The following is a 252872-nucleotide window of genomic DNA, read 5'->3' as shown; positions in this document are numbered from 1 at the left end:
ACAAGTTTACAGAAAGTGACCAGATAACTTCCAGATGTGTGGACACTGTCAGCCAAGCCACCCCTCTGTCAACAATTAGAGTGTATAAAGGAAATCAAATCTCGCTGGTCCGTCCTATATTTGTTCGGTAATGCTTCCATACTAATGTTTTGCAGTGTGGCATGCCACCCTGTACGCCCATGACACAAAACATTTCTGTTCTGTCTGTAGAGTTCATTATTCTACCTCACCAAAATGTTTTTATTCTGGAGTACCATTGATTCAGACATTTGGTTTATTTGTGTGGGGCCTAGACCGCCATCTGACTTTTTAGTAAACAATTACATCAACACTGGGATCAGATTAGTCAATTATAATCATGGAACAGTAAAGTAGGAAGCTTGATAAGTGTTTTGCTTGCACTGAGTTGCCAGTTAATTATGTACTCCTACCTTGTGCCTACACTCATTGGGTGTTTTGTCAGAAACATAAACCATGTAGGTGCACTTTGGAGGTTTAGAGTTAATGACTGTAGCCCATCTGTTGTTGCACAGTATCAACCAAATACTGGCCCATTCATCAATGGAAGGGGCCGCCACCCTGAGTTCCGATCTTTGCTTTAATCCGACACACACTCTGGCGTTGCTGGGACTTGGCTTCTGAAGTTAGGCTACATATTTACTAGTGCAAAATAAGTTCCCCTCTGGGAGTCCCAGACGCCATCTTAAAGGCCGTTCCATTACTTCGTTAGCTCAAGTGACGTATATTAGATGAGCCCTTTTAGAAGTGTGGGATCAAGTGAACATAAGTGTCGATGTGGTTCCCTATTCAAACCTTAAAAGGTTTTGTTCTCAAAGCTGTCTATAAGCCACAGCAGTAAACTACTTTAAAATGCTCAATATTTAAAAATGATTACATTCGATTTGCTGGGCTTTAGGTGGCAAACTACTCCATCAGTTACACATGACTGCTGATACAACTTCATCACTTTGCTAGTTTGCTTATTAATTAGTTAGTAAGTGAAACACAGCTAACAGAAACAAAGCTTATAAGCCAGACATTCACATGTTTTTGTACAATATGTTCAAACCTTTGCATTGCAAAAGTTTGTATGGCTAGCTGAGTAGCACACTGAGCGTACCTCAAGCTATGGTGAGAACATTCTAATTAATTAATCCACTTCTCACTGTCCCCTCCTCCCCTTCTGCTGCGAGTGGACACCAGCAAAACCAGTATATGTTTTGTTCTGGACGCTGGTATTCTGTTTAACCAGCATGACTGTGTTGGGTGCCTAGCTAATCCTGAAACAGACCAGCTTAGACCAGAATGGAATTCATGTTTGTCTTTGCTATGATTTGTTAGCAGGAATGTCAGCAGAAACTGTTCTGAAACAGGTCCGAGATATAATTTGGGTGGAGGACCATTCTCGGCACAGCAGTGATGGCAATGTGGTAGTAATATGTTAGTGCATGTTGCGCTGGTACGAGTTTTTCAGACGTAACTGCCCATTTTATTAGGCACCTACCTTGGTATTGTACCATGACACTGCCATGGTCCACCACCCAAATAATATCTGTTCAGTGGTGGTCCCTTTCGATTAATGGACAGGTAGAGGGCACTGATAAGTTGTACAGCAACAGATGGGCTACAGTTAGCAATTATGAACCTAGTGCACCTACATGGTAGATGTTTTTAATAAAATGGCCAATAAGATTACTCTGTGTCTTAAATTAGAATCGGTGCTCCCCAAGACTCCTCTCAGTCCTGTGAACTTTACTATATGCTCCAAGTACAACTATACTGTGTTTCTCAAATACATCAAAAAGAAAGAGAGCAAAAGTGAGCACATTCCAGCGATATTCAACAAGACCATTTCCCATTTCCTTAGGTTGAATCTCCAGATTTCAACGAGGGCCTTCAGATCCCTATAACTCACTCAGCGTCTGGAAAGAGAAAGTTAGGTGACACTCACTTTTGTAGAAAATGTGATCTGTCAGGGTCTGACGAGTCCAACATCAGATGGATGCAGGGATATTTGCTATCACTCATTCAGTTTCTTAAGTGTCCTCGGGGCATGCTGAACTCTATGGCTTCCATAAGCCTCACAAACAGAATAAGAGACTTGGATGCTAAAGTAATATCATGGGCTTTGTTCTTGATTCTGCCTGACTCTTGGAAAAAACTTTAACAGTAGCCCTTTTTCCTGTTCAAACCCAAAGCATGTCTCAATGTGGCCTACTTTTCCCTCTTAAAGTCAGCGTGCCAGAATTTGCTTCCTTCCACCACAACTCATAAACCAGAAAGGGGTTTGCATTCAGCATAGTGTTTCTTCAACTGCTGGAAAAGGAGAAGGAAAATACCATCTATTCAACATCTATTCATCTGGCTAAGCCCTTTGTTTCTTTACCATTCTTTCTGTCTGTAGCACTCTAACCCCGCCTTCTTTTTTCTGTACTGGTCTGTACTGGGCCACTCTCTCTCTCTCTCTCTCTCTTTCTTTCTTTCTTTCTTTCTGTATTAGGGATGTTATACACTAATTTTCTTACCAATCTGATACCAATGTGATTTTGTAATATCTACAGTAAAAAGTGGACATTAAAATTACATTTGAAGGCATTAGTATTACTCATGTGGCAGTCTGTGCCTGTGTGAGTGAGAAGCAGAGGGAAAGGGCAGAAGGAAAAGTACTTCCTGTCCTACATATTTATTTGCTGTGATCATTATTTTTTTATTTTCACCATCAGTTTAGTAGTTCTGATATATGTTCAGTTTGTTGCTTAAAGAAAATATCTTTTATAGATATTATGTGAGGATTAATTCTCAAAAAGAAACATCAAACAAAGTATCTATTTCAGTATCGATCAGCACATCCTACTTCATATCTCTCTCTTTCTCTCTCTCTCTCTCTCTCTCTCTCTCTCTCTCTCTCTCTCTCCCTCTCTCCATCTCTTTTCTATGTATGTCTCCATGTCTCTCTCTCTTTGACTCTGTCAGCCTTTGACTCTCTCAGGCTTTCTCTCTACAACTCTCTGTCTCTTAATTTCTTTCTCTCTCCATCTCTCTGTCTGTCTGTCTCTCTCCATCTCTTGATCCCTCTCTTGCTTTTCCATATTTCTCTCCCCACCTTTCTATCTCCATCTCTCTCTCTCTTTACCTCTTCCTGTCTCTCATCCCCCTATCTCTCTCTTCATCTCTGTCTCTCAATCTCTTTCTCTCTCTCCCCATCTCTTTTCCATAACTTTCTCTCTTCATCTCTCTTTTTTCTCTCTCCATCTCTCTGTCTCTCTCTTTTCCATAGCTCTCTCTTCATCTCTCTGTCTCTCTATCTCTCTCTCTCGTTCTCTCTCCATGTATGTCTCTCTCTCTCTCTCTCTCTCTCTCTCTCTCTCTCTCTCTCTCATTCTCTCTCTCTCTCTCTCTCTCATTCTCTTTGATTTGTGTTGTGGTACATTCTGATTGGTTAAGAAGTTTTCAATCTATCCAGCACTTTAACTGTATCATTCTGCTGTTCACCGGTTCAGTTGGAGAACATCTATAATATAATCTCAGTGTTCGTTCAGAAGAGTGAGGCAGCAGAACTTCATCAAATTCAGAACCAGTTGTTTCTCCTAAACAAGCTTTTGGGTCAGCAGACAAACAAACTGGAATTAGCCAGAAATGAACAGAATACAATTTAGCAAATGAGACAGCATGTGAAATGCTTTACAGACTGACTGAAGCAATTCAGGGTAATCTGGCAAATATTAAAAAAACTGAGCTGAACTTGATATTGTTTTATGGCTGTTTCTGTAACGCAAAAAGTAAGTACCTCTGTACTTTTTTGGTGGAAGTAATTGCCAATATTAAAGCACATGTACAACGGTATTCAGGACTTGTTTGCTTTTATTTTTCTTTAATTTGCAGAGCTGTTGCATGAAAGCCATAAAACACTCAAGATCATTTGTTATCACGAATAACAACAGTTGAGATGATCTATAGTGGAACATGTCTCATCTCCAAGAAGTCTCCAAGATGAAATCCCAGTTATGCGCAGCATCTCGTGGTGTATTGTCTTAATAAATAAATTAAAGATTTTCATGGAAAATAAATAATTTTAGGTAAGTCTTGAGGTTTGACCTCTCTCTTTTGCTCTCTCTTTCTGGCAGACCAGACAAAACATCTGTCCAGGATATGAGAGCTGCTCCCTCCTCTTATGATGGAAAGATAAAAAAGTGACCACTCAGATGGCCCTTGATAACTTGATCACAAACATATTCGCACTTGATGCATGTGTTCTCTTATAACACAAGTTAAAGCTTGTCAGTTAAATGACTAAAGTTATTACTCTAAGAGATATTAATGATGCCGTAGATGACTACAAATGTGATACTGATAATAAGTATAAGCTTATATGGTTTTATTTCCTTCACAGAGCTATTCGTTATGCTGCCGCCTTTTCCCTTCCCTCTGTTATTAATGCACATTGTGTTGGTTTTGGAGGCTCTTTTGCTTTCTAATATCACATTAGTGGCAGGCCATAATCCATATTGGTGTACTTTACCATCCTAGTTATTATATACTAGTATTTACTTATAATCATTCATGCTGATGAATTTAAATACCCTTTTAAGCTCACAATAAAGGAAGGAGCTGAAAGGAGACCAGAATGCATGAATCTCCTGTCTGCTTCTGCAGGGGCTGGAAATGTTCTTTCATTCTAGAAATAGAAAGCCCATTGGAAAAATCTCTGTTACGAATATTTTGATTTTGAACCATTTCCTCTGTCTCCTCCTAAATTTTTTCTGGAAAATGAATTGACCTGACCCCATACTAAAACGCCAAAAGCAAGCCACCAAGCAGCCTCGACCTCATTGTAATGAAACCGCATCAGTAATGACAGATTTGTTTCATCCTTTCCTTTACTGGAAGTGTAATTTTAAAAACACTCGCACTTCAACACATGGTGCTGCTGTAGGAACAAGCCTTAGCTGTAGAAACTGAGCGACACCTCAGAGAAGGGAATGTATGTGTGTCTTACATGTTTCATTTCTTCATTTTACTTAAGACAAAAAGGCATGTTCACCCAATCACATACTGTTACACTGCCTGTAGTGGATGCTTTTAAGTTAAATGCAAAAACATGTTTTCTTTCCTGGACTGGCTGAGGTAGTGGAAAGAGATCGCTATTACAGAAAGTTTTCTCTTTTATAAGTTTCTAAAAAAGGCTGTGGCTGAAGTTACCCAGTAGAACCACAGATTGTCCGACAAACATTATGCAGATACCAAAGAAGTTACATATATATATATATATATATATATATGTACAAAACATGCCAGCAACAGGCCAGCAGCATGATTGGGTATAAAAAGAACATCTCAGAAAGGCTGAGTCTTTCAGAAGTAAAGATGGGGAGAGGTTCCCCACTTTGTGACAGACTGTGTGGGCAAATAGAGCAACAATTCAAGAATAATGTTTCTCAACATAGAATAGCAAAGAACTTGGGGATTTTATCCTCTTCATTACATAATATCATTAAAAGACTCAGAGAATCTCTGTATGCGAGGGACAAGGCCAGAAACCAATACTGGCTGGTTGTGATCTTTGGGTCCTCAGGCAGCACTGCATTAAAAACAGACACGATTCTGTAGTGGAAATCACTGCATGGGCTCAGAAACACTTCCGAAAACTGAAGACAGTTTATCGCTGCATTCACAATTGTAAGTTAAAACCCTTCTCTGGGCCTGAGCTCATTTAAGATGGATGAGAGGAAGTGGAAAAGTGTCCTGTGGTTCAACAAATCAAATTTTGAAATTCTTTCTGGAAATCATGAATGCTGCGTCCTCCAGGCTAGAGAGGAGAGGGACCATCCGGCTTGTTATCAGTGCACAGTTCAACCAGCATCCGTGATGGTATGGGGGCACATTAGTGCACATGGCCTCAGTGACTTGCACATCTGTGATGGCACTATTAATGCTAAATGATACATACAAGTTTTGGGATCATGTGCTGCCATCCAGCCAGTGTCTTTTTCAGGGAAGGCCTTGCTTTCTTCAGCAAGACAAGGCTAAATGACATTCTGCATGTATTACAACAGCCAAACCACATTCTGCATGTGTTACTACAATGGCTCCGTAGTAAAAGCATCTGGGTGCTAAACTGGCCTGCCTGCAGTCCAGACCTGTCACCCGTTTAAAACATTTGGTGCAACGAGAAATATAACAAATGAGACCCTGAACTGTAGAGCAGCTGAAATCCTATATCAATCAAGAAAGAGAAAACATCTCACTTTCAAAACCACAGCAGTTTCCTCAGTTCCCAAACACTTACAGAGTGTTGTTAAAAGAAGAGGTGATGCAACACAGTGGTAAACATGCTCCTGTCCCAACTTTTTTGAAGCGATTTGCTGGCATTAAATTTAAAATGGGCATTTTGGAAATAGGGTTGTATATAAAATAAAGTACTGTGGAAAAGTCAGAGACCAACTTTCATTTATTCAATTCCCGAACAAAACAGTGATTAAGAACAAGTTCTTAATTTTTAGAGAGATATTTCTGATGAGATCAGACTAGAGAATAAGTAAAAAATGAGACCTTCCAGAACAGGTGTTTTTGGGAAAAAATATTGGAAAAAATATTTTTTAAAATGAAGAATTTGACCAGTAAGACCTCTAGACCACCAAAGCTTCTTTGAAAATCTGAAAATAAGTCTCCTGAAAAGAATTGAAGCTATACTAAAAGCGAACAGTTTACAAACTAAATATTGAAAATTTTGATATTTACTTGTTAAGGCTTCTGTGTAATTTTCTGTTAAATATATATTTCCTGTTTTTCCTGATGTTGAAAAATTAATAACTTAAACTTAATGGCCATTTCAAAAAAAATATACCAACATGAAGACCAGAGAGTTGTATATGGGAGAAAAGTAAGCCATTTGGAGCTAAGAAAAGAGAAAATTGATTAACGGCCGTTGCACAAGCATTGGGTATAACCAGTACAACAATTTGGAAAGTCCTGAAAAAGAAAGACTTCACTGGTGTACTAGCTACCAGACATTAAACAGGTCAGCCAAGGAAAACAACAGCAGTTGATGACATGAGTATTGTGACAACTATGAAGAAAAACCCCAAAATAGTCAGTAACATCACCAACAACCTCCACAGGGCAGGAGTGAAGGTATCACGCCAACATTCAAAGAAGACTTCAGGAGCAGAAATATAGAGGCTGTACCACAAGATGCAAATCACTCATCAGCAGCAAGAATCTGAAGGCTAGATTGGAATTCGCAAAGAAATACAGAGATGAGCCAGAAAGGTTCTGGAGTTTTACGGACTGAAGAGACCAAGATTAACCTCTACCAACATGATGAAAAGGCCAAAGTGTGGAGAAAGAAAAGAGCAGCTCATGATCCAAAACATACAAGCTCATGGGTCAAGCACAGTGGAGGTAGTGTCATGGCTTGGACTTACATTGCTGCTTTTGGAATGGGCTCACTAATCTTTATTGATGTAACTATATAACCTTAATTTATACTCATTTAAGGTGGTTTACATTTGCCGCTCTCTCTCTCTCTCTCTCTCTCTCTCTCTCTCTCTCTCTCTCTCTCTCTGAACCTGGCTAATGTAAAGAGTAGTAAGCTTCTTATAAAGAATTAATTAACATGACACAATATAGTCTGATCTAGCTGTTAATTTCTGAGTTATGTGATACTGTGCCATCAATACAACACATGCTAGTTAAGAGTGAGCTTTCTCATGCTTGTTGTATTACGAATGAACTAGCATTAGGTTTGATCAGGATATAGCCAACTACAGAGCATCATAGTCTAAACCAAAGATGGTTTATCCTCTCTGACTAAACTGAGGTGTGAGAAGTCTATGTAACATCTAAATTAGGGGGGCTGCATTTTACAAGCGTAATCTGATCATTTCACTTATAAAAACACACATTTATATCACATGCTCTCACATTTATATCATAGCTGTGTCATTAGCTAGTGTGTGTTACATAATTACACATCATAACAAGAAATCAAAGTCACTCTCAGTCACACAGCATCTCATGCAGAAATAAATATAGTATGCAATAAGTCTATTGCTAACCACAGCAGTTCTGAGCTCGTTTGAGAACCTGCTGTCACTGTTGACTGAGTAGCTTTGGGATGCAAGCTTTTCTCCATGGTACAATAATATCTGTCTGCGGAGCCACAGTTTCACGGCAGCAGGTTCGCTCCAGCAGGTTCAAGCCCGTGGAATTCAGCACATGCACGTAAACTTTTGTTTTTTTCTTAGCGAGTTTTTGCCTAATCAACATTTCAGTAATTTTATGTGGGTTTCCAATAAATTAGTGATAAATTTGTGTTGGGCTAACGTTATATTTTTAGCTTTAGGTTAAAACAAACTGTGGTCTGAACGCATATAGAGATTCACAGGGTAAATATTACACGAAGTTCAGCTTTTGTGCCCTGGGTAAACTAATGGGTTATGTAGACATATAGCTCAATTAATTTACCCTTAATATGGGGGCTTTATGTGTAAAGTTACATTACATGCAGGAATAAATCTTTACCTTAGGCAGGCTTAAGCTGAGCATAATATTAAGCTTTAGGATAAAACACTTTAGTTTTTAAATGCATGCCTGCTGAAAAACCCACAGAAACTTTTAAGTCTTTCTTTTGGTTTCCGATGGTTTCCTAATGTGTTTTGGCTTATGGTTTAACCAGTTACCACTGGTTGATTTGTATATTGGCAACAGTATCTGTTCCTGTATGGTAATATGCCTGGTGACACATACAACCAGCACAAAAAGTAGCAGTTCACTTTAGAGATGAGAGAAATGAGGAGACTGACCAGTGGTTGAAATATAAATGGGAACACTTGTAATGCTCAACTTTCCTATAAGGACTTTGTTTACATGGCACAATCGCACTGTCCTACTGTGCATGCGATCCACTAGTGAAACTGCAGGTGTAAATCTGTGGCTCTGCAGTCAGACCCTTCTCCCATGGTAGGCTACTGCATTATCAGAACATCGCTGTTTCCACATTGAATCTCACAAATGGAATCGCGGAAAAACTAAAATTGGGGAGAAGGACCCTGCTAGAAACCCCTCCACCTTCCAATCTAGCTCCCTATAAATTCCCATCTCTACCTTCTGTTTCCTGTGTCCTCACTGCCACCCCATCTCCTCCCTGTTCCTCGGTCATAGCAGTCCTACCACAGTTACAAAAGGGGGTCTGGCCTTCTAGCTACAGCCGGAAGCTGCCCAGAACTCCAGCCCTCTCAGAGTTCTATGCTGAAGGCACGGTCCGAGCTCACAAACTGAAGATACTAAAAAACGTCCAAAACTACCAAAGGCCTGTACCTCAGTGTCCTTATAGCAAGTTACAGCTATGTCTCTACTTTAACATTGTAACCTTTCACATGCATACAGAATAAGTATCATTTGAAATTAATAATGCACTCTAAATGTAGGTATTCTGACATGCACTACAGTTAGGTTTTTGCATTTACATTCTGTAAAGCTAGTCAACATTCTGTAAAACTATGTGGGTGGAGCAGGGATAGGTCAAGCTTGGGCCATTTTCATACATTTGGAACAGAGAGCGTTTAAGGCTACAGTAACATGCACAGATCTGAGTGGCTGCACTGGTATGATGTTGTCTCTCCTTGGGACTCTTCACGTGACAGTGAGTTTGCAAGCTTCCACAGCTGAGGTTCAACAACCACAGAGGCCCTTTGTCTCATGCTTTTGGACCAAACCCTCATGTTTTTTTTTTTTTATCCTGGCTATTAAAGCTGCACAGATCTTGAGAAATAATCCCATTGGATTTAATCAGAAAGATGAGAGTTTTGGCTGTCCATTTGAATCCAGCAGTACGAGTCAGGAGGGTTGCCCAGGACTAATCCACAGAGTGAAGACAGCGAGAGAAGAGACAGAAAACACGACAGAAAAAAATCATTTGGAATATCCACTGTGAAGATCCTGAAACAGGATATAGCAGTTCCCAGAATGCCGCATGCTCAGTGCTGTCATCATGCCAAAGAAAGAACACTTCCTTTTCCATTATAGGAATGGATGCATCCATCATAAGGATTAGTATAGAAAGCTCACAGTTTTATAGATGGTATATATTAAACGCGACTTCATATTTCAAATGATGTAATGGGTAAATGCAGTCTCCTTACAGAAGACTTATAGTGAGAAGTAGATCTTTTATATGAAACTACAGATGACACATCTCTCTGAAGTGCAGTTACAGAATTTGTATTTTGTACTTGTATTTGTATAAGTGGGACACGCCCAATGACGTTGGTGGGTATGACAAAAAATTCTGACATTTGTAGTTTATTTAAGCAGGACACTCACTGAAATTGCTATAAGCAGATCTTTGAATATTGAGTTTGAATATTGAGTTGAATCAAAAGCCAATGGCAGACTTATGGATAGCATACTTTCATGGCGTGTATGGATGAGTAATAAGTAAGTGTGATATTTATAACATCCAGTAGTGAGTTATTAGTTTGTATACTGTGATCAGCACTAGCCGTTAGCTTTCTGTCTACATATTTGTAGCATGCATTGTAGTGCTGTGATATGCTAAGCGAATGGTGTTACTGTGAGGTGTATGTGATCTGTGGCACCTGTTAGTGAATATTTTGTTATTTGCTGTTTAATTTACTGCCACAGACTCTCACACATGCCTGTGCTGCTGCCTTTGTAATGACAAATTAAGACTGAAGATCCTAATTCTTGTGCTGTGACCAGCGATCCAGAGAGAACCAAACCTATAGAAGCATCTCTTTTTCCAATTTAGTTGTATCCTATTCCACCCACTAGTTAGGACTCCCCCAATCACACGATAATAAACATATGAGGACATCTGATACACTAAGTGATATATGAAGTGGGGTCAATTTTACATTGTTTAATGTCTCACATATGCAATTTGTGAATGTGTTTGTGTGTAAGGAGTAAGATGGGGTGCTCAGCAGGGGGGTTAATGTATAAGGGGGTACAGGATAATAACAATTTGGGAACCAGTGATAATGGTACCTTTCAACTGAATGGTTCAAACTGAAAGGTTCCTTTGTAGAATCAAAAGTGGTCCTTCTTTGGTGAATCAAAACAGCCCTAAAACATAGGTGCCCAGCCTTGGTCCTGGAGATCTACCTCCCTGCAGAGTTCAGCTCTAACCTTCACCTAACACACCTAATTCAGGTAATGAAGATGTTCAAGGAAATGTTAGACCCAGGTGTGGTGGATCTGAACTCTCCAAGGTGGTAGATCTCTAGGACCACCCCTGTCCTAGAAGAACCACTTTTGATTCTCTAAAGAACCTTTCAAGTGGGTGTTTCAAACTAAAAGCCTCCTTCTGGAGGACTAAAAGAGGTTAATCTATGGCATCACACCAAAGAACACATTTTTTTCTGAGAAATTCACTTAAACTGAGCACAATTACTCCTTCCATAATGCCGAGGCTTTGTTCTAGAGAGAATGTTGTGCTCAGGGAATGATCCACTAAAAGACTTTGTTTGACCAAACACAATCCTTGAGTCTGCAGACATTGGATCAAAGTTTCCTTCTTGTTTTAATCTAGGACCACCCCAGCCCGTCCCTAATTCTCCTCATAATAAGAAAACCACAAAAGAACCCTTCAAATCAACACAAAGACTACTTTGTCCAGAATTGCCATGCAGACAGGTGATGGCCAGAGCTGAGGAAGAGGAAGCTTTTATTTCTCATTTGTATCAAGTCAGAGAAACTCTCCATCATCAAAACAAACACACGCTCAATTTTACTCAAACGTAGAGAAAAACCACGCAGAGGTCAGCATTGCTGTATAAAGTAGAGAGGAGTCAAGAGAGGATAAACAAACATAGTCAGGTCTCTGTTGCTGCTAATATCAAAATGATTGAATTCTCACCAATGTGGTGTGAAGCTTATGAAAGAGCTCTTCACCAGACTAAAGATCATAACAAAGATATAGATAAATTTAATAAACCAAAAGAAAATACAAAGCTGAGGAGGCCAGTTGATATACATGTGAGTTTAAGTCTATTTCATCATGCCTCATCATCACCCAAAGAACAGAATATAACCTGATATTTCTAAACATAGCTGTGGTAAAATCAATGTGTAGCGACAATAATAGCCAACATGAGATCACGGATAAATAAAATACAAATTAATATAAAATATGAAATAATAATACAATGAAACAATCAGATGTCCAGAATTAGTTTATGTTCCTCTTGGTTTATCAAGTTTTTATTTATAATTTAATTTTTTTTTATAAAGTCTGTTTAGTCTGAATAAATAATTCTATAATGTGCTGTTCTCAGGCTGTTGGTGCTGATGTTAGCAAGAGGTTAGTTTTCAACTGTTATAATTCTAAAAGTTTTTGTGTATATAGAACATAGGATTTGCTGTTTTATTTATGCCACATCCATTTTCCCACAAACATGAACCTGATGGACTGCATGTGACTCTAGCATGCCAGATTAAAAACTGTTTTAAGGCAATGAAAGAAGGGATTAAGAATAAAATAAAGAGTAAAACTAAAGCAGGGGGAAATGCAGGATACATCTGTTAAAAGTGGGAGGTGGGCTGTGAGAACCTGAAGGTGAAATTTGAACCTGGCTTAAACCCAACACATATTTGGGAAATGACTTCCGAACCCACCCTGAACAGTTGGATCCCATTAAAGAAATATTTCAAGCAAATACACACAATTCAAGGTACAAACTGAAGCAAGAACAACAAGAGGTAAGGAAACACAAGGGCTACTTATACACATCAAACAGAACGAGACACAGCTGAGGAAGATGATTACACACAGGTGAAAACACATAACAAGACAGGAGTAGGGAGGAGACAGGGTGAAAGAGGGTGGAGCCAAGACAGGGAAACCATCACAGCCACTCCTGCACTGTATTTCTTTTTTTTTTGTTTACACATCTGTTAAACTTACTTATGCAAATACAGTAGCAGGTGCTATTTACTGTGTAATGCCTTAGTCACTTACACACCAAAAAGATGGTTCTTCAAGAGTTCTTTGGTAAAGAAAATAATTCTGTACAGAACCATTAATACTTAAAGAACTCTTTGCATGATTATTTTCATCATGAAAGCGTTTTTCAGATTGATGGAGAATGTGCTACAGATGGTTCTTGAAGCATCAAAAAGGGTTCTTCCATGTTACAAGCTTGATATTGTAACCATAGTAAAACCCACGTCAACTTTGATGTTTCTGGATATGTTTCTCTGTTTTCATGATAATACAGTGCAGAAACACAATCAAACATCTCCTGAATCTGTAGAGCCGCACTTTCCATTCCATCTTGTTTCAAGATCTTACCTGACTCACATCCGGAGTTATGAGGCTATGAAGAGGTGCTGAGAAACACATCGTCTGCCTATCACCATGCAAAACTGACCAACTGACACTGAGGAAGTCACTAAGGACTGACCCATCACATCAGAATCCCTTTATTCTTCATTCAGTCAATGTCAGTGTGTGAAATGGCATGCAAAAGTTTACAGCCGCTGAAGTTGCTGCAGCAGTTTTGGAAAGTAGCAACAAAGATAACAGGGAATTTTGATATGAAACATATGGGTTTCATGTTATATGCAAGAGCCTTTAAAGGAGATTTCATGAAAATCAAGAAAATGGCCTTAGAACCCAGAGGGTTAATAAAACCTTATTTTTCTATTTTTTCCATTTGTTCTCTTTGCATAATGTTATTTTTGAGAGCAAAATCTCATGTTAAAATTTGAAGTTTGGATACATTTTACATGTAATAGTTATTCTCACCATGATGTTTTGTGTTCAGGTTTGCCAGTTCAGTCTATAGCCTCAGCTGCTATCATTTAGTGAATGCCAGCCCCATGCAGTTTCTAAACAGAATGGTAAAGATGCTTGTATCCATTATTGTACAAAGAAATGGATAAATCAATATGAAGCATGTTCAATCCAGAAATACACTTTATTAAAGCGATTTCACACATGGAAAGGTAGTGTGGAGAAGATACAAACACACAGAGAGTAGATAAGGGCACGTCCAAAAATGCAAATAAGCTGGTGCCATCAGCCAATGGTAAGCCCTGAGTGCCGCAATATAAAAGAAAGAAAGTAGTTACCAGAACTCAACCAAGTCAAGTAAATGTGACGCTGCATAATACTCAGAAGATTTTGGTAATCCAGACTTTAAATTATGATGTGCACAATTGTATTGACTGAAACAGTATTATTTGGGGCAACTGAACTTAATCGAGAGTAAACAGAATGCAAAAAAGTGGAGTACTGTCAGCTCAGTTGAAAGTATTTAGAATGATTGAGCTGTTTGAGTTAACCTTACTTACTAAAGAGGTGTGGGTCACTGAAAAATAGATAGTAGCTATACCTCAAACATGAAGTTATTTAAGCTTGAGTCTGTTGATTAACTTCATTTTTTCAAGGCGATATGTCTGCCTGATTTGCAAATTAGCAATATCCATACTGTAGATCTATATAAATAAACAAAACATACATTGCTTACACAGCAGATAGACCAAAACTAACATACATGAAAGGATAGCAGTAATTCAAACCACTGTCTACCAAAAGGCTAATAATCACAGAGCAGTACTACCATACTGCTGTTTATTATGCGGTGCAAGGAAATGGATATTAGCTGGAATCACTGATTCCAAAGTAGCAAAGTTAAAAAGCAGCAAAAAAGCAATACAAGCTTAGAAATATGTAAGATACAGAAGAGGAGCATCTTGTAATCAGAAACACTGAATCAGTAATTCACAAACTCAATGAAAAGCTCATGGTAAGGTTTCATTTTAAATACAACATTAACTTGTTTCACTTTGAAGTTTGCATCATTGTTGTTTCAAGGAAAATTATTTTCATGCATCACATCTGTTATTTTGGTGATCTCATGTCTAAACTCAAATGCTCTGGCACTCTAATCACATTCATAACCCAACATTCAGAAAATGCAAACCTATTTCACTAATATGTCAGATTTCATCACACAAAGACTTTGTAGGCCATTAACACATCTGGACAGAACAAAATGACAATAAAGTTCTCCTGTTAGTCACTATGCTCTTCTTTCCATTTCAGTTGAGCACATTAAGCTTCTCTTTCTTTAAGGCTGTTGTTCTGGGACTGGTTCAACACGTTGTCACGAAGAGCTGGTCGCACTCAGTGAACCAAGAATTCCATCAGTTCTCAGCCTATCTCAAAAGACAGCAGTGCTGTTTCTTCATAAGGTGACCAATCAGAACAGACAACAGCTAATCAGCTATGAGCAACAATGATGGAGGAACCAAGCGCCAAGCAATGAGGTAACATGTTCCACCCTGACAGAAAGGTGAGAAAAACGTCGTCATTACAAATAATGGCTATCAGAAGAAGTCACTGAGGTCAGACACTTCTGTTTTGACAGATCAGGCTGGGATTAATTTTCGAGGGTGAGCTGCACAGGTGAAAACTAATTGTTGCTAATAATCTGTCTGCTTTAGCTGTTTCTCCTTCAAGGTGAATGGGTAGCCTGGCCAAGCTTTCCTGCGGATGTACAAAAGACTCTTTTCCCATAAGTGGAAAAAAGAACCTCAGCCTGAAGAAAAACACTGGAGCTTACAGGTCAGCACAGTAAAGTATGCATGTTGTTGGAGGCAGCAGAACCTTGTATACTGAAATGTGTGTCAGAGAACTCCAGTTTGGGGAGTATTTGTGTGAAATGCATTAGCTTGTCTATATATTGTCAGGTAATACAAGTGTAACTTTTTGCTAGAAGCAGTTGAGACAGCTGAGGAAAAATTCCAGCAATAACTCAAGTAAATTTTCATAAGGATGTCAGTGTGAATAAACAGGGCTGAAGTCACTGGTGTTTTTCAGTTCCTCATTATTTCTTTGTTTCACCCCAACTATCTACCCTATTTGTCTATTCGTACAGCTACCAATCAATCATCCCCCCTCCATTCCTTTCCAGCAAATTTGACAGTAGTTGTAAAACTGCCTGTCAGGCCAGATTAAAAATGCAGTTTTCCACAGACTTCTGGAGCTTATTCAAACTGCCCTCAAGAGTGTTTAAGCGGTGGGAAACAGGACTCATATCCCAAACACATTTACCTGTTCCTTAACCTCTCTCTGTCTCTTTCTGTCTCTCTCTCTCTCTCTCTCTCTCTGAAGAATTCCTGTTTAAGTGCAAAGGATGAGAGCATTTTATTAGTGACAAGCCAGGAAAAGAGTCACTGATGCACAGGGTGCTGAAAGAGAAACAGAGCATGAAATTGAAACCATGCAGTTATAGGTGCTGAGTCAAAAACGCTTTATCATAATCCTGCCTCTGTCTCGGCTTTTCACTCAAAACTCATAGAGAGAAATTGGGGTGGTAGCCTTGGCTGTTAAGTTTGAGAACATTTCCAGAAAAAAGTGAGGTTGACTGAGATTCCAAATAAGACTCGACTGATATGAAAATGTGATCGATCGAGCTAAAAATTCTGATAACCAATCAAATCGGCCTACATAATTTAACTTGGTGACTCCACTAGTTTTAGTTAAACAGCTGACTGATTGACAGTTAACTAATCAACTAATATCCAATATGATCATCAGTTTTTAATTGTCTAATTTTTTAAAAGAGAAGTTTATTTTTAAGTCTAGTTTATTTCTAGTTTAAAACATTCCACAATTAACTAAAATTATCAACAGAATGTGAAGAAATCACAATTTTAAAGTTATGTCAAAGACATCTATGTATCTAAGAGATATCTACTGGTTACCATGCTAACCGGCTAGCCCTGGCCTGTTTTGACTCGTAATGCCTCTTTGTACCTCAAAAGGCCATAGTAAATCACTGTAGTGTTGAATCTGTTGTCAGTCCAACATGAGAGGATTAAAAAGTAGCACACTTTTTGGCAAGAAACCATGTTTGGCAACAAAGAAAAGAGGTGACATGAATAGAAGCAACACAAGAGTTGCTTTCCACTACTAGAGGCAGCTCTCAGCAAGTAAAGGGATGACGTTTGATGCTGAACTCACAATGTTTCTTCTAGACCGGTAAGCAAATGAAGAAGAGTGAAGAGAGAGGAGGAGGGACTGCATGCAGTATGAATTCGACAGTCTGCATCATCTTACATATTGCTCCTTTAAACTTAAATAAACAGGAGAAACCTTGTCTGAAATTATATAAGTAATACAATTTAGATTGAGGTTTTAGGACTTCTTAGCGGTTTTAGCTTCTACTAAACTTTTACCACCTTTTTTAGTACCGGTTTTAACGTGCTCTCATCCACTTGGCCTCAACACTTCCCCTCTTAAGAGTCACTTCATGACTTTATTGGCTCAAGTGAAGTTTGTTAGACGAGCCCCCAGAGGGCGAGAGATGAAGTGAACATAAGTGTCAACTTCAGCAGAAACCTTGCCCAGAAATTGTTGCGAACTGATGCATTTTCCTTTTCAAAGCCCCCCAAAAGAAGACAAACAAAGTTGTTTTAAGACAAAGTTGCTTATAGCAGCAAAATACTTTAAAATGCTAAATTTTTCAAACCATAGCATTCTATTTGCTGGGTTTTAGGTTGCAAACTACTCTATTTGTTATAGCTGCGTAATTTGTCTTACAATCACATTTACACAAGCAATACACTACTAATTGCCAGAGCTATTGTGCTTCACACATTTTGTATCAGACTTCTCAGATTTTACATCACAAAGTTTGCATGGTTTGCTGATTAAGACACTGAAGCTAACATAGCTGAGAGCTAGAGTATTCCATTTGAATATTCCTCTCCTCATTGTTCCCTCCTCCTCTACAGGTATGAATTTGTCACTGGTGCAGAACACCTCCGGTCACCAGGGTGGTACTCTTAAGGGACTCCACACACCCCGTCTCGTCTCCAGGCTTTTTATTTTATTGTTCTGTTTTAAAACATTCGGTTATGAAAAGGTACAATGACATACTTTTCACCTGGGAAGATGTATTTAAGGTACACAAGTGCACCTTAAAACCATTGTTGTACCGTTGAGGGCACATTTACAATGTTTGTGCCTTGATGAACGAAAAATGTACCTGCACAGAACCTTTATTTCTAACAGTGAACTGCTCCACTCGTTTAAAGTGGGTGTGATGAACTTTCAAGATGGTCATCACAATTTAAAGCAATCCACTAAATATCACTGCTTCATAGGCAGGATTATCAAGAAATGGATAAATCTGCCGAACCTCAGTACATCTATTGGGCCCAAAACTGGTCTCTGCTGTTGGGACAGTTGTAGATCTATGAGCTTTGTAGCTCCAGCTCTGCATCAGGGAATCAGATGGCAGGTTGAATCCTATCTTTGAAAAATATTGTTAGCCCATTTTCCCCACTGATAAACACAGACGAGCAGTTACTCATAAAAAAGCCAATAACAATGACTGCTAATGTCCACACAGCTGCCTTTTTGGGGTCAAGGTTCAGCCTGAAGGCCTTAGTCTGATTTATGGTCAGGTTTGAGCTTCTTGCATGTTAAAACTTTATGTGTTTGTCTATTTGTGTGTGAGGGTGTGTGTGCACGTGCACACGTGTGTGTTAGGGATTCTTCCCACTGCCAGGGGATTTTCCATCGGCAGATTTTTAGACAGAAACAGATGCTCCAGCGGCCCCAAAGCCAGGAGACTGGGGTAGTGCATCAAAAATAACTCCTCAAAGCATTCCGAAATCTCTCCTTTTCTTCAGTTTTTTCCTGGTTACACTTTGTTTGTTTGCCTTGTTCTCTCTCTTTCATGAACGTCTAACTCCACTCTTAAAAATAAGTAGGTTCTTTAGAGCGATGCCATAGAAGAACCTGATGATCGGTCCAATCATCTTGAAATCTTCACACAATGCAAAGGACAGCTGCTGAGCTCAAATGATGCAGAAAAGTGAAAATCGCAAACAATTGAGATACATGTTTTTCATTGGACAGTGACAAAATACAAGAGATGATGGATACTTTGAGTACAGCACTTTTTTGTAAAGCACAGTTCATTTGGATTCTTCATTTATTACTGTTTTAAAAAGGAATGGGCCTGTAAAACTGATTGAAACATCACTTTTGTCCCGTTTGTGTAGTCTTATAAGCCAGCCATTCTGTCCTCAATGGTTAAAGGCCCCTCAATAGATATACTTTAGTGTCTTCTCTTTATGTCTGACAGTTACTGGCTAAACAGACAGCAAACAATGTCATTCTGTGACAGTGTACTTACTCTACGTGTGGTTTAGAGTAGATTTTACACCCTGACATACAATCAAACTTAAATTCAGCTGGTTCAACCGGCTCCTACCAGCTGAAGAGTTTAATGACTGTAAAAGCTACCTTACAGAAAGTTATCACAAAAAATAAATGTCTCTTGTCTGAGACTTTGTACTACTGTAGAGTTGTGATGATATTTGGCCTTTGTAAGGAAACGTAGACACCATTTTAGACATTTGAGTGAGTAAGTTTCTCTACAATTAACCTACAGTTAACCACCCTGAATGACTTTGTTCACATCTGAAACTCTCAATTACTCAATTTTGAAAAATTATTGGAATTCCCTTTTTAAGAAGGTACTGAAACATTACATTATGTGGAGGTTCTTTAAACTTTAAAAAGGTTCACTGCTCTCGCACATTCAGTTCTGCCATCAAAACGTCCGTCTGTGCACTCAACATAGAAACAGAACTGGCTCTTCTGCATGTTAAGAAAACAAAGTTGATAGTAGTTAAACTGACTCATTTTTATGATGTACTTAGAGTATTTACGTTAAAAAAACATAATTATCCCCAGTGTTAAATCAATCAAAATCAATAAAGTCAAATAAAAGAGAATGAATTTCATTTTTCCAAGTTCTGAAGGGCATCTTGAGAGGCACAAATAAATGAAGTCTGTTGCTTGGATATATTCCACATTACTGAACTATACAGTTACAGGAACTTGATTATTTTCAAGTATTCAAAGATTTTATTGAGTCCTGGCTCCATCTATTTGAATATTGCGCATGTCTTTCCCTTTATTTTCTTAGCATGTCTGTGTTGTCTCTCCTCCTAGGCAATCTTCTTCTGGTTATGCTGACATTATATACATTTGCTAATTGTCTAAGTTTGTTATGGCTGGCGTGGTTCAAAATGGACTGCACACTACATTGACCACTTTTAAACAAACTGTAGTAAGATAAAGATCAGCATAAATTAATTAAACTCTAGTAAATCTCTAGTAAAAAAACATTCAATGGAATGAACTGGAAATGTGTGTCCAGAATAAGCCAATGTAAGCATATTATGTTGGATCAGCTTTTAAGAAAGCCATTGAATTGTGTGGAAATACTTTCCATAGTTCAGTTATGTTCAGGTAAAGAATGATTTTTAAGTGTTTTTTTCTATGGCATATATATTTTTAAGAGTGTCTCCTTATCTTTGTCTGCAGATGAATATTTGAATAAACCGTTCTGTATGGTTTGCCAAATCTTCTGTTTTTGCTGGGCTTGATTGTGTGAAATATCAGCACACAGCTTCACTTGTAGTGTGAAGGGAGGCCAGCCACACTGGAGAAAAATACCTCACAAATCCACACCTGCTAAATGACTCAATACAACTGTTGGGCCCCTTGATGTTTGCAGGCATGATTTCAGTGCGCTGTTTCTGAAGGTTTATGTCGTCCCTCATTAAGATTTATAGGTAACATCACACCTACTGGGCTCAGAAAACAGTTGCGTGTTTCGGGCCTCATTGGGGTGATTCAGGCCATTACAGACATTCTTTTACCGGCCTGAAGTAAACATTCTGATTTAAGCAAGTGATGTAACGGCTTTTCTATTTTATCCTTATACTCTTCAGCTCACCCTAAAACTATGTGCTGCCTTCATGGAATGAATGATGAATGTGAATTCATCACATTAACCTTATCTAATAAACATTTTATATGGAAGTAAGTTATTTTAAGTTTTAACATTTCCAAAGCTGACTGACTTTGAACTATGGCTTTTTAATTATGGCATATGACACTTTTTTTCTTCACTGGCGCTACTAGCCACAGACGCACAGCAATTAAGTCCTTCAGCGTCATTTTCCAACAACTGTATCCGGAGGTTAATGTCTGTCCAGACTACCCCCATAAAAAGTGAGGCTGTTATGCAGAGACAGACTGAGGCTGCTCTGAGATCAGTTAATCAAAGTACTTTACAACCAAACCAGCACTACATTACTGAGCAAAAGTCGGAGATCACCCTTCATTTACTTAATTTCCTGGCAGATAACATTGTTATTTTCAGTATTGTGTGACCATCTTTTGCCTTTATTATGGCTTCCATTATTTTTGACAGACTTGCTTTCAGTTTTTCAAAGAAATCTGCAGGGATATTTTCCGACACCTCCAAAGTTCAGTCCTAGAAGTTGGTTTCAGTTTCTGTCTCATAATCCAAATGATCTCAAACACATTCTGTGATGTTGAGGTCTGGATACTGGAGTGGCCAGTCCATTGTTCTAAGAACACCAGCAGCTTCTTTGTTTGATTAGCAGTTTTTCTTATTTATTTCCTTTTTTCAGTAAGGGCTTCTTGACAGCAACACATCCTTTTCGACCCACAACGTTGAGTTGTCTTCTCACAGTGGAAGGATGGACAGAAACACCTGTTGACTTTACACATTACTGTAGTTTTGGTTCTCCTTCTTGAAAATAAGAACAAAGGCAGAAGGTCAATATTGTTAACCCTGTAAACTGCAGACTTATTGTTCAGTTATTAATCAGAAGATATATAATTCAGTGCAAACTGTTTAGTATCCACTATGAAAGCTATTTGTAAGTTATGAGTAGTGTTATGTAGTTATGAGTGAGGAATTTAAGCTGTAGGCCACATACAGGTTCCTGAATGTTTAATGGGTTAATAGGGGTAATAACACGTTTGCAGAACCAAAGGAAGATTGACCACACCATTCCATACTCTTAACAATAAAGGTTTCAAATCATTTTTGAGGTGGACATACACTTTAAGAGAAAACCTTTACTTTGTGTTGAACCTTTATATTATAAATAGTATTTTTAATTTTTAAAAATGTTCTTCATACTCGTCCATCTAATTTACAGAATTGGCTCTTTAAGGAACCATCTACTGCGAAGTTCTTCAGAGAAAGCAAACACGGCTATCCTATAGCATTACTCAAAAAAAACATGTTTGGCACCTTTATTTTTAGGAGTGTAGACCAGGGGTGCACAACTCTGGTCCTGGAGGGCCTGTGTCCAGCCCAGTTTAGTGATTTACCTGCTCAAACACACAGGTTTAGTGGGAATGTTTGAGTAGGGACACTACCAAACTGTGCTGAACTCTGCAGGACTGGAGTTGTGCACCCCTAGTGTAGACTGAAGGAAGCTATAACATTGTTGACACATGAACACTGTCCACAATTGCTCTAGCAATTGTTACAGCTTTCGTAATTACCAAGTAATTACACTTGATTATTAACACAGTGTAACTTAATAACAAACAGATCCTCGAGTGCTGAACTATTTAAGTAACTGTCAGAATTGGCAATGTGTTCTGGTGGCTTGGGGGGGGTGGAGGTGTTACCTTTACTGCTTTAAGCAAACAGCAGCAGTTCCTGCTTATTTCTGCTCCTTTTGTTGATCCTTGTGTGCACAGTGTCCTTCAGTTACTCGTGATTTAGTATTCTGTTTCTGAGTGTTATGAGTGAAGTGAGCCTGCTGGCCAACTGAGATCTGCTTCATCACACACCTTTCTGCAGCTTCACTTCAGGATTTTTTTATTATGTGGTTAATAGTCATTACATTGTATATTACTTTAGAAACCGTGCTGCAGAGGAACTAAACAAATGTGAGACACTTTCATATTTTTCCATGTAGCCTATGACGTTCCCAACACTTAATGAGTTTTCAAGATGTACTATTTCTGAAAGGAATTTGTTCGAATTTAACGGCATCAAACCACAGCCAAGAGAAGAAAGAAAAAGTGCTTTGCTCCCCTTGTCTGTTTCCATATTGTATGGTTCTGATGGATGTGTGTAATCTTTAAGGGTTCTTTTGTAATGATAATTGTTATGTGTAAGACAACTCAAAAAGCCATTTAATTGCATCAGTGGACATTTGCATGGCTAAATGATTCCTCTCTGGATAACATGTATATGGTTCTTTGAAGAACCTTTTGAAAAATAGTTCTATATAGCACCAAAAAAGGTTCCACAGAGCAGTTTCTAGCTATTAGCAGCTTAGTCCATTGCTTAGGGCCCCACCAGGGGGCCCCACCTGTATTTTTTTATATCATTTGGCAACAACACCAGAGAATTTCCAGACATAGTGAGGCCATAGTTTCCATGATTATTTTTCATACTTGCAAAAAAATAATATGATTGGAGAGGTTGAGGACCCCCAAGTAGGGTCTTGTTTAGGGCTCTCAAATGTTCAGAAACAGCTGTTGTGAAGTCATAGAATCTTTTTTACAGCTGCAACATATATTTGATAATATTTGATACATTTAATAATTAAAATATTCCGAACCAGAAAAGCCATTTGAATAAAATATTGTGGCGTCCAGCATACGCTCCTCTTTTTAGAATGAGATTTATGTTTGGGCTATGCAAAGCTGCACCGCGTGCACCTCCCCCTTCCATTAAAAGGACATTTGTCGCCGTTGTTGTTAGTTTAAGATGTGTTGATGTGTTGACTGTTGTATGGTTGTTGGTGACCTTCTCCACTATTCTTGCTGTTATTTCGTAGTGCTGGGTTGGACATTTCTTGCTACTGGGTGAACTGTTTGTTCAATAAAAAAACATTTGCCCATATTTGCAATGTTCTTCACATCTTCTTTTATGCTGAAGCCATAATACTTTTACCACATTTATGAAAACACACACCTCCCTGTTTTTTAAGCTAAATGCTAGCTCATCCACAGTATTACACATTCACCAGTTCTGTGCACCAGACTAATTAAAGATAGACACAGCTTGCAAGACTCTTTTCCTAACCATCTGATTTGAGGTGATAGTCAGTCTTTATCACTCTGGGCAGTCACTTTCCTACAGCTCTGGTTTGCTAGCTAATGTTCTCAGTTGACTTTATTTACTGGAATATATGAGAGCTAGCTAGCTGTCCGAGTAGAAAACATATTCAGCCAATGGTCATTCTGCTACAAAAAGCATTTTTAGTGGCTTAAAAACTAAGATTAGCATAGTTATGAAATAATGCTATTAAAATGATTGTATATGAGATATGTTTTTTCAGTACTTTGTAAAATTTCAATTTTAATAAAATGCATGAACAAAAAAGCAAAATAAAAACTTTCTTACAAAGTAAACCACCACCACCACCGACACCAACAACAACAACAGCAATAATAAAAATAATATTTTTTATTCAGTCATAAAATATTAAACGTTTATTTATTTTTTTTATATTATATTAGATTGAATATTGAAAATGATCTTTTTTGGTACTAGGTGTAACCCTTTGTGGCTGAGACTGTGCTGAAAGTCAAATAATAAAAACTCAGTCTACATATAACTATTCTAGTTTTTGAAACTTTTCTGTTTGCAGGTGTTTCTGAGTGTGACTCAGTGAGCTACTGTTATCATTCACCTCCATCTCCTTCAACAGCTCTGCCCTTCTGTTGGCTCACCGGTCAGCTTAAGCAGTCTTTCAAATTTCTCAGGGAAACGAATAAGAGATCCAGTATTTCTCACATTGTTTATCTGTCACTCACTCTCCTCATTTGCGCCTTCTTCCTCCATCTTTCTCCCTGTGGCTTTCTGTCGTGGTCCGTCTGTTTCGGCGCACATGACGGTAATTCTGGCACTGAAGCGAATCCCGATGGAAAACATTAAAATATAATTCATGGCATCTGATGACGGTGCAAGCATGCAGATAAGACTAATGTCTCTTCTACACAACCGTCTGTCTGCCCAGATGTTTTCTCTCTCTCGTCTATTTCAGCATCTGTTTTTCCCTCCTGTCCATTGAATGGGATTACCAGTGTCATTTAACATGTGTATCTAGAGAGCAGAATGGTTTCTTCATTAGATGATGCAAGAGTGAGAGAGACACACTGTTGTGCTATCATATTTTTTGTTGGTTCTCCCTGAATGACTTACCATACTGGTTGTTTTTAACAAACAAACATTTCACCACTCTTAAAAAACTTCACATTCCTCCACTCTTAAAGATGAAAGTCCTTGGTTCTTGGGGTGGATATACAGTTCAAGGGGGACAAAAAACTTCATAGTATGGAACCTTTATAGAGGTTCTTTAATGTTCTTTAAAGAATGCCTAAGAACACCCTTCCTTGTGATAAAATTGCAGTGATGCATGGCCTAAAGTGGCTTATTGCTTTGGTAAAATGTCAGCCAACATAAAATATGTCAAAATACACACATTTCCAGAATAAAGTTTAAGTTACAATCAACATAAACAAGTATTCCGCCAAGAAATGTAGTTTCTTTAGTGTAAGGTATTGCCAAGCAATCATGGACTGCTGAATGAGGAGAACATTTGGTCGCCCATCACTATATATTGTGCCATTTTAACTTTTTGTCATATATATAAATGAACATATGATAACACAGCACTGTTTAATGCAAAAACGTTTGCTTTATAAGTACTTTCTGGTCACCAAATCACCACCGTGAGTCTTATTTAGCACCAATCCAGTGGCACCCCTCTTCTCGTACTGAGGCTGAATCTCAAATGACTCCCTGCCCCCTACATAGTGCACTACATAGGTATTAAACACTGGATTCTGCATCCCAACAGTGCAAAATATAGCTAAGAAATAGTCATTTGGGACTCAGCCACATCCATACTTGATAAATGATGCACTATTTGGCTGTAGAGGCTAGAATTTAAAAACTTTCATAGCTAGCACACTATTTGGGGAGTATGGAGCCATTTGGGATTCAGCCTGGGTTTGACACTACTTCTGACTGAATCACAAACAATTAAAGTGTGTAATGCATTCAAGTGACCTTCTTTATACTTTTATACTGCCATTTTACAGTTAATAAGTTCTTTAATTCAAGCCTATGATATTAATGATGGAGTTGTTTAGCCTGTTAGCTAGCTAACCATCCTAGTTCTAGTTAGGAAAATAAGTTGTCAGCCCTTAAGTTTAAACAAAGAACAGGTTCTTACCTCATCGGTAGACTCAGAGGTCCATGCGAGAAGCATGAGAGTGAAAGATTATTCCATGAACAGCACAAGGGTTTTTTTTTATGCCGTGGCGGAACACTACACAATTCAGTTGCTGTGAGGTGGTCATAGATGTGGGTATATTGTGGATTTTACAACGGCTTCAAACGTGGTTCAGCCAATCAGATTATAGGACCAGGACTATCCATTTTATTATTCATTTTTTTAATATTTAGAGTGGTTCTTTACACTTACACATCACATGTACAAAAATTGCTCTTTAAAGAATCATCCACTGAAAGGTTCTAAAGGAAACCAAAAGTGGTTCTTCTATGCATCATTTCAAACAGCACTTTGTTGCACTTATTTTAAGAGTGCAGTGCCTATGTAGTGTTCTTATATCCAGAATGTGAAATTAAGGATGCATCGATACCGATACTGATATTGGGTTTAGGTCCAATGCAATGCTCATTTACTCGGACTCTGATATTAATATTCTGATAGCCGCTGTGATGTAAACCAAAACCGCTAAAGAACATCACTCGTCTGTTATGGCAGTTGAGAAAGCATGCTGGACAGGCTTGGCTGTCATAATAGCCCCCCTCGGTATAATGCTCAGAATGCAACTTGTGCTTGCGTTGCATATTGAAATGCCTTGTGATTTTTGAACGCAAGTACACGTGAACCTCTTCTGCGTGATTGCTTTGTCTTGTCTAAAAGCTCATCTAACATTCAGACCCACTACTTTTATGGTATTACTTCACTTAACTTCAGATAGGAATGTAGCGCAGATTCTTGGCCTGTTTAACACAGATTTCATGCAGAATTCACTGTCAACCAATTCATTATTGTCAGCATTGCTTTTTCATGAGTAAGATGATTTGTAGGTCTCCTGATCTACATAAGTCAGTGATGTGGATTTATGGTACATAACTCAGTTCTTTTGGATGAGATTATTGCAGCTGACTAGCAAAGAAGCCTCATGGAAAGCAAAAGTTGAGTTATTTTACACAAGCAAGGTAAGATTTACCATTCTTTTTATGTATAGCTGATATAAGAGATTCTGCCTGTGGGGCAGAATTACATGTTTTGCACATTAGCAGTTCATATAATTCACTTCAGTGAAAACTTCACTAAAGTATATTATAAGCATCGGCCTTGTTCTGTTCTTTATTGATTGGTTAAGTCTTGTCATGAAAGAGAGCAAGAAAAAACAAAGAGATAAGGCAGTGCTTGACTGGGTTTGGATGACATGCAAATTTGGACATATAAAATTTCTCAGAACTAAATTGGTTGTTTAAGATTACTTTCTTGTTTCAAGCTTTATTTCATAAAAGAAGCCAAATGATCTGCATTATTTCTTGAGACAAGCAAAATGATCTTAAAATATTCTTGTAGGATTCTCATAATGACATAGATGAGATATATTGAATGGATTTAAGATGATTTCACTTGCCGAAATAACTTTCTTGCAGTGTAAACTTTGTGAGTTATCCTTGTTTTCAGTCTGGTACACTGCTGGTGATATCCCTTCTTAATAAAAGTGATGCATAGCCACAACTCACTAAGGCATTGTAATAGCCATGACTTAGGAAATGAGATAGTTAAGTTGTGGCCTTAACGACTTATATATTTTGTTTCCATGCCTTACTACATGATGGTCACAACTTAACTATAATAACTTAACTATCTTACTCCTACACTTATTAAATCGTGGCCACACATTAGGACCCTGTACACATGCCTTAGTAAGTTGTGGCCATGCATTATGCAGTGTCACCAGAGGGGCACTGTAAGTTAACGACAATAAATACAAAAATAAAGAAGAACAAGAGACTTCTAAAAATCTGGTTGAGATTGAGTAAGTATAAATACTCTGAGCTGTGAAACAGGTGTGTGTGATAAAAAGGGATGACCTAGGGCAGAGGCGGTGAGTACGGAAGTAGATGTGGCTGAGGGCATGACTTATACACTCTATTGTGTGGCCCAGGGCGTTTACAGGCTGCAGGTGCCGGCCATTGGACAAGCAAGCCCATATGAGTTATACTTAAATCGCTACCACACAAGCAACTGCATCAGAAGGTCTGATCTGATCTCACCTTATCTCTCATCTCATTTCATCTCATCTCATCTCATCTCATCTCATCTCACTTCCTTCACTTCACTTCACTTCACTTCACCTGATCTCATCTCATCTCACCTCACCTGATCTCATCTCATCTCATCTCACCTCTCCTGATCTTATCTCATATATCATCTCATATCATCTCATATCACTTGATCACATCTCATCTCATCTCATCTCATATCATCTCATCTCATCTCATCTCATCTCATCTCATCTATCTCGTGTTGTATCTTATATAATCTCATGCAATTTTATCTCATCTCATATTGTGTTATAGGCACCATGATGTTATGTTAATTTCACCTGATCTGATCTCAGGTCTGATCTCTAGCATTCTGTGAGGTTTAATAATAATGAAAAATCTATGATAAGAAATAAGGTTTATCACATGAGATGAGATTAAATCACACATCAAAATTACCATCTTGGTGCCTGTACTACTAGTACTTGTATTAGCAATACATAAAGATTTATATATTGTTGCCATATTATATTTGCCTCTTCGTGTTCTGTTGTCTGTAAAGTCAGTGCCCTCATACAAAATATTGAGATTTTAGATCCATATCATTCCATATCAGTCCAGTCCAAGGTGCAAAATACAATTAATTAACTTCTTGGGTTTCAAAGTTAAATTCTGGGGGGTCCCGGAAAAATTTTGAATAACTTATTATGAACTTATGCTGTCTGTTTGGTTAAAGTAGATGATCGGTGAGCTTCTCTCTTCAGTATTCTGAACTAGAGATGCAGCACTGGTCTGCCTCAGGGTGGTGCTGTAGTAAATTGGTCCACTTAGTTGGTACTCAAGCCTAGCAACTGTAACTATGCCCGGGAGACCTCTGAAGAATTTTACAATATGCCGCAGCATATTTGTAATCTGAAAACTTGCCCAGTTTCCCAAGAGACAGATGAAAAGAATATACTGTTACTCATTTCTCAAAGTGAAGATAAAAGAGGACATATAATATCTCAGTTAACGTGTGGAAAACAGCATTACCAAACTAGAAAAGAGCATTTCCAAAAGAAGAATTGTTAAACTAAACATTTTTCCTGCCATTGAAGTATCAGTGCACTTAAGGTGAGTAAGTTAGCAGCCATCCAGCGCTAGAATAGCCAGACAACATGGGACCCCTTGAATACCAGGGGGTATTTCACACACTGGTCCAGTCCAATGCCCATCTATTGTCCAAGAAAAAATATTCTATTGCCCCTAACATTTTTGGTTCTACAAAGAGCCCGTTTGCTAAGAGTGTACATAATGCTCTACAAAACACTATTTACAGCTGTTGTATCTCCACAGCTTTATTATTCCATGTTCACATGATAGCAATTCAATAGCATTGATACCAACACAGAGATCACAAATGTTCTGAAAGTGAAAAATGAACACTTTATGATGTTTTTGTAAAGCAGGCAAATTAATTTTGCAAGAAAAAAATGTAGCAGATACCCTGGAGTGTGAACTGATATCATCTTCATTCAAACTAAAGAGAACAATAAACCTCCTTTTCTCAATCCAAATCCAAACGAATCCTCCTATTAACATCTCACTGGTTCTTAAGAGTGACTCATTCTCTAACACCTGTACAATGAGTTCACATCTGAAACCGAACATTAATGTTGCTGAGGAGTGTGTGCCAGTGGTAAGGCAGTGAAGTGGAGTGCAGGAGTGGTAGCTGCAGGGCTGGCGTGAATTCCTCTGCTGTAACGCTGATATTCCACCTGCAACGCATTTAAGCCACAGCCAGCCCCTCTGTCTGCCCCTCCTGTGTTTTATTCCTCTGACTGTGAGCACGGCAAAAAGAGGGCAGCCCGTGGATTTTTCCATCTCCGCTTACAGAGAATAGCATCTGCTTTATGCAGCTGCCTGTCATTTGCTTATTCTGACAGCATAAGCAACAAGATCAGAGAAAAAACTGACTGATAAAACCCAGTGAGACATTTTAGACCTTATATCATCTACATCAGTTTAATGCATTTGCGGTTCTTTGATGGGTTCCAAAATTTACTGATAGCCCTTATTTCCAATCATTATTTTTCTCATGATCTTTTAAACCTCACAGAACCTCACAGAACTTTTAAAAATGGCTTTTAAACCCTTGAGTGGTGTTCACATTTGTGGAACCCATTTTTAATGTTTACCAAAAGTTTTTTTTTGTTTTTTTCTTGCAATTTATTGTTATTTCAACGCCAGATTCTGTAAAGAACATATAAAATAACACATTTTCAATGACCCAATCACTCAATCAAAGTAATATATTTGCTTATATTGCATTGATAATGTTCAAGGTAAAAATGAACACATACTGTATTATGTGTTAACCAGATGTAAGAGCTGCTCTCTGAAGCAGAATTATACTGTTCAAGGTCAAACTGAAGAAAGGAAGTAGCTCAGTAGAGGGCAATGATGAAAAATTCAACTTATTTAACTTGTCTCCTCTGATCTATCAGGAGTAAAAGAACATGAAAACATACACACACAAATTAGGATGTCTGTTAAAGGGCAGGAAACGGAGGATCATCAAATCTTGTTAAACTTGAAAACTGAACTTGAACTCAGATGGCATGACTTCACTGGGTTAGAGTGGTTGTGTAAATGCCCTTTTCATACACATTACTGAGATTTATCTAAGACTCTGATGACTGCACATTTCCTTGTAGCACTCATAAGCCATTCTAGTTTAAGTCCAATAAAAGTCATAAAGCAGTGAGAAATGTGATTCACTCAGCTTCATGCCTCTTTTTAAAACTAATTTAAAGTCAACCTACAATCAAAACTGAACCAGGGCTGCGCTGCAGTGGGAGCTCAGGGGGTTCAAAGCGGCTTTCGGGAGGCACCACGCTCCTGGTGTGAAAAGGTACTGTTGGTGCTGTCTACATGCTAACAAAGTTGTTGTTAGCTGAAGATTGTTTATGTGTTGGCTGTGTTTTATGGGTTTGGGCTGCGGGTTAGTTAGTGTGGGTTTAGTGTCTACCATGAAGTGAAGTTGTATAGCTATGGGTGACCTTCCCCACTATTCTCGCTGTTACTCAGTAGTGCTAGGTGGGCATTTCTTGCTGCCTGTTTTGCCAGTTTAATTAAAGAACATTTGCCTGTATGTGCAATGTTTTCCCTGTCTTCTTCTATGCCGATGCCACAATATTAAGCAGAATTCACCATATAAGATCATTTAAAAGACAAAATTCTTGTTTTCCTGTGATTTTGGTCAACATTTTATGACTTTTGCCTGTTTATCTTCTGATTTTTGATTGCATTGCTGTGCACCAACAGCTGGGGGAAATAATATTAACCAATAATATCATGCTTCACCTCCCCCTCTCACCACCTCCACCTATTATTACAGAGCAGGGGTGCGCGACTCCAGGCCTGGAGTTTGGTAGTTTCCCTACTCAAACACGCCAAACTAAACTTGTTAATTAAACCTGGCAGTTAACAGGTGAGTGTAATCAGGTGTGAGCAAATAAATCACCAAATTCTGCTGCACACCTGCCCTCCAGGACCAGAGTTTTGCACCCCTGATCTAGAGAAATAATTCAGCTAGTTTAAAGGTGCCATGGCAAATGTGCTGTGATTTCAGATTCACACTTACTTCAAACTATTCAGGTCACTGATGGAAAAGTATGTAAACCTCTAGGATACTGACCTCTTGGAAAAAAGTTGATTGGGGTCAGGTGTTCCAAACAGTTCAGGCGTGAGTTTGACTTGCCCTGTCGTAAAAGTCCACAAAATTGGGATTACATGCTCGTCACAACAGAATTCTGTTCATGTTGTTTGATCAGTAGAGATGTCTGAAGACCTCTGTTGTTAAATCTCATAAAGCTGGAAAACTTTGTTAGCTTTCTGAAGACTTTCATCATGGCTTCTATCAGTCCACATCATTTACAAAGGGAAGAGAATTATTAACATTGCTAAAATTCATAAACCTCCTAGGAAGATTGTTGCAAAGGAAAGGCCATAGAATTCTCTAACAAATGAGCAAGAACCCAGTGGAGGCTAACGATGTGCAAGTGTACAACATCTGAACTGTTTATGTGGTTATAGATATTTACTTATTTATTTATTTATTTTTTTATTTATTTATTATTTGTACAGCTGCCTTAACTATGATTGTTTAAAGTTTAAAGAATCTCCAAACAATGCACCACTCAGCATTTTGCTGCTACTGCATTAAATTAAGCCCAGAGTGAACCCACAAAAAGCCATAGCAGGTGACGTGGCTTGAAATGTGCACCAATAAAGGCAGTCAATCTATAGTCTTTATGATAAGACAAATGCTAGCTGTCTTATTATTACTTCAGCTTACATTACCAGCCTAATATCGTTACTCATTTAATTTCGTAACTCATGCTTAAAAGAGTTAGTTACCAGTGTTTTCCAGATCAGAATAGGAGACTTTAAAAGACATCTAATATAACAGCAGAATAGACTGTTTTTTTACTCATGCTGTCTTGCTGGATTTGTCTTGAATTGAGGTAAGCCCAGCCCACAAAGCTTTGTGTATGGGCATCGGGGGTGACTTGTTACACCACTGATCACTTTCATATGTGACTCAACCTGCTACACAAGCATCTCTGGCAATTCATAATGTTTGTGTTTATGAGTTTATAATAAGAAAAATGTTAAACAAAAAAGGTCTTCATAGGAGGTCAATACCTGAGAAACAAACCAACAAATACAACAACAAATAAACAGTAATAATACAACAAAAATCTAATTTGTGATCCAACTTGAAGTCACCTTAAGAAAAGAAAACAATGCATGCACATACTAATGCATCTTGGTTGTGAAGCATGGTGGAGAGAGTGTTATAGTGTGGGGCTGCTTTGCTGCCTCAGGGCCTGAACAGCTTACAATCGCTGAATTCCAGGTTGCGTCAGGAAATTTTTACAGCAAAATCTTACAAAGTCTGAAGCAAAAAGCTTCTAACTACTGCTCAGGATTGATCAGCAGCTACAGAAAGCATTTGGCTGAGATTACTGCCAATAATGGAGTTTCCATTAGTTACTAACAGGGGTTAGCAGGAGTTCACTCCAATATGCTGTGTGTTTCTTGAGGCTGACTTTAATTATTATAATGACTTGGATGAAAATCTGGTCATATTTTTGGAGCAATTTTTTGAGAAATGAAGATAACTCCAAAGCATTCACAAACTTGTTCTCATAACCATATATGCTTCCACTGGAAATGATCACCAGCATTTGAAATACAGTTAGACAAAGTTAGGCCTTGCTTTATTGGCGAAAATCTAGTTCTGTGTTGGGCGAAGACTTTTTCAGCGACCTAATTTTATACCCTCCTGTGAAAACACATAGCTGAGGAGATTCAGTCTTGGCTTATATGACACTGAAGCAACATACAGCTCAATGCTACTGGTGGCAGACTACATTCCACATTATATTCAGACAACACTGGAATCTTTTCAATGTTATATTTTCAGGGAGTGGAAAAATAAAAAGAATCCTATGATAATGCACTGATGTTAGAAATGGCCTACAGAAATGCAGAAGGAGATAAGTGGAGATCGTGATTGGCTGTATAGCTTATGTCTGTGTAAACTATTTTGTCCATGGAAAGGGTGGTAAGGACTGAGGGCCCTTTTTTAATTTGATTACTACTAGTATTATTTTTCTTACACTATGTGTCCAATGTGTCCAAAGGTTTGTAGACACCTGCACCTCCAGTGTTTCCTCCAAAATCAACATTATTAATAGTCAGTTTGTCCTCCTTTGCTGCAGTAACATCTGTAGAGGCTTTTACTCAACAGGGTGACTCCCTATTAATACTCTTGATTTCAGAAGAAATGAATGAGCAGGTGTCTATGAACTTTTGGACCCATAGTGCATCATGGATGATGAAGGTTAAAAAAGACAAAAAAGAAGACCAGGCAAGGGGCAAAAACAAAGTATAATCATATAACAAATTATAATCATTAAAATTACGAGAACATGTGAACTGAGGTTTAACCATTTAGCCATGAGATGCCTAAAAAGGCTTTGAATGAAATTAGTTGATGTAGTTTACCAAATTCCTTCTATATCAAATGCACATGTAAGCACACATACACTGCAAAACATCACTGACTAGGCCAATTAGGTGGCTAACTTTATTGATTGTTACTGCACCAAAAATGTGCCTGATTAGCTTTACATTTTGTATACAATGCCATTACTTAGATACTTTAGTGTTCTGAAAAAAGGTGACGTGTTAAATACTAGATTCAAATATGTACATTATTTTTACGTACATAAAATGTTACACTTAAATTATTTTACCTTTAAGTAAACTTAATTTTGCCAATAATTGTGTTAATATATTGTAGAGTCATGTAGAAGAAGAGTCAGGAGAGGCCATAATTTCTGCTTGAAAATGCCCTTTTATTTTGAACATGGCGGAAAAGCAACTTGCCTAACACCTGATACAGCTGAGAGGGTCACCTACAGCCATAAAACTTCACTTTACAATAGACACTTAAGTAGGCTAATAAACCCACTGCCTGACACATAAACACATCTCATCTAGCAAACAACAACAATAACAGTCTCTTCTTACACGCACATCCCACGAGCCTCTTCTTATGGCCCTTTTGGATGTACGATTGCAAGTTCCAATGGCAGCGCGGTCAGTGGCAGCAACGCCACAGTCTTTTGTTGGAAAGAACATATTTTTTCAGTGCAGGTCTTTCTTAATTCATATGTTTTATCTGTTTTCAAATGCATTTTAAATGAAAAATCAGGCAGCTTGATTCCGAACCAGAGAAATGAATGATGGGCAATGTTTCTTTAGTGTTTGCTCTTGTTCCCTCCAGCATTGTGGTTATTTCCCAGATTACTTTCCTCCAGAAGAGAATGAACTTGCCAAAACACTGGCTCTCCTCAGCCACATGGAAAACCTGTCATAACTCACCAGAGGAGATGTAATCACGCAACATAAAAGTTAGCGTTCAAGACTTCGGGAGCCTGCACAGAGCCAACTATTTTTGAACAAATCCCGAGTCTGTGTTTACTAAGCGACAGGAAAGTGCATAATTAAATTCTCATAAATGAGAAATGTACATTTAGATGTAGTCACTTTACAATGTGCAAGAACTGTTAATGTGTCTGTGCACTGATAGTGATATTATGTGTCGTGTTACATAACCAGCCAACAGTTTCCTCGCTAACAGGGCTGCCAGACACATAAATAAGAAAGCACTGCTCTACGCCCATCTGACAGACGGCTATTTATTATTATGTGCTTAGGTGGGACACACAGACTACATCTGCAAGACTTTCCGGTGAGACATGAGACTGCAGCCTGCCTGAATGAGTGGATTTTCCACTAAAAGATCACGTTGCTCAATTGTATACAATCACCTTATCACCATGAAATAAAATTCAAGGCTTTTTTATTTGGGAGGTTGGGGGCATGCTTTCCTCAACCCCTTTAACTTTATATTATTAAGGCTTCATATTCACTAGTTAGTATTTTTAAAATCTGTTTATCTAGTTAAAAAGCAGTATGCATGTATTTGGAAAGGAAAATAAGAAAGCTGAAATAAATAAATACTAGTGCAATATGTAGTCATTTTATATGTCATTGTTTTCATTTCATTATTTTTAACCCTCTCCTCCACTATTAATTGTCCAATATCTGGTTTAACTAATCAATCTGGAGAAATCTGGAGCCAAACTGTCCTTCAATCTAGCTCACAAGATATCTGCGACTTGTTGGAAAACAAAAATTCTTGTTACTGTGTACCTCATTAAAGCAACACTATTCAAAATTTGGGGATTTGGGGACCTCTCTGGTGGAAATGTGTAATTACATGCAGGCTTTTCAGAGTAAAATGAAAAATATGACAAAGGAGATTCTGAACTGTTGAGCAGCTAAAATCCTATATCAAGCAAGAATGGGAAAACGTTACACTTTCAAAACTACAACAATTTGTCTCCTCAGTTCTTTCAACACTCAACAGAGTGTTATTAAAAGAAGAGGTGATGCAGCACTATGGTAAACATGCACCTGTCCCAAATTTTTTGGAATGTGTTGCTGGCATCAAATTCAAAATTGGCATATATTTTTCAAAAAACAATAGAATTTCTCACTTTCAACATTTAGTATGTTGTATTTGTACTATTGTACTATTTAAATATGAGGTTTAAATGATTTGCACATCATTATATTCTGTTTTCATTCACATTTTACAAAGCATTCCAACTGTTTTGGAAATGGGGTTGTCCTTAACTCTGTTTCAGTGTCACATTTTTCAGTTTACTCTCACTCTCTGTCTCTGCTATGATGGGTAGTGCTGTACAGGCTGATATGAAGTGACCTCAGCACTAACCCGAAACACACAACACAAAGACCAGCGGGGCACTACTGCTACTTTATAGGCCCATAAAACAGATGTGGTTAACTTCTACTCTGGCTTTATCTTCACGCTGTGCCTTGTTTTTCAGCGAGCCATTGTCTTGTCCAAAGCGAGAATTTAATTAACAAGATATGGAAAACAGAGAGAACTGCAGTGAAACTGAGTTTATGTAGAGCTCTGGGATTTATAAAGTTGAGCACAAAAGATTATGAAAGGATTGTACCAATATGAAGACTTGTCCTTTTTTATGGACATTACAACTCACATAAGTTCAGCTGTTCTCCTCATCTCCCATTTCCTTCTGCCTTCTCTCTATTGTGTTGCTTTGATCAGTTGATCTAAGGCTTAGTCGTAACTCCCCTTAATGACCACTATAAATCACGCAGGAAGGAATGACAGTCCCTCTCTAATGAGGCCTAGCCCAGCCTGCTCCGTTTGACAGTGGAGTAGTCACCCTTAACAAATTAACAACAGTAGAAAAATAGAAAGATTAAATAAACTACTAGAAATACAAGTAAGTCTAAATCTAATGTTAATGTAATGTAACCTGATGTTCAGTATTGTGCAAAGGTCAGGGACTGTCCTTCATATATTTAATTTCCAGTTAAAACAGCTATTAAATACAAGTTAAAAACATTTTTAACAAGATATTTCTGAGGAGATTATACATAAGATAATTCACTTGCATTAGAATTGAGAAAATTGATGGTACAGACATTCTATTATGCATTCATAGCTTGTAAGCTTGAATTATCTTCATAAGAAAAGCTTTGCCCGTAGAATGGACACCCTGGAGCCACACATGAGCCTAAAGTCAGCATGCCCTAATGCCAAGCATCAACTAGAGGGGTAATTTACTTAATTAACTCTAGTTTCTAGAGTGATGAAGCTCCATCAAGTGCCTTTGGGATGAGTTGGAGTCGGGATTGTGATCCAGAATTAATTTATCCAACATCAGTAACTGACCTCACTAATGCTCTTGTGACTGAATGCAATCAAATCCTCATAACAATGTTCCAACATCTAGTGTAAAGCCTTTCCATGAGAAGGCTTTCCACTGCTCCATGGCCTAATCCAGGGGAGCTTTATACCCTTCTAGTTGACGCTTGGCATTGGACTTTGAGACCTTAGACTCATGTGTGGCTGCTCCAGAGCGTGGACAATGCCTTTCTCTTCACTCTTTGATCTACTAAATGCCTGCACTAGCGATGTTTTCTTCTGTCCACTCACTGAGCTTCTGCAAGAGAAGCAACAATGAGGGAGTAAATATTATGTCTTCTCTTTCCTCTGAGCTCTACTCCCTTTGCTGACCCTGGCTAGTAGCTAGCTATCTTTAGCTGACCTCTCTTCTCCTGTAGACACTATACTTCTGGCTTTCTCTTCATTTCTAGTCAAGTCTGTCTGCATGCCATGCCATTATCATCCTGGGTCTCTGAAATTCCTGGAACCATGAGCCTTCCTCTGGATGTTTGTCTCTGGAGAACTGCCTCGATGTCAACAGTTTTATGTCAAGTTTATTCTTTGTATCTTTCACAAGGTCTGCATTTCCCATAAGGATGCTCATTGTACCTACACCTGTTGTTTCTCTTGTCTGTTATGTTAAGACTTGGCCTGGATCTTGGTGTACATCAGAGTTTTGTGTTGTCAGCTATTTGTGAGAGGAGTTCTGCTTCTACCAATGTCTTACAAGGTCTATAAGACCAAAACTTTTCTCATTTCATTGTAGTAAGTCATCTTACCTTTAACATTACAAAATATATCATTTTCGTTCAGTATTTATTAAGATTTTTGTCTTTATTCCATTCCTTTCTTTTCAGCAGGCTTTCTTTTAGTTTTTCACAGAAACCCATTGGGATATTTTTCCACACTTCCTAAGTTGCGTCTTAGAAGTTCCATTTTCTACAGCTTATGATCCAGGTAATCCCACACACATTCAGTGATGTTGAAATCTGATATCTGGGGTGGACAGTCCATTATTTTCTCTATATGTTTTGATAATTTTTTCAATTCGGAATGGCAGAACAACTGTCCAACCTTTCTCCAACAACCCATGTCCCCTGGTTCACACATTCATGTTTTGAGTACATCTCGCCTGTCCCACTTAGCTCCTTTTTATTTGCAAGGGGAGAGTGGTTTGGCTATCGGCAATCAACTGTCTTCCTGCCATCACTGCCTGCCACCTCTGGTAAAAATGTCTAGATCCACAATTGCCTGTGGGTGGAAACGCTTTGTTGATGAGAGAGTTCAGAGGAGAATGGCTAGACTTATTCCAGTTGACAGAAAGACTACAATAACTTAAATAATCACTTTTTACAACAGTGGTGACACATAGCAATGCAAAGTCTTAAGGAGGATGGACTACAACAACAGAAGACCACATTGGATTCCTCTCCTGTCAGCCAAGAACAGAAAGCTGAGGACGAAGTGGGCACAGGCTAACCAAAACTGGACAGATGAAGATAAAATGTGGTGAAGGTAAAAATGTGGCCTCGTCTGATGAATCTCAATTTCTGAGGTGACATGCAGATCATAGATTAAGAATTTAATGAAAACAGCATGAATCCATGGACCCAACCTGCCTTGTGTCAAAGGTTCAAGCTCCTGGTGGTGGTATAATGGTGTTGGGAATGTTCTCATGGCACACATTGAGCACTGAGCCCTGTAATACCTACTGTTCAAAAGCCACACCCTGTCTGAATATTGTTGCTGACCAAGTGCATCCCTTTATTGCCACATTTTACCTTCTAATGGCTACATTCAACAAAAAATACATCTTGTCACAAAGCACAAGTCATCTCAGACTGGTTCCATGACTATGACAATAAGTTCATTGCTTTTCAGTGGCCACCTGAATCCAATAAGAGCTCCTTTGGGATGTGGTGGAATAGGAAATTCTCAGCATGAATGTGCAGCTGATGGATCTGCAGGAATTACATGATGCAATCATGTCAACATTGACCAGAATCACTGGGGATGTTTCCAGCTCCTTGTTAAATCCATACCACAAAGAATTCAGGCTGTTCTGAGAGTAAAGGAGGTAAGTGTGTGTTTCCTCCTTTGATTTTAAATGGTGACCTCTGGAATGTTATCTTTTGGCCAGTCTTCTGTTTTGTACCTGATTGGATTTGGTTGCAGTTTCGCATTTTTCTTCATACTCGACCCAAACCATCTGTTGTATTATGGTGGATTTGTTTAATAAACTCTGAGTTTACATCCAACCTTCTGAACCTTGGCATTCTGGATAGTCTCTGCTTAAACCCTCATCCTCTCTATAGCCTGTCTAAAGTGCTGCCAGCACTCCTGTTGCCATTGGTTGGTTTGGCAGTGGTTACCTATTGGAACATTAATGTTCTTAACAGCAAAAAGCTGCAAATCATACTCTTTCAGAATCTTTAGGCTCTGACTGTCTGTGAGATGATCAAAACACTGTGTGTTGTATTCCTCTCAGTTGGTATTCCCTGCCAGAATAAACCTGACATCATTTCACTAAATCGCCCTTTCCACCTCCTGCTCCTGCTTGGCTCCAAAACATAACAGGCTTTCAGCAAGGGAATCAATTGTTCCAGCATGGTGTATTTTTACATAAACACTGAAAAATAGTGGTTTAAATTGATATTATTCAAATGTGTTTTCATGTGTCAACCAGTTGCATGTGAATAAAATGTGCTACTCCAAACAATTCTTGCCAAAAGAAGCAAAGTGAAAGACAGAAATTCTCTTGATGCAACATGTTTTATTATGTGCACCCGTTTGACACATTAATCATGAGCGTTTTTTTTTTTAATACAGCTTGTGCTTGGTTTTCACATTTGATTTCATGCACTGATAACAAATTTCAAAAAAGTCTTGCTGTTCTTTCTCACAATTTTAGATAAAATATATAGGCATATGAAAAAGTTTGGGCACCCCTGGTCAAATTACATATTTTGCTGAACCTCATTTCCAAAAAGTTAGGACCATCTGTGAAATACTAACAAAAAAAGAAAGCAGTTGTTAGTAAATTCTGTTTGATCTGCATTGAATTGAAAATGGTTCAAAATACAATATTATGTTTTACCTTATGAACTCAATTTTTGTAAATACATGCTTATTCCAAATGTGATGCCTGTGACACATTCCAAATTTGTTGGGACAGGACCATGTTTGCCACTATGTTACATCACCTTTCCTTTTAGTAGTCATTTGGGGACTGAAGACACCAATTGATCCTGTTTTTGTGTTGTTATATTTTAAGCATAATAAGACACATTTTCAATGGGTGTCAATTATGGACTGCAGACAAGCTAGTCTCTAATTATGCAGCCATGCTGTTATAACATGTGCAGGTGTTGTCATGTTGAAATAAGTGTCCCTGAAAAAGACGACATCTAAAATGCAGCATATGTTGCTCCAAAATGTGTTCAGCATTAATAGCAGTTTCACAGATGTGCAGGTTACAAACTAATCTCTATACCATGACAGACACTGGCTTTTGAATTTCATGCTGGTAATAATCCGGATGGTCTTCTAACTCTTTGTCCCGGAGAACACAACATTTGAAAGGTTCACTTATCAGACCACAATATGTTTCCACTGCTTATTATTCATTTCAGATGAGCTCAAGCCCAGAGAAGTCAGCAGCGTTTCTAGACACTGTTCACATATGACTTCCGCTGTGCATAGTACAGTCGTCACTTGTATTGTGGATGCAGCAAAGGATGGTGTTTTTATTGATGACAAGTATTCCTGAGCCCATGTGGTGATATCCATCACAGAAACATCATGAATTTTAATGCAGTGCCATCTGAGGCGTCAAAGGTCATAGACATTCAGTTGTGGTTTTCAGCTTTTTTCTTCACGCACAGAGATTTCTCTGGATTCTCTAAATCTTTTAATAAATTATGCACTGTAGAGGACAAAGTACCCAAAAGTCTTGCTATTTTTGTTGAGGTACATTATTTTCAAACAGTTTATTCGCTGATGAATTTTTGGTTAAAGTGGAGAGCCTCAACCCATCCATGCTCATAAAGGGCCTTTCCTGGATACTTATTTTATTTTCAATCAAAGCTGATTGCACCTTCTTTTTAAGATGGTTTTTGAACATTTCACAATGTTTCTAATCATAAATCGCCCCTGTCAAACTTGTTTGGAACTTGTCGCAGGCATCAGTTTCAGAATGAGCATATTTTTATAAAAACAAAGTTGTTAAAAGGTAAAACATGTCTTGTTTACTGCTTTTGTTCAAGTACAGGTCAAAGTAGATTCATAAATCACTCCTTTATGTTTTTATTTGCATTTTCCATCCCAAACTTTTTGGAAGTGGGTTTTTAAAAGTATAAGTACACATCCTCTACAGGGAACACACTTCACACTTACCGTTTCTTTGCTGAGTTGAACATATTAGGATTAAATGAAACATAAATTGTGGCCTGTGGCACATTTTGTATTTCATTTGTATCTTTAATGTGTTTTATGTTTTAATATGTTAACCGCTACAAAATTGTGTACTACAATTTGCAAGAAAATAGCAGGAAATAATTTCAGCAAGGATGTTTTGCATACAACTGTGTATACTGTATGTCCAAATTTTAGTAACTTGCTCATCCAGTGTTTCTTCTGAAAAGAGGGCTATTAATGGAGAGTCTCTCCCTCCTTTGCTGTAGTAACAGCCTCTACTCTTCTGGGACTCTAGATGTTTAAGCCATAGGATAGCATTAGAGAGGTCAGGTACTGATAATAGATGGTTTGTTTTGGATCACAAATGCCACTCAAACTCATCCCAAAGGTATTGGATGGAGCTCCATCACTCCAGTGAATGCAGTTCCACTGCTCCCCCCACCTGTAGCTGATGCTTTGCACTGGGCATGGTGACCTTAGGCTCATGTGCAGCCAATCCAGAGCGTCTAATTTTATTGTCAATGCTTTTCTACAGAGACTATACAAGCTGTCCATAACTGAATGTAGCTGAATCCATTGATCAGAGGGGGACATATTGTATACTAGTCCCTCTTACTCATATGTGAAAGGTTTGCCATACTAACTTAGCATTATGAGTATGATTATCAGAAATCATGACAGTTTGACAGATCTGGTTCAGACTAATGTGAGTCATGGTATAAAAGTGCTTTCTCTGTTTACCTCTGGAGTTCTGGAGCTGTAACTCAGCCGAAGTCTGTTGTCGGCTATGTTTTGATTTAGCACCCTTGTATGCTCTCTTGTGTGTACTAACTCTTTGCACAGCACACTGTGCGCACAGCATAACATAGCTTGGCCATAACTTCAGCCTGTTAATGCTTTTCATTGATTTGGCATTGCCTTGTACTAAAAACAGCATAATACCTCCTATGGCAATGCTCACATTCATGCTGAGCTTATTAGCACTCAGCCACACTTTATCTTTAAGAAGTAGGTCAGAAATCCTAAACAGTTCCACAGGGGGAGTGATATCATTACAGAGTATGATTCTTATTGCTAACTGGCACTAAACAATCTCTCCATACATAATGTTAAATAGATTAATATCACTTAATCTTAAAATAACATAACATAAAAATCGCAGTACTTAATTTCACTTTTTTTATGTAATACCATTTGAAACTTGTCAGTGATTCTGGATAAAGACTGTTGATATTAGAACATATATATTAGAACAAGACAAAACAAATACCTCCCTCCATTCAAGCTCCACCCCCCAAATTCATGGACACGCATTGACAAGGCAAATGACACTGGACTAATAGCAGACTAGGTTGTGGGTTAGCAAACAGTCACTACAATTGCTGCTGTGAAGTTAACCAGTTGGGATTAGCTTTTACAAACATTAGCAAACAGGACAAAAAGAATATTGACCTATTGGTTCTGTGAAACAGCAAAAATAAGTTAATGCTACTCAGCTGTCAAGCAGAAACAGAGAATCCTCATTGCTTTTCATGCCTTTCTACTTTCACTGAAGTTTAAGTCAGCTTATTTTTGTCCAGTGTATTGCTCAAATCTGCTGCTCCTTTTAAGGTGGAAAAGGGAAGCCAACTTCAGCCTCGTCAACTCTCAGAGGTCTCCCCAGTGTTGAAATGCTTCACCGATTTTAACACGGCTCTTTGCCCTTGCCTGATCTAAGAACTTCTTTTCTAATCTTTGTTCTTCAGATCTTCTCCTCTTTGGCTGTTCAGCATGTAGCTTGTGACAGATATATGTCTACATGTCTTCGCCCCCACAACCCCCATCCTGTGCATAAGCACGAATGCACACTGTTGCTGATTGGCTGGAACAGTCTTGTATCATTCGGTCCAAACCACTTTGTTTCCTATTTACAGAGCCTGTCTGTGTAGGTCTGTGTACAAACATCAGATATTTTCCAGTGCACACACAAAACTGACAGCTAGTGGACTGTGAGGAGATATTCGTGATTGAGGGAGGGACAAGAAGTCCAAGAACTTGGGCATTCTGGACAGCTTCTGCTTGGAGTAAGAAGGCTGGACCCCCCTTTTGGATGGTGGTAGGATTGACAGATAGAACTGAGGTAAAAGGAGGAGATGGTGGTGGTGGGGACTGCAAAAACTTCATCACAGGAAACTGAAGGTAGAGATAATTTCTAGGGCTTTAGATTGGCAGGAGGAGGGCTTTTAAGCATGGTCCTCCACTATAACTCCACTATAACTCCAAAAAAAATAAATAAATAAAAAGCACATTTGAACTTAAACTGAAGTCAAAATGTAAATAGAGGACTACAACCTTTTGTTCAAGTACAGAAGTTCATAAAAAGCCATTCCATAAATGTTAGTCATAATGAAATATTACATTGTAAAATTAGTGGTTTAGTGGTTTAAAAAGTTAGTTACCAGGCTGCCTTACACTGAGTTAATTGAACTTCTAACAGTAAGTTAACAGTGCAAGAGTCTATTTCTTGTGCTCCTGTCAACTTACAATCAGAAGAATTAATATTAGAGTTAAGAATTAATATATTTAGGGACCATCACTATTTGATATGATCAACGCAGCTATTGACAAGGATACATTTAATGCACGTGTTAACACAGGTATAATCACATTACTTCCCAAACTTAATAAAGATTTGACTCAATATGGCAATTATAGACCTCTTTCCCTTCTGATTGTGTATGCTAAAGTATATGCCAAAGTGCTGGCAACATGATTAGAGTCACATTTGATGAAATTGAAACACCGTGACCAAGTTGGTTTAATTAAAACCCATCTCCGTCCAGTTTCCGGTATCTGGGGGTACTCGCCAGGGCTGCCCCTTTCACCAGCACTTTTCGCTGTACCTTAAACCACTGGCTCAGAATATTACTCAGAATTCGTTGGTGTCTCCTATCACTTTCTCTAGCACAGATGATGTATGCCGATGATACCCTTCTCTACATTGGTAATGCAGGTTTTTCATTTGCTCTCTACTACTCTAGAGTTATCACTCTAAGTTATCACTGATGCATTTTAAATCAGTTGCATCTCAAACTCCCCTGTCCTCTCAAATACCAATAGTTAAGAGCTTTAGGTATCTTGGTGTTGATATTTTTGCTTCTACGTCTTCCATTGCAACATGAACCTTTCAAGGTATTTATAGCCATATTGAGAATGATCTGGTGCGGTGGTCTAACCTTCCAAATTCACTAGAAGCTCATATATCGATTGTTAAAATGGATGTACTCCCTCGTGCTAATTCTTAATCTTCCATGATCCCTCTTGCTCCTTCCAGGGGCTACAGGGAAAACCTTCACTCATTAATCTCCAAATTAATGTGGAAAAGAAACGAAACCTCGCCTAAAACTCACAACTCTCCAGCGAGACAAGACACAGGGAGGACTGGCCTTGCCAAATTTAAAGATTCGTGCTGTGTCTTCTCCCTACATGGTTCAACCCTAATTCATCTGTCTCTTGGAGACCAACTGAAGAGAATCTTTCACTACCTCACAGACTGCAGGATCTACTATATTTCAACTTACCATTGAAAAAAGTCAAATCATATATAGGCTACTTGCAACCTACCATACCGTGATATTTTGTTTTGTTTTGATAAATGGTGTTGTCCAGTGATTACTGCTAAGCACTCCTGGTGGATCATAGTGTCACTCATAATTTCACAAGCAGTCAGTTGTTCCTGTAAGTTTAAGCTCTGTATTAAACTGTGGATTGATGACTGGCTTTTCCCATAAAGTCCGTAGATTTCAGCACAAGACAATGTTCTTTGGCGTGGACTGATGACTTTACACAGATGCACGCAGTAAGAGATCACGAGAGAGGCAGGAATTACTCATTCTAATAGCACACATGTTTAGGTTTTATAAGATGCCCAAGTTTTTAAATAAAACATTTCTGTTGCTAAACTGTTTCAAGTCTTTTTTTTCCCCACAACAAACATGTAATCTGTTGTAAGTAGCCTCAGATTTCAGTTGTTTGACATGCAATAAAAGTTTGTGTAGCTTGCATTGAATGTTTGAGTGCAGTGAGATGTTTTGTGAGAAATCTACTGAAGCACAGTTTGTCTCCAGGCACTCATGGAGGCCAGGGGAACCAAATATCTATGTCATTCTCTAGATATCTATTCAGGCTCTAAGAGATGCACAAATCAAGTATCAATATGTTAACAAGTGTCTTTGACATTTTATAAAGTTTTTCATTCTTTTTTTTTAAGGTTGGACGGGAGAAGCTGGTCCCAGATCAGTATAGAAGACTAGTCTTCTCTGGCTTGTTCTCAGGCAAATAAAGGATATTTATAACTTTTTCTGGTGTTAGAAGTAACAATTCTGTACACTATTGCTTTATACATTAACAGCTACTTAGCTTTAAAGGGGAATTCCACCAAAAATAAAGATTATTTGGAGAAAACGTTTTGCAATTTGTATGCATGTTTTCTTTCATTAGTGGCTATGATTTCTCTCATTTTCTTTTAATCGTGCACACTTTTTCTTTAATTTGTGACAGCTCTTAACCCTGCAGCTTGAGGTGTGAGCAAAAAAGGAATGAGTGGCTGCATTGTGGGTTCATCTCTGTTAAATATAAAATTAGTAGAAAGTTGTTTTTCTTCATTACACAATGAAACTGCAGCTGCCCTGATGAATCAGCTGTTTGCTGATTCTGATGCCCTGCTGTGCAAGGAAGCTACGCTACAATGTCCTCATAACACACCCAAATCAAAATCAAACCTGATATCCATTATGGCATTAATCTAAGAACATCAAAACCTGTCAGACAGTTTCAGAGAGGTGTTAGCCTGCTTGTGCACAGGACAAGTAAAATGGCCAATATTTACTACATTTATTTTGTTTGGGTACGGTTAAAAGAAAATATGCGCAATATTTAAAAGAAAGCACATACATGATTAAAATAAAAAGAGAGAGTGAATTGTTAATCGTGTGAAGGAATTAAGAAAATATACCCACAAATGAAAGAAAAATGTGCATGATTAACAGAAAATGATAGAAGGAACATATTCTTTTCAGATTTAACACTAGTTCACCATTATCAACATTACATATAAAACTCAGAAGGCGTGTGTAAGTTCACTGGCCGTTTTGGATAGTAAATAAAATGACTATACATGAGTAGTGGACATTACGATGCCTGGTTCCTATCACCATCAAATGAAACATACATCAGAGTCGATGCATTCTCAAAACCAATTTACATCAATGCATTCTGAATGACTTTGTTTGTACCTCAATTACTGAACTATGCAGACTTTTTGTGGAATTCTCTTTTAAGTTATGCAATGTTATTGAGCTGCATACAGGCTTAATGTGTATAACACACTCATTTTGTACAATAACAATAAAAGAAACAAAGAAATAAGATTTTATCCAGAACCTGCCTGAATATTACTTGATCAAAGGACATACAGAGTAGATCTGCTACATACATAATCGTAACAGGTGAGGCACTCTGTCTTTCTCTCTCTCTCCCTTGCTCACTCACTCGCTCTGCTTTTCTCTCTCACTTCTGACCTGAAACTTTCGTTCTATGATTTAATCCTCTCAGAATGAATGGTAACATTTTCCAGCCCAAGTGGCGCATGACCTACTTTTAAAAGACGCACAAGTAGCATGTGGAAAACAGTTAAGATCCTTCTTCAGTTCACGATTGCTGGCTGCACTTTTAATATGCTCACAATTACGCATAATTATGTCCCATAACTTAATATATGGAAATTGGGTCATTTTGGTTCACCTCTGAGCAACCAGTGACATTATGGTTACAGGGCAGAAATTACCAGATTACTTAATGCAAACTCGTCTTGGTAAATATAAAGAAAATTAGTATAGCTTGGTGAAGTAAATAAGCAAAGAGTAGCCTTGCTTTTTTTTGCACTTTCCTCTCAGCTGGGTATTGCTGGCTTGTCACTGGTCAAATAGCCACTTGGCTGCCCAGTACTCTGGAACAGAAAATAACCTTCATGTTTGCCTTCATTACTTCAGAGAATAGATCCATGTCCCCAGTTTCCAAGAATGTTTTTCGCTCCACTTCAGACCAGGATGCCTGGGCTGTGAGACTATTAGTCTTTGGCTAGATCACTTTCTTCCTCCATACCCCTTATGAGTTGTATACTCTCCACAGAAAAGCATTACCAATAGAACAGGGTGATGTGGAGAAGCCACACGAGTCAAAGGTCACCATGTTGAATGCCAAGCATTGGCTAGAGTGTTCTAAAATCCCCCAGCACTGCTCTGTGGAACAGTGGAACTGAGTTCTCTGGAGTGATGGAGCTCCATCCAGTAAGTTTGTGATGAGCTGGACTAGCGTTTGTAATCCAGTACTAATCATCCAACATCAGTATCTGACCTCACTAACGCTCTTGTGGCTGAATGCAATTAAATCTTCACAGCAATGTTCCAACATCTTGTGTAAAGCCTTCTCAGAAGAGCAGAGGTTGTTACTACTGAAAAGGGGTGACAAACTTTCTGTTAATACCCTTGATTTCAGAAGAAACGTTGGATGAGCACGTCTACAAACTTTTGGACATATTGTGTACCACACTGACAGAGGGTATTAGATTAGGTACCAACAAGGGAGATCCATAGAAATGTGTCCTCACTATTGAATGCCATTGGAATAATGACAATTATGGTAAATTACATGTGTTGAAAGGCCTGCAGGAGAGCCCATCTGAACTGACTACCCTTATGTGGGAATAATTAGAGCTTAATTCGGATGTTAGACCAACAGGGACCGATCCAAAAGCTGAACAAACTGTTTACTTCTTAGGAGAAAATAAACAGTCTCTCATCACTGCATCTGAGCTAAACAATAACAGAACCTAACACCCTTGTTAGGGTACTTTTCTCATCCAAACTGCATCAGAGAAGGTGAAATTAGTGAACCTTTCTGCACGTATGCAGTAAGTTCCCTTTCTTATTTATTTATCAACTTCATACATTTCATTATGTTAAATCTCACATATATTACATCTTATATGGAGCATTATTAATTTGGCTCATTTTAATTCTTCAGACTTATTATTGCATGCAAAAGTTTGGGGACCCTTGGTCAAGTTACATGTTTTGTTGATTTTCTAAGTGAAAATATGTTAGCGCTTCCTCTATAGGGAACACCCTTCTGCACCTTTTAATACACGATTCCTGTTTATTTGCTGAATTTAACATATTGCAAAAATCACACACGAAAAAATCAAATACAAAATGTGGCCTCTGCAAAGGCTATGGAACATTGTATATATTTTTTTATATATTATATATTAAACTCAGCAAATTGTTTCTTGTTGGAAAAAGCCTTTATAAATGTTAATCAGAAGAACAGCATGTTTTACTGTGCAATAGAGCTCATTAACCACCATAACCCCCAGTCTATTCCTTATAATACTTGATATCATGAATTTGGTTCCAGACAACCTGTTTCAACAAAGCATGAGAAAAATTGGAAAACGTCTGTATCATGTGTATTTTGGAGTTGAAATAAGGGCAGAATGTGCTCAGCTTTGCTATTGTCCATCCTTTAACAATAACAATTACCACCACCACAACTCTAGAAAACAATGGCTATCTAAACGAGAAATGACCTGGCTAGCTAACCCTGTGTTTTCCCCCTTTGAAAGGGCTGTTGGGAAAGTTCTTTCAAAGTGCCAAGTAAAACATTAATGTGTTTTAATTCTGTTATAAAGAATATCTGGTCTGGTAGATAAGATGTGTATTTTTCACTGGACAGTATGTTTCTTAGTACGCTAATAGTGGCCAAGCCAGGGTGTTCTCTTATTTTAGTTCTCATCACCTGACTGCAGCTTTTGTTAGCTTTTGTAACACCCTATTTTCCTGCATAGACTCAGAGACTACACTGCTGTTCAAGAAAACGTCCTGCAGTGGTTTTCTTCCTATCACTACAATAGGAGGATTTTTTTCCCCCATTAAAGAAGCCCACTGCGAGGTGCCTCAAGGATTAGTTCTTGCACCGATTTTGTTTTTAACCTCTTAAGTGGCCAGGAACTGACGGTAGATTCAGAACTACATTACACCCTCTTTTTACTTTTACTTAAACTTTTTACTAAGTCAGTTTGCATTATTTACCATGTTATTGCTGAATAAAATGCCTTAGAATGTAATAAGCTTGAGATTTTAAGAGGTTAGTATACTCTGTCTTGGAAAGCACAACAAAAAATGTAATCAAACTATTTCAAGGACAGAAAGTTTCATTTGAAAAATCTGTTAATATTTAATAACCTTATTTTTTTGTCCTATGTAACCCACAAGCCTGGGTTACACAGATGTTTTTGGATCAAAATGACATCACGATTTCATTCAATGTCATGTTTTGTGACAGAGGTATAAGGCATGTATACGGTATTTATATGCTTAGGCTACAGGTCCAATAGCTTTCCAAACCTATGCATTTATATTATGAGGCCTACATTCAGTCTATATAAAAGCAAGTGAATTCTGAACTAAACATTCTATTCTAAGTGGTTTAGGAACATTGTGTTGGGGTTGGAACACAATAATAGTAATGGTCCTGCTCCGAGCCAACTGATCGCCTTTTTATTCAGTTTCTGAGCCCTGCTGTACAGCTGTATATTAAAACAACATCAGACAAGCCATGGACAGTCTTAAAAGCTTCCTGGAAGAATCAGAGAATGGATGAAGGAGTACCAATCAGCAAGTATTCCTTCTATGCCCATTATTACAAACTTATTATTATGGGTGTAATGTTCGATGCATCTCTGACCTTTGTAAAAATGATGGTAATACAATATTAACTATATTTTCCTTAAAAATATATCCACTGTGTGGTTGACATTCAGTAATTGCATTGCTGAAACATCAACCTGGACCTTTGTTACTTCTTGTCTAGACTATGGAAACACTCTTCATGGTGGTCTGCCAACTAAATCCTTGAATAAACTCTATATTCTGCAAAATAGGGCTGCAAGAGTCCTTACCAAAACTAATAGCCCAGTTTTTTATCTACACTGACTTCTAGTCAGACAGTGAATTTTTGAATTATTATGGCGATTTTTAAGGCCTTGCATGGCATTGACACTTTTTGAGAGACCTTTTATATTTGAATATCCCTTCTTGTTCACTAAGGCCTCTTAAAATAACCTTTATGTACCAAAAGTCAATCTGTGCACTATAGAAAATTTAAGTTTTTTTCCTCTTGTTAGTCTCCAATGGAATTCTCTCCTGAACTTGATTAGAAGCATTTCGATCATCTTTAGCATTATATGACTTCCATGCTAGTAACACACTAATGTTAGAATGTCCATGTGGCATAAAGCATTAGTTGTTTCCATGTTTTCCATAGCACCTTTATTCAGTTTTCAACCTTTCCTGAGCAAATGGAAATAACTTTTCATCTTCAATACTTCCAAGCCAACTGTTGTTGAATGTAAGATGATACAAAAATGAGTACAAAACTAGCAAAGTCATTAAAAACTACAAAGAAACATCAATCATGGAAAATTTGTTACATCATTAACATATAGGTCACTGTATTTGTGAGGCTTCAGCAATCCCCAGTCATTGCTTAGTCGGGCTTGTGTTCTGTATTACATGTCCTATTAAAGGCTACTTATTGAGTCATACTATGATAAATTATTCCAGACAGAAATAACATCAGAAGCCATTCTCAATCATTGGGAATTATTGAGGATACTAGGTCCCTGAACCGTTATTAATAATTTGAGCACACATGCTTGTATTTCCTCATATACAGACTGCCTTGAAAAAAAAAGTGCTTGATATCTGAATAATTATATAGAAACGTGTTATTTTAAGTATTATATTCTCTCTGTCAGAAACAGTATGTTGTTTTGGCTTCAGTTGCCATGGTGAGCAAAAGTTCATTTATGGAATTGGCATACAGAGAGGGAAGGAAGATGGAATGTAGATGCCAGTGGTGTCTGGCTTTCAGAAAGTCCTCCGTTACCATTTCCCCGGGATTGGGACACCACACTCGTACCAGCCCACGAAAGGATGAGGCGTGCGCTTGCCTATGGGCCCGAAATTTACAGGCTCCTGCCTATATGAGCGATAGTAACCTGAAATCACAGAAAAAAAGCAGTTAAAATGCTGCTGGGGTACTCTGATGGGCAAAGAAGATTCAAAAGATTCCCTAGATTCTTAGATTCTCTAGATTCCTATTAGTCCAAATAGGTTTCAATAGGTTCAGTGCTTGGGCCCCTAAAAAATTACAATGTGTGCTAACGTACCATGTGCAATATTCCTGCTTTCTTGATAATTTGGTAGAAAAGTCAACAATTAGACATTTTTCTGAATACTGCTTATGCCACTTGTAGCAAAAAATTCTGCGCATAAATTAAATATACCACACCAATTTTTGTATTTCAGAAATTTACAGGCTCCTGTTTATATGAGCAATAGTAACCTGAAATCCACAAAAACAAAGTTAGTAGTTAAAATGTGGAGATTACAGTCATATGCAGTCATATACAGTCAGGATTTTCTAAGTGAAAAAAAATTTACATATCCTCTACAGAGAAAACAGTTCTGCACATTTTAAATCACAGTTACAGTTTATTTGCTGAATTCAACATACTGGGGAGAAAATACATCATAAAATATGGCCAGTGCAAATGTTAAAGCACATTTTCCATTTTTCCAGCATGTTAAGCAGCAAGTAAATAGAAATAGTCCACTAAAATTTGCAGAAAATGTAACAAAATGTAATTTGTCCAAGGATGCCCAAACTTTTGCATATGACTATGTTAATGTAATGTATTTTATTCATGTGTAGATGATGACAGATCATGTTTTTCAGAGCAGTAGTGAGATGAAGTGCATTTTCACAGTGTGAGACTGTAGTACCTTTAGCTGTGGGCAGGTAGAGGGAGAGGCTGTGAGGTCCTGTCCTTCCTTCTAGATAGGAATCTACAAACTGACAGTGGTCCTCTCCATTGCCAAATGTATCACCGATACTGTAGAAACTTTCTGAAATTGTGAGAATAATTAGCATAAATACCTTTTAAAACTGAAATCACATCTACTACATTTACACTGTAGGGAGAGCCAGAAATGCGGGGCATTCTGACAAAACCACATTTTAGACATGAGAGAAAATGCAGAAATGAGTCTGCTCAATATTATGACAACATAAAAGATAAAGGCAGGGACTTCAGGCACTAGTGAATTATGTTTGTTTCAGCAGAGAAGAGAAAGTGTCCAACATGGAAAAGAGAGGAAATGGAACGATACCTTTTAGGCCATCTCCCATAAAGATCTTGTAGCGCAGTGAATTGCAGAGGACCACGCCCACAAACTTTCTGTACCAGGTGCGTTTTACAAATTGACTTCCTTTACAGGAGCTGTGGGCTGGGTTGTATCTAAAGGTATAAGGAATCCAAATAGGCTCGCCACCTGGAGGAGATATGGGCACATGTGTGTTCTAAAACAGACTTTGACACTTTCATTCATATTTCTTAATTAGCACACTCTACATGACTAAATTGAAATTATGTTTAGAAAATAGCCCCCTAATAAATACTCTTTAAAAATAAACATTCATAGATGGGTCCATTTTGGGGCTTCCACTTCTTTGAAAAGAAATTACTGGTATGGAAGAATGATTCCACAATTGTGGTGCCACTTGCATATCACTGCTATTTTTACCCCCCTATAATGTTACCCCCCTCCTTTGGGGAGACTCCACTTGGACTCTCCCACACCACACTTGTACACCTGCAAGTGATCTAGAACTCATTATCCCTTTGTTTGGTTTAGTTGTTTGCGAAGTATCTGTGTTTCTACCCTGAGTTCTGAGCCATTTTTCCTTTGTTTGTATTTGTGTTTTGACTCTCACCCTGTTATTCTGGTTTTTGACTACGGATATGCCTGTTATGTTGCCTGTCTGTGTTTTGACTCCGGCCTGTTGTGATTAGGAGTGTTGAACTCCGACAAATAAAGCCATTTCGCAACTGCGGCTGACCTAGAGGCCTCCGATGTTACAACTAGGCTAAATAAATACTTGATAAATCTTATTATACCCATCTTCTTTAAACCAGTGTTTCTATTTATCTTGTTTATGTATTAAAAATAATAGAAACGTAACATTATAGTGATGTCACTATAAACAGGAACCTACATTTGATTAGTCAAGTTCATATAATGATTAATAAGTGTTGATTTGTTTTGGTTTGTTTTCGTCCGTTCCTGTGGATACCACCACTGGATTCTTTAACCAGTTGTCAGTCACAGACAAGCCAATATGAGATAAAAACAGATGGATTGTGATTGAAAACTCTTGTGAATGTTGATTCTCATAAAAAGACCATAGGCTTTAGCAAGAAACACTTACGTAAAGTAGCCTTGGGTAAGGTTTACTACATCAGCTCTGTGAAATTAGCAGCGTTTCAGTAGTTAAATAAGCTTATAGCAATTTAACGACTACTCTTGTAACAGACAGGCTATGGCTTCAAAACAAAGCCAAAACTTTAGAAACTGAAAAAAAATTTGTATACAAAAAGGCTGTTACAGATGTCAGAATTTCAGATCTGTTTCAATCTGCTTACTCTCTTCACTACAAAGAAGTTGCTTATGTAAGATCATAACTCATATCAGACCCATATCAGGGAAACATAAACTGATTTGGAAATGGATCCATAACCTAAATAATTACTTTTCAACAACTAAAAACATAGACCCTCTTTCTCTCTTTCTCTGCCCCCCCCAACACAATATATATATTGTAATATATATATTATATATATAACACAATATATATTTTATTTTTTTTCCATCAATGTATTTCATATATATATATATATATCAATAATGACATGCTTCTCTGTTATCAATTAAAAGGAGCTAGCAACTGTTATAAACAAGCTAACTTTGTCCACATGTGATCTTGACCAGGTTCCTGCTTCTCTTCTTAATATGGTTTTTGATCTTGTTAAAAATGACGTTTTAACTATTGTAAACTGTTTTCTGTCAACAGGTGTTTCTCCAGACACTTTTAAAACTGCCTTGGTGAAGCCTCTACTAAAAACAAGTAGCCGGGATCCTTCGTAAAGTCTTAGCAAAAGTTGTGTTCAAGCAATGAAATGTGTATCTAATTTCAAAAAGTTATATATCAGGTTTTCATTCTAACCATAGTACAGAGACAGTATTGGTTTGTGTTGTGAATGACCTCAGGCTCAGTGTTGATGCACAAAATTCTTCTGTTCTGGTCTTTTTGGATCTTAGTGCGGCTTTTTGTTCTGTTGATCACAAGATTCTAATCCACCATTCTGAACACTGGGTAGGCCTCTGGTTGTAATCTTAGCTTTGAGCTCTGTTTTATCTGCTTTATATGTAAACACAGTCACTAAAGTAGCGTTTTAGCATTTGAGAGATATTGCTGAAGTTCAGCCTTTTCTATCTCAGAATGAAGCAGAGAAACTTGTTCCTGCATTTGTCACAAGCAGAGTTGATTATTGTAATGATCCTCTTATTGGACTTACTAAGAACACAAACCATCCTCTACAACTCACACAAAATGCGGCAGCACAGATCCTAACAAAAACAAAAAAGGGAGGTCATATCACTCCCAATTTGAAAGAACTGCACTGGCTACCTGTATCGTTCAGGATAGATTTTTGCTCCTTAAAGTTTTGCTCCTAGTTTTTAGGGCTCTAAATGACCTTAATGCACCTGCTTACATCACAGAGTGTCTGTTCATGTTCAGGCATGTGACCTCAGATCTGCAGATACTGACCTTCTGGAAATACCCTCTGTAAAATACAGAAAATTTGGAGAGGCCTCTTTTAATTATCATGCTTTTAAACTGTGGAACTCTAAGGAGTTAATTTTTAAAATTATAATTCTCAATATTTTTATCATGGATTTTAACTTTATACAATTCCACCTTTTATTAGACAGACAAGCTCAGTGCACACTTTTAAGAAACATTTAAAAACATTGTTAATGTTATGCTAAAGAAATTCTGTTTCTTTGAACACTGTTACCCATTACTAGTGAGAGGCTTTTATAACAGTATCAGGGTTTAACATGTATTTATTGTTCTATTTTATAGCTCCAATTTACTAAATTACATCAGAGCTCTGATATAAACACTCTTCGTGTTTCACTCCAGAAATCCACACTTGACCCAACACAACAAACTACAGACTCTTTTCACTTTTTCCATTTTATTGTCCAGAACCAGGGAACAGGCTGTTCTGGCACGGCTGTCTTCCCCTCTCAAGAAAAACCATGATCTGGACATCAACCAGTCAATACACAAGTCAGGACACTAAATAAAAAATGACCCCTGTCACTCAAATACTCTCTCCACAAAGCCAGAGAGAACTCTGTGTCCTCAGTCCTTGTCCTCGGTGACCTGTCTGCTGCCTTTGACACTGAATCACCAGATGCTTATTTCAACACTTACAGACGTGGGCATCAGCCGCTCTGTTCTCCCTATTTCTCATCTACAAAGCATTCCGAATGCTGCTCGCCGGCCAATACCCTCCTCAAGTTCTCCTTGACTGAGATTACCTCTTATGGTGGTAAGAATCACACACAGAGATCTAGTTCTGGCATTCAAGGTTTTGAAGGGCTCAGCTCCACACTATCTCTGTGATGGGTCTTGGTTCGGAACCACATACCTGCACACTAAAGTAGGTCTTCCACATCTGGGCTCTTGGCAAGTCCTTTCCTAAGACTTACGCATGCTTGTCAGGTAATGACTTGCTGCTTCAGTGTTCTTGCCCCTCAGTCAGAAGTGAACTCTTCACTGCCTGAGCTATTTGCTCATTTGCATTTAATTGACCAAATCAAGCTATGGCAGAACTTTTGTCCTTTAGGTCATAAATTCATGCATATTATACCAGTATTTTCTGTACTAGTCTTTTATTGTCTCCAAAAAAGCTATTTTGCTTATTCCCTGTTACCCTATTCACAATCATTCACACCAAAACTGGTGCTGAAAAACTGGTTCTGTGGGCTCCTTTAAAAGTTAAAAGGCCTTCATTATTACAATAAAGCACACCTTACATCCAAGTGTATATCATTTTCTGACATATAATCATTAATTACTCAAAAAGCAGTATCTTATTCAGGAGAAAACTATGCAATGCATTGCACTGATTTTCAAAACATTGCATGTTGCCATGTTGGCTCAGCAAAATGTGATCAAAAAAACAGGCCTCTAAAAATGTTAATATTACTACCTGAGATGAGTATACATATCTTTGGATGGTTAAGTGCATGTTTTTGTAAATTCAAAGTTAAAATTAAATAAAACATTACTTTTACAGAGTTATAAGGGCTAAATGGCACCATAGTGAAATCAAATAACCAACCATGAAATCATTTAGAACCTTTAGGTTATGTGGATTCTTTAAAAGGCCCATATCTTATATTTCCTTGTATTTTATTATGAGGTCAACATATAATATTTGTGTGATTTTATAAATCATAAATAGCCAGGATTCATTTTTAAATGGACTATTTTCCAACCTCTCTTTAAAAAGGCTGTTTTTAATACTGTGCCTTTAGTGAGAATGGGTGGGGCTAAACTGCTGTAGGCTGAACAGAACGATATATGTAAATGCATTGTTTTTGGTGACATCACAAAAAAATGAAAGCTTTCATTTTGTGGATTGTGTAGACTGAGGAGTGAACATTTATTGCACTTCAAAACTTTAACAATGTTTACATACTACACCAAACTATTAAAAAGTCCTATGATATGGACCCTTTCAACTAAAAAAAAAATTAAATGGCTCTTTAAAGAACTGTCCATTCAAAAGCTCTTTAGGGGACCAGAATTGTTCTTCTGTGACTCTGTTTCAGCACCTTTATATTACAGTGTAGACAATTACTGAGTGCACTTTGTGTATAATAGATGTGTCTTACCTGGGGGTCTCTCTATAAGAAGGGGGTCATCTGTAAAGAGGACAGAATTTTGGTTTAGAGAACGGAACTGTTTCCATTGTCCAAAATGAAATAAATAATAATAATAATAAATAGAGATTCTGACCTGATTCTGTAACATATGTTAACGTCTCACTGATCGGCCCTAGACCAAAAACGTTCTTCGCTTGAACTCTGAAGTAGTACCTGGGGAAACAAAAGAAAAATTACTTATCAAAAGTCATAAACCTGAATGTCTGTGAGGTTTTGAAGAGTATTCCAATCTTAATAAGTAATCCAGATGGCTGAGTGGCTACATATTTTACTAGAAAACTATTGTAAAGCTAAAAAACGTAACGTCCAACAAAACGCCCACTGGTAAGACGGAAAGAGAAGTAGAGCAGTTTTCACAGAAAGAAAGCCAAAAAGAGAACTGGAAACATAATAAGTAAAGACAGGAGTGCAAAAGAGAGAAAAAAAAAAACAATGACCTAACGGAGGAGTCTTTTCTTATATTACAAATGTCACTGAGACATAAGCTTTCAGCTCCATGGCAATCCCTGCTTCATTTGATCAATTAGAGAAGGATAAGAAAAAAAAAATTGGAAAAGAGAAGTCTGAGTAGGTTTTATACACACAAAAAAGAATCACAAAGCAAATTAGAAAAGAAAAACCTGACAAAGATTAAAGTCTTTGCCGTCAGTAAGGAGAGTGAACGAGAGAAATCAGCTCTTTTCACTGCAGTATGTGTGTGTGTGTGTATGAAGAGCAGCGATCAGTACCTTCGCGCTTCGCTTGTTTTTATTTGAGCCTCATTTAATGACATTAAATCAGCATGGCTGGATCAAATTAGAGGAGCCACGTGGAAACTCTGACCAAAATAAAGAGAGAATTCCAAACCCAGTCCCAGTCAGACTGCCACAGCCAGAGTGGGGAAGTGGGTGTGTTTCCTTTTTCCGTATCCCCTAGACAACTAATCTAAGAGGATTTGAGTGAAAGTTTCATAATAAAGTCTCCATATGGCATTTGTATGGCGGTGTCTGTCCCTGCTAAAGTCTACATTTCAGTTCTGAAGTTGATCAAGGATCAAGCTGGTGGTTTCTCTGTTGACAATAACACTGTTCAAAGGACAAGCTGAGAAACAGAAACACTCAATTTAAAGAATGCATTGAATTGACTTGATCCAAATGTGTGCAACATTTCCACGTGAATAAAATGCATTATAACAAGCAGGAGGGGCTTCTCCATTCCTAGGTTAGCTTTACATGGTGTAACTAGCTGCATGTTGCATACAATTTACATGCAACTTGACAGTTACACAAGGTAATTCAAAAACAAAGTTGCATGCAATACTTATATCAGATTATATCAGTAGTTGGCAAGTTTAGTAAACAGCAGTTTTCATTTGTATGTACCCTCCGGACACTTTATGAGGTATACACTACTGACTCTCATTCATCAATATATTGCTTACTGTTGAATCTGATCTTAAAATGAGCATGTGCAAATTTCACAAATAATTTTGTTATTCATCAGTTTAACGTTTTAATCTTTGGCGTATCTGTACCACCAAACTTATGTCAGGTAAGAGTGCGTAAATCAGAGCGTAATATTTTAACAACCTAAACTATTATCATTATCATCTATAATATCAATACCATTAATGAAAAAAGAAAATAACAATAATACTAATAATTAAATTTAAAAAAGTGGAAGTGCTTATTTTACAAGCACAATGATGTAAACAAATGCCTTTCTTTTATAGTGTTAAAGTCTGTAAAATCTGTGCTCTTTTTACACAACTTTGATGGATAAGGGCCACTGTCCAGTTTATCAGTTCCCCTTACCATATAGGTGCATTTTGTAATTCTACAATTACAGATTCTTGTTAATTTGTTTTTGGATATTTTCTAAGCCTTTCTTTACCTTGGTCAATGGTCAGAACTCCCACAGAACCACAGATATTATTTTCTTAGATGGTGGATCATTCTCAGCAGTGCAGTTATACTGACATGGTAAGTCCTATTGATTGTTATATGTGTATCATGTCTGTAACTTCTTCCTAAAATGTGACCTCTAAAAATTGAGCCAATTTGGATTTTGGGTCATTTTTTGAGCTGGATTACTTGCTGCTACTTTGCCTTATCTCAATGTAACCACTCTAGTTAGAGAGAGCAAGTCCGGCTGATGGTTGTGATATGAGTATCATGACTGTAACCTAACCAGTTCCTGAGCTTAAGTACTATGAAGTCTAAAAATGGCCACGCAAAATGCATAGAAGTAAGAGCTTCGGTTTTAAAAGCTGGCTAGCTAGCTATTTGAGCTAAAAAACAAATAGACTTTTTTTGTCTGTTTTCATGGTAATTATTATATTCTTTATGAGAACATGAAAGCAAGTAATGTTGCACCAAAGCCAGCCTTATTCCAAACTTATGAATTCTCACCTTAGGTCATCACTAATGACTTAACCTTGGTGTATTTAGTCTACGAGACTACATTAGTTAACTGTCAGGTTAAAAGTAAAGTACACTGTGTTTTTGTGCACAAGGAGCTCATAAGCATGTGCATGTGAAGGACTGCTGCACATATGCATTCAGTGAATGAGGCCTGTCCGGTCAGATCTGGTAGCCGCCACATCACTCCACATCTGTGGGAAATGTCCGGACAGCCCATAAACATATTTCAGATGAAGTATAACTGTGACTACAAAGAGCTGGTGCGGGTAACCTTGGGAACCAGAGTTTTGACAGGAGCGTAGCGGGGTCGCTTAGAAGCAGTAAACTGTGTTTTGTGTGTGCGATTGCGGGAAACGTAGGAGAGACACAAGCCATAACAAAGCTCACAGAGTGTGAGTGGAGCTGGATCTGACTGAGCCAAGCCTGCTCTAACTCTGTTTCTGAGACCTAGTCATTGAGACATATGATAAACATTAGCCACTTTCTGCAACATAAAATGCCCATTTTCTTCAGCTCATGTGAGAATGAATCACATGTGTAATCATGCTCCTTTTGACTTGAGCGCAATAGTGGATAGATGGAGACAGGCGAGAGAGAGACAGAGGGAGTGGGTGTTGAAAGATGAACGTAGTTTTATATATTACGTAATAACACTTTAGATATTAAGTCATGCTACTTAGCCTCGGAAGGACTGTTATATGAATTATAGCCATTGTTTTGAGAACACATGATGTTTGACATCAGCGCGTAAGCCTGAGTCTTACCAACATACAGTACATCTGCTATCAACATGTGCTCTGTGAACTGTCTGCATATAAGATGCAAACCACCTTACAGTAAGTTCTCCTGCCAGCTTGTAGATACTCGTCTGGCAGTATGTTCAATTCTTGTACTGCATGATGTGAGTCCAATGGTCATGTATACAGGAACACTCCCTGCATGGAGTTTCTCAGCTCTGCAGGCCTTTAGACTTAATGTCATCATGATTTAAAGTGTTTTCAAGAGCTCTCCAAACCCACTAAATGTTGAGCGTTCCCCTGCTTCACCTTGACTGTGCCTTATCACTGTGCTTAAGCAGTTATAACACATGAGCTTATTCAAACACACCATCATAAGCACAAATCAAGAGTTTATTATCATGTCAGTTTCATCTCATTGAAAGATTCTGATTATTATCTTTAAAGAAAAGGTATGTTGGTGCTACACAACATCTGGCTGGAGAAAGACATGATGTTTAGATTGAAGATTGATGGCGAAGACAAGTATTTGAATTTTCAGACTGTGTCATAAGATTGCTGATACGAGTGAGATCTCTGAGGTCTCAGAGACCATGAAGTTAGCCCCCATATGGTGTCACACTAAGCCGGCTGCGTTATTAACATTTAGTTAGTGGCGTAGGCAGAAATAATATTTTTACGTAGGCCTGTGAAAAAGTAGGTAGGGCAACTTGGTAGATACAATTTCCAAACATGCTATGACCTGTCATAACATCAAGCTACTCACTGTTGTCAGAACAAAACCTCATATCTCTAAAATGGTAACTTTACAGGAGAAGGAAAAAACATACTTTACTTTTAATGTAAGTCAATGGAACCAGACATTTTTCAGACTAATTTTGGACTGTTTCTTTTGGTCCAGTAATCATGAACTTCACCAACAACAAAATGCCTGTTGAAAAACATGCAAAACTATGCCAAAAACTGAAAAATGACTAAAAAAGGAGATAGAAGGTTTTGTTCTGAAAACAGTGTACTGATTATTCCTGCCTGAGGTGAAGTTACAACTCTACCTATTCCAATGTTTCCACCCCTAGTCAGACAATGGTGATCAGGGGAACTAATGAAGCTCACCTGGAGTTTGGCTTGAGGTTCTCCACAGGTAGGTGGGTGCCAGATGAGAGGAGAGATGACCATCTGTTGTTGAGGACATCATCATAGGAAGCAGTGTGCACCATGTACCCTGCAGAAAAGGCCATCACAGGTAATTATAGTCAAATTGAATAAAGTATGAACATATTATCATCATTAAATTCTTGTAAAGCATGGTACCATATCTGAAGATGACTGATATGCTATATGTCTTAAATCCAGACAGATCTTCTAATTAGTGAATTCAACTGTTTGCACCCATTGCTGACACATGAGTTCTATTTGCCCACACACACAGTTTGTATAATATTCATAGAAAAGCACTGATAATAAAATGAGACACTGTGGAGCAGCTGCGCATGAAACTAAGGTGGCATACCCTCTGCAAAGCGCTTGGCTGGTGGAGTATGAAGCAGGGCTAAAAAACTAGCAGTGAGATAACATAAGTAAAACCAGTAAAACTAGAAACAGCAGTTGCCAGAAACACAAAAACTAAATCAAAATTGTAATATTCACTGACAACAAAATTGTACTACGAAACTAAAGCAAACTAGAAATAGAAATAAAAATACTAGTAACAAAAATATCCCTTCTCATACTTTTTGTTTCATTATGTTTTCAGGGTGTGAAAGATGGTCTAGAAGTGGATATCTTCTTAAACAGGTAGGAGATAGATTGTCTACAGTTGTGTTAATTTAGCAATGCAAAATTCATGAGAAGGAAACAAAAAAAGTCAGCAGATGTCTATAAACTTTTGGACACATAGTGTATGTAATACTACAGCTATGCGTCCAAAACTTTATAGACATAGTGAATGTAATCTTATAGCTATGCGTCATTTTCCTCAGCAGAACAACAAAATTTAGTTGCGTATTACGATATGGAAAGCTTAAGTCATGGCATTTACAAGCAAAAATTATACAAGCATTTCATTCAAGACCTCATGAATCCTTAAGATATAGCTATTCATCCTTCTGATTGTTTGCATGTGCATGGTACTGAAATAGAAAAACTTGAGAAGTGTGGAAAAGACTATATATGGAATGAAAGAAGAAGAGGAGAAAGAAATGATGTGATGTGTAGATAAGAGTGGAAAGCAAGGGGAAAACAACTACTATCTGTTTTAGACATCATGCAGTTTCACAGCTCCCTTTGCATCCGTCTTTTCTGTTCATTAGCCAAGGAAAACACAGACCCTGAAAGATTAATTATGACTAAGGTTATCCAGTAACCCCAGAGACTTCACTTTAGGTCTCATTGTGAATTATTGTCTCTTAGTCTTACACTCTGTCACTCTATTAGAAATGTTTGACATTCAGCTTTGGCTAAAGAGTGAACTTGGACTCATGGTGAACCACAAGAGAAAGCCCTGTCCATCAGCTAATAGACATTCAACAGAATATAGCGGACTTTGAGGAAACGTTCCAAATGAGACTAACAGCACCCATATCTGTGGTGAGATGCTTAGGAAAAACATAGCAAGAGTATTTATGGACAAGGCTTAGACTTTTCAGCATGCATACTTATGGTTAACTAATATGTCAATTTGTTTAACAGGGCATGTTAGACTTACCTGACACCATGTCATCCTTCAATGGGCGGGCCCAGTCCAAAATAACAAACGAGTGACAGCCCTCCATGGCGACCACCGTGATGTTATGTGGTTTGTGTTTGGGTGGCTGCTGTTGACTGGCTGCCAAGCTGTCTTTCTCTATAAGATCGGCCAGGACATCCACCTGCAGGTACTCCAGAGCCTCTGTCAGGGAGCATGGAGCACCAGGGTCCTTCCGGATGTAGTTCACATAAGGAGCTGAGATAAGGAGCAGAACAGGTACTTATTGTCAACCTGAAATCAATACTAATATTTTTAACCTGTAGGTTCGTGTCCTTGGTCATGTTAAAGGGGCATTCTGCAAATACATCATGCAATCCTTGAGGTGTCAACCAATTCTGAATGATAGCTGCTGATCCACTGGATAATAAATACAACTAAGCTAGAAATAGTCTAACTCTTACGTCAGTTGTCAAACAAAATCATAAATAAAACAACAATTCTATTCTTAGTTAGCACAAAATGGATGCCACATACAAATTTTTTGCCCTTTCAGCCAGCCTCTTACACTTGGTGCTGTTAAAGTGCAATTCAGAGGGGTTAGTTTTACATGGGGAGGTGGAGTAATGTAATTTTTTCACAGGACGTCTGTAATATTTATGGTCAAATTGCATGGGACATGAATTACAGCGATGGGAGAGGCTACTTGATTTATGCATTTTCAATCACACTAAAAAAGTTCCATACACAATGCATTTGGCTGCAAGTAGCAGAATTAGCTTGGGAATTTCCAGCGTTCAACATCACCACATAAAATCAAACATTTCTCTGTCACTGTGTACTTTTTAATGTTCTGACTCATACACATGAGGTACACAAATACATACTGGGTCAATTTAGGCCTCAGAGAATACAAATAAACACTTTGCCATTCTTAAGAAATACCCCTTTTCCACGGGATATGATGTAATATTTACCAGCATGGCAATTTGCACACGGTTAAAGCAGAATTCCAAATTTCTGCATAATTTAATGATTGGGATGTAAACATAGTCATTCAGTGTGGATTGATGTGAAAATTACTCTGGAGAAACTTACTGATTCAGATTTCTTAACAGTGGTGATGATAGGAACCAGGGGTCTACCTGTTTACTTGGGCCCAATCCCATTTCACCCCTATGCCCCTACCACTTAGCCCTTACCTCTCCATTTTGCGCGTTCACACCTAGGGGTAGGGTGTCCTGATTTTTGTTGAGATGGAGAAATAGGGTGAAGGGTAAGGGCTATGTAGTCCAAACAGAGAGTTATGAGAAAAAAAAAACAGCATGATGCTTTGCAAGCGATCAAACAAACCCACAAATGTGAGCATTTTCTCTGTTGAAAAAAAAAATACTAGTGTATTACCTTAGTTTAGTGTTGTTTCAATGTATTATGGTCTTTTTCTTCACAACAAGAACAAAAAATCGCTATTAGTATACTGATGTCTCAGTAGCTAGCTAGCTAAATTTCCCATTCCACCTTAAATGGAGCAGCAGTTACATTCTGGCCCCTCAGGCTGCACCATTTAAGGTGGAACGGGAAAATTCAGATAGCTGTCGAATAACTGATTTCAGCTTCATGTCATCGAAGAATTAGGGGTGTGCGATAATAAACAATTGTCACCCCCCCCCAAAAATAATAGTTAATCTAGAAAAGTATGTTTTCTTTTGGGACTCTTTTGCCTTAGAACTCCCCGCATATACTTCTATGCCATGAATGGCTTTTAAAAAATATGTTTTAGGCCAAAACCTCCTCAAAACTATCATAAAACAACGTCTCAGGCATCACAACGTTATCACTACCGTTTCATAAAATAGCTTTCTGTGACGTAGCTTTTAGAGACATTAAAATGTTCTGATGTCTGGTTACTATCAACACTGTGAACAATTCAGTCAGTATGTTTTTCTATAATGGAGCATGTCACATCAAACCACTATGAAAGACTTTGTGAACTATTTAATTATTTAGAAATTTTGAAAAAACTAGTGGAATGCCACTTTAATAACCTGAGGTTATTTATACAGCTCTACAGAAACACAGGCAATAATTACATTACCCCACCTCTCCATGTAATCCCATTTAAATACTCCTTCAGATGCCTGATATAGTTTAGTTGGAAGATGTTCTTTGCTTTTTGTGGGGTTTGTGTGAAAATATTGTTTGTTTGTGTGGTGGATGTGTAACAGTTTGCAGTCCTATCCATTGGCAGTCCTACGCTGTCCAGCGGAGTCTGGCTGTTGGCTCACTGTAACTCTGTTATTGTGGTATTCTGACAGCTGGGAACACTACCAGAAGTTCCTATTTGATTGGGCCACAAGATGCACACCTGGAGCCAATCAAATGCTCCATGAGATGTTGTCGTTGATCTGACCTCCCAACCAACAACACACACACTCAAGGCTGCACTGAGTTTCGGGCTAAGAATTAAAGGCTTCTGTTCATTGATAAGCAAAGATAAGAGTAAGCTATGTTTTTAATCATCCTCCAACGTTCACACGCGCTCAGAGTTTACAGATCACATTGCCGCAGTTATCACATCCAAATGCCAGTGGCAGAAAACAGACACAACAGAATAAAAAATAGCGGATGTTTTGGAGATCTAGGGAGTGAAGGAGAACCCAGACTATTAAACTCCTTAAAGCTCAGGGGATCTCTTAGGCCACAGGCAGAAGGAAGCATCACTACGCTGATATCAGCACTTTTACTTTATGTTGCTTTATTTCTATTTTTTTTAATACTTCTTTCTTTTTTATTTGAACCCCTTCACAGTAATGCCTTTCAGATGTGCAGCGCAGCTCTGAGTCTCTAGAGTGTCAGGATTTATTGGCCCATCGTCTGTACATGAATGTGCTGTAGCACTTTGTTGCTGGTACTACTGGAGGTGATTCTTAGGCCTTTAAAACATGTTATTGTGACACTGTGGCTCCTGGATCAACTGAGGTATTTCAGTCTTCTCGTTTAGTGAGATGTTTTTACTGGCTGTGGACTAAGACATGTTCATGAGCACAGTTGTGACTGCTGCTTGAACTGCTGGTGTACATTAACACAACCTCTCTATCAATTTCATTATGCAGATAGTCATGTGGAAAAAAAAGATAAAAAAATTGATGGAATTGTATTTCATATCAGATGTGTATGTTATTTCCACACATGTAGACTGTATTGCATTAGTACTATTGAAAAAGTAAAAGAAAGACAAAAGCCAAAACTGTGCTGTGCAAAAATCAGAGACCACCCTTTCGATTACCACCCTTTCATTTAAGTTCCAGACAAACAACCCTTAAGTACATATTATTTGTTTTCAGCATCAGAAAAAAAGCAAAAAATGTATATTTAACAGAAAATTACACAAAAGCCTCTAACACAAGTATAATATGCATTACAGCTTGAATTCTTTTCAGGAGATTTGCTTTCAGTTTTTCAAGGAAATCTGCAGGGATACATTTTTTTTAGCATACTACCTGTAAATGTCACAAAGTTCAGTCTTAGAAGTTGGTTGCATTTTCTGCTTCTCATAATCCAAGTAATCCAAAACACATTCAGTGATGTTAAGGTCTGGACTTTGGGGTGGCCACTCCATTGTTCTGAGAAGAACACCAGCAGCTGCTTTATTTGAAAAGCAAGTCTTGGTCTTTCAGCTGTGTGCTCGGAGCTGTTATCTTGCTGAAGGAACAATTTCTTCCCTGAAGTTCCCAGTTTTCTTCACAGTTTTTTAGAGGGTATTGTGTAATTTATTCAAATTAGGTATTAGCATTTATGATTCCTTTAATCAAAAACAAATCACCAACTTCAGATCCTCAATTGCACTGATGTTTGGTTCAAAGAGTCTTTCATTCCTTTGACAATTTTCTCTGTACCTCTTAGAAATTGTTTTAACTCTAGTTTTGGAAACTCCTATTTTTCACTTATTTTCCTTTGACTTTTCAGTTTCTTATACATGATGATCTTACATATAATCTCCTCAGAAATATTTCCTTAGTCCATTTTAAAAGCATATGAGAAATAAGGTTGAAGGCAGCTAAGATGTATTCGGTTAGTAGCTTGTGTGAATGTTAGTATCTCTTTGAAGGGAACAATGTCAGTGACTTCTTTGAGAACAGCTTTCATCTTTTCATACAGTTCATCTTATATTGTAAAAACTAGCATAAAAAAGTCAAAATCACTCACTCATAAGCATGTAATGGCTTCTTGTTTACAGGACAGTCTGTATCACAGCAAAACCTTTAGTGTAATGGTAACATTTTAACACACAAATAAACTTTTTCCATAAACCGAATGAATGAAAGGAATCAATAAAAAATATTGTAAAGAATAATGGGACGTTCATTGATACATTATGTATATCAGTAGTTTTCAAAGGTAGCCCCCCCCCCTTGCTCCCATGTCTCCACCTCCTAGTCATTAATATCACTTAATAAACGAGGATCTTGTCTTACCAGAACCTTGTCCATTTTGATAGCTTTTACTAACTTTCATTACATTTAAGTGGGTGCTGGTTGGCTGCGAATTGTGATTGGTTGGGACGTATAAAAATAATGAGAGCATAAACTTAAAATTTAAAATGTAAATATGAAACCTAAAATGTATCAACTGATATCTGTTATCAGAATTTTTAGGCACTTAAAATTAGTAGTGAACACAAAATTTCTGTCCTAAATTTGAAGTAAATTTAAGTAAATCTAAAGCATCACTTTCTTCAGTGTAACTTAAGAGGTTGCACATGCTGACTTTACAAGTCAGCTGCTGCTTGTAGTATAACCTCCAGTATCTCTGATGTTGCTCCCTTGGTGTATTTAACAGTGTTATGTAACTGCCTTTTACATTAGCTGCCATTAGTCCAAGCTTAACAGTGCTCTGGCTCATACAGAGTTCATTTGGATGTTTAACTCTTTTAACTGAATGTTACTAAAGCTGTTCTGTTCTGGTGCTACTGGCTCCTCCGGTATCTGTGGTGTTGACATCTGTGCTTGTTCTGCTCTCCCAGCAGGTCTCACTCCTGAATACATCATCCTTGCAAGTCTGAGGACCATCGAGGGGCTACTTCATGAAACAATAAGGAGTTGGCTGGTTATGTTACTTTCATTCTTAGGGTGTTTTTGTATTTTTTTTCCCAACCAAAGCAGTTTCTGCCAAGAAAAGCACATTAGCGTGGAGCTGCGAGATGGTGTGAGCTCTCAGAATACTGGCAAATGATCAGAAAATGGGGTCTCCAGGTCAGCAAGACCATTGTTTTTGACAAGGTTTACTCATATATACAATTTTAGTTAATGTCTTAACCCTCAGAAGTCACCAGCAATAACAAAATTGTGATGTAATTCAATAATAATTAATTCTCAATTGTAGCTTATTAAAACAAGTGGATAAATTCTGCCAAAAGTGCAGTCTGTCTGTAAGCAGAAGAGTAGATATTTTATTATGACTGGAATTTGATGAAAAGTAATCTTTGTACACAAAATCTTTTCTGTGGAATGAAATCTATTTTGAAGGTATTTGCCATGTTTTTGGCATTTCCTGATACTGAAAACAAACGGAAAAAAGTTAAAAGCGCAGACTCAAACCTGTCGATACAAATCGAATGTACATATAACCAGGTTTGAAAAAGAGTTTTGAGAGTGTGAAGAACCCTTAAAAACGCTTAGAGAGCCCTTCACATAATACAAAATTTCTTTACTAAATAAAAGTGTTCTTTCCGAAATTATTATGTTACTTGGAGGTTCTTTTAACATTAAAAGTTTCTTCACATTTACACTCACTCATTTAAAAAAATGATTCTCTTAAGAATCATCCACTGAAAGGTTCTTCAGTGAACCAAAAGTGGTTCTTCTGTGTGATGCCACTTATTTTTAAGAGTGTAGAGCACAATGAAGGTAATAACAATTGATTCACTAGCAATCGTAACTCTTGCCCTTTGTAGAATTTATTAACTGGCTATTTCAGTCTCTTTCTTGCAGTTAAACTGTCATCAACTCATTTAAAAACTGCAACTACAGCTTATGCAATCGCATTCAAACTTTGGAATGGAGGCATTGGGCAGTGGGTCTGAATGTCCATTCTGCCTCTGGTCACATGCCTTAAGCTGGCCTTAGATCAGAAGCATGAGCAGGTCGATGGTAGATGAGCAGAGCAGACGCAGTGCTGTTATGGTAACAACATACTGTATCTCTACAGGCTGGAGAGGAAGTGAGGGGTAGGATAATGTTTACAGTCGCCTCAGGCTACCTCTCCGGCCAAGACCCAGCCTCACACAACCATCTGTGAGATGCACTCAACATCTGCACCAGGTTCTGTATACAAAGCACTGGATAAGAAACAATGAGCAATAGAGAGCAGAATAATTCACTTGGAGATAAATGCTACAAAGGCAGAACCACATTTCACATTTTGTTGCGTGTAATTTGTTTATTTGGCACTGCCATTGGGTTTTTTTAGTAAAATGATCTGTGCTACATACTTGGAAACTATTTCAGTATCCACCAGTTCTCCTCCAAGCTTAATTCTAGCCCTAGCATATCCAGCTTCCAGAAGACCTTGATTAGCTGCATTGGATGTGTTAGATTTGGATTAGAATTCAATTCTGCAGGAATGTAGATTACAGTTCATAACCACTGATCCATCTAAAATGTGAAAAAGTTGACTCTGAGTAAACAAACACTATCTGTGACAAGTTAATAACCTGCTCTTTTAAAGTCTGTTCTTCATTTTCAGACGTCCCCTCTAGGAAAGCCTTGGAGGCCCCATCTGTCCACCTTATCTTTGAACTGAAGCATCTGATTCATTATTATGATGGGACACAGAAACATACTCAACTTGCAATGAGGATATTTAGACTATTCCAAGAGGTAATTAGGTTGTGCTTTTCAGTGCAATGTATTCATTATGTGCCTTTATAAGAAGCCAAAATAAAATGTAGGGTCAGGTAAGAAGCCACTCCAACACAGCGGGACTGGGCTGAACACAAAGTTTTGGCTATCGTTCACGGTGTTGAGTGGAACCCACTTTCATACACATTTTCTGTTTTACCTGGAACAGAGTACTCAAAGCTCTGCCATTATTTAAAAGTCTCTCTCTCCCTCTCTTTGGGCAGGAAGCCACATCCCACAGACTTTCTGATTATTTATAATGTTAAGTTTAAATGCTTTCACTCAGGCATTCAGAGATATTTCCTACAGAAGCTGCCCACATGAAACAACCTGAGCCCTTAGAGCCTGTAAAGTCAATGGCCTCCTCAAATGGCCTCCTGCAACAGACGAAGACGAAACATTATCTGGGATTCTAAGCTAGGACAAAGGCCTAATTGCTCACAGGGAGCCATACCAATGAAAGGCAGGGCTAAGTCAATTTAAACTGAAGCTGAACTGAAAAGCTTTAGGGAGAATTTCTTTTTTGATTCATCTACACGTAGACACATACTTACACATTACCTGTGAAGCGTTTTTTGCCCAAGACGTCAAACTCCGAGGATGGGGTGTTGTTGAGTGGGCGTGGATTCTCAGAGATGGGGGGGTGAGTGGTGGTAGGCAGCTGAGTGGTGGTAGGCAGTTGAGTGGTGGTAGGCTGCTCAGTAGTGGTTGGCTGCTCAGTGGTGGTTGAGAGCATCGTCGTATCCCTCCAAAACTCGCCTGTAATATAAAGGTGCATTCTAAACGACAGCACAGGATCTGACGATGGTATCTTTTACCCTGTAGCCTAGCTTATATAGACCATTCTCACATGTCAGCATTTATTAAAGCGTAAATAGTAGCGTTAAATGAATTATAGTCGCTGTAAACTATGCCTGGAATAATACTGCGTTTTTAAATGCACCAATAATTCAACCAGACGGGCAGACTTGTGATGGCTCATCTTGAAGATAAATATTAATTTACTGGCATACCATCCAGGAAATTACAGATGTTTGCTTGACAACCTTGAGAAATAGACAACGACGGCATCATATCTTGGTGAATAGTTCACTTTAATGTAGGAACACAGTGCTGTGTCTCTGTCCTAGTTGTGGCATTCAAGGCAGTCGCCAGTGTTGCTAATGTTCACATATGCTGAGAAAGAAGAATTAATCCTGGTAGATTGTTTCTTCCCCATAAATGAAACGCAATATGAACTAGTTTCTTTAGTCTATCCTATAATATGTGAGCAAAACCGTTCAGCCCCTGCATTAATTTTTTGGTTCAGTTTTACCCGCCCTCTTTTTGATTGGCTACCACCTGGAAAAAATGCATTCTGCAGCAGATCGAGCAGAGCCTGCAGAATCTTCTTCCTGCCATAGGATATAATGTAATAAAGATACATTGTTAACTTAAACAGTGCATGGCTACTACAGATTTTGAAGATATGTAAATAAAAATAAATAGAAAATACAAACTCTTCACAAGCATACATGAATTTTTTCTACACTCAAATTCTTAAAAAGTCATATATCATGTATCATGTATCTCCAAAATAGTAGCTTTACAGCAGAAGGCAAAAACACTCTTTACTTTTAATGTAAGTCAATGGAAATCGATTTTATTCTAAGCAATTTTGCTGCATTTTTATTGGTCCATTCATCATGAAATTTTCACACAATGTAAAGAATAGCTGCCGTGCTCAAATAGAAAAGTGAAAATCACAAAAAATGGAGATACATGTTTTTCTTTGGACAGCGACGATATATAGACATCTGTATATTGTTGTTTTTAGCAGTTGCAGTCCTATAATCAGGGAGTGCTGCAGCCCCCTCAGTACCCCCACTTCCTTTGTCCCTGCTCCTACTGGCCACGCTGAGACCAAGGGAAGATTTTTGAGGAAGGCTGAAAACTGGTGAACCATTCATTGTTGCTGGTGAAACTTTGATAATGCTACTATTTACAGTTGGATGTGACTGTGAGAAAGGTCTCTTGCACATACATTAGTAATTACAAATCCTTTTCAATGTACTGTTTTGGGAAAATAATAGCTGTGTTATTCTTTTGCAATTGTGTAAATCATCCTTTGAAGCAGAGTGGGCTACATAACACTGGTAAGCACACTTTTTTGTCACATGATAATTAATCTGTTAGGAGTCTCATTTTCCTGACATGTTTTTTATCATTTTTCAACTATTTTCACTTATTTTTTTTACTTTCATGATCCTTATTCAGGCGAATACTCTTATATCTAATCTCCTCAGAAATATCTCTTTTAGCCATTTCAAATGTATGAGAAAGAAATTTGAAGGCACCTAAGGTGTGTTTGGGTAGCTGTATTAGTGTCTCTTTGAAGGGGAACATTAGGTCAGTAAATTCTTTGGAAACAGATTTTGCTGGGAGCATGCAGCTGTAACTGGTTGGATTTAAGATAGGAAAGATAGAAGACGTAAGTGACAGTAGTGTGCATAAAAGTAAAGACTGGACAAGTCAAATGCCGATAGATATGATTATATTTAGTTGTTAAGGTCTCTGTATAATTATGAAATATATGTTTCCTATTTTTCTGATACTGAAAAATGAATAACGTAATTACTGTTTTGACCTGAAATTGAATAAACAAATGGGCGGTATCTGATTTGTGCACAGTATTGCATCTGAAGAATGAATTTTTACAGGATAAGTGAAGCCAAGAAAGGATTTTGTAGGTTCTCAAATTAGAGAAAGTTGAAAACAAGTGGTTATCATAAAAAATTCCTAGGAAATTATGATAAAACTACTGTGAAATAGTAAGTGGCCTATTGATGTACAGAGCTATGAAGTGTAATGTCATTAAAAATACACTTTCAACTCACTTTTATTTGGATTTCTTCCTGACAATATTGATGTTGTCAGTGAGGAGCATAATGAGCGATTTCATCAAGACATTTCCAAAATGGAAAAGCAGTAATGGAGAAATGGAGCTCTAATATCCTTGCTGACTGTTGTTGGATGCTCAAACGAGACATTCTAGAAGCAAAATACAGCATAAAATCAACTACTGTGATTTTTTTTGGTAAAATAATTATGCTTTTTATTTGACTTCAGCGGAAAAAAAAAATACTATTAGAATCATCTTTCAGTTCATGTGACAAAAAAAGTTGTTACTAAGTGTAATCAACCCAGTTAGACTGTACAACTGTTCCATCAACTTGTCCCAGGATCCTATCACCCCAAGGCAGCAGTTGTTTGGAAATAAAACATGCAAAGCAACCACAGGAAATTGTTCTAATATATGCAGGCTAGGTCTTGAATGCAGCCATACTGTGGCTATTGTGTTCAAAAGACCAAAATTACATAACAAATTACACAACAAGGCCAATTCTCTAGATGCAGCAAGTCATTCCCAAAATTTATCCAAATCGTCTCATACTCAGCAGCAGGCAGCTAGGACATTCTCCTTCAGTTAGTCATGCAGTACATGGAGTGACTTTGCTTTGGAAAAGAAAACAAAAGAAAACTCGACCCAAACCACAGCAGTAAACAAGAAAACAATACAAGAAACAAGAGAATGGCCTGAAGTCGATGTACAGACAGCACATAAGAGAATAGAAACAAAACACAAACAATGAACAAACACTCCATAAAGCTCAGCAGCCAGTCAAAGCCAGACTCAGCCAATACCTTCCTCTATAGCAAAAGCATCTTCGGGTGCCATGGTGATTGTAACCATGGAGTCTAGTCCCATTCCTGAGCCAGCTTCTGTAGGTGAAGCAGGAGATACTGGAGCATGTTCTCAAATGCATAGCATACTTATCACCATACTGAACCAAGCATAACTCACAATGTGCACAGCATAATTGCTTCATCTCATAGAAACTCAGAGGAGCAACCAGCTTTACTTCAAAGATTCTTGAAGGAGAATACTGAGCATAAAAGAGGTTGTGTGAGATGTTGCACTGTTACAAGAAATCAGCAGCTCTGCTAAATGTGTGCTGAGTTTTGCTGTAAATTTAGGTTAAGCACAAAATTATTGATAGGTTCTCTATTCATCACACCCCACAGCCCAGCACTCGGCCGTGGAGCAGTGAAACTGTATTCTCTGGAGTGTTGGAGCACCACCAAACACCTAATCAGCCAACATCAGTATATGACCTCACTAATGCTCCAGTGGCTGAATGCAATCAAATCCTCACAGCAATGTGCCACTTTCTAGTGTGAGCCTTTCTAGAAGTGTAAAGGCAGTTACTGCAGAAAATGGGGACAAACTGTCTATTAATATGGTTGATTTCAGAAGACATAATAGACAAGCGTTCTGTATACTGTACACTTCTGAACATATACTGTATAATCCCCTTAGGAACATATACTTATGACAAAATATCAATAACTTATCAATAATAAAAAACAGATTTTACTTCAGTGTTTGGCTGCCCTAGGATCACCACTTGGTTTACTCACCACACCAAAGGTTTTTTTCTGGCACATCTACTATAAATATCATGTCTATGGGGAGTTGGGTTGATTAGAGACTTTCTTGAATACAGCTACTACTCAGGAACGACAGGGAGAAGTTTAGTTTCCGAATGCAATTTCATATTTGGATTAGCCTTCCTAAATTACAGAGGTTCCGAAATTGTGGAACCTAACTAGATTCCAATAATAAATCATGTTACACAACAGTAAATTATGTGGTATTAATGGAAAGCCAGGACCAATTTAATATAATCTTAACCCTTGAGATTATAGTACCACTAAATTTGCATTACATTCCCAGGACATCTGTGGTTAAACGGCAAAACATGTTTTCAAGACATCATTTTTTACCCTTGTTCAAATGCAAGTGAAAGTTCATCTGAAATCTCTGACTGTTTTATCATTGAAAGACTTTATTTTGTAGACTTTTTTGAATTTGTACTTTATTTGTCATATTAGAAAAAGCATCTGCATGTGTGGGATAAATGTCCTTTTGTACTCACCATCTGGGTAGCAGTCCAGTATCCCATCCTTATCCATAATAGGGAAGCCATTCTTATCCAGCCTTGAAAATGTTCCAGGGGGACAGGTAGGATAGGCGTCTGTGGTTGTGGGCTCCAGAGTTGTCATTTCAGTTGTGGTAGGTTCAGGAGTGGTTGTGGGGGTGGTGGTGGTGGTGGTTGTAGTTGTAGTTGTGGCTGTTGTGGTTGTAGTTGTAGTACTGGGTTTTGGACGATCCAGGCCCACCACTGGTTTCCCTCCCACAGTGAGGTACTTCTCTTTGGGGTTAACCACAGGCCGACTGTCTCTCCCATGACCAAACAGAGCCACACCCTCCTGGTTTACTAATGGAGAGCCCTGCTCATCTATTGGATAATGGCATTAAAAGGGAGTTCATTCACTTTGATTCACTTTAAAACAATGAACACATTTTCAATACCAAGTTGTGGAAACAGGAATATGAATAAGGAATCACACCAAAAATAGTTTTTCCGTCTTCTCCGAGGACTACTTTCCTGGGTCGGCCTCTAGAATCCTGCAAAACCTTCCCATCTTCATTCATTAAGACCCCTTTATCCAGATCTACAACCTAAGGGAGGGTACATTCACTGTAAATACATGAGAAAGATTAAACAATACACATGGCAGGAACATACACAACATCATAGAGATATTTCTTAACAGCATGTTTTGATCTTGGTAAGGATGCTGTTTGACAGAGCAAGCTTCTTAATTTATCACTCAGCTAAGTAAACACACCCATCTGGTTCCATCAGGGCCTGTGATATGTTTGACTCCATTTGCTTTTGCATTTTCATCTGGTGTAGAAGATTTTTTGCCATTTGTGGCTGTAAGATTTGGTCGTCCATTTTTTCCTATATATGCAGAGGAAAGAAAATATGAGATACTGGATCTTCATAGTTTGATTCATAATGTTACGAAAGGCTCTCCAAACTTGCTGTAGTTTGTGGAAAACGTTACGTTTACCTTGCCCATAACTAGGTTTGTAACCGCTGACTGGGGTTTTCCCTCTTGAAATGGTGTCCGATCTGCTTGGGTAACGCAGTCTTGATCCCACCACTGGATTACGGGCTGAAGCTGACAAGGTCTTGGAATCAGCTGCTGTGTTGCCACTTGAGCTTTCAACAGTGGGAGATTGCCTCAGGGGTGAGCGCGGGACTGATCCCAGAGTTGACCTACCATTAGCATTACTGCTAATACCTGTGCCTCGGTGTGAAGTAAGGGCTGGCTGTTGCATGGTCTGGGAGGCAGAAGAGGATGAAGAAGTTGAAATGGATGAAGAAGAGGTGTCTTGTTTAGCAGGGGAGCCCAACCGTGTATGTTGTACGGGTTGCAACCTACCAGGGAACTGTGACCCGTTTAGACGACTTGCTACGACAGGAGAACGAAACCTTCCATTTGAACCCAAAACAGGTCTGCGGGGAACAGACTGAGAACCATCCTTAGAGGTTTGTAAAGGTTCTGATACAGAAGTTTTAGGAGGTGCAGTTGGGACAACATCTTTATTGTCAACTTCCCTGCTGCCCTCATAAAGGTAATCATCTTCATGATCATTGCTAGTCTTTGAATTGTCACTATGTATGTGATCATTAGAGGGTGAGGCTGTGGGTGCTGCAGTGGTAGGATCCACTTCTTGTTTTGAGGGGTAGGTTGTGGGGGAAGGTGTGGTTTTATCACTGCTGTCCTGCGCTCCTGAAACAGATGAACGAGATGAAGTTCCTCTTATGATTGGCCTCCCTGCACCTACAGAAGAGGCAGTTCTGCTCCATGGGATCCTACCATCTTGTCTTCGACTACCCGCTATTATTCTGGAATTTCTATTTGCCGCAGAAGAACCTCGTCCTATGAGAGAGGGGTTTGCTCTAGAAGGAAGGTGAGGTGTGTTTGCATGACTGCCATCACTTTTGTCCTTTTCCTGTGGACTCTCCTCTTTGGGTGAGAAGGAATTTGTAGTGGCAGGTTGATAAGATGAAGGTTGTGATTCATTACTTTTAGACTCTACTTCTTTTTGTTTAGGTTGATAACTTTCTTTGGCATCTTTTGTATCCTGAATGCTTGTAGAGTGGCTATCACTTTTGTCAGACGTTCTGGATCCTGTTGCAGCTGTGGATTGTGATGAAGTAGCAGATGAAGAACCAGGCTTCGGTCTGTTACCCCTAGTTGAGATTCCGACCCTTCTGCTAGAAGGATGAACAGACCCAGATACTGTACCACTGCCATGACTTGCTGTCCCAGATGCTGATGATGGTAATGAGGCTGATGATGATGAAGAGGAAACATCAGAGGTAGAAGCTGATGATGAAGACCCTCTGTCTGTTTCAGGTCTGGTTTCCTGAGGAGATGGGGTGGATGATTTTGCATCTGTAATGCCGATCTTGTACAAATCCTTTCCTTTTGGATAAGAACTGGCTGTGTAGTCTTTCCTCGTGGCTGCAGACTCTTGGTTAACTCCACTCTGAGTACTTGACAGTGACCCAGAACCGCGGGAACTCGGTCGTCTTAAGCGAGAATGGGTATAGCGAAGGCCCTCTGATGTTTTAGGTAGAGAGTCAGGCGAGGAAGATTTTGGAGATGAAGTCTGTGTGTTGGGTAACGAACTTTTGAGAACTGAGCTTGTTTCCTTGGCTTCAGGTGGAACTTTTTTGGGTCCTTCCTGTTCAGTCTTTGAAGGGACATTGTTAGTAATTTCTGGTTGTGTGTCCTCAACAGCTTCATTTGCATTATCTTCTTTGGGAGTGTCTGTTGGTGTTTCTTCCTCATCCAGTTCTTTATTGCTACTTCTGGATTGGGATAGCCTTGAGGTCATCCTTGAGCCAGAACCTGAATTTCTGACAGAACCCCTTACAGCAGAGAAAATGCTATGATAAGACCGTGTCTGAGAGAGTGGTCGAGCTTTCTTGGTTGTAGGTGGAGTAGTAGTGGTGTGGGCATCAATTTCTTCCATTTCTTCTACATCATGCTCCAAGTCATCATGTGGTGTCCTGGTAGTGCTCTTGGAAGGGGTAGAAGGTCTTGAAGCAGTACTGCTGGCTGGCAATAAAGATAGTACAACAGCTTTAACTTGCATGAACTATTTCTGTTGGATTTAACACAATAATAACACTCGGCATAACAGCAAATCTATGCAGTTAAGTTTAAATGAAATACAATCAAAGTGACATTACATCTGTACATTGCAATTGTACATGCTTTCATACTTTTATTGTTTGGTTCTGTAACCTACAAGATGACCTCTCATGAACAGTGACAGTCAGGGGATCCAAATGTAAAAGAATTGTATTACAGCAATAAAGACAAGACAGTGGACAGATGTAAAACTATCTTTCAAACAAAAACATTATTTAAGAATCTTCATTAAACAGAATCTCCTTTTTGCAGTCTTTATAGTTCCCTTGGTTAAATATTTGGTCCTAGACATAATTTGAACATTTTTTCGAGTCCTCATCAAATATCAGTTGCAGAACTACGCAGTAGTCATCTTGTCTCTTCATTCTGTTGATCAGCAAAAGAATTTGAGGTATTACTCTCAGGACTTACTGCCAGGCATTGCAACACTGAAGGCCTTAGACTGAGGTCCTTGTCCTTTCCTGTTGACTGCCCGAATTTTAAAGATATAGCGATCGCCTGGAATCAGTCCATCAATGGTTGCAGAGGTGGTAGTGCCACGGTATGTGACTGACTTTGCTCCAAAGGGTTTCATGGCTGGAGCATAGGAGAGAATATATTCTGGAAGAAAACAGCAGATCAGTATGTCTGGTCAATTTAATTCGGACAGAACCTTTTGCAGTAAAATTTCCACATTCAGGCCTAGACCACAAAATGCAGTGCCAAGGACAACAAAACAGACTGGAAAGTAGAATATGAGGTACTTTGACTCATACAAGGTGTCTAGTGTGTAGAAGCAGAAAATGTAATTTATTTGTATCTATAAGTTGGTGGATGTTCCATTTTTTAGACATTCGTTCACTCCAAAAGTGCAGTTTCCTGGATCGATTTCTTCAAAAGACAGTTACCTATAGTCTTTACAGATTTTACCAGGTACTGACACAACATCACACCATTGTTAAAGATGAAAAATGATTTACAGAAGAACACAGGGGTCTCACCTCTTATTTTACCATTGGGTTCCTCAGGTGGATCCCATGTTGCTGTGACAGCAGTGCCTTTTCCTCTAAGTGGTTTCACCTCGAAGTTCTCAGGAGGTCCAGAGGGAACTGAAAAGTTACAGACATTGTAGGGACAAATGTCAAGACTGACAACATACATTTCCAAACAGAGGTATATGCAACTGCACTAGAGAGCTTGTGCTCTAGACGTTTAATGTTTCTCCTACCAGAAGATTTGCAGATGGAAACCAAACGCAGCTATAGGTTTTCCAGGAAAATAAGTAATGAAGTCATCCTTAGCTTTCCAAATAGGCAAGCAAGCAGTAAACGGTGACACCTCAATGAACCGTTACATAGAGGCAGTTATGACATACTGCATGAATTACAAAACTCTGAGGCAAGACTTACTTAAGCATGCGTGTGAGGGTGCGTGTGTATGTATGTGTGCATGTGTTACACTTGGCTTGAAAGTAAGTGCCTTTCAATGATTTCCTTTGTTATTTAGCAGTTATAAATGTACTGGTTTTAAAAGGGTAAATTGAGTGATTCTATCACAGCATTTCAATGCATTTTAAAGACTAACATCTGAAAGCATCTTATATGAAGGGTAGAGTAGCCTCAACCTAACTCAAGCAAAAGAATCAGTCATTTAGTGAAATAATGACTTGAATAAAAGTACAAAAGTATTACCTCATAAAAGCTACGTACATACAGAGCAACTTATAGAACTCCTTTGGGACTTAGTATGTCTAGCATTTATCAGCATAAGAACTAAAGTTTGTTAGGCTGTATTCTCCTCTTTTTTGGGATCCTTTTAATTCTGAAACAAAATGCTAAAGCCCAAAAGCGAGAGATGTGACCAATCACAAATCAGTACAGATAGTTACCAATGAAACATAAGGAAATTAATGCAAAAAACATGTGGATGGTTAAAGTGCAACTGAATAAAAAGTAGGTTTCTTTTCTCAAAAATACATTTATAAATAGAAGTAGAAGTATTATAATGCCTTTATATTTAGCTTATTAAGCCTTAACAAGCCAGTAACTAGTGATTAATTGGCTACTATAACTACTCTATGAAGCAGTACTAAGCATTTTAAGCATTTTCTAGAGCGCCTGTAATGCTCTTATTAAGTCTGATCAAGCCAACACTGGCTGAGTATAAGTACATTATTAAGCAACAGTTAATTACAATGAGCTAATTATTTTCCAAAACACTTTTATTTGTGTATTACACATCATAATCATTTACATTAAATTTTGACTGTCTGTTATTATGTCCTTATTAAGCTTTAATAAGCCAATAGCTGGTAATTAACTTTTTGAGCTGATAACTGCTAATTAACTGGCTGCCCATTACTATATTGTTAAGACATTAATAGGATGAATTAAATATTTTCCAGTTATAAAGATCTGAACTTCCCCTTTAGGTCGGTTCACATGGACTATACAAGATAGATATCATAATACTAAATGTATAAATTATATTAGACTTAATTCAACTGTGCATTCTGAAGTTTGTAAGAAAAGGATGGCTAATTACCAATGATGTTTAATTACAATCTACTGGTACTTGATAAGGCTTAATCAGAGCATTACAAATACCCTGGAAAATGTTTATTTGCCCTGATTACTGCTTAATACCAGTATCACAATTTGAAAATAATCTAAATTACTATAAAAAAAAAATCTTCAAAATTTTACTTGTATATGTAATGAGTACATTAAACTAGCTTCCACACAGCTATTAATCACTTATCAATGTATTTTCCATTATCCTTGCTTGAAATTCCCCAGAAATAACAAACTAATAGCACATACCTTAACTTTATAAATGTAACGCAAAGTGCTTTGGCCCAATCATCATGATCCCTGATTGAAAGATACCTGATTCAGGAGTCCTCTGGAATACAGATGCGCTCCACTTTCCTTGCTGGTCTCTCTGGGAGATTCGAATAGAGAACTCATACATTCCATCTGCAGTGAGCGATTCAATGACGATTCGCCTCTGGGTGGTCTCCTTATACTCCCACCGAGCAGATTCTCCTTTCTCTCTGTACCTCACTGTGTAATGCCTACATAATTATGACATTTAGTGCCAAAACAGTACCTCTAATAATCTTCATCTTTCTCATTACATAATCATATAAACATATAAATCATAAAATTTGACAGACACTCTTACCCAAACTGATCAATACAAAGTACAAAGAATCTATGAGGAATAATAATCTAAAAGACATGAGATGATTTGATCTACTTTAATAAATATGTGTGGACCTTGAGGGCGAGTAGGTGCAGCTTTGCTAAACAATAAACATAATCTACCTTTAAAATTTCTTAAAGAAAAAATTTGCTAAGTATTTCTTACCTGGTGCCTTCAGGGATGCTCTTCTGTTTCTCCACAAGAGGATCAACCCATGTGATGAGGACAGACTGGGGGGACAGAACTCTCACTGTGACGTCCTTTGCCTCTTCCACTTCCTCCGGCTCTGATAAACAGGATTCATGACAGAGACCTTTTACATGGTTTCCAAAAAGCATCATAATGCTGAGATCATCTCATGGTAAAACTGGACTGTAAGTACAATAATCTAATAGAGAAGATGATTTAACTCATAATATGCCACTTTTGTGAAGGTGAAAAGAGATGAAATGAATAGTGTTTCATGGTATGAAGATACTCCAAACCTGGAGGAGGGTTTTTGGTCATGGCGGCCTTGTTGGTTGGTGTACTCCTCCGTAGGCTTTTCTGTGCCTGCAGTGATACCACATAGACGGACTCAGATGCTACGAACAGAGGGGGATACCAGATATGGCCACGTATCATTACATATACCGTGCTGTTCACATACTGAACACACAACTCTCAACACAGTGCAAACAGTACTAATGAACTATTTCAGCATACAAATTATTAGATGCTCCTCAGATAGCTGCAATTTTTTACCTTCTAGAAGTAAAATTGTTATCAGAGTGAGTATTTTTAACCTTTAAACCTTGCAAGTTGCAGTTAGCACTGGTGACAACAAAAGTATCATGTAATTTGATATTAATTATTTCTCGCTCATTGAAACTAACAGAAATGTTCTCTCCGGAAAGTGGATTCTACACTTTTTATCGGTTCCACGTTTGTGTTTCTAAGAGGAAATATTATATTAATTTGATAAAAAAGTTGTGGAAAGTTCCCTTCAAGAGCATCTACTGTAACAACATCCCCAAGCTGTATGAATGTGAGAGGCTACAAACAAGGAAGAGCTTGAAGCACTGACTGTATATATGATGAATACGACATATAATTAATTGGTTGGAACATGCAGCCACAGCAAACTGTATTCACTCTATGGAAATCACATGATTTTCATCTTTAAGTTTATGTAACCCTGTGTTACACACAACAAAAATAATGTTACTGTATTACTGAAAGTAATAAATACATCTAGATGAATCTAGTTTTTTCCAGCTACACTCACTGACCATTTTATTATGAACGCGTGCCTTGTTTCTACACTCATTGTCTATTTTATCAGCTCTACAACTACAGACTGTAGTCCATCTGTTTCTCTGCATATTTTGTTACCCCCCTTTCACCCTGTTCTTTAATGGTCAGGACCCCCACAGGACCACCACAAAGCAAGTATTATTTGAGTGGTGGATCATTTTCAGCACTGCAGTGACACTGACGTGGTGGTGGTGTGTGAATGTATATCACTGTCGTCAAAACAAAACCTTGTATCTCCAAAATGTTAATTTTACAGGAGAAGAAAAAAACATACTTTACTTTTAATGTAAGTCATTAGATTTAGATCATTTTCTTTGATCCAATTATCATAAAATTTACACCCAATGTAAGGGCAACACAAACTTTTAAATTATGTCAAAAACTGAAAAATGGCAAGAATGGAGATACAAGGTTTTGTTCCAACAGTAGCGATATTGTGCTGGTATGAGTGGATCAGACACAGCGGTCTGGCTGGAGTGTTTAAACACCTCAGTGTCACTGCTGGACTAAGAATAGTCCACCAGCCAAAAAAATGTAGCCAACAGCATCCTATGGCCAGCATCCTGTGACCACTGATGAAGGACCAGAGGATGATCAACACAAACTGTGCAACAGCAGATGAGCTATCATCTCTAAATTTACATCTACAGGGTGGACCAATAAGGTAGGAGTGTGTAATAGAGTGGACAGTGAGTGGACACAATGTTTAAAAACTCCAGCACCACTGCCATGTCTGATCCAATTACATATGGTATACATACTATATACTACATGGTAAGCGGAGCTGATAAAATGGAATGAGTATATAAACAAGCGTACCTAATAAAGTGCTCAGTGAGTGCATATCTATAATAAAATGCACTGGTTTCTAATTACAGTAAAAAAAATGAGTAAGACTAAATAAGACAGAAGCCATTGATCATATTGAACTACAAAAGATAATGCAATTGATCACAAACAATTATTTTAATAGGTCTAGTCGTACATGAATAGTACAGCAAAATTACTTCTTAGTTAAGTCACATTTCTAAGGGTTAAACCAGGCCTATTATTCAGTTATTCACAGGTTTCACTAGTGGGTCTAAACATTTATTACAAACTTTTACAACTTTAGAATAACTTATCCAGTTCACATTATAGTCCAGTTACTGAAGGGGATAATCTTAAAGCCTATTACTCAGTAACTATTATGAGTTATTGAAAATAAAATATAAAATGTAGTTTTCTAAGTGTAAAGGAAATGACGCTAGGACCCACCAGTGGGTCCTTAGAGTTTAAGTGTTGTAGTGATACACACTGCATCACACAAATGCTCAAAGAATATCAGGATTTCACTGCAAATTTAGGTCATCTTTAACATTCTTACAAGAAACTGTCTCATGTTCTCACCGAGTTTGGGCTTGTTAGCATTGCGCTGGTCAGCTTGGGGCTGACTGAGGTCCACTCTGTGTTTGTGTTGGGGACGGATGGGGAGATATCCTCCTCTTTGTGGACCCTCATGGCCTGAGGAGGACTGAGGTGGCCTCTGCTGCAGTGCTGACCTCTGAACTGAGGAGTGAGGGTTCGTCTGGGAAGAGATCTCTGACAACCTTCTCCCTAATGAGAGAGATGCAGCTGTTACAATCAGTTAAAGAGATAAAGGGACGGATTGGCGGAAAAATCAGAGATCAGTCATATCTCACTCAACTGGCTCCAACTAACATCATGGGAAAACCTAAAAACAGTACAGGAAAGCTACAGCATTTATAATTGCGCTGACATCATGTTGTTCATTATTACATTTTAAGACCTTAATGAGACTTTCTGTAACTGTTCTGGAATTGGTTTTTCAACATTTTTTTACCATGCCTGTATATGGCTCGAAAAATGTTGATTAGTCATTCATGGAAAGCCCAGATCACCTCATCCTGATCTTAGACCTCTGGCATGACTTTCTCAGGACGGAGATGGATTGAGAGAGAAAGCAGACATGTAGCATGTGTTAGAGATTTAGTACCCCGGTGGAGATTTGTTTATCCGAGTTTAAAGCCATTGAGGACCACACAGTCTTCTAGTCATCTGCTCTCTTGCTTCTTCCTCGCTGTTTTTCAACTGCGATCCCCCCATCTGACTCGACTTGGCCAGCAGATCAGACAGTCAGACAGTCTTCCTCTCTCTCTCTCAGAACTGTCTCACACTCATTTCCATCCTCATTCCTCTCTCCCTCCATCTCTTCCTCTTCTGCTCTTTGCCGTGCAAGCTAATATCGCTGAGGGTGTAATGAAAAACATTCCCCTGCACGTTCCTGTTCCCATTCCCTCCCTCCTTTCTCCCTCTGTAATCATTCTCAGATGATAGACTGCAGTTTGACTTCCTAGTTGGACATAATGTCACTTCATTTTTGAGGCCTGATTGCAGCAGATCAACTACAACAGCATTCAACAATGAACCTAATCAGAGTTTCCTACAGTAACAGCAAACTAATCATTTGAACCGCCATAGAAATTTAGCCCTACATTGAAAATTGCATTATTTGTATTTGTTGTTTTCTAATGTACATGAATGATTTGAGGATTAGCTGATGACTCAGAGGGGAAAAAATGAAACAGGGCTATGGCTCTTCAGCACGGCCTGCAAACAGCAATTCTGTAGAAGGTTCATCTATCTTATTAACAAATTCATATATTGCTATTACAGCGTAGCTATTTAAATATCTAGGGATGCACGATGATATCTGCATCATATTGTTAGATATTTGTTAAAAAACCATCGCCATCCCGCAGATGTTTAGATTTGAAATTTGATATTTCAAACTGATATTTAATGATGTATTTATTGTCTTATTAAACAGCAGAATGTTTAAGTGAAACAGGGCTAATATGCATACATAAATAAATGTTATGTTTCTCTGTGATGATAATGCAAGTAAGATTTCGATTTTAATTATTTGTTCTTTCCAATTTTTTAAAATATTTAAATTTTTGATAATACGGACATTTTACTCACTCAAATTACTACTGTTACAAAAAAAAACCACATACTTTTTTATGGCTACAATTTTCATTTAGACCTTTAAAGTCTTTGTTACAAATCTCAAAAACTGAACGTTTTTTCTCTTTTTTCTCTTGCCATTCAGACAAGTTGGAGTTACGAGTCTGATGCAGTATGTAAGAATCAGATTTAGAAAGTAAACACTGTTAAAGTTGCATAATGCACCATTCACACTCCAACCCATATATGGACATTAAGCTGCAAAAACAGTCTGTTTTAAATGTATTGTTTCTGTGATGTCAAAAAAACAATACATTTACATATATCCACCTATTCAGCCTATAGCAGCTTAGCACTGCCCATTCATGTAATCATAGAGAAAACTCAAAAGCACACCAATTCTTGGGATTCAATAATTAAACAGTCAATCAAATTGCCATCAGTTTAAAATGAAACAGGCCACAACTATGCTAATTTATCTTTGTGCAAGTACCACTACTGCTCAGAAGTAGACAGTAACCACACCACCACATACACAGACTCATAAAAAAAGGTGTCCTGACTCTTAATTTCATCTGTTTAAATATCTACTTTTTGTTTTTACATAGCTATTTTTTAAATGTATATACTTTTTTCACTCAATACAGTTGTATGCAGCAGTTTAAACACCTCCAGCTAAAGTACAATTTGTTGACTTTCTAAGTAAAAATAGGTTAACACATCCTCTACAGAGAAAACTAAATATAGTATTTTTCTGCACATTTTGGGGCATAATTTCTATTTGTTTGCTACGTTTAAGATATCATCACTACCCTAAGAATAACAGGTATCCGCAATGGTAACTTTACAGAAGAAGGAAAAAAAAGTTTTTAAAAGTTCTTAACTTTTAACGTAAATTAATGTAAACAGAGTTTATTCCATGTAGTTTTGAGAGCATTTGTTTGTCCATTCATTATGAAATTTTCACGTAATGTAAAAGGCGTCTGCTGAGTTTCAATTATGCAGAAATTTGCAAAACTGGACACCAACCATATTAGAAAAAAAAAAAAAAATTATCTATATCATTTGCACAGGTCATGTTTTATGTTCTGTTTTTTCCAAATATGAAACTAAACAGTAACTGTGTTTTAACATGTGCAGAAGTGTGTTCTCTATAGAGGATTTTTTACTTTAAAAAATCAATGAAACAGGACCAGGAGCACCCAAACTTTTGCAGACATATTTTTGGGACTATATTTTCACTTTTAACTGAGTATGATTTTGATCTAGTACCTGTACCTTCACTAATGTATAACTTCTTTAGACTTTTTCCACCTCAGGAACCAAGCTGCACTACGAGGTGCCAAGAAGAACAATGCCACAGAAGAACCACCTTTGGCTCCCTGAAGAACTTTACAGTGGACGGTTCTGTAGAGAACTGTTTTTGTAAATGAGACATGCAAGTGTGAAGAATCTGTTTGAAGATTTAACCTCCATAAAGCAAATGTTTCTTTTCTCCTTGAACCGGGCATCCGAGCCAAGATCCACTGAGGAACCTTTATTTTTAAGAGTGTAAGCATTAGGGTTGAAGTCCGAAATGGTTTCCAAGGGATATTGCATTGAAAGCACTGAGAAAAAGTATATTGTATGCTTGAGTTGAAAGTACATTTATGTATCATTTTCGGTTGCTACTGGGGTGAGTGGGTTCTTGGAAGAGAAGATGGAGAGTGAGAGAAGGAAGGAAAAAGAGAGTGAAAGAAAGTGAGCGAGTGAGCGAGCAGAAATCATCCATCCATCCTGGCCAGAGAGCTTTGGCGTAACTCTGGCTGCTTTTTTCCACCCTCTCGCACATTCTAAGAGGCAGTGCTTTAATGTGCTCACTCTGGCACGACTGCTCATGGTGCAGCAACGACACCAAAGAAATGAACACAGAAGAAGTGAATGAGATCGGCTCTGGTCCTGAAACACACTTAAATGACAGTAACAGCTACTCCTTTTCCCTTATGCACACAAACAGACATGTACAGTACCCCTACTTCCCCTTCAAAGAGTCTAGCCAACACAGCTGAATCAGATATCACATATCACTGACTTTAGAGCAACAGACAGTGTATCTTTCTCCTTCTCTCTCTTCCTCTTCTTCTCTCCATCTGTTTCATTCTTTTCCTCCCTCTCCCCTTCTCTCTTTCTCTGGGTTTTTTTGTGGTATGTATCTCCCTGCACTCCGTCTTCCCTCCTGGCAGGTTCTGGAAGGAACGGCCGGCTCCAGCAGCCAGCGCAGCTGATTTAACCCAGCTATGTGTGCACTCAGCTGGATTTCTATGTGGCCTGGCTTTTAACATGTGTTCGCACCTGGACTTGCTGCGAGAGCCCATTATCTATTCCTATGTGTCAAATTTGAATGCTATTGCACAAACACTTACGCATCATGTAATTTGAAGTATACATTAAATATGTTCCAAAGAAGTTGTATGTTTGATGTTGGTGTTGCTAAAGGATTGGCTCTTTTATACTTCATGTTTAAATGACCCATATCATGGAAAAACAAATTTCTCTCACTTGTGTTGAAATAAAAGTCTCTGATGTACAAGGTAAACCAGTGGTGAACCATGACTAGGCCTTCAGTTGGAACTATAAATGTCAATACCTTGTCAAAAATCAGGAAAAAAATCTATGACAATGCTAATTTCTACTAGCTTTGTAATAGTATGTTAGCGCCAAGTTAACGTTGGTACATATTAACATATTTATGGTCGTTCCACAGTGAACACTGTTTGTAAAAGACACTACATATGTATATTTAAAGTGTATAACAGACATTAACATATATTTTAACTTGCATGTCGCAGTTTTACTGACTGAAACCTGGTTAGACACCATTCGTGTTCGGATTCAGTGCTAAATCTAGAACTAGGTTTACAGTGCAGGTAAAAGGGGCCCAAATCAGACACACATTTGTCTTTAGTGTGACAGTGTGAACAGCAAAAAGCACATAGAATCTGATTGTTTTAATTCGGCTTTAGGCCACTTTCACTGTACGGGCACTGTACAGAAATAAGAGCAGAGCTTTCTACTGACAGAAAGCAAACTAACAGCTATTCAAAAGCTTGTTTACTTCAGGGACACTTATAAAAAAGAGAGAGAAGCAAAGGCATTAACGGAGCTCTACACAGATCAAGTCTCTTTATACAGTATATGTTTCATTCCCATTTTGGCACCGAATTTGCATCCCTTTGCTAGCATTCTTCTTCACCGCAGATAAACGAAATAAACTGAGCTTCCTTTTTCTGCTTGATCAGCTTCCACCATTAAAGCAAGCACAGAAATCCACGGTTTTACTCTTTTCCGTAAATTTTGTCCAGCATGGCATTTTAACATCTGCCATTTGTCTTAAAAGTTTAAAGCTGCATTTAACACATGGTAATGTAGATGTTGTGTGAGTCTTTAAATCTCAAGGAAATAGAGGACAGCTGTGTTTGGATGAGTGTGCAGTCTGGATTGTTGTTCTTTTGTGCATTCTGGTCAGTTTAGGAGCATGATCTGCTCAAAATGATGTCAGATATAGGTCACATTAAAAAGATAATATGAAAAATTAAACTAAAAAAGCAGTCTAAACATAGCCTAGATCTTCCAGAAGTCCTAGAGTGAAGTTTTTTCTCACAAAATTGGTCCCACCGATTGGAAATTAACACGTGACTGGATGATTCCACTGTCACTTCCTAATCATACTGGTAGTCAACCCCTTAAAATCCCAGGTTTATTACATACTAAAGCTTAATATATTTAGTAACTACATGAGCTTCAATGCAAACTGGCTGAGCTATCCTTAGGTTATAGAATTTGTAATAAAACTTTGGGACTGTCTATGGGTCCTGGCCATTTAAGGAGTTTGATGCATAGTGCCTTTAGTCCAGCTTCTGAAGGCTTACCCAATGACAAAGCTTAGCTGTATCTATCTTGATACAACAGGGAAAATCCTAAATGGACACTTTTCCATTTCAAGATTTGAACCCTTTTGTTTTCAACTAAAACTTACCAATGAAATAAGAGTATTAGGTACACACAGTCAAGTGTTATCATTGGTTTGCTGTTCACTTCCCAGTCCATACAGTCTATATTTTATAACCCATTTTGATTTATTTGTTTCTGTGTTGTCATTAGAATTAGAATTTTGAACCATTAACGAACTGTGTTTGCACACAGAGGAATTAGACCTCCGCATTTAACAACAACTGCCCCTGTCATGAAAACACATGCCTACAACATTTCAACTCCTTTCTCATTTTAAGCCTATTCATATAATAATGAAAACCCAGAGACAAAGCAATACTAAAATATTTCTGCACATCCATATCAATGATTTTGTGTGCCTATGCTCTCAATTGGTGTAATTTGTGGTCTCTGAACAAGAGTGTCTTTGATTCAATATTACACAAAAGCTCTTCTGAAAGACAGCAAATAGCAAAAACAATACAGTGGGTGTGTAAAACTAGCAGTATTAAAAATATTGTGCTAAAAGTAAAAACACTAGAGTTGTTTTGCAAAACAGCAATAAGTGAAAAAATACCCTTTAACCACTAGAAACAGCAATAACCCTTTAGTCACCCCTAGTGGATATTTAGGGCGTGCACAGCTTACACATGAAACTATCTGATGCATAAATGTTTCTGGACAAGCAATCAGATAAGAGTAATTCAATGCTGACTGTGATTGTGAAACACTTCTTTACAGCCATGGTCAATATAATAAACCCACTGCAGAGACCCAGAATCTTTAACTTTTACCTCTTACTAGTGCAAAGGCTCAGCCAGAAAGAGATCAAAGCAATATTGTGCCAGCAACATGGCACTACCAAGGCAAAGCAACAAATCCTGAGTCAGTATTGTGAGAATGTTTATGTAGTGCCAGCTTTGTGCCTGGTAAAGACTCCAATAAGGCCCAATGAAACTTATCTTCAAAACACCCACTTTCTGAAAAAAAAACATGGCACACTGTAGATAATGTCACAACCACATCCACAAGAGTATACTTATATTTCAGTAATGGAGTAATGAAACGTGAGCATGTGCGTATGTGTCAAAGTGAACAATTAGTTACTTTCTATCATCCCTACGTAATTATAAAGGTATCTGGAGACTGATAAAAGCAGTTACTCTATCTGGGGAACACCAGTTGGGCTGCTATGGCTATCCATTTTGTTTCTCATTTGCCTCATTTACTCCTGGGAGTGGAGGAAAGTACTCCTCATTTGGTTTATACAAACAGATTCCTTCCCTTTTCCCCTTGGAGAAGTAACATGCACGTAGTTTGGCTTCAGGCAAGCTTGGTGGATTAATAAAAAGAGAAAGAAAACCTGTGATTTAACAAATTTACAACTGTCAGACTGCCACTGTCTTCCCAGAAAATCAGGTGATTGGAGCTACCACGTCCAAACACAACTCCCAGCCTCTGGAGGGAAATCATTTCTGAAAAATCTTGCTGCACCCTAAGTGGTGTGGTAGGTAAAAACTGCTTGTAGGTGTAGTGGTTTAACATTGCTGCTTGGATAAAGGTTGGATAATTTCTGTTCCACAGGTATGAGCAATATGATGATGTGATATAATGATATTTAATATCATTATTGAGATAAATTGTTTTAAAATCGTTTTTTGAGCATCTAGAACATTGAAGAACTGCCTGTTTCTCTCATTAAAAGATTTGGACCAATTATAGAGAGCTGGAAAACAACAACCAGTGTATCGTAACTGCACAAACAGAATAGTAACAAGTAGCTGATTGGAGGTTAGCCAATTATGTTATTATTTTATTATCTATATAGCTTGAAATCTCCTTCTGTTTCTGCTTGAACTGTTTATTACCTGAAAGTTGATATCTGTCTCAGAAAAACTAAATACTGTAATCAGGGCTTTTTATCAAAATTCAATAATACAGTGTTACAGAGTATCAAAAATATACATATATCATTCAATTAACGAATTTCAATAAGTAGTCAGTCTTATCAGCACCAGTCAGCCAAGCATGCTTGTTTAAAATTCTAGGCTGTTTAAATTAAATCATGTATGCATGTTATTAATGTCAACCCTCTGCAGTCAGTTGCAGTCTATACCAGCTTCCAGCACCTCAGACTGTTTTCTGCTTTAAGCCACACCCACTTTCAGTTTGTAATTTAAATGAATGTATTGACAGGTCCAGACTACGGAGTGATTTGGTGGGGCAATGCCCCACAAATCAATCATCATGCCCCACTAAATCCACTAATGTTTACATCTATAGTGGCAAGTGGCAAAAAAGAATCAATGTGAAACAGCTGCTGCACTGTTTGCTGTACAAACCCAGTACAAAGGTCTACATCACTGATTAACATCAAGGGTTTGCATGCATCAACCCTTGTTCTGGCACCGGGCCTAGGTATTAAAAAAGGATAACAACTATGAACTATACTCAGACCTAATCATATTACATACTGTGAAAATACCTTTAAGTATTATTATGCTACATTTTTGCCACATTTCCCACCCTTACTGTTGGTCTGGCCCCTATTTCCAATATTACTAAGTGATGCTACAGATTGATGGTGTTTGCCTGAGCTGACAACAAGATTTTTGTGTGAGTAAGTCAAGATGCTAAGGCGTGCTAACCTTCACCTTCACATATGCTGCTACAGATGTGCAGAAGGGAAGGGAATTGGTTATTGGCTAAACTAGGAAAGTAAACATAGTTGTATATTTTCTTATGACCTGCTAACAAAGCTGGAAAATTATTTTTTATAGTTTTGAGTGAAATGACATTAGTAATTGACAACTGTATGGAATAAGTGAAGGGACCTACCTGTCGAGGAGCCATTGGAGGAAGATTCAACAGCAAAGCCATCCAATTTTACCCACTCCCCTCCTGTAGGAAAGGACATGATCACTTTTTGATGCACCATTCTTTCTTTGGAGCAACGTACAGGACAAAGGCTATATGTTTGTACATTACATCCCAAAACCAAAGCTAGCAAACCTTTGCCTAGATGAATTTATGTACTATAACTTATTTATCCCGGATCTTGTTTGTCACAGAGAGCAGATAAATTATTCTGGAGATTTGTGTGGCATGTGTTGGACGAGTGTCAGGCTGCCACAACACAAACTCTTGGTTTGTGGCGTGGGCTTTGGGTTGGATATGAAAGCAGGGCTTGGAGTGTGATTCCAGGGGTTGCCAACAGCGGATGAGAATGGAGCAATTAGAAAAGCAGATGGGACTTATTAAACTCTGTGTTGAGCTCAAGCGTGTGTCATGTTGTTAGCCGTTCAGTATGGTTTTATATGCTGAGATGAGGAATAGTCAGTGAGGCCATAAAATTATAAATATATTCCTTGTAAAACTTCAAAAATAGCTTTCAGTTCTGCTAGGACCCATCTGTTGAAGGGGTTGAGGTACAGTGTGATTCAGAAATATTATGTGTGTTGCTAAGACACTTGGATGTGTAAGGCTATTGTTGGTTAGCTGTACATTGAGCATGAGCTCATAAGAAAAGAAATGTAGTGGCTGGATTCATACAGCCAATTAAACATGCAAAATCTTTATGGTGGCTAAAGAAATAAACAGAACCCAATATAGCAGTAACAATAACAATTAGGGCTGGCCAGAACAGCATCTCACACGCTTTGAATACTCTGTGATGTTGCTGAACGAGTACTTGAGTGCCTCCAAAAACAATAATATATACATTTCATAATTATGTATAATTTTCAATATGACTATTCTTTTTTAATCTAAATGTTCCAGTTTTCTATTCATAACAAATGGACACACATTTATACAATGCTTTTTACGACAAAGGTCCCAAAGATGCTGAATGAGAGTTGTGCTCTTGGTTTTATAATAAAGAGTTTTGGTTAAAATAGTGATATCGCCTCTAACTTTAGTTAGGAAAATTGTCAGAATTCCACACAAGTGTCCTGGAATTCTAGTGTGATTAAAGGATTAAAAAGACAAAGCTTTCAGATACTAAGGGAAAGATTTACTAAGAGAGGTGCTAATTATCGTCAGTCTAACAACACTTTGTACTGTGGGGGTGGCCAATTTAACGGCTTATCTACTAAGAACCAAGACTGTCAGTAGGATCGAAATTTTAGTGAGGCCTGTTTTGCCGAAAAGTGAACATTACATGCTGCATAAACACTCCATAACTCCAGAATATGAGAATTACACCCACTGCCAATTTCACTTTAGTTTTTTTTTACCAATGCATTGCAAAAACAAATTATATATAGGGTGCGCATTTTGTGTAATCTGTTAACTGCCCTCGTTGGTGCAACTTTGCAATAATTCTGAGAAAATAAGACATAATTTGAACACGAAACATCAGAAATTTGAGAAAATAAGAAATTATTTTGACTTTCTGTTTTGAAACGCAGGTCTGTGCCAAAAGAAACTGTAAAATTCCTGTTTAATTTCACTGAGAACCTCTTGGTCATTTTGGAATTGTTTGACAGTTTTGGTAAATTGAAGTGAGTGTTTCATTACAATGATCTTCTCTTGTGTTTTGTGCTATGAAGAGGAAACACCTATGAATGCATATGCAACGAGGCAAAGGTGGGCACCAAAAAGCCTTTAGTAACTATTTTGTAACATGTGACAGCCAAAATGGTGTTTGCGGTGGCACAAAACATTAGTAAATCTGCAATCTGAAATTCATAACAACATAATAATCAAATACTCAATGATTCAAATTATTCAGGCCAGCCTTAATAACAATGCGAAAAAAATGAAATCAGAAAAATTTCACACTCAGAAGTGCATGTACACGTGCACAGACAAAAGCACACACCCACACACAACATAATGAATGAATACTCAATATTCAATTTATTTGGGCCAGCCTTAATAACAATGCGAAAAGAATAAAATCAGAAAAATGTCATACTCACAAGTGATGTACACACGTGCACACAGACACACAGACACACACATACACACAATAGCTAGAGCATACCTCCTGGAGTTTCTGCCCTGTAGACAGGTTTACTCAGTCCCTCCTCATTCTCAGCACTTATCTTGAGAAAGTGCAGGACTCCAGGCTCTAACACACACACACACTGTGCATATTAGACAACTACTGCATGCTCCTCCGTTCACTCACACAGGCCTGAAGTAATCAGGCAATCAGTGTCTGTAATTCGTTTTCATTGAGTGTCCACTGGTTTACTGCATTAGCAGCCAGTGAGTGATCTGAGTCTGTCCCTCTTACCTACGTCCTCTAGTACCTCGGAGCGGCGGTCCTTGTCCACCGTGATGAAGCGCAGAGACTTCATAGACTTGCCATAACCGATGCTGTAGCGGTCCACTGGTCGACCGTCCAACTCGTTAGGTGGCTCCCACGTCACCTTTAAGCCCTTATCCACCGACGTTAGCTTCACGTTGCGCGGACGCAACGGTTTAAAGGCTGAGAGAGAGCAGAACACAACAACACTGCCGAACTGAGCAACGCTCCACCCACTAATGTGTTCTTAGAGACTGTTGCTAAACTGGACAAGCTTACAAAATGTGGACAAAAAACCCATTCAGGATAAGAAATTGTAGAGAATATACCTACATTTTTGTATGTACGAGTATGAGTTTGGAAGTTTGTGGTGTTAGGAGAGTTCAGGTGTAGTTCTTCTGTCTTTTCATTGAGCTAGCATGTTAGCATAGCGTCAAATGTCGTTGTTCACGACCTGCCTACTTTCGATAAGATACACAGTCCTGCTTAGTAGCACAAAATTAGGTAATGCCTCTAAATTAATATATTAGAGGTCTGTGGTGAATAAATACAGTTAAGTTTTACAGTTTTACAAAAACTGAGATGTGCGATACAATTTCTTGTTAGGTTGAATGGGATTTTTTCAGCCTTCTGTCCTGGCAAGTTACTGGCTAGCAGCCTTGCTACTCAAGAACACAGTTATTGGCAGAGCATGGATAAATTAAACGAGCGTTACCACACAACAGCAAAGAACTCACTTCCTGGTAGATAATATTGGTTGCACTGCATCGGTACAACAAGAGTTATTGAACCAAAGTATTGAAAAAACAAAACACTTTTAGTAATATTCTGATTAAACTTCACTGTACCTCTGTAAACATTCAGTGTTAAAGAACATACATGTGCCTAATGTTGTTGCCGGTATTAGCAAACTGGTATGCTATCAAAGCTGTTACAGTCTGTTATAGAGACTTTGGCAATGAAAACTGGAGCTTTGTGTGTTTTTGTGTTTTATCACTCCTTTATTCCTTAATTGTTGGAGATTTTCTCCAAGTGATCCGATTTATTCAGATGTCAGACTTGTGCCTGCGAGCAGTACAAACTGACAAGTATTATTTTGGTTACTACCACATTCTGCTCTGATCAGAGTAGTTTATTATGGTGGCTGACAAGACCCTATGCAAAGTACAATACAAAACCATTTGCAAACTCAGAAATGCGTCGCAAATTCAGAAAACACTTTCATCAGCATGACTACACCTGAACTACATTTCACAAATGCACTGCAAAGACAGAAAACACATGAAACTTCAGGTACAACACAATGAAATTAAGCCACAACACAACAGAAGACTCAAAGCGGAGGGAATATCTGTGATGAAAAGTCACTGGCAGACGTTTAAGACCACAGAAACTCTGAGGGTCCGGAAACACTTTCGCTGTGTTGTGACTGGTTTTGTAGTGTTTCTGAAGTTGCATGTGTTTTCTGTGTTTGTAGCGCGTTTGTCAAATGTAGTGTTGGTGTTGTCATTTTGATAAAAGTCTTCAGAGCATCTACAGATTTGCAGCACATTTTATTATTTTGCAGAGCATTTGTAAAATGCATTGTTTATGTTGTCATATTTATGAAAGTGTCTTCTGCATTTGCAGCTTGGTTTTTATTTGCAGTTCATTGGGTCTTCTCAGCCACCTTAGGTTATGGTTGGTAAGCAACCATAAATGACAGATTGAGGATCTACTTAATGTAAACTGGCAGCAGCCCATCATTATGTTTTCTGGTTTTTAAGCTTTTATGTCGTATAGACACATACATGAACCAGTCGTGCATAACTTACCAGTGTTTAATGAAGAAAGCTTCATTTAATTACAAGTTGCCTTTGTTTTTCCATTTACTACTGCTATGGTAATGCTCATTTCTGCTAGTGTTGGGATGGGATTTGCTATATTATGGGATTTTCAGTGTCATGGGATTTGCAATGTCCAGTTAGCACCAAGCTAGAGGTGGTGTACATTTTTCCACACAGGGTTTATTACCACTTAGGACAGCTCTGCCTGATTGTTACTTACAAACTGGAAAATGTAAAATACTCAAAGCTAATTAATTTTATACTGGATTATATTTTGCATTAAAGCCACAAGCACAAATTCACCTTTGTGGCCAATGTTTTGATTCAGTCTGTTCTATTCATATTTACTGCTACTCAAAAAGAGGTGACCTGACTCGAGTTATCCACATGAAAGTACCTCCAGCCTGTATGTTTACAAACATTCTGATTTAGTTTTTGGCTCATTCACTCCGATCAGTGTAGACAATGGTCTGCACAGTGTCGGACATCTTTACTAAAATAAGAGCCAGTATGAAGAAATTAAGACTAATTCTTGTTCATAATGAGAGGAATGTGAAATTCTATTGTTGAGTTTACTCAAGTGGTTTTTATAACAACGTACTTTGGCTCACTTTTATTTGACCTTTATTTGCGCAACATGTCACAATTATTACCAGTTACATAACTAAATTAATTACTGTCTCACAAAGCTCAATTAAGGAAGTGCATCCAAACAATGCAATCAATCAATGTGATCATGAACACGATCCTTTTAAATTACTTGAGAAATCTATCAACACAGTGCATTATGTGGAAGTAACAAACTTAATAACTCATGATTACTTATTTATTTCTACCTAATGCACAAAAGGACACACGTGAGGTGTTCAGGAGCTTTTCGGGGATGTCCATTGTTGTACCACTCAGAGCTTAGCAGAAGCAGGTGATGGAAAGATTAGCTTGTTTGTCCTGTGACATAATGAAGACCAGCTTGGCTTCAACCAACACGAGTGAGTATGCAGTAAGCATCCCAATTTATGTTTATGTTGTGTTCTGCTGTGGTTTTGGCATTGGAAAATGCTTTAAAAATGCTTTTATTTTGAAGGTCTTTGAATTTTATTGTTAAGGCAAAATAAAAGCTTCCTTAAGTTCAGCAGAGCCCCTCCGTCATCATCCTCTGAGACACTGCAGGGTGGGTGGCTTCTCCTTCAGGAAGTGTCTGACGCACTCTCAGATGAATATTTGCCCTGTGTCTGCATTTTGTTATAGAACTTTAGTTTTACGACCATTAAATCATTCGACTAACTAAACATTGCATTTTACAGTGTAGTTTATCATGCTTTAATTTAAGAATGATATGTTGCCAAGGAATAGACAGATGAGTGCCAAACTCTGAACTAGAGTTACATGGGTGATATGGCAAAATGTAATATCATGATACTTTAGGAGGTTTTTTACGATACACAATGTCTCACTATATTTATTTTTTTCTGACATTTATAAATTAGAACAGAAAACTGTCCACATTTTAAAAATACCATCAAAAACTATGAATATATTTGGATTCAACATTTCACACACTGTGCTGCACTAAATCTAATTAAACATGACTAAATATACTCTCTTTTTAATCAAATATGCAGTCGGAAAGTGATTTTTAAGTACTGATAATAGCCACGATATGTTCAGAAAAGCATATTGTGACATATTGTGATGTCATTTCTCACAATAACAGTATTGTCATATTGCCCAGTTCTACTCTGAAAGAAGTAATGTAGATTCATAAATCCAGGAAGCTTCAGTCTGTGATGACTTTTTCATGTCAATGAAGCTCGTGTGTCTGAAGTGCTACACGTGTTTTTCCACTTTTGAGTTTAAGCTGAAAATGACTCTTGTCACTGTATCTGCTTACTATACACCAACATGAGCATGGCAACCAGCCCTGTAGGAGAAGTCTCTCACATACAAATACAGATTCATGCCAGTAGCATAGCCAGAATTTCATTTTAGGGGTGGGAGGTGGTTACAGGTTAAGGGGGCTAGCTAGCAAGATGTCCCAGAGATATTGCGGTAATTTGGATATAATCAATCAGCTAAGCTATTAGAAAATTACTCCCCCATTACCATAATCAGAGAAAAACATTTGAGTAGTAAACATAACACATGATTGCTTCCCTTACATTTAAAGGGAAATTCCACAGATGTTTCAAATTTCCTGGATAATTCCATTGGTAAGGTGTGAACAAAGTCATTCAGAATGGTTTGATGTGAAAAAGTCCTTTCTAGAGAAAATAGCAGAGTCAGAACTGTTCACAGTGGTGATGATAGGAACCAGACATCTAAGACTTTTAATGACTCCACAAGCCACCAGAAAGCTATTACATGAAAATGTTCCACATACACTGCCTGATGCCATGTTTTGCAATTATTTTCAGATAAGATTTTGGCCCAAAATCAGATTTTTATATTTTTTTCAGATTTTTTACTCAGATTTTTTTACTATTTTACCATCCCCAGTATTACATTAAACCTCAGAAGATACATGTAGTTTCACTGGTCGTTAAATAAGATATATTTTCATAAACATTAGAATTTCTGGTTCTTATCACCACCATTGTAAAGAAATCAGAGTCAGTAAGTTTCTCCACAATGAACCATTTCACGTCAAAACACTCTGAACAACTTATTTCACCTCAATGACTATATACTGCAGAATTAAAAATAAAATCAGGGAAATTTCCTTTAATTGGCTTCTATAACAACTGATGGCATGCAAAGAATGACGCTGAAGCTTGCCATCTTATTTGCCAGCTTCTCATTCAGATTTTCTGTTGCACCTTAAAAAGTGCAGCAGTAACATTCTTGTTTTCTTAACAATGGTCAACTACTAGTCACTAGCTGAGTAAATATAGGTCAAGGACTATAGAATCTAGCACAGTTCTTCTCACTATCAGGAGCAACAGTGGAGCAACCTAATGCTGCGTTTATATGTTAGTTCAGAAATACCGCCTTTATGTGAAAAGAAATATTTCTGTGCCTTTTTGCGCAACCGATATTGGAATACAGATGCGTAAATGTTGCCATGGTGATAGTATCTGCTAAAAATTGTGCTTTTTCAATCTCTTAAGCTGGAAAGAATGCATGGGGATGCAAGAACTTGGCATCTTTGCACACTGGCATTGGACAAATCTGGGTTCCAAGAAGGCATAGGCCTACCAGTGTCCCCAAGGCCCATGTACAACCACAGACAGAATTTTTTTTAATTATTGCTCCATTGTGTACAATATCATTTAACAGAATGCAATCAATGTTTTTATTAATATAAAACCAATTAGATTGCAGATAAATAGTTAAAATTGTTTTAATGCTAGACGTATACAATTTCACAGTTTTCAGGCAATTTAGTAGAACACTGTAATAAAAAGTCTGAAAATTTTAGCTCCTTACAAAATGGAAATGTAGTTGTATGAACTGAGCTGTAGATGGTTCAAAAGTGACTGAGAATGATGTAGACCATCAAGAATAAAATTACAATAAAATGAATATGCAAAATGCCTTGTATGTCAAAACTGGTGATCAAATCTTATGGCAGATAGGCTGAAAAAAAAACAAAAAACAAAACAAACAAACACAAAAAAACAATATAAACCTTTTGCTGTTCCCAATGTACTTAGAATATACATACATACATCTAAACCGCTTATCCTACTGGGTCGCGGTGGGGTGCTGGAGCCTATCCCAGCTGTCATTGGGCGGAAGGCAGGATACACCCTGGACAGGTCGCCAGTCCATCGCAGGGCAGACAAACAGACATACACAGTCACACACACACACTCACACCTAGGGGCAATTTTAGCATGTCCAATTGGCCTGACTGCATGTTTTTGGACTGTGGGAGGAAACCGGAGTACCCGGAGGAAACCCACGCAGACACGGGGAGAACAGGCAAACTCCACTTAGAATATATATTTTTAAAAAAAATACTCCAAGTGTGCAGTTCATAATATTTAATTCTACATATTTGTTATTATTGTAGAAATAATAATTGCAGAAAATAAACAAGTAATATAACATGTCATTCTAAACCTTTCTGGCAATACAGAGCATAAAAATAAACAGCCACTGTACCTTATGTGAACTAACCCAGCAAGCACCAAAAGCAAAACACATGCTCATTTTTAATCACTGCTGCATAATACAACTCCCCTAGATGTCTTAAACACTGTCTGGGAGCTTGTCATACGTGTCAGAGCTGTTTCTAATAACATACATACACACACATGATCTCCAAAGCTCCAAACAGTCTATGATCTGGTCTGTTTTAAAATTTATAACATTTGGGTGGGTCAGTATTTTAATTAGATCAAGCTCATATAAAACTAAACAACAGTTAGTGCTTTTCCCTAAAATAAACAGTTTATGGAGGCTAGCTGAGCCTCTAGCATCATAATTCCATCCCTCTGGAACACATCCAGGAAGAGCTTTAGAAGTGCCATTAACTGCATTTCCATTATTTATGTTACAGTTTTAGACTATTATAGTATAGAACAAACACAACTTACATCTGGTACGTCATTTAGGTCTGTTTCGCGTAATGTCGTGTGTCATTTCTACCTTTCCTACTTAAGGACCGTTCCATATACTCAAATTTAGCTCAAATGAAGTTTGTTCTATGAAGCCTCAAGGGCAAAATGATTGACATTTTCCCAAACCCCCAGTGAGTTGCTGTGATTTGCAGTTCTAAACAGCAAAACTAGCAAATACACTATATGTCCAAAAGTATCCAGACACCCTTTATAATTAGTGAATTCAGCTACTTTGAGGTGCACTTATTAGTGATATTTTCTGAGCCCTGCTGGTGACATCACGTATAAATAAAGATATTGCATGGCTACGACTTAGTAAGGCGAGGTAATAAGATACTAGTGTATGGCCACGACTTAGTAAGGTGTGGGAATGAGATAAATAGGCCTTGACCACAGCTTAATAAGGCATTATCTCGTTCCCATGCCTTACAAAGTCATGGCCACAACTTGTCTCGTTTCCATGCCTTACTAAATTGTGGACATGCATAAGGATCTTGTACCCACATGTTAATATGTTATGGCCACTCATTATTTTTATATGGCATGTCACAAGCTGGGTCGCATAGACATTGCCTATATACAGCTTGTATAATCTCCATTAAAAAGCATTACTAATAAAATAAAAGACTCTGGAATAGCTGCACATGAGCCTAAGGTCACCATTACCCCAATGCCCCCCAGCAGAACAGTAGAACAGTGAAACTGCCCTCTTTTGTGGAGCTATGGAGCACCCGGCAGTACTGTTAAGATGAGTTCTAGTGCAAAGTCTTTCCAGAACAGTAGATAATATTACTGCAACACGGGCAATAAACTCTATTATAAAACAGACAGGACCTGCATTCTGACAAATGGTGCTACTTTGTTGAAATATCATACCGTATAATTACATATATCATACCGCATAATTACAAGTAGCTGTCTACATAAAACTGTATGTAGGATATTTTGATGGCCTAAATCACTTTCAGGGGGTAATAAGGGATAAAGAGTAATATTAAACTGAGTCAGTGGTGGAGGCTGTTTGAAAGGCAGGGGGGAAAAAATGAAAAGGGCTCCTACTGCATGACATGGGGCCCCACCAGTGTGCAAAAAGCTATGATGCATCATGTATTTTGAAATAGTCATCATCCTTGATTAATATCAACATTATGTTATTTGTTGATCCAGATTAAATCACCACACCTATATGATAAAAACACACAGGAAACTATAAGCAAAAGACAGAGGGAACCATTAACTTTTATTTCACACACACTCTGCATATGAACATTCTAGAGGGGGTGTGTCTAAAATGGAAAACTCAAATAGATGGAATAGATGTAAGTTTTTAATAACGGGGATTTTTAAAAGTATTTAAAGTGTTTTAACCCCTTAACAAGCCATGGGCCTGCCAATGGGCCCAAACTCTTTTACACACTTCTATAACCTAAGAGTTAGTTTGCATTAAAGTCCCTGTAGTTACTGAATAATAAGCCTTTGTATGAAATAAACCTGGAATGTTAAGGGGTTAAACTTTTTTGCATCATTGTTGGCAACAATTTACTTTGTTTTTACTATCAAATACAGTTAACCTGACATAATCTAACCTAGCTTAAAGGGTACACTGAAATAATAATTATAATAATAATAAAAACAGGGACAGTGCAGATAAGATTACATCTAAATTTTAGCCAGATATTAGCCTTACTTATCGGCCTCTTGAAAAAATGCAGAAAAGACTTGTTATTGGCCATACAATGTTTTGAATGTAAGCAGGGTTTGAGAGGTAAATTCAAAATCTTATCAAAGTATTTGGCAGCACCCCTAGACTGTCGTCATGGCACCCACTTTTGAAAGCCTGCCCTAGAGGGCATGTTATGTGAGAGACTCACATAAAAATCATATTTTATTCATGATTTTTTTTCTCTCCATTGCAAGGGCACTTCATTGTGTTTTCTCACTTGGAAGGGAATTTAAGAAGTCACATCATGAGTTTTTCCATCAGAAAGGCACCTGTAGGGAATGTCAAGTTTATCCCATAGTGAGGGCACCTATATGGCACCACATCACGTTTTATCCACTGGAGGGGCATCCATTAGGAAACTTCCCCACATTCTCACCTTTTACAGCACTGCATCACATTTTATCATGTTTTCTCACTTGTAAGAGTACTCTCTTACCCTGTGCATGAAAACACAAGTTACTACACTTTAGTAATGATGTGCGTGTGGACAGTCGATGGACCCCTTGATGAGTAGCACAAATTGTTAGAACACTGGTCCTAAAATCTAATTGGACAAACCATGTTCTTATCCTTAGGAGTGCCTCACAACAATTGAATTCTGTATGACTATTATGCTGAGAATAAAATAATCTTTGGCTGTATTGCTGCTTGCCTGGACCACAGAGTGTAATGAGGTAAGAACATGGTTTTATTTAAACTGAGGGGCTGACAACAGCTAACAGGCTAAAAGATAGCTAGCAGGCTAAGCAACTTATCCATTCATATCGCAGGCTTTGAATTAATGTACAGACCTATCCAAAAAAAAGTTTCCAATGTATAACAGGGGTGTCCAATCTTATCCACAAAGGGCAGTTGTGGCTGCAGGTTTTCATTCCAAACAAGCAGGAGCACATTTGATCTGTTATATGACAAAAATTAACGCTTATAACATTTATGAAATGACTGCAATGGCCAGTGATTGGCAACTCAACATTCTGACTGACAATGATTCCTTAGCAGCAATAACATACTCTAAAGGAACTACATTTCTTAGCCGAATAATTGTTTATCTTGATTATTATTAATTAACGGTCTAATGAGGTATTAATAAAGCAATAAGCTACTTGAGGCTGTGTGTTACAGTGATTTTATTACAGGTAAGGGGGGGTTTAGGCACTCTGCTTCACATCACTGTAGCACACAACCTCTTGTGCCATATTGCTCTATTAATACTCATGATTTTAAATGAAACATTGGAAACAGTGTCATTTTTTATCTTTTTATTTATGTCTTTAAGGTTTATCTTTACACATTGTCTCTGTTATAAACCTCAGAAATTGTAAAATAAGAGAGGAAAAAGCATTTTAAATGTCAATGTATATTAATGATGTTTTATACAGGGTAATGTTGAATCAGTTTTTGGATTAATTCATCAGGAAATATTTACTCAATGAAAAGGTCAGCTGACTTCTTCAAATGGTGTAAAATAGGGGTAGGCAATATGATTATACTTTATCATTATAGAGATAAATTACATCCCAACACGCTTCTCTAAGTATATAGTGGATATCTTCAGTACTTAAAGAAAACTGACCACCTGCATGTTTCAGTGCTAAGACAACATAATTAGGATTTATTTCCTGCTTAATTGGATGTCGTGCAGTGCAGCAATATGAGAAAGTTGTAATAAAAACCTCTGTACTCATAATATTATTTAAAGGTTTGTCACCAAACCTCAAAAAACAAATATCATAAATTGTGAAAATGTTTCAATATAGTTTTGCCATATCAACTATCCCTAGTAAAAATAAGTAAAAATAGAAAAAATGTTGGAGGTTTTGATATGACAGTGACAATATATGATGAACATTGTCACCATCTCAACAAAACCTTGGATCACCTAAATGACAACTTCACAGGAGAAGAAAAAATGTTCTTAACTTTGAATGCAAGTTAATGGAACAATATTGTTTTCTTTCTGATTTGTATTGGTTTTTTCATCATGAAGTTTCAACACATTATTAAGGACCACTGGCATAAAAAAAGTAAAAATTACAAAAATGATGAGATAGGTTTGTTTTGACAGCACGATATGTTCCATAGATCATTAGACCTGGATAAGCTATGCATTACTCAAATGGACCATGCTGCTGGGCAAGTCTGTTCCAGTTTCAACTCCACACCCTCATACCTTCTGCTTCTGCATTGCCACCTGGGTGACATCACTGATCTATATTTCTGGGAATGGAGTACAAGTCAAAGAGGCCATGTTGAGTCATAAGACTCCAATAAGACTGAAACCTCATAATGAATTAGCATACATGACAAGATGTCCATAAAAGTCCATAAAAATCATTTTATAGTGGAATAAAGGGGTTTTCTGTGGTTTGAGTTGCTGAGAGAGTGTGGAACATATTCAATCTATCAAATCATAGTGGCAGGTCATAGTCAGTAGACTTTTTTAGAGTTATGAATGTGAGCCAATGTTTGTGTGTGTGTTTGTGCTCGTGTCTGCTATCGCAGTGTCAGTCATATCCATGCTTTTTCATGAGGACTTATGCAAAGAGCTGCAGGGTGAGCACCTGCTGTCTCAACACTAAAGTGTCAATGAAGCATGTGAACCATTTACCCTCAACTATTTTACCCCCCCCCTTACACACACACGGAGAATTTAGTGCCATTATTTATCACTCTAATACAGCGACCCAGTCTCATATTGGACAGTCTCATATTGGACAGTCTCATATTGCTGCCTCGCTCTGCATCACTGATGCTAAGTTCCGCTCTTCCATAGCACCCCGGCTGTTTTTTTTGCCTGTGGTCATCCACAACCTAGCTGATGAATGTTCCTCATATCATAACCTTAATTGTTTCCTAACTGTTATCTATGCAAGTTCCTCCATTCTAATGTTGCACACAAAAGCTACTTGAGTACAAAAGGCTCCCTCTTGTGGAGAACGCTCTGCCTGCTAAACATAAATGAGTGCGAGTTACAAGCCAGTTTCATGAGGTGTCTTGCAAATACCACTAAAATGCCAAATTTATTTATATGCACATTGTTTTTTGGCTTGATTTAAAATGACAGGCAACACAAGAGAATGACTTTAACACGTCAAAACAATTGGACAGCGCATATGATCAGCTTTAAGCACATCACCCTAGAGATAAACAGAAAAATGCCAACTAAAAACTATTACAACAAGTACATTTAAAAACACAATCAGCTCAGCAATTAACAAAAATCTCCAAAACATTTTATATAGCAGTGGACTTTCAGTTGGCCAAAAAAAGTTTTCTCCAGTGTCCTGAGTCAGTATTCCTGTGCTTGACTAAGGGCAGACACATATCAAACAGTTATTTCTTCTTTTTTCTCATAGTAAGCCCTAGGTATGCTCCAGTGCTGTACTGGACCAAACATACTTGACAATAACCAGATTCTGCAACACACAGTATTTTCTCATTATCTAGCCCTTCCTCAGCTCAAGTGAGTTACAGCAGAAAGAACAAAAATGTGAGAAGCATGGTGTCCCCATGGTAATAAACAGCATCCACTCATTTAGTGAGTACAGATGAGTTTTGTCTTATCTTTTAACTATATATACTGCCTCTCAGTTTGGAGACACATTGCTTTAGTTTGAATTACTCTAAGAAATACCATTAAGTAATACCTGCAAAGCTTTTGTTAACACAGAACAGATATTTTACTCACAAATGAGGTGTTTACTAATCTTGTAACTCTATATTTTTTTAACCATTTGAAAATGCCAGCTGCCCTTTACAAATGATACAAAGTTACTTGCAATAAAATCTCATTACATTGTCACACACAAAGTTAAAAAAGTTTTTTCCTCATTATAAAAAAATTTCAGAGATTTCAGAGATGGAAGCGCATCAAAGTGCCTCTTTGGTATGAAAAGCAGGTTCTGCCTGAATAATGATTAGACAGTTGTCCTTTTCAAAGTGTTTTTAAAAGTGCATATTAAAACTCGTTTCCACTAAAGACGGTTTAAATAACTGAGAGCTAGAGTCATCTCAACAAATGGATAAAATATGTGGGGTTTGGCATTATTTCCTTTCATTGGTTGTTCCTTCAGTTTTGCAGCTTTTTCAAAGAAAAACAGCAAATTACAGATCGACACAACATGCTCATTTGTATGTACACATTTTGAAACCCAGTGTATATTTACTGTGTTTATAACTTCACACTGACGTGAGAGCAGTCATTATAAAATCACATCACATTTACTTGATACACTGTGTGGTCAAGTGAGAGTGCAGAATTTTAGTGTTTTGATTAGATCCAATATTCCTGACTCATTTCCTTAGTGACCGATTGAGGATGTAAAGGGGGTGTGAATCTCCTCCTCATTTTAAATCATACTCTACATTAGTGGTGCCCTGTCCTGGTCCTTGAGAAGTACCACTCTGCAGAGTTCAGCTCCAGCTCTAATCTAATGCACCTGGTCCAGGTAATGAAGGCCTTCAGGGGCATCTGAGTATTAAAGTCAGGTGCGTTGGATCTGAACTCTGCAGGGTGGTCGATCTCCAGGACCAGGAATTGGGCATCCCTGCACTACGTCGTCTGACACTCAACTTCTCTCAAACATTTTCACAGTTATTGAACACCAAGAGATCAGATTCTAGTAGCTGTGTTTTCTCTTCTTTTATCTTTCTCATATCCTCACCCACTCTGAAGTCAATCTCTCTTTACCTCTCTTTCTCCCACTATCAGTCTCTCTCTTTTGTCTTCACTCTCTCCCTCTTTCAGGGTCACTATCTCTCTCTCTCTCTCTCTCTGTCAGTCTCTCTGTCAGTCTCTGACTGTCTCTTTCCCCTTTCTCTCCCAGTCTATCTCGGTCTCTGTCTCTCTCTCTGATTCCCTCTTTATCGGCCTCTCTTTCTCTCCCTCTCTTTCTGTAAGTCTCTCTTACTCTCTCTCTGTCAGTCTTTTTCTTCCCCCTCTTCTCTTTTTCTCCTCTCTACCCTCTCTCACTTCCTCACTCTCTGTCAGTGTCTCTCTCTATCTCTATCTGTCTGTCTCCCGCTCTCTCTGTCAGTCTCTCTCTCTTTCTCTGGCTCTATCTGTCTGTCTCTCACTCTCTCTCTGTCTCTGTTTTCTCTCAATCACTCACTCACTCATTCACTCACTCACTCACCCATTCACTCACTCAGTCTCTGTGTTTCTTTCCCCTTTTCTCTCTCCTGTCTTCTCTTTCTTGCTCTCTCTCTATCTCTTTCTCTCTCTGCCAGTCTCTCGCTTTTACTCTTTCTGTCTGTCAGTCTCTCTCTTCTTTCTCTCTCTCTCTTTCTCTATCCTTGCTTCACCCTCTGTCTCTTCTCTCTCTCTCCTCTCTTTTCTCTCACTTCTCTCTCTCTGCTCTCACTTATTGCTTCCCTCTCACTCTTTCTCTCCTCTCTCTCTCTTTCTCTCTTTGTCTCTGAATTCTGGCAGAGGTCGTACCTGAGACATACTGAACGGTTTCTTCCCGCCAGAATTCCCACCAGCTGACGTGTGTTAAGGTACGAGGTTGTGGAAAAAAAAGCCCTTGAGCCTCATTTTTTCCAATACATCTTTTATCTGTCAGGCAGATGTCTGGATGATTTGGGTGGTGTAATTGGGCACTGCTGAGAGTTGGAATGAAAGCTGCATGCTGGTGAAAAGCTTTTCAGTCACACTGCAGTGTGTCATGGGATTTGAACTCATCCTTGAGCTTAAAATGTGTTGAAAGCACCTCACAGTTCAGAACCCTATATAATGCAAAAAACATGTTCCATCATTTCTGCGTTTAAGGAAAAAGTACATTAGGACAGTAAAAATAATTACTAGATATAGACTAAATGTTTCTGTTTGTTGTTCAAGAAACTTCAGTTCTGCTCTATATTCTTAATGCAGCATGTTGCCAAATGTCTTCGCATAGCTTTTGAGTTCAGCACACTGAACCCAGTTAAGCCTGATTATTTTGAACATAAACAAATGTCTTTAATAATTGAAATGTTGGCCTGTGAGTTTTTCCTGTCAGTTTTGTGCCCAATGATCACTGGGATAGGCTCCAGCACCCCCTGCGACCCAGAAGGATAAGCGGCTTAGATCATGTGTGTGTGCGTGTGTAATTTGATTGCCTTAAATGTTTGTGTTAGACTACCTATTTAAGATTACAATAAATAATTAATATGTCATGTTACAGGTGGTGAAGGATCTGTTTGAAAACAGTTACAATAGATGAGATGCATTATGAATAAGAGGGAGACAAATAGACATCAGGACTGTCTGTGTATTGTTGATGGAAGCTAACTGGTAACTGGGAAATCAGATCTTTCATTAGTTATGGGTGTACAGCAGTGTTAGTATCAATGTGAGGTTTCTACTTTACTGTGGGCCCCTCTGCACGCCCCCCCCCCAACTATTTACGCCACTGGGAAGGACTACCATCGTGTTTGCCAGCAAGGCCTATGTTTTTAATTCTGTCTGAAGGCCTGCTGTTATTGGCTGAACCTGGAGTTCACTTAGTAACAGTAGTCCTGTTCAAAATGCTAATTTAATAACAAAACCTCACGCTAATTTAATAACAACGCCTGCTGAGTGAGGCACATGTTGTGTAATGCTTATGTGAACATCCAGGCTCTAAGTTTCTAATCCAGGTTATCCATGGGAATTTGAGGGAATCACACAGATATTTGACCTCGAATGGCTATTCAAATCCCACACAATATATTAAAGAATCTCTTTTGATTATACTAATCCAACTATAGTTCCACGGGACAGAGGGAAGCGGAGCAATGAACGCGGCATTTCAGAGGATACAGAAGAAGCTCAGAGGAGAGGACTGTAACACACAGCTGCTGACGGCAGTCCCAGGCTGCACTGGGTGACCTCATATACAGAGCTATTTCCAAAACAGAGCGGACGAATGAGAAAAAGAGAGGAAAAGGCAAGAGAGCGAGAGCTCTATTGTAACGTGGCAGCTAACTCTGCTCGGCGGGATATGGCCACTTCCAAAATTCCTCTGTGAGGAGAGAGAGAGAGGCAGAGAGAGAGAGAAAGAAAGGGAGCAACAAGGGAGAAAGAGAGATACAGGGGAAAGAGTGTGAGAGTGAGGAGAGAGAAAGAGAGAGAGAGAAGAAAATGAGACAGTGAGAGAGAGAGAGAGAGAGACAGAGCGAGTCTGAACAAAATTGATTTCACGACCTAAGGGTGAAACGATGTCCAAAACATCTGCTTGTGAGCTCCCAGACGGCCCGTTAAAAGCCGGAGACTCCAGTTTCTTCAGCATTGCTGTAATATGTTGAGACACGTGCTGATTGCAGCACTAAATGCTAACAACCTGCCATGCTCACTATGGCCACTATTTATGTGGCCATTTCACCTGAAGACCTCCTCTCCACTACTGCAGCGCGGACAGGCAGTGCGGTCGTGATGCACTTGCGTAGCTCTGGGCTCTTTAGCGGAAGATTTTCTCCCCTAGCCGCGTATTCAGTGAAGTCACTTTTATTTTTCTGCTTTTTTGGCGCAGTTTTTTGGAGCATTTTCTATCAGTGTTCTAGAGCAAACTGCTTTTTGACGATGATTCCTCTCAAGGATTGAAGGTAAAAACTCTATGGGCCATTTTCCCAGACCCAGATTAAACCTAGGCCTAGACTTCTCAAAGGTGTTTCACCACTGACACTGCAATTAAGTCAAAGACTGGGCTTAATCCATGTCTGAAAAACCAACCCTGAATTTTTGAGATGATTTTTGACTCAATATTAAAAAAATAACATATGTTATGTTCCTTGAGTATAATGAGCCTGGTTCGTGGAGCCAGATTAAGTCCAATGTTTGACTAAATGGTGAAACACCATTAACATTGCAGTTTTAGGCTAAATCCATGTCCACAAAATTGCCCAATGTTGCTGATACAGAAAGCAAATGTGGCCTCTTTCTGTAGGCTGCCAAATGGCCACTCTGGCCATGGCGAAATGGAAATCAACTCAGATAGTTTTTAATGAATATAATTAAATGCAATGTTTCTCCCAGCAACTCTGTTATCAGATTAACTAGGACGTTGTTGGTGCTGGCTCTCTGTGAAATGTTTTGATTTTGTGTTGAGCTGCTAGTGAGCAATGAGAGACGACAGGGGAGGGGTGAGACTGCCCTGCTGTGAAAACAATCCACACCTCTTCACAAAGACAGCTGTATAAAACAGACAGCACAAGTGCAGCTTTCTTGATATCAAAAGATCCTGTGCAACTGCTACAATAAAAAGCATCCATGCACAATGAAAACACTTTATAAATGTTGACTTGCTCACCTACAAAGACAAAATCCAGTTCACTTCCAGTTTTGTATAGTCATAAACATTTCCATTGAGATGTTTTCCATTGACATTATTGAAGAAAAAGGTACATTTTTCAACTGAGGGACCTCCTCCAAAACAGACACATATAGAATCATATGGCTGCTGTGAAAACTTGTGTTATTTTTAAAGTCAATAAAATGCTCTTTGTAATAAAGTTGATGACCTGACAGCCCTTAGACCTGATCAGTGCACATTTACGTGACCACATGAATTGCCTCATGTCAGTAGTGCTGTGTACAAGACATCCAGTCTTTGCTGCATAATTGAAAGTGTATGGACGCAACATGTGCATCACCACTGTGAGCCTGACCAAAGCACTGTTTAGCGGTGCTGAACTGCACCGCCAAATCCCAGCTTTGTCCAGTATAGTACTGTGCAAAAGTCAGTGACCACCCTTTCACTGATTTAATTTCTAGTCAAAACCGTCAATAATTATAAATCATTATTTTTCAGCATCAAAACTGAAAATTACACAGGAGCCCCAACAACCAAATCTAATATCACACCTTTCAGTATTTAGTGTATCCACCCTTTTCCTTTATTACAGCTTCCATTCTTTTCAGGAGACTTGCACTCAACTTTTCAACGAAATCTGAAGAGATTTTTTCTACCTCCAAAGTGCAGGCTTAGAAGATCCAAGTAATGCCAAACAGACTTAACGATGTTGAGGTCTGGACTCTGGAGTGGACAGTCCATTGTTCCACCACCAGTATCTTTGTTTGATTTGCAAATTCTCTACTTTTTGCTTTTGTTTTGAAAAAATTGCAACTTGTACTTAATGGCCATTCTGCAATTGAACACCACAAGAGAAATCAATTAAGGGTGGTCTCTGAGTTTTGCACAGTCCTGTATATGGCACTAAAAAGATCTCTGTGAAATTCACTAGCTGGTCCAGTGCAGAAGTTTCAGCCAGACACAACTCTCCTCTTCTCCTTCTCAGCCCTCTTGGGTCATGAGTTTGGGCCACTGAGGATGCGTTACCTCAGGCACATTAGATCACACCTCTGGCACGTCCACCACCATGTGCGCGTCTGATTTTAACCATACGATATATGATCTAATATTTGTCATCTTAAATGGGTTGCAGAGTGAAGCAGTTCAGACTGCACCTATGACCTAAGGCCATATTCCATAATGAGTGAGAAGCAATAATACTTTCTGCTGGATTGCACACCACAGTTACAGATGAGTCAAATGTTTTAATTGGCTGCACACAAATAAACCATGTTACATCAACACAATGGATTTCTTTCAGTCTCTTACTTTGTAAATAATGTGCAACCAACTGGCAAAATATAAATAGTGTAAATTAAAGGCATTTTGCATGCTACGGTGCTTTTTCTGTAAAAATAAAAACAGATAAAAATTGATTACAGGTTTGTTTTTCTTTGAGTGCCTCTGACATTCACTAGCCATTGACAATCAATCATGTGGTTTGATCTAGCACTCTGTGGCAGCTCTTCTTTCAGCCCTTAAGAGTAGAATTGCTGCACAAACCTCAGTAGCAATCCGCACAGCTCACAAATCATTTGCAAATAGGATGCTCAGCACAGACACAGTTTCCAGAGCCCTAACCAGCAATAAATACCGATGCAGCATTTCTAAATCCTTACTGTTGCCTAATGTCATGCCATTGGGCACACAGTGAGATGTTTCCTCCAATCTGATGTATTTGCAAAACAACCATCCAAACCCTTATTATTGCCATTACTACTCCAGTTATCCTTTGCTGAAGTGCGTTAAAAGTGAGTGCGCGCGCGGGAGTGTGGCTCCTACCTGTGAGCGATGGGCTGAGGGCGCAGAGCGCAAGCAGGAGCGCGAGGAGAGCGCGTGCTGCGGCGGGACTCATGGCTAATGGAGCAGAAGCGGCGCGCGGCCGCTACACACGCGGAGGGGGGAGAGAGGAGAGAGGGGGGAGCGCGCGCTCCCAGAGCTAGGGCTCCCTCTAACGGGGCTCAGGCGGTGCTGGAGCGCGCACGCATGCACTTCAGTCTCTTGCTGGTCGGCTGATGAATTAGTCTTGGACGAGTCCTCACTTGAGCATAATTAAAAGCAGGATGTACTGTGAAAAGCTCATAGAGTCACAAAGCATCCTGCCTTCATTCACTCTTCATAGGCTGATATGAGCGCGCGCAGGCCTGGTGAGTTCCTCTTGCTGTATCCGAGCTGCTGCTGGTGGAGCCTGTTTGCCCACAGTCTGCACTCTATAAACTCCAAAACAGCGCAGTCAGTCTCCACACACGGGCCTTCCACTGGCTTTTTATGACGATGATCATGTGGAAGAGTTTAAAGCTGAAGCTGTGTGAACACCCACTGCACCACACTGCACTCCATAGGCACGAAAGAGGATGTACAGAACTGTGCAAAAGTCTGACCGCCCCTTATTTATTTCATTTCCTGCCAAAATGGTCATTAAGTACAAGTTATTCAGGGACAGGAGCAAATCAAGCTCCACTCATGCTTCAGTTCTGAAAAAAATCTGCAGCTGTTTCTGTCCATCCTTTCATTCTAAGAACACTATGAGTCTGAAAGTATGTGTAGCTGTCAGGAAAAGGAGCTGAGAAAATAAAAAATAGACAAACAAGTGAGCTGCTGGTGTTCGTGAACAATGCTGAAACTGAGAGCGTTTACATGCACTTAATAATCCCATCATAATCAGATTTCTGCAGTTATCTGGTTATTTAAATTGTCATGCAAACAGCATACTCCAATTTCCAAGGTCTAGAAATTTGACTAAAAATCTGATAAAGACAGCTGGATTTTAGCTCGGTAATCAGATTTTGCAGCGTATGTAAACTCTTACTCTGATTTCTTTCAGATTTCTCAGTCTGCACATGTGTGAACACAGATGGTGGTACCAGAAATAAGCAAGCAGTGTTTCTGCGAGATGGCAGCAAAACACTTTTAGAGTGACACTGAAACCAACTACATGCTGGTTGAAATGAAGGATTTAAGTATTCTTCATCTTCTAGATGGTGCATGTTCATATTTTTTGGTAAAGTGGTGCAATGTTTTTAAAAAAAGCCATTTCATGAAGTTTATATTTTACATTAAATTTACATCATATCTTTATCTGTGAGTTTATTGGCTCATTGCAAAGCCGAAATCCGATTAATGCCTGACTCATATACACCAAAGTTTTCCCATTATCCGATGTAAACATGTTGATCGGACTACTGACAAAATCTGATTTTCTGCAGTTATCAGATTATTCAGTGCATGCCAACGCACTCAGTGATGTGTTGGATATTTATTTAAAAAATTGTATCAGATTATTATGTAGATCATGCAAGATTAGACTTTGTGTAAACTACTTAATTCTTTGTGCATAAAAAAGTAAAGTCAACTTCATTTTGCAAGTAGAGTCAACTTATGTTAAATGTTGGATTATCTTAAAAATGTTGTTCCACGTAACTGGGTTAAGCAGGATATGCTGGTTAAGCAGACTTACATTTGTTCATATGTTTAGTAATATCAATGAGAGAACATTGATTAAAACCAAAAACAGTAATTTTCATTTTGTGAGTGAATGGACTGGCTACTGGTCAGGTCCTGATATTAAATTGTTAGTTCTGGATCACAAATGTCACTCCAACTCATCCCAAACATATTGGGTGGTGGTCCGTTACTCCGTGGTCCAAGAATGCAGTTCCACTGCTCACAGCCCAATGCTGTGGGGGCTTTAGACCTCCTTTGATGCCTGGCATTGGGCATGACAAGCTTGCACCCATGTGCCAGTGCTCCAGAGCTATTAGCAATGCTTTTCTATGCAGATTGTAAAAGCTATATGTGTGCAATTAAATGCCTGTGTCAGCAATGGATACACTTAAAAGTGGCTGAATTGACTAATTAAAAGATGTCAGATGTCTAAGTGTCTGGATACTTTTGGACATATAGTGTAAATACAATACAAGATGATTTACACACAGGAAGGAAACAAGTCACACAGCAGTGGTGCATTTCCCGAACGCCTTCTTATCTTACTTGCACTGTAAAAATGATTTGGTGTTAAATCGTTTTCCATCACTTTAACTCAGATGCAATCTCTCCTTCCTCAGACAACCCTGCAACTCCCATCAGCTGACTGTGATCTCCAGACATGTAGGTCATCTAAAGGCCTACTGTGCTTAGTCATGTCTGTCTCAGTGAAGATTATACCCCTGCAATCAAAACTTAGCTTTTCAAAAATGGTTTTAATACAGATGAGCTTTCACTTTAAAAAATAATGGTTTTCTTTGCAGCAGTGCCATTTAAGAAACACCTTTGGTACCCTTCCCCTTTAATTATGTTACAGAGGAGGGCGAATGTTGTGTTAGGTGTCTTGCCTAGGGACTCTTATTGATATAGTGTAGCGAGTTTGCCAAGGCAGGGAATCAAATCCCAGTCTGGCACATGAAGGGCAGCCACTACACTATACTAAATGCTATGTCTCAAAGACATTACAAAGGATGGTTCTGTGAAAAACCATCTTGGTAAATGAGAACAGTGCAGAGAACCTTTTTAAAGTTCACACAATCTCTACATAATATTAAAGATTTTTGTAGAAAACTGTAAAAAGTCAGGATCAAGCCAAGAACCGTTTAACTGTGTAAATGAATCAAATGTTACATCAACACAATCACTGTCTTTCAGTTGACTTCTTTTAGCAAGACTTGTGTTGATGTAACACTTTTTATTGCAGCCATTAAAATAGCAAATTTTAATCATGTCAACATGTCAATTCAAAGCTACACTTGTTTTGAATGTATGTGTTGTAAAATATACCCATATATGTGTTTGGCAAATAGCTGTTTATGTGTTTGATTGAAAAATAACAGCAAGAAAATTCTCCTTCAGTAAGAAGGCAAAGCCTTCTCCAAACTTTTATCACTGCAAAAACATGTGCACCAAGTAATTAATGCCTGGGTGCTGTGATGTTTGAATTGGTTTACCTTATATAAGCATAAGCAACTCTATTTTGACCACTCAAAAGTTATTTGTCTGATCAATAACTGCCCTGGATTCTATTTAAACGAACCACTTTAAAAATGCACATGGATGCTCTGGGTAGCTGCCCAATGATTGCGTTTGATGCCTGCTTTGTTGAAGTGAACAGGATTTGATAGGAAACCATGCTCAGTTTAAACCATCTGCTTTTTGATGATCAAATGGTGCCAGATTATGACGGCATGCGTTGTTTCGGCACTTTGTGTGCTTGCTGTAAGCTGATAGATAGCCTACAGTCCTGCCATTTACTATCATGCATAATCAGTGTTTATATGTGATGGCAAGCATGTTGTGTTCCAGAGAAAATAAACTGAGCGACTTAATGGTTTTTGGTAAGAAATCCTAAATGTTTAACTGGCTGAAGTAATAAATTCACTTCTTGGTCAGGATTGATCACCTCCATGCATGCAACATGTCAGTTCGATACATAGAGCTATAGCTGCCCTCGTCTGGCATAATATAGCAGCTCTGCTCACTCTTGGGCCAGGCTACATGTATAATTAATGTCCAGAATGTAGGCCACAATCATCTCACTCCCTCTCCCACTGAAAGCAAACTTTTTATCACTAAATAAGGAAAGTACATCTTTGATTCTACCTATCATATAGCAGCTGGTGGATGTATTTGTTTTTTAACACTGTAGCCCCATTGTACAACATAACAGCACAAAATCTCCTGACCCTTCCCTAATGCTTACACACACCACACAACTCCTGCTGTTTCTCTCCTCTATTTCAGAGCTTTGCAATTATCACCCTCTGCTGGTCGTGCTGGTCATCTGCGTTCAAAGAACACATCCCTCATGTGGCGGTCGTCCAGTGAGGTCTTGATGCCCAATGGCAAGGGTCTGGTAGCGGCGCACTCCCTCTGACCACATCCTCTTCATTGTGGTAAGGTCACTATGATCATATCATCCATATTTTATTCATTAATAACAGTCTACAATTGCCATACAGTAATGTTGTTCTTGTGCCATTTTTCAACTGAAATCATCCATCCATCCATACGAAGAGGCCCAGTTCAAGGCAGAATTTTAGCATTCAGCACTTGGAGCTGCCTCTACAAACACATAAATAGAGGCGTTCCCTAAACCAATACTCAAGTAAATGTTATTTTACAAAAGTGTTGTTAATGGCTGACAAAGAAGCAAAAATAGCCTAGCCAAAAATATAATTAACAGAACTTCAGTGAAATTTCTTAGTACATACTGCATCTACCAGCCCAGTGAAAATAGGGCTAGTATTTTCTAGAGATCCATTTGGTTTGAAATACAAAGAATAATAAAGATAAAGTGACAGATATGAACAATAGTAAAGTGGTCCAAATGCAGAACTAACAGAACAGAAAGAAAATAAAGAATTAAAAGGAAAATATGAAGGAGTAAAACACATATACTTACAAACACATATGAGTAGAAACTGTATCATTTGGGAAACAAAATCTTCAAAATTTGACATAGTCATACGCAAAAGTATGAACACCCCGACCAAATTACCAGTTTTGTTCATTTTCTAGGTGAAAATAATACATTCTCTACACAGAACAAGCTTAAATATCACATTTCACTTCATATTTCAGTGCACCCTTTTATTTATTTGCTGGGTTTAACATACTGGAAAAATACAAATTGCACAATATGTTAAATTCAGCTAATAAACAGTAACTGTGGAGAGTTTGTTCTCTGTAGAGCATGTGTTAGCATGCTCACTTAAAACATATAATTTCACCAAATGTTGTGCGTGAAACGGTAAGTATGTGTAAATGAGTACAACACAAACCACAAGACAGTGTAACAGCAAACAGCAGGTCTAACTTCCAATCGCTCTAAAAATGAAACCCAGCAGATTTCCATGATCTTTAGCCACCAGTGCGTTTTATGGGTGCTGAAAATAAACTACATGCAAGCCTAAGCAGAGCTGCCCTAATGTGTCCAGAGATATCAAAGCACAGAGGCATAGTTAACCCAAAGAACTGTGTCAGCAGATAAGCCTGCATTACAAATAACCATCCAGCAGCCATGCTCTCTAACTGCTTTAGGGGACCTCAGAGTAAGGGCCAATTAGATCTGTGTGTGCGTGTGTGAGAGAGGGACAGAGAGTGACAGCAAGCGAGAGAGAGAGAGAGAGAGAGACAGAGAGAGAAAGAGAAAATGGAAGTAAGTGGAAACTGAAGAAGTAATTCATGTCCTTAGAGGCTTCAATGCAGTTTTAAACGTACTCACCAAGGTGCACTTTTAACCCCTTAAATGGCCAGGGCCCACAGGCAGACCCAAAGTTTTATTACACATCTCTATAGCATAAAAAAAGCACAGTTTGCATTGAAGTCCCTGAATAATAAGCCTTAGTATGTAAAAAGCCTGGGATTTTAAGAGGTGAAAAGTTAAAGCACTAGAAAGGAGTCTTTGGAGTAATGCTAGAAAAGCACCACTTTTGGTTCCCTGAAGAACCTTTCAGTGTGGTGTCTGATTTTTTAACAGTTCAGCACAATTTAATCTGGTAAACAAGTCATTCTGAGTGGTCTGGTGTTAAATTGTGCATTGTAGAGAAACCTACCAACTCAGATTTCTTTACAGTGGTGGTGATAGGAACCAGGGGTTCACGATGTCTACGAAGCAAATGTAGCATTTTGTTTATTATCCTAACTGACCAGTGAATCTACATGTCACTTCTGAGTTTTTATATTCTGTCGGGTAGAGTAGACGTCTGATTCCTATCACCACCGCTCTGAACAATTCTGACTTGAGTTTCTCTAGAACTGTTTATTTTACATCAAACCACTCTGAACGACCTTATTTACATTTTAATCATGTATTTATACCAGAAATTTGAAAAAGAGTAGTTGAATTACCCTTTAAAGAACCTCCCACATAATGTAATAGTCCTATACAAAATAACGTTTTTTCTCCCTAAAATGTCTTATATCTCAACTAAGACTCATTTTATTTTTAAGAATGTACTTCTCTTAGATGACCTGTTGGACTGCATGCTGTCCCTCCTGCGTCATTAAGCAGTGACAGCATCAATGTTTCTTGCCGTTATTTATTTATTTCTTCACACAACACTCTTAAATGTTTAATAGAAGTCCTAAAGGCAAGTGCCTAACAACCCACAGCAGGTCACAGTGTTCACTATACTAACACAACACTGCAGGCTATAGTGTTCACTATACTAACACAACACTGCAGGCTATAGGCAGTTACAAAGAAAAAGCGCTACACGTAAATACATACTGTATGTATCATATTTAATAAGTGTATGAAATCTATTTTTAACAGATGCAGTTTTATAATACTCAGCAGTTACAATACAGATTCCTAGCAATATGTAGTTAATACCTGCGTTAGAAAGTCAATGATAATATCTGGTATTATAATATTCTAAAACAATGAGTCAACAGGAGGAACTGAGAACGGAAGACTGGAGTACAACAGACAGTATAAAAGAAGAATCCTGTTGTGCAGGCTGAGAGCACACTAACACACACATCTCTCTCAGAGAATATAAAGTATATAAGCATCACAGTCCTGGATGTTGCTGCTGTAACCCTGCAATTTCCTTTGGGATTAATAAAGTTTTTATCTATCTGTCTATCAACGTAGCTAAGGAGTGCTAAGGCTACTGACTGCATCGACAACTCTATCTGATTCTTACATAGCTTCCTGGGAGAACTTCTCACTCTCTTTCACCGGAATGATGAAGTAACTGACAGGTTGCAGTGTGCCAGTCTTGTCTTTGTAGTTCCCCCTGTGTTTCTGTGCCAGCTGAAAGACAAAAAATAGTAAGAACTACTACACGCATTCACTACAAAAGCCTTCTTGTCTGTCATACACTGTTAGAAATAAAGGTGCTGTGCAGGTACATTTTTCATTCATCAAGGTACAAACAATGTATATTTACCCTCAAAGGTACAACAGTGGTTTAAAGGTCCAGTGGTGCACCTAAAATAAGTTTTTCCCAGATGAAAAAGTACATATTTATATCTTTTCATAACCTAATGTTCTGAAACAGAACAATACAATAAGAAGGCTGGAAACGTGACAGGGTGTGTGGAGTCAGTACAAATTAGAAAATATAATTTCAGTGGATTATGGTACAATTATGCTCCCCGACTAAAGGTACTGAGATGTACCTCTGAGGGTACCACCCCAGTGATAAGAGGGGTAATGCTCCTGTGACAGTTTCATTCCTTTTTCTGAGAGTGCAGTGCATCTCTCATTGTTTCTCTTTCACTCTTATGCCCTTTCTAATTTGATATTTCTTATATTATTCTACATTTCCTAACCCGCACTTCTAGAAATAAAGGTGCCAAATGTGCTTTGATGGGATGATGCAATGGAAGAACCGTCTTTGATTCCCTAAACCACCTCTGACTCTCCAGTTAACCTCTCTGTTAACTGTTGCCCCATTTTTGCCTGAAACGGCATACCCGAAGTAAAGGGGGCACTGTTTCCACATACTTTGAGCTATAGTCATGATCATAGTCTCATTTAAAAGGGAACGCTCTCAACCATCGGAATAACTGTATGAATCACTGACACAGAGTGATAGAGGCTAGAATAGAGGAGTTTATTTTTGCCTGACTCATAGATCTCTAAACTGATCTCTGACTCTTGTTGGTTATCACGATCACATGTTTTGAAAGTAAGGACCCTCAGATTTGCTAGCGTTTGCTATTTGGTGCTTATCTTGCAAATGAAATGATGATTACTGCTGTGAATAATGGATTATAAAATGCTTTGTTGGAATTGAATCCTGGGATTTCAAATGGTATATAGCGTCACTGTATTGCTAGACAATGCAAGAAAATGATGTAAAAAAAATGGAAGTGAACACTCTGACAGAAGTCTGCTTATCAAGAAAAGCTTAAAAGTGGTTGTACTGTGTTATTAGTATATGGCAATTACTCTGCAAAAACAGCCTGTTCTAAATTCATTGTTTTTTTTAAGTCACGTAATCCAATACACTTACACATGTTTATTCAGCCTACCGCAGTTTAGCCCTACCCATTTACACCAAAGTTATAAGGACTGTTGCAGCCCATACTCCTTTTTGAATGAGGCACAATACAGGGCAGCCAGTCAGAACTCAGAGTTCATTCACATATATCTGTTTAAAGGAGAAGCATGTTTAATTCTAAGAGAGGTTGGAAAATTGTCATCTGAAAATGAATTATGGCTGTTGTAGCTACATAAAACCACAAACATCATCAGTGGGCCTCAGTAACAAAAAATAAAATTCAAGATAAATGTAGAACAGGGGTCCTTTAAAACACTCAAATCAAACCACTCATGGCATCGCTCCAAACACTTTACTGGCACCTTTATTTTTAGGAGTGTGGGTCATCTGCAGGATGCCTCTTTCTTCAGCTATATATTCTGCACATTGGATATGCAAGGTATTAGCATATGGAGTTAATTTTGTGCCAAAACTTTAAATAAAATAATAAAATCCACAAGCAAAATATGAAGTATCAGCACCCAGTGTGGTAAAAGTACCCCAACATTAACAGCCTGATGAAGATCATAGAGTACTATACATTACCACTCCTCACCTCATCAAAGTGTTTGATCTCTCGCTGGCGCTCGAAATCTACGTTGTATCGTGCCCAGTAGGGGCTGTAAGGGGCCCGATCTGGTCGCTGGGTAGTGAACAAACCTCCAGCACTGGAGATGGAAGGGAACATGCCACCCATGCTGTACTGACTTGCACTGCGGGTCATGGCTGCACCCCGCGAGTCCAGAAAATACTTGATGGTTGCATTTCCAAAGGTGACCCCATACTGGAACTTGGCGGTTGGCACATGCCCACAGTACCTAAACAATTCAGCATTAGTCATATATTCAAAACTGTAATAACACCTGCAGTCTAATGTAAAATCAGTCAGGTGACCAAAGGCTGAGTCTAAAAGCATTTCATGGTTTCCTAATGAGACCTAAAGGTATTCTAGAGGAAACTAGTGGTCTCTATTGGAATATTATACCATTATACCAATTCCCATTAGAAAGCAAAACCATTAGGATTTAATCCTAATAGTGTCTAATGGTCCTTTTTCAGCAGGATAGTCAGTGGTCCCGGTGGCCAAGTGCACTTCTCGCCTGCAACTGCGGTACTGTAAAATTAACTAATAAGCTCATAATCTTTACCCAGGCATCAGGGACGCTGGAATGTAGGTGGCGTTGTTGTGTGTGATGAGAGAGCCATTTCCTCTGAGGGTCGTGCCTGACATGCTGGACTCACTCCTGACCACAGCGCAGGGCTCGCGGAGCGCCTCCCCTACAGCTACAACACAGAGTTGCCTGGCAACCACTCACTCCTCGCGTGACTCAGTCCGTGCTGCATTGTTACGCACGTGTTAACTTGACAGTATTGGCGCCAATTTGGATTCATGTTGCCTTTTATGACGTTTTATATATAAAAAACAGCTAATCTTATGTGAATATGTGAATTCGATCTCGTGAATTTGTCGTCACGGTAAATGACAATGGTTGAGTTCCAATCAGAAGTGGTCGCCTATCTCCTGCTGCCAGAGCCGGTTTAAGGGGAGCCTGGCCACTTCCTGTTTATCCAGTTATATCAGAAACATGAGTGCAAAACGTCAGAGAGCACCCGCGAGCGAGTCCTCAAAGGATGGAGGTGAATTAAGCCAAAAAAAGAAAAGTTAAAATAGTTTCTAACCACTTGACCTGGACCTTGAATTTTGGAAAGTAGAGAGATGTATTAAATAAAAAAACAAAGAAAATATACCTGTATATTTCTTTTTTTCTACACCAAAACGGGTTTCGGCGCTAGCGTTACTGCTACTGAGAGGGATTGTTTGGCATTACTGCTGCTGAGTGCTGATTGGTGAGCTGATTAGCTGATTGGCTGAGTGAAGCAGTCTGGTTTGCACTCAGTGATGTCATTAATGTAAATGAGGCACCTTTATGAACTCATATAACTGGAGTTCAAAAGCACCCAAAAAATATAAGAGCAGTGTTGACATTTTTATGCTGTTCAGTCTTCAGGAAATAAGCGCGTTCCTCAATATAAAAATGTTTTACAAACTATGACTTTCTCAAATGCTATTCATTTTGGACTCACTCAGGAGCGCCATCTAGTGTCTGACAAACTCGGAGGACATTACTGAGTGGCAATTCTTAACTCTACACGTTTTCTGCTATTACCTACAGCTCCGCCCACCACAGTACACACCCAGAAAGGTAGGGCTTAAAAACATAAAAGCTCTTCCAGGGCAATTTTTAAAACCCATCTATAGCCACTGTTCTATTGTCTACTGTCTATTGTCTACTGTACACAGTCTAACACTTAAATAAATACTTATAAAAATTATTGTTTAGCCTAGCATGAACCTAGCCAGTTGAATCCTGTTTTGGGTTTCTGTGGCAATAATGGTAACGTTGTCTTTAGAGCTAACTGATTTTAGTAATCTACAAATGTAAAATGGTTCTAGCCATATGGCACCAAATAAAGGTTCTTCTACTGTTGCAAGCTTGACGTCATAACAATAGAAAAACCCTTTTTTGGTGCTATGTAGAGCTATTTACAACACATCCTCAATCAGTCTGAAGTATAATTTCACCATGCACAGAACCATTTAAGCATGAAATGGTTATATATAGAACTTTATATAGAACCATTTTACTAAAGAACCCTTGAAGAACCACCGTTTTAGGAGTGTAAAAAACAGCATAGCTGGTCACCAGCAATACCAGCATGTGTTGTATTTTGTACTCTGGTGTGCTGGTCAGCAGCAGTGGAAGTGAATATCCTGGTCAACCAGTGCTGCAGCTAGCAGGTCAAGAAATAAAAGCTTCTATATCAAAACACTGCGCTGTAGCAGTATCACTGTGAAGCATCTTGAGAGTGAAGAGCTCATTGGTTGATCTCATCAATGGTTTTGAAGCAGGTCTACAGATTGCTACGGTGAGCGCCAGCGATACATAAGTGGGTTTAAGCCGTTGGACTCCGCTGAGTTTGGAACACTGTTGTGCTTCTGACATCTTCTCGTTTAAACACCGCCCCCTGGTGGCAGCCCGCATCATCGCCCCACAGCACGGCGTGAGCAGCGCAGCGCGCATCAGTACTAAAGGAGTCGAGGGCTCTGAGCAGAGGCGCCGTGCTCAGCGTAAAGCCAGCAAAATGAAAGCACTTTAATTATTTATGGCTCTTTTTAGGCGAGAGCAGAGCGGATGTTATCTATGGGAGCATTTTGTCTCATATCACAAAGAAAAATTAGAGAAATGAGTAGTTTTAGGAGCAGCCAGCTCGGTGTAGTTTAAGAACACGTTCAGTGCAGGACTTCTCTGGCGTGTTGTTTGCCGTGTTTTCTCTGTTTCGTTTTAAACTGTCATGGCTTTAGTGGTGTATCTGAAAACGGTCACGGAGCTTCGTGGAAAAGGGGACCGGATCGCCAAAGTGTCGTTTCGAGGTACTGCTACACTCACATCAGCTGATTATTGTGTGTTGAAGTTCAGTGGAGCTTCTCTTGCTCTGTGTACCGATTTTATCAGCAATAGGCTGATGTTTTGTTTGCATGTGTGTGAAATGGTTGAGCTGGTTTGCTCTGCTGAAGTTGGGGACCCCTTGATTCCCCACTGAGTCACGAGCTCTGCTCATCATCTTAGGGGTTGCTGGGCTCCAGATTATCGCTATGTTGTTGCAGATCATTGCTCTTTTTTGTCTTGGACACACGTCTAGATGCAGAGCTTCAATCCAGTGTCAAAAACAAGATAAAATCGTTAAACAAAACTAAAGACAAGTGTGTGTTACCCAGTGTCACTGTGTGGAAGAGCGACGATGCTCCTTTATCAGAACAACACGGTCATGTGAACAACATGAGAAACACATTACATTTCAGAACCTGATAAAGCCGACAGAGCGAGGAGTGAAGCTGACTGAGAAACTTTAGTTTCAGAGACTGCTGCAAAAGACTGCATCTCTCTCTCTCTCTCTCTCTCTCTCTCTCCCCTTGTTTCTCTCTTCTTTTCATCTTTTCAGTCTTCTGTCTCTCTTCATTCTCTCTGTCTCACTCTCTTCCTTCTGTCTGTCTCCATTCTCTCTTTGTGTTCTTTACAGCTCTTTCATTTTCTCTGTTTCTCTCTCATTTTCTGTCTTCCTCCAATCTCTCTTCATCATCTCTTATGCTTTTCCCTTTCTTCCTCCTATTTCCCTTTATTCATTCTTTCTTTGTCTCCCTCTCTTCTCTCTCTTTCTCCCTCTCTCTCTCCCTCTCTCTCTCCCTTCCTCTTCCATCTCTGTCCATTCTCTTTATCTCTCTCTCTTTCTTCTATGTCTCTCCATTCTTTTTCTTCCTTGCAGCTTTCATTCACTTTCTTTCTTTCTCCCTGTCTTCCTCCAGTCCCTCTTCATGATCTCTGTGTCCTTCCCTCTTTTCCTAGCTCTCATTCTTTCTTTCTCTCATTCTCTTCCTTCTATCTCTCTTTAATGCCTCTCCCTCTCTGTGTCTCTCTCTCTCTCTCACTCTCTCTGTTATGTAATGGTGTAATATGTAATTCAGAACCTTGGACAGTGCAGTGTTTGCAAACTCCTTTAAGAAAAATTTGTATGTGTGTGTGTGTGTGTGTGTGTGTGTGTGTGTGTGTTTATTGCTGTTACAGATAGTTACATTGGCTTAGATGAAAAAGTAAACCTGGTTGCTTTTACATTTAGGTTTAATTGAACTTTAAAGATGACAGAATGGACCACCCTGATTACTGTTCTGTTATTTTACTATGTGAAAGAACAATTTTAAGACCGCCACTATTCCCATTAAACCCAAGTGGGAGTTGTTAAAAGAACGTCAGTACATGACAATTTGTGTAAACCACTGTATTTTGTGGTGTTTTGGAGCAGTTTTGTAGAGAGATTTGTAGGGTTTTGAGACAAATTGCATCAGGTTATTATACATGCAAGGTTTCACAACATAAGATGGTATGCCATTTACGTAATGTAAGATTAGCGTGGAACCTAAATATTTACATCTCCTCAAATAATCAGTGTTTGGCCATTGTTTGCTAATATTTCAATAAAGATGTATGTTATACACATGGTGGCGCAGTGGGTAGCGCCTCAAAGCAAGGAGAGCTGGGGTTTGATTCCTGACCAGGGTTGTTTCTATGTACAATTAATTTGTTAACATACTAGAAAAAATAATCATAAAACATAAAAAGTTCCATAACTTTTGCACAGGCCACATTTTATGTTTTTTCCTCCAATACGATAACTTTAGCAGGTACACAGTAATTGTGCAGACGTGTGCTCTGTAGAGGTTTTATATATATATATATATATATATATATATATATATATATATATATATATGTATATATATATGTTATATAAATGCTTTCTGGTTATTTATCATTAATTTGTCTATGATACATTTAATGCATTTAATTTAAGCCAAATAGGAGGCTGTACAGAAACACAATAGTATAATAGTCAGATGAAACTTTCTTCAAAATATATTGTGACACAGACTACCTCTGCTTGAGTTTGGTAATGGCTCCACACTCCTGTTCTCCTTCCTCATCTTTCACGCTCACTGCCGGCCGCACCCCCAGCCCAGCCTACGACTCACGTTGTCCCACCCTGTCTGAAGCGGAAGCTTTTTCAGGAAACACTGGCCGAGCTGAGCCATGTCCTGTTCCTCTGAGAAATGCCCAGTAAAAAAGTGGTCCACTAAATTTAGCTGATTGGCAAATGTGTACATTGTGTCCACATATCATATATTGTGTGTAGACATTTAAATCAAATCAATTCAGTTTAGTTATTGTATAAACAGCTTATATAATCTCCACAGAAAAGCTTTTTCAATAGAATGTGGCACCCTGGAGCATCCCCAACCCCCCGCAATGGGCTGTGGAGCAATGACATTGTGTTCTCTGGAGTGATGGAGCTCCATGAAGTACATTTGGGATGAATTGGAGCAGTGTTTGTGCTCCAGAACTGATCATACAACATCAGTACCTAAACTCTGTAGTGCTCTTGTGGCTGAATGCAATCAGATCCCCACAGCAATGTTCCAACATCTAGTGCAATGCCTTGCAGAGAGTAGAGGCTGTTACTGCAGCAAAGTGGGGACAAACTTACTATAAATACCCTTGAATTCAGGAAAAAACTATGGGTAAGCAGTTGTCCACTATTGGACATGCAGTGTATATTTTGTATATTATAACGGTTCTTTAGTAGAGAAAATGGTTCTATATAGAACACTATATGAACACTCAAAGAACCTTATGCATGATTCAAGGGTTCTTTGCATCATGAAAGTGTTCTTCAGATTGATGAAAAATGTGCTATAAACACCTCTATATAGAATCTTTTTGAAAAGGGTTCTATATTGCACCCAAAGGGGTTCTTCTATTGTTACCAGCTTGACATCGTAACAATAGAAGAAACCTTTTGGGTGCTATGTAGAACCAATTTAAAAAAGGTTCTATATAGAACCATCTACAGCCCATTTTCCATCAATCTGAAGAACACATTCATGATTGACCAATATTGGTTTGAAATATTGGTCCAATCTAAACATCTGTCTGATATTTTTTAAACAAATGTCTGCCGATTCTGATGTGATTCTGATATCATTGTGCATCTTTTCTCGTCATGTACATTTTGATACAACATTCAAGGAACAAAGGCCCTGAGATTGTTTGTCCAAAGAAAGTGAAAAATTGTGCATGCCTCAGTAAACTACACTGAAAATCAGATGAACAAAATGTGTTATACCAATATAATTATTGTGAAAAGAAAGCAGCAAGACGGTGATTGTTTTACAGTAACATTGTTCATGTGCAACCAATTAACACAAATGAATTATGTAAATTCAAGGACATTTCAATTATCAAAATAATAACTCTGTCTCTCATCAAGTAAATGTGGGCTTAATTAAATTACCAGGAGTCAGTGGTGTTTAAGTGGGTCGTCTTTCCTTTTTAGAACTTTATCTTAAGTATTATGCAACGACCCCCATTTCCCGACCCCTTGTTAGAGTTATCAAGGCCACAGTAGTCAAACCGTGGCTTTAAAGATCTGTGACACTTCTTCAGTCAGCTCTTTCATTGCCTTGGGACATTACTGGATGTGTTTCACTGCACCACATCATCATAGGCTTCACTTGTGCTTTAGCCTGCGCACAAAAGATTGTCTAGCATTTTAGCATTCATTGTAACTGCTCTCACTGTACTGTTCTTTACTTTGAAGTCAAGAAACTTTCTTCAGTTGTCACCAAAATTTCCTAAGCATTCTTTCTCACCTTCCCAGCGGAAAAGCTCTTTGATGTTTACCTCCGTTCTGCACATGGTGAAGTGCGCTAAACAGAGAGAGACAGAGCCGTGCCTCTGGAGCCTCTTTCATCATTAGAGGGCCTTTTGTTCACAGACTTTGGAGGATTACATAAGTTTATGTGTCTAATTCAGCTGTCACAGAGCTGGTTGATTGCTGTATTTCTCTCACTGGCGCGTAAGTGTAATTATTATTCCAGTGTTCCATAGGTGGGTGGAATCGTTTATTTAGTCGCACTGAATCAATGGAACCCAAATGCTGAGAGCATTGGCAGAGGAAGAAGGGCACTTAGCTTAGCAGCGTCCTGGACTGATGCGGCTCCAGAGGACAAACTAGGCTAGGATGAAATTTCTAATCTAAATCAACTTTGCACTACAGCAAAGAGTTGATCTCAGGAAGAACAAAGGCAGACACCATATCACATTTCTCTTCTACTTATGTGTATTTTCAAAAGGCCACGACTGTCAGATCTGTTTTCTCTCATGTTTCCTCCTTTTGTTAAGCCACCTGCATTGTAATCCATTTCACAAAAAGCTCTTATAATGTAAATGCTGCACTTAGACTACAACAAAGCTGGTAAGAGCAGCAGCAAATTCAGACTTGTTAATTTGCATTGTGTTGTAATTTCTCATGATTAATGTATTTGTTTTCTGATGCAGTGACCCCGGCCGTATTCCTGCTACTACAGTATTCATTTCCTGTGCAAACTGATTACTGCGGCATGTGTTTGAGTGCGTGAGTGGCCATGCGTATGTATTTGTGTTGACAGCTTATGTTTGCTTAGCTCTTGCACTCGCATTCTGTGTTTACTAGCGCCAACAGTTCCCCAGTCTGTAGCCAGATCTTCTTCATGATCATCATTTTTCTGGCTATTTGTTGCTTTTTACCGCAATACTGTCAGAATCTGTTGTTCCAGAATTGTTTTAGAATGATTTTAGACGTAGCTCATATTGCCATGGAAGTAATGTCTGCATTGAACAATTCAGCTGGATATCTTCCTCTATGTTATCATCATTAAACTGTCTGTGTCCACTCTTTGTGTTTATATTACTAGAGACAGTTTAATACACAATCTGTCCTAATCTCTGTGGCTTGTTGGAAGATTTAGATAAAGTCTGAACGTAGACCTTTCTGAGCTGATTTGTAAATGTTTACTTCTAATATTTATTACAAAAGATCAGTCCCTGCTCTCGTGTGAAATAAAAATACTTTTTAAAAGTGAATTTAATATAAAAAAGTACTTATTTTTATTGCTTACACTTTAAACATACTGTAATATTGAATTATTGTGCAACAACTTGCCAACTTAAGTTAATTGGAATTATAATTAAGCTATAATTGAATATCTAGTAAATGCATTTAGTTATGCTTTTGAGTACTTTTTTAACAATTCAAGTTGCACTTAAATAGACTGTAATTTGTAGACATAAATGTTATTACACTTATATATTTTATACACACATTTTATACGTGTGCTACTGGATTTACTGATACACTTCAGTGCTATTAACTAAGTTATATCTCAACTAAAGTGCATTAAAAGCATTTTATATAATATTTTCTTATCAATAAATTAACCTAAATACATTCGTCAAAGAAAACATTTAAGTATTCTTTTATAAAACATAATTAAAATACGCTTAAATGTTTTATTTTGAAATAACTAAGCTTAACTCAAAACGACAAATTATATTTAAAAAATTGAATGAAAATATTGTGCATAAAAGTGCTTTTCTGTTTTAAACTGGAAACTTGAAAGATATTTTAAATGTACACTCATGCCGGTATTTGACTGCTAATTAGTTTGTGTTATATTGCAGCTAAAATGCAACTAAAATATACTAAAGCATACTTTCAAGGTCATTGCTTTAATTATACGGCCTAAATAGTACACTTAAATTGATAACAATTAAATATGCTTTCGCTTAGGTAAGCTTCAGTATGTTAAGAAACACATTGTAAACACAAGTGTATTTCCTTACAGCATACTTATACATCCTATAAAATGTGTTGCTTTCAAAATATACTTTCAAAGTATTCTCTTTATACTTGAAGTATAAGGATGTATTCATATACTTATTAATGTATTTATTCACAAGGGCTGAATATTACATTACTAATACACACTCAAAGAGGAAAGCAGTAGAAAGCCAGCTGAAGTTTTTCAGTATGTCTGGGATTTTTGCAGAACTGATTCTGCATGACACACTGAAACCTTTAAGTAGTTATGTTTTTATAATGCTAATACATATTTAGGAAAACAGAATTACTAGATTTAATGATATGCCACAGTATAAAACAATGATAATCATTTTGTTTGAAATTTTAGCAATAATCATATATCTCTAATATAATAAAAATAATCATATTATCATCACAAAAGTCACAGTGGAAGTGAATAGCTCATTGTTCTAGTCTGTCTGCCAACACATTTACATAGTTTACAATCTCAACAGTAAACAAAATTGTGGTAGTGATGATATCCTATGTATTTAAGTTGTTGATTTTTGGAGATACTGACACAATTGTACATCCAGGACTCACAGAAAGATCCAAATTCTAAACAACATCCCTCCCAAAAATCTCTGTGTTATGCATCTTATTCATGGTATCTATTTCCACATGGATTCTTCAAATTGATCATTATAATTCCAAAATCTTAAATAGGCTGTCTAATGAAAACAATCTGGTTAGTGTTGGCTGCTAGTGGATCGTAGTATAATAACAAGGTTGGTCAATATAATACCTGTGAAAGTTGTTTCAGTATGTGCTCTCTTAAATGACCCATATCCTACATATTTCTTGTAATTTATTTTGTCCCTGAGGTCGACATCTAAAGTTTGTGCAGTTTAATGTACCAAAACAGTCATAATTCATTTTTATATGACCATTTTCCAACCTTTTATTATCCTATACAATTAAACAGGCTGTTTGTGTTAGTATGCCTTTAAGACTGATGTGTGTAAATGAGCACTGTTCTAATTGGCTGCCCAGTATTGGCCTGTATTGTTCAAAAAGCAGTCAGATCTGAAATACTCCCTGTAACCTAAGCATGAATGGCTGAGGCTAAATTGCTGTAGGCTGAATAGGAGAAAATATGTAAATGTCTTGGATGTCACAGTGTCTCGTGACATCACAAAAACTTCTGTTTTTGCTGTTTAGTATTCATATGTGGAATGTATAGACTGGAGAATGAATGGTGCATTTTGAAACTTTAATGATGTTTACATTCTGTATCAACTCTCATTATTTATCTTTTTTTCTATGACATGGGCCCTTTAAAGTCAACCTGAAATTAAAACTTACTTTTTATTTCGTTAGTTGATGCACCTGATCATATTAAGCACAGTTCATCATATCGTTTCTGTCAAAATAGAAAGACTTTTGACTGTCTCTTAAATCTGAATTTTAGTTACATCTCTGTGCACCAAGAGGCTAGAAAAATATTCCTTACCAATAATATTGTGTTGCCCCTTCTACCACCCACACCTCTCATAAACCAAAAATGCTCAGCTAGCTCAGAGACCCAGAGCTCTGGACATAGTAGTTCTTTATTGTCTGTAACAAAACTCTCCACAGCAATTACCAACAACATTTGATGTTGAGCATGAGCATGATGTTAACGGTCATCACAGTTAGCAACACTGCTGGCAGAAATATGCCTCTGAGTTAGCTTCGCAAACCTCATTCTGGAGGTGTAGCTGGCAAAGCTGCCTTTTTGTAGTATTTTTACCTTTTATTTAAATAAATATTAGAATGATCCCTAAAGATTATAAGCTCAAGTTTTCAGCTTAATTAACTGGAAGCATCTCTCACTGGGCAGTGCTCGCTATCATACTTATTTTTCTTAAGTCCTCAGGCCCTGCTGTATTTTTAGCATTCCCTGTGGTGTGCAGGATGGGCGGTTCCAACAAAAGTCTCCAGTCCAAAGTTTGATTAAAAGTCACCCACCAGAAGCAAAAACTTTAACATTTTCTCCCTTGAATGCATTTACAAACTATCCCAATTTGGCGGGAAAACCACAAATCTTGACGACTGGTGTGCGCTTCACACTCCGCAGCACAGCCAATAAAAAGCAAAAGCCTACAACCCTTCATAACCACCTCTTCTGTATGTGTGTGTGCTCTGCCCTGATCATAACTTGTATGTTTTACACAAAGAACTCCTATAAATCTCACTCACAAAATATCAAAAATAGAGATCTAATGTGACGTCACATTATTCCATGGGCTCTTAACCTTTTTCACAGTGTGACTCTTTTTTGGGGTAAAAAATATTTTGCCACCCTCTCTTTACCAAGGGGCCTACCTTCCAATTCCCCCACCCCACACACACCAGTATACCCATTAAAAACACTACAGATAATCAGAATAAGTCTACTCACTTACTGGACCTGCATTCCTTACTTGGCACTTTGCCACAAACCACAAATCTTTTGCCTAATGCTGAATAAATGCTTTAATTTTAGCATTCAATTAAGACCCTCCCTCAGTAAAGAGCTCACCCAACAGGAATTCATAATCAACATTAGCCTGACCTCCATGGCCTGTAGGTGGAGCAATTCAGCAGAGTCTGTGTGCTCTCATCAAAATTGTTTTCTGTGCCTTTGATAAGGTCACATACCTTATCAAAGGCACAGAAAACAATTTTGATGAGTCTTGTAGCACCATTTTCCTGACCCCCAGGTCTAGAACCCCTGTTTAATTTAAAGGGAATGGAAAGCGGGGATGGTCGTTTAACTCTCTGGGGTCTGAGGGCATTTTCTCAAATTTCCTTCTTAAATTCTCCTTTAAAAGGCACTTGCATATAAAGATACCCATATGTTTCATATTAGAATGCTCTGTTATCTTCATCGCTAATTTCCAAAACCACTGCAGTAACTTCAGCGGCTGTAAACTCTTTGCATGCTAATTCACACATGTCTCTGATGTTGACTCAATGAAGAATGAAGGGTTTCTGGTGTGATGGGTCAGTCCTTACTGATTTCATGAGTGTCCATTGGTCAGTTTCACACAGAATATAGACTGACACATGAATCCACCAATTACGCACGGTGAGAAGCAGATGACGTGTATCTCAGCCCCTCTTCATAGCCTCATAACTCTGGATGTGAGGCCCGTATCTCACGATAAGATGCAATGGAAAGGGCGACTCTACAGATTCAGGAAATGTTGGAACCGTGTTTCTGTTCTGTATTACCGCAGAGATAGATAAACATATATAGAAACACTGAATTTGATGCACAGGCAAGTTCGTGGACCCCAGAGGATTAACAAAAGGGATGATTTTTGTCTTTTTTTCTGACAGGGTAGTGGCATCCTCTTGCATCCCTCCTCAAATTGAACACAGCCTCTTGGAAAAGTTTCCATCCATCAAAAGGAACCAGAAGCAGTTCTTTCATGGCTTTGCTTCAAAGAACTTTAGTGTGTTAGTGTTTTTAAACATTTTCAGTAATATAGTGTTAATACCAAACACCATGAAAATTGTGGTCACTGGTATAAAACATTCATACCATCCTTTCCCTGTATGTGTCATTAGTCTATGAACTTTACAAAACATGTATATGATGCTGTCAAAGTGAGCGAACAACCTCAGTAAATGAAAACGGCCGATGATGATTATTGATTTGATGTTGGTTTTATCACCCACTGACCTTTCTCTTTCTCCACAGGTCTGTCGTTTTACTCAAGGGTGCTGGAGAACTGTGAAGATGAAGCCAGGTTTGAGGAGGTCAGTGCATTCTCTCTCCATCTCCTCTGTCTTCCAGCTGTCACTCAAGTGTCACATCAGCACTAATCCTTTTACTTCCAATCTCAGGAGCATTGAAGCCAGCACATGTTCACATGTCCTGGATTTTTGTCCACTGTAGGGGTTATGTATGGAATGAATCAAATAGCTATCCCGTGTCTTAGCACATAACACTTAATGTTGCTGTTTCCTGCTGCTACGTAGTATAAAGAAGCAGGGGGTAGAAAGTTGGCAATAAAAAGAAACCATAAGCCTTTGGCTGCACCCACTAAATTATCTGTAGTCGCCATCCCCTGCATGCCTAAGTGCTTGCGTCTGTCTGTAATGCTGCTTCCCCTGTGGTGCAGATCTACCTCCCACCGGCAGCCCGCCTTTCAGGCAGATGCAGGTGAACTTGCAGAAACCTTAACTGCCTGTCTTCACTCTGAGCAAATCTCATTTGACCTGCACGCTAAATGGAGCAGATCCCATTCGGCTCACTCTTAATGGGGAAGAGTCGAGGTTTAAATTGCCAGAAAAGTCTGATCTCATCGGTGTTGCATTTAATCTCAGTGTTAGCGAAGTGAGGTCATTTCTTTGATGATTTTGTTGGAGTTCAGAGGAAATAAGGTCCTTACAAATAATAGTTTTGTTCTTAATGAAGGCTTAATGACATCTCCAAAAGTGTTTGTTTCTACATTTTGTTTATTTAATTTACAAGGCTCACATTTTGATTCATATTTGTTGGCCCTGTGTGTAATTTGTGCATTAGAACAGCTGCTGTGGGTACTGTTGTTAGCTTTGGTGGGGTTTACTCTTATCTTCCCGGGCTTTAGTTGTTTATTTCACAGTGCTGACGAAGTCAAGAACTAGAACATTTCCCAGTACAGTAAAGCCAGTATGAAACTTCCTCTTTCATCAAGCTAAGCGCTGTTTCTGCTTGTGATTGGTGTGTCCTTGTTTGGGTGATGTGTTTTTGGTGGTTGATTCAGAGACATTGCTTTAGTCCCTTTTACCTCATTAAAATCTGTCCCCAGAGTAGTTGGTGTGCATTGATGTTGGGTACAGTAAAAAGGCTCAGCATGCAGAACTGAAGCGTTCTGTTTACCACCATGTTTTCTATCCCTGTATAAAAGAAGCACGATGCTGGTTATTGTTGGATGCACACACACTCAGAATGGAAATCAGTCTGATAAGGGCTTATTATTGATTTGTTTCAGAGTAAAAATTTAAGGTAAAGTAAAAGTGTGAAAGATATTCCAGGTTTGCTTGCTCAAAATAGTAGTCTGTACCAAAAAGTACAAAATGCCAGCTTTGTCAGATCATGTTCTTTACATATTACAGTAAATTTGATTAAGAAAATACATTACTAAAGGAGAAGAGTAGATTTAAAGGCAGAAATGTTAAATGAGCAACTCTGTGCTTTCTCCCTAGTTTAATTTATTTATTTCTACATTTACTCACACTATTATACAGTTTTTGTAAAACTCTAAAAGACTTGCTTAAGTGTTTTCTACTTCTAGCAGTATTACATTACAGATTGTCTTGATTTTATATGAAGATGTTTTTGTGGGTGGTGTAAACGGTCACATGACCACAGGTATTTATTTCATGCATGCACCTGGGACTGATTACATCTGCATTAAAGCTCTACAAAAGGAAGTAAGAAAAACATGTTATAATAAAGATACAACTGTCATATTTGGCACATATAAAAGGTCTTTAAAAATCATCAAAAGGACAGTTATTAGTATTTAATAAGACTGTTCTACCACGCTTATATCATAGTTACAGGAGATATAAACATGTGAATGGTCATTTGTGACTGCTAAAGTAACACAGTGGCTGTGTTTACATGCAGAGATTTTCACCAGTTTGATTGAATTCATTCCGGTTATAGATTAAGACTGAGGTGTTTATATGCACACTCTACGTATCTGATAAAAATCTCCATTTACATGCACACTGCAAGTAACCAGATCCAAAATGATGCGCATGCATAATTGTGTAGACATTATTATGTAGTGTAGATGTTACCATGACAACAAGCATCACATGAGTCCAGTCAGAGTGACACGAGCTGCAGTATGTCACGAGTTTTCAGTTGGTGTGCTTGTGTTTAAATTGCTTTAAAATGATGGTAGATTTAGGAAAATGTACTTCATTTGTGCTTATGAAAGAAGGGGCTAGAGGAAGACGGCATGTCCTGCTACATTCAGAAATAGTTAATGTAAACCCACTGTCGTTCATTTGCTCATATGCTTGTCTGAACAGCTCGTCATTGCAAGCTTTATGGCCGTCCATCCTGCTAACTATTAACAATACTCTGCTGACCAGTTTGTGGCTCCCATCATGTTGAACATTATAAGTTTCTGTTATGACGCAAATGCACGTGTGCAGGACATACTTAAACCTTCAGATTAGGAATGTAATCAGATACAGGTGTTTACATTACTGTTATCCTTCTGTTTAATTGATTATTTACAGGATTACCCACCTCGTTCAATCAGATAGAAATGGTATTCAGAATGGCCTTCACCGGACTAGTCTATTCCGACTGGTATTAGTTGGATTATTAACAGATTATCAGGCTGCATGTAAACGTGGCTATTGGCTCACATTTGCTGTTGATAATTTTAACTACTAACTACTGCTTGCCTGCCCTGTGATGGACTGGTGACCTGTCCAGGGTGTATCCTGCCTTCCACCCAATGACTGCTGGGATAGGCTCCAGCTCCCCCCTGCGACTCAGAAGGATAAGCGGCTTAGAAGATAGTGTGTGTGTGTGTGTGTGTGTGTGTGTGTGTGTGTGTACTGCTTGCCTTTGTGTTTGAGTATGATAATCCAATAAAGACTACAAGCAACATTCTATACCGTTATATCTCATAGCTGGAAACTTTTTGAGATTAAATGGGTTAATACAGTGGTTCCCAGTCCAGGGCCCTCCAGATGATCCACATTTTTGCTCCAACTCAACTTACATCACACAGGGATGAATGACAAAGACTGGGCTGGGAAGCACTGGTTTAACTGACAACCGAGGAGAGAGGTACAATAAACTTCATAAAAGAACTCTGTTTCACTTTTAAATCTTGTCCTCATTATCATTAGCTAAAGTCTGACCATTACAGTTGGTTTGAGACAGGATGACCTCTTATTCAACTTCTTGTCCTCTTCTCATGCTGTGCCACTTCATCAAGGCCTGGAGCACTGCCCAGTCTCTGCAGTCCATCTCTCTCTGTGTGCAGTGGCCATAGGTCATTAGTGAGCGTTGGGGTCAGGAAGGCTTTTTAGCTCGGGGCCACTGGACAGTTCACTTTGTCTGAACACTCTTGCCACTCAGAGTCAATTCCCACAGCTCATATAAAACCGCCTCAGGCTGCCTTAGACTTAAAGTGATTTGGTGTATGGATGTAGAGCCATAGCCATGACTGTGTCAGCCCTGCAACAGAAAGGAAATTCTGTCATTTTATTTCGTTACTCTGGAGAATTCTGACAGGTTTTTAGTGCTGCTTTGGTGTCAAAACAGATGTTATTCCATTAACACATTTGTATTGCCAGTTAAGGACAAGTCATTTTGTGTTACTTTGAAAGGGGACAAATCCTTCATTTTTTCTTGTATGTTCTTTTTTTTCTGATGTCCCATTATGATGTTTATGTGGGTTTGTGCTCAAAACAGTCCCAATTCATTCTTTCATGATCATTTTATGATCTCTCTTTGTCCCATATACAGTTGTATTCCCCAGTCAAATTTCATGTTTTGTTGATTTTCTAAGTGAAACTAAGTTAACACATCTGCTACAGGGAACAAACTTAAATATGCCACATTTTCTGCACATTTTGGTGCACCATTTCTGTTTAGTTGTTGAATTTAATCTAGTGAAAAAAATAAAACATAAAATATAAAATGTGCCATAACTTCTGCACAGGCCACATTTTAATGCACAATTACTATTTATTTGCTAAATTCAGCAGAAAATAAAATGTGCAGAAGTTTCTTCTCTGTAGAGTGTTAACTTATTTTCACTTAGAAAATCAACAAAGCATGTCATTTGGTCAGGGGCACCTAGACTTTTGCCTACGATTGTAATTAAGCAGACTGATTTTTTTCTGTGCCTTTGAGATAGATATATGAAAATGACCTCAGTTCTTATTGAAAATGTCAGGTTAAGTATCTGTCTCTATCATTGAGTGAGATGAGAGCAGAGAAACTTCACTTAAAGTTCACTTCTCTAAAGTGAGTTTATACATTGATTTTACTTGTTTGTGTGCTGTTGTGTTGTGGTGCAGTTGTGATTGTTTGGGCCCTGAGCTACTTAAGGCTCTTTAAAACAAAGTGCCTTGTCTTGTTCGGTGGATAAAACTCTTGTCTGGTTCAATACTCTGCCCTGCAGGGAAGGAACCATGCTTCCCAGTATCTCGCCCCGTTTTCTGTGGCAGGCATTCATGTTCAGATCATTAATGACTCATCTGGCTTTGCTTCACACATCACTCAGTACTTATTTACAGCAAAATCATAAACTTAAAATTATGCCTTGTGAGTAAATTTTTATGGGTGAGGATTTACTAACATGCAAAAAGTCTTTAATAACGCTGTTGTGATTATGTGATAAGTTTAATAACTCAATTAAAAAATCACTGATTAAAATTGACTGTCATGATGAATCAACAGTGATAAATTAGCAGTTTGAATGATGATAGCGCTATATGTGGATCATTAAAAAGCTGCATGCTAAGTTCTCACCACAAGAGGGGGTTTTAATATTCAAGCCAATTTTGTGTGCACTATTGGAAGAGAGGAAACCCACAACAGCTGGACAAAGTCATTATAGGAAAGTCTGTCCACTCGACGGCCATCTTGGCAATGTTGCCAGGTCGTACACGACCAGCTCTTATATAGGAATAGGAAGAGACTATAACATGAAAACGAAAGCCATATTACCATTTCAAATACGTATCACTGATAAAATCTGACAGAAACAGCATAAATAGTTGTGTTTAGCTCAGATTAAACACACAAAAACATATTTTTTTGCTTGTTAAAAGATGTCCACAATAAAGGGAGAATTTTCCCACTTACAGCTTAAACAGCAGGCTGATTGGCTCATTTCATTGAAGAGCATGACTTTCCTCGTGAACAGACGGCATGCTAAGCATTACTGGCTTTCCTGTACCAGTGACCTGTCTCCTCCTTTATAAAATCCCTGAGCTGGATGTAAATATGTTGACAGTCACAGATTGTGTACATATGAAGTAAAAGGCCTGAAACAATGCTAAACATATCCTAATGTAAGAACACAACTGTGAACTAGGTCCAGATGTACCAGCTTGGAATAGTTCTAAAATAATGGATTCACTGAAAGAATTTAACATACAATGTTACAATATAAGTTAAATATCTGTTCAGCCTTCAAAAGTCTGAGTTTAAGGTAGATAGAGTTTTTTAAATCTGCAGCTTACGCAATGATGCATATTTTTAATTCTCCTACTTGTTTCTCTTACAGTAAGAAACAACATGGCAGTTATACGTTATATGGCCAAAAGCATCTGGACACCCTTGCTAATTATTGAGTTCATGTGTTTCAGCCACACTCATTGCTAACAGGTGTATACAATAAAACACTTAGCCAAGTAATCTCGATAGACGAGCTCAGTGACTTTAATGGTGTTATAGAATACAACCTCTGCTACAAGTCAGTTTCTGCCCTGCTAGATGCGCCTTGGTCAACTGTAAATGCCATTTTTGTGAAATAGAACCATCTAGGAACAACAACAGCTACAAAGCAGACTATACAGACTCACTGAGTTGGGTCACTATGTGCTAAACTGCCTTTGAAAACAACATTACCACAAGAATTGTGCTTTGGGAGCTTCGTGAAATGGGTTTTCATGGCTGAACAGCTGCTCACAAGCCAAAGATTACTATGCTTATTCTGTAATGCCAAGCATTGGCTGGAGTGGCGTAAAGCTTGCCACCACTGGACTCTGGAATGGTGAAAATGTTCTCTAGAGTGATGTATTACACTTCACTATCCTGCAGTCTGATGGATGAATCTGAGTTTGGCAGATGATAGGAGAACGCTACCAACTGGAATGCATAGTGCCAACAGTAAAGTTTGGTGGAGGAGGGATAATGGTCTGGGGCAGTTTTTCAGGGTTTGGGCTAGGCCCCTCAGTTACAGTGAAGGATAATGTTTATACTACAGCATACAAAGACCTGTTAAATAATACAACTTTGTGGTGAGAGTTGGGGAAGTTCTTTTCCTGTTCCAGCCTGACTGTGCCTCTGTGCACAAAGGGAGCTCCATAAAGACATGGTTTGAAGAGGTTGATATGGAAGAACTCCAGTGGCCAGCACAGAACCCTGACCTCAACCCCACTGGACACCTTTGGGATAAAGTGGAATGTCAGTTGTGAGCCAGGCTTTCTCATCCCACATCAGTGCCCTCACAAATGCTCTTCTGACTGAATGGGCACAAATTATCACAGATATACTCGAAAGTCTTGTGGAAAGCCATCCCAGAATGCCCTGGACAGGTCGCCAGTCCTTCGCAGGGCAGACAGACAAACATACACATTCATGCACACTTTCACACCTCGGGCAAAGAGTCTCCAATTGGCCTGACTGCATGTCTTTGGACTGTGGGAGGAAAATGGAGTACATGCAAACTCCACACAGAGGAGAACATGCAAACTCCACACAGAAAGGACCCTGGTCGCCTGGCCGGGGAACTGTACCTAGGCCCTTTTTGTTGTGAGGCGACAGAGCTACCCACTGCACCACCATCAATTCAGGTCAAGTCAGTTTTCAGTTCTCTTTGTAAAGCTACTTTAAAGTTTTGGCAAAGTTTGTTTGGAAATGTACTGAAAGTGCCATTGGGAAAGATGCTGCAACAATGTGAGAGAGAGTTTTTGGCTCCTGCTCTGTCTCTCCTGGATTCTTCTGTCTGCATAATAAACCCCTCCACTAGCTGTTAAGGTCAGAATGAGCGAGCCTCCTGTGCTCTGATCGTTTGAAGAGTAAATGGTAGTTCAGTTCCACTCAAGTGAATAAATCATTATTTCTCTGTATGAGATTCTATTTACTTATCAAACAGGAAGATGAAGTGACATTTTCCTTGAAATGTCAAGCTCAAGGTTTTTTATCCTGAAAAGGTTTTGATATAGTTTCAGCGTACTCTGCGAGCACAGCTACACAAATACAGTAATGAGACTGGGGAAGAGTGAGGCTGGTGGTTCAGAGCTTATGTCGGGTTTCAGGATGAGCCTGAGGCCTTCGGAAACTAACCAAGTTGAGATGAAATTATATGTTAGCAAGTAAAAGTGTTTTCAACACAAGCAATATATCTAATATCTTTAATTATGGAGTGAAATAATCTCATTGGCACATGATATTATTTTGCTGCTGTTTTAAGAAAACTTTGTATCTCTGAATTTGAAACTATATAGGAGAAAGAAACAAAAACTCAATCAGATTTTAAGTCATTTTGGGCCATTTTTATTGGTCCTTTTGTCACAAATTATTTGCACAATATAACGGGCAGCTGTCATTTTGGAATGGTCAGATTTTCATAGGATAGCGACTATTTTATGCAAGCATTATTTTGTGAAACAAGCAAAAGTATCTGAAGAAAAAAACGTATTTAACAAGATCAATTAAAATAGGTACAAGTATGTAGAAATGTGTTTATTAATCACAAAATACTATTTGTCTAGGTTATATACCGCTATATATACATGCTAAAATACCACTATGTATGCTAAGGACACTCTCTACCACCCATGTGTCAAACACAAGGCCCGCGGGCCAGATCAGGCCCCCCACACAATCCTATTCGACCTGCAAAAGCATTTTAATTTTCTATTAATATTAGCCTGTTTCACAATGTGCTGCACTACAGTCCCCAGCATGCACTGCAACATAGTGCGCACTGACTCTCCTACCCCAACATCAATTTATGGGACAGTGGTTACACCTCAATTCTACACAATTCTGCACAATTACACACCAGTCATATCACCAAAATGCATGTCAGCTGCAGTTCAACCAATATAAGCACTTAATGTTAGCTCAGCAGCTCAGAAAGTGAGCCCAAGTATTGAACAAGTAATGAACTTGCAGCAAAAATAAGACGCCAGATGTCAAGCTTAAGTAAATAGGTAGGTTTAAAAGACCGAGCACCTTGGGACATTTAAATTTTGAATAATTCAAGTGTCCATGTAATATTTCAAGGTCTACTACAAGTGTCTGTATTTTACTGTTTAAGTTTTTGTATATTTTGGATAGACAGTGGCCAGTTCAGGTTATAGCACAACATTCATTAAAAATGAAAGAAAAACATTTTTTTCTCTGGCCCACAGATTTGTTGATTTTTTTTTAATATGGCCCTTTTACTATTTGAGTTTGACACCCCTGCTCTAGCACAAACTCAAATAATATCACTGACCATTTAAAAGCTGTTGAAGAAAGAAATCTGAATATGCGAGAATGAAACCTACACTAATTGTAAAACTTTGCTCTTCATGTTTTGGTGTCTTTCTGTCCCACAAAGGTTCCGTGTATCAATATTAAGGCACCAAATCACGCAAAATTTAATTCAATTAATGTTATTTGGCCCTCGCAGCAGTCCTGAAACCTTTTAACTAACAACATTTTATCACACCAAAATTAAATGCTAAATTTGTTTACGTGACCATGCACTGCTTCTGGGGAAGAGCAATTCTTCATTAGAATTCTTCTTGTCAAGAGAAGGGATTAAAATTATAAATTCATAAAATCTATTCATGAATCATCTGTAGATTTTTGGCAGTTTCAGCGAAGATTTCATGTATATCCAGTTTTGCCACTTGCATAAAGTATACAGAAATACAGTCATGTTGCTCATATTCATATTCACAGCTTGCTGTGTGGTAAACAGAAGTTGTAATTATGGAGAATGAGGTGAGCCAAAGGGCCTATGCATAAAATTTTTAGGGGGCCTAAAACCCCTACCAGTGTCCCTATTGCAAAGAATGTGAAAAATGTCACAGTCCTGGCTGTTGTGCTCTTTTTGATGAGAAACATTTCAAGCTTGAGGACGGATCAATAGTTGAGCTGAGTTTGAACGGTTCTGTAAAAGTTCTTCGAATGGAATTGACTGGAAATTTGTGAGCTGTACAGCTTGCAAAACGCCCATGTACTGATCCAGAATAAAGGCTGAAGAACATTCCAGGTACAGCACTGCAATACTTCTGCCTGCGGTGAGATTATGCAATACTGCATTGAGGGAGTACAAAAATCATTCAGTGCAAACCAAGACCTGATGTGTCAGAGTTCTGAGGGTGTTCTCAGGTGTCTGATAAAGTCAGCACACAGTTGTGCTCTCTCAAACCCACTGCATGGATGAACAGAACTCAAGCCAGGTGGTCTAAAGCAACAAAATATGATCTGAATTGATTTGATGCTTGTGGTTTAGTTCTAAAAGTGATAGAAAAATATCAGCATGGCGAACTGTCTAATAGATGAGGTCACAGAAAGATCTGCCATAAGAAAAATATTTGCTGTGTTGCTCATGAAAGTGCTACTCATGCTGTGAAGCCATATGGCTGGTAAAATGGAAAGCACTAATGTGAGAGACAGTCCGGATTATAAAGGAAACACTGTTGGCTTATAATCAGCTATTTATGATGCATCAAGCTAAGAAATGCAGCAAGCAGAGAAATGGGAGGAAATAAGGTTGGGTATGAAAGGGAAAGAGACATAGGAAAGCTAATTTAACTGGGAAGAGGGAAATTGTACAGATGAAAAGGAGAAAGTTACAGTTGCCTGAGAGAAAGGATGAGAGAGAACCAGACTTATGGGGGAGGAAAACAGTAGGAAACTCTACAGGCTAGCCCTATTAGGAATTCAGTTTGATGTCAGTACCAGTGTACATGCTGTATCTGATGGAGAAGCATTGATTCCTCTGAAGCTGTGCAATTCCATTTCTCCACTGACTCACATGCAGGGTCTTTTAGCCTTGATGCGACTTCACTTCTCCATTATAAAGAAGGCTAGGTCAAGCCATCGCGGGACTAGACAGAAAGTGAATAATTCAGTCTTTCTGCTTTAGAATTGATGATGAGCTCCTTGAGTTGCATTTTCAGTGCTGCAGTTCTGCATGGGCAGTGATGCATTCAATTTGCATGATTCAAATGTGAGCATCATTTCCACACACACAAAAAAAATTACATCAACACTGCTTTGTCTGTCACTTCTCGTATATTTGGCAATGATTGTGTTGATGGTTTTCAATTATGTGAAAATGATGTACACATTTAAATTAAATAAATTCATTGCATCACTTTTCAGTGTGAGTAGATCTGCCACTCTGCATTACACAGAACTATAGAGCTCCCAAGTGTGGCACAACTATGTAAGCATTGGCTCCGCCACCGGGAGTTCAATGCCACAGACATCTATGGCCAGATGACTAAGGCATAATTGGAGTCCTTGTCTCTGGGCAGGTAGAAAGCATGGACGTTGTTAGGGGTGGGACTCCAGGACTTTAGCCCGAATGTTTGGATGCCAGCCCTGAATATATATAATGCTGCCTTCAAATCCTCCTTGGAAATTCCTACTTACGACTCGGGAAGTTGCAAGTTCGACTTGATTTGTGTTCAAGTGGTTTTGGTTAGAAATAAGACAGAGACACTGGAAATAATGTTTTGGTTTCCTTTTTTTCTGTCATGAAAGAGAGTCTGTGTATGTTGCGTTACTGCAACAAAGTGAAGAACAGAGGACGCTTATGAGAAGAGTAATGTTTTTATGCAGTTAGATGTATCACATAATGTGCTTATATCTGTATTTCCATGTGTGGATGGTTTTAGCCTGCAGTGTTAAGGTTGTGGCTGATGAATAACTGAAATACAGACAGTTTATCAGTGGCTATCATTACTTTATGGTTTACATGCCCCAAACTCGGAAACTCTGGGCTCATTGAAAAGTTTCCCACTAGTAAATACGACATTGTGGTGACATGAGGTCACAGAAAGATCATGTTAGACATGGACATACATGTTTTTTTTTTCTGAAAGCAGATTAAAAGGAAGCCTGAAGTTGTAGAAGAGGAGTCTCTGATTTTTTTATTTAGGGTTAATAAAGGGTAAGGTTGGGGCAAGCCAGGAGTGTTAATGTAATTTAGAGGAGAAATTGTGATGATTTGCAAATATACAGCTATTTTAGTAAGCTCATTCTTGAATATTCCTCATTATTTCATCTTCTGTGGCGCTACTAACATTAATCTTGCTAAAGTTAGCTGCCTGCTTCTGCACATAGCTATAGCTAGTAAACTTAGGCAAAAAGTTTCCCTGCTTGTGAATGTGAACAAATGTGAGTCATTCATTGTTGTTCTCTAGCATCACATTAAACATTTACCCCACCTAAAGTAGCTGCTAGTTAAGCATTACAGCTGACTAGCTAGATGTATAATACAACCCCATTTCCAAAAAAGTTGGGACGCTGTGCAACATGTAAATAAAAACAAAATGCAATGATGTGCAAATCATTTAAACCCTCTATTTCATCGAAACTAATACAAAGACAACATATAAAATGTTGAAACTGAGAAATTTTATTGTTTTTTTTTTAATATTTGCCCATTTTGAAATTGATGCCAACAACACATTCCAAAAAAGTTGGGACAGGAGCAAAAAAAGACTGGTAAAATTGTGTAATGTTAAAAAAAACACCTGGTGGTTGATTGGCAACAGGCCAGTAAGATGACTAGGTATAAAAAAGCATCCCAGAGAGGCTGAGTCTTTCAGAATTAAAGAGGAGGAGGGGTTTACCACTGTGAAAAGACTGCACGGGCAAATAGTGCAACAATGCAAGAATAACGTTTCTCAACATAAAATAGCAGAGAACTTTTACTTTTCATCATCTATGGTACATAATAACATGAAAAGATTCAGAGAATCTGGAGAAATCTCTGTATGCAAGGCCAAATACCAGTATTTGCTGGCCGTGATCTTTGGGCCCTCAGGCTGCACTGCATTAAAAACAGACGTAATTCTGTAGAGGAAATCACTGCATGGACACTTCTGAAAACCACTGTCTGTGAAAACAGTTCGTCGCTGCCTCCACAAATACAAATTAAAATTCAAAAACACAAAGAAGATATATGAACAGGATCCAGAAACGCTGCCACCTTCTCTGGGCCTGAGCTCATTTAAAATGAACTGAGGGGAAGTGGAAAAGAGTCCTGTGGTCTGACGAATCAGCTTTTCAGATTCTTTTTGGAAATCATGGACACTGTGTCCTCCAAGCTAAAGACCACTCAGCTTGTTATCAATGCACAGTTCAAAAGCCAGTATTCATGATGGTATAGGGGTGCATTAGTGCACATGGCATGTGTGACCTGCACATCTATGAAGGCAACATTAATGCTGGATGATATATACATGTTTTGGCAACAAATGCTGCCATCCAGATGATGTCTTTTTCAGGGAAGGCCTTGCTTATTTCAGCAAGACAATGTCAAACCACTTTCTGCATGTATTACAGCAGCATTGCTCCATATTAAAAGAGTCCAGGTGCTGAACTGGCCTGCCTACAGTCCAGACTTGTCACCCCCTGAGAACGTTTTGTCCGTTATGAAATAAAAAATGCAACAGACGAGACTCTGAACTGTTGAGCAGCTGAAATCCTATATCAAACAAGAATAGGAAAACATTTAACTTTCAAAACTACAGCAATTGGTCCTCCTTGGTTCCCAAACGCTTACAGAGTGTTGTTAAAAGAAGAGGTGATGAAACACAGTGGTAAACATGCCCCTGTCACAACTTTTTTGGAACTTGTTGTTGGCATCAAATTAAAAATGGGCATATATTTTTCAAAAAACAATAAAATTTCTCAGTTTCAATATTTGATATGTTGTCTTTGTAGTATTTTCCTTTAAAAATATGGATTACATGATTTGCATATCATTGCATTCAATTTTTATTTACATTCTGCACAACTTTTTTGGAAATGGGGTTGTAATTAAGATCATTCAGTTCTCTTCCCAGTGAAATGGACCTAATGCTTGGTGCTCTATGACAGTAAATGACTTGGTTCAAGATTGGTGATTTAACCTCAGGTAATATTACTGAAATATTTTGATCCTTTTTACTATCAGAGCTGATGGATTGAGACAAAGGCAGGGGACAAACAGAAAGACAAGGAGCAAAGGAGAGCAGAAGAAAGCTAAGTGGAAGAGAGAGAGAAGATGAGCACACATTTCAATAAACTATCACCTTTACTTATTTGATTGGTGTTGTTTAATCATAAGGATAAAGTAGTTGGACTGTGTGTGCATGTGTGAGTGCATCTGCTTTTTGTGCTGATCCTGAATGGCTTAAATCTTTATGATCCTAAAATGTGGCTTAAAGAAATGCTAATTATCAGGTAGGTATGTTAATTCAATGATAGAACATTTAGACTTTAAAAAAACCTAACAATGATTCACATTGTCACTGTTTCATTTGAAGTGTATGCTTTTTCACACACATTGCGAGTTCTAAGGTTTTCATTTTAGTCCCAAATTGCCTGAAAAAATGATAAAATCTCTTCCACACAAAATGATCCCAACAGACACCCATACAGAAGAGATCTGCTCTAAGCTCCTGACGTCTTTAGGCCTTAGCAATGCCCCTGTAAGGAAAATCCTCCTTCTTCCCCATCACTTACCGTAATGCTAGCCAACATGAGTGTCTGTTAGCTAATGTAACAGAATTGACAGTTAGTGTTCTCCTCCAAGTGTGTTGAACTGTCCAAAGATATTGCATTTGCAGCAGTTACAGAAGTGCTTTGTTGTCCACTCAGAGAATGTATTCTAGTTAGTACAAATAGTCCAAACTACCCTTGAGCTAAGTCACTACCAGAAAGAAAAACCAGGGCTGATATCAAGAAGGAAAGATACAGAATTAAGACATAGTATAAGTGCAATACAATGTATTTTTAAGTAAGTACTTAGATCAGTGCTCGCTTAAGTGCTTACAAAGAGATGTATCTTCAGTCTGAATTTGAAGTGAAGAACTTTGCTGTTCAGACAGCCAGGGGAAGTTCATTCCACCTGGGTGCCAGGACAGGAAAGTGTCTTTTCTCCCATGTGTCTTGAAGAATGGTGGGTCAAGCTGAGTTGTTCTTGAATCTCAAGGGCTCAAGGTACAGATTTTTGGTTGCCATATGGTAGTGAGGGGCTGGTCCATTTTTGGCTTTGTAGGCAAGCATTAGGGTTTTAAATCTGATGCAGGCAGCTACAGAGAGCCCAGTAACGGGAATGCAGCAGTGGAGTGACTAGAGAGAAGATAGAAGACAAGCCATACTGCTGCATTATGGATCAGCTGCAAGGGCTGATGGCCCGCATAGGAAGATTAGCCAGAAACGAGATGCAGTAGTCAAGCCTTGAGATGACGAGAGACTGAACAACCCTCTGTAGAGGGAATGGGTTGAATCCTCCAGATAATGCAGAGGAAAAACCTGCATGACTGAGTACAGGTTCACAATATGAGCTGAGAACGATAACTGGTCCTCTGAGTCACACCGCGGCTTCTTACGTCTTCATACAGTGTGAGGAATTCTCAAATGAAATGGCAAGAGAATAATGAGGATCTGTAGTTCCAGGGACGAATAGGAGCTCAGTCTTGTTAGGATTGAGCTTCATATGGTGAGCTGACATGCATGAAGAGATGTCAGCCAGATGTATCGAGATGATACTGGAAAGTATCAGTAGGTGGAAAGGAAGGAAAGCTGTATGTTCAGGTTGCAAAGATAAATTACATTGCAGGCAAAACATATAGCTTACTTGTGACAATGCAACTGCATCATATTCACCATACAAACACCATTAGCTTTAAGATGATATCTTAGGTTTATATGTGATGATTGTGTGATCGTACTGAGAAGACCCATTCATTTAATGTACGACATTTGGTTAAAAATGTTCCATCAGTGGAAGAAATCATAAGACTTGTACAACATTCTTGATTGTTGAATAAGGTGGAGGGTTTGGGATATGGAGTGAAATTATGTGAAATGCATCCGTTAACAATTGGAAAAACCTATAATATTCAATCACTTCACCTAAAATCACGCTTTCATTAAAAGGTTGTAAGGTAGTTGAGTTAACAATGTAGTGTTCAGGCAAATGCAAATATTAGTGTAATGCTGATTGTGTTGCCTCAGATGTTGCTGAGATATTAACAGTACACCTGCAAATAAGATTTCTGAAGTGTCAAAGAGGTTTTAAATTGTACAACAGCTTCCATTGCTCAGTTTTAGAGAGACTCGGCTGACACCGTTAAGCAGGGGCACGCTGAGTTAAAAATAAACAGGGACATTTCTCTCTTCTTCCGTGACTTCGGAACTGTGCATAATTTATCTTGAACATGATTTTCAAAATTCTGTGTGTCCATAGCAACAATTTTTCTGAGTGCCTATTTATGTAGTTTGTGTATGCGTGTCTGCACACTTCCACTAAATTCTCTTGATCATGGCAGTAGACGTCCTAAAGGAATGTTTCCTTTGCCCTCTGACCTGCATCTAACAGAATTGTGTGCACTTGTAATAGAGCTGTTTGGCTGCTTTAACAGAGCTGAAGTCTAAGACAGAGTACTACAGATAAAAAAGTACTACTATTGTTTCTGTTTAAAAAAGTGATGCCCCTTAAATCATAGGATAAACTGAGTTAATTTTAGCCCCATGCTAAACCACAGAAGAAACCACAATATCAGTTATAATCTCTGCTTGCTGATTTATAACTCACTCACTCACATACTCACTCATATACTCACTCACTCATGGTTAACAATATTAGTTCCTGGCCAATTAAGTTCCTGGCCACTGTAGAGAGAATTCCCGATGGGCCGCTGAGAGAGTGAGAAAGAAATACATGGTCGTTTCCAATGCAGCACTATGTAAAATGTATGAAGACCGCCTGGCACAAATGCCGTCTGCTGGGTGAATACATATCTGGACACATTAGTGACCCAGTGCGTTCTCAGTGTGTTGCCATTGGCCAATCCTGCAAACGCCGCCGGCCCCAAAACAAAGCATAATGTTAACAACCAGGAAAGTGAAACTGTGAAAGCTAGCTAGAGAGAGATGGAGAAAAGCTCCAAAAGGTGTAAGGGGGTGATAAAAAGCAGAAAGTTATTTAAACAAGATGCAAAAAAATGAAGAAATAAAAATTTTTTGGATATCAAAGCGAGAGACTGCAGGGCCAAAGTACAGAAGGAGTATGTTAGCCAGTTCATTACAATCATTAGATTTATCATGAATAACACATCACAATTAACCCCTTACATGGCCAGGGCCTGCTGGTGGGCCCGAAGTTTTATTACATGCTTTTATAACCTAAGAATAGGTTAGTCAGTTTGCACTGAAGTCCCTGTATAATAATAATAATATAATAATAAGCCTTAGTATCTAATAAGCGTGGCATTTCAAGGGGTTAATTCAATAATTAGCATGAGTATATCCATAACACACACAAATAGTCTATATTCTAGCTAGTATCATTGCTCTTGTTGCATAGCCTTTTGCTAAAGTGGCTCGTTTCATTTACAATTGTCCACTCAAGAGTACAATCAATGACCCAACAAAATAATAGACTATGTATGCAAACTCTTCAAATCAACATTCCTCCTTTACTTTTCCAGGGAGGTCACTGTGGTTGTTGTGAGTGGCTCATCTCATTTAGAACTGTCCACCCAAGAGTACATCCAATGAACCAGCATAGTGGGCCGGTCCAGACAAAAGTCCAGGGCTGAATTTAGTTTCCATGGACCACAACAGAGCAAGTATTATTTTGGTGGTGGATCATTCTCAGCACCTACGTAGTAGTGGCACGTTAAAGTATGATACAGTGGTACATGTGGATCAGACACAGCAGCATTGCTGGTGCACAAACTTTTCTCTGACCATGATGCTGTCTGTATGACTTTTATATGTCTTTTAGATGACTTTTACCTGTCAAACTTCCATAAATGTTCATTTTAACATTTTAAACAAATTTTTAAAAATGCAATAAATATCGTCTGATGTTATAAGAATGAACTGTAGCGCTGGGCAATATGACAATGTATCTTTATTGTGATAAATAATGTCACAATGCAGTATGCTTTTCTGAACCTATCATGCATATCACCAGTACTTGTAGAACACTAACCAAATGCATGTTTTATTATAAAGAGAGGAAAATTAGTCCTGTTTAACTGGATTTTGTATGCCAGTATGCAGTGTGCCAAATACTGAATAAAAATCATCGCGTTTACAATTGTTGATAGTGTTTTTTAAAACATAGCGCTACTGGTTCTTTTTTCTGAGTTCCAACTGATCAGATGTCTGAAAAAATAAATATTGTGGTGTATCGTGTATTGTGAAAATTTCTTGAAGTATGGCAATACCATATTTTTGCCATAATGCCCACCTCTATGGCAATGTCCACTGGCAAAAACACAAACAAACAAAAAAAAAAAGGGTTACTACATATTGGTACTTTGTGTAAAAAACAGTTTGTGTTTTTTTTTTCCTAGCAGTCTGCAAACTCGACCTACACAAACACTATGCGCCAGTTTCCTAGATTCAGATTAAGGCGGATTTTAGACTAAAAAATAATTTCCAATGGTGATTCACCTTTTGCCCAGCATTTAGTCTCAGGCTAGCGGGAAACCGGCCCCTTTATGTCCAAAGGTTTTCATCTAACAGTTCTTTGGTAATCAAGGGCATTAAAAAGGACGTTGTCCCTCCTTTGCTGCAGGGACAGCCCCTACTCTTCTGGGACGGTTTTACAGTAGATGCTGGAACATTGCTATAAGGATTTAATTGCATTCAGCAACAAGAGCATTAGTGAGGTCAGGTACTGATGTTGGACGATTAGTTCTGGATCACAAATGCCACTCCAGCTCATCACAGAGGTATTGAAAAGAGCTCCATCACTCCAGAGAACATAGTTCCACTGCTCTACATGCCAATTGGGCTATGTAGCCCATTAGCTGATACTTAATTTAAACAAACAAATAAATAAACAAACAAATGAAGTAAAAATAAAGTGAACAAATAAGTGAGAGCCACCCACACATGATTGAATATTTCTGTTATAATTTTCTTGATTTTTAGTCAGATTTTTATACATTCACATAGATGCAAAATGATTATATTATTTGAGATGGTTATTTTAAGAGGAGCATAATAAATATAGGATAAATAAGGGGAGTCAAAGGGCTTCTGTTTGTTCATGCGTGTGTGGGCATATATGAGGTGTACACACAGATAGAGAAAGAGAATTGTCTGTGTACTGTAAGGCAAACATCTCTCCAGGGAAATAATAAAGGGTTTGGGCAGGCTGAGCTATATTACTACACTAAGGCTAGACTTGACCTCAGCTGGGGTAAACTTTATGCAGAGAAAGATAATTAGAATAGAAAGTGTCTTAAGGACAGTCTACTACCACAGAGTGGAAGGTATTATTCATGTTATTGAAAGTAAACAGTACATCTTATGAGTGACGTTATTTTTGTTATTTTAATTAGTGCTATCTTGTGCTATCTAATAACGAACGGAAAATAAAGACAGTCTCGTTGAGGCTAATATTAAACTGATAAGGTTCATTTCCATAGCAACAAAGAGCGGCACTAATGAACCATTTCTCCAACGCTGAAGATAGGACTCTCCTGAGCAATGAATGATCATGGGAAACACAAATCACAGTGATGGTGGACTGCTTTTGCACAGAACAAGTGGTGCACTATAAGAATGCAAACGCATTGGTAAGCACAGTTTAATGGAATGCTTCGATGCTCATCTTCAAACAAAATGTCAGAAATTAAGAACTTGACTGTGTAACTGCAGCTATTGCAAGTTCCTTGTAGACTTACTTTTGTATAGCAAGTTACTGCTTTTCATATGTTAGTTCCTGAAGGGCCAGGTATTGATTTAACACTCTTACAATCTGGACCTGTAAACTCTTGCTCTGAATAATTGAAACCTGCCTCAAAGCCAAAAGCTTGTGTAGAAGTCTCCTGCAGTGTCTTAAAGGAGCTTTCTGGGATAAAACCAGAGTTTGATATGTCATTTGTTTTTTATGCAGTGTTCTCAGCCTCATCAGTCTGACAGAATTTAAAGCTAACATGTTTTCTATCATCAGTATTCTCTCACTACAGAATCCGTCATGCATTACGCAAATACATCATAAGCCACTAGGAATGGCGTCCCATCAGGTAAACCCATCCTGACTATTAGTCTAGCCCCTGATCTAAACCAAGCTAGCAATCTAGCATCATACATAGAGATTAGTCATAATCTAATCTCTATCATACATAGAGATTAGTTTGTTAGTCAGAGAAACAAAGCCAAATTGAAGTAAGATATCAAGATAGTCAGGTAGCTACTTTGATAACAAAAACAATCCAACAGTTAACAAAAATCCACTCCAAAGAAGTTGTAGTTTTTCAAAGGTTCCTCCCACCTTCAAAGTACCTCATTGGGTTTTCCATAGGGTTTTTCTAGTCATAAAAGTGAAACATCTGTCTCTAGAGACTACTGCGACACCACTGTATGATACAAGTAGACATGTTTACAACAGTAAAGCAGTGGTCATTTTTAATTTTGGCTGGAGTATCCCTTTAGCACTCTCTGTTTCGCATGCAGAGCTGTTGAAGTCTCCTGAAAAGAGTGAGCTGCCACACTGAAATGTTCTCACAGAGTGGGAGAACAAGGCAACTGACAAGAAGCCTCCAGGGTTCAGAGGTGCAGCACTGTGGTGCGTTTAATGAAGACACAATCAAGGATTTGTAAAGCTGTTTTGTTATATTGTTTACAAACTGTGCAAATATAAAACTTTTAACTTATATATGCAGTTCTTCATACCATCAGCTGTTCTTTTGTTCATTCAAAGGTCTGTACGAGGGCAACATGCTCTTGACCTCTCCTTCAGCTCCTTTATGTCTAAAACTATTAGTATTAGTAGTTTCTACTTGTATTTATGTGTCAAGGATCCCTTCCTTACACTTTTGTGTTCTATAACAACATCCAATACAGCACAAAAACGCACTGAATCCCTCATGCTGTCATGCTTTTAGCTGGGATTGGAAAAATGTGGACTGTGTGGGGGTTCCTAATGACTGCACTGAAAAACACTGAAGACTCCATTTCCCAAAGCTCCAAAACTGCTAACCCAAACTAGACAGCTCTCTGTCCAAATCAACAAACCATGTAGCCTCTTCTCCAGATATAACTTTTGTCAGATAACATTTAGACCTGTAACATCTTGCTACAACCCTGCACAGGTCAAGTCAAATCAATCTTTATTGTCATTCTTTCTCATCACAGCTACGTATTCAGGCCTGGATCATTAAGTTTTCGGCCCTTGGGAACAAATGATTGGTGGGCTGGTTTGGTCCTGGCTGCTTTGTTTGGTTGATCAAGTTTTTTTTACAATATCACAGCAGGTTAAATGAGGATTATACACCATGATGGCAGCATACTAACTGTGTAATGTTGAGCATGTCACCACTATAAATGTAATTCTTTTTCAATTAAGACAAAACAATAGCAGGAATTATGCATTAACGAGAGCACAGCAACCAATTCATAAACCCAACAACCAATTCAATACTTCCTTATAAAGCATGCATGGTATCAAACCAAAAGCTCACTGTCTCAGCCAGGAAGCTTTACCTGGGCCATAGTTTGAATCTTCCTGCAGGATAATGATCCAAAGTATGCCTCAAAATCAACATTAAAAAGGTTCACTGACCACAGAATCAAGGTTTTACCACAGTCATCCCAGTCACCTGACCTAAACTTCATAGAAAACCTGTGGGGTGAGCTGAAGAGGAGAGTCCACAGTGTGGACCTTGAAATCTGAAGGATCTGGGGAGGTTCTGTATGGAGGTACTTGCATTATATAGCAGTAATGCAGTAGTCTCTAGAGTAAGATTTGCCAGTTTAAAGACTTGGAAACCTCCCAGTAATGACATATCTTGAAGGTGGGAGGAACAACTTTGGGGCAGACTGTTTTGATTTTCTGGTGAATGCAGAGTGAAACCGTGTAGTTAACATTACTGCAAGCTGAATATCTTATTGCAGCCGTATAACTTTAATAACTGTCTTCAAATCATAATTACATTGGAGCAAATGGACTACTGAAATGGCAGAAATGGCTAATGAAATGAGAATGACAACAAGCTAAAGGCTAGTGAACCATCTGGATGCCTTGCCTTGGTTTAGCTCTTTTTCTTTAGCTAAAAGAATACAAACATCTTTTGATGTCCATTTTGTGCTGGATAAAGATACAATCACCTTTTTTGTTTACAGTTTTGTTTGATGGCCGAGGTAAGAGTTACTTTAATGCTAGCTTGGATGTATTTAGCTAGCAGTAGCTAGCAGTCAGGATTGGCTGCCATCACAGGGGTTTCTAATGACTGTGTGTAATACCTGCAGGGTGTTATAGTGAGAAAACACTGATGAACAAAAACATGAAAATTATATAAAATTCTGTCAAACCGATAATGCTGAGAGATACTGTACTACAGAATACTGCATTACATGACAAGTAGTGTTAGGTCAAAATGCCCCTTTAAGTTTTAACCTAACTCCCATAAATGTGTTTGAATCTGCTCTCTTTCGTTTAGACTCTTAAAGTTGCCAAAAGGGTTCTTTGAAGGAGATCCACTTTTGGTTTCCTAAAGAAACTTTTAATGGATGTACAGAACCTTTTTAAACTTCATATACTGTAAAGATTCTAAATAATTAAAAAATGCAATTAAAAAAAACATACATGCAGGCCAAGAACCATTTAGGAACTCTCACTGTAAACAATATCCTCTAATATCAATATCCATTGTAAGCCTATCCTCTAGTCTTTCCCTCTATTCAATTCAATCCATGTTTTTCTGTGGTCAGGTTGGTTCTCTAGCTTTTCCGCTCCAGCTGAAGGAGATATTTTGCTCAGTATTATTCCTGTGTGATACTGCAGAGATTTGGAATGGCTGTAATATCTTGGGTGCGCTGGTGAGACAGAGACGCATGGCTTCTTACAGACCTCCTCATATACGCTAGATTTTTCTTGTTCATAGTTACTACAGTATAACAAAAGGCTGAGAGGATTTTTTTAAGATCAAGGCATACTTGTCTGGCGCAAGCCTTCATCCTCTCTTCTAAACTCCAACATCCTTGACTCTCAAGACCCTCATGAAATATTTATGTTAACGTCAGGGAACAAGCCCTTACGTATTACGTCAAGGTCTAAGCTGTTGTATTTCCCATAAGATCAGACCCCCTGTCAGACCCAGATCACTGTAACTGCACCACAGTTGGAATGTTGAATGGAGGAATTATGCTGACTATGGGGTGCTTGTTAACTACAATCTCTAAAATCTTGAATAAGCCTATTCTTGTGCCACCATCTGGTTCAAGTGCTTAAATTCTGTGATTTGACCATTGTAGCAATGACATTTATATCCAGGAATGCAAATGAGACTGTTTATTTCAGTGCAGTTATAACTTGGGAATATTCCAAGCTGGGGCCCACTGGACTACTTTAGAGAAAATTTGAGATGTTTCTGAGATCTGTACAGTATTCACATCTCTCTAATAGCACTGAATCCACTTAGGAGACTCCAGTGCTACTCATGTTCATATAAATCAGGCCTGACACAGTGGCAGAACCTGCTGTGATGATGAAACAATATGCTGGAGTGGAAGAATAGCTTGTAATGTGTTTATAATGTCTCATTAGACAGAGTTCCATAGTCGAAAACAGCTGTGGGGGTGGATTTACTTGGTAGTGTTGCAGGGACTGCTCAGTGCCTTTGTGCTGTGTGTTTGTTCTCTAAAGGTAAGACACTATAGGCTGAATTTTGGTCTCATCAACCATTTTTCAGATTTTTGAATAAATCTGTGAAATGACTTCTCTTAAATTGTAATCATAATATTGTCAAAACTCAACAGAGATATGTTTATTTAAGTGTGCTTTGTCAATTTGCGTCCACTCAAGTCTAACTGCATTTTCCAAAAGTCATCAATTTTAATGACTCCACCCACACATAGCACAACCACATTATATTTCACCAAAAAGCTTGTTTGCTTGTTTTCTGAAAAATCTAGCTCAATCTAAATCAAGCTCCTTCCTCTTTGCTCTGCCGAGCACCAATCTGTGTCATATTTCTTGAATTCTTGATCCTCTGATGTTAATAATTGATCCGAGTAGTCAAAAGCTGTCCACCATTCTACATCTTCTCCATCAGTGGTAAAGTTAGTGGTATTTCCAGTCCTTAAAACCTTAGTCTTCTTCTTATTGAGTTAAATACCCATCTTTTCACTCTGTTCTTTAACCTTACTTATATATATATATATATATATATATATATATATATATATATATATATATATATATATTATCAATCATCTTCCTCTAATCCTGCTTCTTTCATTATACATTCTGCATACAGGTTGAGCAGTTATGGTGATATTGTGCTGCCTTGTCTAACTTCTTTGTCAATACAGATCCAGCCTGTTTGTCCAATCTCTGTCCTGACCGTTTCTTGTGATCAATGTAGAGATTCTTCATTAGAACAATGAGTTTCTCTGGTATTCCCATTTTCCTGAGGGCATTCCACAATGGTCAACACAGTCAAAGGCTTTGCTTTAGTAAATAAAACACATGTTGACTTTCTTCTTGAATTCCTTGGCTTTTTCAGTGATCCAGTGAGCATTCACAATAAATTCTCTTGTGTACTCTTCCTTTACTGAATCCTGCTTGCTTGTCTGGCAGTTCTCTTTTGATGTGAGGCTCCAATCTGCATTGAATGATCTTAAGCATGATTTCACTGGTGTGTGATATTAAGGAAATTGTGCAATAGTTGCCACACCCTTTCTTGTCTCCTCTCCTTAGAATTGGGATATAAACTGACCCCTTCCAGTCTGCTGGCCATTGAGCTGATTTGTTGGCATAGTTTGTTCAGTACTTAAACCAAATCTCCTTCAGAATCTTGAAAATTTTCCATGCTAATGTTATTGATTCCTGTGGCTTTCTTTTTTGGCAGTGGTCTCAGGGCCTGTCTGAGCTTCTAGCACTAAAGGTTCTTCTGTGTAAGTTTCAAGTTCAAGTTTCAAGTTTATTTGTCATATGCACAACATGCCAGGACATTTATGCATTGAAATGCTTGTGGTGAGGCTCGGACAAACACTCTACAGAAAGTAAATAAGTAAAAATAAAATTACAAGAAAAACTAACTGAAATATATTAAATATACACAAAATATAGAGAAAATACAGATAAAAATATACACAAATATAGAGAAATGTACACAAATATACAGACAATATACATTTTAAAGTGACTAAGTGACTGTTATTGTTCTTAAAGTGGCTTAGTGTTAAGCTGTTATTGTCCATAGCAGAGATGACATGATGTAATAATAATACTGACAAAAAGACTGAGTGAAATGGTATTTAGTGAAGGACCCACAGCTTCACAGCTTGTTCAGAAGCCTGACAGCCTGTGGGTAGAAACTGTTCATTAACCGGGTTGTCCTAGCCTGTATGCTACGAAATCTCCTGCCTGATGGCAGAATGGTGAACAGGCTGTGTACTGGGTGACGCTGTCTGACCGGATCTTTTTGGTCTTCATGAGGCAGCGGGACTGGTAGACATCCTCTAAGACTGGTAGTCTGTTGCCTATGATGGCTTCTGTTGTCCTCACCACTCCTTTAAGGGCCTTGCGGTCACAGGCAGTGCAGCTGCTGTACCAGACAGTGATGCAGCCTGTGAGGATGCTCTCTATGGTGCATCTGTAGAAGTTGGTGAGGATCTGAGGAGGCAGACCAAACTTCCTGAGCCTGCGCAGAAAGAAGAGACGCTGACGGGCAGATCTTACGATAGTGTTGGTGTGGAGGGACCAGGTGAGGTCATCAGTGAGGTTCTTCTGTGTAGCCAACATCAACAAAAGTGTCTTAACAACTTGCCTTTTTTTGTAGAGATCTTCTGTGTATTCCCCCAACCTTTGTTTGATTTTTGTTTCATCTATGATGATTTGTCCATCGACTTCTTTCAGATTACCAACTTGTGGCTTGATCTCCCGTATCTTCTGAAAAACAATCCTTGTTTTTCCATGTTTGTTCCCATTTTCAGTATCCTTACCAATGTTGTAGTATTGGTCCTTGTTCTTCCTGGCATCTCTCTGGAATTCAGAATTTAGTTCTCTTAAAAGATCTTTGTCTCTTTTAATTTTGGCTTCTCTTCTTATTTTTATAATCTCAACTGTTTCAATAGACATTCACTTTGATTTCTTTCTCATTTTCATTCTTCCCAGGTTTTCCTCTTATTCGTCTTTGATGACCTCTTTGAGTTCCATCCATTGCTCCTCTGGTTCTCTGTCAATTATGTCTAGCATTTGAAATCAATTCCTGATGTTTTCCTTGAAGACAAGTGGTATATTCTCCAGATCATATTTTGGAAGTCTGATGGTTTGATTTGTTTCTTCTCAACCTCACTTGGAGTTTGCACATTAGTAGTTTGTGATCTGTTCCAAGTCTTGGCAATTAAAATGGAGCTCTTCTGTCTCTTGGTGCAAAGAATGCAGTCTGTTTGGATTCAGTGAACTCCTTCTGGTAATGTCCAGGTGTACAGACGTCATATTGGTTGCTTAAAAATGTTTTAGTAATGAAAAAGGTTGCTTAAAAATGCATTAGTAATGAAAAAGTCATTGCACTCACAGACGCTGATTAACCATTCTTCCGCTTAATCCCTGTTTCCAAGTCTATGCTGTCCAGCTGTATTTTCCTCTTTCTTGTTTCTGACCTTAGCATTCCAGTCTCCAGTCAACCAGCAGTATGTCTCGTTTGCAGGTCTTGTCAGTTTCAGCCTGAGTTTGATCGGAAAACTTTTTGATTTTTTCACCACTTGTATCTGTTGTTGGGCCATAAACCTGGATGACTGTAATTTTGAATGGTTGTGCACAAAATTGGATTGACATCAGTCAATCAGTCTTGCTCACATCCTTTTTGACAAGGACAGCCACTCCATTTCTTCTTTGTTGTACATGAGCCGAGTAGTAGATCCCTAGGATGTTGATATGTAGATCATCCATTTAGATGTTCATTACCTCCAGCTTGCCATGATTCATACTTTGTACATTCCAAGTTCCAACTGTGATTGTGTTTTTGCAGCTTTGAATTCTCTTTTCTTGCTTGTCAACTTCAGCAACTAGACTTGCCGAAGGCTTTGATCAGGCCACGTCATACACGCAAGCTGTACTCTGAGGAATCCTCAGCTCTTCATCAGTAGCAAGTTGAGTGCCTTCTGACCTAAGGGGGCCCATCTTCTTGACAATCATTCTATTGTGTCTAACCATGTGGTTTTCTTGGTAAAGTACAAAAGTTGCCTTCTTTTGTATGATTTAATTGATGTCTTTGCCATTGTCACCTCAGTGATCATCGTCTTATATTTCTGCTGACCAATACAAGTGCTAGATTTAGTCTGGCACCTCTGCTATGACCTTGCTGCCATGAAAGACCCTGAAAGGAGTTAAAACTCCTGGCAGCATAGCTGTCTGTGTGCACGCCTCCTCGCCTTGACAAGGCACCATACCATAGGATTTTAATTCTAACATAATCCAAAAGCTAGATCATTTCATTTGCATATCTAAATGTAAACTTTAAATATGAAAAATACTTATAATAGCGTCAGGTTTAAGAGTATGAGACACATCTCTTCATTTCTAGGTGTGTATGATGGATGTTATTTTCTTGCTTCAACCTTTTTTCTGGGATGCATTAACAAGCTGAGATGCAACAGCTCCATATCACTGAAGCTATTCTGTAACTATCATCTGGAATTGTGTGTGTGTGTGTGTGTGTGTGTAGTGTGTTTGTTTTCATACATTTCCAAGGAGAAAAAAGATTTTAAGTATATGATTTGAGCAATATGCATGTGTGGTTTATTTTTTTTAACTGAAAGTACTAAAGCATTTCATTTTGATCACTGAGAATAAGATTAGAGTCAGGTTTAAACTTAGGCTTACAAAATTCTTATTACAAATAGATATGTACACATACATAATACACAAATGAGGTACAAAATACTGTATAAATGTGGTGTAAAATTACAGTAATTTATAATTTTAATATTAAATGTTGTTTTACTATAATGTTAATTATTAAATTATGCTGTATTTTGAAATATAGTTCATTATTGTATTTGTACAGTTTTTTCTGTACCATATTCCTGTATTTCTTATGTACAGCTCATATATACTGGAATATGCACTTTGAGGGAGCCGTTATTTTTATTCTATATTTTTATATGTTATTTTTATTATATTTTTTTTTTTCTTCATTTGAAAATGCCAGTTGGCTGTGTGAAAACTTTATGGTAAATGGACCAATAGAAATGGTGCAAATAACTTGGATTAAAATGTTTTTACATTAACTTACTCGAAAGTTAAGGATGTTTTTCCTTTTCCTGTGAAGTTAACATTTGCAGATATGAGATTTTATCCTGACAGTGACAGTATAGTACAGCATATAAAGATGACCAATCCATCTAGCTTGCTTATGGTAGCAAATGCCTGAATGTTCATATATTTTTTACAGCAGCATAGGACAGTTTATCAATCACACCTTGAACTGAACATCACATTACAGCAGGCACTGCACTTTTACCTGTCATTAAGGCTACAAAGACATCAAGAGGTGTGTTTAATGTCATGCCTGCTTATAACCCTAGGTTCCCATTTCACTGGCCATCCAGCAGTTGTTTTGTAAGTATTCTTCTAGTGTGTAATTGTGTTATTCGCTGAGCTCCACTTAATTGCTGGATATGACTTGTCTTTTTAAACCTCCCTGGATGCTTGAATGATCAATGAAACTCATTTTAGTCATTATATTCAGCACCTCTCAGCTGGAGCAGCTGAGGTTATAGAACTGCCTTCTCTTTCACTGTCTAAAATTGCTGGTTGTATTATCTCACTCTGAAACTTTCTGTATTGATTACACTCTTTGTAAGAGTGATCTGTGATTATTTGACATGGATTCAGCCATTCCTCCTAAACTGAGCATGTTGATTTCTTTCTGGTTACAACAGATATGCCTTTATTTTACCTTTCATATAAAAGTACTTATTTAAGGCTAATTAAATTATGGTCATTTTACTTGTTTATTTGTAACGTTTGTCGTTTGCTGTTTAAAATAACTGTCAAAAAACCTGTTTTTCACAACTCATCTCTGATCTGAAGCAAATTGCTGGCTAGCTAATTAATCTTAGCTAAATATGTGGTCTTTTTTTCTGTACTTTTAGAATGATGATAATTCTTTATTAAACTTAAAGCTGTTGTTTGTGTGCTCTGTTGTAAGTGCTGTGACTGGTAACTGGCTTGCTAAAGAAAGCTAGTGTTCATGGCATATTAAGTTTTTTGGGGAGGGATTTTTTCCAGTTTAATCCCCAGTTTATGTCATATCCGATTCCTCCAATCACACAATGCCACTAGTGCTAGGAGGGTGAAGGCTAACACAAGCTTCCTCCGAGACCCTTGAAGTGCCACCGCATCTTTTTAAACAGCTTCTAATGCAACCTCATTGGACAGCTGAATTCGCTCAGGGGAAAGTGCCAACCGCCAGTTCTGTAACGTCAGAAAACAGATGCCTAATATGGCTATCCTCACACTGAGTGATGGGGGGAGGGAGGGCCATCCTACCCACCCAAACAATAAGGCCAATTGTGCTCTCTTGGACTCCTGGCCACAGATGGCTGTCGCATCCCTGGGGATCAAGCTTGTGATCTCCTGATGATAGGGCCAATGCTTAGATGGTTGCACCACTTAGGAGCCCATGGCCTAGTAGGTTTATGAGTTAGCAGTGGTGGGCCTGATATATAGCATTTTCATGCCTTTTTAAATTAAATTAAAAGAGACGGCCAACAGCCGGGTGCAGAATATTGTTTTTACATCAGTAAAGAATGTGGGTGCTTACGGAGTTGGTATATGATAGTGGGTAACACAGCTGCTCCACACAAGACTTGGGTTTGATTCCACACCTGTGCAGGTACACCACAATATACCAATAAGCCTATTTGGCAACTTTCCTAACGCTGCATTCACATACCTCTGTAACGTGACTAAATTGTAAGTTGCACTAGTTCCTATATGCTGCTTACCTAGCAAGCACAGTGTTTGACCACAGTAAACAAACTTCAAAGGGTCAATACTGTGGAAAAATGGCAAGAACATTGCATCCATTTGCCCTAGACATCTATACCTGAATGTGTGTAAAAAAAGTACCTGTGAATAATTAACTTAGCTGATGCCCACTGTCACTTATTGTAGTTATGGACATTTAAATGTAAGGTGAGCAGTCATGCGTAGTGTTTAAATTTAAAAATCATTTTGTCCCATTTTGTCTATGGTAAGAAGAATTTTAATGACACAGCTGGTTGGTGGATGAATGAAAGTGAAATTCTATGCCACTGGCATAGGTAGTCAATAAAAATGTAGGGAAACCTTGAGTCAAAGTCAAGTCAAGTCAAAGTTTATTTATATAGCTCTTTTTACAACAGGTGTTGTCACAAAGCAGCTTTACAGAAAAATCCGGGTCCAAGCCCCCATGGGCAAGCCAGCAGCGACAGTGGCAAGGAAAAACTCCCAAAGAGCAAGAGGAAGAAACCTTGAGAGGAACCAAGACTCAAAAGGGGAACCCAACCTCCTCTGGTCGACACCGGATAGCAAACAGCATTAGTATAAAGTATTGTAGTACAAAATGGGGAAAACAGGCAGAGCAGTGGCTAATTAGATTAGTTTTAGTTTATGAAAAAAGAGTGACTGATCACAGATTACAATAATAATTTAATAGAGTGCAGCACAGACTCCGAACGGTCTAGTTATTACAGCCTAACTAAAAGGGAGAAACCAGAAAGGTAACAGAGACATTAGGGCTCCCTGAGATGTCGGTGCCCCTCTGCTCCACCGTCAGCAAACTTGCGTGAACGCGTGAGAGCAGCGGGACGACGGCACCAACACTCGCAGTTTACCATAATACTCTTTGACCATGAACCCCCAGATATGCACCTTTTATCTGACAGGGAAAACTAATTACCAAAGGCTCGACTAAACAAGTAAGTTTTTAGTCTAGACTTAAAGACTCAGGCTGAGTCCCAAACACTGACTGGAAGATTATTCCAAAGTTGGGGGGCTTTGTATGAGAAGGCTCTCCCCCCAGATGTAACTTTATTAATTCTAGGTACTAATAGTAAGCCAGCACCATGTGATCTAAGTAGGTGCGATGGTTAATAGTATGAGAGAAGTTCACTCAGGTATTGAGGGGCGAGTCCATTTAGAGCTTTATAGGTCAGTAAAAGAATTTTGTAATCGATGCGAAATTTAACTGGCAACCAGTGTAGGTTTGATAAAACTGGGCTGATATGGTCAAACTTTCTGGTTCTTGTGAGGACTCTGGCTGCAGCGTTCTGGACTAGCTGAAGCTTGTTAAGGCTTTTGTAACTAACTGTAAGAAACTGTAGGGTGAACCTAAAGTAACTTAGGCCCAATCCCATTTCACCCCTTGCCCCTACCACTTAGTGCTTAGCCCTCTGTTTTGCGCGTTCACGTCTAGGGTTAGGGTGTCCCAATTTTTGTTGAGATAGAAGGGTAGGGCGAAGTGTTAGGGCTACATGACCCTCCAAACGGAGGTTTTTCAGAGGCACACTCCGAATGGAGTGTTATCAGAAAAAAAAAAACGGCAAGATGCCTGACCAAAGAAACCCACAAATGTGAGAATTTTCTCCATTAAAAAATAATAATAAATAAAAATAACCATCGTATTATCTTTAGTTTAATGTTGTTTCAATGTATTATGGTCATTTTCTTTATAAAAAGTATTAAAAATCGCTAATAGCATGCTAATGTTTCGGTAGCTAGCAAGCTAACTTTCCCGTTCCACCTTAAATAGTCCAGCAGTGCTGACGCCTGAAGTGCCAGAATGTAACTGCTGCACCATTTAAGGTGGAACGGAAAAATTCGAACAAGAAGCTGGCGAAGCTGACTTCAGCTTCGTATCACCAAAGAATTAGAGGTGGGCAATAATAAATAATTGTCTTATACCCCCCTCTTTGAAAGCACATGATGCCCTAAATGTAACTAAAGCCCAGCAGTGAGGTTGCTGAACTTTTCCCTTCTCTGTTATCACTGAAGTCGGGCTGGGTCGCCTACAGAGCAGCGCTAGTAGGCTGTTGATAAAAGAATGTTTTGTTCTTTTTTTTTATTTGAGGGTTGTCCCATTTCGTAGGGCAAGATTTCAACCACTACTCCTTGTAACTCCTTGTTCCAAGGGGTTAGGGTGACACTCGAAAACAAGTGGTAGGGGTAAAAAGAAGAAATGGGATTGAGCCTTAGAGCTACTGACTCTTGTGTGATAATTTTCTCTATTAAAACGTTTACTTGTCCTCAAGCAAATATTCACTACAGCAGCAGTATTCTTGCTTAAGTGGGGTTTTTCAGTTCTCTTTCTACTTCTGCTTACACTGTATCTATTGTTAGAACGTCCTATCTTTTCCCTCTATGGCCTTGAGTGGTGACTCTGTCCCGTTGTCTAGTGCTGGGGGGCTGCGGCTCCTCATTATCACTGTGTGAAATGGCACGTCTCCATAGCCCTCAGGGCTGCTGCTTTGGCTGTGTGGATGCGTGTGGCAGATGGGACCTCCTGGTCCAGGAAACAGGAGGACACTGATGGATCGGCCCACTGGCAGGCACACCAGCACCAGAGGGGAAGTCCCACAGAGTTAGAGACTGAAGAGTTTTAGGAGTATAACATAAAAGTCAGTTATTCTGCATACATTTTTTTTTTCATGAACCCATCTGAGCAGAGAAAAGCACATCATAGCCCTGTATCATTGAACAACTTTCTCAAATTTTGATATAAGTTAAAGTGATAAGATCTTATTAGTCTTTTTTTTTGGTCTGTTCATTATTAAATGTTTACACAATGTAAAGGACAGCTGATGTTAGCTGGTAAAAACAAGAAAGAAGCCAAATGAAGGTTTTGATGTTATATTTCTGTCATAGTTGTGTAAAACTGTTTCCAGTTTATAAAGCATTTCACTTTGTTTAGCTCAATGAATAATGCCATGTGGCCTTAAATTTGCAAAACAATAATTCTTGTACATTCAAATTAAATGTGTTTTGTTCTGTCTGGCAGCACCAATAATGACATAGATTTGCCAGGCTGTGAATGATGTAGTGACTTATCTGACAAAGGCCACACAGGCAGAAAGTAGCAGAAACATCACCAAACTCTTTATCTGCCTTTATTTCCTGTTGTGTCATTAGCAGTAATTTGTGTCCCCCAGCTTATCATTAAAGTATTCAATTAGAGGTTTATGGGGCTTTCGATTCATTTCAGCCACTAGTGTAATTTGGGCTATTTATTTATTTATTTTTACTATGTAAGTTGGAATCTTTTTTTTTGTGATTTAAAATGAAAGTTTGTAATGGCAGTTAATTAAATTTTTTGTTGTGAATAGGCTCTTCTGAAGTCTCATTTAATCTGAACCTGTAGATGTATTGACTTCCTGTCTTAATAAATAACCTTGACTGTTATGGATTTTTCTTCTGCTTCGTTCTTTCAGGCTTTTCGATGGCCAGTTGCCAGTAAAGTGGATGGCAACGAGATGCTAGAGATCCATATATACAACTACAGCAAAGTCTTCACCAACAGGTATATAAAGTCAGCATAGCTGACCTGTTTGCTTCTAATGCTTGAGTTTACATAAAAATATAACATGTACATAAAGTGTGTTTTTTTATTCTTCTGTAAAGTTACCATTTTGGAGATATGAAGTTTTCTTCCGACTTCAGAGATGTATGTATTGCTAGAGACATATATACATATGGAAACTCAGTTGGGGTGTTATTGTAAATGAAACTCCAGTTTTATATGTATTAAAGCATTTTTGTTAAATATGTAGATTATTCTGTTGGCAGATGTTTTCACCCTTATTTCTCTAGCACATATAGATTGTTAAGGCTGAAGTTGAATAATTTGAACCTATCCATGCTCCACTCTCAAATACATTCTTTCATGGCTACTGTTGTGAGGGTGGACAAGCTTTATAGAACAGTGGCCAAAACCCTATTCAACCTAAAGAGAAATTGTAGCACACAGCTCTGTCAAAATATCTATATTATTCACGCTAGACCCCTAAAATGACCGCTAAACAATCTGACAATCCGTTATTATATATGAGGCATGTTGAAAAATACAGCAACAGTCTCTTAGATTTAATTAGAATTAGATTAATTGTGAGTTTCTGCTAGTGCTCTGTACAACTTGTCCAACCTCACAACAATTGCTACAAAAGAACGCATCTGTGCCTGGAGCATAGACGGCAGATACTTTCTCAGTGTTTGTTTCCTGTGTGTTGTTCAGCAGAAACTTTGAAACTGACTTTGAAACCTCTATTCCTGTAGTGAATGTCCGGCCTTGAGCATTCTCTTAACCCTTCCTCCATTTTCTCTTTTCTATAAGAGTGCAGCAATTTCTTTCCTCTAATACCAGCAGGGGATGGTTGTCACCATTAGAACCACAGCACTCAGCTGAGTGACAGATAAACCCTCTGTCCTGACAAGGCGTGACACGTCTCCTGTGCCAGGCATTAGAGTACGGGTGTGTGTGTATGTGTGTGAGAAAGAGAGTGTGTGTGGGCTTGTTCTCTTGTTCCTGGCCCCTTGCTGGCATGAGTCACAGTTAAAATGTTATGACCAGGCTGTTTATAGATTTTCTGTCACCTTTGCCTCATTGTGGAGTGGATGACCACTGCTAAGTGCTAACATAACTTCTAATCTAACTTCACTCTGTAACAGAGTAAAAAAATGCTTTTCACATCTTAACTCAGCACACTAAGAAAGCACTTAGCTGGCTGGCATCGTTTACCTAGTCATCCAGAATGACCTGCTTGAAATAGCTCTTCAACCAGCATGATCAGCTTGACCCAGTTGGTCAACCAGAATGACCAGCTTTGCCAAGTTGGTCAAGTTTGTCAAGCAGCATGACCACGTTGGTCAACCAGTTTGACCAGCAAGACCAAGTTGCCATTATAACCAGTCTTACCAAGCAGGTTGACCAGCATAACATCAAGCTAGTTGACCTTCAAGACCAGCCTGCTTGACCAGCATGATCAAGCAAGACAACCTGTATGACTAAGCTAGCTGACCGTCAAACTCATGAAAACACATCGATTGGTTTACCAGCATAGTGTTTTCATCTTGTTCAGCTGGATGTCTACCTTGTCAGCCACCTAGACCAGCATAAGCAGGGATTGCATAACTTCCAGTCTAACTGTACTCTGAAACTAAAGTCAGTGTAACTGAAGTAAATGGAAATGATGAACTAAATAACTAACTAAATAGATAATTACTCGAATGCAAATGCAGCATGCGTAACTTTGTTTTTGTACAAAATTGATGAGCCTGTCGCTTGGTTATCTCTGACCTTATTAATTTTCAATGTCTTTGGTCTCTCTGTTCTGTGACCATATCGTATCATGCTGCATATGCTACAGTGGAACAAAGTGTACGTTTGGTGTCTTTGGTGACCTGTCTTTGAATGGGGCACAGAACAGGGAGAGGATCCTGCTGAATAATTAAAGCACCAGTAGAACACATGTCATTCTTCTAAATCCTTAGGTATCTCCTTATCATCTCTAGAGTAAATGATCACTGTTATGTGTGAGCAAATTTAATAAGATGTATAAACAAATGAAATAAGATACATAAAGCCAAAAAAGTGGGCTCAGGCCTTTACTTTATTTGGCATTGTACTCAATTTATACATGAAAATAGTTCAGTGTGTGTCCTTGAATTTTTCTTTTCTTCAAATTTTAAGTGTAGCAGGTTTTCTTTGTGCTGCAGTCAACAGTTTCAGGCTAATGGTATGCATTTACCATTGTACACTGGATTTTATCCATACAAAATTAATTAAAAAAAGTGGCTCTACATGATAATGCACTGGGCTGCACTGGAGGTGAATTCACTGACTTTAGTAGATTGTTTTAGAATGTCCAGCTGGTGGCGCTGTAGCTGCTTCCTTACAGCCACTCTGACTCACGTAACCCTGCAGACTCTTTCTGGGAGCTACAGGAAGGTCAGAAAGTTAGTCTGTGTTATGGATATTATGATGCAAACACAAGAAATTAACCCCTTTCATGGCCAGGGCCCAAAGTTTTACTACACACTTATAGAACCTAAGAATAGCTCAACCAGTTTGCATTGAAGTCCCTGTAGTTGCTAAATAATAAGCCTTAGCATCTAATAAGCTTGGTATTTTAAGGGGTTAATACCATACTTACTGCATAATCTTTATAATGTCTGCATTTTATCACACGTTAGCAAGAGCAATTGTGAACCATCTATTTTGTTATCTATATTTTTTACTCATTTAGTAGGCCTTGTCTGATTAGCATGTGTGTAGTCTTGTTTAAGCCCTATGGATTTGCTATGGTTTAACTTTGAACTCGAATGGAGCTGATTTGCTTCATCTAGCAAATGAAAATCCAACCTTCTGATTAACACTAACCCCCCACCCCCCATTAGCTACACTGAGGAGCATATGCCTCAGACAAGTAGATAATACTCTGGCAAATTGGAAGTTGAACAAGATGTGTTGAGGGACGTAATTTGCTTTCTGGCACCTACTGAATTGGATTTTACCTGTAACTGAATAGTGTTCTTGTTTCAGAAAATGAAGGGTGATGCCTCCTTTGGGATGCAGTTCATCCAGGCAAAGATATCAGCTGGAAAATGAAGCTAGCATGGGTCTTGATCAGTCATCCTCCTAAGAAACGTCTGTTCTCAGCCAACCATGGAACGAACTCATCAGGCGCAAGTCTGGTGCTGTAAATTTCCTGGGTTTGACTCAGACAACAAAGGGATGTGTCTTGAAAAGGGAGGATGAAGTAAATTATGAAGTAGATGAAAGTCGATTGTTTGTTGTATGCTAGATCAATAATGCATAAACGTTCTTTTGAAAAGGGCATCAGGAGCCAGAACCTGATCCCAGATCAGTGAATTATTCACCCATGCAAGCGTTCATGCCAGTCTACAGTCTATGACAAAGAAGCCACTTCACTGCAGAACCACACAGGGTTCTACCCTGGTCTCGAGGCTTCTCTGAAAATGAGGAGTGCAGGTCAGTGTGGCACTGAAAGCTTTGTGATGACTTCGTGGCATTTGAGAAAGAGATAATGGAAACAGGACTCTTATATTCTTCTATATAGTCCTATAAACTCCTATATAGTCATAATCACTGCTTGTAATGGGATACTGGTAAAGGAATTGTGATTATTGTCAAAAAAAAGCTTATGTGCTTTTTTAACATGGACAATTTTTTTTGAAAATCTTTGCCTCTTTAATGGCCAGGGCCCATTGGCTGCCCCAAAGTTTTAGTACACACTTCTATAACCTAAGAATAGCTCAACCGGTATGCATTGAAGTCCCTATAGTTGCTGAATAATAAGCCTTAGTATGAAATAATTCCAGAATTTTAAGTGGTATGAAAGCAGAATACTGAGTTACACAACGTTTCTGAAAGCTATTTCACATCTCGTTTTGAAAGTTGTTACTGCAAACGTGTGCATTAATGAGCATTCGTGAGCTCCAGCTGCTAATATTGGCCCCTGCTGGAGAAACATCAAACTTCTACATGTGCACAGCAAATGAGTGAGTTCCAAAGCCACATCCATGTGCTTTACATATTAAAATTAAAAGACATTGTTAAAACAGAAACATACGTAACACAAGCACGCAAATGCACAGGACAACGTCTGGCCAATGGCCCCTTTTTTTAAAACTATTTTTATGACATTCTTGTTCACCAGAAGAAAGCATGCTGATGGTACAAGACAGCTAAGCCAGGCCTGACTGTTGCCCCTTGCTGTAATGTTCATAGTGAGGCTTGCGTGTGTTTTATGTTTTTAATTGCATTGTGACACAACTAATGTTGCGTTCACATATTGGCAGTTCAGACGACAGCAAACCAGATATTCCATTTTTTTCATTATAGCCAAGATGGAAAATTCTGTCACCACCAGCAGTAACATGTCACAGACATGCAAACATTTGCATAGCTTCATGCTGCTGTCAGTTGGGTACCACTATGAAGCATGGAACATCTTTGTTTTCACGACAAAAATGTGAGCACAGCATTAAAACACAACAGCACGCAAAACCATGTTTGTGTAGTTTGAAGCGTCTGTGTTCGGTGAGGTATTTTTCTGGTCTTTTAGCAGAGTCACTCTAGGATTCAGCTATAGATGCCTGTGGAAAACCATGAAATATTGTATTTTCATAATTTTACCCTTTAACCATGGGGGTACAGAAAATGCTGAGAAATTTCATCAGACTGTATGTCACCCTTGGGAAACTCTACCACTCACTTTACCACTCTACTTAATGGCTTATTAACATTTAGTAATAATCTATTGTTATAACTAGCAATAAAACTTTACATGTATTTCATCCCTGTCAGAACAAAACCTTGTATCTCCATTTTTGTTCATCATCTTTGAAGCACATCATGGACTTACTTGTCAGTCATTGTTGATTTCCGATTATGTCACCCTAGTGTGAATATATACAGTGTAACCTAGTGTTAATATATACTGAGGTCAAGTTGTGTTGGATCTATAGTGTCACACTTCACACTGAAAAGTAGTGCATTAACTTGATTCAAATTTGTACATTACTTCCACATTTATACAACACAATTTTGTCTTCTAGTTTACTTACTTTTCAGATTGACTGTGAGGATGTGTTGTATTTCATTCATGTGAAAATGATGATGTTTGAATTATGTAAATTCAGTGCATCATTTTTTCAATGTATGTGAAAGTGTCAAGTTCTATTGTCCTGAAGATGCAATCCTAGCATGTATGTTGTTGTAGATGACAGTGTTAAGAAGTTATTCTAATTGCAATGAAATTAGGTCTTGGGTAAAGAAGCATTTTATATTTTTTTATGGCATGAAAAAAGATCTAAATTATTCAGCATATAATTTCCTCTAAACAAAGAAGGGGTTGCATTCAGTGCTTCATTTTAGAGACATGTACAGTAGAGTATTTCAATTTTTCATCAGTGTAGTTCTTTCTCTCTCACTCTTTCTGCAATTTTGTTGCCCCGTTATATTTTTTATATACATGTATTTTTTCTCACACCAGCTACCCCGTGACCCAGAAGGATAAGCGGGTTAGATGTTCTGGACCACAAACACCACTCCAACTCTAGGGAGATTATAGAAGCTGTGTGCGCGCAATGGAATACCTGTATCAACAAGGGGTGCATCTTAAAATAGCCAAATTTACTAATTAGTAGAGGTGTCTATATACTTTTGGACATGTAAAGGCTGTTTACAACTTGCATCAACATGCATTTCTTGTGACTGAATCTCATTTGGATTTCACTTAACTGAAAGAAACGCATCTGCCAAGTGCCAACTAGCAGATGACAGGATAAACAAGGAAATGCAAGATGGAGAAAACACAAGGCTGAAGTAATCCTGAAACCAAGTGCCTTTTTACACTTGAAAGCACCCAAGCCATGTTGTCAATTCATCTGATAATGAGGGAAACAAGTATATGAAGGTGACATATGTGTTGATGTGCTTTTTAAAGGAAAACTGGATCTCATCTGCCCACAGTGAGGACACATGTTTTGTGACAAGTGTAAATGTAATCCAACCAAAGTATATCTAGATACAATCCAGACATAAAACACATATTAAAGCAAGCTTATAATGTAGCTGCATCATGACAGTCTTTTCGAAGAACATTTGGAAATCTGTTACATTTTGTTGTTAATCTCTGAAGCAGAACAAAGGAGCTGAAATGAAAAACAAACTCTTTAAAAAGATATTCTTAGAGATGACCTTTAGTCTGGGTATGTGCACTGTTGCTGTGATGCAGATGTAAAGGCTGATGTTCTTCCCCATGGCTGCCACTGTGTATCACCATCACCAGCTCTAGACCCAACATGCAGGCGTGGGCAGTGGAAGCCTAAAGTGAGACAGACGAGCTGGGGTGTTGGAAAGTGTTATTGCTTTAGATATTGAAGCATGAGTGTTTTTTCCTCTCTTTACAGGTTGATTGGCACCTTCCGGATGGTTCTGCAGAAGGTGGTGGAAGAGGGTCATTTGGAGGTGTCTGACACGCTCATAGATGACAACAACACAGCTATTCAGGTAAGACATGGAATGAAATGAGACAGTGTGTGTGTGTGTGTGTGTGTGTATGGGAATGTAAAAACTTAAATTCCAAAAAAGTTGGAACTGTATGTGAAATGTCCGCTTCATGTAAATATACACTCATTTTAAAGTTGATGTTCAAAAAAGGGACAGGGACAGTTTAGAACTAGGAATGTTGATCATTTTAAAATGTGAAAATAAAAACTTCTTAAACAGGTTATGCAGTCATGTTCGGGTATAAAATGAGCATGCAGGAAAGGCCTCGTCCTTTAAGAGCAAGGAGGGGTTGAGGCTCACCACTTTGCGAAAAAATCCAGTAGTTTAAAAATAACGTTCCACAGCAAGTGATTGCAAGATTTTTAGGTATTTCACCCTCTACAGTGCAGGATATCATTTGATTAGATTTGATTAGATTCAATTTTATTGTCATTGTGCAGAGTACAGGTACAGAGCCAATGAAATGAATCTAACTGGAAGCACAAAATACAGTGTGACATATATTAAGTGCAAAAAAGTAACTGACAATTGACAGTTACAATATGTACAAATAAGGATGGTAGAGTGGTAAAAAAATCTAGATACACAAATATAAATATAATATACATATGCAGAGTGGGTGGAGAGAATATATATGTACATAGCATGTACTGTCAGAGCAGCATATGTAAAAAGATAAGTATGCAGTTGAAGGGATGGTCTAAAATAATGTTTGTGCAGTGATGATTAATATCAAGCAGTGTCTGTCGTATCTGAAGTTTGGATGAGTGAGTCGAGTGAAAACGCAGGGGATAGTTAGGTAAATAAACACTGTATCACTTAAACTGGTGAAACGCTGAGCCTCGCACTTCTATCTTGGTCACCATCAAATGATTTAGGTAATCCAGAGAATCTCTTAGACAGCACTGCATTAAAACTGACATGCTTATGTGATAGATATATGTGCTTGAGAATACTTTGACAAACTGTTGTCTGTAAACACAGTTCATCGCTGCATCTACAACTGCACATTGTTTATGAAAATAATGGATGTTGTGTTCTCCGACTAAATAAGAAATGGAGCATTAAAAGTATTACCAGTGTAAAGTTCAAAATTCAGGGTCTGTCGTGGTATGGGATGCATTAGTGTGCACGGCATACAGGGGTTAATATATGCCTGTAGCAACCTTTCTGGAATGTGTTGCAGGCATCAATTTCATAATGAGTGTATATTTACAAAAATAAAACAAAACAAAAAAAACAATATGTTTCTTAAGGTAGAACACCAAATAAAATGTTTTTGTACAGGCTTTCAGTTTATGCCTAACAGAATTGAATTAAAGAATTGAGGTTTGTACATGTGTCTGTGTGTATCTGTTTGTGTGTGTATGCATGCAAAGCACACTACATTTTGTATATTGCTTGTTCTCTGCTAAGAAGGTGATGATAGAAGTCCAATCAATGACACACAAACCCACACCCACCTGCTGTCACTAATGAAAGCTCGACCTCATTTTTCCAGACACCTACCTTAATCCCATAGTGTGGGATAGAGTCGACTTTTGTTTACGACCTGCAGAAAATTCTGTTGTCATGGCTACATGTGCTTTCTCTGGCTGGACCCCTATGATTATTTTGTCTCTCTGTAGAAAGAGGCTCTTCTGTCAACCATCATACTGGGTGTGATTTACACTGGGCTCCCCTCCTCCTCTCTCTGTGTCAGTGATACATAATGAAGGTTCAGGCCCAGAGGTGGCTTATTAGCCCCTGCGTCTCTTAAACTTCCATTGACTTTGAACCGTTCATGTTTACTGCTCTCTGCTCTTGCTGACATGATTAAACACAACAGAGATAGAGAACATCACTAAACATCGCTAAACACTTCACCACACTACATCTAACTGAATGAAACACAGCTTTCCCAGCTTTTACTAACAGGCCTATCTATCACTATATAAGATGAGATGAACATTTGTTCATGACATTGATTAAAATGTGCACTAAGCTTTATTGCATTAAGGACAGTAGCAATATCTCAGCACATAAATGTGTTTGTTTCTGCTGGAAATGCAGCATTTGTCTGCTCAGCATCAACATTCTCTGCATATATACACAGATTACAGCAATTGCAATTGCAAAGACACATCCTGAACATTAACTTAGCTTGCTTTTCCTCTAAATGTAATTACAGTTCATAGCTTTATGTCCTATTCAGAGGCTGTCTGTGTGACAAAGACAAAGCAAAGCTTAATCACAAAAGAACTTGCAGCCAACTCTGCTTTGCTACTGGAATATACTGTATTTGTTCAGCTTTACTGTACTGTGTCTGTCTCTGTCTCTGTACTGCCTTTGTCTCTGTACTGTCTCTGTCTTCAGAAAATACAATATCTGTTTTGCCTGATGCTTCAGTTTCCCCTTATTATGAGAAATCAGTTTAAATCGGTGGTGTAGTGGTGTCTGAAGTAGTGCATACAACTAGCTAGCCCAGTCACAGTTAGCAAGACTAGCCTATAGCACACAGCAATATAACAAGCACTTAGCTAGCTACACAAATAGCTATAATACCATTAATTTTACACTTACAGTATATACCTATAATCCAGTAATATTATATTCATGGTGTTCATTAATTCATTTGGTATGGTGTAGTGGGTAATACCTCTGCCTTCTATCCTGTAGACTGGGGTTCAGTCCCCCCTACACTATACCAATAAGAGTCCTTGGGCAAGACTCCTAACGTTACCCATGTCTACCTGTGTGAAGTGACAAATTATAAGTCACTCTGGATAAATCATTTCACTTCAGATGTAATCCTGAATGTTTTTCATTTATTATGATGCATTTTGCTTAATTTTCTACTGATTTAGTCATGCCTTACAATGCAAGTTAAAATAGCTCCTGATAGCTAAAATTAATTTGAACTCGCTGTAAAAAAATATGCACAGTGCATATTTCATACGTTGTTTATTTCATGTGTCAAAAATTCATACACTAGTGGCACAATGTGACCAGACATGCAAATCCCTTTAGTACCATTATTTATTGTTTGGTAAGCTGCTGTGCTAAAGCCTCAGTCCTAAAGCTGCAGTTCTCCAGTTTCCTTGCTTTTTCTACTCTTTGCTCCCTGGGGAGGAGGCAGGCTGGGGTATCACAGGGCCAGGTGGGGCAGAGGCTAAACGTTTCCTTGTTCCATCGCTAAGGAGTTTGTAAACATGAGCGGAGAGGGTAACTGATGCCAGCACGTTGATCCCAGGAGAAGGGTTCAGCCTGCTACGTCTCACGTGCCAATATGATACCTTAGACTAATCAGTCCAGCCAGGGATCATATGCAACATCATAATGAGTTAGAACAGATGTGACAGTAAATAAGAAAAAGTTTGGTGGAGAATATTACTATGAATATTATCTATTGTACATCCCTTCAGTGTTTTGTGGCTTGTAGGAGAGAACAAGCTCTTGATGACCTCTATAACCATTGATAGGAGACAGCATAGACCAGGAGGTATAGTGTTTTGGATGCTGGTATGCTGGTCAGCAGCAATGGGAGCTGTTGTGCTGATCACCACCAAGACGAGCCTTTGTTGTGTTTTGGATGCTGATATGCTTGTCAACCAGTTTGACCATCCTGGGTGACCAACTAAACCAGCACCAGACCAGCATAAATGAGCATTAACTTAGAATAGTGTAAAATTCATGCTAGTCTAAGTTGTTTTTAGTAGGGATGACAGCTCTATGGTGACCATATATTTTTGTATAATGACAAGCTTTTACAAACCAAAATTATTACACTTATACTCATGAATTATTGTAATTGCAAGTTTATTACGAAATACTCATACACAAGGGCATTATAATGACAATTTAGTCATGCTACCGTGATGGTCATGCAGCATCCCAGATGGCAAAAGGATACCGGGCCACTGTTGGCCTGTTGATGGCAAAAATGGCAGCCCACTGGCTTTTTGCTCATTGTTTTCCAGGAGCCACCAGTGATTAAGCAGAGTGTTAGACAAAATGCCACTTTTCATTGCTCATTTTCCATTCAATGTTCATTTTTTTCCAATTCCCGATTTACTTATTTTTCCCTCATTTCTTTCTTTCATTATACTTGTAAATTAGTTTAGTAAATAATTTTACTAATTTTAAATAAATTTGTAACTTGTTTCTCCTTGTTTGTAATATTTGTCTTGTTTATTTTCCAAAATAAAAGACTATTTGCAATTAAAATATGTTTGAGGAGATTAAAACTAGTTAGACCTTGTACATAGGATAGTAATCTGGGTGGTCCAGGGGTGGACCTGCTGTGGCATACAGTCAGTGGGGTGCTGACCTTCTCATGCCTGCGGACTGGTATATGCTTGCTATCTGGAATTATGTTAATTTGGCTAATACCTATCTTGCTTGCTTTTTAGCTTAACTTATTGGCTGATGAAACAATGAAATGAAACAATTTACTGCACTTGCAGACAGTCGCTCACACAAATGCCTAAAATGACACAGAATCGTGTAGAATTAAACAAACCTTTTTTTCTGTGATGAGTTGAATGTGTGAGCAAAACAGTCGTTCTGTGGGTGGTGGATAGCATAAATGCTAATAGCATTAGCCTCCTAGCTATATTATCTTAACAAACTCTTTACAAAGTAATATTCTACACATAACAATGGACACCTAAACATAACATAACAGGATCGTGTAGTGTGGTGCAGCTTATTGTGTGGATAGAATGCTAAGAACCTGTTGGTCAGATCAGACTTCTATTCCTCAATGTTATAACTACATAACTTGCAATAGAAGTTATTAAATAATTATAGGAGTTATGTTTCTGGATGATAAGCCTCGAGATTAATAACTGAATAATAAGCCTGGAGTTTAAGGGGTTAATTCAGTCTTTTCTTACAGACGAGCATCTCCATAGAGATCAGGTACCAGCCGATGGATGGGAGTGTGCGGGTGTGGAGTGATGGAGAATTCCTGGACGTTCCTGATGATCGTGATGGCATGTTCCAGTTTGAGACAGAGAGTCTTCTGTCCTCACATAGCTACAGCACAGGGACACCGCCGGGACGATCCAGCCACGGCATCCCCACATTCCGAAAGTGAGTGTGGCCTAAGTTACGCCTTCAATATAACAACCATTATTCTCACCAGCATCACCATCAGGGTCAGATAGTTCGAACAAATCCAACTGACCTATCCATGCATACAAATGTGTTGTTTCGAAGCAACTGAATTCAAGGTGGACACACTTTAAATAATGTTGACAAAATTTCAATCTTATGAAGAATTGTAGCACACAACAAAGTAAAAATATAGTAATTATTCACATCAGACCACCGGAATGCTTATTTAGAGTTGTTACATAATGTTGAGCTTTCAATGTTTCAGTTTAAAATGTGGGACTGGGTTGTAAATAATTGAAATTAGACAGATTTTTCAAATCACAATAGCAGAATTTTACACCATGCTAGCTAGATACATGATAAAAAACGACTGATTTGTCCTAAAAGCATACAAGCAAACCTCTGAAGCGAAGGCAAAATAAATTTCTCTTGAAAACAATGAGGAATTTTATCCATCTTTCAAAATTATCTGCATAATTCAATCAACTGAATAATAATTCATTTGTTGAGATGTAAAAGTTATTTAGAGAGGTTTGATGTAAACTGTTTTCTTTGGGGACTATTTTGCTTGCATGTATCCCTCCACCATGAGAGGATTCAAAATACATTGTAGCCAATGTATGTTTTAAAATGTCAGAACAACATCTCAGACATCAGACACTCCAGACAACAGAATATTCATAACTATTTTATGTAATGACTTCCTGTGAGGGAGCATTTAGAGGCATCAAACACTTTGAACATCTGGTTTCTATCACCACCAGTGATTAGCAGTTTTTATTTATGAGACATAATAAAGATATAATAAAAGATATAATAAAGATATAATAATAAAGATATAATAAAATGATAAGACAAAATAAAGAACACATGAACATAAACATTACTACCTTACTGCACAGCTTTACATTATGAACCAAAGCAGCAATAATAATAATAAGAAGAAGTTGTACTGATGATCTTCAGCTCCTCTGCAACTTTAATTTCATGAGAAACTGCAGTATTTGTAATGCTGTGAGGGCTTGTAGTATTTTGTTAGAGAATCCCTGATGTTGCTTTATTTACATGCTGCTTTTTTTGTGTGAGATTTTGCTGAATAATGGCTACTGGATGACTAATATTCAGAACTCACTGTTAGAGGGTGTTTTCCTGCTGAATAGTGTGTGGGATGCTGTATTGATTTCCACTAAGCCTACTGGTCTCTACAGACCTGCTGATCCATCATACCCACCGTGTAGGTACAGCATGCTACTCTGTTTTAATCTGCATCAGTCTGTGAGAACACTAATCTTCAGGAATAGTGGGTGTGTGGGTGTGTATGTGTTGTTTTTTTGTGGGAGAAGGGAAATACTTATGAATGGATCAGAATAAATATCAGGTTTTTTTAGCTTCTTCACTTGCAAACCTGCAGAGCACTGATAGAGGGAACATTGCTGAGGTTAGTAGTTAAATGCTTCAGGCCTTTCTAGCCCTTCACTTTGTTAGAATCTGCTCAGGCTTGAGGTCCTTCAGAGACTCTTTAAGATTTGCAGCAAAGCCCTGGTGACCCTCTAGAAGAGGAGATACAGGGAAAGTGTAGATATCATCAGGCTAGTGTTAACACCAGTATTGTTCTCACAAGCATCACCATCAGGACAACAATCAATTCAATGCACATCAATTCAACTGACCTACCCATGATTTGCGAAAAAAGTGTGTTGTTTTGTAGCAACTTTTGCTAGGTTGGACAAATTGCACAAACAGTTCACATCAATTCAATTGACCATTTCATGCTCTTCCCAACAATGTGTTGTTTTGTAGCATCTGTTGCTAGGTTGGACAAGCTTTTCATAATGTATGCATAAATTCAACCTAATAAGAAGTCGTAGTGTGCATTGGACCACCACAGTGCTTATTTAGTGTCACTTAATAACATTGAGTTTCCAGTTGCTACACTGACTACACAGCTGTGCTGCCAAACTGGACTGTATTGTTGTAACTAATCAAAACTCTACAGTAACTAAAACAGAATCTACCACCAGAAACTAGCACAAAATCTACCACCACTTGCTGTAGAGTGACTGTTTTGTGTTTAGGCTGGAGTTGGAGGACATGCTGTAAAATGTGAATATACCCTACTGTTAGCTTGGTACTAGTGTAATATAGGGAACCACATAACTAGCTAGTGGAAATTAGCATTATGGTAGTGGCGGTAATCAGATAAACAAAGCTATTTACTAAGTGAATTGCAAGGTTTCTGCATTAAACATTGCTATTTAATGGTTCATGATTTATAAATAACGTTATCTGATTCGCAGTGTCAACTAAAGAAAAACAGACTTCAAGCCCAGTGTTACTGAGCAGCTGGCAAGACAACAGCCTAGAGTTTCTCAATCATTTATCAAAATATGTTAATATTTTTCAGTGATATAATGACTCATTTGCTTTCTTGATGCATTGCTTATAATTCTTTCCAGTGCAACTGCATTAATTGTAAAAAGGACATACTGAACACTGAATTGTATCCATTGGTCAAAAACCACTTTTAAATACTACGAATCAAACAAATTGTGATTTATTGACGAATCAACAAATTTTAGTTGCCGTATTGAGTCAAATCAAATCGTTCTTAATTCACAAAAATTATTTTTGAATCTAATCAAAAACAAATGAAAAAGTGAATCAAATCACTGTCAGCTTAAAGATTCACACCTGGATTCACACCAGTTTTTAAAGTAGTGGAAAAAATTCTTTAGCTGACGATTTGGGTAGTGATGTTTGGGGGGGACGGGGGGCTCAATACACAAAACAGTAACCAAACAGCTCTGCTGGGTTGCCTGTTTCTGATTATACCTATTCTTTGAATACCCCCCAAAACACTCAGAAAGAGAGAGAGAGAGAGAGAGAGAGAGAGAGAGAGAGAGAGAGAGAGAGAGATTTAGTTAAATAGCTGCAGGCTCCCTCCAGCGAGGACACTGTAAGTTGTAATTAAATTGTTATTACATTTTTATTACCCTATTATTTGTTCTAAAGTAATATTTCTCACTGTGTTTTTGTCCATCTCACATTAAGACTTTTCACTTTTGACAGCTCTGTCTGTTATTCTTTGCCCTCTTCTGATGATTCACCCAGCATTTCTTCTCCTCTCTTTTTCACCTCATCATCTTAATCATTTTATCCTTTTCTTCATTCCAAAGTAATGTTCTTTTCCCCTATTCATATCTGCTCTCAGCACCCCACCCCCAGTGAGTTGGAGAGGTGCTTCTAATTAGGCTGCCACTTCCCATTATTCAGATCTCCATCTTATCATGTTGGTGTTGACTCACGCCTCCCTCTGTGCTCCAGTTAAATGGTGAAGATTAAGCTTTTAGATGATTCATAGTTACAAAGTAACTTGAGCGCATCTTCATCTGCCTCTTAGTGTAAGACAGTAGAGAGCAGAGAGGAAATCTTATGTACAGAAGTGAAATTAAATGATGTAATATCATTATAAATGTCTATCTTTAGACAATGATATACTTCTATATGTAACATAAAGTAAATGATATGTGCAGTGAATTATATAGTCTTAGCATAAAATCAAAGATTTTTTTCTTCAACATCTTCACCAGAGATGCTAATAATTACAGAGAGAATAAAAAATAAAATAAAATATCTAAAATAGAATTGTTGTATTCTTTATTTAACCCTTTGACATTCCAGGCTTATTACATACAAAGGCTTATTATTCAGTAGCTACAGGGACTTCAGTGCAAAATAATGGAGCTTTTCTTAGGTTATAGTAGTGTGTAATAATACTTAGGGGGTAATCAGGCTTTAACATTATCTGGGGAAGTAAACCGTAACAAAACCTTGTTTTTGATGCGTTAACTTCACAATAGAAGGAGAAAAAAACATTCAGTGTAAGATAATGCTACGATTTATTCAGCATAATTTTGGTTCTTTTGTCTTAAAGTGTTCATGCAACGTAAAAGGCAGCTGACATTTTCAAGCAGCCAGATATGACAGAGACATTTTACTAAACTACACACTTATTAACAATTCTTTTCACTCTCATTCTCCTTCCTCAGTATCTCACTGTGTGTGAATTACAATCCTCCCCACAGTGTAAGTAATAAATGTGCTGCACTGCTGTGATTCTCTGTATTCCTCCCTCTGCAGTCTACCTGTGTCTTTATGCTTGCTTAGACCAGTGAGTGATGCTGAGTTATGCTGGGCTTATGTAACCTATATTAACTGCTGGAGTTGCCCTGGTTACAGAGCAGCAGCATGCTTTGATAAAGCTGAACTCAACGAAGTAGTAAAACCAGAGGAAACCAAGCTAACCTGCAATGACAAGACAAACTCGGAAAAATATAACTTTGTAAAGCACTATTTACAATAGCTTTTAAAAAAACACCTTGTTCAGTGACGTCCATGCTTATTTCACCATTACAAGGCGAAGACACATTCTGCATGTGTTATAAAAGCATTGCGGCATTATCAGAGAGTGCAGGTGCTAGCCTGACCTTTCTGCAGCCCAGAACCATCTCGCATTGAAAATGTGTGCAAAATACAGCAATGAAGGACTTGTACTGTTTCACAGATAAAGACAAAAGAATTCTGCTTTCAAAACAGGATTAGTTTATGTCTTTAGTGCTGAAATGATTGTAAAGTGCTGTTAAAAGGAAAGATGGTAAACAGTGGTAAACAAGCTCCTGTCCCAGCTTTTTTGGAACATGTCACAGGCATCGAATTTGGAATCAGTGTATATTTACAAAAAAATAAGTTCATAAGGTAAACCACAAAATATTGTCTTTTTATACCATTTGCAATTTAATATAGGTCAAACAGATTTTACTAACCATTACTTCTTTAGCTTTTTACATACTGTCCCAACTTTTTTCTTATCTTGACAAGGAAGAAAAAGTGTGTTGTGTGTGTGTGTGTGTGTGTGTGTGTGTGTGTGTGTGTGTGTGTTTGTGTGTGTGTGTGTGTGTGTGTGTTTGGGTGGGTGTGTGTGTGTGTGTGTTTGAATTATCGCCAGACACTTTTCTCTTTTGGGATAAGAGTGTAACTCTAGCAATTATTTCCAAATTCCCACCTCAGATATGAAATAGCATCTGTTTACAGTTTGTAGTCCCTCTGTTGTGGTAAAACTCTCCTGTTACCACAATCCGACATTCAAGCACTGTCCATTCACTCAAAATATTCCTTACGGATTAACAGATTTGCCATTTTGAGCTCACAAGCTTCAATTCATAAGCTCTATAAAGATAATATATTTTTATTATTGATATGATAGTAATGAATTGGTAAAAACTCTGGATGATCATTAGTATAGTGGCACATATGTTTTTGTTAAGCCTGAAGTGTCAACAATTAAAGATTCATCTTCATAAAGTAGAAGAAAACACACGCATATCTTGCAACATGAAGGAGTTCTGTCTTGGTGGGAGGGTTATATTATCAGACAGACCACTCAGATTACAGCAGCTCCTTATGTGTATTAATCAAGCTTCGAGAGATATTGGAACCAAATCACTCTTAATTATAGGGAGTTAGAAGCCTTTATTGTTGTGATTATGTTCTGATACTGTATTACTGCATTCATAGCGCAGCTTTACATAAAATCTTTCATGTGTCTGAGCTTCTGCATGCTGGGTTTTCTGTGTGTTTATGTTTCTATATACAGTGCTGTGCAGAAGTCAGAGACCACACTTCATTTATTTGATGTCCTGTCAAAACAGCCCTTAAGTACAAGTTATTTATTTTTCAGGAGATTAGAGATACAACAGTCCGCTTCCATAAGGAAGGGGGAAGTCAGAGGAGATATATTAATATATTAAAAGATGTACAGAAAATGGGACTCCTGACAGCCTTGCATGACCACTGGTCATAAATTTAATGTCCAGTTACAAGTTCAAGTTATTCAGTTATTTCTGTGGACATTAGATGTAAGATAATCCACTTATAAACAGGAGTTTCCAAAATTGAAGTTCAAAAAATGATTAAAGGATGTAGAGAAAATGGGACTCCCAGCAACCGTGTCAGACATGGTAGACCATCAAAACCTGTCACCACCAAATAAACGGTCTTATCATCTTTGAGAGAGAGGAGAAACTCAAGCTCCACTACAGATTTGAAAAAAATTCACAGGTGTTTCTGTCCATCCTTCCACTGTGAGAAGACAACTCGACACTGTGACTCTGTAGGCTGTGCAGCTGTCAAGAAGCTGTAACTGAGAAAATGAAATTTTTCAAATCAAACAAGAAGCTGCTGGTGTTCTCAGAACGATGGACTGGTGACCCCACAGATCTCACTGAATGAGTTTGGGTTACTCGGATCATGAAAAGCAGGAGATGCAACCAACGTCTAAGACTGAACTTTGGCTGTATGAAGAATATCCCTGAAGATTTTTTTGAAAAACTGGAAGCAAGTCTACCAAAAAGAATGGAAGCTGTAATAAAAGGCAAGGAGTGAAAAAAATAAATGCTATAAAATGTATAGTATTTTTACTTGTCGACACTTCTCATTTTCTGCTTTGTTCCTGACACTAATAAAATCTTGACTGAAAATTAAACCACAGATTAATATTAAACAGACTAGACTACTTTGTGAGCATGTGTGTTCATGTATTTGGATGTGTGTGTGTGCGTGTGTGTGTGTGTTTATGGCTCTAGGTATGTATGAGGCAGGAATATAATTAAAGAGGCTACTGTATGTGTCTAAGGGGACATTTGAGTATGTGTGTGTGTGTTTTTGTGTGCATATGTGCATGCATGCTTTTTTTATTTAGCCCATTGTTAAGACCCAAATGCCCATGATGTCAGGAAATATCTTGCTTTTTTCACCAAAATTGCAGCCTTTTAAGAGAGATTTTTGGTTTTGTGGTTAAGTGTAAGGTTGGGAGTAGGTATAGATATGTCATTATCCAGCTACAGTATTACATGGCTCAACAGAAGTCCTCACAAATATGATAATACAAACTGTGTGTGTGTGTTTGTGTGTGTGTGCGCGCTTGTGGTTGAGTGAAGCTGTAGTGGAGGAATCCTGGGGGAGAAGGCAAGGTTTCTGGACTCTAGTAATTGCCTGCCTTCTCTTTGATGACTGGAACCCCTCTCTCTTCTTCTGCTCCATCCATCTCTCCCTCTATTTGTCTCTCTCCTCTCCTCCCCCTCTCCCTCTCAAAACCCCCCACAGAGCAGCAGCATGGTCTCCAAATCCATCCCTGTTTGCATACAGCTGCCTCTGTGAGCCAGAAACCACACCATCCCGTTGCAGCATCATTGTGATTTATTGTCGTACACAATAGTAATTTAAGAAATGGAAATACACAGTATTACTAGTCTACTGCAATGATTAATTCTGATTCTAGATCACCAGATCTATCATTTTATTTCCATCTGTATCGGGTGTGCATTTATATTAATTTTCTATATCACCAAATACATTTTTAACCCCTTAAAATCTCAGGCTTATTACATATTAAGGCCTATTATTCAGGAACTACAAGGACTTCAGTGCAAACTGGTTAAGGTATTCTTAGGTTATAGAAGTGTGTAATAAAACTGTAATAAAACCATTTAAGGGGTTAAAGAACCTCAGCTGTGATCGTATCAGTCTTATAGTACATGCGTATGTACATTTGACAAGTTGTAGCTGAAGTCAATTTTCCGTATTTGAGCCAAAATGTACCGGAAACCTGAAAAGCTCTTAGAGCACTGCAACTTTTACAGAGAGCTATGAAGATTCTCAAATGCTGCATGCTTCTAAAGAGCTGTGAGATTGACTGAAACAATGACAGATAGCAACGGTTGCTAAGCAGTGATTGGAGTGATTGGACTAAGGAAATAAAGCAGGGCTTGGGTTGGACTGCCTCAGTTTCAGGTGTGATACAGGGAATGTCATGATTTTGACTGGCCACAACACAAAGACACCACAGAAAACAAGTCTAATGTCTATATCTTCAAACAATCAGCACCTATAATTTTAATTTAATAAAGTCAAGTTAACAACACGTTTTGCTTACATTTTAAGCAATCACCTCTCTAGCAGGAGGCTTGATGTCTTCTTGGGGCCAGCAAAGCGCATGCGTAGAATGTTAGCTTTCTGTAGAGCTGATCAGCTTAGACCTTATCAAGGAGTGTTTAGCATGTTTTCAGGCCTTATACTTCATATGCAGGCAATTTATGACTGTAAATATACGTGCAATCTTGAGCTCCTAATGGTGTAGGTTCAAGCTAATTTTCTCCTCTTTGATGGGACATACCATGTACTTAATGCTTATATAGTGTTTATATTTATGTAGTATATATAGTATATATAGTAACTGGTACTCCAGGAGGTAGTGCATTTCATTGAACAATGCAACTCTCTGTTCCTCTGTGCATAAGACAAACTCTTGAATCTTGAAAAGCTACTTGAGTGCTAATAGCTCCTGCTTGAGGACAATCTTCAGCCTGCTAACCATAAATTAGCATAAGAGAGTGAGAAGCCAGGATAGTCAACACCACTGGTCACTGATTCATTATTTATAACCAAATTTCATAACAAATTGAGATCTGGAACCTTGGACTTGCTCAATATTTTACATGGTAGTTGATCTGAGCATCTGGATGTTCAATTATTTGTGCAGTGTTTGAAAAAAACACACCTCATAAAACCTCTCATGAAAAGCCTTTAATATCACACACTACAATGGCTACTTCAGGATTCACTGACCATGTCCAGTTCCAAAATGTCCTTTCATGTGTGAAGTCATTATCACACAAGACAAATTTTAGCTCTGTTCTGTATTGGTATAAAGAAATAAAGGTATCAAAAGCTGTGTTTACTTTGATACAGCCAACAGCAGACTACCAGCTTAGTCTCTTTGAGCTTGATCTCTTTGCATTATGAAAAGGAAATTAAAATTTGACAGCTCCATTTTCTCTGCTGTGTTCTTAACTCTATGCTTGTCTTCATGTTATACGTTACCCCACGGCTCTAGAGATAAGCTCAGCGTTCCACCGAGTCCTGATTAGATTGCTGTTACTTTGATATTGACTACGAGGATGAATGTAGTCCATTTTTTATTAAATCAGTGATTCACTGTTTCTACTATTATCACTGTAGAACCAAAGGAAGTCTTCTGAGGCAGTACCTCCGCAGTCATGTGTGCTCCAGGGTCATGTTACTATAATGTGACTCATTATCCTCATCTCTCCAGAAATGTGGAGATGACAACAAATGGAGGTGTCAGAAGTGACAGTCCGATGGATATGGATGTAGGTTAGGGTTAGATTAGTGCTGAGGGAAAAGAGCTCATAACGGTTGTGATCTAAACCGTGACAGAGACAATTATAATTATTTTTTAAATGTTAACTGATCAGCCTGATGAATGACGCATTTATGCAGCCTGACAACTCACAGATCATAATTATGATTTGGGCTGTGATTGTTCATCTCTGCTCTGTGCAGCTTGATGTGGTAACAGCTTAAAGGAATTCTTGGTGCTGGTTCCTCCTACCCCCCATTTGTTACTTTGACAGTAAAATATCTCTTTCTGTCTCATTCTTTCTCTCACCAACATATAAAGCCATGTTTGTTATCAGCTCTGCAGAATTCAGTACAGAAACATCTGTTATTGTTAACTCTTTATTTATAGGGTCCATATAATATTTTTTATAATTACTAATTTTATCATTTTCTCATTCTGAATTGTGATGCCAAAAAATTAACACATTTAACTGTACCTGTGTCTGATGTTTTCTCGTGCCCATTAACATCGAAGTTATAACCAGTGTTTTAGACTGCACTGCTTTTTGAATGAGGCAGGATACAGGGTAGCCAATCAGAACACAGCTAGTTTACAATACAGTCTTAAAGCCCTGTCACATTAGCATTTTGTCAGCGAAAGCTTATTCATTTCAAAGGAAGTTTTTGTGATGACTGGTTTAGCATCAACTTCTGAAGTGAGTAAATTTCGCTTGTGAAACTTTGCATCATTTTAGTGAACATGCAAATTTGAGCCCTCAACCAATAGTGCTTCTGCTTTGGCTGTGTTGACCTCTGAAGGGGCAGGGATTGTATAGCACAACACTGCATTTCTTCTCAATCATCTATAAATAACTACATATAAGAGAGGCAGCAAGATATGCAGTCAGTTGGGAGGTTGTGTTAGATGGTATAACTTGCTTTACTTTTGTGTTTTTACTGGTTATGGTAGGTAAGTTAGCCAGCTTGATAAGGCCAGCCAGCTTGCTCCTTGGTTAGCTGTTTGGCTGAGCTCTGCTGCACACATCAGTCATGCCAGTTTTCTGTACTTAGTTTGCTACAGCTCTGTGTGCAGAACTGTGCCCTGGTGAGTATGTGCTTAAAAGCGTAGTATACAGTTCTGGAGAATGACTGTTGATCTTTGAACTCAACAGCAAAACAAATACACTCTTCCCTTCAGTGCTCCTTCATAAGCTCCGTCCCTCAAATTCATGGACACGCAAATCCCACTGGGCTAGCAAACTTGGTTTTTTAGATCTTTCGTGGCCATAAAACATTTGCAAACATTGTATGGACAAATACCTTGATTTCACATTAGAGCAAACACAGCAAGTAATGTAACTAATGTTGTGGCTTAGCAAACTATCGGTACACTTGCTGATGTGAAGCTAACCAGTTGCTAGTTTTCCTGTTCCACCTTAAATGGTAGAGCAGTTACATTCAGGCACCTCAGCTGCAAAATAGAACTGCTGCACATTTAAGATGGAACAGGAAAATGTGAATAGGAAGCCAACTTCAGTCTCGTCAACTTTGAGGAATACTTGGTGAAGGAATGTTTGTCAGGTTGCTGTCAGCTGAACGCTTCCTAATGCACTCCACCATCTTGCTTGCACAGTGCTGTGTGGGCAGTCAATGTCTTTGTCTGTTGGGGAGGGCAAAACAAAATGTGAGGAGGGCCAGTGTTTTCACAGGGTGGGACTAACATGCACATGTGGTCAGACTGGCTATGAAAACAGAAAAAGAGAAGCTCGGATTACAGCACACACAGAGGCGATGTGACTTCATAGTCTGCTCAGAAAGTTAATTTGCATAGAAAATAGTTGTTTGCTGTTATATTAGTCACACTTTATTTGGATGGTCTCCTATAGATGACCTACAGATACTTATATTATTTACAAACTTTCTGGTGATACTCAGTTTATTATCAACAACGTCAAGGTTAGGGTTAGATTTAGGAGTAAGTGTAGGTTTTGCCTTGAGGTTAGGGTTAGATTTAGGGTCAGGGTTAGGGACAGATTTAATAGAATCTTTCGCATGCAACCTTAAGTTTAGTTGCATTTAATAGATATTTAGTTGAATGTTAGTTAAAGATAAACTGAGCATCTACAAAGCATCTACAGTGGACCATCCAAATAAAGTGTTACTGCTATATTAATGTTTAAATGTTGTTCACAGAACCTTTAACTGGCCTAAATGCACATTTGCATTTTACTGTTTTTGGAGGATTAGTTAGCCAGAGTTTTTGTGTTACAAATGTTCCGGTCCAGCCTTGGTCACCCTATTTCACAACCCCTCATGAAGTGTTAGATTCAACTGTGACTGCAGCTTTAAAGGTGCAGCACCATAAAACAGCTTGTTTAAAAAGGATAAAGAGTAACAAATAAATGATTACTGTTTGTTAGATAAACCCACACAAACAGAGTAAAAATGTTTTTCACAGATAACAAAATTGCAAAATGTTGGTTCACCTTTAGCACAAAGAAATACATTAATGTGTTGTGCAGGCGTGTTGCCAATGTCTATTATCCTGAAAATGGGATGGGGCATTCAGAATATGCCTTTTTAAAGAGGTAAGACAGGCTTCTGCACACTTCTACTTTGACAAGTAGTTAAACACAGGAAATCGATTTGGGAGAATGCCAGTGGCTGAGATCATAATGATAGATAGAAAATGTAAATATTTCTATAACAATACACAGACAAAAGCAAGATTATACCCCTGTGCCTCTAAATATGTCCTTTACTAATGCAAATAGCAAACATTTACTCAATTATCCTATTTTTTCAGAACATAACAAAAGGGCTAATTCTAGTATTTTCAGTTTTTCCACAAAGGAACTAACATTTGTACTAAATAACACCCTTCAGTAATCTCTTACTGCCCGTTACCTGGCATGGCAGTCCATTAGCTTGTGGCACTTTCCACAGTCATAATGTGGAATACCTGCTTGCTTTTTTTAAAGCAAGACTTATTTGCATGTGTTCCAATGGGTTATCTGGAAATAGATATACTGTAGCACTCTCCATATGTTTGTTATGGCAGTTTAAGAAGAAATGCACAAGAAATTAGTTCTCTTTTTGTTGTTCATCATGAGAAATTGTTACCCACATGAACATCAGAAACTAAAAAACCTTCACCTAAACTAAAAAACCTTCACCTAAAGTGTATTGCATGTATTTGAGGAGTAGAGAGAAAAGAGCTTTCTCCTTGTGAAAACCACCCACTCACAAAACTCATTAAACTTTCTTACTGAAACAGAGACTGGATTTCTGTGGTCAGTCTAGCAATGCTGTTCTAGTGGCAGCGCCCAGTGAATATATTCATATGAGTGACAGTGATACAGATAGATCATTATGTGACTGTGTAGTGCAGTGCGGCAGACTTGGCGGCTCATCGTCTCCCTTCAGGGCAGAGGTGATATGCTGTTTATCCAGTCCTGCTGGCCAGTGAAGCTTGGCCCATTCAGCTGGGCCTCTTGAGTAAAATGGCTTTATAACCATATATTATTCATCGTCCACCTTTTCACTGCTTTCTCTGTATCTATTCATGTGTTTATTCAACTTTACTTTTAATATAAATGAACTCACAAAGCTGCGGTTTGAGAATGATGATAATGGGAGAAATATATCAACATCTGTGTGTATTTCAGGGCTGGTGCAGGAGAATATCAAACAGTGTCCAGGTAGCAGTGTCCCTTGTTGCTGATTTTTGTTTTTTCTGTATTTTACTACACTGTATTATAGACATTTTGATAGCATTACCTTTGGAGGACTGCAGTGCTTCTGTTTTTATTTTCACTTGTCTAATGCCCCATGTATAACTAGGGTTAGAATAATGATCTACATTTTAATATACAAAGCTATAATAAAGTAAAAGTGTTTAAGCAAATACAATTAACAAATGCAACTTTTTTTACATTAAAATAACTTCAGTGCTGATCATGCTCTGTGAAATCCAGACTAGCATGTCTACCTTATCTTAAACATTTTCAACAAATTTTCCTCCCCAAATTTGTCCGCTAATTCCCACCCACTAGCTTGGTTTGTCCCCCTCACACAATGCTACCAAGCTGGGAGGGTAAAGGCTAACATATCCATCCTCTGACACATGTGAAGCCAGCTACTGGATAACATCTGCCGCTGGGTATGCATGAGTGACACTGCTGGAGTTATTTATGCTGTCACTAGCAGTCAAGAGGTGGCTTGTTGCAAGGACCAGGCCCCAAGACTGTGGTGTCATCTGATGCACTTTCCAAGTGAGGCAATGCCACGAGCAATACGAGAGGGAGTAGTGGCACTGCAAGTGAGCATATGTCCATGCTAGGCTAGCTGCTAACCCCAAGAGGCCAGCCGTTCCCTGCGTAATTCTGTTCGCGCTCCCATGACAACAAACTGGTGCAAAAACTACCAAAAAAAGACAACAAACTGGCGAAGAACTTCTTCAGTTTTATTGTTTTTACTGAAAAGTCTGTGACTCAGCTATTACTTTGTTTTTCTAGGTTAACCATGTTTTTATTGTTTGTATGTTATGTTATTGTGGCCTTGTAAAGGTTATGGCAAAATTTTTACCTTAGAAAGAACTTCAACCAGTATACATGCGAATCGGTATATCCGTTACTTTGCTAACTGTCAATTTTGGCAGCTAACAGATGTCTGCGATCAGCTAGTATAATGCTGTGTGAAGCGGGGCGAGGAAGGACCATTTCAAACATTCGCGTGAAAACACAAACAGAACTATAAATGTGTCCCGTAACCATTACTCAACATTCACATAGCATTCATATGTGAATGAGTCTTTGGAACAGGCAATGGATGTTCTTTTGATTTCATGCTACTTAATTAAACTCATGCATTTTTTGGGGTATTGGGACGCACTGAATATAATGCAAATGTCTCTGCTCCTAACACTCATTCATACAAGCACACAGCCCTTAGGAAGACATTTCAGTTCATTAAGCAAAAGTGAGAGAATTAGTTACTGTATTTTTTCAAACAATATGTCATTAACAGAAGCAGAAAAAAGAATAAGCCCAAAAAATATATCCTTACAACATCACTAAAAGTATTTATTAGATTTTTACATGTTTTTTCCAGATTAAAAAAACAATGTTAAGTTGATAAAGGAAGCAGGAATTAAATCACTGGTCCCATTAACTTGAACTTGAACAACAGTGTCACAGCCATCTGTGGTCAAGACACCTTAATTGCCCTCGCTCTCTCTGAGTGGATAGGATGGTCCTTCCTCTCGCCGAGTCACAATAACTGACACAACAGAATTAGCAGTTAGTGTTCTCCTCCAAGCATGTTGAGCTGTCCAGTGACGCTGTGTTAGCAGGATTTTAAAGGAATCCAGCAGTCTTCAGAGGAAGCACATGCTAGCCTTCACCCTCCTAGCCTGGTGGCAACATGTGATAGGAAAATATATAGCTAGTGGGTGGGATATAACTAAAGTTCTTTATATATATTATATAAGTGCTCTCCACTAATATTGGCATCCCTGGTAAACCTGAGCTATACAGCCTGGATGGGGTACCTTTGTGCATGGCTATATTCCTGTCCACGCCAAATGTTTATTGCCAAACTATTGTTGGTCCTTGACAGCAGCGGTTTTCTTATGGAAACCTCCTCAAACAACTTGTGATTACACAGGTGGTGTTTGATTGTAGTTTGGGAGATGTTCTGACCCCTAGACCTAACTAATGTCTGCAGTTCACCATCTGTGATCCTTGATCTTTCTTTGTCCACTCTAATCATCCTCCTCGCTGTGCATAGGGTAAGTATAGACATACATCCTCTTCCTGGCAGATTCTTAACATCTCCTTTTGTTTTAAGCTTCCTAATTATTGCCCTGATAGAGAAAATAGGCATTTTCATGTAGTGATTTCCTAATTTGTGCAGCTCAACAACCTTTTGTCATACATCACTACTATTTTATCTGGTCTTTTTCATAGTGATCAATCAATCAATCAACTTTTATTTAACATTGAGGGCGACCCACATTTACAATGTTGCTGGTTCAATACAGGGAAAAGGGATTGATAATGTGTAAGAACATATCAGATAATAAAAGTAAATTGAATTGTAAAAATGACTCAAATCAGGTAAGTATAAAAAAGAAACATTAATAATAAAAAAACATAAAAACAATAAAAAAAATAATTAAAGTGTAACTAAAATGTAAAAGTTGATGAAACCCAAAAGAAGATAAATAAAACAAAAGGAGGATAAGATCAAAAAAGGAAACTAAAGTTAATTAAAATTACTGAAATAATAATAAATTAATCATAAACAAGAATAACAGTATGAATTAAAAAAAAATAAATAGGAAAAATAAGAATAACAGTATGAATTAAAAAAAATAAATAGGAAAAATATGAATAAAAAATGAAAATAAGACAATAATAGTGAAAATCAAGTAGAGCAGCAGAGGTGGTTAGAAAGTAAAACAATGCAGGTGGTTAGAAAGTAAAAGTTTAAAGTGACACCAGCAAGAAGCTGAATAGAGCTTTTTCATGGAGGACTGAGGGCATTTGGCCTGTGTTTCTCATATACATTCCCCAGTGTCAGGAAGTCATGGCTGACCATTTAAGTGTTCCTAATCGCTCAGGTGATTTTAAAAACATAAAATATGAACGAGAATATACTTCAGTTACATTTCACCCTTAAACATTTCTAGGGGTGCCAACAATTGTTGTCAAAAAAAACAATATTTTTTCATAACAAGATTTAGTTTCTTCTTTGAATCATGATATCTTAGATTTTTGCTACTATTTTGAATGAAAGATCAAAAAGAATAAGTAACTAAGAATATTTTTACAGCTCATTTAGCTCATGATTATCAGAGGTGCCAGTATTAGTGGAGGGCTCTGTATAAAGAAATTTACAGTACCAGTCATACTGTCAAGAGTGTTCTAAGCTGCATCAAGGCAAAGGTGGGCTGCTCTGAAGAATCTAAAATAGAAGATCATACTATATTACTCTAAATTGTTCTCTAAAAATAAGGAAAACCCCTTCATGAGTAGATGTTTCCAAATTTTTTAACTTGTTCTTATTGCAAAGCACTTTAAAGGGATCCATCAGGTTCCTAAAACTGCTCCTTCAGTGAGTTTCTTATTCCAGTAGCAGATGTCCGCAGGTCAGCGGTGAGCATTCCACCGTACAGCAAGTGGATTAACCCACTGAGCAATCTGAGATGCAGCCTTTGTGCTGTGTGCCAACATTGTCAGGCAGCGTGACAGTTTCTCTGAGCGGAACAGCGCACTGCTGAAAGACTGTTCTGGATAGATTTATTGAAAGACTGTGAGAGTTCAGTGAAAGAAAATTGCCTGAATATTAACATGCATAAGCATCGGATTTCAGCTGCAAAACTTTCAATAAGCAGCATAGAAAGGAATAAGGCAAAAAACAGAAAAAGACTGATCTGTACAATATGCTGTGGCATATATCAGTGTGTATAGGTATACATGTTCTCAGAACAGTCCAGGACTCAACATCATTGAATGTGTCTGGGATTGTGAAGCAGAAAATGCAACCAAATTCTATGACTGAACTTTGAAGGTGTGGAAAAATATCCCTTGACTCGAAATTAAATAAATGGAAAGGTGGTCTCTGACTTTTACACAATAATGCAGGGGTGCACAACTCCAGTCCTCTCAGTGTCAAGCACAGATTGGTAGTTTCCTTTCTTAAACATGCCCACTAAACCTGGCAATTAAACCTGGCAGTTAACGGTTGATTTTAATCAGGTGTGTTTGAGCAGGTAAATCACCAAATTGTCAAAGTGCCATGGATGGTATGAAGAATATAGGCTGAGGCGCATAGTAAGGGTGCTGTCTGACTTTTGCACAGTGCTGTAATATATGAACAAAATTTCCGTAGTTACCTTATTAAATATCATGAATGGAATGGGCTAATAAAAATGCCCCAAAATTACTTTACAAAATAACTCCATTAAAGTTAAAGTTAAGAGTTTTTTTTCCTTCTTTCATAGTTACCATTTTGGATAAATAGGACTTGGTTTGTGACAGCGTGTTTATTGTGTTGCTTTGGGCTTTATTCACTGTCCTGCACTGGAACTGCAGGTGACTAAATGGCTTCTTGTTTTTGATAGTGCAGTTTACTTCTCAGTATCGGTTAAGATGGAGCGAGGCATTTCATTAAACAAATTGATCTCCCCCTGCTCTAAAAATCAACTAGCCAGTGTTGTATTTCATCCCAATCTAATTACATTTCCAATCTCCGGTTGCTGGTCATGCCGGTTTGTGCTTGTTGTTGGACATTTGGGAAGATGATCTTTATATGCTGATTTCTAGAGCAAGATTGTTTGTTTGGTTTTGTGTACTTTGGTGTCTTTTTCCTGCACTACACAGCTTTAGCCCACTTATATTCCTTATTTGTTAGTTTTTTTAAATAAACCATGCATCTTAATTGACTTGGTAAAATAAAACAGTTATCGTCTCCAAATGTGGTTAAGAAGTATCACATAAGCATTACAGAGTCTCACCCTATAGCTTGAATTTTCCCCGATAGTGATATAATCATCATATCATTACCAGCTGGGCTAGCCTTATTACTACTCATTACTGCTATTTTATAGTATTTTGCCAGTTTGCCAATATTTTGGTTTCCAACCGAACAAATACTGGACGTTAACAGTGTTACATGCCGTCTGAGTAAAAAACAAATTATTAGTAAAGCCAATGCTACCAATTTGCAGGCACAACCCAGCATATATCATCCAGCTCAGTGTGCTAAGCTGGGTCTGGTCTTTAATAGAGGAGAGGGTCCATCAAATCAACCGAAAGGCAAAAGCAACAAACTAGCATGCTTCTTCTGAAGAAGCTCATCATTTTTTCTGTTGACCTTAGATTATCTGCTGGAGTCTCATCTCATCTAACCAAGTTTGTTTTTATTTTTTAACTTTACTTTTTTTTTTACTGTTAGAGATTCAAAATCTTTGTTATAGTATTTTATATGGCATTATATATGTACATTTAATTAGTTGGTGATGTTCTTTACAATCATTTGTATACATTCTTGAACTAACCAAAAATTAGAATGAAAGACAATGAAAGAACCATAAATCACGTAATATCAATACTGCTTGATGTCATCGTCCATATTATCAGCCCAAAGTTTGTGGGTGTGTGTGTGTGTGTGTGTGTGTGTGTGTGTGTGTGTGTGTGTGTGTGTGTGTGCGTGTGCGTGCACATGTTGGTTTCCACGAATGCCATCTCAGGTTCCGTGTTCATTGTTGACCCCCCTCTTACTCCCACTAGTGGCTCTGCCCCCTTGACTTTACTTAGATTATCCAGTTGAAATGGACATATAGCCAGGCAGCAGCTCAGGACTACCTGGCTCAGTGGTACCTTTTATTTTGGTCACTTTGGAGGCCCTTGGAGGTAGTGAGTATCCAGTGTTTATGGTATGTACCGTTTACACATGAATTAGTGTATTAACCGGTGCTCTATAGGACTTCTGATCCCATCTGTGTGATCCTGTATACATCTTGGCTGATGGTAAAAAGAGTATTTAAAGTGTTGTGCTGGTGGAATTGATACAGGTTTTTGTGTGTATTTATGAAGGATGCTTTCCCAGTAATGGTTTAGATATTTTACTTCATCATGGATATGAGTGGTTGTAACTGATTTAGTGAATGTTTATTCATGAATATATTTGTAATGCATGTATGTGGGATGCATGATCTGAATAATTAAATTTGGTCTGAAAAGATAACCATCATTTAGACTGCAGTGACCTAAGCCTTGACTCAGTAAACGGTCCTACTGTTGACAGTCAACAGTTTAGAAAGATGAGTGTTTCAAGCATTGTCTTATTCCAATATTCCAGTGACGCAGTGGTTCCCTGTTACTTTTTTCACTTTTACTTGTCATAGTTATCCATTAGAACAGATAGCCACTGTAAAATGAATCCTTTGTGTTGTAACACTTTGTGATGTAAATTGATCAATTTGTACATGGATTTGAGGTTTTGAGTAATTGGGTAGGCGCTTCTGTCATTTTTGCACTAATTAAGACTTTTAAAAGAAAGACAATAAAGGAACAAACTGTTCTCGATTGCTTTCATCTGTTCTTGGACACGGATCTATATCCACAGCTAATTGGCCAATCGTGCCCCCCTTGTTAAATTATTAAGAGCTCGCATTTGTCGAGCCAGGCTATGACATCACCAGCCTTTTGTAGTCATGTTGACATCCGATCGGGATAATATCAGTGCAGTGTTACCGGATACTTGCGGTTCTATTGTAACTGGGTTTTTCTCTGGTGAAATGCCTGTCTCATCAGGGTGACAAACATCTCTGAAACTTTCCATCATGAAGTACTGAATGTAAAACATCATAAATGTGATGAAAATGACAAAGAAATGTGTTGCTTTTAAAATTTTGGGAAACACTGAAGCTTCTCATGAAATTTTACAAATAATGTTTTTATGGCTGCTTTTCAATTTAGTACAAAAACACATCGAGTACTGTGCAAAAGTCAGAAATTTGTTGATTCATTTAATTTCCATTCAAAATGTTAACTAACTACAAGTTACTGAATTATTTCTGATGAGGTTAAATATAAAATAATCCACTTGCACAATAAAGAGGAAAGTCAAAGAGAAGACAAGTGAAAAAACAAGCGTTTCCAAAACTGTAGTTAAAAATAAATATATACTAAAAGATACAGAGAAAATGGGACTCCTAAAAACCATGCAAGACCTGGTAGACCACCAAAATGGTCACCATCAGAGTCTCAATTTGTAATTGGGATTTACTTGAGATTAAGAAAATGCAACCAACTTCTGAGTTCAAGACTAAATTTTGGAGGGGTTAAAAAATATCCCTGCATATTTCAAGCAAGTCTCCTGAAAAGAATGTAAACTGTAATAAAGGCAGTGTGGACACACTGAACTGTGAAATATTATATTTTATTTGTTATATAAATTAAATATATGTTTTATGCTATCTGACATTGATAAATTAATATTTTGTGCATAAAGTAGAAATTAAATAAATAGATATTGTGGTCTCTGACTTTCACACAATACTGTACCTTTACTTATACTTTGGATCTTAGTATTCATGAAGATGTCATCCTTGGTATGAAGAGAATATCATGATTTCTTTTCCAAACTGCTGTTAAAAGCCCAAAGGTGTTTAAACGCCTGAAAGGTTTGAGTGCTGATGAGTGTCACCTTCGCAACAAGTGGATACAAAGCATGGGTTATTGAATTATTCCCAAGGTAGCGTTTTGTCAGTGGCTCCTTCAGTCTTAAAAGCTGGAGGTCCTCAAAGTGTTCATGGCCAGTGTACAAATGAAGAAGCTCATTTTATAAAGGCAAAAAATTAAATGCTTGTTTTTTGTGTTTTGCACCTTGCAGCATTTTACATTTATCATCAACCTTATAATAATAATGTAAACTGTCTGCATGCCTTACACAGTAGTAATATGCTATAACTCTGGGATGTGGGCTGAGAAAATTCAGTGTACCTGAACTATTCTCTTACAGTTTTTCTCAGTCACTTTGGTGCATTACTCAGGTCAGAATAGAATTTCTCAAAATTAAATAAATAAAATTAAATTGTCCACCCTCCACATCATCTAGTCACTTGTGTACATCATAAAAGCCATTTCTTATTCATTTTGAACAAATATCAAATGCTTTGGCATAATCATGCAAATAGTTTTGTACAATTGTCTGCTGCTTTCTACATTATCGATTACTTTTAACCTGTGAAAGAATATTTTATACCTTTCTATTAGTATTTTTTGATAAATGTCTCCTGAACTGATTATTAGAATCATGACTTTCACTGATGAAGGGGAGTGTGTGATGCTTTAGATCAACCAAAGATCAACCAATTCTCTAAAATAGCTCAGAGGTGCATCTCATGAACCTTGAATTGGCAAGCATGTATAGACAGAGCACAGCACAGTCTTACACTTTCTGACAATGGAAAACAACAGGCCAACAGCCAGAAAGAAGAAGAGTAAGGATACGTGTTGGAAGGGTAGGGAGATAAAACAGAGGAAGAGGTAGAAAAGGCCAAGGAAGTGGGCACATGCCCCATAAAATAAGGGCCGCATTTGTGGCCCGTATTATCAATCATGGCCTTACAATGGCTAAGGCTGGTCGAAGGGTGCAGCGTAATGTTGGGAGAACAACTGTGTCCTCAATCATTCAAACATTTCATGGAGAGGACAGGTGTGTAATCCAACGGTGTACTCTGTACTGTAATACTGTACTTACTGCAACACTTTATATCACAGCGTTCCACTTGCATGTTTCAGTATGCAGTATTGTCACACAGATGCATACTCTACATATACTGTAACGCGTGTGTGTGTGAACTCCGCTCACTCGCTGCACAGTCTGCTGTAAGCCTTGCCTTTTGAAGTACGGAATTAGCCATAAAACTTAAAAAAACTATCAAGTTATCTCAGTGTTGCCTTTTTTGCTACATCATTATTAATGTTGTTTTGTTCCAGCCAGTCTGTAAAGCATTTTACAGCCCACTTTGTTTGGCGAATGGTATTCGGTTAATTTCTGGCTAATTCCAGGTTGTTTAGGTGTTCTTCTGTCGCAGCTGCCGTAATGTGATCTTAAAAGTGTCCATTTTCTGTTTGTGTGCAAAATAAGTAAAAACGTTCAAATGGCGTTAGCATCTCCTACAGCTGTCAAAGTTGTTGCTTAGCAACAGCGTCACAGTGAGTGATGTTATGGCGAAATAACAGCACGGTTAGAACGCTTCTCAACCAATCAGCTTGCATGGCTGGAACTAACTGTTGTGTGTGTGTGTGTGTGTGTGTGTGTATATATATATATATATATATATATATATATATATATATATATATATAGTTAAGTGTTTTGGGTGTCTTGTTCATTAGCAATACCGCAAGAATTTGTTATTCTGATGACACTGACGTATTCATTGATATAAATACTTAATTTTGGGATATGATCTGAAGGTTTTTGAGCAGGTTACAGGCTTTTGCTTGTAATCTATTGTTATGGTTCCATTTGTATGAATTGTTTTGAGAAATACTCTTACTGTTGTGCAAATATCGAGAAATGCACCAAAGCTACTGAGAAGAACGTTAATACAGTCGATGCATTTTAAGTAAGGAACTGAATTCACACTGAATTCAACTCTTCACAGATGCACAGGAATAAAAAAATATATTAATGCTGAGGTTGTCATTATGCTTGTCATCACCTGTATTTAAAATCTTGTCTTGAATTTCAGAGCAGGAAAAGGAGTGTTTTCAGCCATGAAGCTTGGAAAGGTACGCAGCTCCAAAGACAACCACAAGAAAGGAGGTAAATATCTGCATCTACAGTTGAATTATAAGCATCCTTCCAAGAAGCTGCAGAATGTTTTCCACTCTAGTTTACTCAATGCGAGACAAAAGAAAAGCAGATATACATACATATTCCTCACACTGGATCCCCTAAAGCACAACATTTGCTTTTTTTTCATCTAAATGGAGAGAAAGATTATGTCAGCAGATTATGTCAGTAGTTCTGTACTGTACTAACAGTGCTCAAGGCAGAGGCATAGAAAAAGAATTCTATTCAGGTTTTATAGGCACATTGAGGAACATCAAGCATCAGCTGGAATTTATACTTGCCGAATTAATATAGCTTTATAGCGGGGGCAATAATGAGTTAAATGGTCTGGTAGCCCACCTGCTCTGTGTTTTTCTTCTGCATCAAAGAATGTCATTGTAGAGTGTTAATGAGGCATTATCTTTTTAGCAACAATTCCCTTCTGATTATTTGTCTCTTCGCATCTAGACGATCCTGCCATCTTGGAAACGGAGGATCTTGATCGTAAAGCTATGCGTCTAGGGGGTGGGCTTGACCCTGATGCAATCTCACTGGCCTCTGTCACTGCAGTGACCACTAATGTGTCTAATAAGAGGTTAGTATCCACTCTCACAACTCAAATCTGATTTACACTGTATGTCCAAAATGATCCAGACACCCTTTCTAGTTCTATTACTTGGTACTTTTCCATAGAAGAGCATTGCCAATAGAATAGGATGCTCTGGAGAAGCTGCATATGAGTTCCACCCTGCCCAGTGTCAAGCTAGAAGAGGATAAAGCCCCCCAGCATGGGGCTGTGGAGAAGTGGAGCTACATTCTATGGAGTGAATAAGCTCCATCCAATACTTTGGGGAAGAGCTAGAGTGAAGTTTGTGTCTAAAACTAATCGTTCAACATCAGTCACTGACCTCACTAACGCTCTTTGTGGCTGAATGCAATCAAATCCTCACAGCAATGTTCCAACATCTAGAGTAGAGACTGTTACTTCAAGAAAAGGGTCAAACTCCCTATTAATACCCTTGATTTAAGAAGATTCTTTGGATGAACGGGTGTCTTAGACATACAGCTTTTTGCATATGCTTTCAAAACTTTCATATTCTTATTCAAAGGAAAAGTTTACTCTCAACTCCTTTAATGTTTTCCAGATCAAAGCCTGATATTAAGATGGAGCCTAGTGCAGGAAGGCCCGTGGATTACCAGGTATGGAGAGAAGCAAAGAACAGAGAGCAGAGAACAGAGCCAAGTTACTTTAGCTTTGAAGCACCCACAACTGGAAAAGGAACTCTTAAATTTTGTAGGTTCTGCACAATATTCAGAGGCTCAAAGTTGTACCAGACGATAGTGGACTACTGTGGATCATCCAGGCTTTTGGTTGTCAGCCTGTTTGCATTTTGACCATGATATGAGAACATTTTCTTCCCATTGTTTGCTGCAGTATTCATACAGAGCTCTCTCAAATGAGCCCTGAGACACTACATTAACCTAACCCTTTGATGTTTACAGGCTAATTGTGCTCAGCAGGGCTTCTGTGTTCTATACCCTCAGAACCAAATCCATTATAATGCAGCAGCAGAGTAGAATTTTAACATAGCTTTCATGTATCTTTTACCCTTCACCGAAATATCTCATAGAGGTTGTACTGGAAACAGGAGGCTCCTCTTTCCTTCTCTTGCTTGTTATAGCTTTTGAGAGTCTTTTGGGGCATAATTTAATGCAATCCTGAGCTGGATGACTTTGTTTTCTTTTGAAGGCAAGCTTTTTCAGATAGGATTTGGGTTTTTTAAATGGAGGGAGAATGTTGTGAATGTTTTTTTAGTAGCTTTGCTGCTTTGCGACCAAGAATGAGAGAGTAATAGCATGAAAGAGAAGCGGAAAGAATGAATGAAGTTTCCCAGTCAATGGCCCAGTTAATAGTGTAATTTTATATACTGACATCAATCATCCAGAGTCTTTCCCTTTTGCCTGCTATTTCCTTCTAAAATCTGTTCTGTTGTTCATTTGCTATTTAGCGACCGCTTATACATAAAGCAGCTAAACCTACAGAGCTAGATCATAAATAATTAGACACATGATGTGTTTGTTCTACACTATCATCAGACAGAATATTTAAGGGAGCGATTGAATTAATAATGAATGCGTAACACATCCAATTATCAGCTTGTTCAGTTGATCAAAATGGGTTCTGTCCACAGTTGTGGGAAGTTTTAATAATTCCAGTTATTAAATATGTGATTTGCCTTGCAGATTAGTGTCACAGTGATTGAGGCTCGCCAACTGGTGGGCTTGAACATGGATCCTGTGGTGTGTGTTGAGATCGGAGAAGAGAAGAAGTACACGTCCATGAAAGAATCAACAAACTGTCCTTACTACAATGAGGTGAGCAATCAGTACTATGCTTTCAATGGCAGCGTCAATAGAGCATCTTTTCGACAATGAAAATCCTCATACTGTAAAAAATGACAGGACTGCTCAACTTAAATCATATAGTAACTGATTATGTGGCTTTTCTTGGGTTGACTCAACCTGAGGGCATCAGAGTTTACCCAGCTCAAACTTCTCAGTTAAGTCAAGAATTCTGTCAGCTACTGTTTGTAGGTCTGCAACTCAATAAGATGAACAAGATAGAATCTGCATTTCTTACTCAGTTTCAACTAACTGGCACTCCTTTGATCACACAGTCCCATCTGGCATTGTTTCCTCTTAGGACATGGACAGCTGTGGTATTGCTGGGATTCAAACTTACGATCTCCTGATGTTTGGATGAAATGTTAGACAGTTGAACCATGTGAAATGACCCCACTCTTCAAGGTTAAAACAGCACATATTTTCTACAGTGTATTAAACATTTATGGACACAAAATCTGAGTTGCTTCATGTGTTCCTGAGTGGTGCAACGGGGGCCAAAACCCCCAACCGGAGATTTGAGTTTGAACCTCAGCAATGTCATAGCCATCTATAAGTTTTTACCCAAGGGGAAATAATGTCTAGTAGGATTGTAAGATGGAAAGAATCCTTTAAAAAAACAAAGATATTTTATTTACCTAGTTGAGATGCAGAACTAAAAAATTAAGAGAACTTTTGACTCAACTAAGAACTTTCAGTTGGGTGAACTCTTTTGTCCCCAAGTTAACTTAAGAAAAGCAGTGTAATCAGTTACTATATAATTCTGAGTTATTGGATCTCTCATTTTTAACAGTATTATATAGTAATCATATAAATGATAATTCATATAAATTTAATCATTGCCTAAAGACATTACTACATTTTCAAAAATAAATGTGGCGAAGGGGTTCTTTGGAGGGATTGCATAGAAGAACTGTCTTTGGTTCACCAAAAAGCCTTTCAGTGGACAATTATTTAAAGCAGTACAGCATTTTTCAACCACATGACTTGTATTATAAGTGTGTTTTAACTTGGAAGCTATGCAAAGGAATTTTTGCAAAAACTGTTTAATGGTTCAAATAGTTTGCCAGTATAGACCATGGAAACAGAAATTGTCTGTAATATTTGAGGAATGTTGTCAAAACATTTTCCTCTCAACCTTGGCAGAAAAATTGTTTATCAGTACATGAAATATTGCAAAACTTTAGATTTTAGAGTTTTTGCTTCTAGGCGCTTCCATTTTGCAATAATAGCACTTAGAGTTGATCTATAACACTGTAAAAAGTGTCTCATCAGATCTACCTAAACAAATGACTTCATATGGTAACAAGTAATTGAACTAGTTTGATTCAATTTAAAAAACAACATTGATTGAAAGAATCGTTCTTTCAAAGCGTTTTTTAAGGTGAATAAAACCAGTTAATTTGCTTGTTACCACATAAAGTCATTTTTTTAGGTAGATCTGACGAGACACTTTTTACAGTGCAGGACAGAAATTTCACCTTTTTCCAATTTCAAAGGTGGCGTCCTATGACAGTGCAAAGGTGGTGTCCTATGACACTGACTGGTTCTGCTGCCAAAGTTTGTCTATGGAGATTTTTTATTTTAAAAAAATAGTGCATTTATGCATAAATTTAATTTGAACAGTAAGATAAACCTCACATACTTCTTATATCAAATACTAACACACATAAACAGCATGGTGGAGAGGTATAGTTAGATTAATAATAATAATAATAATAATAATAATAATAATAATAATGTCCTTATCGGTAGGTCATAGGGAAGTCCAAGAAGCCAAAGATACATAAGTTGCAACAAAAATGAAATTAGAGATGGAAATGTCAACTTTTTTGTAAGCAAACACTGTAGTTCAATAGTCACCCAAATCCTTTTTATGAATGTATTCCTAAAACGTCTCTCAACCAATTTAAACTGCATCCAGGTGTTCATTAAGACCCAGTCAAAGCACAGACTTATTGATGGGGTTTAGGATACTGTGTAACTTAAACAGGAGAGTCACAACTCGGCACAAGACGGTTGTCTAAAGTGGCTGGCCACAGCATTCAGTCACTTGTTGATACTAAGCCTTTAAGATCATTGTGTATTGCAGGACTATATGAACTTGTTTTAGTCAGTTTAATATAATGCATAGTGTTGTTCAATTTAAAAATAAGACATTCTGTCCTGTTGTATTATAGACAAAGTTCCTTTAAACTGTGTTTCTTGTTTAATGTGCCTTGCAATGCTCCAAATTAGGCACTGGAGAGATCTCTGTACTTCCTGTGCTGACAGCACTCATACTTTGACTTAATTATGTTGTCCTGAAGAAGATCTAGAATAAAAATTAGCTCCACAAACGGCTCCCTAGGATAGCTCTGTCGTTCAGCCTCAGCGACATTAAAAATGGAGAAAGCCCTATCACTGAAAGTTAAGTGCCAGCCTCAGTTTTCCCTGATGGGATTCAGGATTGACTCCTTTCATTTGCTTGTCCTTCTTACTTTCTAAACTCCAGCTGTCCTACAGGCTGGCAATTAGGAGAATCATTGGAAATGGAAGCTTTACTTTTAGTTAATGTTTTAGGAAAAACACAGTTTGATTATATTGCCAGCATTTGTCTTTAACTGACACTGTTTAATTGTATTCAAGCATCTTAAGAACATGCTTTGGATATAGCCAAAATAATGTTTACAGCTGACCATCAGACATATATGAGCTTGTTGTACATCCTGTTCCAAAACTATAGGCGTTAATATGCAACTACAACAGCCTTGTGGCAGTCACCTGACCCACGGGCACCGATGATGGCTGCAAGAAAGGACGGGAGGAAGATGACAGCCACGAGAGGCAAGAAGGCGAGGCCCAGGAGGCGGAGTTCGGTACTTGTGCACTGCCTTTGTTCCTCTCGTGGCTGTTGTTCTCCTTCCGCTGTCACTCGCGGCTCTTACCTTGTGAGGCTCGAGCACCGCCTTCCCACCTTCTCTCGCAGTCGCCGTTGTTGCCGTAGGTCGGACTACTGCCACATGCCTCCACTGTTCTGGGAAGGCTTTCCACAAGATTTTGGAGTGTGTCTGTGCTGTTTGGGCCCATTCAGTCAAAAGAGCCCTGCGAGGTTAAGCCCTGATGTAGGACGAGATCAAACGGTATCTTTATGGAGCTCGCTTTGTGCACTGGGGCACAGTCATGCTGGAACAGGACAGGGCCTTCCCCAATCTGTTGGCACAAACTTGGAAGCATATAATTGTCTAAAATGTCTTTGTACGCTGTAACATTAACATTACCCTTTTTTAGATTTTCAGGCCTAAACCCTGAAAAACAGCCCCAAACAATTATCCCTCCTCCACCAAACTTTACTGTTGGCTCTATGCATTCTGGTAGGTAGCGTTCTCCTGGCATCCACCAAACCCAGATTTGTCCGTCAGACTACCAGATAGTAAAGCGTGTTTCATCACACCAAAGAACACATTTCTACTGCTCCAAAGTCCAGTGATCTTGTGTGGATCTGCTCGGTTTTGGGAAACCCATTTCGTGAAGCTCAATGCACAGTTCTTGTGCTGATGTTGCTTCCAGAGTCAGTTTAAAACTCTATACTGAGTGATGCAACAGAGATTAGGTGTTTTTTACACACTACGTGCTACAGCGCTCGCTAGCCTTGCTCTGTGAGTTTGTGTGGTGTACTGCTTTGTGGCTGAGCTGTTGTTTCTCCTAAAGCCTTTGTTTCTCAACAGTAGCACTTACAGTTGACCAGAATGGATCAAGCAGGGCAGAAATTTCACAAACTGACTTGTGGCTAAGGTGGCATCCTATGACGGTGCCTCACGTAAAGTCATTGAGCTCCTCAGTATGACCATTGTTTGTCTATGGAAAGGTCAAGGCTATGTCCTTGACTTCATACACAGTAGCTAAATGTTCAGTGTGCTCGTGGGAAGTTAGCATTGTTAATTTATCAATAACTTTATTCTTGTGTTGCCTTTTAAATGATCATTGATTGTTAGATAAAGATGCCTTGTTTCATTTCATACTGCTGCTCAGTCAGTAACATGCTGTATTTTCATCCCTCTCCTAGTACTTTGTCTTTGACTTCCATGTTCCGCCAGATGTCATGTTTGACAAGATCCTGAAGCTGTCAGTGAGTACACCCTGTTTCTTTTATTATAAAAACATGACATGAGTAAAGAGCTCTCAAACACTCCCACTTAACAGTGCTTTCAGAATCGTTATGTCAGCATGTAAACATCTAAATATAAACATTGCATGTTATGTTTGTTCAGTTGCAGCTCTCCAGTTGTGATGTGTTTGTCTTGCAGGTAATTCATTCTAAAAATCTTCTGCGGAGTGGAACACTGGTTGGCAACTTTAAACTAGATGTAGGAACAGTCTACTCACAACCTGGTAAGTGATCATTGGAATGATAATGACCAGAATTACTGTATAGGTAGTTACTCTTGTTCTGCTAAATAAAACAATAAACTGTTAACCCTCATTGGGGCCCCATGGCATGTGCAATGCTGTGAAAAAGTATTTGCCCCCAACTGATTTCTTCTTTTTTTGCTAATTTGTCACATTTAAATGTTTCAGATCATCCAACTTATTTTAATATAAGATTAAGACAACACAAGTAAACACAAAATTAAATGATCATTACATTTATTGAAGATAAAGATTTATTCAAAATCTATTACACCCATGTGAAAAAGTAGTTACCCCCCTAAACCCAATAACAGTTTGTGCCACCCTTGGCAGTAGCAACTGCAATGAAATGTTTGCAATAACTTGTAATGAGTCTTTTGCATCACTGGCCCACTATTCTTTGCAGAATTGTTTTAATTTGGCTACATTGGACGGTTTTTGAGCATGAGCTGCCTAGTAAGGTTGCCACAGCATCTCAGTAGGGTTCAGGACTTTGACTTGGCCATTCCAAATCCTTAATTTAGTTTCTTTTGAGCCATTCAGAGGTGGACTTTCAGAGTCACAACTGATAGCAGACATTCTCCTTTAGGATTTTCTTATTGAGAGCAGAATTCATGGTTCTATCAATTATGACAAGTTCAAGTCCTACAGAAGCAAAGAAGCTCCAGACCATCACACTACCGCCACCATGTTTGTATGATGTTCTTATGGTGGAATGTGGTAGCTTTATGCCATATGTAACAGGACCCATCTATCTTCCATAAAGTTTTACCTTTGAATCAGTCCACAGAATATTGTCCCAAAAGTCTTGGGGGTCATTTAGATATTTTTTTGGCAAATGTGAGATGAGCCTTTGTGCTGTTTTTGGTCAGCAGTGGTTTGCGCTTTGCATCTCATCTCTCCCATGGATGCCATTTTTGCCCAGTGTCTTTCTTCTTGTGGAATCATGTGCATTGACCTTAATTGAGGCCTGCATTTCTTTAGATGTTGGTCTGGGTTTTTTTGTGACCTCCTGGATAAGTTGTCTATGCACTCTTGGTGAAATTTTGGTAGGCCGTCCACTCCTGGGAAGGTTCACCACTATTCCAAGTTTTCTCCATTATTTGGTTTCGCTGGAGTCCCAGAGCCTTAGCCTTTGTAACCCTTTCCAGGCTGGTAGATTTCAATGACTTTGTTTCACATATATATTTAAATCTCTTTTAAATTTATCTATTTTTTCTCCTTCTAGCCTGCTTTACATTGCCAGACAGGTTCTATTTAAGTGATGTTAAGATTCAACAGGTCTGGTAGTAATCATTCCTGGGTGTGGCTGGTGAAATTGAATCCCAATAGTCAATTTACCCAACCCAATTTACTAACTTGGATTTCATTAAAGAAGGGATGATTGGAACTGGTGCAATGTCTACAATGCAAATATAATCATTTTATTTACAATCCAAAATGACCAGTGAAGCGACACATCTTGTTTTTATATGTAATGTTATTGATGGTAAAACGGTGGTAAATCTGAAAAAAATAAGTTTGCTTTGGGGATTATTTTGCCTTAGAACAGCTTGAATGTTCCCCTCCGTCATGAATGGTCTTTAAAATATGTTTTAGGCCAAAACGTGATATCAAAAACAATGTCTCAGACATCAGACAGTGCATTCATAACCTTTTAATGTAATAACTTTCATGTCTGGTTTCTATCACGACCACTATTCTGACACTGAGTTTCTCTAAAATGGGACATTTGACATCAAACAACTCAGAATGGCTTAGTTTACATATTAACTGCTTTAATATGCAAACATTCTGCATAATAAAGCAAATAATATAAAATAAAGAAAATCTATGGAATTCCCTTTAAAATTGCAGAAATTTCATTAATTTTACATTTGTGTTTGTAGATAGAAGAGATGTGTCGTTGTGATTTGAATTTGCTGAAAAGTATGTGGTTTGTTTTGCAGATTGAAAAACATTAACTTTTACAATGTTTCATCATGTTTTGACATAAAATAAACAGAAAATCAGAAGTTCAGACTTAAATCAATCAATACAGAATGTAAATTGAATGTAATGTAATTTATTACACAATAGACTATGTAATTTTGTATAAATTAAGTAATGTAAATTAAATTCATAGCAAAACCACAGGAATAAATCTAAATGTCTAAGATTTCAACAAATTGTTTGATTTAATTGATCTATTGCTGTGGCTTTTTGTTACAGAGCATCAGTTTTACCACAAATGGGCCATGCTGTCTGACCCTGATGACATCACAGCAGGGTGCAAAGGCTACATAAAATGTGACATAGCAGTGGTGGGGAAAGGTGACAACATCAAGACTCCACACAAAGCCAGTGAGACAGATGAAGATGACATAGAAGGGTAAAAAGCAGAGCTCTAAATGTTACTGTTTCTTATATCAGATATTACATAAGCCTCTACCTCAGTGAAGGATGTTACTCAGTCTTACATAACTTCAGCATAATCAGTTTTGCATTAAATAAGCTGAATATTACCATAATTATTATATTGCATAATGCTCAAGTAAAAAGACATGGCTTTCATCTCTATTTCATCTCTTTTGATGCCCTCAGCAATCTTCTGTTGCCTGAGGGTATCCCGTCAGAGAGGCAGTGGGCCCGCTTCTATGTGAGGATCTATCGAGCGGAAGGCCTCCCTAAAATGAACACCAGCATCATGGCCAACGTGAAGAAGGCTTTCATTGGGGAGAACAGGGACCTAGTGGACCCTTATGTTCAAGTGCAGTTTGCAGGCCAGAAAGTAAGACAACTCAGTACAGCGATGCTCAGTGTGTACTTCAATAGCTTCCATGCAGCTAATTTGCTAGTGTGCTCCATGCTAATTACCCCTGACGCCCCTTTCACCATGCATTACACTGCCTTGGTGTGGTTGCTAATTGCCTCACAGTAATTTCCCTTTTCCATTAATCTGCTAACCTCCTCTTGTGTAAACAGGGGAAGACATCAGTTCAGAAGAGCAGCTATGAGCCCATTTGGAACGAGCAGATCATCTTCACTGAGATGTTCCCGCCCCTCTGTAAACGCGTGAAAGTTCAAATCCGAGATTCTGACAAGGTCAATGACGTCGCCATAGGAACTCATTTCATTGACCTACGAAAGATTTCAAATGATGGAGACAAAGGTACAAAAAGGCAAAGTCTTTTCCAATGTGAAACCAATTTGTGAAGAAGATACGGAAATGTTTGTTAGGCTTCTTTAAAGGTGGGTAGAGTAGCCTAAATCCATACTTAAGCAAAAGCATTGTTACCTCATTGAAATAATGACTCAAGAAGAAGTGAAAGAACTTGAGTAAGCATAAAAGATTATGAGGTCCAAAACTCTGCTTATGTTGAATTTCGTGTAGAGATCCAAGTGAAACTTCTTAGTACATTCAGCAACTAAAAACCAAAACTGTTGGTTTTATTTTTATTACAGTTAACAAGCATGTTTTTTTTCATTTCTAGTTTTCATTTTAGTAATAGTTTTACTGAAGCCCATAAAATTCCAGGCTTATTACATACTAAGGCTTATTATTCAGCAACTACATGCAAACTGGTTGAACTATTGTTAGGTTATAGAAGTGTGTAATAAAACTTTGGCCATTTTAGGAGTTAACTATAATAACCCTGGTACTCAGAAGTTAAATTCTATGACTTTTTGTCTTAAGTAAGTATAACTGAGCAACTGTAACTAAAAGACACACCCACAACAATTGGACACACCCACTGTAGAGCTCATTTGGGTGAAACTTTACTCATCTCTAATAACTGGCATGTAAACTCACATCTTCACAGCCCTAAATATCTTACCTGCTCTGCACTCAGGGTTCTTACCTACTCTGGGACCAGCCTGGGTAAACATGTACGGCTCCACACGTAACTACACCCTGATGGACGAACACCAGGACCTGAACGACGGACTGGGAGAGGGTGTGTCCTTCAGGGCCCGCCTCCTCATTAGTGTTGCCGTGGAGATCTTGGACACTACCTCTTCTGAAATAGTGAGCTCCACTGAGGTGCAGGTGGAGCCAGTCTCTAATATTTCAGAGGTAAGACGTCAATTATTGTGGGTAGCTTGTGAAAGGAAATGTTGTCAATCACATGGAAATTAAAATGCTTCGTAAAAGTGACTTACTTCAGTTTTTTTTTACCTTTTCCGAAGTGTAGTTCACTTTCTACAACAGTACAATGTTATTATATTATTTTAATTTCGACTCATCAGTGTATATGTTTAGTTACCTGACGAAGAGCATTTAACATTAGTAAACTCAGTGCAAATGGTTGATCATTGTTTTGGTAGATTTGCCAAGCATTTAGCAAAATAATGGAATTAATTTTAATAAAATATTCAAATTTTGTGTCTGGTTGAATTCTTACTTCAGAAGCTCATTTCGATGAATCTTGCTTACCAAACCAGCTTAAATACATAGTATTGGTTGGTTTTTAATCTATAAAGTACAGAGCTTATAGCTGATGTCTGCCGTTTAGCAGTTGTTAACAGGCCAATAGGGAAATCTCTGTTGTGAGTATTATGTTCTCAGGCTTAGAATCACTTATCAAAGAAACTAATCACTGTGGACAGTGCTAAATCTCATTGCCTCTGGGTTTCATGGAGCTTATGAGGTCTTAAATATTGATCTTATTGCCAGAGGTCGGTACTGGTTGTTCAACAGGTTCTCTAGGCATGTCTGTGCAGAGGCTATCAGTTAAAATTTACAGTCAAGGTTTCTTCTATTGATGTACACTTTATAAGGAGTGAGCAGTCTCATAATAACCAGCCACTCTTCCCACATAGTTGACTTTTGCTACAGTTTGCTCAATTTATCCTATTTTAACTTAATTCAGCGACCTGTTTGATCCTGATTGAGTTAGTAGTATGTGATTTTAATTGATTCAGTTAAGGTCCTGAGGATGCAAAATTCAGCACACTTTTACACTGAGCAAATTATGTTGTTGACATTTCAAATTTAATATAGTAGAACCAAACTCCCAGAGTGAAGTGGTGAAAGAGAGACAGATAAGAACTATAGGGACGAGCAGTTGGGAATTTGAGAAAATGATCAGAGAAAGCAGAGCTTTGTTCCAGAGCAGTTCCCTCAAGACTTTTACTATAGGGCTGTGCTTTTGTTGTCTCAGCCAGTAATTTCATTCAGATTCAGCTCGGGGTGAGAAGTCTCTCAGCGTCTACAAGGGTGGTTTAGAATGACTAATGACTGTTTGAAACAAACTTGAACAGATAGAATCCAAGGTTAAAAAACAGAAGTCTGGAGTTTTAGAGAGATATGCGGGATATGCGGGATGTGTTTCATACATATATATATATATATATATATATATATATATATATATATATATATATATATGTATGAAACACACTGTTCAACTGAGAACCTTGTAGGAACCCTATTTAAGGGTCTGCTTACTCTCTTTGTGTTCTCCAATTCAGAGTGCAACTGGAAAAGTGGAGGAGTTTTTCCTCTTCGGATCGTTCCTAGAGGCTACTATGATTGACAGGAAGATTGGAGATAAACCAATCAACTTTGAAGTCACCATTGGTGTGTATTCAAGAAAATTATTCACATTGCTGAATACGTCCACCACAGCACTCTTTTTAAATGACCAAAATAAACAGTTCAACCACTCGTGGCCTGAATAACCTTTCCAATGATGCCTCTCCTTTTTTCAGGCAACTATGGTAACCAGATAGATGGAGTGAGTAAGCCTGTAGCAGGGAGGAAGAAGAAGAAGGATGGCATAGGGGAGAGTGATGAAGAGGAGTCTGAGTTGATCCAGAACTCCAGTGATGAAGAGGCCGAGGATGATGGGGATCTAGTATCAGTGTCCACAAGCCCTCCAATGAAACCTGTGATCACTGACAGGTCAGAGCCTACAGGAAGTTCACCGCTCAGAGGTTGAATCTTATGCTTTTTATTTAGTAAATACAATGAAACTACATGCTTAAAAATAAAGGTTTTTGAATAGTTCTAGGCATGAATATGTAGTTCTTAGAAAAATATTTGTTTGTTTTAGAACCCAAACATTCCCTGAAGGATTCTTTAGGGAACCAAAAGTGTTTTTTCTGTGGCATTGCTGTGTCAGCACATAACTATATAATATGGTGGTGTTCGATTCAGCTTTAAATAAAAGGTGCACAGCTGATAGATTGAAATGGAAACTCCATTTTATCTAATAATGAACAGATCACAAAATAAAGATTGATGGCAGTTGTAGACAGAGCATGTTTTTTATCTTTTAATTCAAATGAAAGACATTTTGCCCTGACCAGTAATGTGTTTCAGTCTTATTTTTTCTTTCTTCTTCATTTTACTTCTCTTTTTAGAGCTGTTGTTTTTATTGTAAGCAGGACAGTTTCATTGATTTTCTTAATCATTTATTGGTGTAGCTATTTTCAGGTTCTATTTTCAGGTTCTCCGCATTTCTACTTTTTCAGGAACTACTTTCACTTGCCGTATTTTGAAAAGAAGCCGTGCATCTACATTAAGAGCTGGTGGCAGGATCAGAGGAGACGCCTCTACAACTCAAACATCATGGACAAGATTGCAGATAAACTGGTTAGACAATTTGACTCAAATTTCTTAGAAGTGGAATAAATTATTGAAAAAGCTGTAACACTTTACTCACTTTAGAAAGTTTTCACATTCACATAAACATGTCATGGCAGATGCCGTATTATGTCATGACTTATCATGACAACAGATTTTGTCCAATAATTTAATAAAGTCATGTTACCATTAGTGTTAACTGTCATGACCGATGCCATAATGTTTGATGCCATGATGGCTAACTAGAGTATACAGCCAAAAGTAGCATGTGACATCAGCTGTCATGAAATCAAACATGATGACAATCTGTCATGACAATTTACAGTAATGGTAGCATGACGCTGTTAGATTACTGAACAAAATATGTTGTGACGAATCATGCTGGCATACAATAGTGTGTTAACATCAGAGACCACACTTTCATTTATTTAGTTTCCAGTCAAAGTGGCTAAGTACAAGCTATTCATTTTTCTTCTCACTGTGGAAAGATGGACAGAAACACCTGTGGATTTTTTCAGATCTAAAGTGAGAGTGGGGCTTAATTTTCTTCTTCCTCTTAAAGATGAAAGCTTAAGTGCTGTTTATCTGATGGGAACAGTTTATAATGGTCTACTAGGTCATGCACTTTTGTTGGGAGTCCTATTTTCTCCATATCTTTTAAATTTTTGTTTTGACTAGAGTTTTGGAAGCCTTTGTTTTTTCACTTATTTTCCTGTAATTTTCCTTTTTCCTAATGCAAGTGGATTATCTTATATCTAATCTCTTCAGAAATATCTCCTTTAATAATTTTTAGGTAAAGAAAATAAAGAAATTTGAAGGCAGCTAACAGTGTGTTTAGTTGGTTGCCCCAGTGTTAGTCTCTTTGAAGGGGAACATAATGTCAGTGAGAGCTTTGGGAACAACCTTTGTTGGGAGGACACAATTGTAACTCATTGATTTTAAGATTGGATGGATGGAGGAGTTAAGAAAGTGTTTTTTTTACACTGAAAAATGAAGAACTTGTACCTATTAGCCATTCTGGCAGCTAATCGAACAAACAAAAAAGTGATCTCTGACTTATGAACACTGACTATATGACATCTGCCTTGATGTGTTTATGACATGTTATGTAGCAGGGTTCAAGTAAAGTATCACCAAAAAAACTTTGTTTGAGTTAGAATAGATGGCTTTTTCTTCTGTGCTTGACAGGAAGAGGGTCTAAATGATGTTCAGGAGATCATAAAGACGGAGAAGGCTTTTCCTGAACGCAGGCTGAGGGGTGTTCTGGAGGAGCTGAGCACTGGTTGCAGGTGTGTGAGCAAGTCTAAAACCTTCTGTGATGCTAATATAGTTCTAAAAAGGCCTATCACAAAAGCCCCTGGAGGAGTTTTTAACAGCCCAGTGGTTTGAGAATGAGTTTAATTAGAAGAAAACAGTGAATTTACTCCACACGATTTTTTGCCAGTGCACTTTTTAACACGCAGTTAATAGAAAAATGAGTCAGCAAAAGCTTCTGTGGCCAAACTGTGCCCAGTTATGACATCAAAGTGTCAAAGTGTCTTCTCATTTTCAATGATTTTTTATCCTGACAGTCGATTTGTCACTCTGGCCAACAAAGATCAGAACCTGGCAGGAAGAACTAAATTAGATCAGGAAAGGCTGAAGTCCTGCATGAGAGAGATGGTATGGCATCATATTTCACAACCTGTAGACACTGTCATTGCTAGACATTATCTTAGCTGATGTATTTGTTTGGTAGGAGAGCATGGGCCAGCAGGCCAAGACAATCCGCTCTCAAGTGAAGAGAAACACTGTGAGGGACAAACTCAAACTGGCTCTGAACTTCCTGCATAGGCTCCGTTTCCTGGCTGAAGAGGTTAGTTAGCACTTTAAATGTGTAAGAACATCACTCTGTAGTTCTATGAGAATATTGTTTTTTGACTATATGACAACTTTATATCGTTCAGCCACAGCACAGCATTCCAGACGTGTTCATATGGATGATGAGTAACAATAAACGTATAGCCTACGCACGCATTCCTACCAAAGACATCCTCTACTCTATAGTAGATGAGGAGAGGGGTAAAGACTGTGGGAAGGTCAAAGCTGTCTTCCTCCGGGTAAGTCCCTCTATGTGTCCCTGTATACGCTTTCCGTGGTAATGTATATTCTTTTGTGCTCTTTATTCTATTCTATTTCACTTACTTTTTCTAGGAGGTAATAGCGCATTAATAACATTTATTGAGCCTACAGGAACGGGTCACTGAAAAATCAAATTTACACAGTTTCCCCCTTATCTCTAAATGTAGTAAACCGGCCAAGACTTATTTACTGTCCAAAGTTTGCTTTTGTAGCTTTTAAATGGAACTATGAATCTAATGTAGCTAAAAAGTAATGACATATAAGTCATGGTAACACTTTACTGAAGGGCAGCATTCGTAGGGCTACAGGCCACTTACTTAAGCCCTTCTTGACAGCTGACATAAACCTAAATAAACTTTTATAGAAGCTACAGAATCATCAACATTGTCACAAAGGCTGCTTTTCTTCATTTTGAAGTCATTTCACTGTTGAAATAAACCTTACAGTACAGACTGTACAATAAGTACAGTCTGCATACTGTACTTTTGCGAAAGTTTTGGCACCCAAATGTCAAATGATGTTGTTTTGATAATTTGTTAAGGGTAAATACACATCCTCCACGTAGAACACACCTCTGCACCGTTTAAAGCACAATTTACCCGCTGAATTTAACATACAGGAGTAAAATAAAACACAAAATGTTTGGTCTGTGTAAAAGTTTGTTTTTCTAGTATGTTAAACTCAGCAAATACATACAATTTGTGTACTAAAATGTGCAGAAAAACAACACATTTAAGTGTGCTCTCTGTAAAGGATGTATTCACTTATTTTCCCTTTGAAAACCAACAAAACAAGCAATTTGACCCGGGCTGTTCAAACGTTTGTATGACTGAAGGTTTATGTCAGCTTTATAAAAGGCTTATATAAGTGTCGTGTAGCCTTATGAATGCAATAAAGTGTTACTTAAGTCACTTAAATGTGTCTTAGCTGATTAGGTTTGGGGTAAGGAGGGGATTTTGTAAATTTGATTTTTCAGTGAACCATTTACCTGAAAATTTAACTGAGCTGACTACATGATTATTAAGAGCCTTGTACTGTTGTATGTTTATGTGCAGTTGCCTGGAAAGAAAGGCTTTGGTCCGGCTGGCTGGACAGTCCAGGCTAAGCTGGAGATGTACCTGTGGCTGGGCCTGAATAAACAGAGGAAGGACTTCCTGAGTGGTCTGCCCAGTGGCTTTGAGGAGAATAAGGCAGTAAAGGGCACAGGCCTGCAGGCTGTACCTCCAATCAGCCTTGTGTATAACAGTAAGTGCCATGTGATCATGCTCTGCTCTCTTGTTTTAAAATAAGCAAAATGTGGGTGAGAAGGACAAATATACAGTCCTATGCAACATGTTGTGTTGATGTTTTAGGTGAGAATAAAACACTTAAATATGGCATTTTTCTGCAATTGTAGTGCATAATTTCTATTTATTTGCTGGGTTTAACATACTGGACTTTTTCACAAGTGACATTTTATGTTTAAAAATTCCCCAATATGTTAAATTCATCGTATCAGTGAGTATGCTCTTACTTTTACACTTTTAATGATTTGTCTCAAAACCAGATTTGGCATGCCTTCTTTAGTGTGCTGTGTATACTATTTACTATATACTGTTTATCTGCTGTGGATGTTTGAGAACATAAACATACAGTAGCACAATAGCACATGTTGTGTCACTCTGTGATATGTTTGTACTGGTTTCATGAGCTGCTGTCTCTTTCTTTAGTGAAGCAGGTGTTCCAGCTGAGGGCTCACATGTACCAGGCTCGCAGTCTGTTTGCCGCTGACAGTAGTGGCCTTTCTGATCCTTTTGCCAGGGTCTTCTTTTCCACACACAGCCAGGTCACAGAGGTGTGTCTTCAAAGAATGTATTAGTTGATGTCTGCTAAACTATGTAAATTATACTGTGCTATTCTATTAATGGTGGCACGGAGGTGCAGTGGGTAGCACTGTCGCCTCACAGCGAGAAAGGCCTGGGTTTGATTCCCGGCCGGGCGACCAGGGTCCCTTCTGTATGGAGTTTGCCTGTTCTCCCCGTGTCTGTGTGGGTTTCCTCTGGGTACTCCGTTTCCTCCAACAGCCCAAAGACATGCAGTCAGACTAATTGGATGCGCTAAATTGCCCCTAGGCGTGAATGTGTGCGTGATCGTGTGTGTGGCTGTATATGTCTGTCTGCCCTGCGATGGACTGGCGACCTGTCCAGGGTGTATCTTGCCTTCTGTCCAGTGACAGCTGGGATAGGCTCCAGCCCCCCCCCCGTGACCCAGAGGGATAAGTGGTTTAGATGGTGTGTGTGTGTGTGTTCTATTAACCAAAGAGTTTTTTGTAATGTGTGAAATGTCTGAGTTAATGTGTGGATGTGTTTGGCTGTTTCAGGTGCTCAGTGAAACTCTGTGTCCTACATGGGACCAGCTGTTGGTGTTTGATAATGTAGAGCTCTACGGTGAAGCGACTGAACTCCGTGATGACCCTCCAATCATTGTCATAGAAATTTATGACCAGGACACTGTGGTAAGATTCAGTATTTATAAGGACTTAATAATTATCCTGTTACTGTAAGACAATAAATGGATCCCTAATGTTGCCACTGCCAGAAATAGTCCTGTATTTTCAACATGTTTTCCATTTGTCAAGTCTGCAATAGACTGATAAGGTGCTCTGGTGTAGCTCTGATAAGACTGTACAGAAATATGTCCCATTGTGCTGACTAGATGTTTGTTCCTGTTTGACTCTCTGGCTCTGCCCCTGTGCTGGATGACATGTTGGCTAAGTAGAGTGTGAAAGCTTGCTGTAGCTGTGCTAAAGGCAGTTAGACTTTACAAGGCATGCAAGAGGTGGACTGAGCTGGGGCTGGAACCCAAAAAGAGAGGTGCAAAAGTCAGAGACCACCCATTATTTATTTCATTTCCAGTCAAAACAGCCTTTAAGTACAAGATATTCATTTTTCAGGAGATATTTCAGAGGGGATTAGATATAAGATAATCCGCTTGGATAATAAAGGAAATTAAGTGAAAAAAATAAAATGATTTTCCAAAACTGGAGTTAATTTAAAAAATATAGGGAAAATGGGACTCCTAACAACCGTGCAAGACCTGGTAAACCACTTTTGCGTCAGATCTGAAAAAATCCACAGGTGTTTCTGTCCATCCTTCCACTTCAACACAACTCAACACTATGAGTCTGAAAGGATGTGTAACTGTCACGAAGCCGTTATTAAGAAAAGAAAATAGACAAAAAAGAAGAGCATTTGCAAATCAAACAAATAAGCTGGACTGTCCATCCCAGAGTCCAGACCTCAATACCACTCAAAGTGTTTGAGATCACTTGGATCATGAGAAGCAGAAAATGCAACCAACTTCTAAGACTGAACTTTGAAGATGTGGAAAAATATCCTTGAAGATTTCTTTGAAAAAACTGACAGCAAAACTCTTCTGTGTAGTGTATGGCTAAATATATGCTGTTTTTTCCTAATCCTGAAAAATGAATAGCTTGTTTTTTACTACAAAAATTCAATAAATGTAGGGTATTCTCTGATTTCTGCAAGTGCTGTATATGCATAATTTCAGAATGCATTAAAAGTGCCTCTTACTAACCAGTCTGCTACAGGGAACCCAGATGTTTCCTTTGGGTCACCACCCCCCTTGCATTTCCTTGTTCTCGGCAATTAGAGATTAGTGATGCTGTTTATTTTTCTTTTGCTTGTAGTTTTAGCTGTAGCTGTCATTTTAGCTGCAGCCATGGTATTGGTGCTGTAGTGAGCGTGGGAGTTGAGAGTTATATTGCAAAATTAAATGAGTAACAAAGCTTATGAGTGTTTGTGTGCCTCGGCCCTGTGCATGAAAGTGCCTCTTGATACGTTTTTGCAAAATTCTGTTATGAAACTGATTTAAATGGGTTTACACTTCAACAGTTTGTCACGTTACACATGTATTACATTAGGTGCATTAAGTCCAGTTAAAGCTGTGTACTTTTTCTTCGTACCTTTAATAAAATCTTGATGTATAAAGAAACATTTCAACATTTACATTCCTTACTGCACCTGGATTTTGATCTCTCTAATCTACAATTTTTTTTTATCCCCAATGATTGTAACACACAAATGTGGTATTGCTTGTGTCATGTGTGCCAATACTGGCCCCTAGTGTTTGTGAATGGTTTCACATCATTGTTTTATATATGTGTATGTGTGTAATGTGCAGGGGAAAGCAGAGTTCATCGGTCGAACTTTTGCGAAGCCGCTGAGCAAGATGGTGGATGAGCATTACGGTCCGCCACGCTTCCCACCGCAGCTGGAATACTACCAGATCTACAGAGGAAACTGCCCTGCAGGAGAGCTGCTGGCTGCCTTTGAGCTCCTGCAGGTATAGCACCTTGCAAGTCATTCACATCTTAAACAGGGACTGAGCGCCTGCTCAGAATGTATGAGTCAGCTTTGTATATTGGATAGATCTTCATTTTTGCACATGGCTTTTGCTATCTTTGATGTAGTCCTTTGAACTGCTGGGCCCAAAGTGCACCTCATAGTGGCAACTTTGTACTTGAACCCTACTGCAGAACTTTGACATACCATTACTGGTAATTGTCATGACAGATGCTATAATGTTTGATGTCCTGACAACTCATGTCACATGCTAATCTTTGCTGTTTATTTTAGTTATCCATCAAACATTACGACATCTGGCATAACAATTACCAGTAATGGCAACACTGTTATATTACAGAACAAAATCTGTCATTGCAAAATACAACATCTGCCTTGACATGTTTATGGCATGGTTGTGTCAATGTTATGTTTCAGAGTTCAGGTAACATGTCACCCTTATAATAACGCATGTCATGTCAGAAACAAAATCAAGGAGTAATAAGATTTCTCTCATACACACACACCACACACACACACACACACACACACACACACACACACACACACAATTTCACACTCAGATTAGTTACCCAAGCTGTTGCTGACTTCTTTTTATAATTACAGCTTTTCCTTCCTTTATTAACTGTCTTTCTTCCTACTTTTCCTTCCACTTTCACATCATTCTTCCATGACCTTCTGTCCCATCTGTGTCCCATTCACTGGCCCCCTGGCAGATCCCTTATGATGATGAGGAGATCAGGAGGGCTCTTATTGCTGTCCATGACTTTGCTGTCCCTCAAATTAAGGTGCTTCTTTCAGGCATCACTTCTCTGCAGTTTGTTCTCCATCCTCTTTACTGTTGCTTTCCTCTGGCCTCTGTCTTGTGCTAAATTCCTTGAGGTTTGAATGGAAGATAATTAGCAAAACAAGCAGATTGTATTAAAGTCCCAGGGAACACAGTGTAACATTTTAAAAATGTTTTTATGATAATAAAATTGAGTGTGATATTAAACCATTAAATGCAGTGCCAAATATATATGCCAAAATATGTTGGTCATTTATTGGTCATTGGAAAGTTATTCCTAAAGAGCACTAACTTAGTGAAAAAGAAAACAATGGTTTAGGTTCCTTGGGACTTTAAAATGTCTTGTCATAATTATAGTACTACGAATACACTGTTGTTTATTCCTTATTGAATATATTAAAGCCATAATATTTAGTTTATTTTGCTGAATGCTCGTCCACCCACAGATTGGTCCAGCCGGACGGACAGAGCTCCCTCCAATTGATGGACCATCTGATGTTGACCGTGGACCCATCCTACCGGTGCCTCTGGGTATACGGCCCGTCCTCAGCAGATACCGCATAGAGGTGATGAAGTCACCACAACAAATGTCATTCACTATATAAGTGACCATATTGTACACTTACACTGTGTGACAACACAACTACAGTGAATTTAAAACTGGTAGTTTTTGCAGCTTAGTTTCCATATATGGTCTCTTCCATGATTTGCAGTTTTCCATCACATGACTCCTTTATGATGATGGCTGCTCTCATTGTTAGTGCAGCATTTGTGTAGATTAACTGTTTTACAAGGACTGTGTGAGGATGACCGACTCTATCACTCTCTAGGTTTTGTTCTGGGGCCTGAGGGATCTGAAGAGAATTAACCTGGCGCAGGTGGACAGACCTCGAGTGGACATTGAGTGTGCAGGCAAAGGAATCCAATCAGCCCTCATTCAGAACTACAAGAAAAATCCAAACTTCAGCACTCTGGTGAAGTGGTTTGAAGTGGTGAGTTCTGTCTGTTATGCCAGTTATTGCCGGCAATAGCAAGAGTATGGTGTCAATGGTCATTTATAATTTCTGTATAATTATAGTTAAATGTAGGAAGCTGTGAAATTCTGTTTGAAGTGCAGACTATAAACCCCTTCAGTCAATACCACATTTGTTTTCACAAGTAGAAGAGGAGATATTTTGTTACGATTTGATTTTGATGGAAATTTACTGTCTTTCATAATATATTGTTCTATGGAAAGGAAAACCAGCCTTTTCATTTTTTTGTATGTTTTTAGAAATTCTTGTCATCAAACCAGATGGAACAAGTCAGAATTGCATACTTAAACCTGTAAATACAGAATGTAAATCTAATGAAATAATCTTCTATAATTATTTGATTACATTTAGCAAAATGAAAGTAGTACCTTTTGACCTCTGTAAAAGTTATGGATATTTTGTGTGAGCACCATGTTAAGACAACATGTTTTGTTGCAGGACCTGCCAGAGAATGAGTTGCTCCATCCTCCTCTGAACATCCGAGTGGTGGACTGCAGAGCGTTTGGCCGCTACACCTTGGTGGGCTCACATGCTGTGACTAGTCTACGTAAATTCATCTACACCCCCCCTGACAAGCGAGCTAACAACTGGGCCCATACAGGTAACTGCCTGATCTCTGACTGATGATGTTGCTTGTGACCTTCCCTTAAATCTCCTCAAGTTTCCCTAGAAAGCTCTCTTACCCTTCAGAACCTTCTTATGCACCATTTCACTCAGATATATCTGGCACAATGTAGCACTGCTTGTAGAGAGCATGCAAGACTGAACTGGCTTTGGAAAAAAAGTTAGATTTTTTTTTCTTCAGGCTAATTTTCTTTCTTCCGTTCCACTTTGTCTTCTTTCTCACCTGTGGGTGCCACTGTCCTGTCCTGCTCTCTGCTGGCTATTGAATGTTCAACCACATGACCCTGCCCACTCCAGCTAGACTGGCCAATGGCTACATGGCTCTCACCAATGGGACGTCCCGTTCCCGTCCCTACTCCCGCCCCATCTCTCACTCCTCAGGTGACATCGTGGTCAATATGGACTCTGAGCCCAACATCAAGAAGATGGAGACTGTTGTCAAACTGGATGCTGTGAGTTTTTGTGGTCATGCTCTAAGATTAGAGAACTGTAAGGATAGTCTACTTCATGAGTACATTTGCATGTGCTAGTCACAGTTGAAGGTGTAGAGGAGAGCAGGGCTCAACCTAACACAGGGTAAAATGTAACATTTATGCAGTTAAACAGGTTCAAGTAGAACATAGTTTTGGGCATCTTCTCGTATTCCCAGAGCAACAACATATGTGCATTTTGATAGCGATCAGAAAACAAAAATCATATGTGTTTTTTTATTACTGTGTTGTTAGTATAAAGCACAGAATTCATATTTACATTTTATTTGCCTTCTTGGTGCCTACACAAACATAGCACCATTTAAAAGCATGTAAGCAACTCACAGTGAAAGCTAGCCAGGCTAAAGTGCAGCCTACACATGGCGGGGTTAGTTTAACACATTGTTACAATTAAGCCTCCCCAAATAAACTAGGAGAGAAATGCATACCTCCCCATGTTAATTCAAAAGAGTTCATTCTTTGGGAGTTTCTGTGCACAAATTGATTTAAAAAATACTATAGTTATTATGTAAATAACATATATTTCAGTTTTATATTTTCTGTGCCACTCTTTGACATAGCCTGTTTCATTAATTGTATGTTTTGATGAATGTATTTGTATGTATTTAGGTTAGAGAGCTCATTTGGTTCAAACAACATGGAAATGTACTGAATGAAGTGTGATTTGCCTCAAACTATCAGACTTGTCAGCAACTGTTACAACTAACTCACAATGAACCATGCCTATGGGGTTAGCCTCCCCAGGATTTCGCTCCAACTGCTTAGCTTCTGTAGTTAGCTCAGACCATCTGCAGAGTTGTCTAAGCAGTTAGAACAGAAAGTTTATGTTTTCATTTGTAGCAGAGACGTGTAGGTTGCTTGTATGATAAAAATATTCTTCTCGCTCAAAAACTTTTAAAATTATTCATCAAAAAAAAAAAGTGTTAGATTGTGCCCCACTCTCCCTATATGTGGTTCTCTGTGTGTTCATTTCATCCTCATTTTGGTGTATAAATGTTTGTTTTGATTTGATGTCTGTTTTATGTGGCTTCTTCTCTGTAGACCTCTGACGCAGTTGTTAAAATTGATGTGGTAAGTTGCACAATGAGTTTAGATTAAAAGCTTTATGTATAGTGGGTGACATCTTTATAACTTCCCACATGAGCATCTTCTACCAAAAGACACATGTATTAAAGTAATCAATTTAATTCAAAAGTATTTAAGAGTAGTACCCAGTACACATTTCACTCCTTTATTGTGTTCTTCTACATAATTACTGAGTGTAAAGCTTTAAGAGAAGCAATGACATCATTTTTGCTCACTTTAATAGAATGAGGATGAAAAAGAGAAGGAGAAAAAGAAGAAGAAGAAAAAGAAGGGAGAGGAGGTGGAAGAAGAAGAGCCAGATGAGAGCATGCTGGACTGGTGGTCCAAGTACTTTGCCTCAATAGAGACAATGATGGAGGTGAGAGACTGTTATGTCAGTATTTCTCAAAACCTATATGCTTTTTCCCTGGATAAAAATGTAGCTTCAAGGAATAGTTTGGCAAAAAATCAAATTTACGTGATTTTCCGCAGGCGATTTACGAAGACATGTTTGGTGCCCAAGATTAGTTTAGAACTGAAATAGCAAGACTAACAGTGTCGACAAACACTGGAAATAAATAGTCACCAAAACAAATTTATATTTGTACAAATATATGCTTGCTTCAAAGTACATGAATAAGTAATGAATATCTAAACTTGTTAAAGCCTTATTATATAGTAACTGCAGAGACTTCATTGCAAACTAATGGAGCTGTTCTTAGGTTATAGAAATGTGTAATAAATGGCTTGTAAAAGAGTTAAAAATATATTTGGTAAAATGGCATGGATGGACCTTGTATACACATTTAAGCTAAAATCCGAAGTTAATTATCATCATCCGCATAACATCTCACTTTTGGGTAAAACATCACCACAGAGACACAGTGTAAGCACAGTAAATAACAATATATAACAAAATTACACAGCTTACCCTTCACCCCCCAGCACTGTACCATCCACCCCATGCCATCCACCTTATAAAAACTCCCAACACGCACAAATCTGTGATTTTCTGGCCTAGTTAGATCATGTTCTTCACATATGAACCTAATGCGACATCACATTATTAAAAGACTAAGTGAAAAGGCAGACTTTTTGGCTCAGGTTCAAAGTGTTAACTCTCTTTACCTGCATGTAGACCCTGCGAGCCCAGGAAGCAGCCTGGGCTGAGGCGGAGGAGCGGGAGGATATGGAGATTGCAGCAGAGAACGCAGGTAAAGACAGAAACACATCTGCTTTGCTTCTGTCCCATCACTCAGACCCAGCGATACAGCCATCCTCGACTCAAAGTCCATGAGAACACAGTCGGCCCTGCTTATCTCATTAGTGAGAAAGGTGGCTTTTAGCGACTCCTTCCCTGTTGATTCATCGATTAATCATCTGTTAAGTCACAAACACTGCCTGTCACACGTTTTGGCCATCTAGTGTTTCAAAACATTTGATACAAATGAGCATCCTTAATTTGTTAGTTTGTAATAACTTAGTATATTAAAGGCTAACTACTTTTTTTTGAAGAAAAGATATCATGTGACAATATCTGCTTGTACCCTTGTTGTGATGTCAGCACTTGTCAGCACTCAAGCCATTCAGGTTTGTCATTATCTGAAAGTGGACACAGATTTTTTACACGATTCAATGTTTTTTTCTGCATAATTAAATGGATGCAGGGTGTTGTACAGCAAACAACCTCGCAAAGAATACTTTTTATGTCAGATTTCTATTTTACAACATTACATATGAAAACTCAGAAGACACATGTAGGTTCACTGGTCATTTTAGATAGTAAATAAAATTGCTATATTTGTGTCGTCATTATTGTGATCCCTGGTTCCTATCACCACTGTAAAAACATCTGAGTCGGTAAGCTTCTGTACAATGAACCATTTCACATCAAAACGCTGAATAACTTTGTTTACATCTCAACCATTAAAATATGCAGAAATTTGAAAAATCGGTGGAGTTACCCTTTAATGCTTATAATCCAGCAATTACTATATATTAGCTGGCAATTAAACTAACATCTAAAGTATATAGTTGCAAGCATTAGGAAGGGAGGGACCTGCCAACAGATCACAGATCAAATGATAAATATCAAATCAGTCTTCAGGGGAAAGGATGGAAACATGCCGGCTGGCTACATGTGTCAGCCCTCACCATACAGTACTGTAGCTATCGTGCAGTAAGAGTGCAGCTGATGGTAAGAAGAAAACTGGGTAAAAATAAAAAAGGAAAAGAAAATCCATCTTAGATGGCCCAAGAAACCAAGATCATGATCCAAGATAGCAACACACACTTAGCCACTCCAAGTCACAACAGACTCAACTTTGAAACAGTACACTAACACTGAGCCAAGGTGCATCATGGTATAAGAAACAATGTGCACACTGTCATATTCCACACGAGTACTGTTATCCATTCTGTATCCAATCCGTCATTTTTGTAGTCATCACATGAAAGTGTACCCCCCATGTTCATGTCTGTATTTCTTGCCATGAAGGTTGAACTCCAGACTTCAGTCACACCTTTTTTGAAGTGCTTGCACTGATACACGTTTGCAGGTTTTATATTTAAAACAAATGGTTTGGTGATAAATCTAATTTACACAATTTTCCGCTTATGCCAGATGTAGTTGATCAACCAAGTCATGTTCGGTATGCAAATTTTTTCTTCTTTAGTTTAAAACTTGAGCTATGTTGCTAACAAACACTAGCAGTCAATAATCACCCAAATCTTTTCCACTAATACATCCCCAAAATGCTTAAAACTGCATCCAGGTTGCTCAGATTTGTTGATGGTTCATGACCCTGTATGACTTGCTATGGGCTAAAAAAATGAACAAAACCATACAGCTGATTTTTATAGTTCATAGTAAGTCATACTGTGACCTAAACCACATACACAGGTTTGTTCCACCCTAATAAATGAATGAATGAATGCTCTTTGAACTGGTTGAAAGAAGTATGGGGTATGTGTTTACAGTAAAGATCTGGTCAGCTGTTGCTGTCTAGTGTTTGTTAGCAGCATTAGCCTCATAAAGAAGTCAAATTTGGACATCAAACATGTCTTGGCTGATTGACTACATCTGGAGTAAGTGGAAAAGTGTATAAATTAGATCACCAAATCAGTCCTTTAACTCTCATGGCTTAGAAATGTCTTTGTGTTAGATGGTCAATGACATGTCCAGTGTTGTGTCCGCCCATCTCTTCCATTCCCACCTACTCCACCCCCACCACAACCCTAACCTCAGAAATCAAAGGTGATGACTCTCATGTGAAAGGGACCAAGCCCAAAGAGAAGACAAAGTCCAAGAACTCCAAGGACAAGAAAAAGAACCATGGCAGTGATGGGACAGAGAAAAAAGTGCCCAAACCCAGAGTGGATGAGCTTATGGTCAGTGTTTCTTCATATTCTCTGGAAGTACGCCCACTTAGCGGGGGGGTAGTTTCTTGCACAAAGCATTAATTCGTTATTTTTATATTTCGTCTGATTATGTTACATATATATATATATATATATATATATATATATATATATATATATGTATATATATATAGCCACATTTCAAATTGAGCTGTTTGGTCTCAGGTATACAATAAGGAGTTGGAGAGTGAGTTTGATCATTTTGAGGACTGGCTTCACACCTTCAACCTATACAGAGGGAAGGCTATAGATGACGATGACCACAACATGGTGGATGATGACAGGATTGTCGGCCGATTCAAAGTATGACGCTTACTAATATCAGCAGTACTCTGGCTTATGATAAGTTTGGCTATTGCCCTACTCTGAATCTTTATCACTGCTACTTTAAAGGCTTCATATCTTTAATTGTTTTCCACCTGAAGTCCACGTAAGACATTTGTGTGGATCTGTGTACCATAAACAGTCAGAGTGCTTTCGTACATAACCATTTTCCAGCCAGTCTGCTTTTGTCACTGTGCCTTTAACCTGAGTATATCGTCGCTGTCCAAAGAAAAACAAGTATCTCCAAAATAGTAATTTCACAGGAGAGGGCAAAAACACTCTTACCTTTAAATGTAAGTTAATGGAAAGAGCTTTTATTCTAAGCAATTTTGGAGCATTTCTATTGGTCCAATCATCGTGAAATTTTCACACAATGTAAATGACAGCTACTAAGCCCACATGATGCAAAAAGGTATAAATTTGCAAAAAATGGAGATACAATTTTGTTTTTCATTGGACAGATCACCTCTGTTCTGATTGGCTGTGCTCTTTATGCTTCATTCAAAAAGCAATCTTTTAACATATTGTCTACATGTAAGATTATTTAATTTGCCAAAATATCATTTTTGCTGTGTGATTTGTGAGCATTGATATTCTTCATATAGTAGCACTTATGTTTCTGTGTGATTATGATTTTATCAAAATAAACAAAATAAGCCTTTAACATTTTAAAATGTTGTAAGCTGCTGAGGAAAATATGATCAGTTAAATAAAAAAATTGAAAGGCAATGTATTTCCAGGCTTTTGACTGGCAGTTTTTTAAAAAATTCAAGTCATAAACACGGGATTAAGTAGACATTCTCATTCTGGTGAAGTGCTTCATTTGTGTTCTGTTACTGACCTCTTTGTGTGACCTTTAACCTAGGGCTCGCTGTGCATGTACAAGCTGCCTCTGTCCGATGAGATCACCAGAGAAGCAGGATTCGATCCTAATATGGGCATGTTTCAGAGCATCCCACACAATGATCCCATCAATGTGCTTGTGAGGGTTTACGTTATCAGGGTAAGTCAGTGCTCATCCTTGATCTCTGAGTCTTTTATGTACTTAGAACCCCAACATTTTTACTTACTGCTTACGCCTCCACTTCACCTTTGTTTCCACCATCACTATTGTTTCTAGTCATAATCAAATACCTATATTTTAAGGAACAATGGACCAATATATAATACTGGATTTAAGTGAACAGTAACAAATCTGCATAGACTTTCAGAGATTACAAAGTAATTTATTTTGAAAAGATAAACATGGAGATCTTTAAAGGATGTCATTAAAAAAGCAAAAATACTACTGTAGTGTGCAAATGTTGGAGACCACCCTTCATTCATTTAGTTAAGTATTAGTTAGGTTCCTGATTCACCATGAAGCATGAGTAATTAATTTTTCAGGAAATATTTCTGAGGCGATTGGTTATTAAATAATCCAATTTTATATGGTTGCATCAGCAAACAGCATTTGGCTTCATCTTTGAGAGAGAGGAAAAAAATCAAGCTCCACTCTTACTTCAAATCTGGAAAGGTGTTTCTGTGCATCCTTTTACTGCGAGAAGACAGCTTAACACTATGGGTCTGAGAGGATGTGTAGCTGTCAAGAAGCCATTTCTGGGAAAAGGAAATAAACAAAAAAGTAGAAAATTTGCAGATCAGCTGCTGGTTTTCTGAGACTGAACTTTGGAGATGTGGAAAAATTCCCTGCAGATTCCTTTGAAAATCAAGTAATGAAAAAAATCAAATCTCCTGAAAAAAAGAATAGAAGCTGTCACAAAGGCAAAGGGTGGACACACCGAATACTGAAAAAAATAATATTATATTCATGAGGCTTCTGTGCAATTTTCTGTTAAATATACACTCGAAAAAAATGGGCCAATAAGCTTTTAATGGTCTTAAAACCAAATCATTAAACAAATAGATCAAAATAACTTAGTATAGTTTATTGTTTTGCTTTAATTTCTTTAGATGTTGCAGACAAACTTGCAGACAACCTTTAACAGAAATAAAGAGTAATTAAAAAAATATTTTGGGCTTGGTCCATTGTTTTGTGCACATGAGTATTTTGCTGTTTGCTGGCACTGAAAAATGTATTGTACTTAATGGCAGTTTGACTGTTTTTCACACTCTGAGTAATCACGACAGCCCTACACAACATAGTAAATGCTGAGCTGGAATTGTTTTGTTTTTTTCAGGCAACAGACCTCCACCCTGCAGACATAAACGGGAAAGCTGACCCCTACATTGTTATTAAGCTGGGAAAGTCAGAGATTAAGGACAAGGAGAACTACATATCTAAGCAGCTGAATCCTGTCTTTGGGAAGTATGTGTGAAAGTGTTTAACACTGCTTTCACATCTGATAACAAAAGAATAGCAGTATCAGTAGTATCAGGTTATCAGTTGTGGTAATAGCAAGGGTAGAAGATTGAGGAAATGGTGGATATAGCAGAGTTGTAGTCTGTGCTTTGTCTTTTTTTTCATGCATAAAAGCTGTTAATCACGCCAAATAGTAGAGATGTAGCAGATAAATGTAAACAAAATGACTGCAATGACACTATGCTAACATAATGAGCCTAAAGAACTGGGAAGTCCTTGATTCTGTTTACAGCAGACTGAGGATGTAGTGTTGGTGAGGCTTGGAAGAAACATTTTTACTGTAAAAAAGTTGTTCTTTGCTATTGGTTGTTTTTATTAGGTTTTTATTTTTCTCTAATTAAACATGGCTTACTCTTTTATAGATCATTTGACATAGAGGCCACATTCCCAATGGAGTCTATGCTGACAGTCTCAGTATATGACTGGGATTTAGTTGGCACTGATGACCTGATCGGAGAGACCAAGATTGATCTGGAGAACCGTTACTACAGCAAACATAGAGCCACCTGCGGCATCGCATCCAACTACTCTCTGTGAGTATTTCCTCTTCTAAACTGTCTGCTATAATTCCACCATGCATCTTTAGCCCATCAACACATTTCTTGCTCTGTAAGCAACAGTTTCAGCAGTTGTGAACAGTGTCTCAATAGTGTTTGACGTTTGTCCTATGCACACAGCCATGGGTACAACGTGTGGCGAGACCCCCAGAAGCCCACTCAGCTCCTTGCAAAGTTGTGTAAGGAGGGTAAGCTGGACGGGCCGCATTATAGCCCAGGTGGAAAAGTCAAAGTTTCAAACCGCATCTTTCTGGGGCCAACAGAAATCGAGGACGAAAATGGTGAGTCATGTAAGGGATTTCTGGCAGTCCTAGTTTATTTGTTTACAACTACATGTCTCAGCATGTTCTCAACAGGACCTTGATACAGCCCTGAAAGCATGAATGTCTAACTGGTGATGTATGTCTGCAGGTCTAAAGAAGCAAACAGAAGAACATTTGGCTCTTACTGTGCTGAAACACTGGGAGGAGATTCCCCGAGTGGGCTGCAAACTTGTCCCAGAACACGTAGAGACCAGACCACTCCTCAATCCAGATAAACCAGGAATAGAGCAGGTGCAGTAATATCACTCTACTGTTTATACAACCCCAAATCAATGAAATGTGAACATTTTGCAACATATTACACAAACGTCTAATAAAGATTAGATTAGGAACAGACCAAATCAGTGTGCTACTGTTTGTTTTCCAAAATTACAGGTATTAGAGACTAGAAAATCAGTCATAATCATAACCTCACTGGGAAGCATACGGATGGCACCTTTCTGAATGCAAGAAATGCCAAATCTTGTGCTTAAAAAGAAGTAGGACACTGATTCGATTAATAAGTAGGTAAACATAACAGCAATTAGAAAGAAGGTAAACAACCGTAATGAGAGACAAAAGATTTCAAACCTGACATATATAATAAACAGAAATCTTTTTTTCATGTTCAAATTTCATCTTTGTGGTGAGGGTTGAACAGCATTAGGTGTTCAAAAACTAGCTTTTCCTCCATGTTGGTGAATAGAGAAATCATTAATCAAAGATTTCATTTTCATTTTCACTTTGCTTCTAGCAGTGGTCACTGGTTTTCATAGATCTATGTCTCATCTGTTATCATGATAGGCCTCTAACTGTAGATAGACAAAGCACTTCTTGTAAGTCCCTCTGGATAAGAGCGTCTGCTAAATGCTGTAAATGTAAATGCAAAACATTAGCACAAAAAAATCAATATGAATACACAATAAAGATTTGACAATTAATATACAATAGTGAGTATGGAATGAATAAAAGAAATGAACCTGTCATTTGACAGAAGTATTTAGATTGACCAATAAAAACTGACTACAGAAAGTACCTTTGCTAGTTACCAATAGGTTAGAGAGAAAGCTAGTCCTGAGCTCAGATACTGCTAGAAACAAAAAGTCGCTGTTGATACCCAGAGAAAAAGGAATAGAGTTAAACACAGCGCAGTGCAATACAATACAATACATTTCAATAAGTGCAGTACAATACATTACAATCAATACTTAATTCAGTGCTCATTTAAGTGCTGAATAAACAGGTGTGTCCTCAGTCTGCGTTTGAAGACAGCGAGAGACTCTGCTGTACGGACAGCCAGTGGGAGTTCGTTCCACCACCTGGGTGCCAGTACAGAGAACAGTCTAGATGCTTGTCTTCCGCGCGCCTTGAAGGATGGCGGGTCAAGCCGAGTTGTACTCGAAGCTCAAAGGGCTCGTGGTACAGTTTGAGATTTCACCTTTGCCATCAAGTAGGTAGGGGCTGGTCCATTTTTGGCTTTGTAGGCAAGCATTAGGGTTTTAAATCTGATGCGTGCAGCTACAGGAAGCCAGTGAAGGGAGTGCAGCAGTGGGGTGACGTGGCTGAACTTGGGGAGATTGAAGATGAGCCGTGCTGCTGCATTCTGGATGAGTTGCAGAGGCTTGATGGCCTGCATGGGAAGACCAGCCAAGAGCGAGTTGCAGTAGTCAAGCCTTGAGATGACAAAGGACTGCACCAGCACCTGGGTGGCCTCTCGAGTGAGAAAGGGTCGGATCCTCCGGATGTTGTACAGGAGAAATCTGCATGACCGAGTTAGGTTCACGATGTGAGTCGAGACCGATAACTGGCCATCCAAAATCACACCAAGACTTCTTGACTTCTTCTTCATGTTGAGGACCTGTAGTTGCAGGAATGAATAGCAGCTCAGTCTTGCTAGGATTGAGCTTCAGGTGGTGAGCTGCCATCCATGAAGAGATGTCAGACAAACATGCTGAGATGCGACTGGAAACCTGTGTGTCAGAGGGTGAGAAAGAAAGCATTAGTTGAGTGTCATCAGCATAACAGTGATAAGAGAAGCCATGAGATGATATTACATCACCAAGAGCTAGTGTAAAGAGAAAAGAGAAGAGGACCCAGCACCAAGCCTTGTGGGACACCAGTGGAGAGCCTGCATGGAGAGGATGTGGACCCTCTCCATGTTACCTGATAAGAGCGATCCTCCAGATAGGACTTGAACCACTTCCACGCATAGCCAGTGATTCCGAGGTTGGTGAGGACGTCCAGAAGGATTGTATGGTTGACCGTGTCAAAAGCTGCTGAGAGGTCAAGAAGAATCAGGACAGATGACAGTTTGGCTGATCTTGCTGACTGGAGCTTCTCAGTCACTGCTATAAGAGCAGTTTCTGTTGAGTGTGCTGGTTTGAAGCCAGACTGGTTGGGGTCCTGGAGCTGGTTCTATGTGAGAAAGAGAGACAGTTGATTATAGACTGTACGTTCAAGAATTTTTGAAAGGAAGGAAAGGAGTGATACCGGTCTGTAGTTGTTAACATCAGAGCTGTCAAGCGTGGGCTCCCTGGGGATGGGAAGTACTCTTGCAGTTTTGAAAGTTGATGGAACTTCACCTGATGAGAAAAGTGATGAAGGGCAGTAGGTCCTTGGAGATTGACTGGAAGAATACAGATGGGATGGGATCCAGTGGGCAGGTGGTTGGGTTACTGGATTTGATCAGTTGAAGGACAGCATCTGTGGAAAGAGAAGAAAAACAGATCAAGGGATTGAGAACGAGAGGAGGAGGTCTAGTGGAAGGAGTGGGATCAGAGGGAAAAGACTGGCAGATTCTATCAAGCTTCTCCTCAAAGAAAGTGACAGAATCCTCAGGAGTGAGAGAAGAGGGTGGAGGGGGAGGGGGAGGGTTGAGGAGAGCGGAGATCTGGTGTTGACCAGAGAAGGATGGCTTCCGCCTTTAAGTCTTGGTTGCTCTCAGGGTTTCTTCCTGTTGCTGCTAGGGACTTTTTCCTTGCCACTGTCTGTTTGGGCTTGAACCCAGATTTGAACGGCTGTTGTAAAAAGTACTGTACAAATACATCTTTAATTGAATATCATAAAGGCCTTTCTATTGATTGGTCAGCTGTGGACGAGATATGGCACTTTTGTGTGGGTTCTCGGCACAAAAGTAAGCATTTTTAAAAACACAAAGGTTAAAGGAGTACTTTCCAGTCATCCTGCACATTCCTCCATAAACAACAATGAAAAGAAGCGCACTTCAGAAAGTTTATAAATTGCCATTGCCAACGCCCCATAAAGTGTGATCGCTCACACAAATTAAAGCCAGTATAAGTTTCTCATTATTTATAAATTTATTATATCATCATTGTGCTACTGTTTGTTCATGCAAAAAAAAAATATTTTTATTTTTCTACATCATTTAAGTACAGCAACTGCCCTTTAAACTGTGAAAATTTCATGATGAATCGACCAATAGAAATGCTCCAAAATTACTTGGAATAAAATCTCTTTACATTAACCAACATTAAAAGTTAAGAACATTTTTGCCTTCTCCTGTAAAGCTGCCATTTTGGAGACAAGTTTTTTTGGACTATGATTATTCCATACTGTTCAACTTTGGCCTGTCCAAACTTTACAGGGTCGAATTGAGATGTGGGTGGACATGTTCCCGATGGATGGACCTGCACCAGGACCTGCCATAGACATATCCCCACGCAAACCAAAGAAGTGCGTGTTACCCTGTTCACACAACTGGAGTCCCTGATGTCTTACAATAATATAGGGGTCACACTATGAATTACTAATTCACCCCTTAAAGCGATAGTTCAGTGAAAAATCAAATTAAAACCATTTTAGCCCTACACCAAATGTAGTTGATCAGCCAAGACTTATTTAGAGTCTGATGTTTGCCTCTATACTTTTTGCACTGGAGCTACGAGGCTAATGTAGCATATCCCACAGCACTTTGCCTCCTGAAAACCACATGCCTAAATTGTCACACTCCTAGTTAGGTCTTAGTTTTAGATTTGTTTATATGGTTTCAGGCATGTATGACATACTGTAATCTATAAAATTGGACTAATGTATGTTGCACGGCTAAAACAGTTGTAGCAACCTTTTGCAGTGTACTTCTGTCAAAATACTGAACCATCACTTTAAGAAGTCGTCCATTATTTATATAGCACTATTTTGCATCTGTCGTAGGGTTGTTTCAGTGTTAAATATTTAGATATTTTTTCTGATATGTTTCTCCCAAGAGGACTCCAGAAATACTCATCTCTTATTCTTTTTCACGAGCTCTCTCTCTCCCTCTCTCTCTCTCTCTATCTCTCACACTCTCACTCTCTCTCTCTCTTTCTCTCGTTCTAATGCATCACTTTGTTTAAAACTGTTATAGTTTAGTCAGAGAGGCTCATGAGATGACCACATGTTCCCCCCTTCTTCCCCTTCCCTCCACCACCTCACCAGATATGAGCTCAGGGTGATTATATGGAATACTGACGAGGTAATTCTGGAAGACGATGATTACTTCACAGGGGAAAAATCCAGTGACATTTTTGTCAGGGGGTAGGTATGGGCAGGTGTGTGACAGACGTGTGGTTGGTCTTGTTAATCATTTATTTTTGTTTTGTTTGTTTCCTTTCCTGTTGTTTTTTCTTTTGTCTGTATGTTTTGTTTGGTCTTGTTTTTTTTATGTTGTCTGTCCCCCCACCCCTGCGTTATTGCTGTGCTGTCTAGCTTTGAGCTTCGTGTTATTATTTGGAACACTGATGACGTAGTTCTAGAAGACGATGCTTTCATGACAGGAGAGAAGATGTCTGACATCTATGTCAGGGGGTAAAGACGATTCCATCGCATGGCTCGACTCTTCTGCCCACCTTCCACCTCTAGGCCACACTAAAAAAGCACGGAATTTATTCCAGACACCCCCCACCCGCACCCTCTTCCAGTCACTGCAAATTAAATACCTCAGCCTTCCAGGACCATAGCATTTAAACAGCTTCTAAAACATTCTGTTTAATAATGAAGGAATAATGAATAGTAAATATTAAAGTCTAAGGCTTCGACTGATTAAGTAGTAGACAATTGCATATTAATTCTACCCTTAGGATATTTGATTAAATGATATGGTCTTGGTATCTCATTAAAACTCTCAAGCACTACTCAGGATGCTTTGAGATTTGGGGGATATTCCTCTAATAGTGCATGACAGCATAAAACATGATTGCATGGCAACAACTGCATAAGCTGCATTCATTCCTAGCAAGTCTGTAAACATTTTTAATATGCTCCACCAAATAGTAAACTGCACAATTTTCTACGAACCTGACATTGTCTGCAGTGCAGTTACCGCATTAGCGCACTCATATAAGGCCCTCCCATAAACTTCACCCTCAAAGGTTTAGAGAGACCTGCATGTATGTTTTCAAAAAACAAAAAAAGTAAAAAAAAATCAGTTTGCAGTAATGTAGCATATGAAAGACTAACCAAGATTGCTTTAAGCAAAATGACATCACGTGTAATTATTTGTGACAGTAACTAAAAAAAGTAAAGGAGCTGTAACTGCTACACACACTTGCTTCATGCAAACACTCCATGTTTTCCAAGTATTGGAGAGTGTTCAAATGAAGCTAGAGGGAAACTCTACTGAATCCCGCATTATTAAATTGAGATGTAAGTCATACAAAGTGTTTTGAAGTGGTTCATAGTAGAGAAACTTACTGACTCTGATTTCTGTATAGTGGAGGTGATAGGAACCAGTGGTCACCATGTCTACAACACAAATATAGACATTTTATTTACTATCTAAAACAACCAGCAAAACCACAGGTGTGTTTTATAGGTTATGATTATAATGGAAAAAGTGATACATTTTCTTTTTTTAAAAGCCTGTTTTATTTAAGAACAATTTTGCCTCACAATGCTCTGCATGTATCTCTGTGCCATGAAAATATTTTTGGTTTTTTCATAAAACATTCATAAAACAGTGTATTACCTTTCTGTGGGGTGCTTTTAGGTGCATTAACCCCTTAAAATCACATTCACAATTATTACATACTAAGTCTTATATTTCAGTAACTTCAGGGACTTTAATGCAAACTGGCTAAGCTATTCTTAGGTTATAGAAGTGTATACTAAAACTTTGGGCCTGCTGGTGGGCCCTGGCCATTTAAGGGGTTAAATACTTTGACATCTGAGTAGTGTCACCACTACTATGAAGCCACTCAGACCACTCTGAATGACTTTGTTTTGCTTTAAAACAATGGAGTTCCTCTTTAATTGTATGGAGCAGATGTAGCTGCTATGGGAGCCTTTTTGATACAGATATAATTAAATTTGATATTTTTTAGTTATTGTCCCAATATTCATTTTCTTGTAAATAAATCTGATTACTAATATTTATCTTATTACATCTCATATGTAAAGTTATTGCAACCTGACAAAAAAAAATCTCATGTATTAAAAACGTTTTGAAAAGCTAGGTGTTCTCAAACTTTTGACAGGTAGTGTTCGGCCTGCTTCTCTGTTTGATGCACTGCTGCTTGCTTATCAGTGTCAGGATTTCTGTGGAGCTAAGTTGATGCTCGTAGTATTTTTATTGGCTAGTTCATCATGCCTTTGTCAAGTACATGGATCTACTCGACTTTCCTCTGCCCTGAAAGGCGCTAATACTCCATCTACTTTGTTAGAAATGCCTACCTTTTATTTTAACATGCCAAACATTGTATGGGCGGTGGACCATTCTCAACATGCAGTCCTCCTCTGTGGTCCTCTGTGGTTTCTGTAGATCAAGGGTGCCCAACCCTGGTCTTGGAGATCTACCACCCTGCAGAGTATAGCTCCACCCCTGATCTAACACACCTGATCCAGGTGACAGACTCTCAGGAGCAACTGAATATTAGAGCCAGGTGTGTTGGATCTTAACTCTCCAGAGTATTAGATCTCCAGGACCAGAATTGAGCAGCCCTGCTCTAGATCGTACTCTGTGGTCGGTAGATCGTTTGATGCATCATTGCTGGCGTTTTGGCCATCACCCAAAACTGTCAAGCTGAGAGTGGTTCTGTGGTCAGAAACTGACCACGGAGGAAGATTAACGCAAACTGCGCATTAACAGATGGGCTACAGTATCTAACTGTACACTATCAAGGTGAGGCAACCAAGTAGGTGTTTCTAATAAAGTGACCGCTGTATGGCTAGCGCTAGCTAATCAGATCTTCAGATGCACAACTTAGCCCTACACTTCTCGATTTAAGAGAATCCAGTATAATGGATTAGATGCCAGTTTAAGTGTTTTCAGGTGTTCCGTAAGATGTTTTCTTTGAGGTTATTGCATCTCTCAAGGAACAGATGCTCAGTGGCTACCATGAAAGACTGTCAAGTACATTACTCATCCAAGTCATGAAAGAATGATTAAATTACCGTGTGATTTAAATGTGCTATGCTAATATGGTGAATCATGATCTTTGTTGATCATTGAATTGGCAGCGTCTATAGCTGAGGGTGGGATTTTAGAGACATCCAGTAAGAAAGACCACAGGATACTGCTTAGATTAGTCATATCTGTTCATTTTTTCCAATGTAGGCATTGCTAATAACTGTATTGACACTTTGGTCAATCGTAACCTCTAGCAGTTTTATAACTGTACTACCATAACTGTAATAAGTAAGCAATTATTCTGGTTTCTACATATTGATATTTTTGTGAATATATGTTTTTATTTCCAGAAAAAGCTCCCATTTTACATTGATATTAAATATAATAGGCAGAGTACATTTCATATATTAAAAACATAGGAATTGATTTACTATGATTTCTTTTTTGGGACAGAAATACGGTTGGTTTACTCTTAGTGTGTCTGCTGAAAGTTGTACAACTGATACATTGATTTTTTAATCTTTTTAACATTTTACAATATGTTTCTATTTTGTTCCTTTCTAATAAGTAACACGTTTAGCAGCTCTCTTTATTCATTCACTATATTCACTTCCAGTCCTGTTGGAGGATGAGCATGTGTTTAATTACATTATTTACATTATGTGCAAGCATGAAGCACAAGACCATATTGAATATGTAATACTAAATTTGTTGCTGAACAGAAAGTAAATAAAGTGAATAATTTGAAAGAAGTAAACTGGCCTGCTGCTCGAGTTGGCCCAAAAAGATCTTAAATTGGTTCTTGAATATCCAAATGATGGAAGAGCAAGAGTTTCACAAGTGTTTCATGCTTGTAAATTGACTTGAATCATCCCAGCATAACTGTCTCAAAGTAATATGGGTGGTGTTTACTGACAATGGCCTCCCTGCCCAGCTGGCTGAAAGGACAACAGGAAGATAAGCAGGACACAGACGTGCACTACCACTCTCTGACCGGAGAAGGAAACTTCAACTGGCGCTTTGTGTTCCCCTTCGACTATCTAATGGCGGAGGAGAAAATTGTGATCTCCAAGAAAGAGTCTTTGTTCTCCTGGGATGAGACTGAGTACAAGATCCCTGCCCGCCTCACCTTGCAAGTGTGGGATGCTGACCACTTCTCTGCTGATGACTTCTTGGGTATGATGAGACCTTCATTTAAATGTGTACATCACTGTGTACAAATCTAGCAGTGGCACCAAATCCTAACCGGACTTTAAATTCCTACAATTACAACACATTTTAGACTACACAGTTCATCACTCACTGGGTGCACCACTATTACCCTAACAATTTGCCCAGTTAAGCCCACATATCTTTAGAACTTTAGGTCCTTCAATGAATGAATCATGAGAAAGCTCATGAAAATATACACTGAAAAAAAAAATATTGCACTGAATTAAGTTAATTCACATTTGAAAATCATTTCCATGTGAGTAAAATATGTTAACGCATCAATACTTTTTATTGCCAAAAGCAAGCAAATATCATATATTCACATGATATCACATGGAAATGATTATACAAATTTGAATAAAGTCATTTTTTTTCTGTGTATGTTCCTATGAGCTTTCTCATGATTCATTGATTGAAGGACCTAAAGTTCTAAAGACATGTAGACTTAACTGGGGAAATAGGTAGTGTAATAGTGGTTCACCCAGTGAGTGTCGTTTTAGAACATTGTGATGAACTGTGTAGTCTGAAATGTGTTGTTATTGTAGGAATTTGAAAGTCCTGTTAGGATTTGGTGCTGCTTCTAGATTTGTGCGGCTTCCAGCTACAGAACTGTGCTAAAGGTCAGCCTTTTCCAGCATTTAAGCATCAATGGTTCCCCTCAGGTGCAATTGAGCTGGATTTGAACCGTTTCCCTCGAGGAGCGAAAACAGCGAAGCAGTGCTCCATTGACATGGTGCTTAATGAGCAGGAACTGCCGACCATCTCAATCTTCAAACAGAAAAGAGTGAAGGGCTGGTGGCCTTTTGTAGCGCGAGACGAGAATGATGAGCTAGAGCTTACGGTGAGACATGACTGCCTGTCATCTTGTGTAAAAAAAATTGCTTTCAAAAATACTTTCTTTGCATATGAAAGCTCTGGAAACCTTCATTTCAGGAGTGGCTGCTTGTACAATGATGTAGTACCGTCCCCAGTGATTGTTCCTTTCATTAGTGATAATTGTCCTCGCAGGGCAAAGTGGAGGCAGAGCTCCATCTATTGACAGCAGAGGAGGCAGAGAAAAATCCCGTCGGCCTTGGAAGGAAGGAGCCAGACCCACTGGAGAAACCAAAGTAAGAAAATGACTGTATACACACCTAAACGCGCTTAGAACAAATCTTAGAAACAGTATTTAATGAGCAAACATGCAGATGTGTGCTCACATTCCCCATTCTTATCATGACAAAATTCCATTAATATGATTGAGACTTTATAGTGTTTTGTGTAGATAAAGAGGACTTCCACAGATTTGTGAAAGCAGTCATTCAGAGTGGTTTGATGTGAAATAAAAACATACACTCTCAGAAAAAAGGTACTAAACTGTCACTGGGGCAGTACCCCTCTTGTCACTGGGGTGGTTTCCTCAAGGGTACATCTCAGTGCCTTTAGTCAGGGAACATAAATGTACCATAATCCACTGAAATTATATTTTCTAAATTGTATTGACTCCACACACCCCATCTCGTCTCCAGGGTTTTTATTTTATTGTTCTGCTTTAAAACATTAGGTTATGGAAAGGTATAAATACATACTTTTTACCTGGGAAAAAGTTACACAGTTGGACCATGAAACCACTGTTGTACCTTTGAGGGAACATTTACATTGTTTGTACCGTGATGGATGAAAAATGTACCTGCACAGAACCTTTATTTCTAACAGTGTACTGACTCTAATCCTTTACAGTGGTGGTGATAGGAACCAGGAGTCATGATGTATACAACACAAATATAGCCAATATAGCCATTTCATTTACTATCCAAAATGACATGCAAAAGGTTTTATATGTAATGTTAATAATGGTAAATTAGCAGTAAATTAAAAAAACAAAGCTTTCTTTGGACACTATTTGGATACTGGTTTTTACAGTGCCTGCATGTGTCAAAACCTTATCTCAAAATTACTGTAAAACAATGTCCTTTATAAATAACTTCAGATGAGCTAAAGTGGTTTGCAAAAGTTTTGACACCCCAAATTATCTTTTGTTGAATGTCTAAGTGAAAATAACAACAAACAAGCACACTGTTTACAGAAACAAATTTAACATTGTATGCTTTATTATTTGTCCAATATGTTAAATCCATCAAATAAACAGTAATTGTGTGTTAAAATGTGCAGACGTTTGTTCTCTGTAGAGGATGTGTTAACTTTAAATATTTTATAGCATTAAACTCTTCAGATGTCAAGTTTCTGTCACCAACACTGTGAGCAATCCTGACTCAGTTTCTCTAGAACAGAGCATTTCACATCAAACCCCCCTGAATGACTTTTACATTTTTACCATTTAATTATGCAGAAGTGTTGTAAAATTCACCTTTATTTAAAGAAATAGTTCACTCAGGTTTTCCCTTTCCTCTTACCTCAAATGTAATTGATCAGACATGTTCAGTGTTTTGATGCTTACATTTTGCTGTTTTAGTTTTGCATATGAGCTACAAGGCTAATGTAGCTAAGAAGTAAAGAAAGGCAGTTAGCATTGTGCAAACGTTATCATACACTTGCTAATTAGCTTACATAATTAGCATAATGGGGGTTAGGGAACCAGCCTTGAGACCGGAAGGTTGCCGGTTCGAGTACATGACTGAGGTGCCCTTGAGTAAGGCACCTAACCCCCAACTGCTCCCCGGGCTCTGCGGATAGGGCTGTGTGTCTTCACTAGTGTGTATGTGGTGTTTCACTGTGCAGATGGGTTAGATTGCGGAGGTGAAATTTCCCCATTGTGGGACTAAAAAGGGTTACTTAATCTGAACTTAATTAATAAGCTTCTATTACTTGTTGGTAATTAGCCTCGTAGCTCCAGTGCAAAACTAAAGAAGCAGATCTTGGACATTAATCAAGTCTTGGCTGATCAACTACACTTGAACTAAGAGGAAAATTGTCTAAATTATAAATTTTGCCTAAACGACTATTCTCAAGTTACCTGCACAGATCAGATGATGATAGAGCATAGATGCCCCTCCTGGTATCCTGTTAACTTTTCCTCTTTCTAACACTCCCATTCTCCTTCATCATTACCTTCCTTCCTCTGTGTGCCTGTACCCTCCCTCCACCTTCTTTTACCTGCTCATCTCCTCCATTCCCAAACACATTCCCGTTCTGCAAAATAAAGTCGTCCGGACACCAGTCTCATGTGGTTCTTGAACCCCCTGAAGTCCATACGATACTTCATTTGGCACAACTACCGCTGGCTGATCCTGAAGACCCTGGCGCTGCTGTTGCTCCTCCTGCTCCTTGGTCTCTTTCTGTACTCCATCCCCGGATACCTGGTCAAGAAGCTGCTGGGGGCATAAGGAGAGAGGGGAAGACCACCGGTAGCCCTCTCTCATTCCCCCCTCTGTCTCCTATCACTCTTTCTTTCACTCTTTCACTCTTTGTAATCAGAGCAACATTTAACCACTGCCTATGTGTTGCTTTAAATCAGACTACATTGTGTTTAAATGGTGCCGTATGGTAGGAAATGGGGAGTGCAGTTCATTGAGTGTTGCTCTGAGTATCTCAGTATCTCAGTATCTCAGTCTTACCTGGAACCATTCGGGCATCCTTTGTCACCCTCTTTATCACTGTGTACCTGCATATCATCTTAACATTTATCTGATATTTATATGATTTTTAAGTTCATTAAATTTTACTGTGTAGGATATCCAGGCAAGTTTTTAGACACTTTTGTTTTTGTTTTTTTATGTAATTCCACATCATACCCACTTGACTATGTATTTATAAATATGAACATAAAAGTATGTAATTATAAGAACAAATGTATATATATTAAACAAAACTGACAGAGAAAAATATTCAGACACCACAAATTAATAACAATGCTTTGTTGTGAAGCTGTTGTTGGCAATTACAGTTTTGAGGCATCGACAAGGAGGAAGTCATTAACTTTTTGCAGCATCATGGTTCAATTTTTGCCCCTTCCTCTTGGCAAATTGCCTTCAATTTTTATGTCTGGGGTTCTTGTCTTGTTGAAACATCTATCTTCAGTCATGAGATTAAAGGGGAACTCCACTGATTTTGCAAAATTACTTAATCATTGAATGGTTTAGATGTAAACAAAATCTTTCAGATAAACTTTTACTCCAGGATTACTTCTGTGTTTTCTCTTAAAATCGCTTTCTCAGCTGAGGTCAATGCGCGCAGGCCAACACACTTTTGTTGTTACTAGCCTGTTGCTACAGCCGTTCAGCACAGCTAATGCTAGCAGCAGCTTAGAGTTGTTTGACTCTTTGTGTGTAGCTTCAAAACAATTAGCCACAACTTCAAGATTTCTGGTACTTGTAATGGCAACTGAAAAAACGCACTGTACAGTTTTTTTTTCTCCATTTGTTTTTGCATCTTGGTACAGCAGTTCACCACCAATCTGAACAATAATCCAGCAAAGTGCAACTGTGATCTATCGCAGCCCCTCTGAGGAATAATGTTGCTCACATAAGCTCTGAGTTTTGCTGACTGTGCGACGCAGTGCCGCCTACAACACAAAGCGTGTGCAGGGCAGAGAGGTACATACAGGGCGTTGTAAAGAAAAATAGTACCCACAGAAAACATATTTTTTCAAATTTAGCACTATTGTACCATTAACAGCGTGACTTGTAAAAACTTAGAACACACGTGTAAGTTCACTAGTCACTTCCACATAAAATAGTGATATGTGTAGTGTAGACATAAGGACGTCTTGTTCCTAGTACTACAGTGGTGAACAATTTTGGTAAATTTCTCTAGAAAGGTGTATTTCACACCAAACTACTCTAAATTATTTTGTTTACATCTAAACCATTGAATGATTAAGTAATTTTGCAAAATCGGTGGTTCCCCTTTAAGTTCTCTTCTAATATGTACATGGCTCTATTCATGTTCTCTTTTAATGATGTGTAATGCCTCAGAACTGTGTGCAGAGAAGAAGCACCATATCATGATGCTCCCACCTTCATACTGCACTGTTTATTGCTAAAAAGCTCCAATTTTTTTTTCATCTGACTAGAATACATTGTTCCAAAAGAGGTCTGATTTGCTTTCCTGCAGAGTCTAGTTCCAACCTGTTTCTAATAAGCTGCCACGCCCTTTATTTAACACTATTGCATCTGCTCCAGCCAATCAGGGACTTAGGAAGAGGTTGTTTAGCTAGAACAGGTTTGGCAGGTTGTGGTTGGGACTAGACTTTGCAGGAAGGTGGATTTCCAGGACCAGAGTTGGTGAACACTGGTCTAAATGGTTGTGGGCAAATTTTAGACACATATCTCATTTTTTATTATTGTTTGTGTGACAGCTGTTGCTCCTGCTGCTTTCAAGTTGTCCTGCAGCTACTGGCTTCCCTCTAATCTTTCTTATCATTAGTCTGATAGCACATTTTGAAACCTTGCGTGGCACAGCTGTCCAGGGACGATTAGTTGTGGGTTCCATAAACTTTCCACTTACAAATGTGGAAAAGTTGTCAGTTGTACTGACAGGGATGCTTTAGGTCTTAGCTAGGGCTCTGCAGCATTTTTCCATTTGAGTATTGTTTGATAACGTTGTCCCTGAGAACTTTATGAAGATATTTCACCTTTGTGATGGTTGCTACTTGTTGCATTTTATAATCACACCAGGTGAAAAGTGGAAGAGAACTTTACGTGCTTATGAATAATACTTTTTGTTCATATGTATAAGTATAAAGCCACAAGTGTAAATGTGCATTTTTCACTGTCACTTTTAGTTTTTTGTTTTATCTTTTTTTACTTTTTTGGTGTTACATCCTAGGTAAATAATACTCCAGCAATTTATTAATTTCAGTTTTATGCATGTATGTTCATTTACCACCGACAATAACTTCCCTGTACATTAAAAATAAGAGAAAATCCATAATTCAGCATCTTAATGAATTAGCACTTAAGTGTGAATCAGCACTTAAATGTGTTTTGAGTTGGATTTCTGTACAGGGAGACACATCAATAGAGTTGCCCATGGTAACTGACCACATGCTACAGATGTAACGAATTGACATTAGCTTGAAAAACAACAGAGTATTCCTCCAGAATATGTCAGAAGATGTGTTAGGGGATAGCATCACCATCTGTACACATCCTTACTGTGTGGCTAATTGGCAGAGTAGACTATAATAAGAAATTAGAATGATCCCGCTTTTTATTAATGATACTAATACTTGCTTTACTTCTCCTCTCTTCCCTTCCCCGCTACCCATCACCCTTCTTCGTCTTTCCTAATCACCTCCCTCACTGTAACCTCATCACCTCACTCCACCATCCCTACTCACAGCCGACCCGACACCACCTTCCTCTGGTTCCTGAGCCCCCTGAAGGCCATCCGCTACCTGGTGTGCAACCGCTACAAATGGCTTATTATCAAGATTGTCCTGGCCCTGCTGCTGCTGGTCATGGTGGGCCTCTTCCTCTACAGCATGCCTGGCTACCTGGTCAAGAAGCTGCTGGGAGCCTGAGAAGGCCAGCATTGAACTGGAAAGAAAAAGAGCCGTTTATTCACCCCCTCCACCTCAGAGTGGTCCATCTACAAAGCTTCTCCTTCACTGTTCCACATTGATGCTGCTCGATGCCTTTTGTGAATTCTCCTTTTAGAAGATCTACTAACTCGCACTGTTGCACACCAAGCTTTTTTCGAAATCTTAAACTCTTAAAAATAAAGGTTCTTAGCTTGGATGTGCAATACTGTACAAAGGTCTCAGACCACCTTTCATTTACTTAATTTTCAGTCAATTAACTTCCATCCAATAACTACACTTATTTTCAGGAGATATTTCTGAAAAGGTTAGATATAAGATGGTCCACTTGCATGAGAAGGGGACAGTCAAAGGGAAATAAATGAAAAACAGGCACTCCCAAAACTGGAGTTCAAAAATTATTAAGGAGTTTAAAGAAAGTGGGACTCCTAACAACCATGCAAGACCTGGTAGACTTAAAGCTTTCATCTTTGAGAGAGAGGAGAAAATCAAGCTCCAGTCTTACTTCAGATATAAAAAACATAGCTGTTTCTGTCCACCCTTCCACTGTGAGAAGACAACTCAGCACTATGGGTCTGAAAGGATGTATAGCTGTCAAGAAGTTGTAACTGAGAAAAGAAAATAGAAAATAATAAAAAAAAAGGAAATCAATAAAGAAGCTGCTGGTGTTCTCAGAATAATAGAGAGAGATAACAGAGTTCATATCTAAACATCACTCCATGTGTTTGGGATTGCTTGGATCGTTAGGCAGAAAATGCAACCGACCTCTAAGACTAAACTTTAGAGGGGTAGAAAAATATCCCTGCAGATTTCTATAAGCAAGTATCCTGAAAAGAATGCCATTTTCTGTTAAACATGTTTTCCACATTCTAAGGATGGATCTTTGTAGTTTAGTCTTTTCTTAATGCTGAAAAATGAACAACTTAATGGTAGTAAGTACACTTAATGGCCATTTTGACAAGATGTTGAATAAATGAAGGGTGGTCATACTTCCAATTGGTTCTTCACTCATATCTCATGTACAAAAAATGGGTTCTTTAAAGAACAATACATTGAAACATTCCTTAAGAAACCAAAGGTTGTTCATCTATAGCATGGCTCCTATTAACGCTTTTGAGAACCTTTATTTTTAAGAGCGTACATTCCTGAATCCTTCATCTCTGTTTATATTGCCCAGTCAGAGGTAATCTGTTCCAGTTCTGAAGGGCGGTGATGTGGTGATTCCCCTGCTTAAATAATTAACCAATGAGTCGAATCAGGAGCATTTTAGAAGTAAATATGCTGAACTTCAGGGCTGCGTCCAAAACAGATCATTCACACTTTAAGGATATGTATGGCTTGCTTAAGATTCTGTCTTTATTGTAAATGTACAAACTTGAATGCAGCTGATAGCACAACAGTAAGCATGCAACGATGTCTTAAAACCGAATTGTCTATCATTAACTAATGCTGAAAACAAGCTTTTCATGTACATGAGAATTTGATGTTGCGTTTGCCTTGACGATTGCACTTTGAATCCATGACATTTCATCATGAATGTTGAGAGACAGAGAGAGACAGAGACAGAAGGAGAAAGGTTTCTTTTTTTCAGCATGATCGTCTTAGTCCAGCACAGCTGTATATTATTCCCTCTTCTCCTTGCTGTTGGTTTACATTGTTTGCTGTGCATAGCACCATAGTTTTGTACCTGCTTGCTCTTTCGCCAGGACAACTTTGTGTTTCATGTGATTGTGTTTACTGATCAAATTTGATAACTGACCTGATTGCACTAAATCTAACTTATTTATATCATATAGGGTGTATTTATAATTGCTGTTTACCAGTGTGAAGCATTTAGGTATTTATTAATTTATTTTTGTCTGTATGAAGATTGAATAAAATGATCTTGTTGAAATAAAGTTGCCTGAGTGCTGTTTTTGTGTTTCTGCTGTTTTGTGTGGATGCCTATTGGTGCGTGCATAATCCCCCTGTCCTCTTTCGCCCCACAGCCGTCCCACCACCAGCTTGTCGTGGTTGTTGAGTCCAACGCGAGCGGCGTGTATCATGGCGTGGAGGCAGTATAAGCTGGCGTGTGTGGTGTTGCTTCTGACTGTCGCAGGGCTGATATTCCTGGGTCTGCTCATCTTCTCCATTCCCTCTGCACTCAGTCAGAAGATCGTAAACTTTATTGGTTAACTGTTGTGTTGGTGTGTAAGATTTGCCCTCCTTTCCTGGCTTTGTCAAACGCAAGTTTATTAAAGCTGTTAAAGTGGTTTAGGGTCAAAATGCACTGTTCTAGCTGTAGCCACCAATGTAGTCTAATTTAAATCTAGGCTTTTAGATCTGGGCTGAATTTAGCAAACAGTGCACTATTAAGTGCACAATTTCTATTTATGTGCTGAGTTAGAAAAAATAAGAAAAGGATATAAGTATCATAACTTGTACACAGGCCACACTTTATGCCCCCCCTTGCCCCTTATGTTAAATTCAGCAAATAAACAGTAATAATGCATTAAAGTGTGCAGAAGTATGTTTCCTGTAGAGGATGTGTTAACTTATTTTTACTAAGAAAATCAACAAAACGTAATTTGACCATGGGCACTCAAACTTTTGCACATGACTGTTACACATTTTTTACTGTATTCCAAGTTTTCAGGTGTTAATGTAGCATTACTAAAATATGGAAAAAAAAATATACAAAGTAAGCAAATATGCACTGGGTGGAGCCCTTTGGTGGCAAGGTCTGCTTGAATTTAGCAAGAACTATGAACACCTCATTTTGCTGCTTTATCAATTCTTTTGTAAAAGGGTAACTTGTTTCTTGCTAACAAATGCCTACAAGAGAAGAGGTGACTTTATTGAAACTAATTGAAGCACAACCTCCCTCGAAATTTTGCACAGTTGCATTAATTACTGATTTGTTTTTGTTTTGTTTTATGGGAATCTGTAATGAAAGTAGGGGTGCTGGGGGTGCTCAAAAATGAGAGGGGCACGCTAGGCAGGTCACTGCAGTGATGTATGGGTTTGGAGGTGGGGCTGGAAGAGAAACTGGGTGGGCTGGGCTGTGTTTTTATAGCTAATGTTAGCTACCAGCAAATATGTAGAGTAACAAGACACTGCTTTTTAGAGTGAACTGAATCACTTCCCTCGCCAACTGTCGGTGGCTTTGTGGGTGTGATGCTAAAACACAAGCAGGAGTTAACAGATCAGTCCTGTACCCTGAAACAGCCTAATATTGTTTTTAAACATTAAACTTTTAAACAACATAATCATTTTCCTCTCCCGTCCATCTTAAATGTGCGCATGTAGCTAGACTATAGACAAGACACAAAGAGTTTCCCGCCTCGTATCAACAATCTGATTGGTGGACGCTCAGCTCATTAACATAACAATAGCAGACTGCTCTGTGTGCATCAGCTGTGATTGCTGTGTCAGTATGTTTATGGAGAGGAATTTGTGCCAAAATGAAAAACAGAACTATCCATAGTGGAAGCAATGCAGTCGTGCCTTCATTACATTTCAAAGCAGTATGCAACTGGAGAGTCCAGCACACTGGAGATGGTCACACCACAGATCATTTTAAGTGGTTGTAAGGAGGGACTGCCCTTGCAGTACAGTCACCCTGGACAAGGAGATCATAGTGGAAGACTGCACAGAAATCTCCGTTGCCCTCTGCGTACTGTTCAGCACCTACTTTGTCTTTGGGGTTGAGCACCCTAAGGGACCTTCTGTTCCTTGAAGCATTTGTTTTTAAAATAAAGGAGGAAAGATTCCTTCCAGTTACACTGAAATGAGTATTCAGTTCTCTCTGTGTGAGTAGACTTTAATGTTTTATCAGCTGATATTTACTTGTGGTGCTGTTAAGGATGAAGGAGTGCTCACAGTTAAACACGCTGTTTAATTTATGTATGTGATAGGAAGGTTCAACATTTTGTAACTTTTACTGTAACATCCAGTGTAGTTCAGTTTTTTTCCTGTATTTTTGTGTCATATGTTTAACTCAGTACTATAAATCCTGCAGTATTTCCACAGATACCATCAGCACTGTGTGGGCAAATGCCAAAGTTCAATGCTCTGTAACTTTTGGTGTTTTTTTATTTTTTTATTTTTCATTTAGGTCATACATATAAGCGTTTGAATTTAAAAAGGGAGCAGCGACCACCATCATAGGGACAAATGCCATTTCGAATTGGCTGAAGTTGAATTGTTTATATGAATTAACTCAATAAATACAATTATATGCAAGTATAATATGGTCATAATATGATTATGAAGTAGTCTATGCAATAAAATTTACATTTTTACAAGAATTCCACTGTTGTTACAAGCCAAAGAACCCTTTCTGCTAAGAGTGTACCATGTAGGTCTTTTCCACCCTGTGTTTCTGATTTGATTGCTTGTTTGCACACCTGAATACAAATGATTGTTTATTTCTTTTCTCTTTTTTTCTCTCCTTCTAGAGGTGTAGCAGTGATGTAGATTTTGCAGCACTGTCTTTTGTAGAAAAAGAGACACTTAAAAGACACTGGACACACGTAAATATTTGTCAAGGCATCACACCCCTGATAATTTATTGTCCATTTCTTTATAAAGGACTAATGCAATATCGCATTACCTTTACAGACTGAACCTGATAGAGATCACTTTCCATGTTCTGGATCCTCACTTTGCCACTTCCCTGAGCAACAACTTGAAGATCTGCAGGGACAAATAAGAATCATATGAGTCTGTTATCTGTTATCTATTAAACAGCTCTCCCTGCTGAAAAAAAAACAAAACAAAACAAAACAAAAACTGGTCTAAATTTGTCTAAGCTGGTTTAACTGGTCACCCAGCATGGTTGGGTTTTCGCCATATGCTGGTTTTGGCTGTTTTTTTCTAGCAGGGATTCTAAAAATGTTATACAGATGCTATTTTAAATTAATTTATGCTACATTTAGTTACACTTAGAAAAGGACAGAGCGTTATCATATTCCTGTCTCCCTGGAACATGCGTCTGAAGAGGTAAATGATATTTTCTAATGGCTCAAGATGATTTTGAAGCTAGAACTAGATATTTGTTCCCTGCTCTGTGGTTGATGTTTGATTATTTATTAAAATTTTATGTGAAACAGTATAATGGTATGTTCTACAGAAACACTGTTTACACTTACTGAGTCTGTTATATCAAACATTTTGTGTAGAGAACAATACTAATGGAATTTACTACATTTTAAATCTAGTACTTTTTAAAGAACCTACAAATTTTGTGAGAAGCTACTTAAGAGCACATCATGATATTCAGACAAACTGTCCTGCTTAAGAGAAAACTAAACCATAATAA

General features: G+C 38.3%; 3 protein-coding genes across 8 annotated transcripts; 1 reads left to right on the top strand and 2 right to left on the bottom strand.

Annotated features, from left to right (window-relative positions):
- Positions 1 to 51287: 51287 nt before the first annotated feature.
- fndc1 (fibronectin type III domain containing 1) lies at positions 51288 to 114159 on the bottom strand. 3 transcript variants are annotated; one of them, XM_036581846.1, is made up of 23 exons: positions 113631 to 114159; positions 95414 to 95608; positions 95159 to 95245; positions 93007 to 93069; positions 84619 to 84825; positions 82419 to 82517; positions 82099 to 82219; positions 81615 to 81802; positions 79728 to 79835; positions 79159 to 79347; positions 76588 to 78651; positions 76360 to 76475; positions 76078 to 76189; positions 75603 to 75965; positions 74308 to 74385; positions 71185 to 71382; positions 63746 to 63982; positions 62155 to 62263; positions 57976 to 58055; positions 57852 to 57881; positions 53208 to 53369; positions 52821 to 52943; positions 51288 to 52033 (listed from the first exon to the last, which is right to left on the bottom strand). In XM_036581846.1, the coding sequence occupies exons 1-23, from the start codon at positions 113701 to 113703 to the stop codon at positions 51918 to 51920; spliced, it is 5118 nt and encodes a 1705-aa protein (XP_036437739.1). In that variant the 5' UTR covers positions 113704 to 114159; the 3' UTR covers positions 51288 to 51917. The 3 variants fall into 3 exon arrangements, with proteins under 3 accessions (XP_036437739.1, XP_036437742.1, XP_036437740.1); XM_036581849.1 differs by lacking the exon at positions 95159 to 95245; XM_036581847.1 differs by lacking the exon at positions 74308 to 74385 and having other exon boundaries at positions 113631 to 114158.
- Positions 114160 to 120264: 6105 nt separating this feature from the next.
- fam166c (family with sequence similarity 166 member C) lies at positions 120265 to 123523 on the bottom strand. The gene is made up of 3 exons (XM_036581845.1): positions 122983 to 123523; positions 122391 to 122652; positions 120265 to 120600 (listed from the first exon to the last, which is right to left on the bottom strand). Exons 1-3 carry the CDS (start codon positions 123063 to 123065, stop codon positions 120487 to 120489), a joined length of 459 nt encoding a protein of 152 aa, XP_036437738.1. The 5' UTR covers positions 123066 to 123523; the 3' UTR covers positions 120265 to 120486.
- Positions 123524 to 124936: 1413 nt separating this feature from the next.
- otofa (otoferlin a) lies at positions 124937 to 250222 on the top strand. 4 transcript variants are annotated; one of them, XM_036581840.1, is made up of 47 exons: positions 124937 to 125267; positions 134796 to 134854; positions 167466 to 167554; positions 173968 to 174067; positions 178947 to 179143; positions 201639 to 201712; positions 202190 to 202316; positions 202867 to 202921; positions 203966 to 204097; positions 208170 to 208232; positions 208411 to 208495; positions 210725 to 210884; positions 211097 to 211283; positions 211478 to 211664; positions 212347 to 212570; positions 213968 to 214076; positions 214208 to 214400; positions 214973 to 215093; positions 216273 to 216373; positions 216656 to 216746; positions 216823 to 216939; positions 217031 to 217183; positions 218261 to 218450; positions 218915 to 219039; positions 219565 to 219699; positions 221388 to 221549; positions 222286 to 222357; positions 222803 to 222922; positions 223187 to 223348; positions 223829 to 223991; positions 224312 to 224466; positions 225547 to 225576; positions 225815 to 225949; positions 226709 to 226784; positions 228818 to 228960; positions 229156 to 229293; positions 230180 to 230317; positions 231495 to 231622; positions 232039 to 232209; positions 232354 to 232514; positions 232645 to 232787; positions 236140 to 236228; positions 236970 to 237068; positions 240812 to 241053; positions 241752 to 241930; positions 242098 to 242198; positions 249559 to 250222. In XM_036581840.1, exons 1-47 carry the CDS (start codon positions 125189 to 125191, stop codon positions 249743 to 249745), a joined length of 6147 nt encoding a protein of 2048 aa, XP_036437733.1. In that variant the 5' UTR covers positions 124937 to 125188; the 3' UTR covers positions 249746 to 250222. The 4 variants fall into 4 exon arrangements, with proteins under 4 accessions (XP_036437733.1, XP_036437734.1, XP_036437735.1 ...); XM_036581841.1 differs by lacking the exon at positions 249559 to 250222 and adding an exon at positions 247372 to 249485; XM_036581842.1 differs by lacking the exon at positions 222286 to 222357.
- Positions 250223 to 252872: the final 2650 nt, after the last annotated feature.

Source organism: Colossoma macropomum, unplaced genomic scaffold (assembly GCF_904425465.1).
Source record: "Colossoma macropomum unplaced genomic scaffold, Colossoma_macropomum, whole genome shotgun sequence".
Classification (NCBI taxonomy): Eukaryota; Metazoa; Chordata; class Actinopteri; order Characiformes; family Serrasalmidae; genus Colossoma; species Colossoma macropomum.
Note: the sequence above shows the minus strand (reverse complement) of the source record. Positions and strands in the feature narration are given on the sequence as shown.

Bases quoted from the DNA above. Each gene is read 5' to 3' on its own strand.
- fndc1 (XM_036581846.1), bottom strand. From the start codon at position 113,703: ATGAGTCCCGCCGCAGCACGCGCTCTCCTCGCGCTCCTGCTTGCGCTC. The intron at 79,836-81,614 runs GTATCTTTCAAT...GTAACTTTTCAG, and splicing joins CCAGAGGACTCCTGAATCAG to TTCCCTCTGGACCTCCTGAG. The intron at 57,882-57,975 runs GTCAGAATCTCT...TCCTCTTTACAG, and splicing joins AACATATGTTACAGAATCAG to ATGACCCCCTTCTTATAGAG.
- fam166c (XM_036581845.1), bottom strand. From the start codon at position 123,065: ATGTCAGGCACGACCCTCAGAGGAAATGGCTCTCTCATCACACACAAC. The intron at 122,653-122,982 runs GTAAAGATTATG...TGAATTGTTTAG, and splicing joins CCAGCGTCCCTGATGCCTGG to GTACTGTGGGCATGTGCCAA. The intron at 120,601-122,390 runs GTGAGGAGTGGT...TTTGTCTTTCAG, and splicing joins AGATCAAACACTTTGATGAG to CTGGCACAGAAACACAGGGG.
- otofa (XM_036581840.1), top strand. From the start codon at position 125,189: ATGGCTTTAGTGGTGTATCTGAAAACGGTCACGGAGCTTCGTGGAAAA. The intron at 231,623-232,038 runs GTATGTGTGAAA...ACTCTTTTATAG, and splicing joins CTGAATCCTGTCTTTGGGAA to ATCATTTGACATAGAGGCCA. The intron at 241,931-242,097 runs GTGAGACATGAC...TTGTCCTCGCAG, and splicing joins ATGATGAGCTAGAGCTTACG to GGCAAAGTGGAGGCAGAGCT.